General features: G+C 43.5%; 5 protein-coding genes across 10 annotated transcripts; 2 read left to right on the top strand and 3 right to left on the bottom strand.

Annotated features, from left to right (window-relative positions):
* Nucleotides 1–321: 321 nt before the first annotated feature.
* On the bottom strand, nt 322–5892 carry GCM2 (glial cells missing transcription factor 2). Its single transcript, XM_054817838.1, has 5 exons — nt 5851–5892; nt 4272–4524; nt 3759–3871; nt 1423–1548; nt 322–1203 (listed from the first exon to the last, which is right to left on the bottom strand). The coding sequence occupies exons 1-5, from the start codon at nt 5890–5892 to the stop codon at nt 322–324; spliced, it is 1416 nt and encodes a 471-aa protein (XP_054673813.1).
* A 3791-nt stretch (nt 5893–9683) lies between these two features.
* On the top strand, nt 9684–35680 carry SYCP2L (synaptonemal complex protein 2 like). Its single transcript, XM_054817733.1, has 32 exons — nt 9684–9719; nt 11018–11042; nt 12083–12168; nt 12302–12390; nt 12484–12518; nt 13271–13413; nt 13857–13909; nt 14273–14318; nt 15116–15208; nt 15301–15361; nt 15765–15913; nt 16734–16794; nt 19154–19266; nt 19735–19804; nt 19962–20007; nt 20651–20703; nt 21721–21802; nt 23402–23450; nt 24627–24682; nt 24988–25042; nt 25607–25763; nt 26840–26889; nt 27967–28063; nt 28460–28548; nt 28714–28777; nt 30480–30611; nt 31302–31426; nt 32041–32135; nt 33563–33662; nt 33743–33801; nt 34283–34352; nt 35556–35680. Exons 1-32 carry the CDS (start codon nt 9684–9686, stop codon nt 35613–35615), a joined length of 2499 nt encoding a protein of 832 aa, XP_054673708.1. The 3' UTR covers nt 35616–35680.
* Nucleotides 35681–44494: 8814 nt separating this feature from the next.
* ELOVL2 (ELOVL fatty acid elongase 2) lies at nt 44495–99391 on the bottom strand. 3 transcript variants are annotated; one of them, XM_054818069.1, is made up of 9 exons: nt 99268–99391; nt 73418–73481; nt 68048–68235; nt 54080–54157; nt 52792–52963; nt 50728–50852; nt 48371–48505; nt 47647–47775; nt 44495–44734 (listed from the first exon to the last, which is right to left on the bottom strand). In XM_054818069.1, exons 1-8 carry the CDS (start codon nt 99268–99270, stop codon nt 47647–47649), a joined length of 894 nt encoding a protein of 297 aa, XP_054674044.1. In that variant the 5' UTR covers nt 99271–99391; the 3' UTR covers nt 44495–44734. The 3 variants fall into 3 exon arrangements, with proteins under 3 accessions (XP_054674044.1, XP_054674045.1, XP_054674043.1); XM_054818070.1 differs by lacking the exon at nt 44495–44734 and adding an exon at nt 96983–97063 and having other exon boundaries at nt 45170–47775; nt 99268–99321; XM_054818068.1 differs by lacking the exon at nt 44495–44734 and having other exon boundaries at nt 45170–47775; nt 99268–99390.
* An 8485-nt stretch (nt 99392–107876) lies between these two features.
* On the top strand, nt 107877–136623 carry SMIM13 (small integral membrane protein 13). Of its 3 annotated transcripts, none has more exons than XR_008576038.1 (3): nt 107877–108362; nt 118268–118557; nt 119552–121911. XR_008576038.1 is itself a non-coding variant. In XM_054817950.1 (2 exons), exons 1-2 carry the CDS (start codon nt 108287–108289, stop codon nt 118459–118461), a joined length of 270 nt encoding a protein of 89 aa, XP_054673925.1. In that variant the 5' UTR covers nt 107878–108286; the 3' UTR covers nt 118462–121911. The 3 variants fall into 3 exon arrangements, 1 of the variants encoding a protein (XP_054673925.1); XR_008576039.1 differs by lacking the exon at nt 119552–121911 and adding an exon at nt 136490–136623 and having other exon boundaries at nt 107878–108362; XM_054817950.1 differs by having other exon boundaries at nt 107878–108362; nt 118268–121911.
* NEDD9 (neural precursor cell expressed, developmentally down-regulated 9) lies at nt 134379–239262 on the bottom strand. Of its 2 annotated transcripts, XM_054817946.1 has the most exons (8): nt 239142–239262; nt 209343–209558; nt 156181–156621; nt 141762–141863; nt 140461–140562; nt 138803–140029; nt 138398–138487; nt 134379–137019 (listed from the first exon to the last, which is right to left on the bottom strand). In XM_054817946.1, the coding sequence occupies exons 2-8, from the start codon at nt 209343–209345 to the stop codon at nt 136510–136512; spliced, it is 2475 nt and encodes an 824-aa protein (XP_054673921.1). In that variant the 5' UTR covers nt 209346–209558; nt 239142–239262; the 3' UTR covers nt 134379–136509. The 2 variants fall into 2 exon arrangements, with proteins under 2 accessions (XP_054673921.1, XP_054673920.1); XM_054817945.1 differs by lacking the exons at nt 209343–209558; nt 239142–239262 and adding an exon at nt 173301–173393.
* Nucleotides 239263–264078: the final 24816 nt, after the last annotated feature.

Below are 264078 nucleotides of genomic sequence, written 5' to 3' on the forward strand. Positions count from 1 at the left end.
GAGTTGTGACTATAAGCAGATAGCATCCCCCATCAAAGGAGGCCGTTGACTTCAAGTAGTTCCATCCCTCCACTTTGCCTTCTCCCAGGCGTGTTTGGGGCTCAGCTCCTTGTGCCGTTTTAGAGATTAAGTGGGCCTGGTTTGAAATTGTGTGAAATATGCTTCACTCAGCACAGCTCCAGAAAGGCACCTGCGGGGGATAAGCTGTCCTGGTGTACTGCTTCCTCACCTCAAATCCCAAACCATGGATTAGCATGCACATGGTCAGCAGGAGAATGTATTTTCCCATTTGCATATATTTGGAATTTAGGCAACATTTAGTCAATATTCAGCACTCTCAAACCTTAAGGTCTGTCCTTCATGCTCAGCATAGCTGTTCCCCAGCAGCGGCCCATACCGATAGGTCTCCACACTCTCGGCTGGTTCGGACTTTGTGGGGACCGGGTCATGCTGGTAGAGCAATGCCGACTTGATCATCCCAAAGTCTTCCTGAATCTTCATCCCTGAATAGATAGCACCCGAGACATTTTCTGCCATGTGGGTATAGCTCTGAAGATTTTTCATATCGCAGAGGTTGTCACTGTATTTCAGCGCAGACGGCTTGTAGGCCTGGTAGGACACCTTGGTGGTGGTTGTGATGACGGTTTGCAGTGGCGGGGCTATGGGAGAGGGACTGGGACCATACCTGCAGGGGTAGTCCCCACCGTAGTAAGGGTGGTTAGTGCTTGTTTGCATCTGTCCGTAGTCACTCCGGTCTCCACCACCAGTTTTCCCCCAAGCTGGTTTCAGTCCGTAATGTCTGCCAGGGTTATCGAAGCTCTTATCATGGGTGGTCACAGCACTGTAGTGAGATCCATTCAAACCCAGGGGGTCGGCATCGATGGCAGGACTTGTCAGATCTTTGTAAAACGTTGGGTAAGGACTCGAACTTATAAAGGTAGGAACTCCAAACTCATAGCTGCATGGCCTGGGCATGTAGATCCTTGGATTGGGGCACTTTGGGTATGGTGATAGCTGGTCCTCTTGGAAGCTGGCTGAGTCGTAAGATGCTTTGCAGAGCTCAGTGTTTTGCAGCGAAGGGTAAGACTGAGCTGGAATCGAGAAACTGGTGTCTGAGAGGATACCAACTCTTTCTGGGCCATCTATGCAGGGCAGATTCTGCAGGTTATTGACATAGCCACTGCCGTCATGGTGCCTTCCTGCCTGCAAGTAGATATTTGAGATTTGGAAATGGATGCTGCCCATACACATATATACATCTCAATACTTGTGCTATTGCTCATTTCAGCCCCAAATGAACAAATATAATGTGATGTAAAGCTTTGTTTTGCTCTGGGATCCCCAGTTCGTGCTTATGACACCTTTTTGACTAAAAATCTTCACTTACAACACCTTTTTAATTGACTAATGACTTTGACTTACCTCTGAGTTTAAAGGTCTCTTTTTCTGGGAGTGGTGAGAAGAGGACATTTGCTTCTTAATTGCACTTCGTCTTGCCTCTGCCTCCAATTTACTCTCTGGCCTGGGGTGGTCATGGACTCCTTTTGCCTAAATTATAATGAGCAAAGAATTAGATGTGAACTGGAAGGGGGTAAAAGAAGAGAAAATGCAGTAAGTAGAATGAGAGGTAGCCACAGCGTGGTCTGTGATTTGGCACAGGAGAACAGGGAGGAGAAACTAAACAAAAAGGGGGGATTACATTTTAAAAAATTAAAATAAATCATGATTTTCAGGTAGGTAGAAGTAATAAGTGAGGGAGAAGTCAGTGAGGAATAAATCAACATGAAATTTCAAGTTGTAGCTTTCTAAATTTCCTTTTTTCTGGCAGGTTTTTAAATCCTTTTAAAATTCAAAGGTTATTTTCACATAAAATGGAATTTTCACATTTGAACTTATCCAGTTTAAGTGAGACTCCTTTCCCCATTTATTCAATAGAAAATAAATATTGGGTGTTTGGTGAGATTCAGTTTTCAGACACGCCAGTGTGCAGGACAACCTTTTTATTCATATTTGTGTACTGTAATCATGAGAATTTTAGCCATCTATAATGATGCTAATTGGGGAGGTCGCAGGTGACTGGAAGTTAGCAAATGTGATACCCATCTACAAGAAGGGTCAGAAGCAGGACCCAGGGAACTACAGGCCTGTCAGTCTGACCTCGGTGCCAGGGACGATTATGGAGCAGATCACCTTGAGTGCCACCACACAGCATGTACAGGACAACCAAGTCATCAGGCTCAGTCAGCATGGGTTTGTGAAAAGCAAGTCCTGCTTGACTAACCCGATTTCCTTCTATGACAAGGTGACCTGCTTAGTGAGTGAGGGAAAGGCTATGGATATTGTCTACCTGGACTTTAGTAAAGCCTTTGACACCAGTTCCCATGCCATTCTTCTGGAGGAAAATGGCTGCTCATGGCTTGGATGGGTGTGCTTTTTGTTGAGTTAAAAACTGGCTGGATGGCCGAGCCCAAAGAGTTGTGGTGAATGGAGTTAAATCCAGTTGGCAGCCAGTCACAAGTGGTGTTCCCCAGGACTCAGTACTGAGGCCAGTTCTCTTTAATGTCTTTATCAATGATCTGGACGAGGGGATTGAGTGCACCCTCAGTCAGTTTGCAAATGACACCAAGTTGTGCAGAAGTGTTGATCTGCTTGAGGGCAGGAAGGCTCTACAGAGGGTCTGGACAGGCTGGATCAATGGGCGGAGGCCAACTGTATGAGGTTCAACAAGGCCAAGTATCAAATCCCGCACTTGGGTCACAACAGCCCCATGCAATGCTACAGGAAGAGTGGCTGGAGAGCTGCCTGGAGGAAAAGGACCTGGGGGTGTTGGTCAACAGCTGGCTGAACATGAGCCAGCAGCGTGCCCAGGTGGCCAAGAAGGCCAACAGCATCCTGGCTTGTATCAGAAATGGTGTGGCCAGCAGGACTAGGGGAGTGATCATGCCCCTGTACTCAGCACTGGTGAGGCCGCACTTTGAGTGCTGTGTTCAGTTTTGGGCCCCTTGTGCAAGAGGGACATTGAGGTGCTGGAGCATGTCCAGAGAAGGGCAACGAAGCTGGTGAAGGGTCTAGAGCACAAGTCTTGTGAGGAGCAGCTGAGGGAACTGGGCTTGTTTAGCCTGGAGAAAAGGAGGCTGAGGGGAGACCCTATTGCTCTCTACAGCTCCCTGAAAGGAGGTTGTAGCCAGGTGGGTGTTGGTCTCTTCTCCCAAGTAAGAAGTGATAGGACAAGAGGAGACTGCCTCAAGTTGTGCCAGGGGAGGTTTAGTTTGGATATTAGGAAAAATTTCTTCACTGAAAGGGTTGTGGACCAGGCTGCCCAGGGAAGTGGTTGAGTCCCCATCCCTGGAAGTTTTTAAAAGACGCGTAGATTTGGCACTTAGGGACATGGTTTAGTGGTTGGACTTGGCAGCGCTAGGCTAATGGTTGGACTTGATGATCTTAAAGATCTTTTCCAACCTAAAGGATTCTATGTTATAGTTAAAATTGAATACAGTTAACCCTCAAGTGCTGCTTTTTAAAAGGCAGCCAAATGTTATTGTTTTAATTGTTCTTGCCATGTTTGTACTACAGAGGAATTCAGTCATGAACCAGGAATCCACCTCGCTCACCATGCTCAGCGTTACACAAAAAAAGAGAAGACAAAAAAAGGTGGGGGAAAAAATATCTCTCACTCTAGAGAGATATAATTTTTATAAATACATATAATTTTTATATTTATGTGTGTGTGTGTGTGCATGTGTATCTGTGCTTTTTACCTGGAAAAATATTGCTTTGCCATCGAGCCTCCAGAAGTTAGTGACTGGGTAGCCACTGTGTCCTCGGCAAGGAATCAGCTCAAGGGTTGAGTTACAGTTCGGGCAGGCTTTCTCTGCAAATAGAGATAAAGAAACTACTGAAGACACTGGTTAAGGGTGAGGGTGTTGTCTGAGAATAAACAGAGCTCAAGAGCAATATGATCAGCCTTCACTGAAATTCAGATGAAAATATGATGTTCAAGGAAATACAACATAGACTAACCATAACCAAATGGTATGAACTAGAGCTGCACACTTGATATAAATGCTATTGAGTTAAAGGATTTTAGATCCATTTCCCCTTAAGTATTTACAGACAGACATTGACGAAATTTGGGAATAAACACGTTCATCACACTCTTTGCAATTACGCCTTAGTCTGCATGCAAGCAAGGGCGATCCCAGTTTAGAAATCAAGCCCAAGAGAAAAATGAGGTCCCTTGGGCATCCCGACTCTCCTCGGGCACCCCTCACTTTGCTGCTTCTGCCGAGCCTTGTCGCATATAGCGGGGCGAAGCTGCAGCCTGGCTCCGCCGGGCAGAGCGCAGCTCCTGGCGCACACCACCACCCCCAGGCAGGACTTCTTGAGGATCTGGCAGTTGTGGTTGTTGGTGTTGCGCATAGCCCAGCCGCTGAGGTGTCTCTGAGCATTCTTCTCCTCGCTGGAGTAGATGAACCGCACGTAGCCGTCGGGCCATTCCTGGAAGGCATCGAAGTGCTTGTGCTCCTGCGGCAGGGCAAGCGGGGTTGGGAGAGAAGGGCAGCAAGGAAAAGAGCAAGAGAATATTAGCAGGATTTTGCAACCTGATGGTTTTGTCCTGTTACAAAATGCATAATGGAAAAAAGGGCTTTTTCAATGGCCACCCAAACAACAGGAAGAAAAATACTGAAAGAATAGCTTATTCAGAAATGCTTTATAAAAGGGGAAAAACAGTCTGAGCTTCTATGTCTCAAAAGAATATCAGAATCCTTTCCCTCTTTTGCATCATGAGCCATAACAACATGGTCTGTTGTCACAGATGCCCCTCTGCAGTGAGGTTACCGAGCCGTAGGATATCAGCCTTGTTACCAGAACTGACTGACTGGTCTACCACTGACACACCCAAATGGAACAGAAGCCATCCTGCTCATGCATGCTCTTAAATTCTCCTCGTTGCTGGACCATGCACTTGCAGGCTGGAAACTAGAAGTTTTAGCTAAGGAATGGTTTCTTAAAATGCATCTAATATGAATTTAATAAGGCTTCTGACAAAAAATAGAAATTAAAAAAAATGCCATAGCAAGTATACTTCCAATATACATATAGTGGTCCAAAGAAAGAACATTTCAATTTGAGGTTTCACTAGCTTTCTGGAGTTCCTTACCAAAATATAATTACCAGGGCAATGAAAGAACAGCTAAGATTTTTAAACTTCAAATATTTACAGTGCAAATAAAGAGTTCATACAACACTCATTTAACATACATATATACCACATGCGAACAATCCCAGTGAACACAGCTAAACTACTAGCACTTACAGCATTAAGCCATTCTGTAATTGCATAGGCTCTGTAAAATTAAACGAACTCTACGATGAAAAAAGTTGTGAATTAAAAATGCATTTGGAGCTCACAACTAGGAAAAAGTGGCGTGGTCATTGAGAATAAAAAAATCACATCGACAAACAGATGAATTATTTAGATAGTTTGAATTATAGTAACAGAAAATAATCAATCCAGTAGTCAAGCTTCTTTTCAACATTTCTTTAAATGGGGAATGAGGGAGAAGGAAGATGACCAAGCAGTGGAGCTGAAGATTATTTTAGGAGTTCATACACAGCTTGCCATAGCTGTGTATCAAATCCATATTTTTATTACAAGTAATTTTGTAGGGACTACTGCAACCCATCAAGACCCATATAATTATATTTGAAAAGGTGCAGGAGAAGTAAACCAGCCATAAACCCAAGCTTTGCTTAGAGGGAAGGTTTTTCCCCTCGTACTCCAGCCACTCGGCCCCACGTTATAGCCGGCTGGGGATTTTCTACCGCGCCCCCCGCCCTGCCCGGTACCTGCGGCAGCTTGGGGTCGTTGATGTCCCAGGTGAGCTTCATGCTGGGGGGCAGTGGCGGGCGGCGATTCCCGCTTTTTTATGCGGTCGGGGGCGTTCCCGGGGTGGGGGCCCCCAGCCGGCCCCGCAGGCGGGGCAGTAACGCCGCCGCCCCCGCACCTGGGCGGGCGGGCTCTGCTCCCCCCCTCCCGAAGCGGGCTCCGCCGGCGTTACCTGGAGGTGTGTGTCTTGCTCGAATCCCACCCCCTCAGCACCGGGGGGGCCGTGACCTCTGCAAATTTGAGCAGGGTCTGGAAGTCTAATCCGGCAGTAGCAGGGCTCTGCCGCTGGCTCCCGCGGGTGCGGGACGGGTGCCCGTCTCCAGGCGCAGCTCTGCCCGGCCGGGGTACCCCCAAATGTCTCTTTGCGAGCGCGGCTCGGAGCTGCCCGCAGCTTGAAAAGCCCCGGGCGGGGGGAAGTCAGAGGGACCGTGCAAGTAACCTGCTCCTCCTTAAGTATGAGTACGCCCGCTCTTTGGGTTTAGATGCAAACGAATTGTGTTACTGAGCGCGTTCTCCCTTCGCACTCTGCTCTGTGACACAAGGTTTAAGACGCAAAAGCAGAGTTAGTGCTGTCTTACTGATCAGCATGTTTTCACTTATTAGGAAGTTACAGATAATATTTTTTTTACCTTCTTTTAGGAAAAGATAGCCGATGGAACTTTTGGGTGAAAAACGCTGGCTTCTAGCTCTTAGAAACAACAACAAAAATATAAGTATGTATGATATTATAGAAACTGAATCGTTAAATAGCTAGTGTTGCTATAAACCTTTAAATGATCCCACCTGTTCTGAGTTATTTTCACAGTCGCTTCCATCCCCTCTAGTCTCCTCTAAAAAAATTACTGAGCTTCACGTTTTGCAAAGTAAAAACTAGCCTGTAGCAGAAAACACCGACTGTATCAACAGGGCAGCTCTCGGTGGGGCGCTGGGCTCCCCTTTTGTACCCCTCTGCTCGGAGAGGTGTCAAACACCATCACCTGGGTGCAGAGGGGCCCTTCCCAGCCGCCGCCCGCCGCACAGGTGCGGCTTTTTAGTGCGAAACCCAGCTCCCCCCAGCCCCCCCCCCTTCCCCAGAGCCGGGGACAGAGCTAGGTCTGAGGAAAGGAGAGCGCTGGGAGCCGTGGGAAGCGCTAGCGAGCGTCTTCTCTTCAGCTCAAACGCGGTTTTATCCAGTAGTAGCCGGCCGCGGTCGTGCGAGGGTCGTGGGGAGGGGGTGCAGTAGCCCCAGCGCTTCCCCCGCCAGCTCCTGGGTCGCCGCGGACCCGCTGCCCGGAGCTCCCGCGCCATGGCCCAGGTAAGCGCTGCTCCCTGCGGCGGGGAACCGGCAGCGGGGGGGGGGGGGGGGGGGACGGAACACGCGCAACGTGATTTTTCTCCCCATGGGGACACCCGTGGGGGTGCCACGATGGCTTGTCGTGGTCGTAGCTTCCATAAACCTGTGGTTTTGAAGCGTGAAGTGATTTTGGAACTTTTCTTAGGAAATATGGAAGTAAAACCAGCCCTTTAGAAGAGATGGGGCAAGTAAATGGTCTTCATATTTTGGGCAGAAAAAGGGGTTTGTGGTTTTGTTTTTGGTTTGTGGGGTTTTTTTCCCCCCCTCCTCTCTGTTTTTCTCTCCCTTTTTCTTTTTAAAGGAAGAAAAAAGTGAAGAATGGAGTAAAGAGATGAATGGTAACATGGCAGCCAGACCAGAAAACTATGTAAATATTTTTTAAATGTATCCTTAGCTTTATCTTAGAAATAGTGTTATATACGTATTTAAAGGTGCTTTCTTAAATGGGTATGACATGACCTAGAATTTTTAGTAATTTAATGTAATGTGGGAAGTGCAGTAGACCCCTTAATTTTTTTCGTAATAAGTGAGAAGAAATGCTTGTAATAGTTGTGGGATATGGCAAGAATTACAAACTGAGTGTACTAAAGGAGTTGCTTATTTCCTTATTCAGTATCTTTTAAGATTACTCAGTTCCAAAAGTCCTGTCTTTTTTGGTGATTAACACTGATGTTTCACCTTCAGATGTAATAGTAAAATGAAAGTAGAGAAACAAGTAAAGTAAAAACAAATAAACAAAAAGCCCACAACTTTTAAAATAGCATTACAAGAATTTTCTCATAAGTGCTGCGCTAATTCAAATGCCTGCTTATTTTACTTGCTGGTTGTTTGCTGCTTCTCCCTCTGCAGCTCGAATTGCTTCTCATTGATGCTTTTAAGGGGAAGGGATTTCAGAAAATAAGCGAACTGCTTCAAGAGAGAGAAATAGAACCTCCCCAGAAATACAGCGAATCTCTCTTTAACCAGCTAGACAAAGCACTGAGAAAGGCGAGTACCATAAATAATCTTAACTATTCTAATGCTCCGCTCTATGGGTGTCAGACTAATGAAGCACAGTGCTCTGTGTTTCTGTAGGAGCTGGACAAGAATGAATTCCAGAACGTTTCGCTGCTGCTGAAATGTATTCAGCTCTATTTCAAAAGTGATCTTCAGGAAGGGAGGAGTTTGTTTATTGAGCAAGGACTGGTAGAAAAGATGAGTATAATACTGTGTACAAGTTACTAATGTGATTTAAGGTTGCTTGCATCAGGAAAAGAATTCCAAAGAAGTGAGAACCAGAGGATGGCTTGTTGGCCATGCAGAAATGAAATAATTTTTTAATATATTGCATGAGCTGAGTGGGGAAAAAAATGCTTACATTCATTGCATTACTTTCAGTACAGCAGCTAACATCATGGCTCCACTTATTACCTGACTTAATGGGTTTGCGTGGGTTTTTTTTAAGCTGAAAATGGAAGGAGAGGAGGAGTTTTGATGAGTCCCATTTGTGAAGTGATATAGAATTTCTAAATGCACTTTAAGTGCTCCAGCAAAATACAATTTTAGTAATAGAATTGGTGACCAGCTTGTGCTTTTATAATTTTAAAAATTGACATATCTGTTATGAAGATCTCTTTTTCTTTTTTTTTTTTTTTTGATACATAGTAAACCAGGTGCATTTTATCTCCTGGCACAATACTGATTTCAGCTGGTAATACTTGTAGTAGCAGAAGTGCACTTGTGCTGAAGATGAGTAATACCTGGATCTAGTGTGGCTAGGAGGCAACACTTAATACTGGCTCTCTGTTAGCAGAGTTATACCAAAGAGTCTCTAGTCCAAAATGTTGTAATCCTGCCTTGTAATTATGCATTTCAGGGATACAGTTGCTCAAAATTCCCATATGGAGAGATTATTAATAAAGCTTCACTGATCGGAGCTCTATGCCTCCAGTGAAGCATAGATTTCTAGTTAGCCGTAGGTGTGTGATGCTATGCAATACGTTTAAAAACGTGAAGTGTGAAAATAATGACTTTAAAAAAGCTTGATGAATTTTTAAAACACTAATCCACTGTAAATTGATGTCCTCTGGAAATTTCCACAGGAGTTACAACGCCACTTGCAGTGTGCGTTGTGTCAGGGAGGTCCTAAGCACCATGCTGGGTGCCTCAAGACAAGAAAGGAGGGCAAAAGTGCATGGAGGATAAGTCCTGCTGAGTGGGTGCGAGGGTGGCACTTTTCATGTCCTCCTAGCAAAATTTGAGTTCTTTAATGCCGTGTAGCTTTTGACACAGTACATGACTCTGAAATTCAAGGACTAAAAAACCCTACATGCATAAGGTTTCCTGCAGATATATCGAGTTTAAGGATTATTAACTTTTTCCCAGGTTTTAACTGATTCTTTTAACTTTTACCTGGTATCTTGGTTTGAAAGAGCAAGAACATTTGTGATCCTCATCGACCCAAATGACAACAAATCTTTGATGTTACTTCTCGAAGACTTCTTTGATTCTGCGTTGGTATGTATGTGCATTAAGGGGACAGAAGGGTTGCCTTTACTGGATAAGAAAGCCATTGTTCACAAACAGCTTTCTAGTAAAAAATAAATAGTTAAGCAGATCTTGTGCTCTAGGGCTGAGCCTGGGATGTGGCTCAAGTTGTGGGGACGGGCAGTGCCCAGCAGCTTCCTCTGGGCTGGCATTAGGCTGAGGTTTGCACCTGGGAGAAGCTGCTGTGGGGCCGCACAGGGCTGCAGTGTTTTCTCATTTTCTAACACGAAACCAAGTGTTTGTTTTTGCAGGAAAAAGCGCAAAGAGTTCTGATGCATTTTCTAAACAAAAGCTTTTCTGCTGAAGCCCTTGTTGAAAACCAGAAGTTACTGCCACCACTGAGCTGCACCTTATGTGCAAATATTTTTGCTAAGGTGGTCCTGGTGATTTGTTCCTACTGCGTATGAAACAGCTGATTTACTTTTAAAGAATAATCTGAGCTGCTTACAATTCTCATTTAGGTTTCTATTTTAATATTCAGAACTTTAAAGGTATTGGAGGCCTAGAGATGTAAATTTTCGGTAGGAAGAGTGCTTTTAGCTTCTTTCCCCAAGCCGTTCCCTCAATCTTGTCTGTAGCTTATTGGAACTCTGTCACTTTGTGTGTCAGAATTTGAATACTTAATGACTCTTTTTAGGAGACTCGATAAAAGACATTTGAGCAAAATCAAATTTTCTTCTTTCTCTACTAACTACATTGAAATTATATGAAATACTATATCAGTTATTTATTTGTAAAAATTTTGATTTCTTTGTTTTCCTGGTCCACTTCTTCCATATGCTTTCACTGTGGAGGATGAAGTGTTATTTGTCTTGTGGGTTTTTTAAATTTTTAATTTTCATCAAGGGTCTTTAAAACTCTTCAGATATAACACGTTATGATATTTAGTACTGTTATGCGTAAACATAAAATGTGTTTTTACGAAGGCCCATATGTGTAATAAAAGCAACGAAGCAATGCCATGATGTGGGTTTTCCAGGGAACCTGAGGGCACTGCACTCTCGGGTGCTGCTGAAACTCCCAGGGAAGTGGGTGCTTTGCTCCCTTTACCTTCCCTGCGTAATGCCAACCTGTATGATCGGGGTGACCATATGTGACATACCTGTATCAGGTGGCACTGCTTTTCCTGATGTGGGTACAGTAAAGTTTTATGTTATTTTAGCCCCTGAAAGGTGTGACGGTGGGGGCATAAACACCTCGGCACTTTGAGTACTGCTGTTCTTGGGTTGTGGTGTGTTAATGGAGGCTTCCCTTACTTGTTCCATCAGGTGATTTGCAGGTGTAGTAATGAAGGTCAGTATTGTTTTTCCTTCTATTCTTTGATATCCTGAATCTTGGTCTTGGGAGCACATTTCTTAATTCTGCTTGAACTCTATCCTTTTTTTCTTCTCTCCACTCCCTTCCTCCCTCCCTCTCTCTGCAATGTTTTCTTTAAATTCTCCTTTTAATTAATTAAAAAATTATTTTTCTTTAAATTTCCCTTCAGTTAACGTTCATTAACACTTTAAGCAGAGCACAAAACCTTTTACTGTTTCTCTTTGTTTACTTGTTTTGAATATGCTGGCGGGGGGGGAGTCTCGCTGTGGTACCTTGTTTAAATGGTTGGCACCAAGTTTTTCACTTGGCCAGAGTAAGTGGTGCTTCTGAAAGGACTTGAGGCTCGACAGTCTGCTCTTGCACTTCTATTCGTAGTGGCTTCAGATGTTATTCCCCTGCTGAAGGCAACCATCTCCGCAGAATAACATGGTAACTCCTTCAGCCATCCTAAGTAGGCAGAGGGATGTCTGTCTGTCTCTCACTCCTTTCAGCAGCAGGATTTTGTCTGTGGCCGCAGCTGACTTTCCATTAGGGTAGGGGAGCAGGTGCTTTTCTGAAAGAGCAAGTATCCGTGCGCCCAGACGTCCAGGCTCACAAGTCATGTAAAAACGAAGCATTAAATTGTGGACTGGGTAAATTGAGCTTATTTGTCCTTGTAACTTGTTCTACTGGGAGCAGAGTGGGCACGAGTGTGTTCTGGTTCATACTCTAGTGGTTTGCTGTATTGACTTTGTCAAAACCTGTATATTACGGATTTATCTGTTGTGGTTAGTAAGTAGCTTCTTTCTGTACCTATTTAAGTGTCACTTTAACTGCTGGCCTAGGTATCTGGAGTTTTCTTTTTACAGGGAGGTTACCAGTTCCCCTTTCTGTCTAGGATTAGATAGTTGTAAGCTTTGTTTAAAACTGAATCCCCAGCTGGGATATTTTTACTCCTTCAACTGTAGCTGCTTCAACTGTCTTTTATACAGACACCAGCTCATTGCTAGCTGTAACCTGTCAAATGATTTTTCTAGGGAAGAAAGAGCTGGTGAATTTATTTTTACCTGAACTAGGGCATCTGGTGACAGAAACAAATATTTGCTGTGCTCTGCGGCAGGAGGTAAGACTCCTCCTAGGAGAATAAAAGAGAGATGTGTGCACACACAAGTGTGTGTAATTAGATTCAAACTGTGAAAAATATGTTACTAAGTTCTTCCTCTTCTTGTTCTGCTCCTTCTTCTGTGGGGGGAAAGGCTTTGAGGACTCTCAACTCTATACTTGACAGTGTCCCGCGGGAGGAGAGGAAGAAATTCCCTCTGTCTGAAGAGATGTGCTCACTCACGTAAGTAGTTTTCCCTCCAACTCCAGTAGCTAAATGCCGTCTTCCCTGCAATTAAAGTTATTTCCACTTTAACTCGTTGCATTGTTGTTTCAGGAAAGACCTTGCAAAAACTATACTGGAGGTTGGTGGTAAGAAGTACTTAGTGGTTATTCTTATGAAGCTGGGGTTCTCTGGCTTTACTTCATCTGCTTATTTCTTATAGATGAATTATAGTTTTGATTTATTTCCTTGCAGATAGCTGATTTTGGGGGAGGAAAATCAGATGGTACTCTAAGAAAATATTAATCCAAATTTGTTAGATGCAACAATGCATTAGTTCTTTCTGGTTAGTACTAGTACTTCATATTAACTGAGAAGAAAAGCTAAACTAATATGTGTAGAATGGTAATTAGATAGCTCTGTGTACGTGTTTACAAAGTATGCTTCCTGTTAGTCTTTAAAAAATAAATTTTAACTACTTTGCCACAATGTGGACAAATTTCAGTTAATAAGGTTTTATAGCCTCTAGAGTGAAATCTTTTTTGTTTTCTCCTAGCAATAACACTTTCTAAGGCATTACCATGGTATGCAAAATGTAATTTAATTGTAGTGAGTTTAGCGATGAGTCTCTGCTCTCACCCTTTCCCCGATCCCCAAGAGCATCTCCCGACGCACGCGCGTGTGTCGTGGTCAGCCGTGCTCAGCACCTCGCGGAGCCGGGGGGGCTGAGGATGCCTGGAGCTGACGCTGGGCTGTTACCCTCCCCTGTTCTCCTGGGTGGAGCTGAAGCCAGCTGATGAATATGACCGTGTAGTGTATTAATGCAAGAGTAGCAATGCTATAAACCTCTGTTATGCTGTGGGGGGTGGATATTTATCATGTGCTTATGTTTACCATGTAGATTATGACCTTCAGGTTGCCCTTTCAGAAGCACTTTGTAGGTTAATGACAAAAAAATGGAGGGATGACCTTGTTCACCACTGGTTTGAAGATAACTATCTTGCTGAAGCTTTCAAAGAGATCAAGGATAGAGAATTTGAGACGGTGAGGGTCCTTATTTTGAAAACATACTTGTCTATTCTGTATAGGGGCTAGTTTTGTTTGAGTTCAGTCAGGATGTCCTTGTAAGAAGTTCCTACAAAATTTATTTTATAAATACACAAAGTTATTTAATTATTTGTGGATGGTGTCTTTTCTAATCTGGCAAATATAAAATGGCATGTTGTTAAAATAGCTCTTATTGCTAAGATATTTTACTGCTAAAGTGTTAGTTAATTTTTGTGGGTTTTATGTTTGGAGGCTTACTGGCCATAAGTTGGATCAAACCATTTGTAGCAACTTGAGTGTTTCTTCTTCAGCAGCCTTTGGCATCACACTGACTAATTAAAAGCTTGTAACTGGAGTAGAGGTTACACAGCCCAATAGAATGACTCTTTGCAAAGGAAATGTAGCCTGAGTTTTATAATAAGATGTCATTTGTCTTGAAGGACTGCAGAAAATTTCTTAACCAGCTCAATGAAAGGCTTGGGGATGAAAGAAGGTAAGCTGTGAACCAACAAATTAAACTGGTGCCGTTATTACTGCAGAGGGGAAAAACTAGGATTGTAAACTGATTTGGGTTATATTAAAAAAAAAAAAGTATTTACATCACATGTGAATAATTAAGTTCTTAAAGAGATTTTATTAATTTTCATGGAGGTTCTTTTAAAATTAAGATCAATGAAGACAATGCATCACTACTAAAATACTATATTCTCTAAGCTTCTCCAAGCTTAATTTACTTCGAGGAATTTATTAATTTTTTTTTGAACAATAAGATTAGTAACCAATCTTAATGATTTTATCTTTCATAAAGTTGGATTGTGATGTTGAATGTATCATGCGAAGTCTGCTTTTCTTCTAGAGTCTATTCATTTCCTTGCATATCTGCTTTTGCTGACATGAACGAGGTAATGGACCTTAACGTTGTGACACACCTTCCCTACAACGTTACTGCTGTTAAAATGTTATTTTCTGTAGCGTATGAGGTTGTTTTCTTCCTGCTTTTCATGGAAGAGCTTAATTTTCTGCAGTGCAAAGTGTAACCTTTGAGTCTAGCTGGAAAGTTTGCTTGTTTGTCACTTGGCTCCCAACTTACTGCTGCTGACTTAGCTTTTGTACCCAGCAAATGATAGAGGCAGCACTTCTCTTCATGGTGATGAGAGGAGAGAGATCTCTAAAAAGTAAGAGGACAGGCCAACTCTGATTCCTCAGGCAGAGCTGCTCCCAGACGGCCAAAACCCAAGATTAGCCTGATGCCTGTGTAGGAGAGGTCATAGTCGCGGTTACAGATCCTGCAGATTGTTCTACTGGTCTCTAAGTAAACATATGTGTGGCACTGTTCCTGACAGTTGTATCGTATCAAAACCAAGTAGATGGAAGCTGGTTCTGCTGCTTCTGCTTATTTCAAGTGCTCAGAAACAGAGAAAACTTTCCCAGACTCTTTCCTGCCCCAAACATGCAAGTATTTGGTATCGCCTTTCCCTTGGCTGGTGTAGAGGGATGTCTGACTTGGAGTATGGTTGGGTGAGCCGTAGGCTGCAAATTGCAGGTTGATACCCACCCTTTTTTCTGTAAAGTATGCATATGCGTACGCACGTGTGTGGGGAGACTTTTTCCAATGTTGCCTTGTTAAAGAAAACTGAGAATGATACAGCAGTTGTGGGGCTTTTCCGGGAATGGTAGTGCCACTGTTGCGCTTCCCCAGGTGAAGAAGCCATCGGACGAGAAGCTGGAGGAGTTCTGGATCGACTTCAACACTGGCAGCCAGAGTGTGACTTTCTACGTGGACAGTAATGAGGTAACAGCAAAGCCCAGGTAGCCCTGGGTTAGCTGTCTAACGTAGTGGGTGCTTGCTCAGCCCTTCTGATGTGGTGGCTTTGGTTTTCAAAGGGTGCTCTTTGGGACTCTGTGAGGTTGTCGAAAGAAGCGGTCAGCAGTTACAGCCTGAAGGGTAAGGTTTCCCAACTAGCGGTATGTTCTGTTTGGCTATGGGTTCACAAGACACATGGAGCCAACCTAAAATATCGCCATTACCGTGTCTTCCCCCTCTCCCCGTTGTGCGCTGCAGTGGTCACCTCACACCAGCTCTGCTTGTTGGACTGTCTTTGGGCCCATTTAGCGTAACAACCTACCCTCCCTACCCAAGCGGGGCATGTTGAGGGGTCAGTTTATAGATGTGCTAGGGAATACCATAATCATCTAGATCCAAGAAGAAAGAAATGAGTGAACAGAGTAATTGGAAATGCATGGGCAAGATGTAAAAGACTGTTTTAAACCCACTTATTTAAATGTTTCTGGAGTGATAGACTGAATATCTTGCTCTAAACTGGACTGTGTTTCCCCCCCGCCCCCAGAGGAAGATGGAGAAAAGATTGTTAAAATTTATATGAAGATTCCTGCTATTCTTAACAAAACAGAAGCAACAAAAATCAAAATATCTTTCAGTGCTGAGTTTGAAATCTCAAGTATACTTAGAAAAGTCCTGGGAGATGAAAAAATGATGGTAAGCTCTTAGTACAGTTTTTTTCCAAACTATATTTTACTCTATATACACTGGACAAAAACATTAAGTGGTTTTTTTGGTGTGTTTTTATGTTTGTTTATTATATATCTGTCTTCCCATTGAGGATTTGTGACTCTCCATAGGGAAGTCTTTGCTTTGGCCTGAAATAGGGATTAGAGACTTTAGGAAAGAAGTTTCAAGGGACTCAATTTGATGGTTTAGAAGCTGGAAGGTTAAATGGGTTTGTTATCAATTCAGTCAGTGTGCTATGATTACTTTTGCTGAGTTTTTGAAGTAGGAAATAAAGGCTATGGCATTTAATTGCATAACCTGAAGTAAAATGTGTTCTTAACATTAGCTCAAAGTGTTACATTGCACCTGATCAGCACATTTCGACACAAGAACCTGGAGGAGTGCTGCAAAACACAAATCTTAGATTGACTTTGTAGATAGTACTTCTAGATTAAAAGTAGAGTACTTTTAAAACCTCAAGTTTTTTTATAAGCTAATGTAAAAACACGGAGTATGTGTGTGGTTTTTTTTCAATATTAACATGTTAATTTTTTGTAGTTGTGATTCATCCACAGACCATGGGATTTGCAGATAACCTTACATGACAGTCAATAGTCATGGTATAGTGGCTGTCACTTATCCTTGTAGGAACCAAATGGTCAACGCAGCTAGCATCCCATGATGTACCAATTATTTGTTGTTGGTGATTAGCAACTGTTAGTTTTGTTATTAAGTAGCTGACTTTACTAGATAAAGATTCTACTTTTTTTTAAGGTCATTTTCACATGACATTCTTTCACACCAACAGATGAACGTGGCTGAAGAGGAGTTTGTCCATGCTGGGAAGCAAGCCAGGCAGAATGAAGCAGGTGTTTTTTAAATTATTATTTTATTTTAGGAAATTTAAATTGTTTTAAAATTATTATCTTTGCTTGCAGTTTAAAAGCTTGCATTTAAAAAACAAACAAAACCCCTCAAACCCCACAACAAACCAGTCCCCAAGCTCCATCTTCTACTGTTTGTATCTTGTAAGCTTGGGAACTGGTGTTTGTGGCAGGTGCTGAGTCCTTCTAGCTCAGGGAGCGAGGGTGAGGCACCATGGCCACGTGCCACTGGGGTTGCATGGGCAGGGGAACAGCTGGCGGAGGCTGGGTCGGTACGCTGGCAGGTAGCCTAGCAAGGTACATCTCGGCTGCTGGCAGGCCTCCGACATGCAAAGAGCGTGTGGTAGTGTTTCTCCACCTGCCGCTGCGTTGCAGTGGGATGCATGCGTCTATCCTACTTCGCTTGCCCCACACGTGGTTCCTGGCTTGGCTGTGCTGTGCAGGTGCTGTAGGAGGTTCCCTGCAGGAGGGGACAGTGGCATCCGTGTGCCCATGGAAGCACAGGTCCTCTGATGAATCAGTGCTTGCATCTTGGCACTTAATGTGCTCTTCTCTGCGCAGTGAGAGTGTGTGTGGTGGTGCAGCCTCTACCGAGGCTTTCTGCAGGGATGTGACTTCTGTTTCTTTCTGACAACATGATGTGATAGAATGGTGCGCTCTGGACCCATTACCCCACACAGAGCAGACGATGCCCTGGAGATGCCAGGGGCTGTTTTGGAAGTGCAGCTGGGAGAGCAGAAGTGCTCACCTGCAGTCCCTGTTTGCAGAGAGATGAGCAGCAGCACAGCTCCTCTCTGCAGGAGGTGACCTGCTGCCATATGTAGAGCATCGTGGGCGCTGCCATAAATACCTCGTGCCACAGGGCTGTCTCTATGTGCACCCCAACTACAAACATAGCTGCGTGCCTTACGGTAGGAAAGGCTCTTAGCTGGACCTGGAATAGCCATTATTTCCTTCTCACCAGCCTGTAGCTAATGCTTTGTATGTCTTTGAGTTGGGCACGTTGAATTTTCTGTGATCAGTGTCACTTCCCGTGCTGCCAGTGAATATCTCCTGCAAGATGTTTCCTTCCAGGATCACTGGGCTGAGTTTAATTTTGTTCCAAATATGATAGATGTTGAGGGAACACAGAGCCCGAAGTACAGGTGTGATGCTCGAGTGCCTGACCCAAAGGAAGGTCCAAGGCCAGCACTTGTCCAAGGGGAAGAGCAAGTAGCTACTTTCTTTCCCTCTATCCTGAAGTTCTTCTGTAAATCCCCACCAAGACTGTGACCCGTAGTTCAGGGAAAAGCTGCTTTTGGCACAAAAGCAAGACAATGCATGATAAAAATTGGTCTTAAACAGGAAATGTTTCCTCAGCTCAATTTCAGTATCAAATTATTTGGGAGGTGGCTTTTTTGTATAGTGATTTTTTTTCTCTTTGAAAGCTGGAATATGTCCTTGCTGCAAAATTGGCTGTACTTCAGTTTTTAAAGTGATTATTTTTTGTGTGTATTATTCCTTGGTGCAACTTGCTTAACAGATTTTCCAGGTCTTCTAAGACAATGAGCTCGCAGTTCTGTTTCTACTGCTACCACCCACCATCTCAGAAAATGAGTCACAAGTTTGAAGAGCCCTTAGGTTAGGTAGCATTCTTTCTGTGCCTACGTTAAAAGCAAATTTTTACTTTCCTCTTAGTTACTGCGTATTTCAGGTTCCTCCAGGTGAATACCAGAAAGAGCTACTTCCAGCTCTAGATGTCTGAGACAGTAACTTCTTCGGTAGTCCTTCCCATTTTCCTCCAGTTGCAACCCAAAATGAGCTAGAATGGAAGCCCTCCAGATTCTGGAGGTGCAGGTGAGGGAGAAGCTCCTTCATCAGTGTCCACTATGAAGCACGCACAGAGGCACAAAGTGGACGCTACTTGAAGCAATCGAGGAGTACAAGGGCAGAAGGTAGTTCATCTGTAGTGAAAGAGCTTTTGCAATGCCTGGTAGAGATTCGATGGAGGGAAACAGAGATGGTGGAAGATCCTGCTGATCTGTTGCTTTAGCCAGACACAAAGGGTTGTTCCGTGTCCTCCAGAGCTAAGAGCTGAGGTAGCAATAAAATGATAAACTTGTACATATTCATATAGTGCAAGAGGCTTAGAAGGAGTAAGCTCAAGATGCTGTTTATTTAGTACTGCAATTCTTCACTAGGTAATTTGGAGATGTTTGGTTTTGTTCTATTAAACAGGACCTTAAGATGTTTGTGCCTAATAAGTTGTACCGTTATGCTTTTTTGCACGTGTGTAAGAATGGAAAGGAAATACGTGTGTGTTCAGTTACTGCAACGACATTTTCACCCTGTTGGTCTTCTGCAGTGATACCCGAGTCCACTAATTCACAGGGCAGGAAGGATCCTTCAAACTCTGAAAACATGGACTCTCTACCAGACAACTTAACCTCTCAGCACAGCCAGCAGTTAACAGGCACCGTAGCAGTAAGTGTTTGGTGTATGGTGAAACAGTCTTTGCACCCCTTTTCCCCCTCCTCCAGTCTACGTTTTTATAGATGTGGTTAAAAGCTTCTTTCAAAGAAAAGTAGTTTGTACCCAGATCTGACAATATTTTCAAATCCCATCTTGTATTGGTGAGAAGTCAGCCCAAACACTTGCCTTCGGAGCTGCAATTTTGGCAAAACTGCTTTAAAAAGAAAGAAGAAATTTTACTCCCCCTTATAAGGAGATGGTGGGATGCTCTTTAGTGAGAATCTCATAGTATCAGTGCAACCTTAAATGTTTTTGTGTGGCTAATGATGAACCATATCCAGCTGTTGCCACAGGCTAGCACTGAAAATCTCTGTTCCTAAAAAAAAACAAAACAAAACACCAAACCAAAACCCAGACCCCACTACTTTATTGGTCATATGCATGCTCTGTTCATGGTTTCATGTCTCCGAGCAGAAAATGGTTAACTCTGGTGTCACCATGATTACAGTGAGCCAGCAGACTGATGCGGAAGGTGCTAACCAAGGCTCAGGTCAGGCATGGCTCCCTTCGGTTCCTTAAGTCTGACCAAGCTAAGTGTCACCCAGGTGACATGGTGAAGGCTCTGCTTTTGTGGGCCTTGCAGAAAAAGCATTTAATAGTAGCTCCAGAGGGTGAAGCTGTAGTTTCCTTGCCTCCTTCAGCAAAAAAGTCCAAAACTCCATCTCCAAGGATGAAAGCTAAGCCTAGGTAAGTGTCTTGCAGACAAAAAGTTGCAAGGTGCCTTTTTTTAATTCTGGTTTTGTTTTCCCTCCCCTGGGGTTTTAATGCATGTAATCTTGAAGTTCATTCCATCAATTATTAAATAGAAAAAGATTTTGGTTCTGCCACCCTGGCTAGCAAGGTTAGTTGCCCAGAGTTATGGCACTTTGGATTTGCAGAACAGTGATGTTTGGTTACTGGCTTGGCTGCTGCTTTGGTGTGACTTTTCTCTCTCATTGTTGATTTAATCCAAATACAAGATGAGCATACAGCTGTATTTACAGAGAGTTTAACTTCAGCTGTGTCACTGGAGCTCACCAGATATGTAGCTATTCATAATGAGGAACATGACTTTTGTGAAAGATCATGTGAATTTGAGTTCACCTTGGCATTAGTAATACCTTTCTTCAGAGATTTACAGGACAGCATTTCTTACAGTTAACAAGTTCAACTTCTGTAGAGCTATTGATTAGCTTTCTTCTCTACACACCTTTTAAACCATTATTTTGATGCTAATAGGTGCAAGTTTGGTGGTTTTTTTTCCCTTTAGAACTTCACAAAGTCACTCTTTGGGCTTTCAATGAACAGCCCCTTAGCACCGCATTGCTCTCATGTGTTCTCTTGTCCTCAGTGAGAAGCCCATAGAAGAAGAACCTATGGAGGAGTCAACATCGAAGGTATATTTACCTTGAGGCCCACCTGAGTGGAGAGACATGGAGCAGGGAAGAGAGATGCTCTGGTGGAGTTGCAGAAGAAATCTAGAATGGGTTGACCCACTCCTGCCCTTGAATAATGTCCTGAGCCCATGTAGTGTCATATCTGATGTAATGTGCCATTTAGCACCAGGAGTGAGCTGCAGAGGTAACAGCTGCCAACCTCATTCTAGTGTGTCCCAACCAAGTAATTCAAGCTAAACTGAGTTTACTCAATGTGTGTACCCCCTAGGCAGCGGCGTGCTGTGCTTGTGTCCAGGAGCACGGCATGTGGGCAACCAGCCCAATCCTGTGTGGGACAAACTTGTATGTCACCAGACTTATGCATGGTCTGCAAGAGCAAAGGTTTGCTTCCTGAAGGGAAGCGAGTCTTGGAAGTCTACAGACATATTTATTCAGTTTTGTATCTGAGCTCTAATGATCCTCCCACAATAAACTTGTCTCTGGCATAGGAGATTGCAACCTGGGTAAATTAACAAGTAACTGGGACCATCTGTAGTTGTGTTTCTTTGGACAACTTGAGCACTTGGAAATTTCTGTTGATGTGCCAGGAAAAAAAAATAAATCTACGCACTACACCAGAGAAATTAAATTCCCAAAGCAACATTTTTAATTTGGAGTAGGTACTTTGCTTATATAAGAAATCATATTTTAGGCTTGTTCTTGGGTTTACATTTCCAGGTTCCAGTTTTAGATTTTTTAAAATTATTTTTAACTGACAGTTCAAAGGTTTTGTAACACTTGCCCACTGCACAATGAATTCAAAGATTTTGAACTACTTCTTTCCGTATCCTCACCTCCTAAGCCCCCCACTTTCCACTCTGGGAAGTTTCCTACTTCCTGGTAGGAAAGAACTGCAGGAAACAGTTGCATCTGAACAGTTGTTGCGCTGGGAGGAACGAAATTTCCTGGCATGCCTTATCTCTGCTTTTAGCAGGCCCTAGGAGAAGAACGTGACTCTTGTGTATTGTGGGTTTAGATCTTGCAACTCTTTTTTCTTTTCAGAAGGATGTTGCCTGGGAAAAGAGAAACAGAAGAACAAGTTTGGCCAAGCAGAGGACTGAAGGCAGGTATGACACGCAAGCCCTGTGCCCATGCAGGGTCTGGTGTGCCAGGTCATTTTAGACCATTTCTAGCACTGGTGTGTGCATGTGCGTGCCCACGGGGTGGGCTGTCTGAACAGAACAGGCAGCAAAACAAGCAGGGGGTTGTGAAGGATCATAACTTGTCTCAGTGGGAACCTTTTGGGTCCCCAAAGCGACAAAGACTTCAGAAGCTGACTCTAGTCTGCTGAAAACTCCCTCGCCTCTGTGATACTATGTCACGTTGGCTTTTCCATTTTTTCCTCACCCAACCGTAATCCTCCCATCCTCCAGTGAGCTGAGTTATGAGTGGCAGCTTCTTTCATAAATACCTAAGCTTTTTTCAGATATTGTCCCAGTTCTTTGGCATTGCATGCCCTAGAGTTTCAGGATGGTCTCCTCCTCAGTCTGTCCCCTTCCCTTGCGCCGGTACGTTGGTCTGCTCACGTTCAAAGCCAGTGGCGCTGCAGGCAGAAGCACTCGAGGATTTGAGGGGCGTACGCAGTCTGCGGCACTGGAAGTCTGTCTTGTTGCACCCTCCTCCTGCGCGTTCTGCCAAGTGTTTGTGCGCAAATTAATATCTGCTGCTGGGCAGGAGAGCAAACGAACTGTGCGAGAGGATCTCTGCTGCAGTTCTGGGTGTTCCAGGGCTCCCTTGGGTGTCCTGCTTCAGTCTGCTGGCTCTTAGCTTTAAAAAAACACCCAAATACTTAGATGGGGTTTTTTTTGATTGCTTGTAGATAAGAACAGGAAAAAAATGATGCAGAATTTCATGGTTACTACAGGTTCTGGGGTTTAAGATCAAATAACTGGATGCAGCAAATACTGTCTGTGAAACCAGAGTAGCAGTGTAGAAGTCAGGGATGGAGAAGGTCTTAGTTCGGTCACTCTGCTCCCTCTAGCGTTTCGTCTGAAAATGAGCGATCCTTTCCTGAAGGAGACTAAAGAGAAGAGCTCAGTTCTTTAGTCTTCCTATTTCACTAGCAAGCAGGGGAGGTGTACTGTATATTGATCAATAATTGTAGGATTTTTTAAATAGTTACGATTTTGAGAAAGAAATAAAGGTACAGTTAATTTTAAATGTTGAAAGGCATGAAAACAAAATTTAGATGTATACAGAGAAGTGATTAGAGAACAAACATTAAATTTAATGAGTTTTCAAACGGGAATTAAATGGATTTTTTTCCAAAATTATCTTTTTATGATTTCTTCCTACCACCTACTGTTATTGGTGATGTGGGAACAAAATGTCCACTACATAAACAGGGAAAGGCTAACTTGTATCTCCTGAATATTTCTCTTAATTTTAAAAGTTTACAATTGAAAGAATGAGATTCAAGACAGACAATAATAGAGACTAAGTAGGAAAGGAACAAGTTTTTGGTTTTTTTGGGTGGTGGGTTTGTTTTTTAGAAGCTGAGAAAACAGCATTTTTAGGCATATGAAGTATGAGTGCTACTGTATAACAAAGTTTGGTGGGGTGAGGATGGAAACAAACCATGTTATCCCCCATGTTGTTATTAGTGAAGTTCTATAGGATGACTCTTCACGATTGTATGACGCTGCCACATAAATGTTGTCTTGCAGGAAGGAAATCTATGACTTTGAAAACTCAGACTCTGCCAGTCATGAAAAGGTAAAGTTGAGAAGAAGCCGTTAGGAGATGTGCTAAGGTCCCAGCTCAGCAGCTGACAGAGAGCAGTAACTTGAAGCAGGGGATATCTCTTGCTGCAGAAATGCAGTAAGGATGGACATGCTATTATAGCAAACTGGTTGACTAAGAATCTGAGGTTCCTGCATTTCTGTATGGTGCTATACATGTAAATATTTTTTTGGGGTGAGGAGAGTGCTCATTACTTTTTGACTCTTGTGGTGGGGGTGCATACTGTATGATAAAACCAACTGCAATAGGAATTTGAGCCATTGCTTGAGTGAGGCTGTAGGATACCTTTGTGATTGCGGGCCAACCTCTGTTTGCATTTTACTGAATATTGAAAGCAAATTGCTGAGCATCCTTCATTTTGTACTCCTAGGCTAAATCTTCCTAGGCTGAAATCTGTTTTGAGCCGCATTCGGCATGTTGGGAATTCCTGGTTAAAGCCAGTCATTGCAAAACTTTTGTTGGAAATTCAGCTTGACTTAATTTGTAGATTGATAGAAAAATGGAGTAAAAATGAGTTGCTGTGCCTACTTTGAAACTTTGACCAGTGTGGGTTTTCCCAGGAAGCCAAAAACTTGCTCCTGACGCCTTCTGTCAAGGTGACTCCACCAAACAAACCCTTCAGCTTTCAGCGTACTCCCCGGTGCTGGTGCTCTCACTGCTGCCCGTTAATTCAGGGGCGATGGGTGCTGAATGGGATGCCTCAAATTTCTGCTATAAACTGGACAGAGTCCAGTCCTGGCTGCTGCCACTGGGTGTCAGCATAAAACCCCGCTTCATGGTCCCTGCCCAGCGTCCCAGCAGCCCGCTCCGGAGGCTGTCCGGGCACTGTGCACTGCGTTTACAGCATGCTGCTGCTCGTGGTGTCAGTGCTTAAAATGTCTTTTCTTATGACATTATTGCTTAAAATGAGCATTATTTGTAAAGCAAGGAAAAGAGAAAGTAACTCCATTTGGGAAAATAAATGTTTGTCTATTATAATTCATGACACAGTTTCAATCAACAAATCCCACTCCATTAAAAAGTTGAATTTCCATGCTGGACTCATAATACATTCCTCCTCTAGCCCTTTTGGCTCCTGATACATTTTAATTTTTTAGGTTATTTTACAGGGTAATTGAACTTTAAGACAAGTACCTGCTTCTGTTTTAGGTCGCTGAAGCCAAAGGAAAGATTCTTGGCCAGAAAGTCTCCTCACAAAATCAGAGGTACAGGATCATACGTGCACCATTTATGAACCTTTTACTCTGTGAAAGAAGAGTTCATTAGTTAAACTGTTTTAAGTTGGGATCAAAAAGGCTGTATGATTTTTCTAATAAAACAGTTCCTTGCTTAGCTGCCACAGTATCTGTGGATGTTATGAATACTAATATTTAAACAGCACCTGAGAATATAAAAGTTAGAGAATAATGACTTGTGTCCACTTTGATAATAATAAGACTTTAACTCTTAAACATGTGTGCTATCACAGCATCTGCTAGTCTAACTTGGGTCTTTGTGGGTTACTTAGCAGGAATTATGAAACGGGAAACAAGAATGAGGAATCAAACAAGCTCGAGAGAAGGCAGGTAGGTTGTGCGTGCTTTGATTGCTGTGTGTATCCACCTGTATGAATTGGTTGCACCCTGAAATACCATGAAGTTTAAGGCTTGTCCAATACAGAGGTGGAGGAATGTGAGCCTGGGAACCTCAAAATGGCCTGCTTGTGGCTACTGAAAGTGGCTCTCAGGATGCACCAGGACTGCCAGACCAGCAAGTGAATGCCTATGTTCATTCTCCTGCCCACCCCCTGCCTTGTGCTCTTGGCTGCAAGTCAGGCACGCTGAGGCTTTCCTCCTCGCAAGAGCTCTTTTATTTGGATGCAGGAGGGGAGAGGGACATGAGGATGGAGGGTGCTGTGAACCTCGTGTTGACCAAGGGCAAGCATCTGCCTCGATGTCTTTTATACTGCTGGTTTGCCAGTTAACTGTTGCTGTTTTGGCAGACTTCACAGCTTGAAATACTTCAGGTTTTGCACTATGGGGAGGAAGAAATGGAATAATTTGTTAGTAAATGAAGGGGAATGGTTGGGGGACTTCTGGGTGGACAAAGGGAGCTGACTGAGCAGGACTCACTTTTAATAGTGTCTTTAGTCCAGTTACAGGAAACATCTCTTCTCTGAAAGCAACAATGAAAATACAAGCACTGGTCAGAGTGAAAAAAGTTGGATCCTTGACTCTCAGAAACGGTCGTTGCCAAAATCTCTTGACTATACCCGAAAAAGACCGAGAGTGAGAAGTAAATTAAAAGGTGAGCTTGATCCCCTGTTGACGCTTAGCTATGTGTGACAGGTTTACTGCAGATAAGGAAATGGCTGATGATGGGTTGAGGAGGAGGATTTGGCTGAGTTCCTGAACCAAGTAGGAGAGAGCAGGCTTGAGGCTGGCGGTGAGGGGTGCCCTGTGGAGGAGGTGCATCGTGCACTCTTGTGCTAAAAAAACTGGGCTCCTGTCCCCTTCTCTCCAGTGAATGTACTGGAATTTGAATGTTCAGGTGGAAATTTGGCACCTAAATGTCTGTGTGGGTGCAGCCCCCTGTAATGGGGCCGAAAAGCCGATGGGTGCTGAGCTGATGGCTGTGTTTGTGCTCTTGAATGCACAAGAAGGAAGATCTCTCTGGAGCTGCGATACCTCCTCCCTACAACTTTCCACTCCTCACCTCTCTGGAAATACAATCAATATTGTGATTTTTTTCAAGGTTTATTCACCCAGTTTGCAGCCCGTGGCACCCTGCTTCCCTGTTTATACATTGACAGGCCTCAGAGTGATTTACAGAATCAGATGTGACAATCTGATAGCATCCCCTGCTGAGGCCTGACCAACAGCAAAACTCCCCTGTGGCTGTGCTCCACAGCTGTGTTGGCTGCTGGGACCTCCAAATTCAAATTGCCCTGAAAGAGTTGGAATGTCTCTGTTCCTCTCATGAAGAATGATCAGGTAGCTGTTGGTTTCTGTAGGGATGAAAAAGCAAAAGAAAATTGAGGGAGAAATCGTGCTTTATACTGTGTTTCCATGGGAGTTGTTGTTCTCACTCCAGTGCCAGACCATGTACCCCAGCTGGGGCTTGGGGACCATCAGACAAGCTGCTGAGCCTGCCCCTTTTTTTGGCAGCCACTCTGGATGCAATGAGTTGTGTACGTTTTGATTCATTTAGAAGCTTTGTTAGAAAGGGGTTTTGAAGCTTAATGCAAGTTTTGTGAAGTTTTTCTCTTGTAAATGCCTAGAAAACAAAACTCAAAACTGGATTATTTAGCTGTCATGCAAACCTTAACTGGGTAGGGCATGCAGTTAGGTTGTCAGTGACCAGGTAAGCTTTTCTCCTTGCAGTGCTTCCAGTGTCTTCTGCAAGTAGTGGCAGTGACTACCAGACAGAGAAGGTAAGGACGTGTCATGCTCAGATTTAGAAACATTACGTATGCAAAACATGTACAAATGAGTGGGAATTAAACAGACTGGTGTTATCTATCTTCTCAAATGTTCTGATGGGCAAATCTTTCTACTAAGTGTTGCTGAGACTGTTGGTCTACTAGAGGCTGGGGAAACATGGAGGTCTTAGGAAGATGCATGAAACTTCATAGAAACAACTGTGTGTCAGTCCTAAGCAAGTTGTTCTAAAACTATAATATTTACCTGTGATAGATGGAAAACTGTGCAGGAATTGGCATGCTTGGTGTGATGCCTGCCTTGGCTGATGCAGGTGTCGCTCCAACAGGAATGAGTTCAGCTCTAGGGGCATGCCGGGAACGAGAGCTGCCTATCCAAATACCTACAGAAATCCCAGCTGGGTCCTACCAGGCTATGTCCCCATGCTCTCCTCTGTCCTGTCCTCCCAGCTGGTGACTTGGGAAAGCTCATGTTTTCCCCTGCATTTTGCTGGCAATTTTCAGGGCTTTTATTCCAAGTCCTACACTGATGCTGAGTCCTGGTCCATGCACCGTCCTCCGCTTTCAGCTATAGCTCTGGGAAAACTGACTATGGTTTATACTGATGGGGGAATTAGTGGATCAGACATACATCAAGCAAAAAATTTAGCACTGCCAGACCTTTCCAGTGCCTAGCTGTTAAGTGCCGCATATCAAATAGTTTTGGTAAGGTCCCCACGTATGGCGGGGGGGGGGAACTCTCCAGAACTGGTAGTTGTATTAAAAGCTTTTATTTACCCTTGGAAACCTTTTCTTTTCTATCTTGACTAAAATGCTTTGATTCTGCTTATGAAAAACTTCATCCACCATACAACTCAAATGACTATGGGGAGAATTTACACATGCATTGAACTTCAGGACACAGATCTCCTTCAGTGTTGGAGAGCACTATCAGTATGTTAGGCGTATTTCAAGTGTATCTCCGCTCTTAGTACATTTAAAAACCAAAGAAAGAAACCCCTTCACTTAAAAAAAAAATCAACATTCTGTAGTAGTGTTTAAATAAAACTCTTAGATTTGGTTTTGTTTTAGCAAGGAGCATCAAGGCGAAGAGCTCAAAAGGAGATGCTAAAGAAAAAAAGCCCATCCAGCTCCAAAGGAGATGATTTACCTACAGTGGATCTTGATGGTATTTCTTTTCTAATCTTCTTCAGTGCATTAGAAAAGTTGTTTTGATGTGGGTGTGTTTTGGTTTTAAATTTTGCCTTTTTTATTCGCATTTTCTTCATAGGCACTCTGCCTGGTGATATTTCTTGTAATGGCTGTGAGGGCTGGATATTGTTTGTAGATAAAGTCTCTTGAGTGGGGGGAACATTAGCTGGGGTAATGAGAGGTGAAGGAATGAATTTAACTGGCAGCCAGAAATAAAACAATCTTTTGACTGTTTGAGCCACTGTCTCTTCCACGTGAGAAGAGATGAAGGCGGCGGTTGTTTGGTTTCTATGTATGTCATTAAATTGAGGTTTCTAGTCATTACAGGATTCAACCTCTCTTGCCTGTGTCATTTGGCTGATCTCTCATGCAGATGAAATGCTCTCAGAGGAGTTTGAAGGGGGTCCCCTGCCACTCGATGCATCTGCCAAGGGCTATTCCATTGATGAGATGGCCACGCAGGTGCAGTATGCAACACTTAAAGTCCTTCTAATCTGCCGTCAGGCTGCTTCTCATCTAAAACCAATGCATCGTGTCGCTTTGCTTCCTGTAACTAGACAAGCCCCTGACAGCTTGTCTGCAGTGCAGGGTGGGTACCTTCTTACTGTGTTTTTCCTTTTTCCTTAGAAGTTTCCTGATGCATCTGACAAATTGTCAAGAGAAGAAGAAAGCTTTAAGCGGAAGGACTCAGGTTTGTCAGTCTCAATAACATAGAGTTTAAAAAGTAGAAAGGGGTGTTGACAAAGTTGTCACTTTTCTTGCAAAGACAAGTAAGCGCTGAGATTTTTGATATTTGAAGGATACTTTTTGTAAAGAAATATCTTTCATTTTTCCATTTCATATATTGTGACAGGCTATGGCAAGGTGTTTTATATGTATGTTTCAGAGTTCATCGCTAACTCTTAAATGCTGCCCTTGATCACAGGGGAACTACTAGTGTAGCTATTAAGAGCTAGGGATTTACAAGGGATTTACTACAAACCCAGTGACCCAAGAGAAAATATGTGAAATAAGTAAAAGCAGCCTGAAAACTAATTTTTAATTACTTGAAAGTGCAGTGCAACTTCATTTTAAAAAAAAAAGGCATTTCTGAAAGCTGTTGACTTTCTTTATATCTAAGAATATAGACGTACACCATCTTTAGAAGCATTTGGGAAATGATGATTTGTATTACTACTGTAGCTTTTTTTTAAGTGGCATTTAAGGACCTTCCTTTAATGAAACAGAACTTGCACAAACTAATTCAAAACTGTAGCACAGTCTTTGTGACTGGAAACAACTGAACCTCAAGAAAGTTGAGTGGCAATGGGCTGTCTTCATCCTAATATTCCTGATGCTGATGCAGTTGAGAGAGACTGTCTTAAAGTTACTGTTGTGACTATGAACCAAGGCACTGAAACTTTGATCTTGGACAAAAGCATTCCCTTTCTCATGAGCTGGCTATGTTCATGTTCCCAACATGTCTCTTACCTGTTCAGCATTTGCAGAACATAACCTTTGCTGCACCAACATATCTACTTAATTTTGGGGGAAGATGAATGCTGAGGACTTAATTTTTATCACTGTTTACAGTCTTACAGTGAGAGAGGAGTTGATACCATGCAAAGGCAAGAGTAGGGTTATGTTCAGAAGTTTCAGGTCTGTGACTGCATTTGAACACTTGCTCTGTGAACCCTAAATCTATGTCAGGGCGCTCCTCATGCCCCAACTGTCCTCCTTGTCCTGGGCTCCACCACCTTCCTGCTTTCTGCCCTATGTAGCCTCCAGAGGTGGTTGGTCAAACACAGGCACCTCACTGAGCTCAGAAAAGTGGACAGTAAGATAAAGGGATGATTTGTCCAGCAAGTTTTCCTTAAAATATGGGCTGCAGCCTCCCTCACTGTGTTCCTAAGGGTTTTCCTGGATTAAAAGTAGTTGTATGGCAGCTCTAGTGAAGCTGCAGAAAAGGAGGCTCTTATGGATGTGAATGGTTTTTCTCTCTCCTGTGTATTTATGCACTCTTTTAAGCAACAGCTGAAATTAAGTCAGGAACAAACGAGCATAAACAGGTTGTGAGCTTGGGCCCTTGTGAGAAGGGAAGAAGCTGGGCAAGAGTTTTCTTTCTGGTTAGAACGGTGGGGCAAGAAATGAAGTTGTCTTTAAGATAGAGATACGTAACTTTCCAGTTATCTGCGTAGCACTAGGCAGTCTGGTTGCCTGCTTTTGTGAGGGAAGAGACTTGCTGGTGAAGTCTTGTTCTGTCCCGTAAGTGTGATGCTAGACCCTAAAATGAAGTTGTCTGCTTTTCTGCAGGATTGGTAATTCCAGTGGTGGTTTTTGCTTGAGCAGCTGGTTTTGCTATGTACCTCGTGCAAAAGAATAGATCTGTTCTGAAACATCTATTCTCTTTCCAGATATATTAAGCGGCACTGTCATAAAAAAGCCTAAATTTTCCAGTTGGGAAACAACTCATTTGTCCTCTGACACTTCCTATAAACCAAGGAAACTTTTTGATTCAGTAGAGAAGGAAGAGGAGACCCAAACAGGTAAAGTCAGACTGGCAATTAAGGTGAAAATCATAGTCACGTGGAAGCTTGGAGAGGTATCTGTATGGAGGATGTCTTCTCCAAAAGTTAAAATATAGCAGAAGGCACGTATTGGGGCACTGCCATTGGATACCATCTAGGTAGAGGGTGTGAATAAGGAAATTTGGGTTCCCTAACCACAATCCACTTGGGAAGATGCTTAATGATGCCAGCACTTTCTAGTCTTTCTGAATAGTGATTGTCTAGAGCTGTTGGGGGGAAAAAAAAAAACAAAACCCAAAACCCCAAACTGAAAAAAGCATGTAGGTAGTGGACGAAGTAACTGTAGAACACTACTAACTCCCAACAGAAGGGAGTTAGGCTTTCCTTGCAATGAATGAGTAGAAGACAGGAAAACAGTGGTGCTTTTTTTCCCCCTAGTGCTGTGCTTTTGTGTTATCTGTAAATATGTTGGTCTCTGTGTTTGGTTAGTTTTGTGCCACCTCTTCCGTGCTGCTTTCTAACAAGTTTCTCAATGCTTTTTGGGGCAGTTTCCCTCCTGCTTGTGAGCTCTAGAAGAGCAAAACTCAAATTCCTGCTCTATAACAAATGTTGTTGCTCACATGAACGATGAAGCCTTCAGTAGGACCAGGATTTATGCTCCAATAAGCCCTCCAGCACGGTACTAACTGGGCATATACTTTCTCCTAGGTCAGGAAATGGATGATGGTGTGGATGATGCATTTTTTTCCAAGATGCTGCGTGAAGATTTCAGTGATTCAGGGGTGATTACTGCCTTTGAAAGCTTTATCGACCAACTAAAGAAATTGTTCTGGGTAATGCGCACTCTATGAACACGTGCGCCTCGTGTGGCATTTTCTCATAGTAAATTACCTTTTGTCACTGGGGGGCTGGTGTAAATATCCTGTCTACATTTTGTGCCCAAGAGCATATTTGTACTGGATCAGCACTTTGTATTGTGCAGCCATGATTTTTTTTAAGTTGGTAAGTGTTCACACTATGCTTTTAGCACCACTCCTTGAATCAAGGCTGGAAGTGGTTGCATTTATGAATCAGTTATCATTAAAACATACGTAGTTTGCATTAATGCTGGTGTGAAGCGGTGCTAACAAAGACCTGGTTTTGTGCAGTTAAGTGTGTTGGAGTATAGGTGAAATTTGCTTCTTTGCTGACTGGATAGCGTGACCTTAACCTGGAGTTGCATGGGTTACATAGAGGTTTGCTGGTGTAACTAGTGTGAACAAAATCAGTTCATATTTGCAGTACCCTGCCTATGTGTCTTCAGTTTAAATTTGCCTTAAGATGGTTTCCACTAAGCTGAAAGGCAGCCCATGGAGGAGTTTGCCTTTCAGGGAAAGGTTTTGCAAACTAGACTTGTAGGTTTTGGCTTGGGACGTTGCCCATCCCTAACGGTGCATCCTGTGGTTAGACTCGGTACAAAAGGATGGAGACCAGCGCGCAGAACATCCTGAGGACTTCGGAGAAGAACGTGTCCGCCCTGCTGAACCAGATACACAAGTGCCGGTAAGCTGTCTGCTGCTGGCTGAAAACAGCTTCAGCTTTGTGTAAATTTTGATATGAAAAGAAATGCCTCTTTGTAAGTGAACCTGATAGTAAGCTACTGCACTTATTATGGTTTGTAAAGCAAAATAGCTTGTGTGTGTCTCTTCCTTTTATGTAAGAAGCATTTCAGAAGCATAGCTCCTATGATTTATCCTGCTTTTCCTGTAAGGGAGGAGCAGGTGGATTAATGAATGTAAAGCAAGCTTGAGTTAGGAGCAGTTGATGAAGCAGTCCTTAGACCATCTTCTCATTGTCATCAGTGTTCACAAATCTGTTTAAAAACCCTTAGTAGCTTCTGTTTCTATGTCTTTTAAGAAAGAAACCAAACTCTGATTTACTTAATGAAGTAGGGGAGAAGAAAAGTGAGGGGTCTCTTATAGATCCATTCCTGTAGATTGTTTCCCTGTGTATGAAACAAATGCCAGGACTTTACAGGCACTCACCAGATAGGTCATTTTGCTTTATCGGTTGTCAAATTTCTCAGATAGGAGCTAAGTAGAAAAATAAACTATAATAGTTACAGATTTGTTATAAGCGAAATATAAGCACAACCTGAGATACGAGTAAGTGTATCAGGCCTCCATATTTACTAGACATTCAGTTTGCAGGACTTAGATCAAAAATAGTGTGAAAGAATAGCCTTTAAAGTGCAAAATCCTGGGTATCAATAGGATCTCTATGAGCAGAATTTGCTTGTTGTTAAGGTACATGGAGAAGTTTGTGTTCTAAAAACAAAACCAGGGAACATTTTGAGGTGGCAGATAAGAGTTGGTGGTGGTGAGCTGCTGCTTAGTTATTAACTAAGTAATGTGGAGCCAACCAGAGTTGCAGGATAGGGGAGACAGAGCTGTGTCAGATCTACCCCAGAAAGGTAGTTTCTAAAGTCACCACCAGATGACGGCTTGGCATCCCACTGCCAGGAGAAAGGTGGCAAACCCAAGTGAATAAGAGTGTTGCTGGCTAACGTTTAGAAATCACTGGCATCCTGTGGCAACACCATGTGTGTATATCAAGCCCATGGTAGGAAAATCCATCAGAGGTTATTTGTGCCAAGATGCTGTCTTCAGTTTGGGAAATCTCTACTGAAATCCCTGGAGGCTGGGAGAATATCCAGGGCAAGTATTGCACTGGGAACCCTCTTGTACCCTCTGTCCCGGGCCTCCATTACTGGCTGCTATTTGAGACAGGCTATTTAGCTAAACTCATCTTCAGTTTGACCCAGAACAGCTATTCATGTCTGAGACATACCCGAGAGCAAAACTGCCCCATGTAGTTCAGCAAGGATGTTTGTTTCTGCCTAAGAGCAGGTTTGGTGCTGAAGGGGTTGTCATCTGCCTTGTGCTATTGCACGTTAAAGTGTGAAACTTGTTTCTGTTCTCCACTGCTAGGCTGAGTAAGCTGGAGACCTTCCAGAAGATTGTTGTTGAAGAGCTTGCCAGTCTCGAGAAGGAAACTCAAGTCTTGGCAAACATGGAGAAGGATGCAATGGTGTGTACGACTTCTCGTGTGTCAGCCCACAGAGGTGCCCCTTCCCAAGTAATGGGGGCTTTCTTTGGGGATCTTTTTAGGACTTCTGGAATGCGCAGTTGCTCAAACTGAGTTCTTTCTGCAACCAGCAAAAGCAAAGGTATGTCTCTGCCACCTGTCCTGCATGTTCACAAGCCCCCTGATAGTCATAGGGCACTAGTTAGGCTGGAGATACCCTCACTGGTATACAGGGCAGTATTCTGAAGCCAGCGTGGCATCTCCACTCAGTGTCTGTTGATGGAGCCTTTGCGGCCTCATGAGGATTTTGAATTGGGTCTAGGGTGTAATGAGGGGCTCTCTGCACAGAAAGCTGCGCACGACAGGCACGTACCTCAAGAGACCTGTACCAGAATCTGGAACAAGGTGTACCCTCTGGTCATGTCTGTATCTACGGGTCAGAGGTGATGGAAGGACGTCATCCTTTCCTGTATAAAAGATACTGTTGGTACAAACACTGGGCAAAAAGCTGCATTTGGGGGAATCCTGAGGTTCATTTTATTGGTAAATATCTCTATTCAAGTTTCATCAGTAAGTACTAACACTGCACAGATAAACTAGCCAAGCTCACTTTTTTCTTCCAGAATTCAGTCTGTTGACTCAGCCCTGGGTGAAACAGCAAAGAGTTTTGCTGACACTCTCCAGAATACAACGGTACGTGCAGTACACGAGCAGCTCTGTATGGGTGGTGGACTCTGAGCTGTGGCCTGACTGATAAGCATTCTTCTCTGAAGTCCTGGGAGGGGAAACCTTTGGTTAGCTGATCTGCAGGGCTGGTTCCTCATGGGACCCCCAGTTCTGACGCATGGAAAGCATTGAGAAAGCAGTGTTTGTCCTGCCAGAGACTAGGGAAAGTGGTCAAAAAGCACTTGCCTAAGGGAGAAGGTAAGGACAAGGACCATCAGGTATTGATGCTTCTCCTGGGTTCGTATCTCAGGGATTCTTTCATCCAGAGGCTGGTTTCTGTACAGTTAGTGACCCTTAATGCAGTTCTCTTCTGTCACTTTGTCCTACTTGCCTTTTGGAGTTGTGGATCTGTGACGTCCTGTGGCTAGGAGCTCTGCTGCCTAACAACACCTTGCATGCTTTCTCACATCTGATTTTTTGGGTCTGACAACATCTAGCCTTGATGCCTCCAAGTTTGATTTCTAAAAAAAAAAAAAAAAAGAATATTCATTTGCCTTGGATCCCGGTTAAACATTCTGTTTAAGTTCTTAAACTCTTTAGAGTCTAATCACTAATTTATGACCTCATTTTAATTTGGAGGTTAAGCTGAGTACTCTATTTTTCCATCTTGTCCACCCCATCACATGCACGTATATTTGCTACTGCTGCTGTTCCAGCTTTTATGTGCAGACCTGATGACTTTAGAGATTTGGCATTCCTGTAATAAGGGGGATTACAATGATGTGTGCGATGCTGTGTGTCTGTACTACACAGAGCTGAAGAACGCTCCCTGTGTTGAAGGGACAGCCATGTCTGTGGTCACTACAGTAGACTGGGCTTGGGATTTTAGAAAAGCTTTTTTCCCTTAGCCATTAAAGCTGATATCCTGAGCCTTTCCGAAGGGAAAAGTTTCCATTAAGAGCAATGAGTTGCTCAGGGGCACAGGCCTTTCCCTTACCAGAGGTGCTCCTGATGAAGGAACCTTTAAAGAGAGGCAGAGCTGAGGAAGGAGCAATGGTACCATGGGAGCTGCTCATCCTGCAGCACCTTGTTCCAGGGTGGGTGCTTGAGAACTGAAAGCTGAATCTAAAACTGCTTCTTAGGATCGCTACAGTTTTTTTTTTCTTATGCAATATACACATTTGTATAAACTTCTGAAATGTTTTTATTATCTTTTTTCCTTCCCTGCAGTATGAACGCCCAATGAAGAAGGCAGTAGAAAACAATGTGTTCATTGTTACTTCTGACTAGCAAACCCCTGAATTCATCAGAGGTCTTAATGTTTGAGCATCTTATGCAACATAGAGAAGATGGTACTGTGAAGGATGTTAATTGATTTTTAAATGGAATGAAAAAAAGGGAAGGAAAATAACACTGGTATTGAACTTTTTTTTGCTTAAGAGTGCTGAGTGGTCCAGTTTTGATCCCTGTGTTGATAACATCAAGTTTTTCTGCAAAATTGCAAGAGAGGTCCATTAAATATCAAAGAAATAGAAAATGAACTAAATATGATTTAGCCACCAACTGTTGCATATACTGGCTTTCTTTGAGTATTCTGCTAATGCCTTTATCAAATGTGAAAGCATTTAATGATTGATTCTAAGTAAAAAATTGTTTGCATAGGATAACAATCTCTTCATTTATTTCAAGTTGATGCACTGTGCATGTCTGGAAAGGTACTCCAGAGTCCTGTATAACCTGTATGGGATGTGTTGGGGGTAGCCTTTCTTTTGTGCATGCAACAATGTGGGAGCTGCTGGCTTGAAACCAGAGTCACCCAATTCTGGATTGCAGAGGTGAAAGCAGAGGGATCTATGAGATATTGGCTAGATGCCTGATGGCAAACTGGAGACTGTGAAGGGCAAGAAACTTGGAGCATTGCAGAGAAAACGGCAAGTGGTGCTGGAGAAATTATTTTTAAAGCTAGTGACTATTGACTTCTAGGAGAGTTCTAAGTACAGCGAATAATGTCAGGATTAGGTAAACTAGCATCAAAGGTCTCTTGCAAGTGAGCAGCAGATAAACCATGCTATTTAATGTTGTCTTCTGCTTTGACAGAAATACCTAAATCACAGTTGCTTTGTGCAAACTGCCTTTAGTGCTGTGACAGATTTCACACATGCTAGTGCATCTTAATGAATTTGTGGGAACACCGCATGTTTCCAAGCTCTGTGTTTCTCTCTACTTATCTTACAAAACCAACTTCAGATTGCTGTGTGGGTTGGAGTGGAGGGACTCCTTGGCCAAGTCAAACAAAAAAAGGAAGCCTACAGAGGGTGGAAGCAAGGGCAGGTAGCCTGGGAGGAATACAGTGAAACTGTCCGAGCAGCCGGGGATCAGGTTAGGAAAGCCAAAGCACTGATAGAAATTAGTCTGGCCAGGGATGTCAAGGACAACAAGAAAAGCTTCTATAGGTATGTCAGTGATAAAAGGAGGATGAGGGAAAATGTGGGTCTGCTCCAGAATGAAACGGGTGACCTGGTTACCCAGGATATGGAGAAGGCTGAGGTACTCAATGACTTCTTTGCCTCAGTCTTCACTGGCAAATGCTTGAGCCACACTGCCCAGGTCACAGAAGGCAGGGACTGGGAGAATGCAGAACTGCCCACTCCAGCAGAGCAGGTTTGAGAATATCTAAGGAACCTGAAGGTGCACAAGTCCATGGGACCTGATGAGTCGCATCCGTGGGTCTTGAGGGAACTGGCAGGTGAAGTGGCCAGGCCGCTCTCCATCATATTTGAGAAGTCCTGGCAGTCTGGTGAAGTTCCCACCGACTGGAAGAGGGGAAACACAACCCCCGTTTTTAAGAAGAGTAAAAAGGAAGACCCAGGGAACGACAGGCCGGTCAGTCTCACCTCCGTGCCTGGCAAGATCATGGAGCAGACTCTCCTGGAGACTGTGCTCAGGCACATGGAAAATAAGGAGGTGATTGGTGACAGCCAAACACGGCTTCACTAAGGGCAAATCGTGCCTGACAAACTTGGTGGCCTTCTATGATGGGGTTACAGTGTCGGTGGATAAGGGAAGGGCAAGTGATGTCATCTACCTGGACTTGTGCAAGGCATTTGACACTGTCCCGCATGACATCCTTGTCTCTAAATTGGAGAGACATGGATTCAATGGATGGACCACTCAGTGGATAAGGAATTGGCTGGATGGTCGCAATCAAAGAGTTGTGATCAACAGCTCAATGTCCAAGTAGAGTACGGTGACGAGTGGTGCTCCTTGGGGGTTGGTACTGGAACTGGCACTGTTCAACATCTTTGTCAGTGACATGGACATGGCGATCGAGTGCACCCTCAGCAAGTTTGCCAATGACACCAAGCTGTGTGGTGTGGTTGACATGCTGGCGGGAAGGGATGCCATCCAGAGGGACCTTGACAGGCTGGAGAGGTGGGCCTGTGCAAACCGCATGAAGTTCAACAAGGCCAAGTGCAAGGTCCTGCATGTGGGTCGGCACAATCCCAAGTATAACTATAGGCTGGGTGAGGAATGGATTGAAAGCAGCCCTGAGGAGGAGAACTTGGGGGTATTGATTGATGAGAAGCTCAACATGAGCTGGCAGTGTGCGCTTGCAGCCCAGAAAGCCAACCGTGTCCTGGGCTGCATCAAAAGAGGTGTGACCAGCAGGTCGAGGGAGGTGATCCTGCCCCTCTACTCTGCTCCTGTGAGACCCCACCTGGAGTACTGCATCCAGCTCTGGGGGCCCCAGTACAGGAGAGACATGGAGCTGTTGGAGCAAGTCCAGAGGAGGGCCACGAAGGTGATCAGAGGGCTGGAGCACCCCTCCTATGAGGACAGGCTGAGAGAGTTGGGATTGTTCAGCCTGGAGAAGGGAAGGCTCTGGGGAGATCTAATTGCAGCTTACCAGTTTCTGAAGGGGGCCTACAGGAAAGATGGTGAGGGACTGTTTATGAGGGAGTGTAGTGACAGGACAAGGGGTAATGGGTTTAAGCTGAAGGAGGGTCGATTTAGATTAGATGTTAGAAGGAAATTCTTTACTGTTAAAGTGGTGAGGTGCTGCAACAGGTTGCCCAGAGAGGTTGTGGAGGCCCCCTCCCTGGAAGCGTTCAAGACCAGGTTGGATGAGGCTTTGGGCAATGTGGTCTAGTGGAGGGTGTCCCTGCCCGTGGCAGGGGAGTTGGAACTAGATGATCTTTAAGGTCCCTTCCAACCCAAACCATTCTATGAATCATTCCTGCACACAAAGTACCTTCATGACAAAAGCCTACTTCTGCATGGGTTTGTTTTACTGCTGAATGTCTTTTGGTATGGGGTGTGTGTGATTGAAAATCTTCCATCTTGAGAAGATCATGCAGGGTAGTGCCAGTGCAGAGAACAGTGAGAAGCTGCTGTTGCCATTACTTAATCATTTTCTAGAGATTATGCTTATTCTTTTAGCTTGGGTAGTCCTGATTGGAGTTGGCATGAGTCAGGACTCCACCTTCATCTCTGTCAATGGGTGGTTGGCTCCTTCCTTCTGGGCTGGTTTAAAAGAAAATATCTCTTCATCCCTGTGATTCCCAAAGCTCTAGATGCACTAGTCTGTTCTTTGCTATTCACAATGTGAAGGACTGAAGCTGTGATTTTTCACTACTTTGCGCTTACTTCTTTGAGGGCTGGCCCTGGTGACCTGACTAAGCTGCATCCTCCTGCTGCTCTTGAGTGAGTTTCCAGCTGCCATTTGAATCCAGTTTCTCAAAGCGCTCAAACTGGCTGTGTCTTTTGGGAGATGAACTGCGAACAAATCTGCTTGTGCCTGGTAAAGCTGTTTCGTTTTGCAGCCCAGTAACAGTTTTCAGTATGCTTTGTGTCCTACTGGTGTGGTGGTATGCTGTGGTTGCACCAGCATGGTTATTTACCAAAACAGGCTTTAAGATACCCGCCTGAGTAATCTGAGCATGCCTTTCTATTGCCTGGCTGTACCAGGTCCAAAATAAAAAAAAAAAACAAAACCAAACACATTTGGGGCTTTAACTGAGTAGTAAGGCAAGGTCCTGGGCCTAGGAGTGTGGTTAGGGCTTGAACTGCCCCGTTGCTGCTTGTTATAACTGAGAGTTTACCTAGTGAATGTGAAGGGATGCTTTGTGCAATATTTTTCCCAGTTCTAAGTACCAAGGTGAGCCTTCTAACACTTTCCAGGTGAATGCCTATGTCCCATGGCTTTACTCCCCACAACCCAGCCAAACATGATGGATGCAACCAGGCCTAACAAGGTGCTTGATGTGAAGCAGACCTCAGAATTGAGAGGAGCTTCCCACCCTGCGACTGCTCTTGTATACTGAATTCCACAAAGCTATGGAAACAGCGTTGATAACCTGCATCCTTGGGGCATGTGTCATCTCCCGTGGGGGGGATGTTGCCTTGGATGGCTTAGCCTTGCTCACCTGCATCTCCAAGGAGCTTACTCCCCAAAGGGAAGGTTGGAAATAGGAAAAGTGAGATGTGATGGCTCTCTGGTTTAAGGATTGTTTTTAATTTTTTTTTTTTCAAACTATGACAATAATGGTTATCTTTCATTTCTGAGATGTTGGTGGATGGCTTCATTGCTCTCAGGTTAGAGCTGCTAAGTATTTAAGCTTTGTCAGCACAATGGAATAGATGTGTAGCAAGTCTTGTTTTGCTACATTTCCCCATCCTTCATGTGTGCTGGCAGAATGCTCTATTGGTGTCTCCTGTGACTGAAAATCTAGAACATTTTTCATCCAGGTGTCTTTGGTAGGTAATTTACAGAAACAAGACTGATGCACACTGTATCTCTTACTGTTGAATCCCTGTGTAACACATCACTACAAAGCTTGGAAGGTGAGTGTTGAGCACTTCAGAGGATGCGGATAAAGGAGAAATTAGGATCTCTTATTAAAAATTATCATCATGTTTTAGGTACCTATACTTGCTTTTAACTGTTTTTATTGGAAAAGTCTTGAACCCTGAAAGGCCGCTTTTAGCGATAGGTATGGGAGAATAGAAAGGGATGCTGTACAGCTTAGATGTCTCTTACCCCTGCACTTTTTCTATCCCTTCATATAAAACACTTTACCTATTGAGATGCTTAGTGAGTTCTAGCTTGGTAACCTGTGAACTGCGCAAGGTGGGAGGACATGCTGGAAGGTTTGGTTTTTCCTAATGGCCCTTCCATGTGTAGTCAGTAGCAGTTGTACTTGCAGACAGCATATGGGGCAGGAATGGCTTTTTCTGATCTTGGACAGCCCATCTCATAGCACCTCCTGCACTGTTGGGTCAGTTCAGCATGTTTGAGCTGAAACCCCTTGAAGGTCTTAAGTCCATTTGGCTTCTGTAGGTGATATCTTGACAACACAGACTTGTAACTGGGTTACCCTCACATTTCCTATTGGAAGGTAGGTAGTTGACCTAGACAAGTTTCCTTTGCCTGCTCACTTACACTCTTTTAAGTGTTATTTAGCCAGCTATTTCTCTTGTTTTCTTCTTTTCAGTGTTCAGTTCTGAGTCAGAACAATAAGGTTTATGTGGGTGCTCAAACTATGCTTGTGTGTTTTCAAGTGCAAAAGCCATGCATCAGTACCCAGAAAAAGAAATGGGAATACAAAGTGCAGATTAAGGACAACCACTTCATGCATTTTAAGCTCTTAACCAGTTTAATATTAAACCCTGCTTTAACCCCTGCTATCTTTATGCCATATCTCTTTCAGAGGATGATGCTGTGCCCAGTGCTTGTTTACCTGCACGTTCTGTTTCAACGCAATGGTCTATCCAAGGTCTAGAGGGCCCCTGTTACCTAGCGGCAAGGCTACACGAAGGCCACACAACGTCAGCGAAAAGGGTGTCCTCTGTGTCTGGAAATGGGCAGAGTGACCAGAGGAACTGTGTGTTTGCGTTTGCCCTGGCCTGGGGTCAGCTCACCCTGCTCTCACTAAGGTGTGCTGATGTAAGCTGGAGTATGCTGGGACAGGTCCCACTTCTGCAAGTCGTGGGGCTGTGCCTAAAAGTGGTGCACTGGAAAACAGGCACATTCCCAGGAACAGCTGAGAGCTGTTGTATATTGGAAACAAACACGGTAACAGAGCCTCTCCTGGTCATGTACTACAGGGTGGTTTTTGTTTATGGTGAACGAGAGTTGAGAAAGTGTTGTAGCCAGACTGAGAGAGAAGCCCTGTAGAGCATCTTGGTATACATCAGCAGCCTGACTTCTTTAATTCCAGTGTTCCTGGAAGAGCAGTAGCAAAGCTCATTCCTTCCCCCTCATTCCTTGGGAGGCTACTAATATCCAAAATCGGTGAATCAAACTCAATAGCTTGCTTGCTTCTGCTTTGCCTCCCTGTCCTCCCACACACACTCTCTGGTGAGCCCAAACCAGCAGCGTCAAGGATTTGCACATCTCCCCCCGTCTGTATTTTCAGTATGAAAGAAATGATGTCTTTTGATTGTTTTCAACTGGGACCTGATAGAAAACTGAGAGGAGAGAGAATGGAGGAATCAATCTGACAATCGAAGGATGACCTGGTAGGTAAATATGAGCATTAAACAAGCAAGTTATTGCAACCTTCGCTTTGTTCAGAAAAACAAGTTTTCACAGATGGTGGGGCTGTGTATGGAAAACTAGTAGTTCCCAGCTACCGTACTGTGTGACAGGGAAAAGTGCTAATTGGCTTGGTGGTTCAGGCCAGTTTAAAATTAAGTCAGAAAAGATGCCATGTGTACGGCATTTGAAAGGGCACTATACCTAAGTGTAGAAACTGCAAGTTGGTCAGAAGTGGGACTGTTAGTTAAACATAACTCCCCAAAACTTTGGTATCTTGTTCTTGACAATCATGACTCCTTGTAGTGATAACTAGTTAGGTGTTAGACTGGAGCTATCCTTCTTGTGCCACGGCTTCTGTTGTTGCAGTCTTTACAAAGCTGCTAGCTATCACCCTGACTCACCTGAAGGAGTAATCCTACCTTGAAGCCAGCTGCGGAGGCAGAGATATTTTGTGATGAGTGTCTTATTTCACGGTAAATGAATTGGAAGTATTTTTGAATCTTGTCCTCGTGCATATTTGGCTGCTTCAGCCTTCATTTGCAAAGGTAAAAAGTGCTGCTGGACATGTGTTTCACGCTTGTTATTTGTGGTTGAAGAAAGCTTAAAGTGCCAATGGAACTTGATATCTTGTGGATGAACATAGCCACTCCCTTCTGCTTACTTTGATTTTCCTCCAGAAATTCAGCTGAAAGGTGGGCTTAGCTAAATTCAGGGAAACTCTTTTGCAAATTGCTTATGTACCTCATACAGGTATCTAAGCTTCTTTAAAGTATTTCTAGGAAAAATGCTGATTTGATTGACTGGTTTGTTTTGGACTACAGTAGGCTTCAGGACTGGTTGCTAACACAGTTCACAAACAACAGAAACTTAGGAAAACGGTTGTAGCAAATTGCTATGGAGATGATGAGTGACATTAGAAGTGCTGCAGGGCACCTCGGTGCAGTATCTGGTCCCTTCACCAATCCGTGATCTCTGCTTGGCCTATGCTGACACCTGACCAAGGGACTTATTTATTTGAGAGTCTTTAGGCTTGCTGTGGGTATGAGTGCCTTTCCTAGGCTGAGGCGCTCTGTAGAACAGAGGTGCTGCTGGCAGCAGGAAGCTCTTGTGTCCGCTCAGATGAAAGGCGATGCCCCTAAAGCACGCTAGAAAGGCATGGAAATGCAATTGGCACTGCCCTCGTGTTTGGAGTATTGCCAGAAAATGAGCTTGGTAAAACACAATGTTGGGGTTTTTTTCCCCCCATACAACAAATGTTCCTTAGTGAAGGCGGGCTTTGTTCAGTTGTGATTTTTGCCTGTTGGGCTGGATGAGGTGCTTCCTCCTCTTCCATTCCCCTGGAGGGGTATGAGCATGCTACCAAGTGAAAATATGCCTGAAAAACTTCATTTTCAGCTGACAATGTGGAATTTCCTTCTAAACAATTTAAGGACTGGCAGTCCTTGCAAAGAAGTCAAATACAGTGAGACTGCTGTTTGCCATGAATGTAGCTTGAAGTGCCCTGTGAACACATAGCTGCCAAAATCCCTTATGAGCCTGTATATTGGTAGGAGCATCTTTCTGACTGGATCCTCTTTGCTGCTATCAGCTGTTATGACTCTATCTCTTTCCAAGAGTAACAGCAGCTTTACCCACCCATGGTGCTAGACACTATCCCTGCGTGGTAACATCCAGTACAAGGCTTTACAGCAGCACTCAGAACTGCTCTAGCTAAGTCGGAGATTGTTGTGTGGTGTTATGTTTGGTTTGTTATGAAGGTTTGACTGAGAGAAGCAGCAGGCTCGCTACCCATTTGAGAGTGAGCATGGTAACTATGGAGCACCTCTGCTTTGATTTTGTCCGTTTCAGTATCTTAACACTTTCCAGCTTTCCCTTAGTGGCTGGAGCCAGGTGTCAAGGATTCCTTTGCACGCAGCTTCGGCATTTGATGGACTGGAAAGTATTGGCAAGCTGAACAGTTCGATCCAGAAATGCTTTTTCAGTGGGATTCTCTTTGTGAAGGGGAAGGTATGCTGCTTTTATTTTTCTTGCTGCCCAAGTGATTAGATCACTCACGTAATGTGGAGAAACTTGATTTCCACTCACCACTTTGTTTCACCAAACTAAACCCCCTATCTTCCATCTTTCGGGAGATGTGTGTCAGTCAAAAGCCTCTGATAGCTGCCAAGTCTGCACAGGATTCACTGCAAACTCACATGCTCGTCAGCAGGGTTGACTGATTTGTTTACTTATTTTTGTCAGGTAGAACACCTGAATGAAATATTTTAAAGCCTTTATATAGCAGAAAGAGCAGGCACAAGAAGTTGCATTGCCAGTAAGGAAGTCTGGACTGACTGACAGGATTCCACATCTTGGCAAAAAATGGGTAAACTGGGTCATTTACCCCAGCTAAGGTATGTTTGGGTGGAGAGCTGATGTTCCGTAAACTGTATCTCCACCATGTCTCAACTGTAATGCTCCAGTAATGCTTCACTGTGCCCTCACTCTGTTGTGCACAACGAAATCTAGGGACATTTTTGATGTTGTGTGTGGGGCACTAAAGAGTGCGTTAAATGTGAATAAAAACTGGGAGTAAAACTTAATTGAGCTAATGAGTGGGATATGATGGTTGTCTTCCCGTGCAGCATTTGGAAATTTTCCTCTCAAAGTCCAGACTGCCTTTTTTTTTTTACCCATTTATAATAGATGAATCAAAAGGATCTCACCAGCCTAAATCTGCAAGACAAGAGAGCCTGGGAACACGGAGGCAGCAAAATCACGCAGGATGATTTTAACAAGTCTGTTTAGACTGAAGTTTGGGCTGAAAGTGTTTTTTCTGTCCCCTGGAGAAAGCAAACTCAGTATGAGGTACTTGCATCATCTTCTTCATCTGAAATAAAACCCAGAGAAGCAAAGGTGAGAGTCTATGTTGCCTGTAGAGCTGCTGTTAAGAAGCAGGACTGCCTGGAAGGACAGGATGTTCAGCCTGTCAAAGGAAGGTATCTCAAATAGGAACTGTAAACATGCTGGTCTGCATGCTGTAGAGAACTCTTTCCTATCAACTTAATTAGTATGTCTGCCTGTGTGGATGTAATATTCACAAGTGCCACCTGCCCAGTCAATGAGGAGGGCAGAGCACAGCCAACAGTTGTACAAAAAATACGGGAGCGTCACATCGGTGTGCGTGGAGTTGGTGTGTAAAGTTGTTTCTCGGTCTGAGGTGAACGTCCTAAGAGCTTTCTGAAAAAGTTTCACAACAAAAGTGGTCTCGCATAACTACTTCCCAGCCATTCAATGCCTTAAATAAAGGGAAGTGGAGACAGCCTGATAGTAAAATTTGTTTATTTACAGTGTTATGTATTACAGGAAAATCAGTTTAAAAATCAACGCTTCTCTTTCTTCAAAGCTGCAGCGTTTTGAAGATGTTAAGACAGATCTGAAGGATTTAAAACATACCTGATTCCAGCCTTCCTGGCCAGTCTGGATCTGCAAGGTGAGACCATCTTGGTTTTTTACTTCCCCCCCCACCGCCCCCCCCAGCCCTTTGAGTTTCAAGTAAGGCATTTATTTCTTTTTCTTTTGAATGAGGTTTCAACAAAACAAAAGATGATGTCTGTGGGTTTGGTTGCTGTAGAAAACTTTAATTCTTAGCATGCTGACGTTGTCCACCTTGATAGTCAAATGCATGCTTTGCCATCAAAAGGTTATGGACTCTGCTCAGCCTAAAATCCACACTGGGCCACACAACCATTTTTTGTTGCCTGCCTTAGATGAATGGTTCAGCTAGGTGCCTTGTCGAAAATGTTTGAATATTGTGGTTATTTTTGTTAGCCAGTTGATGATGATGCAGTTTAGCAGCAGGTTGCTTGCATGTACAGCCTGTGCTGCAGCATTGTGGGGATCTCAGTTTTCTGCTGGAGCAGAAGGGTTTTGTCCACATCATAACGGAGCAGTAACTGGCTGGAGACAGATGGGATCCAACAAGACTTTCAAGCACAAATTTAAACTGAACTCCAACCTGAGATGCCCTTCTCTGTGCCACTTTCTCCTCTTGCATTTGCCAGACAAAACCATCTGTTCTTCCCCCATCCTGTACCACTTCCTTAGCCCCTTCCCTTCCTATCTGCGAGCTCTGCACCTTCACTGCTCCCTGGGAAAAACCTTCCTGCCTTTGCACCTGCAGTCTCCAAGACCCCCTGATGACCAATCATCCAGAGGGGATAACTGACCTGGGAGGTGGAGAAGAATTGGAGGAGCAGGACTTGAGACAGTCGTCTCTCCATGTGGGCCCTCTGTGCTGGCTGGGCACATGGTTTGTCCCCTTCCTGCCCTGGGACCCTGCGGGGTGATGGGAGGGAGAGGACGTGGTCCCTTTACAGAGCTGCTTCAGTCCGAGGGACTTGCTGGGCTGGGGTGACTCCAAAAGGTGCTTTTGTGGAGAGAATTTATGCATACAAGGTTGGGAGAGACCAGAACTACTTCACTGTGAAAAAGGGAGAGGGGAAAAAAAAAAAAGCCGTGTCCACTTTTAGTAGAAATTTTGAAGGGGGCTAAATGGGAAAAGGGTGAGGTGTGGATCCCCAAAGCTAACCTTGGGTTCTCTTCACTTAAGAGTGAAGTGAGAGGTAAACGCAACTAACTGAAGCAGAGATGATGGTGACTTGCTGTTGAGACACACGCCCTTACAGCTGCAGATGGCAAATATCTCCTTGCCTTTCCTACAGAGGATTGTGCCTCAGTCCCATCTGTTTCTCCAGTCAGAGACCACCTAGCATGGAAATTGCCGTATAATGTGCTTTGCTCATTGCTAAATTAACTTTTAAGATTTTCTGCATCTTCTAGTCTATTAATACTTGGCATGCCAGTTTGTTTCACATTAGCAGTGTTTGTATAGGATTAACTTTGTGCGTGTTTACACTCAAAGGATTTATCTTCATTAAGTTGCTGAGCTCCCATTTCTTTCAAAATCCATTTAGTCAGAACTGTATTAATTTAGCACACCAAAAGTGACTTGCTTTGCTCTGACTAGAGCTCAAAACCCCATATCGTTGTGTAATATCATGTTTTCTAAACGCCATCCTGGGCAGCCCCAGATCCTACCAGACCAGCCCTCTGAAATAGCAAGCTCCTGCCAGGCTTCGTGGTGTTTGAGTCAGTGAGCACGGTGCATGTCTGTCTGCAGACTCTGGGATGGTGCACCTGGGCTCTGCTCTCTTTTACGTCCCTTCTCAGGGCTCCCACTGGTCCAAAGGGACGGCTGTACTTTGCTGGTGTCCGTGGGAGGGGAGCGTGCTTTGGGAAACAGTCAGGAAGAAGCAGAGAAGGGGTATGGTGATGGAAAAGGTATGATTCTCACCTTTGTCTCCCCATTCCTCTTCCTGACCTTGGCTGCAGTTTAGCTGGATGTTGGGCGCACTGCGAAGCCTTGCCTCAAGACCTCTCGCGTGCACAGAAAGTGATCGCTGCATTAGTCCGAACAGAGTCCTAACCTTTTGAAGGCATTGATGGATTTATCCATCAAGTGTTTTATAAGGCGTTTTTGTGCCAGCGTTAGAGATGAGAAAGGTTTTCTTTTTCGTACGAGAAATATCTTGGCCGCCTTTGTTCTGATGGTGATCTCTGACAGGACAAGTAATTCTACTCGTTTTGTTAAAACCTAAATAGCAGTACATTAATAATAAGTGTATGGTACAAAGAACTGATAAATGTAATCAAATAGGTTTTAAACTAAAGCTTGTAATTCAGTCTTTTTTCATCTTTATTTTTTTTTTTAGAAAAAAAAAATCATAGGAAATATTATACTTATTGTGCTTTCTTATTGTTCAGGAATCCATTGGCAGCAGCAAAGTAGTCCTTATGGAAACCGTTCTTGATTTCTGTTGTGACGGGCGTTTCCTTTATAGCTGTTCTTGAAGGTGCTTTCCGGTATGTCTATAAAAGAAAAATACCAAGTAAATACTTGGGTTTATTTAGTGCCCCCCAAACACTACTTAAGTTTAACTGTAAAATGGAGCCGTCTGGTGTTTGTTGATGCAGATGTACATATTTGCTTCAGACTGTGTTAAGGGAACTGTATTACTTTCACTGCTGTGGGTGATACTACCTTACTAGAATTACTGTAATACTTCTTGATGTCAAAAGACATTTTAAGCCCTTTTCACTAGAAGCTCTATGTATGCAGTCCCTGCTAAAAAAAGATTGAAATTATGCAAAGACATAGCCCCTTGTTTCTTTTTTCAAGGAGGGAGGAAGACTCAAAGTTGCTCAACAGAGCAAATTCAGATCTCCTAAGTCCTGAATGTGGTACCTGACTTGCAGTGTAGAAGAGATGAACTGCAATGGGGAGGTCATTACTGAATAACTGTCTCTTGCAGATGTTACTGCATCTGTCCTTCTTAACTGGCATGTATATATTTGAATACGAACATAAGTGCTGATGCTCATCCTACATGTGAGTTCATCAAGACTACTGTCCAAAAAGTTCTTCCCCTGCCCCTTGTCAGAAAGCTCTTGGAAGACTGCTTACCTTAATGTAGAAGTTTATGAAGAGAATCACCAGTGTGGCCATGTAGGAGGACTGGAACATGAGGCAGCCAAATGGGAATCCGCATGGCTTCACAGCTGCGCTGAGTGTGTGCACGATAGTGAGCAGAAACTGGATCTGTGGAGGAAAGATCGTGCGTATTTGCTGAGCAAGGGTTCGTGCTAGCTAAATCGGATATGACAATGACACCTAGTCTTGGTTTTGAAAGTTTGAGTACTCTTGAAAACGATCCTTTCTGAACCTGTGAATGTATTGTGAGGGTTAAGTTAAAATGATGCTCTTATGAAATTATAAAAAACTTTTAAGGGGTCAGATTTCTAAAAATATGAGTTTATAGGCCTAGTTGGCAAAATGAAAGTTCTTTTATTTTAATAGGGGTTGTTCTATCTTTCAGACAGTCTCGTGCCAGGTACAACGTTATCTTTATTACTGGTATGAAACTTGAGAAAACTCTGAAGGCTCCAGTCAATAGCTTTAGAAGTCTGAACTGAATATGGAAATCCCGGGTCCGAGGAGAATTTTGTCGGCGTTTGCATTAAAGGAGTTAAGATGGGGACAAATTAAGCAAAAATGAGCTGGAGAAGGAATTGCAGAAGGCTGTCTGCATTTTGGACTGAGAACCACGGCTTGTGCTGGTGCATCTGATTCTCTGCAGCCAGTTGAGCGTGCCCTCGCTCCAGCATGCTGGGGCGCATTTCAAACAGGGCAGTGAACCTGAACCGCGGGGATGGTCTCAGCTCAGAGAAGAACCATTTGCTAAAGGCGTTTTTGAGCTCTCTGCAAACATCTGAACTCCCAAATAATACGAATAGGCTCTAAGATAAAAGTGAAATGAACTTTATTTCACATCAATCCTTGTCTTGTTGAAAGAAGCTTTTGATGTGGCTCAGCTCTTTGGGTACAGCAGCTGCTGGAGTAGGCTTCAAGAAGTCGGAAAACTTCTGTCCTGTCTAAGAGTCTGTGTATGTCACTTTGCATTTTGTAGTTGTACCACAGTGTGGTGGGTTAACCTCGGTTGGCTGCTGGGTGCCCACCCACCTGCTCTCTCACTCCTCCTCAGTGGAGTAGTGGGAGAAAATATGAAAAATATGTGGGTTGAGATAAGGGCAGGAAGGGTAATTGGTAAAACTTACCAATTACCGTCACAGGCAAAACAGACTTGACTTCAGGAAGATTGATTTAATTCATTGCCAATTAATAACAGAAGGATAGTGAGAAATACAACTAAAAACACCTTTGCCATAGCTCTTCTTTCTTCCCAGGTTCACTGCTGACTCTTCTACCTCCTTCCTTCAAGTGGTAGAACGGGATGGAGAATGGAGGTTGCAGTCAGTCCGTATTGCTTTGGCTCTGCCGGTCCTTCCTCCTCAGGCTCTTCCCCGGCTCCAGCATGGGGTCTGTCCCACGGAGACAGTCCTGCACAAACTGCTCCAATGTGGGCCCTTCTCTTGGGCTGCAGTTCTTCAAGAACTGTGCCAACATGAGTCCTTCCCGTGGGCGGCAGTTCTTGAAGAACTACTCCAGTGTTGGTCCATTCCATGGGGTACAGTCCTTCAGGAATAGATTGCTCCAGTGTGGGTCCCCTGTGGGGTCGCAGGTCCTGCCAGCAAACCTGCTCCAGCGTGGGCTCTTCTCCACAGGCTGCAGCTCCTGCCAGGAGCCCGTTTCTGTGTGGGGCTCTCCATGGGCTGTAGCTTCCTTCAGGGCATGTCCACTTGCTGCAGCGTGGGGTCCTCCACAGGCTGCACGGTGGATATCTGTTCTACTGTGGTCCTCCGTGGGCTGCAGGGGGACAGCCTGCCTCACCATGGTCTTCTCCAGGGGCTGCAGGGGAATCTCTGCCCCTCCTCCCCTCCTTCTGCTCTGACCTTGTCAGAGCTCTGTAGGGCTGTTTCTCTCGCACTTTCTCACTCCTTTCTCACAGCTGCTGTGCAGCATTTTTTGCACTTTATTAAGTATGATATCACAGAGACGCCCCCAGCTTTGCTGATGGGCTGAGCTTTGGCCAGCAGTGGGTCTGTCTTGGAGCTGACTCTGTCAGTTTTTATAACTTTTTAATCAGTCTACTTGGCATGATTAAGCAGAGTCCATTTTCCATGCAAGAGATCAAAAATAAGAGACTTATGGACTGCAGAGTTTCTGCTGCATTTCTGAGCATCATTACCTTTAAGTTGTACTAAGCCATACCAGTAACTTATTCTGCATGACAGCTTTGTTATATTTGAATTCTACTTGGCTTAATTCTGCAAATGACACTATTTATCTACCATTCACTTTGTCCTCTCCGGCATTTTGAAGGATTTCTGGTCATTAAAACTGAGATTAAAATAGATACATACCAATTGTGCTTGAGTGAGGTATTTCTTCCACCACAGATATTTGCGCATAGAAGGGATGACTGACAGTCCATAATAAGAATACATGAGCACATGGATAAAGCTATTCAAAGTGGGTCCAAAGAAACCTATTAAAATCCAACAAGGGAAACATTTTATATACCAACTGCTTAAGAAGTAAGAGCAGATATTATTGTTGGCAATGTCTCCTGCATATGGTAAGTCTTCCCTCTGTGCTTATCCTTTGCTAAAGACATTCCTGATGTGAAGAGATGCTGTCCTCGGGACAACTGACAAACTGAATGATACTTCTTACAGAGTTTTTCTCATGCTGAATATTGTATTTTCATCCCATGTTTTTAATTTTCTCCACCTTCCTTTTTGATTCTGTAGCTTACAGGCTATTGCTTTTTGTTCCTCTCCCAAATGTTATTCGCGTGAGTGTCTCCATTATCGCTGTAAGCTTTAGACGCTGCTGTGGGTGACTGCTGCTGGTAGCACAGCTTAGGGCTCTGGGAGGCACTCACTTTCCTGCTCCCTGATGCAGTAGTAAGGGCTTTACTCTGAATTAAACTAGCCTTGGGTGGCTGTGTTTGAGCTCTGCTCTCTTTTTTTTTTTTTTTTTCCAGTGGCTCTTCTGCTAGACGCAGGTTTCCCGAATTTCACCCTAGATAATATCTTGCCACTCTAATTAGCTGCACTTAATAAATACTAATTCTAGAGCAAATGAATTTCCCTCTGTACCTTACAGACTATTGAGAAGTAGCAGTACTACTATATCTGCTGTATGTTCATGGATTTGATGGCAGTGTTTGACAACTACAAGATGGTCTCACCGATTTTTTTTTTCTACTCATTAATTAATTACTGATTAATTACTTAGCTACTTATTTTTCCAGTCTGTTAATTATGATAGTGCAAAACTAGTGCAAAGTGTGGGCAATATGTTCAAACACAATTGAAAGCACAAACCTCCGCTAATTTGTTTACACCTCTGTAGAAATAGCTTGTAATTGCTATGAAATCCTTGATCTCTGCTTCTACCTATAACAGTGATTTACTTTGATTTTTGTGCTGTCTGTAAGTGCCAACAACCGTGAATTCTGGTTTTGTTCTGAAAAACACCTGCAACAAGTTGCTTTACAAAACATTACAGTGGACTGAGGTGACTCCCTTTAATAGCTCAAAGAAAGAAAACTGATTTTCTTTTCAAGTGATACAGCCAGAGGCTTCCTGTGGCATTATGAAGACATGGAAAAATGTGCATATTGAGAGAGACCCTGAAGTAGTTCTCTGCTGTTTGGACTTACTGGTACAGTGCCACAGGCTGGTCACTTGGCATTTGTATATCTTCCTCGTCTCAACAGGGGAGATGATGACAATTACAACATCCTCCTAAGATCCAAGTCATTTAGAGACTACTGTTGTGAAATATATTGACCCCAAAATATAATAATGCAAAGGATGCTGCTGTTTTTCCTATTTCAATATGAAATGTAAGACCCTATTGATCAGCTCGAGCTGACTAGTAGCTCTACTACTTGAATGAGATGTATTCTCATTTAAAACAAAACAAACTGGTGTTTTAATTAGCAATTATGTAAGTAAAGCATCTTGCTCTAAAGCAGAATGTCAGATAGATGCATATGGGAGTCAAACTTGTAAAAATGCCATTGAGTTCATTTGTCACGATTGACGCTGGCTTTACTAGGGTCATGATTTCATCCTACATCTGCTTTTGCAGTAGGTCTTGTATGTGGGGTCACTCTTGTGTACCACTCAGTAGTGTTATCCTGCCTAAAAGTGGTTTGAAGAGAAGTAAATATGACAGATTGTGGCAGCTAAGTGGAAAATCTAGGGCCTAACGCTCAGATGTTTTTGGCCTGAACTTTTAACCATGCTTTTAATTTTGCTGCGGTCTACAGTTGTTCAGCAGTTCTGGAAGGCTATGAGCCTTAAAGGTGCTATCGCACAGCCCAGTGACAGATTTGCTTTGCATGGTGATGCGATTCCCCTCCAGCAGCAGGCGACTTACACCCCGGGGTGATGAAGCAAACAGAGACTTACTTTGCCCACAAGGTATCCAGTTCAGAACACACCACCAAATGTTAAACATAGTGGCATGGTGATACACGTGAAGGAAGGTGATCTGGCTGCTTTTCTTTCTCAGTACAAAGAAGATAGTGTCCATGAATTCAATTACTTTGGAAAAATAATACCACCACAGCACCTTGGCTACCTGTACAAGCAAGAACAAAGGAGCAGGAGATGAATATCTGTCCATAAAAGGGTTTAAATATTGCTGTACTTCATCTGTCCCTAGGCATGCAAATTCCCAAAAGGCATTAATGTCCTATTGAAGGAGGAGCACAAGCTCTGGCTTCAATTTTATTTCCCTGTTGAATGAAGCAGTTTAGAAAAAATGCATAATTTTTAATGTGATTTTATATATATTTCTTAAATTACATTTAGATAATTATAAACTTTGAGGAAGGGTTTTCTAATTGTTCTATTTTTTCATCAAAGATACAGTTGTACGGGGGGGGGTTGTGTTTTTAAGGGTGCTACCATTTATACTTTCTTGGCACTGAACAGATTTTGCTGGCAGCTGCTTCTTTTTAAATAAATAATCCAAACTTGACACTGATCAGAATAGAATAGACCTTCCTCTAGAGTTCAGACACTTTATCAGAGCTGAGGATATGTCCCAGGACAGTTCAAGACAGTTAAAACAGAAAGGGGAAAACATCTTGTTGATGGGAAAAGGTATTTAACTGACTTTTTCCTTGCCAAAACACAGATAAATTTTGAGGATTGGTGAAAATTGTAAAAGTTAACTGATCTTTCTGCCCTTCAGCTCTAATGTTATCTGGAAAACAAACCTGACATGGGGAATAGCAGAGTTAATACATGGAATTACTGTGATGCAGAAGTAAGGGTTGAAATTAGAGATGAACCAAGCCAGTACAACATCTCTGCAGTTTTCCAATGTTTAGAGTTGGGCTTAAATAAATTTACAGCTGGAGCCCGGCAAGTGTTACATTTTAGATGACTGATTTTTCTCCCAATTTCTTTAATGATTCATATTCTGTTTGAATAGCCAGACAACACTGTTTTGATCACACATCTTGATATACGGCTTTTCAAAATGCTGCCTGTTGTGCTTCCTACAGCAAGGATGCATCTGTAGTTAATCAGAAAGATAACACTTCTTGTTTGCTACCAGCTGTTAGGCAGCTTGATGAAAACCCTCGTGTTAAGGATGTTATTGATGACACGTTTATAACCGCCGCGAGCGCAGAAGCGTAGCAGCGGGGAGGCGGCGGGAAGGACTGCCGCGGATGCTGTGTCTCACCCGGATGTCGGCCTCCCCTGCGCTGTGGAGGTTCTGGCACTGCAAGTTGTATCCTCCTTCCCACGTGGCAAGGATGAGCTGGAACAGAAAACGGAGTGGTTATGTTCGTGAACAGACGTAGCTGTTTTTACCCCTGCAGTTGTTCTGTGTTTATTGGGGAAAAAAGCAGCACAGAAGTACAGTAGGTTCCCACTCCTTCTGTGAACTGATGCTCTTAAACCAGACAACTTGCTAATTTCTGTTTTGAGATAGGAAAGGCATCAGGTTGCGCTGGAGAGATGCACTGAAATGGTACATCTCTTACATTTCTCTGGCTTTACAGCCTTCAAGGCATCCATTAAAATCTCTTTTAACTTAGTGCAGTGATCCTTATTGCAAAGCTCATGCTTGAATATTGTATTTCTGTCTTGAAGCACTATCAAGAGAGCTTAACGCAGCTGCTTGTACAAAACTGTCCTTGAGAAAAATTCCCCGATGCCAAGCAAGCAAACAGATGGCAAATACAAAGTAGTGCAATGGGAGAAATATTTCCAAACGCCATACGTGTCTCTCTTTACCCTATGCTGTTAAATGCAGGAGGAAGCAAAGGCGAGCGGGTGTAGTGCTGAATGCAGAAATGAATAGACGCACAATTAATTGCTTTGATTTAGCATGTGTCATGCTGGGAAGCAGACAAAGCAACAAAATGTCAGGTTACCACACTGTAACGGAGCAGAAGGATTCTGGCAAGCCATGTGGTGGCTTTTGATGTGGAATATTTTTGTAGTAATGACCACCTAAAGCATTCAGCAGCCCTTTTGGAATAGGGAGCATAATCTGCTCTCTGTAAATGCTACGTGTAGTCCACTGATTTTTTTTGAAAAAAGTTTTGCTTATTCTTGAACGTGTGAAAAGTGGTTTTTGGGGCCAAACTGAGCAATTCATGTTCTGGGGTCTGTCTCCCTCTCTACAGAGGATGCAGTGAGTAAGGGTAGAAGTACATCAAAGGGTTACATTGTAAGCAGAGTTGCAAGATGCTTTGAGAAGTGGGCTGCTTGCAACTCTGGCACTACGTTCCCAGGGAAGGTGTGTATTGGCGTCTATATGGACTTTCCCCTCTGCTTCAGACTGAAAAATAGCCTCCTGTGCTGAATGCGTGACAACATACATAAAAGTGAAGTAGAGAGATTCTCAGTAATCAAAATTAATTCATTCCTAGAATAAATGAATAATATTGGCAATAACAACTTTATCTAGAGAATTAGCAAATAGTCCAGAACGCTGCTTATAAATTCCCATTAAAAACCAATAAAACCTAGAGAGCCAAGGTTGTCTATTCTTCTTCTTCTGAATTGCAATTCTGTGATTGTCCCTGTAATTCCACCATATATGGTGTATGTGGCCAAAATAATCAATAGTGAATCTTCTGGATTGCAGAGAGAGAGATGGAGACAAACAATGAGTGTTTTGCAGATCACTACTATAGAACGACTGAAACAAACCCACTCCTTTTTCGGAACAGCCCGTGTTTCGGTGGATTTGCCTACAGTGTGTGCGAGAGATCACCAAACAGGGTAAGACCGGGCTCTAAAAGCAGGGGAAACAACAAAAACCCAGCTAGGGCTCCCCAAACAAATGCTTAGTGCAGCTGAGCTCAGAACTCGTCTTGCCAAGCTGGCCCCTGCCCGGGTGCTGTGCCTGCAGGCACGCAGGGCCGGGGCGCGTGGGCTCCTCTCCTCTCCCCGCTGGGGCGGGCAGGGGGGCACGGCTCGTGCCTCTCCAACCAACTTAACCTCCAGAGGGGCTGAAGAGAAAGGAGTGAAAACTCCTTGAGAAAAGCAAGTTATGCCGCTTCATTTCCCTATTATCTTTCAAAAAGCGGCTGAGTGGAAAAGGGGTAATTTCTGTTCTGAGCAGGGGGCAGAGGGGATGCAGGTCCCCAGCTGCCCCTCCTGGGCCGTGTCCTCGGTCCCCCAGACCTGTGCCTGCGCTGCAGCTGGCGGTAGGCAGCAGCTTCGTGACGGATGGGGAGATGTTACTGCACGGTTGCTTTTCTGGGCACTCTCCTTGCCTGCCTTGTGCACTCTCCCGCCTGGGATTTTCTCTCCAAGTGAGAGGTGACTGAGCGATTCACAAACTGAGACTTTTGGAATAGGCAGGTACGGCACTGTTGACAGGCTGTTGTTAAAGATTTGCTCTCAACTCTGTCTCATTACTTAAGAAACACTGAAGAAAATTTAACGGTCATCTTGTTCTTGGTTGGGAGCAGTATGGTCAAACAGTGCTGGAGCATCAGGAGCTCATCTGGAGGCAGCATCCTGGATGCCAGCAGGCTGCAGCGGTGACGCCTGGGAGCTTTGGTAAGGCTTGGCCTTAAACACGAGCATCAACGGCTCTGACAGAAGAAACCTCTGCAACTAGTTCTGCTAATAGAAGCAGGAAGTAAATGATATTACCTCTTGCTACTTTATTTTTTCTTGGTCGACTATAATGAAATCCTTATTTGCTTTATTGGTGGGAAGTGGTGGTGGTGGGACCATCCCTAGCCCTTGTGATTGTGGGGAGTTGAAATCATGACCCACAAAACATCAAAACCCTAAAAACAAATGAAAGAGAACAGGCAACTCCTTTTCCCTTCTCGTACAAGATAGTATCATAGACTAGGAAGGACCCTTTATCCAGATTTTACTGAGGAACTATGAATTGCCACTGTAAATCCACTCTATTGTTTTGTTAAGGCAAGAGGTAATGTTTACATGTTATTATAGTAATATTTTACACACTGTTTTGTAATTTAGCTCTATGATATGCCCATAATGATTTTTATCTGTAGCTCTTAAACAATTTTATCTTATGAGAGGTAGGCAATTTTAATCATTTTGTTCCAAGGTTAATTAAAACAACTTCATCTGATTGACTCTATTGCATTCTATATCTGTAAATTCATACCTTTCCTATGCTAGAGTTGGTCAAACTTTTTCATTTCTCTTTTAATGCATCTTTGGGAATTTGTTTTTTTTTCAGGTTTCAACTGCAGACACACTTTACTCTTTCAGTCTTTTTTCCTCTTCCCTTAACTAACTCATTTTTTGCTTTGCTGAAGATACCTAACCTCGTAAAATCTTCTGCTACAATAAGTGAAACGTTGGTTCACAGAAATTTGTTGTAAAAATTTGCTATTTTAAATCCTTTGGTTAGACTGTTTTACAAATGCTCCAACTTGCATAAGATTATGATAGACTGATTTTCAAAAAAATCTCTTTTTTTGTTTATATGTTGGATTTTTTTGGTGTGCTATAGGTTTGGGAACTTTCCTGCTGGTGGTGTATTGAACTGGCCTGCTTGGTTGTATCTCAAGATTTATTTTTCTTCAAGGATTCCATTCATAGCTCTTATGTTGAAAAATGAGATGAGAAAATCCTTAAAGGCTCAGAAATAAAATAAATAATTATTTCTTTTCAATATCACAAATTTTTAACTTGGCGTTTAAGATATCTGCAACTCATCACAATTGTTCAGCATGCAAACGGAGAGCAAGGTTTGGGGTAAGAACACCACTGTCTGACTACAGGGTTTTCTTTAACTTGCTCTTTTTGTTCATTCTTCCGTGATTCTGTATAATCCGGATTTGCAGATGATACTGTGTGCCTATTCCCCAGTCATTTGACTTGGCAGAAGATTTCCCTCTGATTTGTGTCTGTTTCAAGAGCCAGCAGCTTAGAGCGAAGGTCTGTGTTGACTGTCTTTAACCTTGTTCTTCCACGTCAGCTGTTCTGCAGCTCAACATTTCTATTTTCTGTTGTAGGTGCCTCATGCATTGCTGGGTCTCCTTTAGGGAAAAGGAGAGAATACGCTTTGAGTTTTGACGGCTCTACTTTGCAAGCTAACTTTCAAGATTTCTGGATAACTCACTGATAAAAAAATCAATGGGGAAAGTGGGAAGGCAGAAACTATTTTTTTGGGGGGGATCCTGGTGATCCTAGGCCATGACTTGCATGTGGGCTATCGATGGATGAGGAAGGTAAGCAGCTTACCCAACGGTGCCAAATGAGCCAGCTGTGTATCTGGAACAGAAACTGCTACCGTGACATGAGACGTTCAGTCACTAGGTGTCTTCTCTGACACAAAACTAATACACTACTTCTACTGTTTCAGTGACGTTCTCTTTTACACACTGAGCACTCTGCAGAGCTGATGGTGGTGTTAATCGTGCAGAGATGGTGCAAGTGCAGGATGTATTAAAGCGATGAGAAACCCCCTTTCTCTTTCAAAATACAAATTCTCTCTCTCTAGAAAACAATTCTTTGAATGCTTTGCATTCTTGGCAACCTATCCTGAAAATAATATTAACGCATGCATTGTCTGAAGCTATTTAGAAAAACAAATCACGTAAAGAGGAAAGTTCTGCCTTGTGAAAAATTTCTACTAAGTAGCAGCATCCTGTTATTAGTCAAATTTATTTTCATATTTTGCTGTTTCTCTAACGTTCTTAACAGATTCCAGTTGTTACACCAACAAATGACCATTACTCATCTGGTCAAATATAAACAGCACAAGGATTCACAACACTTGCTTCACTGCAGACATCTAACTTTTGGCGCTTTTTTTTTTTTTTTTTTAAAGGAGGCTGGGGGGGAGGGCAGGAGGTGCCAGGAGATGGTGCCAAAGCCTCTCACCTTGCTGAGTAGCAGACTAAGCACCAACAGCTGGGACCCAGGGGCCTGTGTCCTGCTCGTTTCAGCCTCAAAAATCCTACAGCTGTAGCTTGTTCCTGCATCTGTCTTCTACAGTAGGTAGGCTAGAAAGGAATGTAATTTTTCTGAATGGATAACTGCAGTTTCTCTGTGCTCTTTGAGTTGTGGAGAGAGCTCTGTGCATGTTGGGCTTTCTCAGAAAATGCCTGGAAGCAACAAGGTATTCTCCTTTGTGGCAGGGCAGGAGAAAGAGTGTGAGGCACCACCACCTGGGAGATGAGCAAGCCTTGTAAGGCATTTGGAATATTTTCTGTTTACCTGGAGAAGAGGGTTGGCATTTGCAGTCTCAAGGAAATGCACAGATCTTTCGCATCACACCCACCCTTATAATAGTTTGGTTCATTTATTGTAATATTTATACCTCCATTCACTGTTTATTTTCACCAAGATTTTAGCTCCTAGTTATAATTCCCAAATCAACGCTATAGTAAAGCTTTGCATGTGCTGCTTTACCCTCCAGAAGGATCCCCTTTGATTTCTGGTTCATGACTCTCATCTCCAGCTCGATCTGCCTTGATTTTTCCCGATCAGAGCCATCCTAAATAGGTTTCTGAAACACTTTAGTATCTTTGAAACAGTTCAGAAGGGGAAGACAAACCCAAATATTGGAAATAGTATTCAAATAATTGGAATTCCTCTCAAAAGTTCAGAGCGGGAGTTCTGGGTGATGCTCCTAGTCACGTGGTTTAGTTTTAGGTAGTCCTGCGAGGAGCAGGGAGTTGGACTCAATGATCCTTATGGGTCATATCTCCAACTTGAGATATTTATGATTCTATGATAAGTACTAGTGTTCTTGTGGCAAAAAAACAGAGCAAGAAGCCTCTTGTCATTATGATGTATATGATGTTTTTACTGGGTTTTCTGTGGGCCTTTAGCCCTCAAGCCAGTTATAACATCTTGATCTGACCACTGTCCTCAAGCAATGGAGGCCTTGCTGAACTAAGGAGACTGATCTATGTAGTGGAAAGAAGGGTCTAACTTGCAGTGCTTTGAATCACCTATTTGCTTTGGCTGTAGGAGGAGATTTTTGTTAGTCCTTGTGAATAGCAACTCCTCTCTCGATCTCTAGACTTGGACAAAATAGTCCTAAAGCAGTTACGTGCACATCAGATCCCAAGGAAAAGGAGTCCAAGCAAAGGCTCAGTTCAGTGTCTCAGGAAGGAGAGAGGAATGACTTGGTTTTCTTTGCATTTTTTAAGTGAATTTTAGAATGAAATGCGTTAAAAGATTATCAGTGTCTAAAAACAGAAGCCAGATATTAATTATCTCATCTAACTTTCTTTTTTCAATTCTTAAAGGGAGATATCAGCTCCTTGACTGTAACATGGCTCAGTTCCAAAAGCGTGCAACATCTGGATTGTCTTCCCCATCCCCAAGAGGCTGGTGTGAAGGCGTGCTGCAGTGCTACTGAGGCCATCGTGCTTTCATGTAATAGGTAGGTGAATACAGGAAGGTACCATTAATCATCCTTGATTTATCATGAAATCAATCTTAATACCTAAAAAACTTTCAGATGGGGGTTTCTGGCTAGGACATTCGATAGTAAAATTATCTGCGAATGGTATTTGTTGAAGAATATCCTATATAGGCTGCCTATTTTTAGACGAGCCTCCGATAATTGTGGTATAATCCCAGATTTTTCAATGGATAGCTGAGATGCAGAAGAGCCTGCGTTTTCAGATTGCTGCTTTTGTGTCCTGAAGATCTCAAACAAGCTGTAGTCTGGCAAGACCATAAACCCCGCAGGGAAGCAGCATGGGCTGGATTGTTCAGCCCAGGACTGGAGGATTCCAGGAGCTTAGTCCCAACCCTGCTGCATGGTCAGTGCCTCAGTTTCCCCAAATGTAATGTTACTTTGTAATGGTGGTGTGCCAAACAAGAAACAGATGCTGAATAGGAAATGCCCCACAAGACACTTTCACAACTAAAATATTTTGTTGTCCGTCTTTATAATTGTATTGGGTTTGCATGGCAAGGTTTTGGTAGTGGGGGGCTATGGAGGTGGCTTCTGTGAGAAGCTGCTAGAAGCTTCCCCTGTGTCTGACAGAGCCAATGCCAGCCGGCTCCAAGATGGACCTGCCACTGGACAAGGCCATCAGCCATGGTGGTAACGCCTCTGGGGTAATGAATTTAAGAAGTGTGTGTGTGGGGGGGGGGGGGAACCTGCGGAAACAGCAGTGGAGAGAGGAGTGAGATGCGAGAGGAACAACTCTGCAGACAGCAGGTCAGTGAAGGAGGAAGTGGAGGAGCTCCAGGCTCTGGAGCAGAGATTCCCCTGCAGCCCCTGGAGAAGACCATGGTGAGGCAGGCTGTCCCCCTGCAGCATATGGATGTTGATGGTGGAGCAGATATCCACTCACAGCCCATGGAGGACCCTGCACCGGAGCAGGTGGATGCACCTGAAGGAGGCTGTGACCCCGTGGGAAGCCCACGCAAGAGCAGGTTTGCTGGCAGGACTTGTGACCCCGTGGGGGACCCATGCTGGAGCAGTCTGCTCCTGAAGGTCTGCACCCCATGGAAGAGACCATGCTGGAGCAGTTCATGAAGAACTGCAGCCATGGGAAGGACTCACATTGGAGAAGTTCATGGAGGACTGTCTGCCATGGGAGGGACCCCACACTGGAGCAGGGGAAGAGTGTGAGGAGTCCTCCCCCGGAGGAGGAAGTAGCGGCAGAGACAACGTGTGATGAACTGACCACAACCCCCGTTCCCTGTGTCCCTGCACTGGTGCAGAGGAGGAGGTAGAGAAAATCAGGAGTAAAGTTAAGCCTAGGAAGAAGGGAGGGGTGGGGGGGAAGGTGTTTTTAAGATTTCATTTTATTTCTCATTTTATTTCTCGTTACCTTACTCTGATTTGATTGGCAAGAAATTAAATCAATTTTCCCCAAGTCAGGTCTGTTTTGCCTGTGACAGTAATTGCTCAGTGATCTCTCCCTGTCCTTATCTCGACCCACGAGCCTTTCGTTATATTTTTCTCTCCTCTGTCCAGCTGAGGAGGGGGAGTGATAGAGCAGCTTTGGTGGGCACCTGGCCTCCAGCCAGGGTCAACCCACCACAGTGACGCAGCCAAGATATTTTTTCATGGGGACAGAAAGGTAAAGAGCATGCTTTGGGCTACTCCATCTCTCCATGGGTCTAGTTAGAGGTCTAATAATTATATGCATGGTGACCCAAAACAATTGGCTAATTCTGTAATACACCGACTGAGGCTTGCTATCCTGACCCGCAATGTGTACAGCTGGGCTCCATGCTGGGTCTCTTGTCCTGCCTGGGCATCCTAACTGGAAAGATACTGGTTATTCCAGAGCGGAGGAAGTAAGTGGTCCCATGTTTTCTTATTTTGAGGTCAAAAAGTTCATAGTTTTGAAAAATGTCTAAATTTTTTTTTTCTGTCAACAAAAACTCTTTCAAATGTAAAGCCACGTTGTTGAGAAACTCCTAGCCAGTTCCATTTAATACCCCTTAAGTAAATGGGAGATTGCTAGAAGGATTAGTGAACTAATGACTTCAAAATGACTTGAATTTATGAGTGCTGATTCTTTTGTGTGTTGCTGTTGTCTGGGATAGTGAAATAGGCTAAAACAAATCCCTTCCAGGCTTATTTTCCATGAATCTTTGATTACATGTCCTGTTATGAATAGCTTCCATATATTACTTTGTAGTGCCAGTGACTATTGGAAGCTTTGCACATGTGAAAAAATCTCATAATATATAAAATTTTACTCTTGATTTCCAGTAAAGTTCTACTGAAATCTATTTGAATTGGGCAGGTGAGATCCAGAGCGCTGCCTCTTTCATAGGCAGAATAAACATTTTGCTTAAATGCAGAACTCGAAAGGTCAGTAGAAAAGACACGGAGAACTTGGAGGCTGAAAACTGAGAAGTGAGGACAATGTGTCCAGTTAGAATAACTGCAGGCGAGAACAGCAGAGTCAGCTCCTCGGTTCTCCAACAAACAATCTGATTAAGATCGAAGAAAAACTGGCAATTGAACTCTATCCAGACAAAGTTCTTACTCAAAAAAACTGTTTACTTTTGTCCTTATGTTTCACCGCTTTAGGCCACGCTCTTGGTGACATTTTGCTGTCTAGTTTGTCTTTCTCACTTCTCCCCTCTTGGAAATGATAGAAAACCACACCTGACTCCTCCTGGTTTCTCACTTTGTTCTTTTCGTCTTGCTCCCCTAAGGTTAAGATAGTCTTTCTGTCCTAATTGAAGAATTTCTTCAAAGGAAGCTTTCACCTCAAGCACCAATTCTTATGGATCTAGAATAACTCCTTTCTTCTCTGCTAAATTTACATTCAGTAACTTCTAGACAATTAAATAAAGGACTAAATAATTTATTACAATCTTCAACATTTTTTTTAAAGTTGGATTTCTATAGTAAAATTCTAGGATAGTCAAATCAGCTGGGATCTATGTCTTTTTTTTTTTTACCTTTCCTCATCACCTGCACTATTAAAATTTTACTTAGACCTTCTATATCTCTCTCTCTCTCTCTCTTTCTCTTTCTGACATTTGAACAGTTAGGAAGCAATTTTTTCTCATGTCAGCCATTGGAATGATGGAATAAAACAGAGTGGAAATGCTCTTTTTTTTTTTTTTTTGCTTGTTCCCTTCATTTTGCCCACAGTTTTCCCAAACCCAGGGATTATACTGGGCTTTCTAGTAATTTATGAAATCTAATCCCAGTTGCAATGCGTAGGGCTAAAACCAGTGGCTGGTGGCCCTGATCATGCCGGGATTGCGCTTCTGACCTTTCCCTGCTACCAGAGGATACAGAGAAGATAATTCTGGTATTCTTGGAAATCCTCACATCACCTTGGCACCTATGGATCTGCAAGCCATTACTGTAATTCAGAAATTTTACTTACTATGGGGTGAATTTTCGGCCCCTAGAAATGTGTAAAGTGAAAAGTAATTTACTCTCTTAATCCTTGTAAGGTAAAAGACTTTTCTTCTGACTTCACTAAAAAGGTTAATGCACTGGGCTTGCAATACTTATGCAGTTCTGCTCTTTCCCTTTTTCCCTGAATTGAGGGGTCCTCACATGGAAATCCTGCTTTCCCACATGAATGTGGTTGCTTACAAATCCTATGGATTTGTAATAAGTTTGTGAATCTACCTGGGGATACAGGCAGCGTGAGACATCATGCCGTGCCTGTGCTGATGGCACATAGCTCTAGATCTCCTTTATAATCTGACCCAGATGGTGCCAGTGTCCTGGTTTTCTCAGCGCCTGATCAACAAAAAGACTTGGGTGAGAGCTTGATGATTAGCTGAGATTTAATTTAAATAGGGCAGAGGTGATACTGCTGGGGAAAGCAGCCTAAGACCATGTTAAAGATTATGTCTTTTGCTATTAATGAGAGGGAGTATCCGGAGTAATTTCACAATTCAGAGATCAGCATTGGTCTCCTTTGTTGCCAGTTTTAATTTATCATTGAAGTTGTGACAGTCTTATCCTGCGGTGAACTCCAAAATGTTATCTCGGCTTCTGGTGCCTCAGACTGCATCCCTAGAGTGTAGTGTATGAGTTGACTTGCACATGAAATAATTTTAAAATATGCAAAGACCTGATTGCTTTCCACAGTAAGCTTGTTTCCTGCTCATAGTTGGCACTTTCAGGATCTTAAGCAGAGTTTTGTGTAGAGGAAAGCCATTTTTCTTCAGTGAAATTGCTAAAAGTTTTGATTTTTTTTTTTTTGTTTTTAAATAAAAGGTGGTGGTCGGTTTTCATTATGCAGATTTTTGTCAGTGTTACTGAAGACTGTTGAAGCAGTAGACTTGATCTGAGTCTATGAACACTTAATGGTACAGAAGAGCACACAACCAATAACAAACGTCTGATGTAGGTTTTTCTCGTAGTGGCAAGGGTGGAAGGAATTGTCTTTCGGCCTCTCAGCAGTGCACCTGCAGCCTGTCTAATTTACGCACAGGACCTGCATCTAAGCTTCAGGTACTTGAAAAAGCCACGCTCCAAATCCAAGTGACCCACTTCTCCATTATATTCAATCGGCAGAGGTAAGTGCCTTTGACTTTAAGAAAATCCATTTGCCTAACACAGAAGTCTAAGGTCTAATAAACTGCCCTTCTGGGAGGCCTTCAAAGGCATCTAACTCTTTCTTGACACAAAAAATTTTGAGACATCTCAGTAGGGTAAGGGCAAGCTGGGCAGAGCTGTTTTTCTCTAGACCTCGTCCTTTGGGGATGGTAGGGGTATCCAACCTTGTGCTAATGGCACATCTTAGGGTTGTCCTGGAGCTGTTCCTCCAAGTACTTTAAGGACTGGTTAACCTCAAAGCCTATGGAGCTAAAATTGGCTTCCAGATACTTCATGCCCATGGTGCAGTGCATGGAGCTCTGGCTCAAAAGAGGAATCTGCCCTTGGAGATTTAAAACCAGCCCTTTTGTTACGACTTCTTGCTGTAGCCTGTGTCTTCTTGCCTTGAGGTTGTACAAAACAACTGCAGTCAAGGGACAGCTAGATTAGGTCAGGAGATGAAGAACTGCAGCACAGGTACCCCCATCAGCTGGTTTATCATGTTTCTCATTAAAGCCATCATGTGGGACAGTCTGCATTTGGACATACACCCTTTCTTTTGAATGAGATATTTTTCTTTAGAATGAGATTTTTTTTTTTTTAAATGTATAAGAAGCACCCGCTCCATTCTAGAGCTGTCACAAGAAAACTTGTGTTGCGTCTTATAAACAAAACCAAGAAGAGAAAGCAGAACAATGACAATAGCTGTGCATGGGGGGGGGGTTGTTTGGGGGTTTTTTATGTTTTATCTCTATTATATAACTCATTACGTTGTGATTTATTTCTGTTACAGAGACCAGAGGTGTTCAGGTGCAGTGGGAGGATGGAGGAGTAAGACAACTGTTACGGATGTCTCTAACTAGGAATTAATGCTGAATCATACTCACTGGAGGGATCAGCTGTGTTTACATAAGAAACCACTGTGCAGAACGCTCTAAATACAGGTAACTCTTGCACTAAAGAGCTTCCTGTCCATAAAAGAGAATAAGGGCCAAAGAGAAGCTTTGGAAATGAGACATTTTGAAATGTTGAATCACCACAACTTTATCCAGTACTGATGATTTCTGCTCTCCCGTTTGCCTGTTTTCCTTCAGCAGGGATGTGCATGCTACCCCAGGCAGGTCTGCAAGTCTCAACTTCCATTCTGCTCCTTCACAGGAGAAGCTGGTATAGGAATCGGGCGAGTAGACTGTGAAAAAATGCAGAGACACTATTCTGGAAGAGTGTTTTGTACAGTGTAAAACCAGCCTGGCTGACAGTCCAGAGCTAAGAGTGAAATCTGCAGTAAAACAGGTGGTAGAGCAGGTCAGTCGTGATGTCGCCTGGGTTCCTGACAAAAGGAGAATGTGGAGCTACGAGCCACTGCCAGCCGTGCCCAGCTGCAGTCTAGGAGGCATAAATCAGCAGCCTCCAGCTTACAGAATCAAGCTCTGAAGGGACTAATCTGAGGACTAAGGCAACTCGGTGATCGTCTGCAGCAAGATCAGCCTTGGGAAAAGGACAGGGGAGTGAGGCAGCTGAACGGGAGCTGGCTCAACACAGTTCCAACAAGGATACGAAGGTGGCAAAAAGCAAATTCGCTTCATTCATGTAAGAAAGACCTGCTAGAATTCTCTTTGTTTATTCATTTGCTTGTGGCAGGCCAAATCAGCCTGCAAAAGGGGAAGGGAGCAGTATTTTTGTTTTCTATTCAGTTATTCCTTTTCGCTGGTTCTTACTACCGAGGACAGTTATCTGTATACCTTCAAGCAGAATGGGGATTTAAACATCAAAGTGCTGATTTAAATTCTGGAGGAAAATCAGTATGGAGTCCTCAAACCTTCCAGCAATTGTGCTGGTTTCTCCTTTGCTCTGGGCTTGATCCTGCCCTCTTGGTCACCCGCAGCAACTGCTGAAGCCAGCTGGAGCTTTGCCCAGGACGAAGCTCTGCGTAGCACAGTCGGTCCTTTGCACAAAGGCACAAACCTAAACCGCTGTTCAGCCTTTTGACCAGACCGGTCACCTGGTGTCTAGCTCAAATTAATTTAAAACTTGAAATCTTTGGGGTCCTGTTTGGCTTCTGCAAAGTTTCTCCTCTGGCTGACAGAACAGTTGGCCCTTGTTTTTTTCAGGAAAAACCACTGTTGTGGCCGGGAGCCCAGGGAGCAAGAAATGCTATGAGGCTGCGCAGGCAAGGCAGCGATGTCAGCTCACACCTCCACAGGTCACATCATGAAATCAAGCGCATCCTTCAGCCAGGGCTTCTCGTGCCTGGGGTCGCATTTTAACCCAAGTCAGAAAACGTTTCGTGGTTTTCGTCTTTTGGTCTTTGCTGCTTAGGGCTGCAAGTGGATCGATGTTAACGCTTTGATATTAAAAGCACCTGAATTATCACAAGGCTGAGAGTGGGGAGCTCCCAAGTAATATTGAAATAGTGACTGTTGGCTCCTGCTCCCCGCTGGGGAGGTGAAAACACTTGTGTCTTTGCTGAGGACCACAGAGTTGCAAAATCGCCAGATGCATTCAAACCTCTCTTCTGGCTGTGAATGGATACTGATTTCTGTGAGCATGTTCCTTCCTGATAAGTACTCGGGAAATAATCTGTGTGACCATATTCAGCCTCCAAGTCCCCAAAGCACTTGCTTTTGGCTGAAATGGTATGTTTTTATCATCTGTCTCTTAATGTTTCTACTGTCTGACTATATGATGGAAGCTTTTTAGTAAGGAGAGCACAACAATAACATTGAACTGCCAATACCATAAATAAATCAGTACTTACTCTCATCTATAAACCTGTTCACGTTTAAGCATGGTTATTTGTACATAGAAAAATCATTCCATAGACAGTCGTATGAACTGAACCCAATCTGTGGGTATATTCATGGGTGCTGAAGAATGAGCTGGAGGCATGGTTTTGAGCTGAGAGACTGCTGCAGATTTAAATTCATGCTTGTAGACGCTGTGCTGGTAGCAGCCAGCTGTCTGCAGGGGTGGACTGTTGCTCAGGAAGAACCATTAAAACATGCCGAGATCTAAGCTGAGAAGGTACAGTACAACTCACCGTCCGATTGCTAAGGGACTTTTCTTATCTGAAATGTACTTTGCTGTTGATGTTAAATTTCCTAGCAAAACTGTCTGTTGCTAAGAGATTTCTGGTAAAAACCTGTATATTGCTCACCTTTCTTACCCACGCTGCATGGAAAAAGCACTTACCTCTATGAGCATGTACAAGGAGAGCAGTGTAATCCCAAGGTTATAAACAATAAGGTGAGCCCTGAGAGAGAAAGGAGGTCTGTCCTTCATGAACTTGTTGCCCAGCCATATGCAGAGTAGGTATGCTCCGGTGAGGAAAAACGTGGGAAGGTAAGAGTCCAAAAGGAACCATCCTCTAACCCTGGCATCTGAAAAGAAACACGTGCAGCAGGCAATTAAGAAGGCTATGGTAAATTATTGCAAATAAGGCAGATCATATCATGAAAAAATCAGCTAAAAGTGTGAGAGGGAATCTGCCATGCTCTGCTCACATTAAGAGCTCTATCCATTGCTTTTACCACCCCAAAACTGCATACTAATTCAGAGAATGTGTGGTGAAAACTGTATGGAATTCCTTAATAATTTAAGATCACTTAAACCTCATTTTAACAGGAAAAGAAAATGAAAAGGAAGAAAACATTCCTATATGCTGATTTAATTTAATGCTATAACTTAATACGTAATTAAAGCATATTTTAATCTGCTCAGTGGACAGTTTGCAGATACAAAGTACGCATGTAAATTTGCCACTTCATGTATTTTAGTTCTGCCTTCACCATATGTATAAAAGTACATAACATTTGCTACAAAACATTTATACAAGGGGATGACCTTTCAAAACCATTAAATATGAAAAACAAATGGCAAATGTTTACTTTGATAGTTAAAGATATTTGGTAAGGCAAGGGCTTGCTTTCTTATTGTTTCTGTCCCATTTGCCTGGTCCTGAAATGAAATATTAAGGTCAAATCCTGCTTGCCTTATTCACACAAGTAATCCCATTGGCAGTAATCAGATAGTTCAGTGTATATGAGCAAAGCCTAATCCTATATGCCAATCTGGAGGCACCGCTTGGTTGTCCTATGAACGACTGGATGTCATGAGCAAAAGGAGCGTGGTTTGGTTGGGTTTTTTTCCTTTTTTTTTTTTTTTTAAGATGGAGCAAAATTTAATTTTCCACAGCAAAAATCTCCAGACATTTATCTATGAAAAGAACAAGGGGCATCATGGCTAGTTTTTCAAAAAGGTTACTCTAAATCTGTCATGAGTTTTAGAGTAAGTGAAGAAGTCAGCCAGTGAGAAGCTATTGTGCAGGTCACAGTAGCTCTTTCTGCTCTTAGAAACTGTTTTAAATTACTTAGTTTATTTTTTACAAAGACCAAGATTATGTTAAAAATTGTAACAGAATAAAAGACACTCACGGTGCAGGAAAAAAAATATTTTATTATTTTTCCACCCATGTTGAGTTTGGGAAAGACTGGGCAATGGATGATGCACAAACCAAATGTGCCCAAGCATTTAACAAACTGTTGCTGATCACAACTTTGCTCTACTGTACTCTTTCCAAGTATTCTTTCATCAGAAATATATATGTACAGATATCCATAAAGTGAGATTTTGAGTTGGAGTAATCTGCTTACGAACAGGGCTATGAACATCAGCTTTCTCTCTCATTACAGTCTCCCTCCGTTTCCCACCTTGCTTCCATCGCAGTGGCTATAGCGCCCATCTGTTGGAATTAGCCTCTGCGTGGGATGTTAGCTCTTTCGCAGGAAAGAATTTCAACCAGACTTAAGTTACCATGGAAGTCCATTGCTCTCCTGGTCTTTTACTCTCTCTTCTGGACTCCCAAAAACCTCTAGGAGAGGTGCAGGACTAAAGCAGTCACAACAGCACAAGCATCTATGACAAAGCACCATCCTTCCTTTAGGGTGGCCTCGCTTTGCTGTGCATTACCAAGCCAGAACGCCTGTTTTCTGCATTCAGATCTCAATGTCTGTTCAAAGTCACCTCAGTGTGACAGTAAAACACTTCCAACAGCCCTCTTAAAGTTCAGAAGCCGTGTGTGAAGCTCTGGAATGGATGTTTTTGAGGGGATTCTGTTCCTATGTGGGCTCCAAACAGGATCTCCTCCCTGGGCTCTAAACAGGACACAGGGGTCATAGGACTGGGTGCAGGCTGTGCGTGTAAGCAATCTAGTATATATTTTAGGAGCATAAGGATTTAATTTATTTAATTGGCATCCTAGGTGAAGATGTAGAGAGCAGTCATGTCAGCAAGGCTGCTGTCTAACGAACAGTCTCCCCATCCGAGGATTGCAACACTTGGTACATAAAGGTTACTTGCACCAAGGCCAGCTGATATCAGTAGGTAACGAAACAGCATGTTTGCTCAAAGAGGAAAAGTAATTGGAAGAGATGAGAATACAAATTTAACTAAACAGCATTAAATGCTGCCCCAGTACGCCCTCAGAAAGTTTTCACTCTGCTGTGAGTGGCCACAAGTATGTGGGCTGATCCATTCAAAAGCAGAACTCGTGTGCTTGTTCAGGTTGGCATGTCAAGTATTTTTAAGGTCTATACTATTTCAGTTTCAAGAGAAATTATTAAAACATGTACTTTTACTGATTATTTTCCACCCTGACCTTGGTACCTTGAGGGGTAAGGCAGTTATTGACAGAAAGACAGAAAGTGGTTTATAAACGGCAGCCAAGGAACGTGACCGTTTTTCCAGTTACGCTTATCCCTGAATGAGAATAAGAGGGAGGTTTTTATGTGGCAGGAAGGGAGAGGAAAGGGAGCATATTTCAAAAAAAGTTATCGGAAGGGGAGTTCAAAAGTTCGATCTCCATGTTCAAGTACTATAAAGGTGTGCTGTCAATAGGAGAAAGGATTATTTTACAATGTTGAACCCACGCAGCATCTGAATTTGAGACCAAGGCGGTGAATAAAGCCACAGTGTGAAAGCGCTGGACTACAGCAGGGGAAGGAGCAGGCGCCCACGAGCTCCGATCGCTCCGTGAATAAGCTCATTGACGGTCGCTGGCCACGATGTGCCAGACCCTTGGGGTGAAATCTTGGCTCCCTTAAAATGAATGGCAGGCCTCCCAGGCTCTTTAAAGGTATCAGGCTTTTATCAGTGAGGTTTAGAGACATTTTGATTCAGGTTTCTGTTTAGCTTTGGCCAATTGGTGTCTGAGTAGATTCAGAGCTTTTTCAGGTGCAGAGGGTAGATGGCTTTGTATCAATGACTTGCTACCCTTCATACTCGATTGAGGAGAGGAGGAGTGCTTATTACTTCATCATAACTTCATTAAAATGTATCTCTTCTTGACCACTTCTGTTTCTTTCACAGGTAAAACAAGCAACCCATTAACTGGATTTAGCTCAGGCGGTTCAATATTCCTTAATTTTGTGTAACGCCAAACAATAATCTGTAGATCAAGGCGGCCCTGGAAAAATGCTCTTTTACAGAACGATATAGTTATTTAACTCTTTCCCCTCTTGTCCTGAGCCTAGATAATCTTCTATCCAGAATAATACAGACCAACACCGAATTGTAAGACCACTTCTTATTAAGAGATGCAACTGATGGGCATGTATATGGCTTCTATTCCCTGATCCAAAAGACTTGGTCTGTTAGCTCAAAAGCAAACACTGAAGTAAATTTATGTACAAAGTCCAGCTGATACTAGTGAACGAAAGCACAAGATATGCCTATATATAAATCAAATTCAGATCTTTGATCGTACGCCTCTAATTCTAGTAGTGCAGTACTGCACATTTGTGGAAGCTCGCAAGAATTGATTAGATTTTAATTTGTGGGGTCACTCTATCCAATTTACAGCTGTTTGCAATTTATTGTGAATTATGCATATAAACACAAGTTATTAATGAAGTGCATGCTACTGTGTCATTACACCACCAGTTCAAATAAAAGGTCATACTGAACAGGCATAGAAAACAAATGCTATCTTCAGCACTGATGGCTAGAGAGGGATGGTGATGCACTTGGCAAGTAATACAAATAATACTTGTTTAACTAAAGTGCTTTCTAAAAGCCCAAAGGAATCTATGTGGTATTCTGCGTTGGATTAACTACAGTTTGTTCCTTCAAACAATTTGTTCTGGACCAAAGAGGAATGAAGGAGAACATCGTGTCCATTTGAAAAAAAAGAAATAGTATTTTTATGCTTGTGATCACATTTCTTTGTTAATATTAAAATACGCTATTGTAGAAGCCATTAATTAAACTTATTCTGTTTTAGTCACTTCTGCTGCAGTTCTGAAGCTGTTCAGTGTTTCTTCACCAGAAATCTTTCTTTCAAGCTTCACATCTACTGCAGAAGTGATGGAAAAAATTTTGTACCCATCCAGCCAACTAAGAAAAAAATTCTTGGGTTTAAGAATGCTACAGTTCTCTTTCCCTCGTCCTCCTAATTAAGCAAGAACCGTTTCTGGGACCTGGGGGACATTATTGCAACACAATGAGAATACATAAGCATAGGTCCATCCCCATGGGCAGCAGTTCTGGATTGAACCACGAGGAAAAGTTTGCAGGGCTGTTCCTGAAGCTGAGCGTTTGAGCCCAGCCCGATCAGCAGTGAGGTGGCCGTACAGGGACCTTCTCTGAACACCGTGTCTGCTGCCTAAGCTCCTGCCTTAACCCTCTTTTCTAGCTGCTTGGCTCTCAGTCCCTGACTTTGATGCTCCATCCTCACCTTGCTGTAGCCTTTCTCCTTCTTTCTGCACTCCTCCTTCAGCTGCAGGGGTTTTTTTTGTTGGGTTTTTCTTGTTTGGTTTTGCTTTTGTTGTTTCTTGTTGGTGGGTTTTGTTGGGGGTTTTTTTTGACTATTACTTGTTTCAGTCCTAACAATGCATGAGGCACCTCCAAGGTACGGTTATTCAAATTATTCTTGTCCAAACTCTTTTGGAAAGCAAGAATAGGAAGTAGAAAGATGCATCTGTTCTCCCACCCCGTCTGTTGGTTTACTGAAATTTTGGATGTGATCCTGTGCGTTCTAAAAGCTCTTTCTTGCTTTTGCACTAAGCATCCTTCTGAATTAGGCTATTTGATAGGTAGCTGGACCAAACAATAACTGGATTATGAATGAGAATCAATCCCAAAACAGATCTTCCACTTTCAGAAAAATCTACGGTTTTAATTTTTTTAATCTACATTATGATGTAAAACTTGAAATCCTGTGATATTCTCAGAAACAAAGGACTCTCAAATCTAGTGATTATTTTTAAGTTAAAAAAAATCCATTTCATGTCTTCTTTCACCTTCAGTATAATCTGTGATTGGTTTTAATTTGTATTACAGATAATACGTCAGTCATAATAAAAATCTATTGTTTTTCTCTAAATGAGTGCATTGATTTCCTATAATAATGGTGTGTTCCTGCAAATATTGTCATTTTGCCTAGTCCACATTTTTCAATGAGAAATTATTCAGAAAATTTTGACTGCTTCTATTTATTAGAATGTTTTTGAATGGTAATCTGGGTAGGTATTATTCCCTAAAAGGGCTATAGGTGGAACAACTTACCTCGAGGTCCAAACATATAGTCCACAAATGCATTTACTTCCCGGTCAAAAGCTTTCAGGTGCTCCTAAAAAATATAAAAAGGACATATGACAAAAACATTATCTCATGGGTCACAGAGAATACAATTTAAAAAAAAAAAGCAACAAACTCGGAAAGAGTATGTTGTGCTCAAGTATTTCCAGAGTATGCAACATCATATCTAATTAAAGAAAAAAAAAAAGAGAGACCTCTTTAAAAATGAATTTAGGGCAGATTGTGGTGTAGATAACAATGGAGGCCTCATTACTGGAAACTGTGCCAAAACCAGAACTGTGGAAAGGGAAATGAAGGTTTTACAAATGAACAAGTACCACAGCAAACCCATCTGTTACGGGTGTTATTTTCACTCTAGTAAAGACACATTTTTTGTTTGCTTTTGTCCTGCTTACTTAATTGAAATAACTTTTTGTAGAGATGAGCTGGTGATTCCTTTGGTAAGCTTCACAACGCTTCCTGGTGGCAGCCAGCCTAGTGGCAGCACATCAGCTGAATATACTGACATTTCTCTTGAAGAATGAAACCTCTAAGGTGGGCCAGCTGAGATTTCCCTGAATCAGGCACTGAATTCCTAAAAACAGTCTGCAGGAGAACCCAGACCTCCAGTGATGAAGTTCAGGCCATATAGGGAGGGAGGAGGAGGAGGGAGGGCTACCTTACATTGTGTTTTGAGGTCTAAGTCAACAAAGTTGCTAAGCTGGCAGGCTTAGTGAGTTTGTATCTGACTGTGACGGAGTTGGGAGCTAAGCCATGATCAACACAGTCCTTCCCTCAGTTGGACACGGTGGCCTCTCCAAAATACTTCTTCCCAGACTCCGTTTCCGGGCAGTGGCTTCCTGCGTGTCAGTGCCTGAACAACTCTTTGCCGCAAGCCTGAGGTCCGCCAGGTTCTTCCTCCGCTCTTTCCAACAACACCCTGCCGTGCTTGATGAGTTAATTTCAGCACTGAGCAAACACAGCCAAGCAGAGGAGAAAGACACAGAGTGACGCTGAGCATCTCCAAAGGGCTGTGTGCGCCTTTGAATGCCAGGTATCTCCACGCCAGCCTGGGCTGCAGGCACCGTTAGCAGATCTGCCTCGTGAAGAACCAGATTTGCACCCTGGCAGGTCCAGCCCTGGCCTCTGCATTCCCCTGCTGGGGCTGGGTTGTGGTCTGGGCAGGGAGAAGCTCCTGGCAACCTCAAGCCTCTTGTGTTTCTTCCCCTTGTATGTTTTGGTTGTCAGGATGTCCAAAGTGGACAGATTTTGCGTGAATAGCTGGCAGAAAGAGGTTTTGCAGCATCCCAGGCTGTAAAGGTCTGTCTCTGCAAGATGCTGCTTTGTTCATCTTATCTTAAAAAAAAAACAAAACAAAACAACAAAACCCCTGAAAGTAAAAGTATGTGGGGGGTTTTTTTAACAAAAAAATAAAGGACTTGCTCTGGAAAAGGAGGGAATGAAACTGGTGATTCATTATACAGAAAGATTTCTCATACTTCGCAGCACTGAGGAAACTAAACTAGCTTTTAGGAAAGGGTCCTGCCCTGCAAGAAAGGCATTTTCTCAATTTCAAACAATTTCTTCAGCAGCCTAAGGTTGGCTTCTGTTTCCAGGTGTGAGACCCGTGCAAAAGATCTGCTCCCATTTTTACATCCTTGAGCTCTGCAGTTTTCCTGCTATTATTTCAGGACAAAGAGACTGCCATTTGGGGAACACCACACTGCTGTTTGTCTGTGATATGCCCACCTGCCGCATTGATTTGAAACAGAGCTACCCCTGTGCTTGATGGCTTTGTGGTTAGACTGAACAGACTGCTCTGGAAAAAAATACTTCAATGGATTCAAGTGACTCGTAGGAATGAGCATGCAAAGCTACTTGCTTTCATGCTTACATTATATAAACAAATCTTACGTGTCAAGAACAAAATAGTAAACCATGTATACTCCTTTTATATTAAAATACTGCAGACAAATGTACTCTGGGCTGCATTGAAATGGAAATTAGGGACTGAATTCTTCTAACAGTTAGATGGAGGAATTAGAATTTTAGAATCACTATTACGGAGGAAAAGCAGAATGAAGACTTAAAAAAATAATAGAATCATAGAATCATTTAGATTGGAAAAGACCCTTAAGATCATCAAGTCCGACCATTGACCTAGCACTGCCAAGTCCACCAATAAACCGTGTCTCTAAGCGCCACATCTACATGTCTTTTAAATACCTCCAGCGATGGGGACTCATTCACTTCCCTGGGCAGCCTGGTCCAATGATGACTACCCTTTCAGTGAAGAAATTTTTCCTAATATCCAAACTAAACCTCCCCTGGCACAACTTGAGGCAGTCTCCTCTTGTCTTATCACTTCTTACTTGGGAGAAGAGACCAACCCCCACCTGGCTACAACCTCCTTTCAGGGAGCTGTAGAGAGCAATAAGGTCTCCCCTCAGCCCCCTTTTCTCCAGGCTAAACAAGCCCAGTTCCCTCAGCTGCTCCTCATAAGACTTGTGCTCTAGACCCTTCACCAGCTTCGTTGCCCTTCTCTGGACATGCTCCAGCACCTCAATGTCCCTCTTGCACAAGGGGCCCAAAACTGAACGCAGAAGTGCAGACTCACCAGTGCTGAGTACAGGGGATGATCACTCCCCTAATCCTGCTGGCCACACCATTTCTGATACAAGCCAGGATGCTGTTGGCCTTCTTGGCCACCTGGGCACGCTGCTGGCTCATGTTCAGCCAGCTGTTGACCAACACCCCCAGGTCCTTTTCCACTGGGCAGCTCTCCAGCCACTCTTCCTGTAGCATTGCATGGGGTTGTTGTGACCCAAGCGCAGGACCCGGCACTGAGCCATGTTGAACCTCATACAGTTGACCTTGGCCCATTGATCCAGCCTGTCCAGACCCTCTGTAGAGCCTTCCTGCCCTCAAGCAGATCAACACTCCTGCACAACTTGGTGTTGTCTGCAAAATATACCACGACTGCTTTTTGCATAGGTTACTGTTTTCATTGATCCAACCTGTGACAGTTGACCGCTTACACCTGGCCAGGAAGAGCAGACAGAATGCTGAGTAGATGAGCCAGTCTAAAGTTAAATCTACTTCCTTATGAATGTGTTTAAATGATATAGTGGAGACTTGTACCAGCTCCCAACCCTGCTCTGGTCTATCTTAATTAGCACTAGATCCATTCGCTGCCTGGTTTGTTTTCATTGATAATTTGCGAGTAGAAATTTTTTTAGGAGATGCAGCAGAAGAAACAAGTATACTTCTTAAGAATGTCCCAGCATTTGCCTCCCTTTTACAGCTTACCTTCATTTACAGGAACAGGAATAGAGATTTACAAGATACAGATTTACAGGGTTGTTAAAGACAATGCATTTGTTTATATACCTAATACTAGTACTAATAATTCAGGAAAAAAAATTTCTTACTTTAAAAAAGGTAGGTCATTTTGTGTGACTAGTCTTGTCACCTTCCTGTCAACACCGCTACAAGAGACAACACTGTATTTCTGGGGTTTAGAACATGTCCCTAATAGTGCTTCTGGGCAGATTAGATGCAAATGTCTTGCTCAACACAATCTGTTGTATTTCTAAAGAAAAGCAAATAAAAACAGCCTGAACAAACCCACATGCTCAGACAAGTCACTTCTCTCTGGCAAATCACTGTAATAGCCTTTATCAACAAAGATATTTGAGTTACAAGGCTAAAGATTAGCGTGTATTTCATGTTTTTCTTTCTGTTGTACAGGACATTGCTCTGGGCACTGGCAATGCTAGCGGTTTGGCAGGATTTCGGACGGATTTGTGGAAGATCTATTTACCTACACCCACAAAAAAGACATTAGGCATCTGAGCAAATCAAATCAACCAAATGGAAAGATGAGGAGGGAGCTGAAAGGCAATGATGTTAAAGCAACATAGAGCTCTCTAATGAGTTTGAATATTTTTGCAACAGAAATGGAAATAAGTGAATAAGTAGCATGGTGCGCAGATGCGAATCACAGTTTTTATGCTGATTGCACTTAAAACACTATTTCAAGGTCAAGAAGTATGGGAAAAAATGTCTTCTCTGTCTATGCTTATATATCTTTGCTAGTGTTGGTCTTCACTGAGAGACCAATATCTACTGGCTTCCTAATAGTTTTGGTAAAAGTAGTATAAGCTATGCAAAAATTATGTACATGCTATCTAAACAGTGCAGCTATCAAAATACTTTTGATTTGTCCAAAATACCTTTGATTTCTCAAAATACCACGGATCTGTCTTTAGGCATTATCTACTGCCTGCTGAAAACACTGTCTAAAGTGATTTAAATTTCCCTTTACATAGCTATAAAAACCAGGCTACCTGGATCCAATATGAACATGAAAAACCTCCTTTCTTTTACAGAAGCAAGCGGATGCTTGTCCTTGTTAGCTATTATTCACAGTGATGGTCTTCAAAAATCCCCCAACTATTACTTGAGTGAATTAATACCACAGTCTAGAAGCAAGGAGCTTATAGCTTATATAACTTCTTTGATCCTTTGGGAACAGGAATGACCACCAACGGGCTAGGGAGCCCACCAAAAGTCCTAGGTCATAGTGGCTGCAGTCACAAACCCTTCAGAAAGAGGATCTGCCCACAGGCATGGGGTCTCTGTAACCCATGTTAGTCTAAAGATGGATATTCTAAAATTAAAGACTCCTTGAAATTCAGAGACAGCGATAATGAGGCTTTTCTAAGCTGGGATGAGGAACTCATATTCAAAATGTTCTTCATGCGCATAAAGTACCATTACAGACAATAACTGTGATTAAAAGAGAAATGAAAGGCGCTTACTAAATATACGCATACACGCTGAGGTATGTTTGTGAGGCTTTTTGTTTGATTATGTGGATTTTTAAACAGCTTTCTGAAATAAACTTCCTACGGATGAGTAAACTGCATTCAACATTACTTAGGCTATCTGGAAACCTTGCGTACTAGTGGGGTTTTTTCATGCAAATGCCTTGAATGTCATGAATGCCTTGAATGTAAAAAATCTGAGATAATTTATTGTTTTTTCTTACACAGCCATACAGGAATTATAATACTGTGTGTACAAAGAGATCTCAGTTCAGGCTTCAAACAAAAAATAGAAATAGGTGCCAACCTCTACTCTCTGATACAGCTCCTGGATATTTGAAACAGCCATGATAGAAAATACATATATTAACTGTATGGTGATTATTATTTAGATGGCAACTTTTCCTTAATTCCCTGAAGATTTCTACTCCATAAATAGTCAGTGACTAAGCAGTACTGGAATTAATCTGAATGTATCAGCATATTTAAAGAAACTCATTTTAGATACCTGCACATATTTGAATATACTAATATTAAAGAAGTATTGAAAAACTGTGGTGATGGCTCCAGAATGGCTGAAACAGGGGATGAAATGAAGCAAAGGGAAGTCAAAGTAAATCTCAGAACTGTGGTGTAAGTGCTCATAAAATTAAAATATGGAGCATTTAAATTTAATCTGGAACAACGATGTAAAATGGGGAACAATTTTTCGTCAACAGATTGTTTCAGACCACCTTTTGGGTTTCTGTCACCTTTATATTCTATGATTTGTGTGTTATATCTGTAGGGGAAATATGTGTCTAATAAGCGCTAAAGAAAGCACATCACAAACAGCAGAGAAAGATGAAGCTGAAGGCAGAAAGGTGAGCCAGAGGTTGCTAGGTATTGTGGCACTATAACAAGGGGGATATTTGATGAAGTTGGGAGGCAGGACATCCAGAAGCTGATAAATAAACTGTTGCTGTATGTGATTTATAATTGACATACGGAACTCACTGCTAGATGATCTCACTGAGAGTAGGAACAAGGTGGAGCGAGCGCATGAGAGAAGCAGACAACTAGATGGGTGATGAGACCGCCACTGTGGCAATGGATGCACAGGGAGGGAGGGAAGGAGAGAAATTAGCTAGATGGGACATTATCTCAGATTTTCTTTTTTAGCATTTCAGATTAATCATTTCAACAAACAGAAACTGGACTCCTTATATGATATGGTAATTGCTGTGCCCCATGTTCTGGGACATTCTTTCAACTCTGATGGCTGGCCACAATTAGGGGCTACGTTACAGAGCGTTAATGAGCACAGCTATATTGCCAGAGCTCCCAGTAGAAGCACAGCCCCCTGACTATGGTAAACTGGGCTGGCTAACGGGCTCTTTTGCCAATATCAGATGCATCCGCTCGGGATACTTTTGCTGGTGTAGCAATCTCACTGCCTGATTCCTTCCTAAAAAGTGGTTGCAAAGCCGACAGACTTTTGTAACTGGATCTGTCCTAAGAAGGCACGTGATTTGGTGTGACGCAAGTGACCGAAGCTAAGCAGTATGGCAGCAAGGGAAGTTCTGCTAGTGGTTCAGGCCCAGGGAGGTGCCCATATAACAGGTGAACAATGTTTGCTAATGCTCCTATTTTGCAGGAGATAACCAAGAATAGCTAATAGAAAGCACACTGATGACTCCATCTAAAGATATAGTTATTACAAGTTCCAAGAGAAAAGAAATCTGTATCTTTGTTTTGGAAATGCAAGTGGTAGAAAACATTTTCATTTAATGCAAAAATCTCTATTTGAAAAATACAGGATGGGGGAGAAAAAACAAAAGAAGGCTGTTCCAGCTTTACCACAGAAAATAAAAAATGGTCTTCATATACTTCTCTCGCTATTTCCTTTCTTCTAAAAGCTTTCACAATAAACCGTAAGCACTCCGGGAGAGAAAGATGTTGTTGTTCTGGTCACTAAATTACTTAAACGACTTCAAGAACAGCTTTGAAGGTAACAATGAATAGCACTGCTTATATTTGAGAAACACATAATATTTTTAAAAGATTTCAGTAAAAGCCATGTCTGGTCTGAAAACAATTTATTTGATTTTCAATGTTTTTCAACTCAATTATATTTTATGCCTCTTATTCTCTCATGCTACGCAATATGTGCTCCATTCCACTGCTAAGGCTTGCATGCATACGTGCACCTGTCTGGTCATTTTCCAGTTGCCATTACCAAGTTCAGAAGTTTTTGTGACAAAAAAAAAGGGGGGGGGGCAACATCTTTGCAGCTGAGGGTTAATTTTGCACGTATTTGGAAATTACTGACTGCAGGTTGGCGTCCTACACAAGGCTGGTAGCCTGCAGACCTGCCTGTTACCTGACAGAGTAAGTCAGTGGGGGAGCCGATTCATCAAATAGGCTGGTTTTCTCTAGAGGGGATTGAGAACGGCTGTTTGAGCAGTAATTACAGCCAGAAGTGCTGAACACCTTCTCCTGTGCTGATGTAGTCTCTGCAGAGAAAGCTAAGTTGATGATGGTGTTACTGAGGGTGAAAAGATAAGGGGAAGGTAACTGCAGAAGAAGCTCATGGATTTTTTGCCTTGGTAACTGCTTAGGTTATGCTACCTGTAAGAAAATGCTGTGTTTTCAGTGGCTTCCTCAAGAAGAAGACCAGCTAGCAATTTCTGACATGAAAAATTAATGGAAGGATGTAAAGCTTGGTAAGTGTGGAAAGACACAGCTATATGTAGCCAGAGGTTTTATCTTCAGCAGTTACTGCATTTGGGCTGTCTAGGTGGCTTAGTTTTGAACCACAGATAAGATTTTTTTTTTTCCTGAAATACATACTTTCTTCTCTGCCCTATGTTATTTTAATTTTGAAGTGGGGGTACTTGTGTCTAAAGCTTCTCTTATTTTATTGCTATTCAGAGAAATTCACCATGTGGTTTAGCAATGCCTGCAGGAAAGGGGTAGGCTGCCAGCAATATCTGCACCAAGCCCGAAGCAGAACATTTGACTTGCCTAAGTTACTAGGAGCATGCTAGAAGATGCTAATTACACAGGCAAACTGAATTTCTTCAACTTTGTCTTGATTTGCAGTTCTGTATTCAAACATTATCTTGCAAGGAAGAGTTAAATCTTCAAAGAGGTGTGGAGTGTTGCGGTGTACGACGCTGAGGTGTCTTGACGAGCTCCGTGGCCCCGGGTGAGATGCCCAAGCTCCCTACGCGAGGGACAAGACCCGGGCGCCCCGCTCCGTGCGCCGCGCAGGCAGGCGGGCTCGCAGGGGGAAGGGGAGCTCCCTTTCTGGAGGGCGGTACCTGAGCCGCTGGCTGCCTCCCCCTGCTTGCGACATACAGCCCGTGACTGTTTCCGGAGCCGGGCGCTTACACGAGCGTTTCCCCTTGCAAACGCAGCCCCGGTCAGACGGTGGTACCCGCGTACCAGCAGCAGCCAGGGTGCCAGGTGCTCCCGTCGTACCGGTGTTCACACCCGCCCTCTCTCTCATCTCCCAGGGGGCTTTCAGCTTGTATTCTCCGTCTGCCCTGAGCCTTAGACTTGCAGCTACTTCTGGAATTTATTTTTCTTCATTTCTTCAACTGTAGCTTTTGCCTCCCTAAGAAATGCTTCAGTATATGTCTGAGCGGGGACTAGAATCCAGATGTTGAGATGAATGACTTCAATTCCCCTTTTTTCCCTTTCATTGATGCTAGCGATGGCAGGCTGTGCTCAGAAATTCAGGAGGACATGCAAGCTCAAGTGGTTAGGGAAGTCATAAAAAGATGTGAGTTCAAGTTATGTAGAAGAGCAGTTTGAAGCTTGGTCTACCAACGGGTGATGGCTCTAAGCATTGAATTAGTGGGAATGATAAGGTAGTTGGTTTGGCAGCATTGCAAGTACCTAGTTTTGGTCTGTATGCAGCAATCTCGAATCCAGGTTTAGCAAACCATGCCCCACAGGGGAGAGAGGGCAAGGAAAGCATGGCTCAAAGATGCTCCCAGGGTTTAGGTACTCAGACTGGTAAGTTATGTGCAGAAACACAGGTGCTGTTACTACTGGAAACACAAGCACCTAGAGAATTTAGGAGCCATCATGCAGCAGCTGGGTCCTAAATTTTGGCACAGGTACCCTGAAAAGGCAGGTCAACAATTGAAAGAATAAAGACAAAAACCAGCCCTGTGCAGCCTGTAGTTCTTCCTTCACATCTACCCCTGCTTTGCCAGCATTTTTGTAGGGCTCTGTAGTTTCCTAGCATACGTGCCTCAACCGAGCAAAAATCTAGCGTCACGGTGCTGAGATGTGTCAGATTTAAACTGGCGGCTTGAAAAGGAATCCAGAAAAATGGCACTTTAAAGCATAAATGCTAGCCTGTTAGGTTTTTTTTTCTTCTTGATTTGCGTCAACTTAATGTTAGCCATTTGCTGTATTTTTATTTTCAAAGTCATTCTGCTTTACCTCTGGAAACAAAAGCATCACTCAAACTGCTGGTTTCATCTCGGTTTAAAAAACAAACAAACCCAAACCAAACTGGTTAGTATTTTGTTCATTCATTACCCTTACTGCAAGCTGTCTTCATTAGGCCTGGACTTGTAGAAAAAATCTTAAAATTAACAGGAATCTCTCTGTGAGACCAATGAAGAGGATTCAGAAAAAAAATATTCCTTGCTCTAGCCTGGATTGAGGACTGCAACATTTGTGCCTGTTACTGTTTGAAAATAAGGACAATAGTATGTCATCCTGTACTGTAAAATCACATCCTTGGCATGCCTGTGCTCTGCAGCAGACTGCAAGGACCGATGTTAGGGATCTGCTGTATGGGGAACCCCTCCTTCCCCTTCTTTTCTTACACTAATTTTTTTTTTGGGGGGGGGGGGGGCACGAGGGTGGTATTACTGGGTTCCAGACAGACCCAGCATAGTGTCTTCAACGATACTATGTAGACTACTGACTCCCAGGCTAATTTTATTGGGAAAGGCAATTTGCTATCAAATCTCTCCTTTTCCTTACGCTGTCTGATAGCAAGAAGAGTGGACTTCTACGTGCTGTCTCCCATAGCTTGTCTGTGGGTCCCAGGATGCTGAGGTCTGTGGAAGGTATGTGTGCATCTCTCTGCAAGGAAAGGGTTGTTTTGCGGCCTGGAAGTTTACAGGTGTGGCCACTATACATTGAAGCAGTGGCAGTCTTGAAATCTACTTTTTTCTTGGAGCACAGGCAGGCAGGGGTTCCTAAACGTGCTCTGTTGTAAGGAAGGGTGAGGCTCTCAGATGAGTTTCTCCCACCAGCTGCTCCCTGAATATTCAGGAATAGTATTTCAGAGTGCCTCTTCTTCTGTACTAGTTTTCTTCATTATTTCAAATAATCCCAAGCTTATACTCAATATTAAAATAGTCTCTGCCTGCCAGAGTTGATTGCAACAGTTCAGCAGAAATCTTTCCTCTTGATAATATCCCTCTGTTCTTTGGGGAGTTAGAAACTGGTCTTTTGGCTAATGTGCACCTAAACCAAGTTTCCCTGTGGTCTCCATGTATCTCTGGTGCATAATGCCACCTTTATGCAGTTCCACTTATGCTGATGGTACTTTTTATGGGTGTCTTTCCCTGCAAACCAGGCTGGAATATTAAAGCAATAGGAACTGTGGACCCAGAAAACATCCCTGCTCATTGCTCAGGGTGGAGAAACAGCAGAGAGTCTCAAAGCAACTGCTCCCATGGGCAGATCTAGAAGCTTCCACAGAAAAGAGTAAGGCCAGAAGGGACTTACCACAGACCTGTCCTGAGTTAATTCCCATTTCTGCTAAAGCAGCTAGTAGCGGAAAACCAAACCCATCCTTTGGTATCTGTTCTTGCATTATCTTCAGTATTTTAAATAAAAGTGCTTTTCTTCTGGTGAAAGGGAAGCAGGTGACTTGGTGGCTTGAAGGTTGAGAAACTTCCATGTCCTTCTCTGTGGAGTGTGAGTTTGGGTGGCCTACGTAAGAGTCAGAGGATGTGGCTCTCTCAACGACCCCCTGCTTAGGCATCTTTTGGCTCTCGGGGTATTATTCACAGAGAGCATTAAGAGAAAGGGTGGCCTACTAAAGGCAGAGCCTTTGCCGTATCGCCCCGGTGGCACTCATACCCCCTCACGCTGAGGAAGCAGAGCCCTTTGAGCTTGCTCATTGTCCCCCAAAACAATGCGTGCTGCGCAGGGAGCTCCCTTTCTTCATGTGGGCTGACGTGGGTTTCTCCCGGAGGTTCACCACCTTTGATTTCTATGCAACAGAGACCTCTTGTTACTGATGGTTACGGGTGAACCTGACCTTTCTGGGATTCACCTCTGATAGAGCAGGAAGGAAAGCACCTCTTGGGCTTGGCTTCCCTGCCTGCAGCGGCTGCTCCTGGAGCAGAATGGGGCACGCATCTGCTTTGGGAGGTTTCTGTGCTCCAGGCAAGGCTTCAGCTGGTCACCTCAGGCTGGGAGACCCACCCAAGGAGACCAACTGTCCTTGGTCTTTCACACAACACATCATCCTGCTCATGGTTGTAACCACAGTGGAGATGCATACCCCATGTCAGCTGTAATCGATCTCATCCTCACCTATAGCTACAGTATACGCTGTCAGTGCTGACTGGTTTTCTTGGGTTTTTACAGGTGTGAATCTATAGGCAACTCTTCCTGCTGCTGCAATGCTTCTCTGAAACAAAAGCTTATGGAATGGTAAAATTTTCTTGTTCATGAGATGGTTTTGGAAATGCAATAGATGATAAGCCAATGCAATGAAAGGAAAAAAAAAATACATTTACTTTTGGGCTTTCCCAACATTCACCTTCCTAAAAATTGTCACATAACATGAAGAACAAACTGTAAAAGTTTTTTGTCTGTGTATTTTCATTCTCTCTTTCTAACTAGAAATATATAACCTGCTTTTTTTTTTCCTTCCCCCTCCAAAAGACTGGGGTTTAACTCTTGATACAAGAAGACTTTACAAACTATCATAGTTCTTATGTCTCTCTGAAAATGCTAGGCTCTAGCTGCAGAGAAGCAGAATAGCAAGTTCTGCCTTGCACTGCTAAATTTATAATACATGAAGAAAAACCCAAACTCAGCATGTATTGCTTTAGTGTGGTTATATTTGCAGAGTGAGTGGTGCAGCATTGTATTTGGTGTAAAACTCCCTGAAACCAGGTTCCCTGGCTTTGGGGGTTGCCACCAGAAGCGGGCACTTTATGAGCGCCTGGATCCTGCATGACAGGCCTGCACAGTCAGGAGGCTCCGGAGAAAAGCTCTGCCCTCCAGCTCTATCGGTTGGTTGGTGGTTGGAGGAAATGGGGAATTTGAGCTGTTTTCAGTTGAGGAGCCAACGTACTCCAGGCTTTGCACTTCTGGAGAAATGGTACTAATATTTAGGCTTCTCTTGCTTTGGGATTTTTAGTTTTGTTTAACAAGAGGTCTCTTTTCACCTGGTTTTGTAGTCCTGCTCGATGCTACGCACGCTCATCCCACACATGGGGAATAAGGACCCAGGAGGAGAAATATCTGCTTTATGGCTTCTGTCAGGACTTAAATCAGGCTGAAGCACCATCAGCATCAAAGGTGAGTAAGGCCTAAGAGGCATAACAATTTTCCATAAAAACATTGTAAGTAATTGAGCTATTTCAGACATCAGTCCTTTTTTTTCCCAGACAATCAACCTGCTAGGAGTCATAAAAATATTAATTTCTCACATAAAATAAGGTAAGCCTTTTTTCACCTGCCATGATACTATCAGATCATATATCATTGTGAGATAAATTGTTCTTACAAAATTAATCGGCTGTTTATTTTTTTTAAGTACGAGGAAAAGGAATTTGGAAGGTTTTTCACACTACAATTTCATGGGATAATATGAAAGTGATTTAAGAACCAATTAATATTTACTTGGCTTCCAAAAATCTATTTATAATTTAAGTACTTGAAAGCATTCAGCCTATTACACATTTATTCATTGTTTTATTTTGTAAAAGGCTGAGTGGTTGCATTGTCTCCAGGATGAAAAATTCCCTTTCTAGAAGCACTGCTTGCAGGATTTTCCTTCTACAATTTTCAAACTTTTTTGCTCTGTTATTTATAATCATATTCAGTAATTGCTAAAATAAAATATGGCAATGGTAGCACTCAAAATAGAACTTGTCTGGCCTCAAAAGAAGAGCAGAAAGGAAGGGTGGCTGCCGTGGCCCAGTTTGTAGTATGTGTCAGTCATGTACACTCCCAAGAACTGTACCTTTACCATCCATCCTCTTGCTTGTTATCAGCACTTCAAAATGAAACCGTCACCAAAGCAGATCAGTGCAATCCTTTTAAAAGTAATCCTGCTCAATTCTACCTGCTACAAAAGGGAACATCAGCTTAACTTGTAATTAAAGAAGATTTCTCTTGGGAGACCTCAGATGTGGCCTGTCAGTTCCCAAGAAAATGGTAGCATTTTTCCTTTGCTCTAACAATCAGATTTAAAATGACAGTATGACCTGAGACGGAGCGTAATTCCCATCAGTGACGATGTGACAGCACTGTATGACTGCGAGGGAATAAACAAGAAGGAACTCAGTCAAAAATGAAAGGGTGGATAAAAATTCTGCCTCCTTCTAATAGCCTGAGTGAATAAATCACTTTCTCAGGCAAAGCAACAATCCTTGGGAACCAGTCCTGGCTTGAATCAGTGAAAGTTTCTTTTGGAGCAGGAAAGTCCTTAAGTTACAAGCAAAGAACCCGAATGAGGTTTCTTTTTCAGAGAGGTGAATTCTGTTACAGTTGCTTCCTTAATGGTCTGTTCAGCTCCTACTGACTGTACAAGGCGTTGGGAAGACAGATCAGCATCAGAATTAATTCTACATCAGCAATACGAAAGCCTGAACAGCTTAACGTACCTACTTCCAAACAGCTAGAATTGGTAAGTGGTGCCTAACCAAACCAGGTAAAGAAGCAGCAGTGTTAGCACTTCTCATTATATACGAGCAAGACAGCCAGCTCCGCTTTGAGAAGCGTGGAAAAATAATTCTACGAGAGCAAGGGAGGGTAGTTACCCTTTTAAGGCTTTGGATTTACCAGATGATTTGGGTTTGGAACAGAATATTCCCCAAAGATGTGCCTGGGCATACAGAGTCAGCTCAACATGTGCCGTGTATGATGCAACAACACGGTTTTTGCAGCAAAAAGCTTGCAGCCTAAATTTAGACCCATACAGTGAGTAAACAAGATGGGGACAGGGAGCAAATGAAACGGTAGGGGAGAATTACAGCAACAAGTTTGCAAGGCAGCTCGGTTTGCTTAGTATGCCGTATCTAGATAATTTTGTTTTCCTCGCTATTTGCAGGCAGATTTTCTCGCTGCTGAGAAGCTGGTTTTGTAAGTTAGCTTAATGTGTGCAGAGCTTTATTTTGTTCTTGGTGCGCACACTTGGCTATTTTTCTGGAAAAAGCAATAGAGACAAACAGACAACATATCCTTTCTACTATTGTGAAAAATCTCTTAATTTTGTACTGTAACAAACTTCAAGATCTAAGATGAATAGAAGATCCTAAGCCTCTGCACAGGATCTCATGGGTTGTTGGACAATGAACCTTTAAAAAAAAAAAACCAAAACGCAGAAACAAAAACACCAACCCCAAAAGCAAGAGCTGTGGTTTTCCCACAATCCTGGCAGCGCAGCAAGACAAAGGGCGCTCTATGCCGCAGAATTAGGTTTCTTGGTTGCCGTCCCAGATGTCTGCAACGTAACGCTGTGTCCCCGCGGCGGGGATTAATGTGCGAGGGGCTGCCTGCCCCTCCTGTTACAGGCAGGGAGGATCAAAAAGGATTTTTCTAAAATGTGTTCCCTGACTGGGGCTCTCCCTGACTGAATGGTTTTGCCTGAATGGTTTAAACAGCTCGTACTAGTGCTGCGGGGCACTCGTCTACGATGGGGATGACACAAGACGGGAATATTTGAAAACCTGTGTGGATAGCATTTCTAGCTCCCCTGGGCTGACAGAAAAGTAGGGCTGTGGGGTTGTCTCTTTGAAATACAATAAATTAAATTAAAATATTAAAATATAAATATTAAAAAAAAATAGCCTTAGGGTTTTTTCTTTTTATCTTTTAGTCTTTGACAGACAATTGTCAGCAGCCTTTCAGAAAACTCTAACTCAAAACTTAACTTGCAAAATATTAACTAATTAATTCCTTAATTAAGACTTTTTTCCTGCAACGTTAATTCCCTTTATAGACACACGTTTGCTAAGGACAACAGTGGTAGAAGGTTGAACACAGCCTGCAAAGCATCTAACGAAAAAAGAGAGATTCTGACAGCTGTTGGCAAAACTGACAGCTATATACCTATACGTAATTAATACCTGTTTTCAAACCAAACCAATAACCGATTCACCTAGTCTGGATGCAGGGGGTAAAATAGGCTTCTAATATACATAATGCTAAACGTACTGTACACAAGAAAACGAATGAAATGCAGCACACTTTGTTTGCATCGCTTAACTGTGTACTGTATTTAGAATCAATGCATCTGAAGTTCACTACTATTAAATTCATGCTCCTAAAGTATTTTAAAATTGCCATAGCTACTGAATGTGTACAGAAAAATATTTTAAGTGTAAAAACTTCTAGGAGCAAATAGACACTTACAGCGTAGGATACCTTAGTTTTTCAGAAAAAATAATGGTCCTGAAAACCACTTTCATCCTCATGAGCAAAACTATCTCCAGTTGATGCAGTTATTAAACTGCACTGAGCCCCTTATAAACTTAAGTAAAAACCAGACCTGGGCTCATCCTGAGTAAAATAAATGATGCCAAGCTCATGCGAGGAGCCCCGCAGGACAGTGACCTGCAGCACAGGGATGGTGCTCTGACTGGGAGCGGTGATCTTGTCTGCTGGCGCAGCTGGAACAGGAGCAGACAGGTGATCACATTCCTGTCTGGCTTTTGTAGTAACTGCTTTAGTATACATCCCTCAAACCAAACTCCTCCTGTCCTGCGTTTTTACTGAGCTAAACCACTAAGTACCTGTTTTCATAAATTTGCATGCTTTAGAGGTTAAAGTCATGCTTTCACTGCCACAGTAAAACTAGAATTATATTTTCAAAGAATACCTGTAAGTTAATATTATTACTGACCTCTGTAAAGTCAGAAAACCCAGAAAGGAACAGAGTGGGATCAAAAGCACGAAAACATATCTAGAACAGTGCTTGCGTGTTTGCTTTGTTTCCCAAACCTTCTACTGGATGTCTTATTTAATCCTCATGTAAACCTACTGAGAGGAACTCTGCCCAGCTGTATTTCCTTTGTGAAAACTTGTACCTATAAATATTTAGCTGAACTGCGCTAACTAGTTTCCCAAAGGCACGACATGTCAAAATCTACCCTGATATATCTACACACCCTGTGTAACCTGCTCATGTTATTGAGTTCTAGGAGGTATAGAACTGGACATATCCCCTTTCCCTTGTCCCGTGGGAATGGACCTGGAAGAAGCAGGAGATTTACAAGAGGATGCATTCATTGTATAATTACAATACCGACACGTATAGGTAGATGCTGTGCTGGCTGCTGAAGACACTAGCAGAGCTCTACACGTGTGCCGTGGTCGACTTGGCCAGGCTCACCGGACCTGCTGCCAGGAGTGGATCCCTTGTATTTTAATTTCTCTTCAAAACTTGCAATGAAGGAATCGGGCCAAGTAACTTAGTGCTGCAGGTTAACGTGCGTGCGTGTTTTCTTTCCGTTGCTCTCCATCCAGAGACTGGTAAGATAGGTCATGCTGTAGCCTGCTTTAGCCACTGCCTTAAGAGTAGCAACACTCAATTTACAGTTTGTTCTTATAGTCTGGGTGAAGGAAATCCGGTTGTGTTTATCTGACCTTTGGAGAAATGGGTTGTTCCTGTTTTGCAGTCATTTGCTACGCTGTTTCTTGCCTAGCTGCTGCCCAAACGCATAGACCCTTTCCTGAACTATTTTATAGGGATGTAAATGGAAAAAGGGGAAAGAAAAAAATGGAAGAGGAGGAGGTGTTTGTAGCATGCTGCTGTGGATTAGAGAGTCCAGATCCAAGCCTCTAAGGTTTCAGCCTTAATCTTCCAACACATGCAAAGCCTTTCAATTTCACTTCGAGGTCATTACCCACGTACGAAGCAGTCCAACTGCTGTGTGAGGAATGCGGGTACAAAGCTCGGTACAGGAAGCTTTTCAATCGGTTATAATTCACTCTGGGAAAGAAACCTGAGGTTTTAGGTCAAATTGTCTGCTTATAAAATCTAAAATCTGTACATTAAACTTAAAATCAAACAGGTTTCAAACTTATGAGTTTTAATAAATGTTTATCTTCTATCCGTTTGATGCTAAATTTCACTTACAAGTAACTGCTGATTTAAAGAAGAAAAGTAAAACCAGAACAATTCTAAAGGATGCGCCTGTCATAATATCTAATATTATGGAAAGAAAGCACAACTAGGAGATGTTTAGTGCTGCAGGGGGCATGCTGGTCTTGCAATACCATGTTTTGCATTTTCTTGATTATGTCCTGCCTTAGAAGATTGGCTGTCTCAGTAGAGGCTTTTCACACAGCTTGATTCATCGTTCAGGGAGATCATCTGATAGGATCAGCTTAAGCTGACCTGTAAAATCAAGTGTCATCAAAGTTGGGAATTTCCATGTGACATCACATGTCCATGAGAACGCTGCACCGCGGTGACTGCCACACCCATCTGGACTGATTTAATTATTAATGGCGTCTTAGAGCAAACAGCCATTGGAAAGATAGAGATCACGTGGAAAAATACTGTTTCCCTCGATGGTTAAGTATCGATGAGGTTCAGTGCTGCTCCGTAGTGGACAAGAGGAAAACAGAGTTGCTGGCAAGGTCAGCTTGAACTGTCTGAGACCTGATATACATCACAGGCACCGATCAGGTACCTCTTTCCAGAAAATGAATATCCTCATGAGCTCAAGTTTCCAACAAGTGAAGCAGATGCTCCAAGTCTCTTTAGTTCTACTACTCTTTCAATGAAGGAGAAGCATCACCTCTCACTTTGCGTTAAGAATGTGTTGTTGGGAATCACTAGTTGAAGAGAAGGCAATTTCTTACAAGTAAATGTAATAAATGCATTTGTTTCACGGGACAAGTTAGAGGTAGCATTGATGGCACCTGCAGCTGATTTAAGTATCACTACAAATATCCCTGAAGACAGATAAATATCCAAAAAAAAAAAAAGGAAGAAAAACTCGCTAGCAGACACAGAATAATTATTTGCCGGCAAAATGTGTTGCCTGACAGAAGTGGCAAAGGTAATAATGGTAAATCTAACTACTAAATATCATAGAGAATGAAGGCGTCACAGGAAGAAAAGCAGCAACAAGAGACTTTCCCCTGGAAAACAGACTATAGCAACAAATATACATCTCTGTTTAAGTCTGCAATCTGTAAATGTGGCGAGGGAGAAAATTGTGTGATACCTGTGAGAGTTAAATAAGCAAGTAAAATAGAAGAATCGCAAGTATTACTGATTTTAAAGAAAATCCATCTATTTGAAATTATTTCTTTTAGCAACATGCTAAGAAAGAAACCAGGAGGTGATGTCTGAAGGTGTCCTTCGGTACTTTTCCCAGCTAGGTATAAGCACTGTGTTATTTGAGGGCTCTAACTGAATCGAATGCTTCCTTCATTCTGACTACGCACATTTCTCCTTTGTAATTGAGACTCAGTTACCTGAAGCACTATCCTGAAGATCTGATCAACTGAATGTCAATCAAAATATATCCCAAAATGGCTTATTGAGTTAAGTGCAAGATCATTTCAGGTAACAAATTCTGAAAGATGGATGAATGACGCGTCTTAGGTGTTTAATGATCTCACTTTGCTTTCTGCAACACAGATGCCCATGTTGCAGTGAGTACTTTGTTATTTAGCTCAGTATTGTTACTTTACATGGCATCATTATTTCAACAATAATGTATCGTCTTCACTTAAACAACCACCTTATTGCATCCAGTGAGAACTGCTAACAGTCACATTGGCATCAGTGTCTTATCAATGCCGTTCGTATTTGGAGGAGAACCGAGGGGTGGGGGGGGTCGCCTTTGTAAAAGAAACAAGAGCACGTGAACCCCCAAATTTGCTGAAGGCTAGGCGACTGGTATGGGTTTTTTGTTTTCAGCTGATCGGGATGTTCCTTATCTCACTCAGTACTCAGGAGTTGTTGAGTATTTTTGAAGAGCTTGCAGCACGCATACCAAGTGTCAGTAAGACCTAAGGTGTAATGAGCCAGAATTTTGAAATGCTTACACTCCTTTAAACTCAAGAAAACGCATCGGGTGGAAAAATGGGATAGTGCTGTGTTGTTTCCATTCTGTAGCTGTCCTTGTGACATTGTTCTCTGGCTTGGCTTTCGACTTTGAACCTTTCCATCAAAACATTTACTGATCTAAAGTCTGTCATCTCCCGAAGGTGTCTGGCAAACAGAAGGAAATGACTTCCTGCTTGATGAAAAAGAAATTATTTTGTCAAAAAACCTGCATGAAATGTAGCCCCGAGTGGACATTTCACTGAAATAAAATTATGCTGGTAATTTAGTAAATGTAAAAGGGGAAAAAAAAAGGTGTTTTTCCCTCCAGGGCAGGCTATGGGGGCTGGTTTTCAGATTTTTTTTAGTTATTATAAGCAAAGTAACTTTCACCTAGTCTTTTATCTTTCAAGGTTTTTTTGCAGACACTGTTAAAATGCAGGCTTACGAGGTCTCCAGCAGCAAGGAAGAAATAACTGCAGTAAAACCAAAAGGTTCTCAATATTGCTTTTCACTGAAATGGAGGCCTACTGGTATTTTGCAGAGGAATAAAGCTAAGTGCTACCTTTTCCATTTCCTTGCGCAAATTGCCTGGTTTTGAGCCAAGTTTTGAATGTGTTTCAGCACCAAGAAATCACAAGCTGTAGCTCAGCTTTCAAAAGGGAGCATGAACATCCTGTGGTGCTTTTGACGTATATCAGAAAAATAATTTAAAAAAAAAGTCTTGGGATATGTAACCAACCTTCTGCCAGAAAAGAGAGCTCTGGAAATTGAAGAGAATGCCATAAAACTAGAGATGTAATATACTTTGACTTGTCTGTTTTTGGGGATGGACTAATTCAGTGCTACCTTTTCGTGGCTCTTAATCATCAAGCTTCCAGATAAAGCCAGTAGCTCCAGTACTTGAAGAGGCAAAATTCCTGAGGGTGCTTTTGAGGGTGGATCCAGAGTCTTCTAATACCTTTTTCAATGGAAGGACCTGATTTTTGGGAGGATATTTGGGATTCTTAAGTAACTCATATGAAATAAGGTGTCTACTATCTGGAGAGTGATGATAACTACCGAAATTGAAGCCACCTGCATACTGGCAGGCTGGAAGACATCTCTCAGTTCTGCTTTCAGCAGCAGTAGAAGGTGGGAAGAAGAAAGGGACCTATAAACACTGTGCTAATTTGAACTGGGTTTTGATAGGCTTGTTTTCTGATGCCTTTGATTTTTCTTTTTCTTCCATAAATTTGAAAAGATGGAGTTTTTGTCTGGCTTCATGCACAGCCTTCTGTCAATATTAAAATTGACATCTCAGAAAGAAGTCTAGTTAAGGTAAGAAGCTACTCCTAGGTAAGAAGGGCTGATTTTAAGATTTTTAAGCCACAGTTCAGTCTCTGGTGTGACAGCAAAGTCATACTGAAATGCTACTCTAGGAAGGCACGTAACCCTGACAGCTGAGAGGACGGGTGCAGCTGTTCCTATAAGCATTGCATAGGATATTTTTCATACTAAACAAGCATCTGAATTTAGGGAGGAGGGTAATTTTGAGAAGCCAGTCAGTAGTGCAAATCAAGGAAACTACTTAGTACATAGAGAGATTTAAATACTAGATTGACAAGCATACAAGTATGAAAACAGACTTCATGGGTTTTCTCCCTGGAATAGCATGGACTATTGACAAACACTGGAAAAATTAAACCGTGCGCATAATAAAACACTGTTCTGCCACAAATACCAACTTCCAGCTGATGCAGAACTCGCATGACCTCACACCTGACCTTTTAAACTGCACTAGAAGTAACTTGGCTGACTGCAGCCAGCAATCGGAAAGAAAGCGGGTGTGGATGGTGTTTTTCAGAACTGCCTTACCAAAAGATGTGCCAATTCCCTGACATGGAAATCACCCTCGACAACTTTGCCAACCATTTATTCCATGCCAATTTGAAGGCACTTTGCTTTTCGGAATGGTTTTACCCATGCTCACAGCAAAATGCAAAAATCAAAGTAATTTTTTTACTTCAACCTGGCTGTGAAAATGCATGTGTAATATAGGGAAATAAAGAAATAGAATCTGATGCGTGTTTTCCAAAGAGCCACTTGAAAACACAAAACAACATTTGAAGAGGAAAATATTTTCTTGTTCTGTTAACTGGTCCTTATTTTTTTTTTTTCCTTCCATTTCGCCCTTAAATCCTTGAGGGTGCAAAAACGTGGATTTCAAATGCTAATTCATGTTTTGGACTTCAATCATGATTAAAGAAGACTGGGTGAGGAGAGGAAAGGAAATGACAGTTGATTTTCAAGCTTAAGCAAGACAAAAAGAGACTGTGGAAGTTCTCTTATGTCTCCTCCTCCAAAACAGTTCTAAATTTGCTACTTTTAAAACCCTAAATCAGGCTAACGAACTCCAAGGACACCTCTTCTTAAAAGTGTATGAAACCCCAACAATAGAGCACAGTCTGCTGGCACAGGATAAGAGGGTGCACAAGCTAATTAGCTCCCTTCCTCCGTTAACCCTGACAGTAGGTATCCTAGAGTTTAATCCACCTATAACTGGAATTTTAAAGCCTAAAACTCTTAAACCCATTACACCATGGAAACACTCAGACTGATGCTTTTTCCTCAAAACAAAATAAAAATGCTAATGGCTGTGCTGCATGGTAATGCCCTAATGACACACAATGTCTGTAAACTGCATCAGTTATTGTTGCATAGGGGAAATAAAAACCAATGATGGCTTTTCTTCGTGTGTGTAGGTTACTCCCCTCCCCGTGAGGTTGCCGTACCACATTGTCTTTGCTAGCTGCAAAGTGTTGTGAATGGTAACTACTGAGTAGAGTACTTTAAGGGGGCCTTTAAGAACTGGGGAAAGAATGGTTTTGTTGAGCTTCCTTATGCTTGGTTTTATGTTATTTATTTAAAACTTGGCCACCAATTTCCATTTCTTGCTGTGCTTGGCTTTCAGATAATGACACAGAATATGCAGTACTTCTTGTTTCATTTCCATATCTGTTCTCCTTAGGAGAAAAAAATCAAAATGTCTCCCAACAGTGATGAAAACAATCTTAATTTTTTATTCACTAATTACGCATCTTCATATAGCAATTTCTGCAACATGGGGCTTGATTTCCTTCAGTTTGGGACATCTGACCTTTCCTGTTTTGTCATAGTCAGTTTTGACTGAGGAGGAGGAAATGCAATGCAGTTTAAAGTCATTAGCTGGAAGAACTCAGTATTTTTTAAAAAATCACTCAGTTGTTGTTAGATTGACAACTAATCAGGGTACTTTCAGTATTAATACCAATAGAATGTTAATTATCATATTTTTGAAGATGTAGGATGAAGTGTTTCCTCTTACCCTCCCAGCTCTGAGCATAATTAGCCCTCAAAACCTAAAGTGTTCTTTGTTGTGTTGCTTGGGTAGATAAGAAACCCCACAGAAGACTTAATATTCACATTATTTCATATTGAACTCGTCAGCTGTGCAGCATTCCTGTGGGTAAAGATGCAGCCACTCAGATATTGTGGCCCGTGTATTTAGCATATGATAAGGCAAGCCATGGGGTGTACGCAAATAATGGATTTATAAGCTCAGCTGTTGCCAAGCGCTTATGAATTGGCTGATAAATCTGATATGCTTGCAGTCTGAAGTGTGGCATTTATAACGCGGCAGAGTTACAGTCTCACAAGGTGTTTCTTCCCTGTTGCAGCTGGGCAATCCTTCTGATGCCCCTCCACTATTGCCTCACAAGGCAGATTCATCCCAACGGCTTTCTGGCTCTGAACAACCAGTAGTACGCTTAGTTTCATCTTCCTAATTTCCCTCCCTTCTCCTTTACCTTTAATTACCAGTCAGGCTACACTTCTGAAATATTACTTTAGCATTGAATATGGACTTCAGACTCCATTTGTATGAAATTTGTTACCAAATGCCTATCTGTGCCTCTAACTTCTAAATCAGTTTTACAGGCAGTGATTAACAAAAACATTCATATAGTGTGGCATGAAAACATCAGGCGTAAATCCTACCCGATGGGATCTGTTGATTTACACTTGAAGCTGGCTTGAATCAGGGAATAAACCAGCCCTTTATATTTATATTAATCTGGAGTTTACTAATACCTAAAGAAAATACTACTGAAGGTTTTGGGTTGGTTTGGTTTTTTTCCCCCCCAACTTTTGAGTCAGAAGTTAAATTGTAAAGTGTTTGCATCTGATTAACTTTTTTTCTTTAATAAAATTAAGAGATGCTATTAAACTAAATGAATGTAAAATCAAGTGCCTGATTAACAACAGGAGTCTGTTTCTTTTCACGGCTTAGACTGCCTGTAATGAAGATACAATGATCAGTCTTAAAGAATCAGAGGATCTTCCTCGAGATGAAAGAATTCAACACCAAGGCCAGCCTGCAGGTTTTTATAAACACGTATCTATAAGTCACTATGCAATGAAACACTGGACTCTTACTTCAGGTCCTGGAGGTTTCTTCTAATCAATCCGTTGTCACTGCATCATGTGCAAATACCTTCAGCGCATCTCCTTGGGTTTCTGTGGAAGTATTTGTGTCACTTTGTTCTATATGCAGTTTCTGAGCATGTTTTCTCGTAGTTTATTAGTTCTGTATCAGCTGGCACAACCCTGGCTTGCTGCCTCGGTTCTGGATGGCAGGGCTGCTGAAGTCTGCTGTCTTTTCACTCTGATGGAGCTGGAGAGATCCTGTTGGCAGTGGGTGCTGTAGCACTGCCGCCTGAGCCAGTCATGGATTTGTGCTGGATTGATCTCTGTCTACAGAAAATGTTCTCTTCCAGTTTGTGTGTCAACGTTCAGGGGCTGGAACATTGTCTTTGCAATACTCTTTTTCAGGAGGTGCTCAGGGCAATTAACAAATACTAATGGACAACGAGGCAGGGTTTTATTTTGGCTGCTGCCAACAGGGAAGAGAGATTTGTTGCTGTCTAGGGACCTTTCTGTATGTCCTGCAATCAATATATGCCCACATCAAGCACCATACTCTGATACGGTGGCCATGAGGCTTATGAATGCTTAGAAGAGTTAGGTGTGTGTCTTCATCGATTTCAGATTACACCAACTATCAAAGTCTCTTAAGGGAATTTAAAAAATATTCTAGCTCCTGTCTATATAACCCCTCTGCAACTGGATTATTGTAGAGGTACAGATACTTGAACTTGTTAAATACAGCTTCGCACCATCCTCATAATTATGCTTACCTTAGTGTTACCTAGCCTCTTTGTAAGCATTAGTTGCCATGCATTGTGCAAGGTTATATGCTCTCTTACTCCGTAAAATTGGGATTTGACCCCAGGGAAAATACACTGACAAATCAAAATTTATAATCGGTTTAAAGTTCAAGGGTGCAGCCAAATCCTGACCCAGTGTAATTTGACCTAGATTCACTGAAGTAAGTAGAGCTGCAATGAGCTACAGAAACAGAAGAATTGTCCCACTGTGGTTGCCCTCATACGGTGAGGATGCCGAGGAAACACTTAAAGCCCGACGAAGGCCATGGTTTGCTGCTTCAGCAAAATGAAGTTTCCAAAAAAAAAAAAAAAAGTTTCTTTATACTACTTTCTACAAATAATAGTGATTGAACACCCAGGATGCTGAGGAAAGTCTCTCAGTTGAGTTGAAGGGATACCTGCTTATTTCTATGCCACTATTGCAAATTGATTTTTATGCAAGGAAGGCAGAATTTACTATAGATGATGCAAAGGCATTTGAAATAAAGTATTTTTGTTGTTAAATCATATGAAAGAAAAACTATGTTCTGTTGCTAATCATGTCCCAAGCTTCTGATATGACAATCTTGGACAAGTTATTCAGCCCCACTGTACCTCAGACTTTAAGGCTCCAAAATACCTGTGTGATACTGTCCTACTTTGTAAGGTCAGCATTACACTTAATGCATTACTGTTTATAAACAGGATGAGCTCCTTTGGGGAAGTTACTATGACTGCGAAAGACATGATGCGCTATGGGGAAATGGTGCTATTCGCTAAATAGGTGACCGCATTGTTCCACTTTAACTCCTTAAATGCTAAACTGGAATCTAAAACTCTATTGTTCATTCATTACATGGAAAAAGAGAAAGTGTTCCACTACTGATTGTATGATTAACACAAGAGCTTCTATTAACATAGTGCTGGGAATAATCTGGTTATGTAACATGCTCAAGCGCACCTCGAAATAGAGAAAAATGCACCTGCTTGGAGCGGGGAAGGGCAGAGGGGCTGTGTAGGCGCTGCATGCTCCCGCACGCTGCCTGGGGAACCGCATGCACGGGGGCTGCACATCATTCGCTCCCTCCAGCCGCCACCCCGTCCCTCCATTCGCCTGTCCCCGCTCGCCTCTCGGCTCCCCGCGTTGCACCGCTGCGCATCGGGCTCCCTCCGGTCCCGCCGCCGCCGCCACCGCCTGACCCCCGCGGGCGCTTCGGGTGCCTCGCCATGGGTGGGAGGGGGGGCCAGCTGAGGGCATGCCTCCCCCCCGCGAAAAAGCACGCCCCAAATCTGACCCGTAGGAGCCGGGGGGGACGGACAGTAGCGCCTGCGAGGGAGGAGGGAGAGCAGCGGGGCCCCGCTTGCAGCCGGCCCCAGAGAAGCGAGGGAGCAGGGAGGCAAGAAGAGCAGCGGCGGCTCGTTTGCAGGCAGCCCCGGGAGGGGGATGCAGGGTTGCGATCAGCCCGGGGGGAGGGAGGAGGGCAGGGTCCCCGGTGGCGGCCGGGGGTCACTCACCATGGCGGCGGGGCGGCGGCGAGGCGCTGTCCAGGGTATCGGCCGGCTCGGCTCTGCCGGCGCTGCCCGCCGCGCCCGCGCTATAAGGCGCCGCCTCCTCCCTGGCTCCGCCGCTCCCGCCCCCGTCGGCGGCCACAGGGCGGGAGGGACGGCTCCAGGCTCCCGGCGGCATCGCCCCGGTGCGCTGGGGTCCTCCGGGTCCTCCGCCGCGCCCCGGGAGGGGAGAGGAGAGCAAAGAGGATCGGGAGATGGTGGTGAGCGACCGCAGGGAGGTGGGGATGCAATAGCTGAGCGGGGGGAGAGGTTAAAGATGATGCTCTGACACCGCCCTGGGCATCACTGTGGATAGTGGCCATCGGCCCTTGACAAAACCGTTGGGAAGATTCAATTCAGAGGAGTCTCCATTGACAGGCCGGTTTGGGAGCAAACAGGGGCACTGGCTGGCTACCGTGATCCTGTCGCATTTAACAGAGGATTCGGTCTACAGCCCAGCACTCGTATTTCCAGTTAAAGTCTCTGACCTGAAGCCCCAAATCCTCCACATGCCATGCCAAAGTGAGATCAATGTCACCCTACCACCTAACTGTGGCATCTCCCTGGAGATCTGCCTATTAGGGAGGAATTGATAAGCAAATGTTTATTTAGATTGGCTAGGGAAGAGGCAAAAATCACACAGAGCAGGAGCTACTGACCCCATCACAACTTTGCCACTGATTTAAAACAGAAAAAGGCCAAGGAAGGGGAGAGGCTTTGTGCTTGGTGGAACAAGCACAAAATTTCATGCCTTCAAAACTGTTTTTTGTTCTAAATGCTGTCAAAGTCTTATATCTTCCTTAAACCATTTATTTAAACTGTCACAGTTTATTGAAAAGGTCCTGCTTCTTTTCCCCATTTTGTAATAATGCAGTCTTTGGCATGTGAAATCAAAATAATCTTCCTTAAAATACTAAAATTCTTCATTTTTATTTTATTTTCTAAGTGAAAACTTGCCAAAAATTACGTGTTCGTACATGTACTCTCGTTGCCGCCCTGTCAATTCTGGCTCTTCAGAGCTTTGTTGACCAGAGGTCAGAGAATAGCCTTTCCGGGTTTCGGTGGCACAAGCAGTGGAAATAAGCTATGGGGACCACGTGTGGTGCAGGACAGGTGACATCTTCACAAACTAAAGCATACTTGATGTATAGATGGGCTATATTTATTAAAAATGTAGCACTGGTGTTCTAAACCTCGAGACTTCCTTCCTGGTGAGCTCTTTCTCCATATACTACTTCACTCCTTGCCTTCTCTTGGACCTAAACAGGGATAGACCAAAGGCTGTGAGAATGGCTATCTTCCCAGGGCTGCCTGCCCGCCCAGAAATGATACTGCCAGAAGCTTCACGTGAAAGTGTGTCCTCATGTAACTTCTAGCCCACTTTTATAGATGCAGACTTGTTTGCTTGAACTTCCAAATTCCAGCATGTTAGTCTACGCTGAACTGCTGTAATTCCTGAGGCTGACCTGCCAGCCTTTCCTCTAATTCATCTTTTTGATAGATTAGTAATATAATTCTTTCTGTGTTACTACAGACCTTCTTGAAATATTGAAGAGAAATACTTTTTGATATCCCTTCTGTCCCCAGAGAAGTTGTTCCCTAAGCAGAAAATTGTCCTTTTTGCCCAAGAGATCATTCTTTAGGTGCTGTAGAGCTAGGAGCAGTTTGGAAGCTGACAGAGCATCATAGTAGTGACTCAGTGCATTGCAATGCTTCAGCCTCACAATTTTTAGTCCAAACGGGCTGGAGGTAGTGTGTCAAGCCAAATCCAGACCTAAGAACATGATAATACAAAACATTTTTTTCTTTGTTCTTGCTTTTCTTTGTCTAAAACAGAAAGGAAATATATGTTCAAGCTTGGTAAAGATGTAACATTTCTAATTTCTTGAGTTCCTTGTGCCTGACACATCATATTAGCACTAATTAATGTAGTTTCCTTCTGTAGTAGCAATTTTATTTTTTATCAAAACAATAATGTCTCCAACGAAGTCACACATAGGAAGCAAATAGGATTCTGGTGGCATCTAACAGAAGCTGTAATAGTATTACGGATATTTTTAACACCTATCTAATGACCTGAATTTGGAGATTTAAGGGCGGTGACAGGATCTCATGGTTTAACCTGGCAGGCAGCTAAAACAACCACACAGCTGTTCGCTCACTCCCCTGCTACCAGTGGGATGGAGGAGAGAATAGAAAAGAAAAAAAAAAAGGTAAAACACATGGGTTGAGATCAAGACAGTTTAATAGGACAGAAAAGGAAGATGATAATAACAATAACAATAATGATGGTGATAAAAGAATACACAAAACAAGTGATGAACAGCACAATTTCTCACCACCCAAAGCTGATGCTCAGCTAGTTCCTGAGCCATGCTGCCTCCTGGCCAATTGCCCAGTTACATATGGAGCATGACATCATCTGGTACGGAATACCCCTGTGGCCAGTTCGGTCAGCTGTCCTAGCTGTGTCCCCTCCCAGCTTCTTGGGTGCCAGCTGCCTTCTTGTTGGCAGAGCAGTATGAAAAGCTGAAAAATCCTTGACTGCTTGGCAACAACTGAAAACATCAGTGAGTTATCATCCTAAATCCAAAATACAGCACTACACCAGCTGCTAGGAAAAAAATTAACTATCCCAGCCAAAACCAGGACACAGGATTTGGATTCATCTGTTTCGTGTGGAGGGCCATGCCATGCATTTAGTTGGATCCAAGGCACTGAGCACAGCAGACCTCTGCTAGGCACGTTAGCTTTGAGTGGTTGCTGAACAGCATGTTGTGCTGAGAGGAAAAGGCAGATAAATAAGTCAACATGTGGACAAATGGAGTTGTTTAGTTCCAGCTGAAATTCCCTGGAAACAGAGAGAGTAAGTGGAGGCAATTAAACCAGGACTTCATTCTGGGGCAATGCTGTTATACAACAGCTCCTGCTTATGGTGAAATACACAGGGAGTTAGCTCGAGTCCTGCTGGTGTAGGGGCTGTTGTAGGTTAGATGTCATCACAAGCTACCTAACTTACAGAATCACAGAATGGTTGAGATTGGCAGGCACCTCTGGAGGTCATCTGGTCCAACCCACTTGCTCAAGCAGGGCCACCTACAGCCAGTTGCCCAGGGCTGTGTCCAGTCAGGTTTTTAATATCTCTTTATCTTAGGAAAAGTGCCTTTGAGTTGCAATGACTTCGGAGCCGCCAGGTCCCGCTGGGTTTGCAGCTCAGCAGGAAACAGAGTGGGCAAGGTACCACTGATCAGCCAGCTATTGGCAACTCTCAGCTCCTGCTAAGTTTCAATCAGTAGGATAAAGTTACGGTTAGTTCTTTCTATAATGTCATTTTTCCCGTGTTTTTTTGTTTTTGAAACTATAGCTGGTGTGATATGTCTGTACAGCTAAAGCTAAAACTTATATTAAATTGCCAGCTGTGAGCACGTAAAATAAAAACTAAGCCACAATAAACTTATGCTGGAGGAAGTATTGAGCAATTGTGCAGCTTTGCAGTTTTTGTAATAAATATTATGTTTTAGCACCCTCTTTTGGAACAAAGTAATACTGACGGTATTTACTCCTAAAGGCTTTGCTAAAGCTGGAAAGGAATTGCAACACGTCCAGAAGTCCAGGGTTGCAGTCACAGATACAGTTTAGTTATGTAGTTTGGTATTCTATAAATGTACATAAATTGAATTTTCTCATCCCTCTTATGCTTATCATCTTTGTATAAATAGTTTGTATTGTTCATTTAAGTCAGCCAAGAACTGGTAAAAGATCGATAGCTCTGAACCAAACACTGAAGCTGAGTTGTTAACAAAAGACTGTAGTTAGATGTGCTGTTCCTCACTGTTTGCACATCTCCTCTGAGGAGCCCGGTGGCATTAACTTGCTGTGAATTGTGGATGGACATGAATGATCTCTCTCACACATGCTAATATTTAGCGTCAGGGTAGCCTATGGAGGTCCCAGTCTGGGATCATGGTCTAGCTGTTGTCTAGTTGAGACCTACCCCAAAGAGGTCACAGTGTGACGCATAACAATGTAATGCAGAGGGAAAGGGGTGGAAGGAAGCTGTTCTCTGTACTCCTGCCCTGAGAAATAATACCGTATTAATGCCAAAAGCAAGGCAGTGGGAGGGAAGTCACCAACTGCGTTCTGAATAGAAGAAAGGGCGACGTTTTTGTACCTTTTGCATGAACCATCACTACCTGGCTAGCTTCTCGGGCACAAGCGATAGGCAGTCAAGCTCCTATACATTATTTCAGCTACAATAGTTGGTATGGTTACTAGTTACCTTCAAAGATATTGCATGTGCCAAGAGAAGGATTAAAAAATTAGGACACTGTAGAACAAAACCTGCCTGGATTACTCTAACTTGCTCTTCTTGTGCATATTCATTTTAATAAGCCTTATTTACAATAAGAGCCTTTGGCAAGACTCATGCTTCATCAATGCACGGTGCGGATGACAATAAACAAAAAGGAGGCCATGAATGATGCAAGGGTCTGGAAAAGGAGAAAAGATAATCTTGTTAAAGTGGCTGAAATTCCCTTTCCAGACTAGAATACACAGTTTATATATTTTCCATGTGGTTGTGGGAGATCATTTAAATATTTTTTCTACAGCTAGTCAATGATTTTTTCTTCCTTCTGCTGTCTGCCTCAGGGTAACTGAGTGTAGATTTGTTGAAGTGCTGAGCACTTACAGCTGCACCTGACATCAGCGAAAGCTATGCTACAAATAAATTAAATGCAAGGGAAACATGAGATTTTTCCCCATATACCAGCTGAAAAAGGAGGCCAAAAGGGGCCTTATACTTTGAATGTATATTTCAGCCTCAGTCCTCTCCCTGGTGAAGGAGTGATAATAACATCCCTCACCTTGTCTTGCTACGCAAACAAACACTAGTTAACTGACTGCTGTGAAACAACTGGTTAGTCTAGGTGCATTGGCTCTCACACCCTGAAAATAAGGCTTGTGCCCTCAGCATCTGCATCCCTCTTCCCCATCACTAGTCTTCAGCACTCTGATTCGCAACACTGTGTGGCCTTGCTGCTCTGCGGAAGCATTTGAGCCAACCTGTTGTCTGGTGTGCTGTTTGGCAGAGACCCTCTAAATGCCTGCTCTACCAGTCTTGTGCTGCAGTCTCTCTGTCGCTTGACGACTCACCATCCTCTTTCCTCCACCTCTAAAACATATCTCAATGCATACGTGGTCATACACACTGAGAGACAAGATGTGAAAAGTCTGATCAGTGTTGAACATCATAGAAAAAACTATTAAATGTAGAATATTGATAGTATGCGGTGAGTAAGTGTTGCAAGATCATAGAATCATAGAATGGTTTGGGTTGGAAGGGACCCTAAAGACCATCTACTTCCAACCCCCCTGCCATGGGCAGGGACACCCTCCACTAGACCGGGTTGCCCAAACCCCCATCCAACCTGGCCTTGAGCACTTCCAGGGAGGGGGCATCCATAATGACATTGTCAGTGGATGAGCTATATTCAATTCTGTAACTCCATATTGCACATATACACATAAGGAACTGGATAGAACAAGCTTAGATTTGTATAAACAACCTTATTTCTGAACTTCAGTGATTAGAAAACCTCATCTGTCCAACATTAATTTTTTTTTTTTTGGGTGATTTCATGGACTTTTGAAAAATAACAATACCGACATTATAGCTCACTTATCCCAAATGCATCATCATTGGTATTGGTACAGATTTCTGGCGCATTATCACATGAAACGATATCTAGCAGGATGGATGTCTGTTTGTTCATATAATTTAACTTCAGTCTGAAGAAAAGTCTTAGATAAAATACTTATGTTTGGGGTTTTTTTATTCAGATGGAAATCTGTATATATGTTTCAATTGACACAACATGTTCCGAGGGGCCCAAAAAAAAGGCTTTCTTTCATGTATTAGGAAAAATAGGATAACAAAGACTGTATTCACCAAATGGTTGGAGGAGGAAGTGTTTCTCCTTTTATCTCATGGCTTGGTTAGAGTGAACACCCACAGTTACCCCTTCCTTATGTCTGTGGGGTTTGAACTTCTACCTCCTATTCAAGTGTTTCAGCCATTATGGTAGAAAGTCTTTTTGACTTGCTTGTTGTCTGTCCTGAGGATGATTTCAGTAGTTCATCCATACTGGCCTTCAGCAGCCTCAGGCCAAGACCAGAGGGAGTCTGGAGCAAGGAAGACTTACTCTCAGTGGCGGAGTACCGAGTTAGGGAGCACTTAAACCAACTGGAAATATGTAAGTCCATGGGGCCTGAGAGGTTGTGTCCAAGGGTGATGAGGGAGCTCGCTGATGTCACTGCAAGGCCACTCTCAATTATCTTTGAAACACAGTAGTGACTGGGAGGGGTTCCTGAAGACCAGAGGAGACCAAGCATCACTCCTATCTTCAAGAAAAGCAAGAAGGAAGATCTGGAGAACTGCAGGCCAGTGAGCTTCACCTCAGTCCCTGGAAAGATCATGGAGAAAATCCTCCTGGAAATTGTCTCCAGACACACAAAGGTCAAGAAGGTGATTGTGAGTAGTCGACATAGATTTATGAATGGGAAATCATGCCTAACTGACCTGATGGTCTTCTACAACAAGGTGACTAGCTTGGTGGATAAGCTAGAGAAAGGGACACAAATAAATAAAATCAAGGTTTTTTTCCAAACTGAACATACCTTGATTAAAAGGTCCTCTACCTGTGCAGTGTAATATGAGAAATCTAATTGCTACCTGTTTTTATCTTTATTTCCTAGTATATTGCCTTGGATGGTATCATGTATATTTGATCATGTATATATGATCCATGTGTATATATATATCTCCATGTATATCCATGATCTATATACATGGATCATAGATATTTATCACTCCAAAATGACTTCATTCCAAGTTAATTCTTTCTTCAGTAATGAATGCTGGGTGTTTCTGCAATGCTTGGGCATGTGATGTGAATTAATCAACTACTATTAGTCAAACAGTTTGGAACCACAGAATATATATGAAATAATTTAATATCCCTAAAATGTGACAGCTATTTTACAGGAAAGGGAAAGTGGCGGTCCCATACCCAGAGAACTTATTCTAACTGTAGATGATAAGTAAAAAAGCAGAGAAAGAGAACAGTAGAGCTACGAAGGAGCTTAAATATTTTTCAAAAATTACTGTGATAGAAACTGTTACTGGTTTGCTGTGTGTCTGCAATACAGAAGAAATGTTCCTGAAGTATGTGTAACAACTGCTTAGGCTAGAATTGGAGTGACATTTAAAGACTGGGAGACATATCAAAGTACAAAGTTATTGAGAAATAACAGAAAAGATGTTTCAAGCTAAATGGTACTTGCAAATAACGTGCTGAATGGGTTAGGCAGAGTATTGAACAGGGCTGGAACTGCTGGGAGAGAAGGCTAGGAATGGGAAGAGAGAACTCTGGTTTGATTGGTGAAGTGTCAGCAAATTTAAGGATGTGAACGGGGAATTGCATGTGCAGGTAATTTCGGTTTACAGGTATCTTGAAAGGAGGAGGCAAGTGGCATGCTCAATGAGCAGGAACCCCAAGAATTTTTAGCTTCACTTAAAAGGAGAGTTTTTAAAATAGTCCATAAAAGAAACATAAAGGAGAACTGCATTAGCTTTCTCTGGCATTTGACTGCAACGGTAACATCTCTATGGGAAATTAGGCTTCTGCAGTAGTGGATTTAAACACACATTTTCAGTAATTTTAGAAACATTAACCAGTGACTCTTACACTACAAAGGAAAGTTATAACCTTATTCCAGCGCTAAAGGCAAAGTCCGTATCAGAATCAAGATTATCTCACGCTTATCTCACGATTCCTGGAAGATGTTATTTCCTCAGCTTTCTCTTAAGTGGGAAAGACCAGCTTTGATGTATCGCTGCAATGTCAACAGAGGGCAAGAGCCAAGGTCATGTGGAATTTGAACCACTCCGGGGTGGCACAGATGTAAAAACCACTGCCCTGGCTAAGGCCGGGTAGCCCTGCTGTCCCCTCGCTGATCGAACAGGGGGAAGCAAGGGCAGCGATGACAAGAGGGAGAAAGAGGAACTAGAGATCAGGTTGCCCCATCCTTACTAAACCTAAATCACCGATCTAAATCACTGCACGGGGAGCAATCTGTCCTACAGACTTTCTGTTCTGCTCAGGGCTTCAGCCACGGCCGTACCTGTATTTTACCACACAGGCTGCTCCCCTCTTCTCCCCTCTGCCTCGCACAGCCGTTACAGGCCGCGGCCTCTGGCCGGTCACCCGCCCAGCCCACCAACCCTGCCTGTCAGCGCTGCCTGTCACTGCGGAGGTGAGCCGTTCCCCGGGCGGCGGGGCCCGCTCCAGAGGAGCCGCGGCCGGCCGCCCCTCCGCCTGCCCCGGGGCGGAGGACAACGGCTACTCCGGACTCCGGGCTCCGTTTCGCGCCGCGAGGGGGCGGCGCGGGGCACGCCGGGACTTGTTGTCCCCGTTGGGTGGGCGCCCACCCGCTCGGGCCGCTGGGGCGGGACATGAACTACAACTTCCAGCATGCACCGCGCGCCGCCCTGCGTAACCACGGCGCGGTTGAAGGCCCGCCCCGTCCCTCTGTCGCGGCTCTGTACGCCGGGTTGTTCAGCGACGGGAGGAGACGGGGCTGGTGCTGTTGCCGGCTCAGCCCGGGTCCCCTCGGCTCCTCTCGGCCTCCCGGCCTCCCGGCTGGGCCGCACAGCGCAGCTGCCCCCCTCCCTTCCTCGGGGGTAGCGGGCAGAGATGCGAGGCGCGACCTCTCCCCCGTAGCCGCCGGCGGGCCTTTGCCCTCAGCCTTGAGGCGGCCCGTTGCGGGGTGACCCGCTGAGGGGCCGGCCGGGCCCCGACCGCCCCTGGCACCCCTCCCGCAGGGGTGAGCGGGTCCTGACGGCCGCCGGGGGGGCTCGGCCCAGCCCGGCCAAGCGGCTGCCGCAGCAGGGAGACGTCTTCGAGGAGGAGAGGCGGCCGGCGCCATGTGGCAGAGCATCGGGCTGACCTTGCTGGTGATCGTGGCCACCCTGGCCTGTGTGCTGCTCTTCATGCTGTGCGGTGAGTCCCGCCAGCTCCCCTCGGTGGGGGGCGAGGGGGTGCGGGAGGGCTGGCCCGGCTTCGGCGTGCAGTGCCCGTGTCCATACCGCCCCCCTCCCCCCCCCCCCCCCGGGCGCTTTCTCAATCTCTGGTGGTTCCTCTTTTGCTCAGATTGACTGAAGGAAACGAAAGGGCACGGCGCCACGGGGTGTGGGGGAGCGTGTGTGGTTCACAGCGCCCCCTTCTCTTTGTTTCCAAATAATTTTGAGCCTTGAAATGCTTCCAGAGCTTAATTCGGTGACTAATGTGAAGCTGACAGCCTTTTTAGTGAACGGACTACCGAGCAGTCACTCCGAGTAGCTTGTACACGGGTCTGAAATGCCAGTGAATGGAAGAAGTAAACTTCCTACTGGTATCTCTCAGCTTTGGACATCTGTTTGCTGTAATAGATTAAGAGCAGCTCCTAGGAGGTTTTTTTTCCTTGTGTGGATTCAATACTTGCATTTTTTTTAATGTGGAGATTATTTTAATGGGAGGCGCGACTTGCAGGTCTGTGAGTTCTTGGAAGGAATCAGCAGTGTAGTGCGTGTGGGTATTGTGATCAATATGTTGAACTTGGAGCTCTAAAAAAACCCTACCCCAAAGACCACCACCACCAAATTCAAAGCGTGCCATAGTCTGTGCTGAAAAGCTTGTGAGAAAAAAAGCAAATGCCAGGTGGATTTATACGTGATTTTTTTGAAAACCAAGGGAGCAAAGTGGAGAGGCAACTGACATGTAATACTAAAAAATTGTTGTCAATTGTGGTCAAAATGGCAAAGCATTGTGAAAAGATTTTGCAATATCAAGGGACTGGATAATGAAATAGGTGTTGACACATATGGAGTAATGTATGTAAAAAGAGTGAAATATATGCATGCATAATTTATGTGGGGAAATATAATGGCTTCAAACTGAGCTGCTAGGATCCCAAAGAAAGGATTAGCTGAAGTAGTTGCAAGCATTTCTCCAAAATATCTGTTTAATGCTTTGTAGCAAGCAAATAAGCAAATCAAACATTAGAAGCTTAAAATAAAATAGAAAATGTCATTATATTGCTACAGTAATATACCTTGTGTCTGTGTCTCAATGTATTTTCTTAGTAGTGTATTACCTTATTTAAAAAAAAAGATGCCCTCATATCTTTTTTAAAAGAAACTAGGATGAGAGCTATGTAATGATTTCTGCATGAAGAAATTCTAAATAGGTTGGATCTGTCTAGCCTGGAAAATAGATGACTGGAGGAAGGGTGATGGTTATAAAACTGAATAGAGTAAAAAAGGTGAAGTGGTAATGGTTGTGAAATTTCCTTGTTATAGAGGAACTGAGTAAATGATCGAGTAAATGATCAAACTACAGGCTTAAACCAAAAGTTTTCTTTTATGCAATGGGGAAACAAATTGCACGCTCATTAACAAAGAATATTTTGGATACTGAAACTTTTATTATTTAAAGTTCATGGAAGAAAGGTCAACATCTTTAAGCCATAGTACTAATACTCAGGTAAGGAAATTTCTGAAATACAGATAACTGGGACTGCAAGGGTGTGTGAGGGTGCACCTTGTATACTTTCCCTGGTCTTAGGCTCTTTTCCTCTGTGTCCTGTACTATCCATTGTTACAAACTAAACAGTGACTTAAGTGGATATTTATTCTGAGTGGTTTTTTTATTCAAGCGTCTGTATGTTCATTAGATGTTGTCTGGCTGCTTTTGATCTTTTAGAAGATGAAACATGGTACTTCCTAGGGTTTTTATGTTTTCAGAGTATGCATATGAGATCTTTACTTACTTTTTTGCTGAAAGATTAAAATGATTTTAGAATAGACTATTTCAGTTGGAAGGGACCTACAGCAATCACCCAGTCCAACTGCCTGATCACTTCAGGGCTTACCAAAAGTTAAAGCATGGTATTGAGGGCATTGTCCAAATGCCTCTTAAACACTGACAGGCTCGGGGCATTGACCACCTCTCTAGAAAGCCTCTTCCAGGGTTTGACTATCCTCTTGGTAAAGAAATGTTTCCTCATGTCCAGTCTGAACCTCCCCTGGTGCAGCTTTGAACCATTTCCATGCATCCTGCCACTGGATCCCAGGGAGAAGAGCTCAGCACCTCCCTCTGCACTTCCCCTCCTCGGGACGCTGGAGAGAGCAATGAGGCCACCCCTCAGTCTCCTTCTCTCCAAACTAGACAAGCCTCAGCTGCTCCTCCTTCCAGCCCTGTCACCAGCTTTGTTGCCCTCCTTTGGCACATTCAAGGACCTTCACATCCTTCTTAAATGGTGGGGCCCAGAACTGCACACAGTTCTCCAGGTGAGGCCACACCAAGCCTGAATACAGCAGGATAATTCTGATTTTGCAACATGCTGTTCAAAATCAGAACCCAGGGTAGCTTTCTCCATGCCTTTCTACTTTTGTCTGTATGTGACAAATGGAATTGAAATGCGAAGGATCTCCTTAACTTTGCCTGCTAAACTAAACATCTCTCTAGTGCTTTCTTGCTTAAAGAGAGCAACAGTAACTAATGACTTTATTTTCAAGTGGCTTATAAATACTTAGCAGTTTGGAGTTCTATATTGTACATTGAGCTTGGATTCAATCAATACTTTGCTTTGAATCCTTCACAATATTTTGCTTTCAACAGTATCAGAGCTTATAAAGTGATTGCTAAAAGTCACCTAGATTTCAAAAGTACTGAACACAGGAAACTGACATGCTCATTGTTTTTTGAGGGGGATTTGAACTCTTGAAGTGACTCAGTAGGATTTGATAATGATTTACAGTATCAGTAATGATTTTTTCCATCATACAGCATTTATTAATTAATATTGGTACACTTCTAGTTCTTGTGCCATGATTATTAATGGAAAATATTTGAAGAAAACAGTGTCAAGACCACTACTAGAAAAAACTGAGTACAAGCTACTTCCAATTTAATTGTCTGTGTCAGTGATAGGCAGTTTCTTACCCACCTTCTTGCCTACAGGTCTCTCTTTTTTTACAGCCTGTTAGACTTCGAGGGAGACCGAGTGCTGTGTGTGACAGGATATGAGTAAATGCCGGCCTGTGAGACATACAAATTAATGGATGTCCTGATTTTGGCTGGGATAGAGTTAATTTTCTTCCTAGTAGCTGGTATAGTGCTGTGGATTGAGAATAATGTTGGTAACACACTGATATTTTGGTTGTTGCCGGGCAATGTTTACACCAAGTCAAAGACTTTTCAGCTTCTCATACTGCCCTGCCAGTGAGGAGGCTGGGGATTCAGAAGAAGCTGGGAGGGGACATGGCCAGTACAATGACCCAGACTGGCCAAAGGGATATTCCATACCATATGATGTCATGCTATGTATGTAACTTGGGGGAAGCTGGCCAAGGGTGGCACTGCAGCTCAGGAACTAGTTGGGTGTCAGTTAGTGGGTGTTGAGCAATTGTGCTGTGCATCCCTTGTTTTGTATATTCTATTATTACTATTATTATTATTATCTTCTTTTTTCTGTCCTATTAAACTGTCTTTATCTCAACCCAAGAGTTTTACTTTTTTTTTTTTTCTGATTCTTTCCCCCATCCCACTGGGGGACGAGGAGTGAGCAAACAGCTGTGTGGTTGTTTTAGCTTCCTGCCAGGTTAAACCACAACAGTGGAGAAACCTGACACAAGAATGGCTGGATATAATCTTGAGTAAGCTTGATCTGATAAGAATATTTTACAGCCATCTGATGAGAGGTATTGAAACAGCCTGATGAAAAAGACTTACAGGGTCAAGAGCCTAAAGAGCTCTAACCTGGATTTTGAGTGGCTTATAAAAGGACTCATGGTGTGAATGCTTGCAGAGAACAATAGACTTAAATATCCAGGAGGCATCCTAGGCTCACGTGGATTTCTGCTGCTTATCACAAATATGATGTGATAAGTGCTATCAAAACTTAAATAACGAGGGAGGGGAAATTAATTTTATCTTTTTTCTAAAGTGAAAAGACAGAATTCAAAGCCAAAACTATCATAAATTATTTGGACCAGTTCTTCAGCCATGTGAAAAGCAAATGTTTATGCCTGAATTAGGCATTTATGTCTATAAAAGTACCTTGAATAAATGACCTGGTTTCGTTCTTTTAAACATTTCTGGATGCTTGCAACTGCTACTTTCAATGTTAATCTGAATTTGTTAGGAAGCATGGAAGGCTTGCAGCTAGCAACATTTCTATTTGTAAACTGATCACATCTGACATAAAAACCATTGAAGGACTGTAAACATAGCAATTTTTCAGTTGCTTTTTTAAAAGTGGGACTCAGATAACTTGCTTCCACTTTTTTATTCCCACCTTTTCTGATTTCTTTTCTCTGGTGGTCTCCTTGCTGCTTTTGTGCATTCCCTGTCCCTCTGTGGATGGGAGGAATTCATGCATAGTCAAGGGTATCAGATAATATAAAATACTAGCCAAGGTGAACTCTTGTACTGTTTACCTCTGTGTATTTGTTTTATTTTCCCCATGTAGTAATGCATGGAGCCATGTGAAATTGCGGAAGTGCCTTTAGTGAAAAAGATGGAAGCGTTCATCTCACTTGACAAAGAGGCTGATGAGATGTGGTTTCAGAGACATGACCTTAAAACAAAAATCACTTACTCAAAGTGCTGAAACAAGTGTGTGGTTTGCTTTGCAGTTCTGAATTCACTTGCGGATGGGAAAACACTTGAGCCCTAAATTCTACCTGAATAACTTTAATGCTTTGTTTAAACAGTTTTGTAACGATCTTAAAAAAGTGATTTCATAAAATACTTTAAAAATGAGGAAAGTCATGCTTGGTTAGACCAGCAATAAAAAGAAAATACCCTTTGATTTGAAGTTGAGTTTTGAAACTGTTATAAATGGGAGATCGTAAGAGAGTGAGTTTCCTTGCTATCGGTCAGCAAGCAGCATGTGGTAGTGTTGCATTAAATGGGACCAGGTTTAAGGAGCCTGCAGAACCAAGCACCATGTCACCTGATGTCTTCTGTTACTCCAATATCAGAGTAGTGTGTGCTTCCTTCAGTCTGGTCTTCTCCATAGCAAAGCTATCCACTAGGGCAGTATATTATCTACATCTTTAATGCCGCACCCTTTTTAAGTGACTTGTCTGTGGTCACAGAAGAAATCTGACACAGAGCTCAGTAGAACCCTGTTCTCCCAAATCTCAGGTTAGCCTCTAGAGCTCCATGCTCCTTTTTTTTTCTCCCCCCCCCCCCCCCCCCCCACTATAGCTGCTTAAGATTTTTTGTGATGGACACTAGAATTTGAATACAAGCAACGTGCACCTTAGTAATAACCCAGTTCTAAATTAGTCTTCATGTGTTAGAGTAGTAGCACCCTATTTTCAAATCAGTAGGGACACAGAGGCAAAATGATCTTGCAAGACCACAGTAGGGTCAGAAATAGAAGCCAGATCTTAAGACTCTGTCTTGGGCCGTTACCACATCACCTTCCTTCCTTTGTTGGTTTCATTTGTATTTCACATAAGGAAAATTAGGTCACTTTACCCCAGTGCTCTGTATTGGCCCTGGGTTGTTTGTTTTGTTTGCTTTTCCTGATTAAAATGGAAGAGGAAAATGTGCTCCAATAAAGAAAACCCTCCCTGTTAGCTTTTGCATACGAGCCAGTAAAAGGTGAATGAAATACATGGACCTGAGACTTGTACTCCTCACCTTTTGAGGGGGAGTAATGTAGTCAGATCACTTTGTTTCTTTCCCCTTTACAAAGAACTAAGACCTGGTGTGGGAAGTAGCAGAAAAGGTAGATTTAATGAAACAGTCAAATCATAAAATACGTTTAACATCCTGATATTACATAGATGTTGCATGCATCTACGTATGAGTCATTAAAAGAGGCTTTGACTCATGGTCCCATCTTCCCAAACACATTGCATCATGATTTATAAGGGGTTGACATACTGATAGCATGATGCCAAATGTGGCTTAAGTGTCTTTGGATGGCACTTGGCTGTGGCATTTTAAGTGAGACAGCAGCTTCCAGCTTTTAGTTGAGTACTAAACTCTGCAAGGCTGGGAGCTGCTGTTTTGCCTAAATGCGAAATACTGTCTGTGGTAGGCAGGATTTTCCAACTCTGGTTTCGGCTGTCTGCTACACCAAGAGCGGGAGCCCTCACTTTGCATTGCGATGATGTACTGTTGGATCTGGCTTGCTTCCTTTAGAGGCAACTTCTGTCACCAATTAATGTAGAAATGTTACATATATATATATATATATATATTACAGTCTGCATATCATCACTGCTTGTTTGCCAAAGAGGTATTGTGGCAACGCTGTTTGACTTCCATAGTTTCACTTGAGCTAAGAATGATTTGAAAATGTAAATCAAATGGCTAAAGAAAATAAACACTGGAAGACTGATTCAAATCAATCATTTTGTGTGTGATGAAATTACACCAGTAGGACTTCTCTGAGAGTGGCTTGCCTGAACAAACTGGAAGCATTTGAGATGCAAACTGGTGGTGTCAGTTACCTGTCCAGGAAGAGCTCTACAGCAAAAGAGCTGCAAAGCTAAACTGAGCTGCATAAAGATAAGAATGCAGAGAAATGCCCATTTTCCTTTTTTGTGTGTTTTAAATTATTTTACAATGACTTTATTTTTAAAAATACTCTGTGTAACTTGCAGCTCTTCAGTATGTCATGATGTGGGGTGTTACTGTTTTGCAATATTCTTAAGAGGCTGCAAAATTAATAGAAAATGCATTTGTCTCAGATTCAGAAGTAACTCAGTACTGTGAATCTGCCTCCAGGCTTTGTGTGTGTGGTTTTGCTTAATGGTGTATTTAGTTGATATTGTTGCTGGAGATAGTTTCTCTTACCCAGAATAACTTGTTCTTTAGTAGTCCGGTTATTTCCAAGGAAGTAGTTACTTAAGTGTTTAGTAACAGTGAGGCGACAGGGAGTCTCAGCTGAAGAGGCAGTCGTAACTTGATTCAGACAAGTGTGTGTGTTTGGGGGATTTTTTTTGTTCTTAACTTTCCATCCAAGCTGGCACTGTAACTAAAGCAAGTGAAAGAAAGAAATCTTTCTTCTTTGATTACCTTATACCTAAATGTCTCTGGTCCAGGCTGGCAGATCTTGTGAGGTTTTGAAAGTCTAGTTTTCAAGCCTGATTATCCTCCCGCTATTATCATTGTCGAAGTCTGTTGTCATTTTCTTTTCAATGCACCGCATCGTGGTTCATTTCACCTGTCTGTTATCATTGGTCTAGTTGTTTGTCGACTATAAGCAGTCTTGTTGGCTGGTTATTTGATTATTTACACTGTCTTGTTTGTCCTCTTGAGCTAGAGAACTCTAAAGTCTGTTTATGGCATTCCGTATTTTGGATACTCAGATCATTGTGCTCTAACTCAAACCAAACATAGGAAAAAAAGTAATGCTGCTTTTCTTGAGAGTGCCTGAGAATGAACCGTGGGTGTTCTTTAGTATTTCTTTCTCTGCACACCGCCCCTCCCCCCAAAGGGGGGGAAAAAAAGTAATAGTGTGTCTTAAGTGGCCTGTTTGCAGTGACAGAGGAAACATATGGTCTGCTTTATCTAGCCTAAGTTAAAATACCTCACTTCTTAATATGTTTGGTAAATATATTAAATAATCCATTCAAGTCATGATTCTGTAAAGTGCCCTATAACTTTTTTTGGAAGGCCTTCAATATTTTTGGGGACACACACACACAGTGTTCTCTGGAAGTAATGTTTCTGTTTCACAGTAATTCACTTTGCAGGTGTTTTAGGTAGGATTTTAAACAAAAATCAACCAAACAAAAAACAAACCCAACCAACCAAAAATCCTAACCAAACTATCTATGGCTGAGAGTTCCCCCTGAGATGCTTAAGTGGACTTAGCAGAATTTACAGTGTGCTTTTTATGCACTTCTAAGTCTAGTGTCCCAAATTTTCTGTCAACAAATTGAGGAGTAGAAGACATTTAAAAATGGCTTGTAATATTCTGCTTAGGTCTCACTTATTACAGGTGAATATAGGAAACTTGCAAGATTTCATGCATTTGCTTTCCCATGTGCGCTAGAAATGAGCATGGGTTTTAGAAATTTGATTACTCATTAAAGAGGTTTAGACCCATGAGAAGAATGGATTGATTTACGATCTTCAGAATGCACGAAGCATTGTTGGTCCCAGAGACCTGAAATACCCCTCAACAGAGACAACTTTCAAAAAGCAGCTATTTCAAGTTTTTACCTATAATTATGAAAGAGAAAGGCACCAAAAGCAGACATCTGCCATTGAGGTTTTTTCTAGATGCAGGGGGATTTAATGCATTTGTGGGATGTCAGATTCAATTTAATCATAAGTAATTTAAAGGTTTAGATATTAATGGAAAAGGAAATACTTGGTGAAGGCTTTTGGAATTAATTTAGATCATAAAAGGTTGTCATATAAAAGCTTTCCTCCAAATCTTCTCAGCAGTAGAGAAGTTATGACAATTAAAAGTCTGCAGGATGTGAAAAGTATTCCAGGAGGGAGGGGAAGGGTGGGATCCTGCTTCATCCTAAACAATGGCCTGCTAGTATTGGCATGATTCTGATTACAGAAGAGGAAGAAAAATAGTGGTGCTGCGGTTACACAATTGCCACTTCCCCTTCCCTAATAGCCCCTGTTGTCAGTGCCCTGAAGTCTGATTCTGCTGACAGCTGTGTAATTGGGAGGACGAGTTTCCCTAGCTCTGTAAAATAAGGCTCTTAAATATTTATGTAGGTCAGCAGTATAGGTTTGAATAGCTAGCAAGACCTGAACAGAGAACAGGAGTATTAATTTTTAGCTCTATGCAAGACAGATAGTTTCTGGTGTTGCAAATGATGCTTACATAGCATATGTTTTCAAGTAGCTGTTTAAATTTTATGCTACTTAACTGTGTATTTCATAAAGAAGTTACATTCCTGTTCTATGGACAGTGAAACTTGGCTGGTTTGTTACAGGGAAAGGGCTATTATTAGTTCTCAGCTGGGTAAAACTCCAGTCGCTCTTGACCCAAGTGCTTAGATAAGGGAGAGCTTTTAAAAGGAAGATTCTGGTTTAGGTTTAGATATATTTATATCTGCTTTTTAAAGGTCCTTGGCTACCTGTTATAGAAACACTTATACAAGAGAGAGGAGGAGCTGGATCTTAAATATTTTTCAAGAGAGATTCTAGAAGTGTGACCATCTTAACTCTTGCATAGTTTGGGGATCCAGAGCATTTTAGCAGTGGAGCAGAACATAAATTTATCAGAGAGTGTTAATTTTTCTTCAGTGGGATTTGGGCATGGTGAGGGAACACCTTGAATTTGGGGGATGTGGTCCTCTAGTGAACAGAGGAAGACCTTGTGCATTTTAAAATAGGATTTATTATAAAACATGGTATCAATTTCAAGATCTCTACAAGTGTGCTCAATAGTGATTATGTAGTGCAGCTTTTAAAATGTGATTTTCAGAATGATGTGTTTGCTGAGCGAGGGTAGAAACTCTAGAGCTACTTTTGTACAGTGGCTGTCTAATGAATCCTGAGTCCTTGTTTTGGGTATAACCACAGAAATCTCTTTTCTCCTGACAGTTAAGACCTTTATCTGTGCAATGGTGATCACCCACCTACTGCTTGCTGTGGCAGTACAATTAGGAATGTGTAGATCCTTGCCTGGAGCTTAAATGTTTGCTTCCAGATGAGGACAAACTTTATCAAGTCGAATTGGTATTTATAGGACTGTAGTAAGGAGCGGGTGTGTTGGGGTTGAGAGTTGGCAATTAGAGGATGGGACCTGATAAAATTTTTTTCTCACGTTTCTGGTATACTTTGCCTGAGAGCTGACTATCAATTTGTAAGAAGTAACTAAGCGCTCTTTTTTTTTTTTTTTTTTTCTTTCTTTCTTTCTCCTGCAGGCTGGTATGTGGTCTGGCAATTGTTTCTGTCTAAGTTCAAATTCCTGAGAGAATTGATAGGTGATACAGGGTCCCAACAGGGAGACAACGAGCCTTCAGAGACTGAAGCTGAGCAGGAGACTCCACCCTCGCCTCAGAGAGGTAGACAGAAATCTGCTCGACAGCGAAGGGCACCTACAGAAGACACAACTTAAAGTACTCCGTTGAACTTCTGACTAACTATGAATGGTTAAGCACCTCTGCACTGTGTCGTTCAGTGGTTTGATCTTACTGAAAAACTGACTTAAGAGGTAATATTAATACCTGTGGACCTTTACTTCTGAACTACCAACGTATGCTACTTCGGTAGAGGTTCAGGGAAGGCTTCAGCAGCAAGTAATAGAATACTGGAAGAAAGGAGGGGTGGAGAGTAATCTCCATGAGAAAAATGCTGAGCTGCTGTAGTTCACAGCACACAGATTAAGAGCAGGTCCTGGACCATAGGCTTAGCCTTTGCATTAGTCTGAACACAGTAAACATTTCAGACTTGAAATAATTTCTAAATTATTTTTTCTTTACAGCACTGTAACTACATATAGTGAGATTGAGTTTTATTTCCTTACTATATATGAATATATTTTTTCTTCAACCTTGAGAATGCATGTAAACTTGAAAAATGGTTGAAAGAATCTCCTGCTTTAGAAAGTATTCTAAAGTGAGATTTTAGTTATGTTCTTATGTATATAAAAAGTATAAATGACATATGAAAAATCAATATTAGATGCACATGATTTGGAGGTTTTTATTATCTCCTTTAAAACAAAAAAAAGGAATCGGGTGGTAAGACCTGTTTTCTTGGTTTTGTCATAAGAAGGGTTACAGGTAGAACAGTCCTACTAGGTTTCTGTATGTTTTTCCTGAACCTTTTACTCAAAGTCCAACTTGTATTGGAGAGGGGAAGGTGCCTAGGTTATGTACTCACTGGTTAGTATTCTGAAGTGTCATCTTTGGTTTTTTGGATACTAAGCACTTCTCTAGTTCACTTTGTACACCTTTATATCAGGTATATGGTACCTGACATAACTACTTTCCTGGAACCAGCTAAGACGTTCTGACCAATTTGGTAGATATCACTGTAACACTTTGATAGTGTTATAGCAATGAGTTTGGTACCTCATGTTTGCTGGAGGACTTTACTGATTTTTACCGGTAATAAGTGTTTGCTTCCATTTTCTGTGAGAATGAGTTATATAGCTGTTTTGACATTGCACTTCAGAATGAATTGCTCCACTTCTGTTTATCTAGCAGCTCTGAAGATTGATGCATGAGATCTTTGGAAAGAGGAGGAACATGCATGTACCACCTCTGATGTGTGTATGAGAGAGAACTACCAACAGGTCTTGTCATGAACAGCTGCAGTTTTCTCTCAAAGCTTGGATATGTGGTAATCATTGTTCCCTGTATAAAAACAGTTAAACAGGACTACAGGATTGGTCTTGTACTTTCGGCTGTTAAGAAACTTGTGGTTTGGTTCATTTATATGGCTAAAAGCAGCAACATTTAGCTTTTTTTTTGTCAAGTAGGCCTACATCTGGGAAAAGAGCATACTTCTAGTGCCTTTATGTTTTAATTTGTCATCTGTGAATACTGTTCAAAAGCTAATGAGAGCATTTATTTCATAAAATGATTTGGATGTTTCAGTATTAAACTATATAAGATCAGCCCTCACCTTCCTTTGGAGCCTAAAAGTCTTTGTTTTGTTTACTAGCATGTATGAATAAGCATGCTTTGTATTACAGGGTTACATTTTCAAGCATGATTAGGCAGTGCTGTGCTCATATCCTTTCAACACATGTAGAAATACAGATAGTCTCCTTTTTCTATCCTGTCTGCTGGCAAGGGAATGCCTAATGATGGGAGTGTTTTGGTTGTGGGTTTGGTTTTTCTAATTAGTAAAATTCCCATTTATTCAAACTGAGGAAAAGCAATCAGATTCTATTCCCTGCTGCTTTCAGTTGTTTGCCTTGCACAACTTAATGTCACAATATTCTTGTGTCTGTATTTCTTTTTGCATGATGAGACTTTCAGTTTAGCAGTGCTAACCAAGTACTGGTATGTTTTTTCTTAAGAAACATCTGTAGCATCTTTGTCTTGAGCTTTGCTAATATAGGCTTACAAATAAAGATTATTTTTTTTGTACTGACGTAGGATACTGACACTCCACTGCACTTTTACCTAGACTTTAGTGCGCAGAAGATGGCACAAGGCTGATGCTTGTAGTATCCTTGACTGAGATAAGTAACAGTTAACTCAGTCTCTGCTTCTAGTAGCTGTGAAGATTAACGTGAAGTTAAAGCAATATACATAGCTAGTCAGGGTAGCTCTAAAGGTGCAAGAGTCAGGACTCTGGAGCAAGATAATGAAGGAAAAATCCATGTGGGTTTGAATGCTGACACTGATCAAATATGCAATAAGATGGATGTGGAACCTCTGGGTAGCTCATCTGCTCTGGCCAAACAACTTCCTTCTCCCTTCCTTGCTGTATGAAGGTGTATATTTCACTCCCCAAAGTTATTTTCAGTCTTTTTTTTTTAAATGCTCACGCTATTTTTTTAATGTTGCTGTGATATAGCTGCCAATAATGCTGTCTGCCTAGTATATAACTTCAATGATCTTATTAGTAGCAGGCCAAAGGCTTATATTATGTGGTTTGGAAGAAATTTGGAATGCCAATGTCTTCTGTCAATGCATAATTTTTCCTGAAAAAGTCCGTAGCAAAACCTTTGTACGGGGCACTTCATGTGAACCTGTATAAGCGAAGCTGTATGCGTGAAAGCGTACTTGTGATAAGACCTGGGTTGTGATTGCTGGCAGTCCAATATACTCACGTCTTTGCATATTTTTTACCAATGTACTTCTGAAATGTTACTGGTGGGTAAGCACTTAACTTTGAATTGACCTGTTCAAGTCTGAAACCTTAGAGAGGTAACAGGTTCCACTGTTGGTCTGTTTTGTTTAGTAGGATCTATTTTTAAAAACGTTTATTGCCTTATTGTTGCAGCCATTCTCTTGAATGTATTTTGGGTTCTTATTTTAAATATAGTCATATCACTTTTGTTGTAGGGGCTGTGTAACTTTCAATAAGCAGCAATTACCTGTGTTGTATGTGACAGTTAATTGAAAACAGTTACTGCAATGAAGGCTGGAACACACACAGCATAGACTGGTGGAAAAAACCCCACAAAAGCTATTGCTAAAATTTGAGGGGCGTAAACAATTTTGTTCATGCTGAATTGCATCATTCAAACCTGTTAGGGAGCCACTAAGGTTATTATCGTGGTGATTTAACATTTGCTCTTGAGGCTAATTCTATGCAGTTTATCCACTAAGCACTGCTGCTGTAGCTATTTGCAGTAAATGCCATATACTGTGCTGCAATTTGTGAGCAACTTGCTGCTTAATATCAGGTTTTACACTGAACTAGACCTGTGTATGTACTTCTGTTTTGTTGGAAATGACCAGCGTAAAGAATGTGTTCAATGTGGTCATTTGCTTCTCCAGTGTTACGATACTGTACCTAAAGCTTCTGTGGTTGTCTGTTTTCATCGTTAACTGTTCTTTTAACTGACTGCACAGATGAAAAATAAAGTAACCAGACCTGATACGAATATTTGACCCGAGTGGTTTTCTGGGGGTTTTTTTGGAGTGGGTGTTTCGCCTGTAGAATAAGACTTCTTGTTTGAGTGTGCAGCACTGCAAAAGAAGACTTGTGAAAAGTCACATTCTAGCTGGCATAATACCTACAGGTGACTTCAGATGAAAGGACAGGGTAGCATATATCTTGTAGAGCAGTAGTTATTTAAGGTGGATTTTCTGCCTTACCCTTGAAAGTTGTCACTTCAGCAATTAAAAAAACCCCAAACAAAATAAACCGAACAAAAATCAAACCACCTCCTCCCTCCTTTGTTCTTGATACTTTTAAGATTGTAGACTTCGTAGTTTGCCAAAAAGTAAGTATGTTGGTAAAGTAGGAAGTTCTTCTAGTTTGGAGATGAAGGTGTACAGGAGAACGAAATGAGAATGTGCTTCATCCCTGATGGCTTCTGTTAAGTAAAATGCATAAACTGAATCCTGGGTTCTTTTAGTGACAGAGATTAAAAGAAGATTTTTGGTGGAAAAAGATAGATATAAAATCTCTTTAATCTTGAGAGAATGAGCTGTTCTTCTACTGTCCTACTCCTGTAAAAACAGGCTACTAATGGAGCAGAGTAAAATGCTCCGGCCTTGTGTAACTTGAGCACTTAGGTCTTTTGACTGCAGAAGTTTGAGTTGTATGTTGGGGAGTTCATATAAGTGGGAATGATCAGTGATGGGCTACCGGTGTCAGATGCTTGTAAAACAGATGCTTGCTTTTCTACTTTGGTACTGATCCCAAGGAAACGCTTTGTGGTCTGTTCCAGCAGAATGAACGAAGGTGCCGTGGTGCAATTCTGCTCTGCCCGAAGTGCCACCAAAGGCTGTTTTAACTGATACCGCTCCTTCCACATGGGCACCCTGTGCTGTTCTCAGGGTTCCCTTCTGGGCTTGATCTTACACAAAGAAAATACGCAGTCTTTGTAAAACATAAGTGGTGCTTCACTTTGCTTGAAGTGGTGCTTCACACTTACTTTTATGAGGATTTTTTTTTTTGTGGGATTAGACTGAAAGTTGGCAGTGTGAATGTGCTGGGTTTTAGTCTAAACCTTTAAGACACATATATTAGCTGTAATCTTCATCTAGATCAGAAGCTCTTATGTTTTGAGCATCTCTGTTATCCCTGTGGATGTTTGTAATCAATAAAACGTTATCTCTGAAAGCTGAATAGAAAGGAGGCTTTGTCACACTACTTCATAGACTGCCTGTGAGAAGGGTTTGCATCTGGTCTAGGGCTTATGTTGACATGTAGCAATGTTGGACTCAGTGTCAGGCGAAAGGAATGGCAAGATGCACCAGCAGGTGGACAGAGCAGTATCACGAGTGAACAGCAGAACTGACCAGTGCTCACGTCCGAGAGCTCTTGGGGTGTGCGTGCTCACCTTTGGAGGGGGTACCACTACGGAAATCTGGGGGAGAAGTCTCTTAAAGGCAGGAGACATGTTTCATCAGTAGAACTCAAACCAAGACTAACATCCTGGGTTTTAGAAATGGGGACACTGAGATGAAATACGTCTTGGGCTTTTATTTTCCTGCATTTCTAGTCACAGAGCTTCTCAGCTTCCACTGTGGGAAACGGCTAATATGAATGTTCCTTTAACTTCGGTAACAGAGGGGCCCTAATAACTAGGGGAGGATGGGGTGGGAACATAATGTTGTCACTTTGAGGTCATCATCAAAGTACTGCACACACACTGTTTGTGGTGTGCATGCTTTGTGTGTACTGCCACAGGGACTCACCCTGAATGCTGGCAGTGTACTTGACCTCAGAAGGGTAAGAAGGTGCCTAATCCTGTATCAGGGAGCCGTGGCCCGAGACGTACTTATCTGTGAATCCCTCGTGCCTGGGTCTGTGCGTGCCATACAATTCACGCAGCTGACTTCCAACCTGTTAAAACTTCCAGTCTTCCACGCAGATGACCGCAGAGTTTCAAAATGAGAAGGTATGTGTAATCTGTGTCCGCAGAACCACTGCAGCTGAGGATAGCTTGCTGCATGTCGTATCAATTTCCTCTCCTCCATGCTAGAGTACTTGAACATCTTGTGGGGGGAGTTGAATGCCTCCTTTCAGCAAATGTGTTTGTTCACAAATAATGCTAGCTCTGGCTTGAAGCTGTTACTGTGTGCTAGGTTGAACCACTGGGGCTACATTAACACTGAATTTTTATTACAGTCAGTCTTGAGCTTCCTAGCACAGTGTCCTGCTCCTTCCTATTTAAGGACCTAATCAGGAGCCTTCTGTCTTTCTGAGAACTTCTTGCTTATTTTGAGTTAATTGCAGTTCCTGTGTCTCAGTTCAGCCCTTCAATGCCAGCTGATCAGCTGTTAGCCTTTTTCATGTTTAAAAATGTGACTTCTGATCCCGGCACAACTCAACCTTTTGTCTTTCCAGGAACAGAACTGGTCTGATTGACTTCTGGTGCCAGTGGGGTGGGGGCACGTTTGCAAACAACGAGCAGAGGTACTACTGCCAGGTGGGAAAACGCTCATTCTTACTCCAGACCAGTGGAGGGGGTATGCCAAGGCAGAAGGCAGGGAGCTAGGAATTTCACTTTGTGGCTGGGATTTGCAGATCTTCTACTGACTTTCTGTGTTAGCATCTTTGTTCTCCAAAATCACAAGGTTTATTTAACAATTGCAAGGTTTAAGTACTACCAGTGAGGCTTCTTGCAGCCTTAGTTTTTACACTTTCCAAAGGATTCGGATACTGAGGGCAGACTCGATTTTGCTTTTCCTTGTCCTGATTTCCAGGATGTCCTTGCCTTTCTCCTGAATCCTGGAGTGACGGCGTGAATAGGGGAAAGTGCTTATCCCTGGACTGGCTGCTTAAACAGATGAATTGCTCACAGTGCAGATGTAGTCTGAAACCCTGGATGATTTCAGTATCCAAGATGGATAGAAAGGGAGCTTTGTGGCTGGCTTTTCACCACTAGATGGCACGGGCCTTCAAGCTTTGTGGGGAGATGTCCACCTCAGAGGAGAAATGTTGAGCATCCATCAGGACTGACGCTGTTGAGCAACTTTGCTGTCGTCGTTTTTTGTAATTCTGTTAGGGTTTAGCAGGACCGGGAAAGACAAAGGCCGCTCCTTGCAGGGGCTGAGTCTGCTTCTTGTTTGGCTGTATGCTTCGTGCCAAAAAAACCTGCGGGACACGTGGAGTCCTGTGTCTGGGGGGGGCTTGCATACTGCTCTGTGGCACAGGACACTGGATTTTGCTTTGTAAGGGAAAGCAACCTCAACAATTATCTGCCCCAAGAAGGGAGGTCTCAAAAGTGCCAAGAGGGATCTGCTTTTCTTACCTGTCACCTTATTTAAGAGAGAAAAAAAAAACCACAAACAACCCAAAAACCAAAAAAACCCACACCACAGCAGCATAAAGAAATGGTTTGGGTGTTTGGAGCTTTTCCCCAGTCTAATCGCAAGGGCAACCTGCCTGCTGTCCAGATCTCTTCAAAACCAGTTCACAGCTGTGTGTCCTCATGTGTTTCATGGTTTCGCTGCAGAGATGTGAGCTGAAATGCCACCGCACCAGAGCTGGTCTAATTCATGCTGGTTACTGAGCAGGTAAAACAAAGGCTTAAGATCAGCTTACTTTAAAATGTTTCCCCCATTATTAATAGTAGACTTGGGAACAGAGAGCCTGCGTCATGTTTTCTTTGCAGTACAAGACTGTAAATCCTTGAGAAGAGCAATGAGATAAAGATACGGTGGGAGCCTTGTTGAGTTACCCTGCTGATGAATCTGGGTATTCAGGCTAAGGGAGAAGGAGGGAGTGCTTAGTTGCACAAGGCTTTGGAGAAACCTGCTTTCCCTTTATGAACCCCTCATTTATTACCTAAGAGTAAGAGCGAGTCCCCATTAGCAGATCTAACGCATACACTTAGAGAGCTGCTAGCATTTTATTTTTAAATTCTTTTTTTCAGTCCATGTGGCTTGCCGGGAAAACGAAGCTTATCCCATCTGTGTGTGGGGTGCCTGAAGAGTCCTTTATCTGCTGCTTGGGTCTGGAGGGCTCCTGCTCTTGTGTTAATGATCCTCAGCACTTGGTGAGACTGTCTGACTCAAAACTGAGAGTAAACACGTTAGGATTAAAAAGTAGGCTGCCTGTAATCTGGTCCTAAACCCAACAGTGCTTCTGTTTTTCTCTTGTCCGGACTCCACCCCAGGGCTGACTAGCCAGGATCCATCCATCACATCAGGGAACACCACAATCACATCGGATTTTCTTCCCTCTCCACTACCCTTACTCTCAGTTCATGTTAGGTGAGATGTGCTCATCACCCACACTTCAACCAGGACTGGAGCATGCTTCAAAAGTAATTGCGAGGGACAGCAGGGTGAGCCTGTCCTAGGGAAAGCCCGTCCTCCTGAAAGGAGGAGAGTGTGGGGCTGGTGGGCTTTGGTCTGCCCTTCCTGCTCTGGGAAGGGGACACAACAGACCGAGGATGCTGTTTCAAGGTGCAGGTATGTGACAAAAGCCGTGGTTTTTCTGGGAACGCCAAGTACTTCAGTGGTGGCTACAGCAGCAGGTTTCTTGAGATGTCCCATGTGTAGATAAACAAATGCACTTCATACAGTAGGTAATGCAAGCCTGCAACCTGCTGCTACAGCGTATCATGAAGGTACGTTTGTGAACCTGCAGGTACAGGCTAATGGAGACTCCCACGGGCACATCCCAAGTTCACAGGATAACGAGAGGTATAGGCAGGGCTGTGTTTCCTAACACGTCCCTGGTCCAATGATTGTGAGCATTAGGGAGAGTCAGGTTTGTGAGTGTGCCCTGAACGTACCCATCTGCCCCTGTTAGAGCACAGGGCTACGTGCACCATGGCCTGATCCAACAGGGCACTTCTTACCTGCTTAAACAGTGGGAGGCTGGCAGCTAGAGGTGCTCAGAGAACGAAACCAACTGAACATTGCACACACATGTCCCCCCAACTAAAAAAGTCTCTGAAGTCCAGAATGAAAAAAAGAATCCTTTGTTTTACAAATAGCCATCGTGTTTACTGCTGCAAATGAACAGCAAGAGACCAGCATTCAGTGCGACGCATGGAACGAGATCGCAGCCTTTCCTGCCTGCCTGTTCCCACAGCCAGGGATGCTCTGCGTGCTGAGCAGAGCCCACGGAGCTCAAAGCCGGGCTCTGCTTTTGGGCTTTGTGCTGCTGTCAGAAGGTGTGAGACTGTCCCATCCTCCCTGTGGTTGATTTCACTTGTGTAAGGAAGCTGTGAAAAGCTAATTAGTTCCTACTTGTGCAAAAGATAGGGTTTAGAAAGCCTTCCTTAAAAAAAAAAAAAAAAAAAAGTTCTTTACCTAAAGTGCAAGGGCTAGAGACAAATCAGGCCTGGAGGACTTGCTGCTGTGTGCATGGAATGAGCTTTAAAAACAGATGCATCTCAGCTGGTGATGGAGCCCCAGCTGTGGCTTTTCTGTGCATAAGGCTTGTGCCTTCAGCTTTGCATCTGCAGAAAAGCAGCATTGCTGAGGAATGGAAAGGGGAAACTGCTGAAGAGCTCTCCTGGCTCTTTGTCATACAGCTTCCTCCTGGGAAGCCATGGGTGTATTCAGGTAGAAAACACTGTATTTCACTTTTCTACTCAATTGTTTTTTTTAAAGGACGGGAAACTGAGCAATGTTCACAGGGTGCAGAGATGTTATTCTCCGTTGCCTTGCCTGGAAGCGGAGGTTGGTATTTTCTGCTGAAGTTATTCCTTGTAAAGTGGGTTGGATGGGTTGCCCCAAAGATGTTGGTTTGCTGTCGAAGAGATGGCACAGGCTCCTGTGCTACTGCTCTGAGCAGAAACAGTTATCTGTATGCAGCCCCTCTGATAAGTAGCTGATGAGATGTAACGGCTCCCTATGAAATATGTGAATTGTGGGATTACCCTCTATGCTAGCACAGCCTGAGGCAGGTTCATCTGCTGGAGAGCTAGTCAGCTGCAGGAGTCTGGATTGCACGGTAACAGCCGTGGGATCTCGTGCTGGCCTCCAGGTCGGTGCTTGTGTTTCCCCCCATAGCAGTGGTGTTGGTTTGTGGGACGGGAGCAGCTTGTGGGTGTCTTGATGCTTCCCTGTCTTGTTAGCTGGGTGTTTATTCCTGTGCTGCCAGCTGCCCCAGCAGTTCCTTGCACAGGCGGTTTCTTGCTGATACAAGGCTTTGCTTGTGCCATTAGATAAAGCATTGAGAACAAGCTCTTTGAGAGTGGGTTCCTAAATACTGCGAAGAGAAAAACAAAAATGTGCAAACACTATAGAAGGGAAAACTCACTCAGCTGGATGTGTGTACTGACCGTTTAGGGTACATATTGTTTGCAGTTGTGTCATACTCATCCTCATATGAGGAAAAACCAGACCAAAATGAGATGAGGCTTATGTGTGCAGGTAGAGGAGAAGCAATCAGAGTAAATGAAAAAGAACTTTCACAAAACATTTCTGACTAGTAAAAGAAAGCAAACTCACTTTGTCAGAAAATTTTGAAACCCACACTTCAAAATTAACTGCTGTTCAATTCATGGAGCTCCTTCAGCCTTCCTTAGCGATCCAGCCCTTCCTGTGCCAAAGGACACCTGCTCCAGATGTGCGGCTACTTAGCTCCACGCCTGGCATACGCTCTCCCTGGAAATGAGTGTCTGAAACTGTGTGTTACCCTTTTCCAGCCAGTCAGGGATGCATGCAGGATTGCTTATCGAAGGGGAGCTAAACATCACCTAAACAACCATCTCTGTGACCCTGAGAACACCTGCCTGATTTTCCTGTCCTGACCCCTGTGTTTCTCTGCCCCAGTATGAGGAAGAGCAACCCAACCCAGGAATGCCTTCAGGCTGGGAGCTCCAAAGCAAGCCCTCCTTGCGCTCCTACGAGCCCAGAGCTGGCAAGAAAACTGCTGGGAGAGTGAAGGCGCAGAGGTGTGAGCTACCTACATGTCCAGCTTTTCCCTCACCTCACGCAGAGCACGTTTTGGTCGACAGGACTTTAGAGTCAGGGCTGATCCCAAAGCCTGGAGGCTGCCCGAGCACAGGGGGAGGTGGCAGGATTGGCGGGGGACAGCTCGGATGTGGGTTGTGACATTTGTAGGCTCAGGATCCAGGATTGCTCTGACCTGCTGAACCCTCAGGACCAACGCTTTGATCGTACCAATACCAGCCTCAGGCTTGATGGGCTGGGGGGACTCCATGACTTTCTAAGGTGTCTTAGCGTTCAGGTTGTGATTTGAGCTGTGTATGTGGCCACACCAAGTTTCAGGAGGCAGGTGTAGTGTCTGTGGGTAGGATTCATCACCCTCAAAATTTAGAAGCCTATGATATGGTCATTTGCAGCTGAGCCACTTGTCTCGGCTGCCCTTGAAAATCTAAGGAGACCTAATCATTGGAGCCTGGAGAGGGTTTATCTCATCCTAAAGTAGATTTAATGGTATGGCTTGGTCTCTGCTCAGTTTAAAGGGGACTCTGATGATAGCTCACATGCAAATGTATTCAGGTAGGCAAGATGAATCGCATCTGGGGTGTCTCTCACTGGGAGCAGAGATGGGCTAATCCAAATTGGGGCACTTCTGAGCATCACTGTCCTCATGGAGAAGAAAGGAGGGAGCGAGAAAGAGGCTTTCTCATTTGTGTATCTCGGTGTCTTCAGCAGCTTTACTCCTCGGATGGAGCTGGTGGTTCTATGTACTGCTGTATTCGTGGGACGCGCGGATTTCCTCCGTAACTCCTCAGTGTGCAGAGGCAGCTCCACCTGCTGCTGCTGCTGCAGGATGCAAATGGTGGATCCTTCCTCCACCTCCCGTGCGTGTGCACAGGGCAATGAGGTGTCCTGTGCTGTGCAGCCCTGCTCTAGGAACGTCCTTTTGGTCATCGTAGCAATTCCTGTGAAAGTGATGTAAGTTGTCAGCAGGGCTGTGTTCATTCCTTGAGTAAATATGCCAAGTGGACAACCAAAAGCCATGTCTTGAGCAGTGAGGCCTGAAAATAACTGCAGGTCAAGCACTGCAGAACGCACATGCTCCTTCTCATTTATCAAAAATTAATTTCTCTTTGAAATGCAGCATGAAGAAAAGCCAAGTAAGTTACTTCTCCCCTTCTGGAATGCAAGTTAATTACAGGTACCTGTTTCCAGCTCAAATCACCTCCCGAGATAAAAGGCTTTTGGGTGGGCTGCTCCTACCGTCCTTCATAAAAACAAAGCACGTGGTGACAAAACAGTGAAAGTCCATTTTTTCTTTTTCGTGTTTGCAGCCGCTCACCCTTGTGGCTTTTTCTCTTTGAGCATAACTGAAAATAAAGGCAGACTTGAATCACTGCATGGGGAAATGCCCTGCAGCCTTCTACATGCACAAAAAGTTTCAACATAGGCTTTGATTCTTTCCTGCAAGACAATCTAAAGCCAGAGCAGGCTTTTTTCTCCCCCCCCCCCTTCTTCTCTGCTCTCCTTTTTCAGATTTTTTTGCTTGTCCTTCACTGTAACCTTCATTTAACCATGCTTAAGTCTGCCTTCATATAAATAGCAGATGCTTCTGGGACGTTGTTATTGCGCCTTCCTGGTTGGCAATGGTTTGGGTAGCCCTGGCTGCAGTGTTGAGCAAGATAAAGCTAGCTAAGTCGGAAGCTATGAAGAGACTCTTGGATTTGGTTTCCTGCAGCTTTGCATCAAGGAAAGAGTTCTGATCATTTTTTCTTGTAATTAATGGAGATTACAGGGAAGGAGGAAAAAAAAAAAAAATCCCCCTGATCTCAAGGGACAACCTCTGTTCCCCCCAGCAGCAAGATTTTTACATCCCTCCCTTGGCTGACGGCAGCTGATACCCTGTGGGCGTGAGCGTGCACGGAACCAGGGAATCGTGATTTTTTTTTTTTTGGGGGGGGGGGCCTATGGTATCTGTAACCTTTCGGAAGCCCGCTGCGGGCGGAGGCAGCTGCTGCTGCTTGTGCTGCAAAGCCGAGGCAGCGTGCTGCAGATGAGATGAGCTTTATATATCTTCTGTAGACCCGATACTTTGTGCTCCCCCGTTCTGTTTTTGCTGTAGTCAGCCCGATCTATCAAGTTGCTGCTTGTACAGAAAAAGATACCGTGCCTCTTGGTGTTCAGCAGAGAAAAAGAACCCCCTGCCAGGGAGGGATGCACGCTGTGTCTGTTGCAGCTGCGGCAGTTCTCCTCGGGCGCAGGTTTTCCCAGGGGCTGGGCTTTGCCCTCGACAGGGACTCGGAGGACTCATGGAGATGGAGAGGTCAACAGCAACAAGGCAGGCTCCTGTGAGGAACATTGACTTGATGGACTTTGCTTGTGGGGGTGCAGGACCAAAAGTTAAATGCAGAGAGATGTAGAAGGAAGGAAAGCAAGCTGCAGATCCGTTCTGGGTTGAGCCTTGCCTGATACTGTCTGCTGCAAAGACAGAATTGAAGCACAGACTCCTGTGAGGAGGTTACTGTTGCAAATTAATCCCCAGGAGAGGTGGGAAAGTCAGGTTCCACTCAGCATTGCCTCTCCCTTGGAGCATTTCAGCTTCTCCTGCTCAGAAATCTGCAGCAACTGTGAGCCACGACCACGTCGCTGTAAATACGTGGGTTTATCAGGAGGCCCAAGGAGCTTTTGTCTCCTTGCTTCTTGCCACGGAACTGCCAACTCCTGATTTTCTGCTGCCCGGCGAGGCTGAAGAGGAGGGCTCTGCAACAGCCAGCGGCGTGCGTGCCCAGCCATGCCCCGACGGTTTGACCTGAAACTGTCCTCGTTGGCCCTTTGCTCCAGGAGGCCACCCCTATGTGGTCCTAGCTGCTGACCTGGAAGGTGATGGGATGAAGAGCACCCCGCTCTGAACCCAGCAGCTCCCCAGAGGCACAAAGCAATGCCCTGGGAAGGTGTCTCCTCTGAGGTCAGGCAGGCACCGGAGTAAATATTTGGGTTTTTTGAATGGAGAATGATGTACTTGCATTTCCTAAGTGATTCCAACGGCCAGCAGCACGTCCAGCATGATCAGGCCTTGCTAATGATGCAACCTGCACTCCAAATTTAGGTCTAATTTAATCACAGTAAAATTGCCTCTGGGCAGTTCATTGGAGGGAAACCGGGGTGGTACCCTGTGCTAGCCCCCATGCTAGGTCCCAGGGGGTTAAGTCTCATGTCACTCCTGCTCTCTCTGCAGTCAGCAGGTTTATGATAAGGCTGGATGAGATGTTTCGCCTGTTGCCGTTCACTTTATCCAGGATCTCTCAAGCCTGGATTCAGCATCCTCTGAGTCAGAAGAACTTCTGGGAGGACTTTGCAGCGCTAGATGTAACTGTAGATTAACTCTGATGCTGAAAAGCCGCACAGCTATATCCAGGGCTCCTCACACAAAGCTGCTGTCGTAAATGGAATTTGGGTGCAAATAGCAAAAAGAAATTATTTTATTAAAAAAAAATCCACATTATGTGGACAGTCCATCTCTGACAGGGAAAAATCTAGTAGAAAAAGGGCTCTGCTGATTTAGAGTGAAGTGTGTATGTTGCTTTTGAAACTGCCAGCATAACAGGTTAAGAAGAAGTTAATAGGCACATTTCTGAGTTGGGGGGAACGCTCTGTGGCGTCCTTGAGACTGGTAAGACCCTGTCTTTGCCCTGGAAATGTTCCTTTCTAAATGTGGACTAATGCCGTGAACGTTGTGAGAGGAGAAAGGGGCACGGGAGGGTTAAGAGCTACCTTTGGAGTAAATCCTACAAGCAGGCAGCCTGGAAGTGGGGTCCAGCAGGGAAAAGCTGGATTTGGAGCAGAACAGCTACAGACGCTTGGCTCGTGGGCAGAAGGAAGGTGTTACTGGTGTAGGAATACTGAGGAGCGCTGGCAGTAAGATGTGGGACGTTTCTGAAATGTAGCCCAGATGCGCATGTTGGACAGTGCCAAAACCTCTCGGGTGTAGGAGTTACGGGGGACGTGAAGATGCTGGGGTGTAACCTAGCCACTGGTGACGCTCTGGGAACGTCGGTTTCCTTCACCTGGGTCGCCTTTGCTGGAACAGCAATCGGTGGGTTCCCCAGGGTTGCAGCGACGCACAGCTCACGCAAACGTAGCAGCTGCGCAGCCCGGGCTTGCGAGGAACGGCGGAGGGTAGCGGCATGGGGCACAGTGACGGATGTCCCGTGGGCTCTGCTGAAATGTGCGTATAACTGTCTGACAGAACTGATAATTTCTCTCTGACTTGCCCATTTCAAGGGGGGATTTTGTCTCTCCTCTTTCTCCCTCACCTATCATCCTGGAAGAGAAGGGAAGCATTTTACTAATTAATATGAATTAATATTTACTTAATATCTGGATTAAGGAGCCAAGTGTGTTCTGCGTTTGCCACTAGTGTGAAGCTGACTTTTTTTTCCTTCGCTGGACATCAGTCAGTCATTTCACACCGGCCATCAACTTGGTTGCCAAACAGCAGCAGTTTTTTGGCAACTGCGTGGGGACACTGTGGCTCAGGGAGGGAGAGCAAAGAGGCTGTGGTTTCTATTCTGAACCATTTTGGTTGTCCAGTCCCTCCTTTGATGTTAGTTGACCTTTTTAAATTTAGCAGAGGAACAAAACGGAGCACTTTTGGGAAGCAACCCTGCATCACCGGCTGTCCCCTTGCAAGGACACGACGAGCCAGACGAGCGCTTTGCTCCCGAGGCTTTCGCTGCACTTAACGCTCCCCAGCAGGAACGTCTTTCGCTGGCAGCTGAGAACTGGCGGCAGCACAGAGCCAGTCCCAGGCTTTTTCTCTCCTCCTTGTGCTCCCAGGGCGTTTGACAGGAGGTAGGGCAGTGCTTCGGCAGCTGTGAAACTGGAAAGTAACTTTTGGGAGAGGCTCCGTGATCCTTAAAGCCAAGTGGTTGTTTCAGATGGAGCCCACGCCTGGATAATGCTCAACTTGGCGTGTAGTAGAAGAGGGGTGCTCTTACCGTCGGGTTGGGGTGGGGAGGAGGGATGGCTACACTGAGCGAAGCTGCTCTTCCAGTTCCTGCACGGATCGTGGCTTCACCAGTAAATGCTGGAGAGGGGGAGCAGGCCAGAATGGCTGGACAGTCCCATCCGTGCCCTGCCACCCCACCTTAACGCGGGATTGTGTGCAGAGGCACTCCCCCGCTCACCCCAAGGACCAGCGCCTCTGCTGTGATGGGCTGGTTCGGGATGCAGCTCACGCTGCAGGAACAGACACCGGGACTGGGGCGGGAGCGTGGCCCCGTGCGCTGTACACCCTGATGGTTATAGTTTGGATTTGATGCCTTGTGTAGCCAAGTTGTGTAAATGCTGCTGGACAGGCGGAGAAACTGTCTGTCCCTTCCTCGTACACCCTCACGTTCTCACTTCACGCTGACCAGTTAAAAGATGGAAAGTGACTGCCTCATTTTAGAATGGCTTTGATAGTATTAGCAAGCAGCAATGTTTCCTTTTATGCTTAGAGAACTCTGAAAACAAGAAAAAAAAAAAAAGACCAAGTGTTGCCTTTTTTATATAAAAAAGCTAGTAATTTAATAATTTTTAAATGACTCTACAAGATAACAGACTGTAATACAGGCTTGCAATAAAGGTTCTCCTTTTGAAAGCACAAACTATCAACGTAACCACTAAGCTTCAAAACACCTTTTCTCTTTCTAAGAATATACGGTGAAAAAAATGGAGAAGGAGGTCCAAAAGAATCCCGAACAATGCTAGTACAAAACAGGTTCACATGGATTGCTCTTTGGCAACTGGCTATTGGTTACAAAAGCATAACTGCCCTTTCTGGAAGTAACGCCAGAGCCAAGCCCTGGAGCCGATTCCGGGCCGGTGGAAGTTGTGCCGGCTCCCGCTGCCTTTCCAGGAACATTCCTGCAGGCTCTGGAAGCGGCGTTATGCTGACGGCGGTCTTCACTCTGAGATGATACATTAAGGCTGCAAGATTTCATGCGCTGCTGAAATGGTTTTGTTATTGAAGACAACAAATCCCATTTCAATAAGGCACATACTCGGATACAAACTGGGAAAGCAAAAAGTTAGGCAGAAGTGCCTGTTTTCTAGGTGCTACCGATCTCGCAACTGCGTATTTACCGGTGATCTGCTTGCTGATGTAAATGCTCAGAACGCGTCGATGTGGGACTACCTTGAATTATGCAAGGACAGTACTGCTTCTGCTTTAAAAACGCCAGAATTACCTGGAATTTAGCTGAGCTGTTGCTCATTTTGAAGCACGGCTTTCATCCTGAGGACCGCAGGCAAATGACGCTCCGTGACTTATTTTTAGGGGGTTCACAAAAGGCTACAAAGACAAATAAGCTTATATGTGTTTTGGAGCAGCCAGCATATGTGAAATTTCTAAAGGAGTCCACCACTCTGCTAACAATTTTTAAGGATCTAAATTGAAAATTACGGGGTGGGATTGTGTGTACTTACTGATGGAATGGCCCCATTAAAACAGGAGGTCATTTTTGGCAACAGTGTAGTGCAGAAGGACCAGCACCTATGCAACAGAATTTGGAAAAAAAGCCCAATAGTTGAATGGAAGTCAGAATTGCAAAAGATACAATTAATTCCCAAGAATATGTCCTAGAAAAATAAGTGCTATTTCTCCATTAAATTGTGTATATGCTATAGAAATGTTTAAGTATCCGTTATTTCAAATTAAGCTGCTTTCTTTCCTTACAAATTACAATTTGTATGTTAGTCCCTCTGGAAGGGACAGGTATTTAGAGACATCGCTCATCTGCAGCCTCAAAGATGCGTCCAATGGATCCTGGGATGCTCTCAGGATAACTCTGAGCCCACGAACAGTAAGGCTTTCAAGCCTGACTTAAATTTAATTGCCAATGCAAGGACATACAAGGTAAACATGTATGAATTTACATTGCTGGGAATCCATCCACATTTTGAGATCCCATGTTGCACGGTTATTAGAAATAGCGGAATTTGAATGCCGTTAAGATATTAAATCCATATGATTCTGCCTTCCTCCTTAGAAGGTTCTGTTTCTTATATGGCCTACAAATGCTTTTCTCCAAAAGTGCTGTACGCCTTGCTTGATGTGTTGCCTGTTGCAGTGGTGCATATATGCTAGTCAGAATGATGGAATGCTACACGTAACAAAGTAACATCAAGAGGAGAGTTAAATGTCATGGAATTAACCTATAGAAAGTAATTTCTAAGAAGGGAATGGAGTTCTATGAGAACCATTACACTTGCTTCATGGATTGCTACAAGTAGGTTTCACAACCAAGTCCATGTGCCAAAATCAAGATGGAATGAAACAAGAGTGCAGCAACCAGTTAACAAATATACTGAGGAAACAGGCAGTATATACAAAAGATACGCACTGCTTACCCAACACATCATTTTTAAGGTGCTTAATTGATGTTCTAGGGAATGTAGCAACATATACATATATGCAGTGTATACAAATCTAAATGTGTATTAGAAACATAATACAGAACCAGATATATTCCCAGATCCCTGATTTCATTAGATTCTCTAATGCATACAAATGTATTTAAAATACTTCATAAAAAATATCTAAAAAAAATAAATGGTAACATTTACATAAAAAAAGCTCCAGTTTCTTTGTTTATCTGTTTTGCCTCTCAGGAATTGGATTCCACTGGCTTTCATGAGGACACCATTTGGACCAGTGAGAGTTTGAACAACTGTGCGTGATGAGACAGCTCTGTTACTCGGTCCACCATCTTCTGTAGGGCGGCGATGCTGGGGTAATGCAAGGCAGCCATCTTGGTAGCCAGAACAATGCTCTTCAGCAGTTCGCACAACTGGTTGCTGGAGTTCATCACTCTGTTGCGTATGTCCTGAGTCGTCACTTGCCTCGTGAGCATGTCCCCGATGAACACAAGTTTGTGAGCGCTCAAAATGACAAATTTGCTGTGAGCCACGAAGATCCGGGGGGGTTGAGAAGCGTTGACGCAACTGAAGAAGGCATCGATGGCATTTAGGAGGGAGTTGAAGTGAGTCTCGCATTGGTCAGAATAGAATAAAAGCAGCTGGCTGTCATGGGACGTGGCAGTGCTGTTTGCCGTCTGGAGAGCTTGAGGCGGCTTCCATTTTGAGATGTCGTTCTCTACCGGCTTTGTGATCTCTTGCTCCAGGCGTTGAAACTGATTGATCTGAAAGGCAAATAAAAAGGCTCTCTTCAAAGAATATTCTCAGAAGATGTTGTTATGTATTACGCTTTATGCCTCAAGACATCCCTGGCTATCCTAGATTGGCCTTACGCCAAATAAAAACCACTATATGTGTTTTCCAAGATCTTTTATTTTGGAGAGTGAGGGCTAATCAAGTGCTTTGGTTGCCATATATCCAGATACACAGAGTTCAGAAGAGAAAAACATCTAAAATACTTTATTTGCATTTAAAGAAAAACCTCCTGAATTTACAGGCTGTTGCTCATTTGGAATATTCTGAAATCACAAGCAAGAGAGATGGATCCAAGTGGCAATGACTCCTACACAATCTTTAAAAAGCTGCCATCTCTGTGGAATTTTGAGATGACAAACCTTTAACTCTCACCTCCGCATTGCTTGTACAATTTTCTGCCATACGATATGGCAACAACATATTGAAGAATTAATACGAGGGCAAAGTGACAGCCCTCAATCTTATATGACCTGGGTTTTTTAGCATTTAAAGTGATGTTAAGCACAGCATTTAACTTAATGGTATTGATGTTCACTGAACAGATGTGCAGGCGGCACATGTATTCAGTGCGGTCCAATGATTCAGGCACTGGATCGCAGGTCAGGAAAGCCAAGTTCTCAAGCTGGTTTTGTGACTGACCCACTGTGAGACACTGCAGAAGTCTGTTTCTCCTCTATGGTAAACTTTTGGAGACGGAGACTGTTTTTTATTATATGTATGAACTGGGCCCACCGCAATGGTGCACTGTATAAAAAAATACTTGTTTCTTAAATTGAGATGGTTGGAAATTGTTTTCAAGGGAAAGGCTTATTCCTGCCACAAGAGATGTCATTCCAAACACTGAGAGCTGTGGCTGTGCTTCCACTCAGCTACCAAGTGGCAACGAGGAAATGAACAGGGCAGAGATGCTGATTGTCAGAATAACTACTCTGCAGTAAATAACTTCAGCTGTCTTTGACACAAGCAATCGCTGATGCAGATGCACAGGGCCAGAAAGGTGCTACAACCTTGATGCTCACCATTTCCCGTTTGGAGCAGGACAGTGCCTGTCCTCGTCCTTCGCATTGATACATCTGTTAATGGTGGAGCCTGACTGGCACACATCCCACTTGGAAAGAAACTAACCTGGAGCCGCGGTTTAGCCAAGACCTAATACCTGCCGTCATCACCACCTAGCATCTAGGACTCTCCAACTGTGTACGCTGCTTTTCGTGCACACCTCACAGCCACGATGCTAGCAGTTGCATGCTGCTAAGGGAAGGGCCCCTCCTGCTTTATTTGACCAGTACTCCTTATGTGCAAGAAACGCTGCGTTTCAGCGTGATTATTGCACCTGAGCGAACATACCTGATGGTGCTCTAGCTCCATTTTGCTCTGCTTGATGATATTTTCTTTTTCCAGCAGCTCCTTCTGTTGCCTTTCAAACTCTTCTTTCCCCTGTTTTGCAGAACATAGGACACTGTGTTAAATCAAAACTGCTCCTGAGCTAAATGACAGCTCATAGGTCAAATATTCTTGATATTGGCTTTTTAACTGGTAGCGCACCACTAAGAGTACGGAGAAGAAAAAGGACAGTGTGGCAGAGCAAAAGGCTATTGCTATTATGTATGCAACCGTCCTATTTGAGAACAAGCAATAATGTGTATTAGCATGACAATCTGATTGCTACCTTCCTGCAAACAGCTTTTGCAAACAGAAGCATCGACAACAACTACTTGGCCTTGTGCAGACAAAGGTGTTGGATTTACCTACCTGCAGGTGAACATAATCGTAGTCATCCATCCAGCTCTTTTCTGAGCTCTCGCTGGTGGTGGTGTGAGGGTGTTGACCTTTACTCAGGAGCGGAGGAAGGGGATTGCAGTGGTTCTGTGCTTTTTCTCCGTGACGCTGCATATGAGGATTGTCATATACATAGTCAGCAGCGTTCATGATATTCTCTGGTATGTTGTTTTTGAAACGTGAGCTGCTCAACACCTGCTGGAAGAGCACCTCTGCGTTGACACTGATGGTAGTGGTCAGTTGCTTGGCATCATCCGGGACTGTCCTTGCCACCATAACAAACCGATCCAGGTCATCACACTTGTTCTGCAGTCTGTTGACAGCTAGAACATTCAAAGACCAGTTGTAGCTGTTCAAGTCATGACTGGTTTGGGTAAGGATCTGGTGAGAGTCCTCCAGCCTTTGCACCTCCCTCCTCATTTTGTTAAGGAGGCTGAACTCGGACAGGCAGGAAGCGTTGGCTGCTGATCCTTTCGCAAAGTGGAGGTACTCCAGCAGCGACTGCTCCACCTTATCCACAGCAGTGTGAATTTCATTGATGTGTTTCTCCATATATCCATAAGACCGCCAGTCTGCTGTAATGAAGGCCATGAGGTTATTGACAGCTGTCTCCACCATCTGCTGGAGGTGATAAAGCCTCTCTATAGCAGTGTCTGGATCAAGGATTAGTCTTTTGTCCTGTGCCGTTGATGCTGAGAAAGAAGAGTCTTTTGATGTTGTTGAAGATGTGGACATGTTACTCCTTGTGCTTCCTGTGCTGGAGAAAGACAACCTATTTATCCCATCAGTCACATCCTGTAAGCCTTTAGTGTCTTGGAGGACTGGTGGTGGTACATCATATACCCCTTCTCTTCCTTCTGGGATGAGACTTTCACCGAATCCTGTCTGTTGTCCTGGGAATGCAATTCCCCTTGGGGTATCATAAACATCTTTCTGACGTGCAATTTGCTGTCCAAGGAAATGGTTTTGATGGTTAATAGGGATGTCATAAACATTCTGTTTCTGTGGCACTCCATCCAGCAATAAAAGGCTCTCGGGAGAAAATTTATTAAGTTCTTTCCCAGTTGCTTTGGTGATGGGAGGAGGAATATCATATACTCCTTCTGGTCTTATGCTGTGGCCCACTGGAGACGAAAAATCTTGCAAATTTTCCCTCAGGCCTGTATCATCTCTGCATGCAGATGGAGGCGTAGCATAGACCTGAATCACAGAAAGCAAACCATGAAACCTTTGGCTAGAATAGCAAAATCTTTTACATTTTCCATGTGGCCTATAAAATGCTGGGATGGAAGATCTGCCATTGACAGCCACTTATCTTGAGTTTGAGCATCAGTTTTAATATCTCACTTTTTAACTTTCATCTTGATGCAAACTCTCATAAGCAGCGAAATCCAAAAAGGCAGCATGCTGCCACAAAGATAACGTAGGTCTAATTATCAATTCACATTCTATAACATTAATAATTTTGATGCAGTGCTTCACTTTACCTGTTTTAACAGTTTAAAAACCTAAGGAAATCTTTAAAGTATTGAATGTCCTTTTCCTTCAGGATCATACATGAACTCTTGTTTAAACATGTCTTTGGTCTGATGTGAAAATACAGGATCTGGTGGAAACAGCGTAAAACTTACCCCTTTGGCAGGTGGTATGTCATAGACTCCTAAAGCTTTTGCTTCTCCCATAGGAACTGGAAGTACAGGCCCCTTAACCGATGTGGGGGGAATGTCATATATCTAAAGAAAGAATAAATTGGTTACAGAAACAAGTCACCTCAGGAAAGCTCTGATCTCAGATGAGTTTTCTTGGTTTCCATGTTTCCTCTCTAGCAGCCTGAAGATGATCAGAGCTCTTCAACTTTGTTTCATACGAGAGAGCTGCTTGGATTTGCCTGGTATTGTGGACAGTTAGGAGGAAATGCACTTTGCTAGGTCCCCTCTGGGCAACTGTGTGGACAGCAGGCTGGAGAGATGAAGTCATGTCTGACTTCCATCCCAAGAGTTAAATCAAGGCCAGTCTGCTACACATATCTGTTGGGGTAAACAGGGGAGCAGTATATTCATGTGACCAGAACTGATCACACCTTTACTGATAGACATTAGAAGGACTGAGGAATAAGCTTGTACTAGTACACGCTAAACTCTGTGAAACTAAGGCTGCCCCTGTCAACATCTCCTATCTGCTTTATTGGGTATGGTGTGAGCTGTCTTACTAGCAGAGAGTACAGCTGTCAGATGTTTCAAGTATCCCACTCGGTGGCATGTCCCAGTGGGTTCTGCATGTGGCCTAAGGCCACTATCTGAATGTCTCTTAACCCAGACGTCCCAACAGTTCCAGCCATTTGGTGTCAGACTGTGTTATGTACTATCGGGCTTCCATGTTGTTCCCCAGAGGAGCTGCTCTGTCAAAAAGCCATGGAGAGATGCAGGGTTCTTGAATTACAGGTCCTGCAAGCATCTACTCTAGATGTCTCTGGTCTTGGGGATTGATTGCTAAGATATATATGAACAAAGATATATTTCAAGTTCAGCGACATGGTGCGGTGGATATGTGGTGAAAACAATTCCCTGCATAGTAGCTGTTCATCTAGGCGATAATTTTACCCTTAGTGAGTGAATTACTGTCAACTGTGCAACAACAAAGTAAGGGGAAAAAAACGTTCCCACGCAGCAAGTTTATTCTGTTTAGATATACTCTTTGATCAAAACACAGAAAACAAATGGGACTTTTGCGTTTGGTGTGCTGCCAAATCTTAGTCAACATCAAATACAACTTTGAAATACTTCTGCACTCTGTGAATAAGCCGCAGCTTATAATTAAAACATATTTTCTCTCTGAAATGAGAGAATGAACTTGCTTTGCTCGTAAACCTCTGCTAGAAATTCATCACCCTTTGTACTCTGTCAGTGCTGTTGGCAGTTTTATTGGTACCTACCCCTTGGAGAGGGCGAACGGGGGGGATATCGTAGATGTCCTTCTGGTATTTGGAAGGGAATTCATAAACATAACCTTGTCCTGACCTGACGGGAGTTATTACCTGTGGGATAAAAGAAAAAGAGGAAACATAAGTCTTTGAGGATCTTGGCATGTTCTCTCTGTGACTGCACAGGGTATAAATGATTAACATTCACGCTTTATGTGGCAATGTTAGTAACACAAGTCTACATATACTTCTGATAACTGAACATTGCAAAATCACTATTAGTAGCAACAATGCACCATCCTTCCCTTCTAAACCAGTTCTGACACAGCTGTTTGCTAGTGCTACTGTGTCTTCTACATGTCAAGCACAGATTCTGCAGCAGGTCCCTTCTTCCCGTTGACTGTCCATTAGCACAGACCACACGATGCAATGGTTACACGACCCACTCACTGAGATCAGGGCTATGTCCACTCTGCCCCTCCCACTGAGGTGCTGAGTGTCCTCACTTCCTGACAGAGGCTTAAAATACTACGTTCAGGCTCTGGGAGTCTTCCTCCTTTGCTTGTGGAGGTATTTCCCACCTACTCTGGCAGGACGTCTTGTGTTACTGTGCTCCACAGCACAACATCCAGGATGACAGAGTGAGCCCTGGCTTTGGAAATTCTTTACATAGAAAAGCTACGCTTAAACTTTCCAAAGCAGCACATTAAATTATGCTGTCTCCATTTGGTTTGTCTATATTAGTGGCTAAGAGATAGGAAATGTTAAGCCATTCTTCAAGTATATAATGCAAGAACAGCCTCTGGGGAAAAAAAAAAAAAGCTTAGGATTTACATTTTTTGACATTTTCTAAACCATTAACTACCACAATGACTTCAAATAAAAATCGGTGAAAAATAAATGCCTTGCGTCTTGGACAGCATCTGCATGGCAGAACTTCAGTATAGTGTGGTATAAAAGAAATGTTACCTAACCGTCAGAAAGAGCTGGGTTTATAGTGGAAATGCTGACATCTTAACCTCTGCTGGTGCTATTTAGCTATAACAAAAGAAAATATAAATACTGTAACCCAAAGGCATAAAATGACAAATTACATAGGCCCATACAAGATGTGGCTCTGTGCTCAGCTGGGGAGAGTTCTGTACCAGAGCTACCTAACTGTCTTTAGAAAGGGAGGCAAGATGTACAACAGAGTTTCTGTCCAAGCGCTCAGTAAAGATCCCATAACAGTTTTTGCTGTGAGGAATCCTCGCATCCTGGCCAAATTTCACAGTGAGTTTTACTTGACTGAGGTCTGCAGGGGAAGTCCCTGATGCTAACCTGCTACCTCCTCTCTGCTACGTTAACCACACAGGCTTTTCGTTTTACTTGCTGCCCAAGTATTGCTGAGTAATCTCTGGCCCGTGTACCATCAAACAGTCACTGGATTTTCCCCCTGAGGTGACTGCCATACCAGTGCACAGGTCTGGTTCAGTGTGAGAAGCCCAAGGCAGTGCGCCTGGGAGCGCCAGCCACTGCAATGGCTGCGTGTGCCTTAGGTGAGGGAGGAACATCCAGGCCTGGCAGGGAAGGGAAGACAGCAGTTTTTGCAGCTGCTTTTCCTTGAATAAGTATCAGAGGACAGGAACTGGAAGCGATGAGGCCTCCAGAGCGCTGGGTCAGTTCGCTGCCCACAAGTAAACTCCTGTTGAATTGGATGTGGGGTTAATAGGGCTTACATATGTAAGAGTTTTTTTAAAAAGAATCTAAAATTGTATTGAATTTATGACAGACCATTCCTCTCCCCCGGAGTCATCTACTGCATTGTAAATGGTATCTACAGACAAAACTTTTAAGAAAGTTTTCCTTTAAGTTACTGGAAGCTTCCCATAATGGATCACTCCAGACATTATCCCTCCCAGGCCACTCTCATGTAATACTGGGATTATTTTGTTTGCCTGAGAAACTTCTAACTTGTATCAGCATCGCTTCCTCATGCTTTTTCTGCCAGTGAGGGCTAGTCATCAGACCAGTACAGTTTGCTGTGTGGTTTTTGCATCTCTTTTTTTTTTTTCAGTTGAGTGCTGCCAGTCAAATGCTTTCCACCCAAGTCAGGAACAGAAGGATTTGCTTTTAAGCAATGTTTACTCAGAGTTTCCTTCCAGAGGCTTCAAAATTACAACCACGGCGTTACTTCAATAATGAGTCACCGAGTGTTTAAAAATGATCCTCTGGGAGAACAGACAATACATAGTAAAAACAAAGGGCTGTTTCCTGGGTCACCCGTTTCCACAAACCCTTCTGCTACTGTGAACACTGTGGCACCCTTGGTTGCTTACCAACATGCTGGGAAACTGCTCAACCATCCTAAAGCAAAAACACCCCAGACTGCTCGTGGTGGGCAGCTGTAAGGCCCACGCCAGCCCTGGAAGCGGGGAGGACCAGTGCACTGCTGCAGTTCGGCTCTGCTTTACCTGCTGGCTGTTGCCTAGCAGGACGAGGCTGGGAGCCAGGCTGCGTCAGGCTCCAAAATGGCAGATATCCGTCCCTCAGTCTGAAATTTTTATAACCTCTTGCTCAGCTGCGGTCTACTCCAGAAGCTGAACTCTATCCTCGGTCCAGGTGAGGAGTCAAATTTGACCAGATCTTCTCCAGACCTCAGATGTGCGATGCTCCTTACAGTCCTGCCCATGGAGGAGATGTACAGCACCTCTGTAGAAGCTTTATGGCACCTCAGTTCTCCAAGGTTTGCACGACACTTCCGAGAAGCCCCTTTACGCAGGCTCATGTAACTGTCCTACCCATCTCACGCCTAAAGTCACTCAGGATACATTGACACCGCTACTCTCTCCTTGCTCAGAGAATGAATTTCCATGAGCAAACTCAAAGAGAAGTCACAGGCCTCTAATATAAAAAAGGGAGCTGATGCAAGCAGCACAGGTAATAAGGCATGTGCAAGTAAAACCACTCGCTCTTGTTGTCATAGGTAAACATGATACTTTGCTTTTGAAAAATAGAAGCCCCAGTGGCAAAGCAGATGATACCCTTACACCACCAAGCCTGGAACGTACGCGGAAGAGAAGCTGTGCTGGTGCCTAGTATTCACAGAGAGATCGTCCCTCGCTCTGCACACAGGAGGATCATGCAGCTGCAGTCATCCTTGTAGCTCATCCTTAGAGACTCTTCCTGTTTTTCAGAAAAGGCTGACATACCAGATGCTATACAAAAAGCTTACACTACTACAAAGCTGCTGTTTTTACTTACTGTGCTGTGATACAATCTTAAATAACTACATTAAAGCTAGACCGGTCAGATGAAGGAAGCTGGTTTCACTCAGGGCTGCAAGACTTTTTTTATCACGTATTTTGACACTTTCACTCTTTCCCAGGCTTGCCTGACCCAACATAGTGGTCAAGCAGGGTCACTCCTTTTTTGGGGGGTGAAACAAACACCTCCTCTGGGTGCTACCTGCTGTTGTCAAAGGAAGTGAGAGGTTAACCCACCAAGTGCCTGATTCTGGGTATTGATGAGGACAGCCTGCCTACACGGGTGACTGTGGGCAGAAGACCTGAGCTACCTGCAGGCCTGTGCTCAGCAGTGCACTCTAATTAAGGTGGCATTTATTTTCCAAATAAAAATGCATCAGAGGCTTTTCTGTCTGCTCCTTTTTAGGCTTCTGAAATAGCTATATGAAAGACAGAAAATATGACTTTAAGAAATCCAGCAACACCCAGCAACAGCCAAGGTTTGTTGATAACATGAAAGACAACTTTTTTTCCTCCCAGTGACTCAGGTATATTTTCCTGTGTGGAGGATTATTATCCAGTAACAACATGCTTTGAGCGATTTCATCATAAAATCCTCCTCAAGAGCTGATCTGGTCTGCACCGAGTACAAGAACGTTTCCTGTTGTACCTCCACTCCTCTTCCCTTCCAACGCTTTTCATTAGGTTTAATGTGCCTCTGGACTGCTTGTTCCTAGTCAATTCAGAACAGAAGCAGCTCGTCACCAAAACACATCTTGAGCAAACGCTTTGTAACAGTAATTAAGAGAATACCCACGCTACTTGACAAAGTGAAAATGTGGAGCATTTGTTCTGACTCTCGTGTCCTCAAGACATGACCTCAGGTGGGAAGCCAGGACATGTGGTCGCACTGCTGCTTCTATATGAGGGAGAGGGAGGTAGCTGGGTAGGTGAAGTAAGAAACCTACCAAACCCAGTATTTTTAGAAGTAACTTTTCATTTCAGGTATTCACCCATAAATTTATTAATTGAATTTGCTGCTTCTGAGTGGAATGCTCAGCTCTTTCAACACATGGTTGAACCATTTTTTGTGGGGTTGAATGTCTGATGGCAGTTTAGTTTTGAAGATGGACTTCAGAAGGAAGGAGGTGGCTGCAAAAGAAAAGTTCCCTTTCTGGAACAGGGAGAGCAGCCCCCTCTGGTACTTAAGAATTTATTTCACTGAACTTCTGCCCTCATAAGGATTCTTTTTCCTTTTACCTCTTCTTTTTTAAGAATGCCTGTGGTCATCTGAGTTTAAATAATCCTGCATTTCAAACCACCAATTTTCTTTGTTTACACGTTAAAGGAAACAGATGGTGTTCCCACAAACTATCTAGCCCAGCATTCTCAAAACATTGTTAACCACTTAATCCATGCAGAACAACTAACGGGGACCAGGTTTGGCTCTGGTGAAATATGTAATGAGCCTACTTCAAACTTTCAGCACTGCAAAACAAAGACAATTGAGCAGAAAGTTTGTTCTGTTCTTGCTGAAGACCATGCTCTTCCAAAAGCAATTACTTGGGTCTTTTCTATGCCACTGGCATGTTCCTAACCAGGAAAAGGAGCTGAATGTGCATGTACTTTGCAAAATATTCAGTCCTGTGGTTCATTAAATCCCTCTTCCTTAAATATAAGGGGAAAAAATCCATTCTATTTCTTCTAGGATTAAAATGGATGTTACGCTGCAACAGAGAACATTCCTAACTAAGGCAGCAACAAGACAGTTTTTGTGCTTATGGCAGATGCACAACACTGTGTTTTACATTGTTTAACAAGGACAAAGGGTGAATCAACCTACCGATTTAATTACTTTAAATTCACAGCAGTAGTGTGGAAGGCAGAATTCAGCCTGTTCCCATGAACAGCAATGCCTGATAAGCAGCATGATGTGAAACAAGCTTCACCAAGTTTTACAGGTGAGAGAACTGCAGCAGAGGTACGTTCCACTTCTGCAACACCTTGCCTCAGGACATAGGCAGGAGAGCTGAAAAGGGCAGTCTGCTATTTCCCAGTAGGGCCTCTTAACCCCACTGACTGCTTCTAAAATAGATCAGTGCTTTTCAGAGGTAGAAAAGAAGAGGCATGTGAAGTAAATTTTATATATTTATTTTAAATATGGATGAAGAATGGTATTAAAATATGTTCCCTCCCATGATGCTCTCCACCCCATGGGTAAGTCTCAGCAGTTGATGAGCTACTGCCATCAACTGCTGCTAATCTCAGCTGTCAGTTCTCTGTCTATTAAAATCAGCTGCAGAGCCTAGGCAGAGTCTTGCTTTGGAAGAGGCTAAGTGGTGGTGCATAAAATGGGGCTGTTATAAAGCTTGGATAGAGGAAAAATGAATCATAAATGTAAGTAAAAAAGCATGTTTGTTTTCTGTCATAAAGTATTTCTGTAAATTTAATACAAAACTCTAGTTGTTAAAATTCCTCTTAGGTGTATATGTAACAGCTACCTGGGCTCCCTTAGGCTTGTAAGGAGAATAAAATAGCCAAAAAGAACATGGGGAAATTGTAAGAGAGAGAATTAGGGGAAAATCCCTAATCCCTCCTCTCTTGAACTCCTAGTCCTTTGGAAGTCAGTGGCAGGAGCCATTGAACCATGCTGGATCAGGCAATGAGCTGTCTCTTAGCCCTTCTTTCTGTTCTGCTGCATGTACTTAAGGAAGCCAGGTGTGTCTCCTTAAATGTTGTTTGTTTGGTTGTTTTCCCTTGGGAAGGGTTCTGTGGCTAAGTTGAACTGCAAGAAGGTTGTATTAAAGAAAAGAGTCTCTAAAGTAATCTGGGTATTTGAAAAAACCTGGCTAAAACTCTGCCCTTTTTATGGAAAGTACATAGTGTTTCCTCGCCTGTCTCTTGTAAACTGCATCAGGATTTCCAGTGACTGATAATTAATTTCCTGACAGTAATACCCATTGTATCACTCAATACTGTCTGCTGCAAAAAGAGCAAAAGTGGTTTTTATGAAGCAATAGCCCTGACTTACTTATTTGCTATATACAATGATATACAAGGTGTTTCCTAGCTGTCAGTGAGTAAAGGTTGGGGTTTCATTCTCACATGTGCTAAGGATACTTGCTCTTAATAAATGTTTGGTTTTGTAAGTTGCTATAGGCCTTAGGATTATAAAATCATAATATTTTGTTTTAAAATAAATAATGTATGAACACTGGGTCACTATAAAATGTTCTAGTAGAGTATTTTCTGCCAAGACTGAACCATTGGGGAGCTTTTGATCAAAGCTCACAAGCTGAAAGAGGGGAGGAAGACTATAGAAGCATTTCTTCTAATACACCAGGCTTGTGCTGCAACTATGAGTTGGTTTCTCAGTGCTATAAGCCCCAAGGTTTCTGGAAGGTAAAAGAAAATCAACAGAAATGACTGTATTTTTTTCCTGGGCTGAGCGAGTTATCAGTTCTAGCTACTGTGTAGCGGAAAGAAATGTGGTATTAACACACATAGTGATACTGCTGCTTGTCTTGATGAGGTGTTCCCCCGTGAATTTTCTGAGAAGTAAGATTCAGATCTGTGAAGATAAGAATACATGACAAATACTACCCTAATACAGACTGATTTATTTCTTGATGTTGCTTCCATCTTCAAAATACCTGTTTATTTTCTCATACGCTTTACGTCCATTTGCTGTTCAAGACCAATACCTATGAAGATCTGCTTTTTTGCTCTAACTGTATATGTAGTCAGGGCTAAAGCATGCCAGATGTCACTCACTTACAGTGTGTTAAATTAAAAATGCTTAACTTTGCAGGCTAAGGGATTTAAGCAGAAACTTTTAAGTGTGGCTATGAAGTGCCTCACCAGTAGATGCTCAGTCTTAAAAAATGCCCCAATGGTATTGTAATGCAAATAACGACTAGTAATGAAAATGGGTGTTACTCTTCTCCTTCTGAGGTCATATTATTTCAGTCAAATTTATGCAAGTTTTAGGTTGTGAGTTTTGAAGATGTAGAGCAGAAGTTGTGAAACCAATTTAAAATAAAAAGTGTGAAATGATGTGCTGGCCTTGATTCAAACCGTCAACTGTTGGTGATACAGGTGTAGCCAACTGCTTTCAAACTAGCCTAATCCTGACTTTTTAACTTCTGGTGTGACTTTTTGCTATTAACCAGCACACAAAAGCAAGTTCATTACACTATTTTTCAGTTTTTTGTTTTTCCTAAACCTGAAGTGCAGGCTTATTTTCTTTCCAAACAACTTTTTTTTTTTTTAATCTATGGAGTTACATAAATGACCTAAGCTCGGATTAGCATACAATTACAGGGCTGTATCAGGTGTAGTGGAATGGTGTTGACTTGCAACAGCTGTAGCTTTGGATTATGGTGTTGAATTTTTGCTTGCTGCTGGTGTTCATGATCACAAACTAAATGCAGATACAAAGGTCTGTCTCTCTCCAGACCTTACTGAATGAGCGCTACAAGGCACAAAAAAAAGCTCCGGCTGTCTCTTGTGTCAACTCTAGAGTTTTCTGCCAGTTATGTTATGAGCAACTTTTCTGCTTGCCTCAGTGGAACAGGCTTAGTGCTGGCTGGCCTTGAGTTGCAAAGCTAACTGGGAAGGGGTATTTCCTAGCTTCCGATGGAGTCATTCTTGCTTACAAAAATGTGATTAAAAAGAGTCAAGCCATCACTTTTGAGGATGTCCCATTTTTGGGAGGAAGAGAATGAGACAGATGAGCAAAACATACCTGTTGTTATTAAATTCTCAGCATTTTTAAGAGAAGCATGAAAGAGGATACTTGTCATGGGATGGCACTGGTAAAACTCATAGTGAGAGTATTGGACAATTACTCATTTTTAGACAGATAGTGACATCACTGTTTTGGCATGTGTTGGCCAAGAGGGCTAAAGACTTACTGCGTTACAGTACTGGTGATAGAACAGGCGTGCATTCTGAAATAAATGTCTGTGGATGGATCTTATGGAGAAACAAAATCCCCAAATTATCGTGTGATAAATACTTCTAGTGGAGAAATACACGTATCTGATAAAGCTTTCTGTGGAACCCTGTGATTAAATTTGAGCTAGAGTTTTGATTAATGAGAAGAGTGTGGTGAAACTCAGCACCTTAGCATTTTGGTATCTTGCTCATGATAAATACTTAAATCAGTATTACCACTGCTAATTAAAAAAGAAAAATGGAAATGTTTCATGCCAGACTTCTGGAATGATGATATTCTGATGCAAGTCAGTTTTCCTCCAAAACAAAACATCTACAAAATCATCAAATGCCTGTAAAGCCTTTAGATATCAATAGAACTATGTTTTCTGACTGTCAGCAACCCGTCTTCATCTATCTATTTCCTATCTCCAGAAACCACACTTCCTCCTTATCATGAGATTCACCTTTTGAATAATCAGTTTTTCACTTGCCATTTTGTAAAATGCTCTGCTGCTGTGCTTAGATTTTAGTACTTACAGGGAAATTTAGATTACCCAAAATTAGTGTTTGATTACATCTGAAAACACACTAATCAAAGGTCCAGTTGGGGCTCCTTCTTGGTGTTTAGAAACCTTAAGCTTTCATTTTTCTTTTTATTATTATTTTAGCTAAGATTTGATTCTGCACTTCTGCCTGTCTAGGCAAATTTGTGTCCCTGGGGACCTCAGTTGTTGGATGAGATTGCAGGACTGGCCTTTCTTTCTGATACTATAGGGAAAAAATGCATGCCTCTAGTCTACAAATAGAACTGATTAAAGAGAGCCCTGTGCTTAGGGAGAAACAAGGAGTAATGTTGAGGTCATATGTTTGCTCAGCCTAATAAAATGCAGTCTTTTTCTTAAAATACTTCTCTACAAATCACATCGGTGACTAACTACTGCTTACTCTGACTTGCGGATGAGGGTTTCTTCACTACGTGGTTTTCATGGAGACCGCTGAGGATAGATTAACTGCACAGGCTTTATATTGGTAAAATGGCTTTTCTCCTATTAATGTCACATGGAAAGTTACAAGCGAAACTCCTGAGTCTGAGGAAAAGGCTGCATGCTGTTTTTAACTGCTGAGTTTTCATTTAATTTGAGGGAATGTCATCCTTTAAAGTGTGCCTCATGAAACAGAGCACTGAGTGTTGAGGTATGTGTTACCATTGCTGCTGCACTCAGCGCGTTTGCTGTGCGTTCAGCACTCTTAATACTGAAGCAATGTTTTGTTACAAAGGATACAAATTCCCAAAGTAGAATTTTTCATGTGAAAGCAGAAGGAAAGAGAGACTATAAGATGACTGCTTAGGCTACTTAAGTAAATGATATCATAGGAAGCTGTGGCATTTCAGACTTGAGGGTAAATGGGGACATTGTTCTACCTTGGAATGTAAATACATTTTGCCAACAACCTATGAAATACTAGATATGCTCCCATTCTTTTTTGATGACAAAATGTATCTGCCACGCAACTCTTTACTATGTTTAATGTATGTCTCTCCTTATTTCATAAATGTGAAAATAGGCAAGAAAAAAGATAATAATGCAAAGGCAGGCTTATTTCATAGAATGGTTTGTGTTGGAAGGGACCTTAAAGATCATCTAGTTCCAAACCCCCGCCATAGGCAGGGATGCCCTCCACTAGACCGGGTCGCTCAAAGCAACAAACACTGTATGCAGCCGCTTGTTTCTTCCCAGCTAAGACAGTACTTGTTATGACGTTTCTCCTTCCAATTAAACATGGTTAACTGGCTTCTGCTACTGAAGTCTGTGCCAGAACTGTCAGGGTGGTGCTGCTTGTGGGGTGGTGTTTCTACTTTCTCATGGATTCAACCAACATGACTCTAACGTAAGTAAAGATCAGGGAACAACGTCCATTCCCGTAGCAGGAGGTTTGGGTAAGCCACAGCTAAAGGCAGTGAACTCTTGAAAAAGGTGGAGATTGCAGGACGACGGGGCATGAAACCCTTGATCTGTCAAGGGCATGTTTATACTTGGAAATAGGCCAGGGATGTTCTTGTGTGAATATGAGTTCCTTCCCTATTCTGCTTTATCCATTTTTAAAAGATAGATAAATCCGAGTGTTTCCTGAACTGTAAAGTTCTAGTTCAAACAGATCAACAAACAAAAAAGCTGACATGTTCCAAGTTGGCATCAATCTCTATTTGCCTGAGTTAGTCCGCGCCTTGTGGGAGCTGTAGTTCAGGGCTGGCAACCCCTGCAGTGCAGCCTCTTCCCTTGTTGAACAGCTGTGGTGCATCAGCCTCATATTCTGTTTTGTGCTGATTTCCCTTGATCAAAAATTCTCCTGAAAGCTACTGGTTCCTACAGAAAGCTTTCAGAATTTGTCAAAACTGTTTTCCAACAAGGAAACGTTTCCCTTAAATTTTTTAGCCAATGCTATTTTCAGGATGGCAGGAATGGCACAACAGATCCATTAGGGGAAACACTGAACCAGAAAAAGAGTATTTAAATTATGGTGGTGAGTTGTTTTTACATGCTGCTTTCCCTAGTTTAAAACTCATGTGTGAACTAATGATTAATCACAGAGGGAAAAGAGACTTTGTGCTTTGATAGCACCTTTCCCAAAGGATGTTTTCTCAAAGCAGCCTGCACAGGATGAGTTCCCTCATAACTACCCCCACATATTTTGCAGATGAGATTGCTGAAGGGCAAAAACACCACTCAAGACTATGCAGAAGTCTGTGGCAAGGATAAACCTCAGGCTTCCTGAATGTCAGATTTGTCTGAAGATTCCTTCTCTTTGCTGGTTGCAGCGAAAGAGAGTAAATTTGAAGGCAGAGCACAGAAAGAAGGAATAAATTCTAAGATACAGCTTTTGTATCTTTATGTTCCTCAGATACTTTTCACACTTAAGGGTGTAACCATTTTGTGACTAAACTTGCAGCACAGTTATAAAAGCTTGGGGCTAACCAAGGCTAATTTTAAACCATCCCTCATTATCTCTGTTACTTGTAGGGTGAGTTTTAGAAGGTGGTATTTTTATTTGATAGAAGGAGCCGATACAGCTCAGTTGTCAACAACTAGCTTGGCCAGGATCATTAAATTTATCATTAAAATTACCTGCCTCAGGACTCCTTTTTAACTTGCTTTGCTTTTCTGGCTAACGAGATGCGTTACCTCAGCACAGCTTTATAACATGCCTGCTGTTGATTTACTGTTGCTTGAGGCTAGACAATTCCTGCCTGACAGCGGTTCCTAAGCTTTGCCTGTAAAACTTGTACAGCAGCCAAACCACACATTTGCACAAAGAAAATGGGCAAATGTGCACAGAAATGGATAGGATAGAAGCTGCTGCTGGTCCTGCTTAGAATGGTGTCTAGAGGACATGGTCTTCTCTTGCTACCCACCAGTTTCTGCTGATGGAAGAAGGCAGTGGCTCACTTATGACGTCTGCCCCAATGGCTTAAGTCAGAGAAAAGAGATTCATCATTTTGGAAGTTGGAGCAAAGATTGTTTCAAAATCAAATGCTCAAGATTTCCAGCTTTCCTTAATACTAAGGATTGTTGTTATTGATCCCTAGAGGAGGAGGAGGATTTGGAGGACAACCCATTTCCTTAGACAAAGGAGAAGTGCTGAAGTGCTTCCACTTAATTACGCTTTTCTTTCACAAAGGCATTGGGAGATAGTTGCAGCTGTAGCAGTAAAAAAGCAGTTTTGCAAGGTTAGGGTGCTAAAGAATAGAGTAGGTTTCACCTCGGGCTCATCCCTTACTAAATACCCTACAGTTCTCTCTCGTCTGCCACGGTTCCAATCCCAATGGGCTCTTTTTAGTGTAGAACTGAGCAATTCCAAGGGACTAGAGACGTGTCTGCCTCTGATCAAAGCATGAGGTTTGCAATCCCATAAGCCTGCCACTAACACACAGTAAATACTGAGTCTCGGGGGTCTTAGGCTAAATAAATTTAAAGTCAGGATTAAAGTGATCCTTTCCTAAGTAAGAAGAATTGGTTAGCGCTAAGGAGGTTGGTAGCTACTTTGCTGAGGGTAAAATGCTTTATAAATGCGTGTTTAGTTTATTCTACAGTCGGCAGCATAGCCACTTGTTCTTATGCAGTGTAACTGACCTTTGATAGGTTGCAAGAAATTAAGTGAGACAAATTAGAAGTCAGCCAAATAAATGGTCTTAATTTGCTAAAGAAGGTGACTCGAATTCAGAAAAATGCATGTTCAAACTTGCTGAAAAATTTCTAGGCAGAAACTTGGAGAAAACGGGTGCTTTAGCACCTCTGATTTTTGCATTTCAACAAGAAGTTTGCATTTAACTGAAATCTTTGTTTTAATTTTCTCAGTGTATCTAGGATTTTAACACAGTCCCTGCAGAACGTCCTATTAGTTTCAGTGGAGCTGGAGAGGGCAGGAGGAGGGAGAAGAGACTTTGCATGCAGTTGGAGAATTTTTCTTCCTTTCAGGCAGAACACACGCGTTTGCATTACGCTAAGTAAACTATACTAATAGTCCTTTAGGCAGGTCAGGTCCTAAAATTAAAGTACACAGCACTAATTCTAAGCTAATACCTTGGGCTTCCCAACAGACTTCAGTGCAGCTCTGGAGTATGGTGCATCTCCTGTGGCCCAAGCTGGCCAGCTGAGGCGTCTCTGCATAATGCTGCAATGTTTCATGCAGACACACACTAAAATGTGATCTCTCCTGTGCTGTCCCATCAATAGGCTATTTACCAGGTGATCACCAACTACTTTGGAGGGTATCTAAATGCTACTGTGTATAGGTAAACTATACTGCCCCAAAAAAGATTTCACTATATCTAGTTTATAGGGAAAGAAGGAAAGGAAAGAAAAGATGTGAGATTTCTCAAGAAAACTCACATAATTGCTCCAGCAAAGATCCTATCACTACCTGTGCAGCAAGTACAATTTTCTCATTTTATCTTCCTGCATACCCTACAAAGCATAATTGTGGAAAAGCTGAGCAAACAAACCTCTTTATAACTTGACTTGGAAGGATTTCACAGATATTTTTCTCTTGCTCAGAAGGAAAAAATCCATTTATTCTTATCAAGGAAAATTAAATTATAACAAGGAAATAAAAGCATTAGACTATGTCTTCCAAAGGCCTGATATGAAGGCTGAGTTGGGGGTGATGCAGGGGGGAAAAACCCAGAACTTGTGAATTTAAATTAGGAGATGAAAGTTTAAACCAGTCAGAAACTTCCTGACAGACATCATCTGCTCACATAACTCCGATATAAATGCCATGCTTTAAGCTCTAAAGGGAGGGAGGATGCTAATAGCTGGATCTGTTGAGCTGGGAATGGAGGGACTGTAGGAACGTCTCTGGCTTGGCAGTAATGGGTCTGAAGGCCAGGAGACTCTCCTTCCTCCCTCAGGTACTGTCCCTAACCCTTTTCAGCCACCAAGGTGCTGTGTGCCACCAGGGTGCCTGGCAAGTACCCTGTGAAGGTAAAATGAGGGAGTGTCAGGAGCTGGGGAGAGCTTGAGGGTGACAGCAGGAATAAGGGGGGAACCCACATAATGCAACACCTCTCACTGGAGCTTTGAGAGATCTCAGCTGCTGCAGTAATGACTGTGTCACGGAGCTGTTGCAGCTCCCACTTTCAATCAAGAAATTTAGCTGTAGATAAACATCAAGTGCACCCTTATAAACTCTAGGTTGGGCATTAAAATATCCCTCATTATCATCATCCTCCTGCCCCTCGCTCTTCCAAGTATGGGCCTTGTCTCATTAATCATTGCTTTCTCTTTGTAGTTTAGACCCATTGGGACTTCTGCAGCAAGGCAGTACATCATTTTTAATTAAACAAAAATTACTTGGGTAGATGATGTAACTGTTCATTAATTTGTGGGAGAGTTAATCTTACCGCAGCAGCTCTCTTTTGAGCGTGTAATGCAAGAGTGCCATAGGCCAGATGTGCTGCAGCCTCCCTGGGGAGACTGTGAGGACACAAGATCACATACTTCCCCCCACTTCTAGCAGCTGTGGTAGCGCAGCTCCAAAGTGCTCTACTGTGTATCTCAGTAGCGAATTAAGCAAGCTGTTAAGAACTGGCCCTTTCCTTTCCTCCTGCAGCAGTAAAGTTACTGCTGTAACTTTACATAGTTAAGATATAGGAAAGGTAAATATATATATAAGTCCACAGGCTATCACTAGACATTAACCGCTTCATTGGTGGTCAGCACAAGTGACCTGCTTTGGAGCTATGACATGAAAGCAAACACACACACCTTGTTAATCAAAGCTGGACCGTCAATACTTCTCTGCATGGAGGGTGGCACCTGGTAAATATCTTGTCCCACCAGACCGTGACCAGTGGGTATTTGGTAAATTCCCTGATTCAGATGGGAAGGTGGCACTTGGTAGACAGGGTCCCGTGCTGAGGCATGAGAGCTTGGCACTTGGTAGATCTTTTGCTGGTTGAAGGATTGATGCATCAATCCTGAATTGGACATATCCTGGCCAGAGGGATTGTCATGTACCACTGGACCTATCAGGAGTTTCACACGGTTGCCTGGAACGATGCCTTGCCGGCCATGTAAGGAGCAGAGCCACCATCCTTCAAGACCTTTGGTGTTCTGTTCTATCACCGTCAAGATGTCTCCTTTGCGGAAGGCCAACTCTTCTGCGCATTCAGGGACGTTATCATACAGGGCTCTTGCCATAAGATTCTGTAGAGAAAGAAGGGCAAGAAAAACAAATGAACAAACAAGCCAGAATTTTTCTAAAACTTCAAGCACGTTCTGGGTGGAGAGAAATAAGAACTGAATTTGAAAAAGTGTGCAGGAAATCAAAATAACAGAAAATAATGTAGCACAGGATTCCTCTGTCCCACTTTGGAGAAATGAGAGCGTTGTGCATTAGCAACACTGCCAGTGAGAACTTTTCCAGTAATAGTAGGTCAGATAGAAGCTCCTTATGTGGTCTAGTCACCTGGACAGAAGTCAGGAGAGTTCTGCTCTTGGCATTGAGATGCTCTTCATGTGACTGGGGGCTTGTACCTTCATCTCTTGATGTTGATTTCCCTATTAATGTGTTCTGTGTACTGCTACAGCTAGCTAGTTGACGTTTAAAATAAAATTTGAACAAGACTTAGGGACATAATCCAGAGCAGTTCTAAAAGCGTTTGAAAATATTTGCAGAGTCCCAAAAGACTTTCCAGTAGAGGTGCAGATCCCATTAGTGTAAAGATAGAGGGCTGGCTTTTCTTAGCTGCCAACTGCAGGCTCTTTAGTCAGGTATTTGTAGACCACTTGGTGAGGAAAAACTGGCCTCAAATACAAATTGACAAAATGTCACTGTTTCTAGACTATGATGCTTGTGTTTGTACATAGCTCTGTGTCTCTGTGGTGGTACAGCACAGCATAGCACTAGCTTAATAGGTACAAAGCTTCTTTCCCTCCCTGCTGCTCCAAAGCCCAAAACCAACAATAACAAAACAAAACACACACCAAAAAAAACCCACCCCACCAATCACAAAGAAACCAAAGGACAAGGTTAGTCAGAGTCCTATTCTCTGTAGAAAGCTCTTGAAGATATTATTATTATTTTAAAATAATGTGCCCAGTGACCCCAGCTAGAGTCATGCCTTTGCCATTGGGAAAGCTATACCAATCTACATGTCCTTAGGTCAAAGAGCGTAAGAATTTAGGTACCAAATATTACCATAGAGTGTGTCCATATGTAACTTGGGAGGAGTCTAAGGGCAGTCAAGGAGTGTCTTTGACCTGTGTCAACATAATTTAAGCATTCTCGTATGCATTTTGTTTGATTATGTCAAGTGGAGCAGTAATGCTAACATAAGGAACTTTACACAGGACTACTCACAAGCATTTGCGTAGTGTTCCAGGCAGCTTGCCCTGACCTCCATTTTTGTTGTGGCTGTGCTATCAGCAGTACCTCTGCTAAGAAGTTTTAAGTCAACGCCGAGTCAATGTAAGATTGTGGTCTGTGAGGTACAGATGCATTACTAACAAGTGCTGTCTCCTCTCATGGATTGAACCAGCTCCCTTCCCTCTTTCTTTGCAGGCCTGTACAGCACATCCAGTTCTGAATAATCGGCCAAGCTTAAGTATTCAGTGGAAAGTAGGCAGGCTGTCTGCAGACATTCTTGGACCCCCTCACAAAGGCCGTGAACATTTAATTTCTTGGCTCTGGTGATGTTTCCAAATGCGTTGGCAACAATTGTTCATGCCTGCCTGCTTTTTGGTGAAGGCAGTCAGCAGAGACGGTTATAAACTAATTGTAAGCACTTGAAAAAATATAGGGAGCCCTGGACCTGGAGTGTTCTAGCTAAAGTATTTGGATGGAGTACACAAACTGAAATGGTGCTAATCCTCTATAAGATAGGATATGCAGCTGCTGCGAAGATCTACCTTCCCTCTGTTAAAGGGACAGTGTCAAGTACAATTTAGTGGTTTTATCTGTCTCATTTATCCTCCTCCTTGGACATATCAAAACTTTTCTTAATCTCCCACTTGTTATATCTTTTCCCATTGACACACATCGACACTTTCCCATCATCTCTGTGCTTCATCAAGACAGTAGACTTCCATTTAACCTTGCTCAGTTCAACTCTTCTTAAGTGTAGCATGCGGCCAGGAGGTTGATGAAGGGCTGACTGGTGGATGGAGATACAGAGAAGCTCAGATGTCACGTAAGAGGTAGATGAATATGCTTTTCCCAAGACATGGTGTTGAAATGGGATGCATGACATCAGTTTTCTCTTCTCTGAATGGGGGATCAGTTCTCAAATGTATGAGAAACACTGGCTTTGCCTTTCATCAGCATCATTAGTGAGGTCAGTATAAACTAAGCTTTGGCTTGGAAAAGCAGGACTGCCATTTTGAACTCCCATGTAAACAGCAGCACTGGGGCCCACCATTCTCTGATGTACGTCTACTCAGCTCATCAGTCAATAACATGAAGAAATGTGAAGAGAGATAAAGCAGGGAGCAATTTCATCCGTGCCTTGGCAGAACTGTAAAACTGTTCTTTAGCATGGTGAAAACCAGGGGTGTCTTCTTGCACACTACATCTATGCTCTTGCCATGTTGACCTGGCTGCTCAGCTGAGCCCAAGCAGCTCAGAAAAGAAAAACTCCCGTCTAGTCTGAATATTCCTGTTAATCTCTTTCTGTATTTCTTCCTAATGTGTCTTTCACAGGCAAAATCTACTAACATGACTAGCTCAGCCCGTGCAACTGACTCTTTAAAGGAGGCTTTAGCAGAGAATGTTGTTTAAAGAAGGAAGATTACAGGGAGGGGGCAAAAACAAGCAGGCTAAATCAATGATAAATGCTTATTCTCTTATATTTTGGTGATTAGAAGTTTTTTAAAAGCCTGATTAGCTTCTACAGCACAGCAATTTTCAGAACAAAGCTGGGATGGTGGTAGAATTAGAACAGATAAAAGTTCTCATGTGAGTTTTTTCCAGTTGCTCATTATCTCTGTCCCAGTGACCTTCTCACCACCTGGTGTGCAGCACGTTAATACTTTCTGGATGTGCTTCAAGAACTTTGCTGCAAACAGCTTCAGATTCTCGTTGTCAGTGTTAACTCAGGCACCAGCATGTGAACTATACTAATGGGTTGCCACTTGTTTCACAGCAACTTCCCCAAGGCCTTTTAAATAGCCCAGAGCCATGCCACCAGCATCAGTCACTGATGGAGAAGCGAAGCAAGCAAAATATTCCTCCAAACAAGCACTGGGACCAGAAACACTAAACCTGTTGCTTGTTACCAGCGCCATAGGCACTGTTCCTGCTAAGCAAACCTGTTGTTTTGAGCATTTCCCTGACTCCAGTCTTCCTTCACAGGATTTCTTAATATGAGCTTTGTTCCCTCAGCCGCTCCTCATAAGACTTGCTCTCTAGACCCTTCACCAGCTTCGTTGCCCTTCTCTGGACATGCTCCAGCACCTCAATGTCCTTCTCGTAGTGAGGGGCTCAAAACTGAACACAGTATTTGAGGTGTGGCCTCACCAGTGCCGAGTACAGGGGGATGATCACTCCCCTAATCCTGCTGGCCACACCATTCCTGATACAAGCCAGGATGCTGTCGGCCATCTTGGCCACCCGGGCACACTGCTGACTTGTGTTCACCCAGCTGTTGACCAACACCCCCAGGTCCTTTTCCTCCAGGCAGCTTTCCAGCCACTCTTCCCCAAGCCTGTAGCACTGCATGGGGCTGTTGTGACCCAAGCGCAGGACCCAGCACTGAGCCTTGTTGAACCTCATACAGTTGACCTCGGCCCATCGCTCCAGCCTGTCCACATCCCTCTGTAGATCAAAGATACTCATCAACGCTTGTGGGCCTTATCTCAATTGATATGACAAACTCAAATAAACTTTGGATCCTGTGGGCATCATGCCTCACATCTCACAACACTCCCTCTCATTGGTGTCATGAGCTCGGAGACTGGGGAGGGTTATCTGGAATTAATTGGACTTACTTTTAGAGGCATGGATCTGTCCCTCATCTGTCTGTGAAACAGGCACCAAAGCAGCACTAACATCTGATATCAGAAGGCAAAGGCACAGCAGTGACCTTTTTTTTGTGACTAAGTACTAAAAAGACCTTGGCCATTTCCTAAATAAATTGGCAATAGAGAAAGGGCTGATGAGAAACTTATCCTGGAACTTGTTTTGGCAACTGACAAGTTGCACAGAAATCCCTTTATATTTCTAATACAAAGAGAAAAAAGGAGGGCAACGGATTCAGAACTACAAATTCAGGTTCTGTAATGGCAGGGGAGAAATGAGCTGGTCCTAGACAGGGGGAAAAAAATTTGGTTTGCCATAGAAATCAACTGTGCTTTGTAAAATGAATATACTGGCAGCTACTATGTTCTCTTAATAAGATTAAGGACAGAAGTCTCTGTTGCTCTCCTTTAGTCCAATTAAATTAACTGCATGATAGGTGCAGTGGTGCTCTCCTCAAAATCTGTAAGTACCTATCGTCTATATATAGCTCCATTCTCCTGAGCCCTCTGTGTTACAGCAGCTGTACTTTGAGTGCTTCTCTACAAGTAATCATTGAATGGAAAGATTCAGTTCAGCATTTGTATCCTCAAGCCTTGCTAGTAATATTGGGATATTTGGAGGTCGAAGCCAGGGTCAGGCCTCCACTTTGTTAATACTCTGCACAGGCAAAACAAACAAACAAAAAAAAAGCATTTGTTCTCAAGATGCTTAAATTCCTCTTAACCTTGGACTCTTGCATGCAGTGGAAAGCATCTGTAAAATCATTGGGGGGAAAAAAAAAGATAAGTTTTTCCGTCTCCTGTTAAATAAAGTGCTACCCCAGTCATCAGCAGGTCAAAGTGAAAGGGAGCCTGACCCTAATGACCGCTGCCTGGGGATTTCAGCTGGAACGTGCTGCAGGAAAAGACTCAGCAGACTTTGATGCCTTGTGTCAGAAACTCTAAAAGAACTAAAATGGAAATGGATACTCTCAGATTAAATGCAGATTACAGTGCCTGTGGTCCTAACTTTCTACATTGGTTGAGACAGAAGTAAAGCTTTCAAGCTCTCTCTAGGTAAAGTGAACCTGGGATTTGAACCTTGTATCTGAATTTTCCTTTAATGCCAGCTTCAAGTCCATTAGATATAACCCAGAAAGGTGTAATTCATATTTTCTGCACACCTTGGTTTTTTGTCTTTCTTGCATCCAGGATGCATGCCCTAGTAAAACCTGACTAAGAGCAAAAGATGCTGCCCTGAAAGCTGTCAGCTGTTCTATCTGGAGACCCTGAAGCAAAAACAAAAAAAAAAAAAAAAAGACTATGTAAACTATTTTTCTTCTCAGATGATGAAGGGAGTACAGGACAGATAGACCTCATTTATGGATTTCAATAACGGAACAGTCGAAGGTGTCTCCTCTCTCCTTAACCAACTGTAATTGATGGTTAACATGCCTGTAGCTGAATAAAGATGCATGGAAATACTTTGAAAAATATGATGTTTTGGCTGGCCTTCCCTGCTGTGAAGGGAACTGATAGAAAACTGTAATTTGTGGCTTGGAGGATGAAAAGGCTGTTTGTTGATGAGGCTGAGTGGTAGAAGAGGGAAGATGCAAGACTTAGAGTGGTGGAAACCTCTAGTCTTTCTGCTAGAGTAAACACATCCAGTGACGTGGTTAACAAGAGCATGCGAGGTGCCCACAGCCATGGAAGCAAACACAGGAATAATAAATGACATGCTATGAGATTAAATACAATGGACTCTTTAAGGGCTGAGTGTCGTGGCGCCAAACTCCTAGTGCAGGGCTGCCGACTTGACTCCTCAGCCAGCTCTGTGATGAATGAACACTCAAGGAAAAGGTTCAACCAACCATAAATTCAAAGAATTTCAGTCGCCACCCTCAGAGGTGCAATACGAGGATGCTGCAGAGCACACAGGCTTGTGGATACCGATCCCAGCTCTGTGCTTGGCTGGTGGGGCATGTTGTTTTGTTCTGCTTTTGTCTTGTTTTTAAATATTGCTTCCTATGTGTAGAGTTTATGTGAAAACAGAACCAGAGAAATCACCTCTGCCCTTAAACTGAAAAAGGGTGGGACCCTTTTTTCTATTATTGGACGAACTGTTTCTTAAAATGCAAAATGGCTTCTCTTCTATGTTTAGCTTAGGAGAAGGAAGGAAGAGAGGAACAAAGGAAGGAAAGGTGGTGGGAGACACCCCAAAGGAGCATATATGCACAAACCAGTAGCTTCACTCTGGTTGGATTTAATTATCCATCGCATATTTTTAATAGAGATTTCCCTCTTTCCTTTTGGTTTTCATTACCCCTTGTTTCTGCTTTAGGTTTCTTTGCAATAGCAGTGATTCATTTTGAAGTAAACTTAAGCATTTACATACCCTTGTGGTTGTAATAGTAATGATTTGCCTGTGAGATTCAAGAACTGATCTGAAAATCCAGTAAAGAGTTGAGTTTTATTTTAACAGAAATAGTTTTGACTACAAGCAGGTACTGGTAGAAGAAAGGGAAGTTCAGGCTTTGTTGTGCCTTCTGACACAAGGGCTTCAGTGCAAGAGTCATTGGACAGTTTAACACCGGTGCTTTATAGCTTCCATCTTCTTCTCTGTTTCTCACTGTCACTGCCCCTGAAATAGCAAATTTATTGTGCATGTGTTTGCAAGGAAAGAAACTATCGAGGCAGAGTAGGTAACAGGACTATCTATAATAAGCAACTTTTTATGAAGGCTACTTAATACAAGTTGACAGAGGTCACTGAATAAGACATTCAGCCTTGAAGAAAAATGTCTGTTGCTGATCTCCTCAAACCTGGAAGAAGGCAGTGCGAACAGCAAACGCAGTGTTTAGCACACACAAAGCTGCATTGCCATGTTCTCAGACATCGCTGTGGGCACTGATGTGGGGAACGGACTGTGAAATGCTGCCTTGCTGCTTGGCCTTAACAGCCCGCACGCGTGTGCAGACCTGTAACAGCTAATCACTAGCAACAAGCTGTGTGCAGGTGCTTACTTTTTATCTTAAGTCGATAGCTACACAGAGGAGGCAGGAAGTGCTACAGCAACATGTATGAAAGAGCTCACTGTGCTACCAGGGTGTTGCAGTTACCACAACTTCAGCAAGATGACTCTGAAAGGCCCTCAGCATCTAGTTCAGATCTCAGGTCTGCCTGCTGGCTCTGGCAGCTGTGAACTTCCTTAGGTCACAGCTCATGACAAAAGAGGGAGCCTGGTTGCAAATGCTCAGCATAGTAATGTTTCAGTTGACTCTTACAAGCAGAGTCCACAACTCTACTTTTTTAGGCACTCTTGCTTGCTTCCACCAAAAAAATAAATTTTCTGTTAGTGCAGGTGCTTTTCTGGTCAAGTGCTGCTAGTGCAAATAATTACAAGTCCTGCTGGATGGAAATTAAGGCAGTTTTCCCTGTACAGATTTGGAAGGCTGATTTACAGCTAATGAGAGAGTAAGCTGTGAGGTAACAGTCTAAGCAAAGCCCTAAGGAGGACAGGTCTTCATCCACCCTAAGTATCCTTGTGGTCTAGCCCCAAGCATCTCTGGAACAGGGGCTGTCAGTTATGCTCAAGTATGCCAAGCCATCTGGAGGTTGTGATGTGGAAATCCTTGGGTCTGCAGGGGAGAAAGGCAAGTGTCTTATTTCAGTGTTCCACCAAGCTGTCCCAGCCCCTCTGTCTGGCCTGAGAGGCCTAAGCTGCAGAGTTTGTTCTGCATGTTTGGGTGGGTTTTTTTGTAGTGTGACCAGTTATGCAGAAATTAAGGATGAAAAATGGGAATGTCCCCTCCTTACTCGTTCACGCTTGGGTAAGCCAAAGTAGGCATTATGGCCGTCATGCTCTGGATGTATTCACCCTCGGTTTTTGCAGGCACAATACCCTACCCATCAGGGGTGGCAGGCAGACAGCGAGCAGACCAACTAGGGCCCAGGCACTTCATGCTCCTGTTCAAGATGCTGATGTGGTCCATCAGTTCACCCAAGACTGGGATTCAAATGTAATGTAAACGCATGAGAGACTGAAGGCTCTGTGGTCTGAGAACATTTTTCGTTTCAGCATAGCTGTTCCAGTTTAAGCAAATAGGAAATATCTGTTTATCCATTTTTTTTTTGTAGGCAGCCTGGAAAGTACTTTGTGAAACTGAGGCACGGTGGTGAACATGCAACTTGGGAAGGAATCCAAATGTATGAATCCAAAAGAAGGAATTAGGAGGGTAGAAAGGTGTGGGGGAAGTAAAAAAGGGACAATGTGAAAATGAAGGTTAGAGCAAGAGATTCTAACTGAAGCTTTGGCCTGTGTTAATAAAATACTTCATTGTTCCGCACTGAGTGCATCAGCTTATTGCTGTGCCTGACACTTCAAACAAGTGAATTGAAAAGAAAGTTTTCTGGCTCTGTATCTATTAAGAGCAATGAAATAATAACTTTACACTGGCTAGAAGGACAATAAGCTAGGCTTTGTTTGGTTGTTTGGATGATATTCTTTTGTGTCTCACTTGAGTTCTGGTTTTTGGCTTGGCCGGTTTTATTGTATTTTAGTTAGAGGGGATGTGAGGTGTGGGGGTGCTGCTCTGCTTTCCTGGGCATTACAAATGTAATCACAGAAATATAATTTGAGGTCAGATGTTAAATAAGGAGTTGATTTACCCTTTCTGTTTCTGATACAGTGAAGGATGGATGTATTGTGTCACAAACACCATTTAAATAGCACAAAACCTTTGATGTGCTCGGTGAGCTTGTAGGGGGAGGTTAACAGAAGTGGCACCTCCCTTTTACTACATAGCAACCTTCTGTTTGGAGTCTGTGCAGTGAGATGCAACAGGTCATAGCTATGCTAAAAAAAGGGTGTATCTGAGGTAATGCTCTTTCGTTCAGCCCTGGGGAACACCCCTGAGATTAACTCATGCTGCTTCTGTGTTGTCAGACCACCCACCCCACTTTGGAGCTATCACAGAAGGCTCACAGGGTTTGTGACAGTAATATTTACAGTGAAGTAGAATAGTGATCCACTGATGATATATTCTGATCTTATTCCCCTGCCCTCTGTGTTTCTGGAGTTTTACAGGAGTGCTGAAATACCATTTTCTTTGCTCTTTCTGGGAATGCAAACCACATCCCCTGACCTACCTTCAAGACCTAGTAATATTTAGGGAAATTCCACCACACCTAACTCACAAAAGTTTCTGTATATGTTTTACCCTCGTAACTAGTTTCCTTTCCCCCCACCCAAGGAAGGGTGTGATCTAGTTCCATGACTTTAAAAGGTCTTTTCAAATCTGTCTGACGGCTGTTTGCCTTCTGTGACATCAACAGGGGGAAAAAAAAAAGGGAAAAAATAAAGCATGCAAACAATAGCCTTAAAGTAAATATGATCTCACTGTGATTAAACCGCAGTACATCAAAATCAAAAAAGCAGATGGAAAACCCAACCTCTTTCCCTCAGGCAAGCAATTAGAAACTTAATGAAAGAAGATCGGATGTTGAATGCTTAAGAATTGAAGAAGCAGAGCAGAAGGAGAAAAAAAAAAAAAGGATGGAAAGAAAGAAAGAATCCTGAAACGTGTGTTTTGAGTGCTCAGTTTTCCGTTTTCTGGCATTTGCGAGCAGTCTTCTCTCAGAGTTATCCTTAAAAGAACCCCCTCCTCACAAATTTAATGCTTTTCTGTACAGCTCTGGGGAAACAATCACAACTCAACTGTCAAGAAAACATAGCTGTGTAGACATAGGACCTCAATATTGTCACCAACTTATTTCTGTCTGATGTCTTCAGCTTTGGAAAGTATGATTTTTTTTTTTTATTTTTTAAATCTAGAACTTAGCTGAATTGGGACATGTTCTTATTCCCCCTAAAAATTCTCCATAGAAGGGAAAGCCACCCTCCTCTGTCACTTCAGTGTCACCCATCTGGGATACTACACAGCAGCCGCAATGTGGGATGCCCTGAGAATCCAGCTTGCTGAGGAACTCCTGTTTCCAGGTTCCTGCCAGCCCTCAGGAGGCTAGCAAGGGGACAGGCAGCAAGCTGCCTGCAAATTCAATGTGCTTCCAGGACAGCAGGCCCTTGGCTATCAGATGAGGCTTGCCAGGTCTGGTCAGGGTCTTCCCTATAACACAGGGCACTGGGCAAAGGTCAACAAGCCTCCCAAAACAGCTTGATTTTTGGCAAGCTGACATTTTCTAGGGAAGCCTTCCCCTGGAGAAGGGAGAGGGTGACTGTGTTGGGTGCATTTTAACCAGTTATAGTCGCTATGCATATTCTCAGATTGAAACATAACTTTAACTGTGTTCTTGATCGTGTGAGAGATTTGGTTTGTGTAGTTCCGGGCTGCAAACCAGATAAAGCCATATAGGCAGAGAGAGAGGAAAAAAAAAAAGATATCTGCTTGTAAACTAGGCCCTTCTATAACAGTAAAGATTGGTTTATTACTCTAAGCATTTTAACTGGATGTAAAGCCATAGGACAAGGGCATTCATGACCCTACCTATGGCAGGCTGTATGTTAAACAGAGCACACACTTCCAGTTGTCTTGTACTTAACCCTCTGCATCAAAAAATTCCTTTGAAAGGAATAATTGAGTTTTCATGGTCTGTATTTTCCTCCCCTTGCCCTCCAAATAAGCAGGATGTTCATTGGAGGAATTGAGATTTACTCCCAGGATTCTTCAGTGTTTCCTAAGATTTGTTGTCACTAAATGATTCGCAGTATTGCTCCTGCTAAAAATTTCAACCTTGCTGTGAATGAGGCCTGCTTAAGAAAGGGCTTCTGATGTACTGACTGCATTCCTGTAGAGTAAATCCATTATTACTCTTCCTTTTCCGGGCAGGCTAATTCACTCTGACTGTGAATGAAGTGTTTTTAAAACAAACACAAAAACAGAAAGGTGAGAATGGGCCTCATCCCTATAGAGGAAAAAAAATACACAATTTTTGTCATGCTATGCACTTGTGTTTCTAGGACTGCAAACTATAGCTTTAGCAGTCCTGTTTCTTGTCAAACGCAAGCTACATCCAAATCTGCTGTGGAAAAATGAGCTCCTTAAAATTAAGACAGTTTCCACTACTGTAATGTCTAGACCAAGAGGCAAAAGAAGAAGGTCACTTGCCAAGAGCAGCCTGTGATAGACAGGCAGCAATATTCAAGGGCTGTACTCTTAGCTGCTATAAAGTGACCCAGCTTCACTGATACGAAGAGCTGCAGCCATTTACAGGCAGCAAGAAGTACCTCTAAACGCAGCTTTACTTGGCTGTAGCCTAGCTTAACAAATATTGTTGAATGCATGCCATAAATATTCTTTGGTAGTACAGTCCCAGAGGAGACTCTGATCAATCCTACTGAAGACCTAGCATAAAGCATCTTTCAGGGGTCACAGTACTGTTGTAACAGATAAATGTCCATTGCTTTCATGGATGCTCAGAGAGCACCTACTACATTAAAAAAAAAAAAAAGGTATCTTCAGAAGTGACTTGAACATTTACAATTCCAAATGTCACTGAACGTTGGGCTCCTACACAGGTCTGTGGACTTAAGTGTCTCAAGAAGTTCAGCTACTTGTCTCCATCAAGGGCAGCCAGAAATGGGAACAATAGAAGATAAGGGTTCTCCACAATTGCTGCAGCTAAGGCAGACACCTGTGCACGCTCCTCTTAAGTGCTTATGTAGCTTTAAAAATGAAATTAAACTCTAGATCTTGGAGACAGGCAGGTTGCTAACTCCTGTTGGTATGAATGGGGTTTAGGTACTTAAATGTCTGTGATTAAGCTGGTCCAAGGAAAATAAGCAAAAGAAATGTGACTTTAGCTAGGTGCCTCTAAGTGTCCTAAACCCATCTACAGTATGCAGAAGTCATTTCCGTGCCTCTAACATCTTTGATAAGGAGGAAGCCCTATGCTCCAGTCATGGTTTTCTGCTCTTTGTATGCACAGACACAAGGCTGTTTGCTATTTCCAAATATTAAGGGATCATCCTTTTCTCCTGCACTTCTGTGCAAGAGCAGGACCTCATGGTTGGCTGAGGACTACGATGAGTGCAAGCCCTTTGCAAGGAGACAAATAGGCTTCTTCTCTCCTATCATGTCTAAAGCTGGCCAAAGTAGCTAGTAGGTACACCCATTCCAGTAGTGGTGCATGGAGGTATGTGTGATTCAGGAGGATTGCCTCATTCGAACTTTTAGTCGGGTCACTAGACGTACCTGGCCTTGCTTACAATGACTCTGATATTTGTAATAGAGCACAGGCAGTTCAATAATATAAACTTCTCATGAGCCACCACATGTAAGAGTTCAATGTTCATTGATAAGATATCAGTGAAAGTATAGTCTTTTCTAACCCTGTCTGTTGCTGTGCTTGTGATCATAAGATTCCAAAGGTGAATCTGTACATAGTCTTACAAATTGTGGTCCAACACTTAACAAGTTCATAATAATGCTTCATGAGACTTCTCCAAAGTCTGGCCTGTATTCTGCACAATGGTGGTTATCGGCTTAGAAGGGTACAGAACTCTCCTGAAATGTACTTGAACTTTTTCTTTGCGGAAGATGTTTCCATGAAGTCTTACTATTAAGCAATTTTACCTGCTCTCTGATCTGGTAGGGCCCCCTCTGATGTGGTCTTTTCATAGTATGGCACTGTTTGGATTGACTAATGTTGGGTCGAGGTACCTCAAGGTAAAGTAATAGTTTAATGTGACTGCAACCTCTGGCCAGATCTTAAAAGCACAAGCAAAATCCCCAGATCAGTATCCAATGGCTCTTGTACTATCTAGGGTCAAACTGAATCGGAACTACCAAAAATATAAGGAAGAGTGTTCATGTGGCAGTTCTGCTTCCCCATGATATACTAGGAACTACTGGACAGAGATTAGAGTACTACTTTCTTGATGAAATAGACTTACAGCTACATTACTCATGAGCAGTCGTTAGGATAAAGCCAGTCCTACTACTACATCTCACTGGTGCTGCTGCTGATTTAGGCCTGACCCTGCTAGACTTCTGCCACTCTCTTCCATACGTACACTGAGGAGAGAAAACTCATGAAACTTCCATTGCAAATACACAACGGTAACAGAGATGGCACAAACTTGGACAATTTTCCCCTTTGTTGGTTTGCTCCTCTAGCGTTACCTTTTACAAGGTTTCACGGTTCCTATTTACTTCTAAGTTTGATTGTTACCCTGTGATTGCTGAGATACCAAAAAAAAAAAAAAAGAAAACAAAGACGACTGTGAAGAATAAATGAAACAGAGAGCATTTGGTTAGTGAAGTACAGGCAGTTCTTTTCCCTTTACATGGCCCGACACCCAAAGCCTTTCATTGCCAGGGTTACAAGCAGCTTTTCACAAGCATTTCTGGTTGGGGATATAGTATTTCTTCCTGGTGACACTATTTTGTTTGTCTTGGCGTGCAGGCATTATAATCAAGTCTATATATTACAGGACTGTGCCTCAGCACAAATGGCAGGCATTTCAAACCCTATTTACTTAGGTTTCTTCCTTGCCCAACAAATTATCTAAAAATAGATAATCAAGACCTCATATTTTACATCTACGTCATTCCTTTTGGCTTAAATGAGGTAAGGAATGTAGCTGTTCTTTTCCTCTCCTCTTTCACTAACTGGATGTTTTAGTAAACAGATAAGTCCCTCTTTCTCCTTCCCCTTCTTTTTGTCCTGCTTGTGAACAGCCAACAAGCTACAAAAGCCTTGTTATGATAATGTCTTCTCCCTTTTGCTTCTGTCACACTTCTATTGACTGAGATAAGGATATTGGAATTGCTGGCCAGATATATCCTCTCCCATCCCTGTTCTTCTCTCATCATGGTAACCCACTGGTATTTTCACTCCTACATAGTACGCTTTAGCTGTAAGGGCTTCATCCTTGGTATCACAATCTTGGTTTGTTTTCAGAAAGGGTGGATCCTGCCTTCTGGATTAGAGAATACTGGAATGGCATCTTGTGAGAACTTGATGGGGTGCAGTTTTGTGGTACATAGAGACTTAGCACAAAAGGATGCTGTTGTCATCAAATGAAGAACTGCGGTGGTGCCATAATACAACTGCACCCTACAGGAATTAGTTTCTGAAAGCATCTTTTAGATAAGCAGAATTAAGAAATGCTCACAAACAACATATAAGTATTTGTTGTGCTTAACATTTCCTATCTTTCCATGCCTCAGTTAGAATAACCTTGTGTTCTCCAAGATTTAACTAGTGTGTGAATGGTACAACAGGATCTAACTTGGCATCAAGTTTGTCTTTGCTTCAAACAATCACATCTTCACTGAATTGCACATGGTGTGCAAAAGATAGACAGAAGTGTAGAGACATATATAAGGTAAAATTCTGAACTTGCTGAAATCTACAGGGATTTTCCCAGTGGCTTTCAGAGAATTCAGACTTGAGAGTTATGTTGGAAGAATGTTTAAAGAGTGGGATGGACAATAAAAGAAGCTTAGGTGAAAGAAGAAAGGGAACAAGTTTTCAAAACGCTTATGAGTGAAAAAAGGGTAGACTGAATAGCAGAGAGGATTTCTAGACCAGAAATGACCTTGGGTTTAGTCACATTGAAAGCGAAGCCATGAGTAATGGAGAGATGTACTCAGGGTCTCACATGAGTGAGTTCCTGTTCTATCCAACTGTTACTATTCTACCTAAACTACAATAAGTATCTCATTCATTTCATTAAATGAGGCCTTATCTTATGGACTACCAGAATGAAAGTAAAGAATGACAGGCCCCACTATAATACCAGGAACAGTTAAATAGACCCAACTCTGCATCTGGAAGTTAAGCCACCTCCGAAGTGATGGTATGTCCCCAAGCAGGCCACGAGCATGCTCTGTTCCTCTATTTTCTGTATACAATAAAAACTACAGGACTTTCTATAGAAAAATAAAAGAAGGAAAGAAAATACATAAAACAAGAGACTGCATGACCAGGTATTTTCTTTGTACGTTACTCCAGGGATAAGAAACAGATCTAAGGATGTTTGTCCTAGTTAAACAATGTAAGTAACTACTTCACATTTCCCAGGGAAAGTAAACACCCTAGTCTGACAAGAAGGTTTTTGAGGCCAAAACTCTCAGTAATTTTTTTTTTAAATGGCTTGTTCTTTGTCTAGCTTTCTCTGTCTAGAATTACGTAATTACAAACCAAAATGCTCATTCCAACCAGACAGGGCAAAGGAAACATTACAGAGCCAGGGAAGCCTTCCCCCTGTCGAGCCACCTTACTGGTCCCTATTCTTACAGTGCCCCTGAGCTACACATGAAGCATGATCTCCTTGCAGCAGAGGAAGGACAGATGGTGACAGGAGAAGTCAGGAAGCTGTATAACTATACAGGATCATTATTTTGCCACTGGGATACAAATGTGGCTTAGCCATGGGCAGTTGGAAAGCAGTTCATGAGCTCTGGGACACTGCTCTTTTACCCCCAAGTGCCTGATGTTTTGTGGTAAGAGTCACAGCTTTTCTAAGCAGGTATACAGTCTACCTGAACTGATTTGAGGTGGGGTAGAAAGGGATAGCAGATTAATTTGATCTCAGACTCTAAATCAGTCAGTTGCTTGAGACAGAGTTTAAAAAAAAAAAATCCATATAAAAATTTTCAGTCATGGAGTATCTTTGTCTGTCTATATCTCACACAATTTCTTTTTCCTAGTTATTCTTAACCACCATGAGATGTAGAAACTAGCAGCAGCTTTCAAAACTTAACTCCGAACTTTCCCAAAGTTTGGTTATCAGAGATCCTAAAAACTTGGGCTGAGCTCAGAGATATATGGAAAAGTATGAAAATCTGTGTATATTTACCTAGGTATCAGTCCCACATCTCATTCTGCCCATTTTTATAAGCCTTATACAATGTTACAGCATCAGGGCTCTTTTACGCTACACTGCCTAAATTCAGTAAGAAGATGGACTTCACTTCCAAAGCAAGTTAGTCTCCAAGTAAGTATATAATGTGTGACATTTCCAAATCACCTTTTTATTGATGTTGAAGTTATTTTTGGCAGAGGAAGGAAAGTTTTTCCTTCCCTCCCCCTTTTTTCCAATCACATAAGATTACGGTATGTCTGTACAGTAATCTAATGCCCTGTGGGCAATTCAGTACCTTGCCCAGACGTTTTTAAGTAGAGTAATATTACGATGAAAGCCTCCATATTTGTGTCTTCTGAAAAAAAAAAACCCCAAACCCCTCTGGTAAAAGGTTAAACTAAATCACTTATTTTATTTAACATGGAAAAGGGGTATAGGCTATATATTATTTTAAATATACGGTGGTGGTTGTTTTTTTTCTTGTCGTGACCCACCAAACAGACCACCTTGCAAAACTGCACAGTGATAACGAGCCATTCACGAAGCGCTGGAAAAAGGGTGAATTACATCGCGGGGAGAAGCAGCAGCGATACCTGTCCCAAACCGATGCCGGGCATCACCCTTCCCGAGGTACCGGACTCGCACCGTTAGCCAGCGCCGCCGTACGCGGGAGAGGGGCCGAGCCCCCGGCTGGGCACCCGCAGCGCTCGGGTGGGAGAAGAGCCCCTTCGCCCCCCACCGCCAGCACCCCGGGGGTCTCCTCCAGCTTGCCCCCCTTCGCTGCCCCATTTTTCCCCCGGCTACCTTCCTTGAGGCTCCGTGCCTGGAGCCAGCGCAGAGCAGCAGGCGAGGGGAGGCTTGGCCACCCCCTCGGGCTGTACCCGCTTGCCCTGGGGGGGTGCCGAGGGGAGCCCCCAACCAGCCGCCGCCCGCCTTCTGTCAAGGCTGCGGCCCCTCAGCGAGGGCCGCCCGGCTGCCGCGAGGGAAGCCGCTGACAAGCCCGTGAGACTTTGAACGCCCACCCCGGCCGTCGCCGCCGCTGCCGCTGCCGCCGCCTCACCTTGTACTTCATGGCTGCGGAGCGCTGTGGGGGCTCGCCGCGCCGCTACTCCGCCTCCCGCCGCATCGCCGCCGCCTCTCTGCGCTCCGCCGCCCGCCCCGCCGCCAGGCTACCCCGCTCATTTGCATAGCGCTCCCCCATTGGCCACGCTCAGGGACAAGGTGGACCCTCCTCGGCCCCGCCTCCTGCCCTCTCCTCCGTCGCCGGTCGCCGGTGGCGGGCGCGGGGGCCGTTGGCGCGGGGGCGGTGAGGGGAGCGGTTGGGGTGCGCTGCTCCCCGCCATGCAGCGGGAGAGAGAGCCCCGCACAGAGCCAGGGTGGCAGCCCTGCTTCCTGCGACCCAGCGACCCCGCCCGTGCTGTTTCAAAGCCGCTGGCCTCGAGTTCTCCGAGTGAAACGGACACTGGGAACAAAAGGCCTTCTGTCTGCCGCCTTCTGTCCTGGGGGATTTCTGGGCCTGTCAGGGTTCAGGGCTCCCAGGCTGTCGGTGAAGGCAGCCCTGGGAAGAGTGGCTCTCCAGTGACAAAGTGGCGAAGCACTAAAAATGCTGCTCGCAGCCTGGCCGGGTCTGGGGCCGGGGCCTGCGCTGCTAGCCAGCCCGCGGGGAGCTGTGGTGCTGCGAAACTCCGTCTGTCCATCCATCCCTTCCGTAATCGCCTTTTTCTTGTACAGCTTTTGGAGGTGTTGAGTGCTTCGTGCTGCTCCGTTCCTGTCTGTGCAATCGATTTTTGTTCTTGTATGTCCCCAAAAGATGATCTACTACCTCTCAAATCAAAACTCTCAAGTGTTTGCTTTGCCTGGGAAGGCCTGCTATTTAAACGCTGATTAGATACCAGAGGCCAAGATGGCTTTAATGATCTGGAGATGCCCATTATAAAGAGTGACCGTGGCAAATAAGGATTATATGGAAGAGAGTAATAATTAACTCTGGTATCTTGGGGGCAGGAAAGAAAGGGGAAAAGAAATACGTAGTGATCCTCCATGCTTTTTAAGTCAGACCCCTTAATCAGGCGTGATTAATACAGCACACATAATAGGAATCTTTGTGTATGGGACATAGTCCAGCTTGTTCAGATGAACAGGAAATAAATGTTCTCGTATTTGCCCAAGTTGGATCTCACCCAACGTTTCTAGGTCACAGATGGACTCAAGACTATTTCTAGTGGCCTAAGGAAAACCAGCAAAGAATAATCTTGTACTACCAGATTACAAACATAACTTCATTCCATAGTACAGTGATATCCTTAAATTCTCATGTGACATCCTCTAGAGAGAGATCCTATTGCTAAAATGGCTTCATGGCTTCTAAACAATGTCACACTTTTATCTGCGATCTCCGTTCTCTAGTTCCAGCATAAAATATGCAGTTGTACTATACAAATTTATGCAAAAATACTGTTTTTTCTAAATTGTCTCCTTGACTGTGCATGCCCTAATTGTTTATCGGTATGAGGCCCTGTCGGTATGAAAGATGTCTCAGTTATTAGTTAGAAAAGTGAGCTTCTGCTTTCTGCAGTGCAGCCCACGCTGTTGTGACTGGGCTGCCTATGCAGTGCTATAGCTTCACTGGCTATAACTCCTCGCGGGGGGTTTTTTCTGGGTTTTTCTTTCTGTTTTTGTTGTTGCTGTTTATTCCTCTAATTTTCCAACAAGATACTTGATAATATTTTATATGTGCTGAATTTGGGACAGCGTTGTTTTAAGTGTAAGATCAAAATAAATTTGGATAGTTTCAAGAGAATAAAGCTTGTTTGTATGCTGTGTCCTTGGACACTTTATTTAAGAAAAGAATTCTTCCAGTGATTATGCATAACCAGCTTACTATTAGGGGAGTGCAAATCTCTTTGGAGTGTTTTTTTACTGTAGAGTTTGACCTTTGATTTTCTTTTGCGTGTTTTTGCCCTTTATACTGCAAGGATAAAACTTTTCTCCTGGGAGGAGGAAGAAATTTCTCCTAAGTACAGAGGATGCAGTGGCTAAGGTGTTAGCATGCTATCAGACTAGCATCCAAATTCTGTTCCCTCAATAAATTCTGTATAATCTCTTTATTTGGCACCATTGCCATGAAGATAAATGCATAAAATATTGTAAAACCACATTAATAAGAACTGGATAAGTATCAGAGACAAAAATAAAAGCAGAATCATATTTCTGACTTCACCTATATTTAAATGCAGAGTGCATCTGGTTTCCAGTCATCCCACCAATAGTGATACTTTTCATGTAATTGGTGGGTTTCCTTTTTCGGAATGCTTTACAATCACATTACGAAACCTAAGCAGATTTGAAAAGCTGCGCCTTCTGCTTTTGTTTTAGCTTGCATTGCTTTCAATGTATGTAAAACGTCCCTGACTGATCTTGATATGAGGTAATAGATGTGTTCATGTAAAATTCTAGTTGGGTTATTCCCTTGTATATATTGTTTTCCCTTCTTTGCTCTCCATAACTCATATTAAGAACTTTTAATTAGATGCCACTGGAATGACACTTTGGGCATGAAAAAACAGTCTACCGATGTTGATAGCTATACTTTACAATTCTGAAGAAGCAGATACAAGAATTGGTATTTTACAGGGAGGAAAAAAAAGAGATTGCCACACTACCTCCTCAGTGAAGTCCCACTGCTCATTTTATTCATGCACCCTCCCTCCCCCTCTCTCACCTACTTCATTTACCGTCTTAGGTTTTCTTTGCACTTTGAGGGGGTTTTTAATTTCCCCAAGGGTGAAACACTCCTGCTTAGTGCAACACTTCTAGCAGAGCTAGCAGCATGGCGGAGCTCCCCAATCTATCATGAACATCAGGAATTAGATATACCTTGAAAGAGAGATTTGTAAATACGATCCTCTAACCTTGACACGTTACTAAAAGAAGTCGGGATTGTGGCAAGCACGCATTTGTGGTCAGTGCAAGCACTTTGCTTTTCTTGATGACCTTGTCGACTGCCGTGCCTTTACTATGTAATGTTATATTTCAGGCGTAGTCTAGGAAGGTTTTGAGTTGGTTGCCTTGGATAATCAGCTCAATTATACAATGGAACATGCTGATGAGGAAGCCAAGACTTGGCATTACCAATGTCTGTGTTGTAGAGGCAACTTGAGCTGTATTGCCAGGATTTATAACTGCAGGGTCCTATTGAAGTTCTCAGGAGGGTAATTAATGTAATGTGTCTTTTTGCTTTGCAGCACAGCAATGGCTTGATTCATCGCCTCATATTTTATGCCGCCGCAATTCTAGCAGAGTAGCAAATGGGTTCTGTGACTTCGTCTCGTGCCCGCATCAATGGCTTTTGCTTGTTTCTTTGCTTTTGCCGAGGGCAATTAATACTACTCTCTGCTCATTTGGGCAACCTACTGCTTGTCTCCTACTGTCATACACCATCCTGGTGAGCTTATCGCTTGCTTTATTTCTCACTGCCACCACTGGTCTGTGTCTTCCCGGTGCCCTCCTGACTGCCACTTGGGGTTCTGGGGTATTTGGGGGGTGGCAGCAGGTGCAATGGTAGGGCAGCCAAAGGGACTGCTTGTCAGCCAGGCTCTGTGGCTCACCCGCCACCACCCGCAGCACACAACGTGAAACGGAGCTGTCAGCCGGGCTGGGAAGGGAATACCCGTTGAAGCAAATCAGCCAGCTATCACGCTGTCACAATTGATAGGAGAAGAACACGAGACAGATATCCTGCTCTGAAAGGTTACTCAAACAAAAATCCCTTGTTCCTGTTTCCCCATGGCACAACCTGAGCGAAGAGAGACACAGCAGAGCGTCTCCCTCACAGTTGAGAGAGTCTTTTCAGGAAGGGTCTGTGAGCTCTGTGTTTGGGAAACACTGAGCTGTCTTTTTTCCTTTCCTTTTTTTTTTTTTCTTTTCTTCTTTTTTCCTGCACAAAGCCCTAACTATCCTTTGGATAATGTTGTGCGGCATCTGCATCACTTCTTGCTGTGATGCTTGGCCGGGGGATTGGGATTAAAATTGATTTAGTTATAGTGCCACTGCTCTTTATGAGCAAAGTAGTCGTGGTTATTAGCCTTGGTCCTGCTGCCTCTATAACGCTACCTGGGCTGGTTCAGTGGCTATGCAGTGGATGGAATTTCTTCAGTATAGAATGGTTTTATGCACTCTCAGAGTGGTGGAATGTGCTTGCTTGGACAAATCTGTTAAAAAAGATGAAACGCTGTTGTTTCCTGAAGAGAACCTTAACAAAAATTCGCCACTGATATGGGCAGGCTTCTGTGTCTGTCTGCACAGAAGGGCCCCTTCTCCCACCTCACTAGGAGATAATGAGAAAAAGATTTCATTCTCACCCAAAGAAGGGAATATTTTGCATTTCAGCAAACCAAAACAAAGTCTGTTCTGTTTTTCTTTGACCAGTGATGGAAATCTTTTCAAGCAAGTAGTCTATTCCATTTAACAGTAACAGAAGCCTGTCCTGGCAGACAGAGCGGGGGGGTAGCAATCGCTGTAGTGGTCAGGTTTAAATGCAAGGGTCAAATTGTGAGAATAAAAATTGTTAATAGAAGTATCTTTTTAAATTTGACTGTCCTTTGCCGTTTTACCTAAGATGCCTTTTAATCACAGAGCTAGTTCACTTGCCTTGCTCTAAAATTCTACATTTCCTTTAATATACACGAACTAATCTTACAGGCATCCCACCTCCTTTCACAATAAAGCATAAAAGCTGTTCACATTCTGAAGAAGGGCATTTTATGCAGTGTTTCTTCAGGAATCGCTCAGTTAACTTTGTAAGTCAACCATCAAGGCCCTGTTTAGTGACCTTCCTTCAGATAAAGGGAATAAATGCAGCTCCCTCTGTCCTCTCTGTTTTGCTTCAAATGCCAGCCAGAATGAAACACACTGGTGTCCTCCCACCCAAAAGGTTTTGAAAGTGAATCCAGCCTTTGTTAGCTAGGAGGCAGTTGGAGTTTAGATATTCTAGCACTGGCTATCACTGAGCCGTTGGCCTGATCCAGTGAATAGTACCACTACAATTTTCACTTGTTCTGAGAAGCAGGCGGTCACCTTCTCAAGGGGAAATGGACATGGGAAAGGGAAACAGTGGTATCACTATTAAAAGAGCATGAAGGACCCATCTCACCCTGGAGAAAGGAAAAGAGAGAACATAAAGTCAAAATGAAGTAAATTTATCTCTGGTCTGATACCGAGTACTAACTGCAGATGAGGATGGAAAAGAATAGCTTTTCCAGGTCTGTGCAGCACAGCAGCTCCCCAGCCACCTGGCTGGTGTAGAGCACGTGGGTCAGGGGGACTTGATGTTCTCAGCAATGTTGGAAGGAGTTTGTAGAAGACGGCAGCAATCGTAGCTGAGCTGCCACGCACGCTTTGCAAAGCCAAGGCAAGTAAGAGCTCTGCGAACCTTGATGCGTGCACTAGTGCAGATAACATTGGTGCATTGGGTAGGAGAGATGGCAGAAGCTGGTGACTTCAAGATGGGTGCAGGGCTGTGGCAGACTGAGTCCCCAGTACTTGCCTGCCCATGAACCGGTGGTGTTGGGAGGACAAGAAGAATGTAAGGTATGTGGGGAAGACTGGAGAGGGAAAAGAATGTCAGGATGGAGCACGCACTGGCCTATTCCTTCCAGAGATATGTCAAAGGCTTATTCATTTCCCAAACAAACAAACCAGTCTAACAGTCGTGCTCACAGAATACACTCCTTTATTTTCCTCTCTGGCACTGAATATTTTTAATACATGGGTTAAAAAACACAGGCTTGCTTCCAGACGTGTGGCGTGCATGCCATTCAACATACTGATGCCAAAAGAGGGGGGGTTTTTTGTTGCTTTTCTTAAGAAAAGCTGAGAAATAGCACAACTATGGAGACTGCAAAAGGCTTCTGTTCTCTCTGGTTCAGAATTGTGCAGATGAAATATGATAAATGTAATACAGGGAGGTTGCTCAAGAGGAAATGTATGTTTAGACATCACAGCTCATTTAAGATGAAAGGAATCCAGAATTGGAACCGGAACGAGAAACTTAGGCACAAAGCTTAGGCACATTAGCTTTTCATGCAGTCATAAGAAGTCATAGTCCTGGCACCCACAAGCTCAGATCTTTACCTGAACTTTCTACTTGAACTTTCCCCAGTTTGGGTGAAACTCTGGAGCTGAGATTTTATCCACATGGATCATGTTATATTATTCCACCAGGTATCAAAATTGTTAAAATAGGAGTGAATTGAGTAAGGGTTTTTTTTTCTTTTTGTTTTTGGGTTAAGTTTTGGGGGTTTTTTTGGTGGAGGCCAGCCAGCCCACAACAGCATTATGATCCCAGTTTGGAAAGACCCAAGGCTCTTCTAAATGCATGCATCAGGCTTACTAGGTTTGTGGGAATGAAGTCCTGACTCAAATAGCACATAACCTGCCCACAAAGGAGTCCTTCACGAAAGCAGGAGTGTGGACAATTAAGTAGGAAACGGTGGTCTGGAGTAAAAACGTTCACTTTCCTGTGATACCCTGTTTGATACCTGGGAAGGTGAGGTTTTGTAGAGTAGCATCACTAAGTCTTTTTCTCAGCAGGTGCAGTCTCTTTTGCCTCCACACGTGCACACACAGAGCAATATGCAGCACTTCCTATCCCTGGAAGCTTTGTCTTGAATGTGGTAGCGCATGGCTCTGCTCTTTCCAGTCTCTGGTGCCCTGCCCCTGCCTGCTCTTCCTACCCGCCTCTCCTTCCCCACCTCCTGCCTTCCCAGTCCTGCCGTCGACAGTGTGGAGAGCCCCACTTCCAAACACACGTGCCAGCACTTTCCTCTGAATTTGTATGGAAGGAGATTGTACGGAAATGTGTGGCTACAAAATGGCACATGAAGAGGGGTGTGCGCTGAAGTCCTTACACATCTATTAGATTTAAAATACAAAATCCTTGAAATCCCATAAATCCTCTGTGCAGAGCATTTCTGCATCTTAGCCCCATCTCAGGCAGCCAGGACCAAGGAAACCCTTGTCTAAATACTCTCTCTTTCCCCCCTGATTTGCAAAATGCACACTAACTTGGCAAAAACTCAAAACTGACCCCAAAATACAATCTCTCCTGACTGTAAATTGTCCGTCAGTTTTACACATCATCCAAGGAATCATCCTGTGACTTGACTAGCCAACTGTGTCCATTTTGCTTGCAAAGCCTGTTATTTTTGTTTTCTCTGGTTTTAGGAACCTTTTGTGGCATATCTCCCACGCTTCTTTTAGCAAAGGTAATCTGCTGTTGTTATATCCTCATGTTTTCCCTCTCCCCATCTCTCACCAGCAACTCTTTCATAGCACTGAAAGCATTTCTCTCTGCTAGGGCCAGCAGCTCAGTGGTTGTCCACTAGCCAGCAACCAGTTCTTTCCAGTGGGAGGAGGGGAGGAAAAAAATGAAAATTTAATAAAATGGAAATTAGGGATTTTAAAAAAAATCAAAGGGGAAACTCCTGTTTTGCCTTTACCACCAAACTTCCCATGAAGTCTCAGCCTGGAGGTGTTTTGAGACTTGAGGAATTTCAGGGAAATTTGCTTCTTTTGGAGGTGTTTGGAGGGAGGATATCCGATAGGAGAGTGGTCATCTTTTCTCTCTTTCACCTCAAGCAGATCTGTGGAGGTCAGTCGATATCCATAACGACAGAGAACAGCACGTGAAATGTCTCACACTGTCTGACTTTCTTTTCTTTGGGTGTTGATGTTTAAGCTCTCATCTTGTACTCAGTGTAAATTTGCATCTCCACAAAACTGCCAAAAATGGTTATCTTTGCTGCCATCTAAATCTGTTTATGGTCTACTCTCCCAAAATAATTCTTTAAAGGAAAATGACTGATTTCCAAACCCCTCCTCCTCTTCTGTTATTTTTAACAAGCAATTCAGTCCGATGTTGTTTGAAGAGATCATTGCATTACTGCATGTTGCAGGACTCTCAGGAAACAATACTAGAAGAGAAGGAACGTGGGAACTCTGTTCCCTCTCTTTTCCATCGCTATCATTTGCAAACTCTGAATGCTTCCAGCATTGGGGTAGCCAAAGATGAGGTGAAAAGGACAGAGCATGTTCCCATTGGCAAAGCTTCCCTCGACTTCACTGGGACCAGGATTTGGCCCACACCACGTAGCATCCCGAGCCTTGGCTTTGACATAATTGGCTCCTCATAGTAGACTGTCTCTGCTGAGGGAGGCAGTGCCTGCAGATAACTCAGGTCTCATGAGTATCCACCACAGTTATTCTTCTACTTGCTTGAATCTGGATACGTACAGTTGCACAGCTGATAGAAGCACCGATCTTGGGATCACATGAAAGGAAGGCTGCACACAACTCTTTGCTAGTCTCTCCTTCAACAGCTACATTCTCTTCTCTGTCTGCCCTTTCCCTCACATCCCAATTGACTCACAGTGTTTGCTCATGAAGTCTGATGAGGGCTTGAGTCATAAGGGTTGACACAAGGATTTGATTCCTCACCTCCTCAGAGTTCAGCCCTGTCTGGGAGCTGTAAATATCTGTCTCCACGTGTACTCATGGCTTTTGAGGAGGAGCTTAGCTCATTTATTGTGCCATAAGGTCCTGGAGAATGTACAACTGGAAGCTGTTGCTAAAAATCCCTGGGAGTGTCAGGGTACTGGAGAGGCTCTCCTTTAAAGTTTTGAGATAGAGTGTGTTGGCTCTGGCTCACTAGAGAGTAAGTAGGCACTGTAAGAGGACCTCAGTCATGCTTTCCAAAGTAAGGCACTATAGCATGCTGCAGTGACTGCAGCTGTGGTGGGATAGGTCCGCAGTAGCTAATCAGGAAGTTGTTGCTTCCAGTGAAAGACCATGGTATGGATGAGCATTTGCCCCAAAAGACAACCATGAAGGCCATACGTATGCAATCCCCTCTCCCCAGAACCTAAGCAGTGGTCTGACATGACTGTCTAGTGGTGTAAACACTGGCTCAGAAACACGAAAGTCAAAGATGTGCTGGGAGAGCAGGTTTCAGGTATACCTGAGTAGCTAGGGTCCAAAGGTTTGGACTTAAGCTGGTGGAATAGGCTCCTTAGACTGGTCTTACAGTTTGATCTTCCTTATTTCTCAGAGATAGATCTTCTGGAGCAGAGATCAAAAGTGAGAAAGCATAAGAAATGAAAGGTCCCAAATGTTGACTCCTGACCTAAGTACACGGGTGAAAGAAAAGTCTGTCGGACCAAGTTGCGTTTGTAGGAGTTGTAACCACCATGGGGAGGAGAGGGAGACATTTCTTTGAATTTGTGGGAAAAGGGAAAGAGGGCAAGAAAAGGAAGATGGATAGAGAAATAGACTATTATTAATCAAAATAACAAGAGAGAAACAGTCAGGGGCATTAGGGATACAAAGCACCCCACACCTTATGTGGATCAGTACAGATTATAGCCTCTTCTGTCTTTTGAGAAATCTGTTCCCCTCCTTCCTTTGATATTTAAAACATTCTGCACTTGATAAATAAAAAAAAATATGGTTCTTAAAGACTGAACCACATTCTGGTAGCAGCCAAGATAACTTTATGAAGACAAACAAACTTGTGTTAAATTAAAATACATATATATCACGCTAGAAAGTTATGTAAGATTCTATTTTAAAATCATCTGGTCCTAATTTACTAAATTTACTGCCTCAGAGCTAATGCCAAACTGCTACATTTGATTTATAGAAATACTTTAGCACATTTTTCCATCAGGCTATTGTAGAGTATATTTACTGCCCTTTTATTATTGTTAAAAATGCAGACTTCTTTAAAGGGAAGGAACATTTTTGAAGACCTTATTGATAGTTTCTCACAGGATGCCAGGAGACATGCAAATAGTAAACAATGCTGCAAGCTTAGGAACATTCCACTCGATTTTCAACTCCTTCACCATCATTTTTTTTTTTCTTTGTTCAATTACAAAGTGATCCATCTGGTAAATGGATGTTTGAAAATGTCCAGTTTGTGCCAAACCACTTTTCTTAAGCACAGACTACATATTTTTCAGGCAAATATTTAAACAGCAGCCGCACTGTGATGCATTGCTAACCATTAAAAAAACACACACAAAACCCAGACAGCGGGCAGAGGGGAGTTGGGGTGGAAGAAAGCTTAACAAATATTCCATTAAAAATCTATCTACAAATATCATGCTAAACAACCCTCCTTCTTCCCCCTTCTCTCCCTGACAAGGGTTTCCAAATGGGAAATGACTGCTAGGGAGTAGAACCTATGCCCTGTGTTCAGCAGGGTGATTAAACCTGTGCTTAACTTTATGCACGTGCTCAAGTCCTTCCTTACTGATGTGTGTGCTTCACTGAAAGGGGTCCTTGATAAATCTTCGTCCACTTGTGCAACAAAACTGTGTTCCAGAAGAGTTACGTTTTTCAAGATCTTGAGAAGTTGTCGTAGCTTTTTTCTCCTGCGTCCATCTCCCGTGGAACTTATCCACAAAGTTTGTGCCATATGCAATGAGTTCTCAAATTTATGGCTATTGGATGGAGCTCTGTTTCAGGCCTTTCCCTAATTTTGATTCATCTCTGTGTACTGACCTTCTGAACCAAAAAGTGCCAAAATACCACAGTCAGAGGGATTTTTTTCTGGTATTTCCAGCTTGAGCAGAAGTAGGTGGTATTAGACATCCCCTCTTCTTCTGTAGTAAACTCATACTGATTCAGATCTAATCTAGCAGTCATACCAATACCTCTTCTCCAAAAGTCCCTATGCAGTTACCTGAAACTTGTATTGCCTACTTTCATTTTGGTACCTCTCTTTCCTCATCCATCTCTACAACTGCTGTCTGCTGAGTCTTAGATTCAATTCAGTCTCCTGAAGTCACACAACCAACTAATCAACTTCAAGTACTTTAACTTCAGCCCTGTTTTGACTCCATGAAATTCCTCCCATTTTAAAGCCCAAATGTCTGAGTAGTTTTGAAGCTCAGGGGATTGATTTTTTTGCCTTGATGCAGCAAGACATCAGACTCTTAATGCCAGCTTCAGAAAAAGCCATCAATGCTTTTAAAGTGTCTGGTCTCAGCAGCAGTACTTCCAGTTGAGTTGGGTTTGCACCACTGAAGAAGCTGTTACTTCAGTAAAAGACTGAGAGGGTGCAGTACCAGTCCTAGCAAAGCTGACTCAAGTGTGGCTGTGACTCCATGGTATCATCTGTTTAGTCTCAAGATAGAGAAGACTTAGTTATCCTAGCCTTACAGTGCCAAGGCAAAATTGATGTCTATTTTGTATCTGTGAACGCCTTGCCACTGTGTCTGCTTGTACCTTCCCAAGATTTTAGGGCATTTCAGTTTTGTGAAACAGGTTACTAGGCTCCTGTGGCTTTTGTAGTTGTTGGAGCAGGACTGTCAGAGAAGGGAAATTGTGTTTGTTGCCCACCATAAAAGGCTCCCAGCTGAAAAAATGTCCCTGCAGCTCATCAAGTACAAATCCACTGCATCTTCTCAAATGCTTCTGTGATACAGATGCATGAGAGCCACTCATGAAGAAATGGACTGACATGAAAGGCAAGGAGCATAAAAAGGTCGCAGCTGGGAAAAGAAATGATTCTGCACTAGTTTTTGCAGGCTGGCATTTGTGTTTGCAGGTCAAAGTCAGTGTAAAGTTGTAAATGCTCTTCTGTGTGCTGCTCTGGAAAGGAGATAACGGCACAAGCAAGCAAAGCGCTAAAGTCTAAATTTAATTTGACACACCATGAAAATGAGACAATTGTGTGCTAGCTGGTTGAGGTCCAGAGATGTCACCTCCCATTACTATCATTTGTTGAGTGGTTGCCAACATTTGTCCGTTTTCACAGCCCCATCGATGTTGTAGAAGACTATTTCTGGGACTCCTCGGCAGCCTGAGGAAGAGTGGAGCTTTGTTTTTCAGGCACTAATCCCCTTAAACCACTTCCTCTTCCCATTGGAGTGAGGTTTTCTTAATGCCTTTCTGTGTGTTTTGTTTTGTTTTGTGTTAATGACCAGTGCTCTTGGGGCTGTTTCCAGGTCTCCCTGAAAGGTCAGGTCTGCTTTTCTCTTTGCTTGCCATTCATATGGTGAGTAGCAAGTGCTCCTCCTGCCCCCTTCCCTCAGGCTTTGAGGCTGCTGGGTTTGCTAACCTCAATTCCCTTCTTTGAGGTTGACAGTGGTTATTTTGTTATTTCACTCTTTAGAAAAATAAAAGCGTTCCTTAAAAACTTGTGAATTTATATCCCTTTTTGCTATTTATCACTACTTCACCCTAATATCTGGGTAAATAAAAAAGTGCATCTGCATCTTTCAGCCTTTTCTTTGCACAGAGATACAATGACAGACACCTGATGCAGAGAGGAATTTTCCCACCTGCAGCTCTGGACAGCTTTCAGCTCTGCTTTAATGTTGGTCTTTGTTCTTTTCTCTCACAGGGATTGTTCTGCATTTCAGAAAACAAAAACAAGCACGCATGTGACATGTTGATATAGTCACGGTTCTAGACTTCAGATGTATTGTGTGTAAGCAGGTGTCCCCAGATAATCTAAAATATATCAGGCATGCCATTTTTATTGATATAGATAACCACTTAATTAAACTAGCCATACATCCTAAAGACTGCCTCTGTCTTTGATTCGTTGAAGGTTTTGGTGGTGTTGAGAACCTGCAAGCTATACTGAAGCTGCTCAGTTTTATGTGTGATTACTGCCTCTTGGGAACAGTCCAACTGATAAAGCTTGTGTTGATGTAGATGACGGTTGCATTTGTATGCACAGAGTAGTAATTCTTACTCACTACATAATTTGTATGAAGTCACCTATAATTCTGAATGCTCACCATGAATAATGTAGTCACATACAGAAAAATCTGTCGGGGTATGAGAAGATTTAACTTAAGTGAGTCCAGCCTTCAAAGCAGCAACTACCTCCTCTCTAATCAAGGACCTGTCTTTTTATAACAGTATTAATTTCCAAAGTTCAGAGCGAGATAGCTAATATGAGCTGGATGAATTTTGCTCCTTCTCCCTCCTTTACTTTTTTATTAACAATTTGTGCTATTTCTCAGGTTGGCTCATCCAAAACACAGCACTATAGCAGCTTCTAGGAAGAAAATTACCTTTATCCCAGCCAAACCCAGGACACTTTTCAAAATAATTTGGGACTTTTTTGCTCACATCATGGCTCCATTTCATTAGAAAAATAATCTCTTGATTTTTTTTCCTGCTATTTATGACTCTATGATCCATTCCCCTTCAGGGTTTCAAAAGTGAATTGACTGCAGAGAATGCCACTTTTGGACGAGATGAGATTAGAAAACAAGTGCTGAGATGTTAATATGAACCCATCTCTGGACCACAACCGCAACTGACATGAGAAAAGGAGCACTGGAGAAGAAGCTGGTTTGTTTAGCTGTGTTCTTTAGCAGAGGAAAATAAGGGAAGGATTACGTACACTATTATCTCTCAATGGTTTATTGACCACACTGTGGTTGAATTTTGGTTAAAAGAACATCTTCCAGTGTTTAAATGTATATTGACCTAGAACTGTATATCGCAGAGTTGTAATACGCCTGTTTGATCACGTAATCCCTCGCATTTGAGAACATTTATAGCATCCTCTGCTACAGGTTTTTCCCTAGTGTATGTAGTAGGTCAACAATCTCTGAACTGCTGGCTGTTCTTTGAGATAGAGTAGTAGTATCATAAGTATTTCGCAGGAGGGAAGACTGAGGCACTTGGTGATTTGCTGACGACCGCACAAGAAGTACAAAACGGCTGAGGTACAGGCAGCCATGAGCTGAATGGCGGGGAGAATTGGCTACTCGGCTGTGACAACATTGCTTAATAGGGGCGCACAGACATTGCTCGATGGGGCTGCTATATCTTCACTGAATCTCCCCCACTATATCCTTGTCTGTGTTGTAATGCTACAAATAGCACCTAGCTGGATTTCCCTTGCTCTTGGGCCTGTGTCATCCTTCTCCTCAAAAATCAAAGTGGTTTGGAGATTTGGTTCACTTAGGCATGTGAATGTTTGAGGGCTAGACTTTGAAAAGTAAACGTGGGTCCGTCAGGGATGGGACTGAGTTGCCTGAGCATGGAGTCTATGGACAGGTCTAGACATATAGCTGCAACTCCAGGAAGGCAGCGATATCCAATAGGTCCCATTGCATTATACCCACCCTCGCATGGATGGTTGGGTGCCTGAGCCTTTTGATTCCAACCCCTGAATGTTTGTTGGGATCATGGCCAAGATATCCAAACATCCTGGCTCAGCAAAGCTGAACTGGATTTTGAGACCTGCATCTCTCCTGTCCACAAATGCCTTTCTTCTGGCAGAAACCAGACATGCAGAGGAGAAAACACATAAAATAATACTAATCACATCTTCAAAATATGTTTGAGCTGTTTCCAGGTAAAAATTTGGTCCAGGAATCCTGGGAGCAGGAGAGATTTGTTAGAGTAATAGTAGTAGAAAAATCTGGGCCGGTTTCCGGTCCCTAAGGGTCAGCCAAGTGAAAATTCATCCATTATGAAATCGTCACAGCCTGCTTGCTTAGGTGGCCATGACCTCTGCCACTTTTATCCTGTAAATACAAAGTGGCCTCTTCCCTGGTCCAGCAAGCAACGGAAAATGATTCATTGCAGTCAAGCATCTCAGTGCTCAAAGTAGCCAGTAAGTTTTTCCCAGGACTTCTGAAAAGCCTGTTCATTTGATGGCACGCACACAGAAGGCAAAGATACGGTAGAGAGAAACTGCTGTTTTCAGTCACATTCTGTTTCTACAAATTTGTGCCGTACTTAAAAACAAAAGACCCCCTAAATCCATCATTGATTCAGCAACCTCTGCATCAGCATCCTCCTCTCTGCACCAGCAATCTAACTACCTTGCTAGCTGCAGAAACAAAATGTGTCGCGCTCTTAGAGTGAAATAACACCTCAACACTGGGCATTTCTGGATCATATGCTTATAGTTGTAAAGGATGTGGGTTTTCTGTTATGTAGGTTGCAACAGAGCTGCACCAAACTGGACGCTCAGCTTGCTGTGTAGTACCAGCTGTGTCAAATGCTTCACCATTGTTATTCACAAAAGGATGAAACCCACTGCTTTAGTCTCCTGAACTGCAGCTAGCTCGCTGGGAAGGCTAGACTCAGGTTTAACTTGCACGCTGGGCACAGTAGGACGGTAGGACAATAACTAGAAGGACAGAGGGACAAACAGAGACATGCAGTGCAATGATTGTCACCCCAGTGCTTAGTAAAACCAGCCCTTTCTCACTCTTTGCTTTGGCTTCTGCTCATGTTGAAGGTGCCACCACAATAAATCTTGACTCTCTCATCCTCCATGGCAGGTACCTAAGTGGAATTTGCCTCCTGGCTTGACTCCATACCCACAAAGTCGCAGTATACAAGAAATCCTTATATACTGCCTTTTTGCTTGCTAACATCTGCAAAGTCCTGGTCAGTGCTTAGGAGGTCTAGTCTGAGCCCTCTGGCTTTGGAGTCTGCCAAGGGCCTCACGGTGCTCGCAGGAGCTGCTTTCTGCAACCAATTCTCATTTGGTTACCAGAGGCCTAGCAGACTTTCCAGGACTATGGAAGAAACGTAGGTGGGGACATCTGCCCCTTAAACCGAATGATGGGGAAAAGCAGATGCAATGGTTCTTCTGAAGGTCCTTCCAAGAGGGCTACACATTTCTAGGAACACAGGGCTTGCTGGGCAGAGACTAGCTATGTCGCTGAAGAAGCTTTATTCAGTCACTGAATCCAATCCTGCTAAATGTCTTGACACAGAAGATTATCCTTCCTTTTGGCCAGCAGCAGTCATGGTTTGTCATCAGTGCATTTATATCTTCAGGGAGGGATACGCTCTTTTCTGCTGGGAACTCATCAGCCTGTGGGTCTTTATGCATAAGGACCAAGGGTTTTTGTCCTCCTTCCTGACAGATTTGCTAATAAGTTGAGAAGAAAAAGGGCTTACCACATTAATGACATTCCTCCACTCACTGGCAAGCAGTGGACACCTCTTGTGCTAGGCGTTGAGGATAGCCCTGATGTGTCTGGATGTGTACAGCTGTGCAGTTAAAACATCCACCCACATCCTAGGAGCATTTGCCATACTCACTGCTGTTGGCCAGAGGGTCAATGCCTGCTAATACTCCTTGGTCAATCTGCAGCTGCACCACATTTGACAGAACGGGAACTGCTGGACATACTCAACATGGAGTTCTTTACTGCTAGCACTGAAATCATGTCTCCATCTTTCTTCTTCTTTAAAGAAAAAAAAAAAAGCTTTATAATCTAAAATCCCTCAAAATCATAGTTCTAAACTGCTACCAAAAAGAAGTTTTAAGGAAATATTTGGACAACCAATTAGTAAACTGATCTTTAAGGACAACCTCTTGAAATTATTGCATAATTCCGGGTCTCCAACCCCATAATGAAAAAAGTGACCCTTCCCTAAAACCACAACCTGGCTACAAATCATTATTTCATTTCAAGGAAAAGTTGATATTAAAATAACTATACCAATTATATGCATTACATTTTAATAATCTTCCAGACCATCACATTTATGCTGAAGTGGCTTCTCATTTTCTCAAAGAAAATGTTTGGAACATCATCATAGATAGGTTGGGTTCTTTTCCCCATAAATCTGGTTTGAGTGTGAAACATGGGCTTCACAACGATTTGCTTTCGGTCTTGTTTTCATCTGGGTTTTTAATGGGATAAACAACTATGTCAAAGTGGCTTCTGACCTAAACAGCTCATCGTTCTCCTGGTAGGGCTGGAGACCACATGCGATGACTTAAGAGACAGTAATTGCTGGTGGATCTTGGGTATCTTTTTACCCTTCTAACAGAAGGTAATATTTTTCATCGAGATGTTACTGCCAAATTTCAGCCCATACTGAAAAAAATAAAGTGGAGTCAAGATTGACGTCGTAGTGTGGGGACTGCAAAAGCAAAGGGCTAGCGCAGGGCATGTTTGCATTAACCCGGAGGAGCTAGATATGTTCTCCAGCTCTTTTTATTTATTCAAACATAGCCTCAGGTCTGCCAAACTGTTCGTAACATTCAGCAATGGAAAGTTTCTAAAATCTTGCATAAGTTGAATTTTCACAGTGCATCTTCCAAAACTACCCATGGCAGTATGCGATATTTATATCTAAGCTAATATGTACAGCCCCGTTCTGCAACTGTGCAGCTTCTTCCTGGAACAGTGAAAGAGCTTCAGGGGGGCTCCCACTCATGGGTAGATCTTGTGGTTAATGTGCCAGGCCCCCAGTTCAACAGCGAGGCACTTTGATGTGCTAGCACGCAAGCATCTCTTCTCTCTCAAATATATTTCTCTAAGTTCTAAGAATACCAAGCACAGACAAAAACGTCCCTGACCTTTCCACCAAGCCAGCGGGTTTGTTCCATTTTTGCACTCTAGTAAGCGCTTCTAACGGTTTGAAGCCCACCCGATTCTACATACATTTAGCAATGTTCTGTTCTGCTAATTGCGTAATTTATTTCATGTGGAGCAAAGGCTGCCTGGGGAACTGGCTGCTCTTCCCCTTGAGCGGCACTCTCAGGAGCTGCTCCCAGGTCACTCTTGTCTCTGGATATTTTCTGAACGCTTACATTTCAAATTGTTCCTACCAGTCGTGCATGCAAATATCTAAGTGGTGATGCACACAGCAGCTCTTATAGAAGTCTTACATAGGCCAGATTATTAAAACTCTCTCTAGGGGGTATTCTACTTTATTTGTGAAGTATCATAACTCATTTCAGTGATGCTACTCATCAATTGAGGTGTTTTCAGTCAGAATAACAAAATACTGGATTCTGTACCTTCTAAAAAAGGATTCCTGCTTTCGGTAACCTACTTTCTATTTGATAACTAATGTTAAAATGGCTGCATGTGGGCAAATTTTGTAAAGATAGTAATTTTACAGTTTACCCTGTTTACAACTAATACGGTAAAACATCGCCCTGCTTTTTACATCCAATAAATGTACCTTAACACAGTCAGTAAGTAATGACCGCATGCTTCATTCAAAAGACTGGTATTTCCTTTCTTTACTCATGTTGGGTAATAACAATGCATCTTACATTGTCTGTCTTTTGCAAGTCCAGCTGAGAAGTAAATACTCTGGTTGAGACAGAGTATCCAAGCACCTGTGTTGATTAACATGGTATGTAATTTTGCAGCAAGCACCTCAAAGAAAAAGGATGTGAAATCAATTTGACACATTTATTTCCCATTTTATGCCATATTACATTAATTATTGAAAGGTTGAGTTGGAGATGCCAACTTAAAAGGTATCCTGCTGAGTAAGGAAAAGAAATGGCTAAAAATTCTTGGTTTTTTTTTTTTTTTTTAACAATAACCCTTAAAACTTGATTTATCTGAAATGTAAATAAAACCCCACTTGGTGTCAAGTGCAGACTGAAGGGTGAGCATAAAAATTTGAGGCTTGTCATTTGCCTTAGTGCAAATCATCCTTCTTCCACTGATTTGAATAAATCGACACACATCTTCACTAACCAAGGATCTGGCCTTTAGAAATGTCTGTGCGAAATGGGCTCTACGTTCACAGTATCGATGCCTGACTATTCTGTTCATTTGACCTGCATTAAGGTCCAGTGTCTTTCTACTAGATTGCAATAGATACCAGACCTCTAGTGTACCCTGCTTTCACCTTTCGATTGCCTCTACTTAGAGATTCAAGAAAAAACCCCTTCTCTTTCTTTTCCCTTCTATGTCCATTTAGATCTTTGGCTTCTGCAGTTGTTGGTCCTCTGCAAAAGGACAAAAATCAGATGGAGTTTACACAGCTGTTTCTGGTCAGAAGCCGTCCCTAGTCCCTGATGGGATGGGCTTCTGGGTGGCTACTGAGAAAAAAAAATAACCCCCCCTTGCCCCCTTTCTGAAAGTTGCACCCATGAATCGTTCCATCTTTCTAGTTCAGCATTTAAAAAACAGTAAATGGATGTGGAGAGATTTAATTGATCCTCTTCTGGGTGACAGAAGAAAGGAAGATCTGGAAAAGTCAAGATGGTCACCATTTTCCCTCTGTAGGTTTTCTTTAAAGCTAAGGATTTATTTGCTGCAAGTCATTGTTCCCTACCTTCTCATGCTTCTTCAAAAAGTGTTTTAGAATTGCAATTCACCAAGCAAAAAAATGAGTATTAAGGAACTTGGGAATTTCCCCTGGCCTCTGCAGGTGTTTTTAGAATGGTAAGCCTTCATTTCGCCTGGAATAGGAACCACTCATATCCAACCACTACCTAGTTTTGGGAATATATCTATATTGTGTTGTTCCTCTCTGCAGATTTATAAATGGATGCTACTTTAGGACACAAAACTGGTTTATCTTGTATATCTTAAGATACATATCTGTGAGCTAAATTAATCTTATACAAATTACCTATTTCCTACTGCACTATTGAAGGAAGCCTTTAAGACAATGGAGAAAAATATTTCCTCTCTTCCTTCTGCTCCATGCCATATCTATGAATATTGTATTTCCTACTAATGTTGTCCCTTTATATTGAAAAAGCAGGCAGAAAGGATGGGAAATAGCATTCGCATAGCTCCTTACGAGAGCCTAGCTAGCGACTGCAACGTCTCAGATTTTTGATATACGAAATCAACTGAACATAGTGTCCTGAGGCTAGTGATACAATGGCAAATAAGTTCTGTGTATTCAAAATGATCTGGGTACTGCAGGTAACAATACTGAGGCAGACTGAAAAAAACAAACCATGCTTTTCTATGTGAAATTGTTCAAGATTTGCTGGCAGAGATTTTAAAACAAAGCCAGATGAACTCTATTTCAATGTAATTATTTAGTTTCTGGGAAGAGAAACAACATGCTTTTATCTTGGAGTATTTCTACCTGATTTCTCTTTTTTCTCTCACACGCAGAAGGAGGGTGAAACTCTGGGGTTTCTATGTCTGAGGAAGTACCCCATTCCCAGTTGTGAAAAGAATACAGATGTGTGGAAGTGTTTTATTCACTTTGTCATCTAAGATTTTAAATATATTTTCCTGCATTTTTAAATGATACAGAATAAAACCTTTATAATAGCTGGGGGTTTTCTTTTCTTTCCTTTCCTTTTCCTTTTCCTTTTCCTTTTCCTTTTCCTTTTCCTTTTCCTTTTCCTTTTCCTTTTCCTTTTCTTTTTCTTTTTCTTTTTCTTTTTCTTTTTCTAAACCTGTAAAGAAATTTAAGTTCTTGATCTATTTCTCTCTCTTCCAGGGAGTGCTTGGACTCCTGGCACCTCTCATTCCTCTGGGCCAATCTTTTTATGAGTGTCCATCGCTGTAAACACTAGAAGACTAAAGTCTTCATATTTATTACTCATAGCTTTGCTAACAGCTGAAGCAGTGTATTAATTCACATTAGCAAAATAAGATTAAGGCTCTGTCCCACTTCGTAGCAGAACAATTCTTGCTCTCTCAAGTAGTGCTGTAAAGGACCTATGCCTGTTGTGAATAAGACCTTGTCTAAAATCCAGGCTGCCATAAAGGAGGTAGCTAGAAGCATTTGCAGGACACCATAATATCTGGAACTCATCCACAGAAATGCAATAAAATATTTTTAAATACATATGAATCTTCCAAATCTTTGGAAATCTGAGCAGTTTGCTTTGAGAATGCCCATAAATTAAATATCTCCCAGACCTGCAAACCACATCTGTTGCCAGAGTTTAATCCCAAATACCAAAAGCGCAGAAGGAAGCTGGCTCATAAAGTGTGCGGGGGTACTCCTATGTGCGGATAGATCATCTCCTTTTGCAAAGTCCCCAACATCTTCTATATGCAAAATCAACTTGCAGCTGCATAACTGCTACAAAGGGGATTTCTGCATTGCGAAGAGATGTTTTTCGTGGTGGTATTGCTTCATGTACAGCAAGGACTTCACAGGCAATTTGGAATTTCATCTCACTGGGCTAAACTCTGGATGAGCTACCAGGCTTGGCTCCCTGGAAGTCAAGAATCGTGAGTTTCCTAAGTTCAGATAAATGGTCATCCACGCACATGGTGAAGTTTCCTAAGAAATACATACATGTACATGCACAGAGCGTTATCCCATAAGCGTTCATTGCCTTAGGGAGCCAGGCACACTCACACACACCCCCCCCCAGATGCACACACGTACAGATAGACATTTTGTAGATCGATCTCAGAATCAGTTTGGCAAGTTTACCAAACCGTACTGGTTCTTGAAATGCTATTTTGTCCTGTTGCACATTTACATAGGCCGCACTGGTGGCTGACTTTCGGAACTAAATGCAAGGGAATATGTGTGCTTGCTGTAATGCTGTCAACATACATGTCATTGCAAACCTCTACTTCTCTACACGTTAACCAGACTTGTGGCTTTGGTAGCGCTTTTGCATCACTTCTATTTGTGCAGCTGAAAATCTCTCCTCTTCCTGCCTTATTTCTGACCATTAGAATCAGAACCCAGCAAAAAGGGTCAGCATTTAACAATCATCCATTCCATAAAATATCCACGTGTTGTTTCCTGTTGCCTCCCTAGATAACTGGGATGGATTTTTAGGTACTTTTCGGCTGACAGTTAACACATGTTCATCGTATAGTTTGTGTCTGTATTGAAGTATTGTGAATCTCAGCTTGATTGCTTTTATGTGATTTCTTCTGTGTAAGGAAATGAGGGTCAGACTTTTCCATCAGCTTCTCAAGCAGCAGCTCGTTCTTCTGTTGCTGATGGTGTACGTGACTATTTATGCTGCGCTGAGGTAGGACCGAGTTAGACTGTTCAACTAATGTTTAGTTCCTTGGATCCTTGCAGCAAGCGAGATGTGCAATTCTGCAACTATTCAGTAGGATAACATTATGAAATCTTTTTTTTTTTTTTTTTTTTTACCAGCCAGCGGATAAAATGACAGCTCCCCCTGTGCTCTGGAATGTCATTGTGGTGGCCTCTTTTACAAGTTTTGTCAGCTTAAGTAAAACAAATACCCTACTCATTTGCTTCAGGTTACAAAGTAACGACTAGGCATTTACTGTTGTTACAGGGAACCATAATTATTATCAATTACTAAGTATGAAAACATATTTTGTATGCTCGATGGATTTAGACCTATTTTCATTCCAGTCTAATTAGAAAGCTACATGGTAATCTCCAGCCTCAGGCTTTTCCTACCCATCCTTGAGTGACTGCTTAACTTATCCCTTCAAAATAAACAAAGAGCTGCCACATCCACAGCAAAGCTCCAAAAGGAGGCCCCGTACACAGTGAGGGACACAGCATTAAGAGATAAATTTTTTTTAGCCATTCCCTTTTATTTTCCTTTGCAAAATTGTCTACTAACTGCTAGCTTCAATAGAAGGATTTAACTTTGAAATTAAGTTTCAGTATTTCTAGACCAAGTTAACATTTCCTTTCATACATGCTGAGAGAGGAAGAAAACAAATTTGAAGCAAAGATTAGTTAGTTGACTATAAGATAAAAAACAAATTCTGGGGGTATAAAGTACTGAAGCAAGTATCTGAATGAGGTTATGGGCTCTCCTTTCTTGCATGCTTTCCAGAGCATGTTAGGTAAAAGTGTTGGAGTTAGCCTAGGGATAACAGACCCTGCCTCTGAGCAAAAAATTATATTAGATGATCTCATGAGGTCTCTTTCAGCCCTAGTTTTCTAAGATTAAATTCAAATTAGACAAGAGGCTGAGCTGTGCAAGTCACTGAACTTAATCCACTACTGTTAAAAAACGGGATGCCCACCATACGCCCTGGCAGGTAAGAGCAGACCCTCCATTTGAGAACTGTGCCGCTGCAGGAGGAGGTAGAGATGGAGATGAGGGGAGCCTGGCAGTACGTCCCCAGGATGGAGGCTGTGAGCAACGCCCGTCACAGTGGGTCACTCCCCTGGCCTCTGAGGGTGGCAAGGTATTCGAGGAAGCGTTCAAAGGAAGTCTGCCCACTCTTCCCTAGGGAAGACAAAGAACTGGCTGAAAGAAGAAGGGTCATAAGGGTTGGGCCTCTTACTCCCTGCTGGAATTTGGTGGGCATCTATGATGTAATTGAATGTTTGCTAGAAGGCAGCTTGATGCCCAGCTTCCACGTCCCAGGTGAGCATCCAGTTTGCTGGGTTACTGATCCACCCGCTCACCTCCTGCGGCATGTCCGCCCCAGTAAACTGGGGTGAGGGAGCAGAGTGGAATAAGTCCATTTGGTGAGACAGTGGGAGGACCACTCCAAGATAACGTGCAACATAGTGGCTAAGGTGGCCTCCTAGGAGTTTGATAAACCATTGTCAAGCGTCTGTTTCACATCAGGCAAAGAAAGGTTTCAGCTTTCACTTCTGGTGTCCCAGAATTAAGATTTAGCCATTGGGCTTCTTGATAAAAGGCATAGTCCTCGTAGCCTCCTGGAGAGGGACTGTTTATCAGGGATTGTAGTGACAGGACAAGGGGTAATGGGTTTAAGCTGAAGGAGGGTCAATTTAGAGTAGATGTTAGGAAGAAATTCTTCTCTATGAGGGTGGTGAGGCACTGGAACAGGTTGCCCAGAGGAGCTGTGGATGCCCCCTCCCTGGAAGTGTTCAAGACCAGGTTGGATGGGGCTTTGGGCAACGTGGTCTAGTGGAGGGTGTCCCTGCCCGTGGCAGGGGCTTGGAACTAGATGATCTTTAAGGTCCCTTCCAACCCAAACCATTCTATGATTCTACGATTCCTCTTGGGCATGGGTTTTGGTGGTTGTCATGAACAAGCCTGCTGCAGGACCAGTATTTAACATGTATTAGGCACAAAGCAGTTTGGAGCTGAATGAAAGAGAAAATGAGGTTCGGTGTCTGGAGGCCGAGGTCTGGGTTCTCAGGGTGAAAACCACAGGCTTTGTGCAGAACATGGCAATTAGGCACCTAAACCACCCACGCAAATCTCATCCCATCAATCTGTGGTGTTTGTTTATGTTTATAATTATGGTTATATTTATATTTGTATTTTAGAGGGAAACACAAACAAACGTCTTTACCAAAAGAAGATAGCTCATTGCATAAACAACAATTCTGTCAGGAAAAAGGGACCTCGTATGATAGAGATGGTCACACCACCTGATGTGCATCCAGGAGGTGTTTGATACCACAGCAATGATGCTTCCATGAGAATTTGGGTAGTTTAGAACGGAAGTTTCAAGCTTCAGCAAAGGGCAGGTGGGCACATATATCCTCATGTTCATTGTTGTGTGTGTGACAGCACGCGGATTTTAGCTGCAGGATGGATATGTTCTTTGATCATAGGAGCAGCCAGAGCTGCTCCTGTCAATTTACAAGGTTAGGCAGCCTGACTCTGGCAAACAATCGGACTCTATTTCTCTGTATCATGTTAATATTTCCACTCTGGGATATATAGTGGCTTTAGGACCTCAGGAAGAGCTGTTTGTGCAAATTACCAAGCAAATCAATGGTATGTGCATTCCAAGGACTCATAACTCAGGCAGAAAGAAAAAAAAAATCATCAAATTGCTCAAAGGAACTTGTTTAGGGTGGCAGTTTCCTTGCCATATTTCAGCGCTCTGTCTCCAGCTATTCAGGCTGTGTAAAATAAATCACGGTCTTTTTTTTTGTCTTTTTTTCCTGAACAATGGGGGAAGTGTGATCAGTTTGTTTGTGCTAAGTCTTTTTTTTTTTTTTTTAATTCTCCTTTTCCATAAAAGCAGACAAAACCTGTGACTGTTTCAGCTGACAGCTCTACCCTAAGACCTAAACATGCAAAAACTTTCAACAGGCTTAAAGTAGTATTTTAACCAGGAGAAGTCTAAATAGCTTAGCTGTTTTACCCACCACTGGAATGTAATGCAAGCTATGTACACAAACCAGACCTCATATATTAAAAACATCAATAAGAAGTAAGATCCATTCCCTCCTTTAGGAGCTACGGATTTCATGCTACGTGGGAAGGATGCTGAGTCCAGAGTCCTGTTAGGTGGCCTCATCCCAGACAGTGGCGAGTCCATATAAAATCACAACCAGTTGTGGTTTGGTTTTTTTTTTTTGCCAAAGCCGAATATATTTCCCTTTGAAGTACTGTTGGTGAGGAGCATGTTTTATTACACATGGTGTTAACACCAGTTCAAAATTGTAACTCCTTTTTCGTATTAAAATAAGAAATCGCGTCCATGAGAGCTTGAGACTGGCTTTTTAACTACAAGCTGCAACTCTTTTTTTCCTCAAATGAAATAGAGGCACTGCTTGGGAGCGGGAGACCAAAAGGATGTTTCTGAGCTAAAAGGCAGGCAGAATAAGCTTGGCTTGTCACCAAGTTGCACTGGATTTGACAAATGAAATTTCATTAGAAGTGCAGGAGCGGTTGTGAAACTGCCAGTAAATAACTGTCTCCCCAGAGTCTCACACTTTTTCCAGCGTCTATTTTCTCTTTGGACTCCATTCTGCCAGGGACAGTATTTTAAAAGCAAAAACCAGAGCTAAGCGTCAGAGTTAGAAGTTAGTAGATAATAAAGGTCAAATGTATTTTTTCCAGGAGCTACTGGAATTGATGCCATTATTTTATCTTTTCTTCCTCCCTTGCGCTTTCTCTCACAGTTGTTACCGCTAAAGGGTCGAAGCCAAGGCCATCAATCTAGACAAATTTGGGGATGGTTCCAGAGCCAAGTTGTGTAGTTGACCATTTTCTCTGCAATAACGCGAAGCAAAACCCAAGCCCCATCCCCCTGACCCCATGCTCTGAAAAAGCTTGGAATTGTTTCAGACCTGGATCTGAACTTCATGGCTCATGACCCTCATCATCCATCAGTAATTCAAAATATAAATTAAATGCACATCATCATTCATCCCACCAAACCACATCTATGCATGAAGCTACTTTTGCTCTCTCAGGGCATTACAAACCCATGAAGTATGTCTCTTCCTGCCTGTTAATGAACAAAGAAAAATGGATCTTTGTCTTGTTTCTTGCTGCTTCTGTAAGGAAGGTTTTCTACTCTTTCTGGCTTGGGGATGTAAGAACGCTTCCATTTCCAGACAGGAGGTTCTATCAGTGTGCTTTGTGTTTTCTGTAAGGATTAGCTGTTGAATTGACTCTTCTGACCACTCCTTGCTGCTCTTCAGCTGGAATGTGGGCTGGAGTGGCCCTGACAATGCAGCTGCTTCTGCTCTGAAGCCAAGGCGGGAGGTCCAGTGATGGTCCGAAGTGTGGGAATGGAGCTTTCCTGCACGGACACCATCACTTGTGTTTGACGGAGACTGGCTCGAGGGAGCACCCGAGCTCTTTTCACAGGAGGCTTCCCCCTCAGTGACAAAGTCTGTATCTCTTCTTACAAGTGGCACTCTGAAGGACACCTGCTTCTGAAAAGACGTGTATCTGCATCCCTGTTGTTAGACGCAATTTTGATCATGCGTAGAGAAGTTTCCTTCCCTGGCACGCAGGGAAAGAGCTAGCTTTTCTTGGTACCAGGCGTATGGAACACGGGTTTCTGAAGTGCACAGCAGTTTCTCCAAATAGGAAAGAGATGGAAAAGGAGGTGCCCTCAGACGCATTCTCTAGTTTTCTTTTTAAAAACTTGAGACCATGTATTTTGGGCAAAATTCATGCCTGCTGCCATCAGAAGAGCAGAGTTGCAATTTCAGCTCCCTAATTTGGTTGATAGTTTAATTTGCTGCAAAACAAGTCCCACGTATCACGTGCTTCAGCTGATAAAACCAGCAGGACTTTACTACCTTCCCTCATCAGGCCATGTTCCTGATGTAAATGGAAGTCATTACACCGATAGTTTATGGGAAGAAGATTTAGGTTAGAGAGAAAATAGAGCCCCAGTCTTTGCTCCTCCTAGTTTCCTAAAGCCATAAATGCTCACGGAACTAATATGAAGAGCATATTTCCGGTGTAGATGAAGTGGGAGGACTCAGTTTCTTGGTACAATTTCTGTTTTCTAGAACCATAATCACTGATAACCCAGGTATCTTGCCATTGCTCTCAGTAGAAAGTAATCCTAGATGACGTTCCACAAATCCCTTTTAATTAGCCCCTCTCCCAGAGTGGGCCATGCCAGCAGATGATTAATACATTAATCTTACTGTATTTGCACCTGATTCTTTATTCTTTCTCTACAGAGGGAATTTTATTTTGAGGCCCCATGAAGTTTTAGGTTGCAGTCATCTACTGTAAAATCTATTCTCACCCTTAGAGAATCTAGTCACATTTTTGGTGGGGAATGATCTAAAATAAAGTCTTGCAGATGATATTGCACAAAACACTGCACACAATTGCACACAACAACATACACAATGCTGTCAGCAGTCCTGCTGCTTAAGAACAAAAACTCTCTCTCATGAAATCTGAATTTGCAAGTTGATTGTAATGCTGTTGAACAAGCTAACAAATGCCATACCATTGCACAAGCTCACACTGGAAGCAGTACTAACACATTTTTTAATGGTACCAAATTGTGTAGACTGTGACATCAGATAAACTTTTTAGTCTTGAGAAAGAAGAATTTATTTATGCTGTTTATTATTGAGAAATCATACAGAATCATTGATATGAGAAAAAATTCCTGTTATGGCATCATTGTACTGGATAGAAAATAGCCACATAAAAGAAAAATCTGGGGGATTTAGTTGGGCTAACTAGATTTGCTGGAAAACATGTCCTGCCTATCACCTGCTGCAGATTTGATCTGAATTTGGGTCATCAGTCAGATGTTAGACTGAAATGTCACATAACATTGGGGAGGGTCAGCAGAACACTGAGCTTTGTGTTCAAAATATTACAATCTGCACCAGGCATTAACTACATCAGCTGCTACATATGGCACTATGGAAAGCCTTTTGCAACTGGACTCAGTAACTCTCTGAAAACATTTTCCCTGAAACTTTCTGTTTGAGGAAAAAAGGTGAAGAAATAGGTAAGTGCACTTTTGCCATCTCGGGCTTTATGAAGGTATGACTTCATGGATGGTCATGGGGAGCAAAGATGGCAAGGTTCAGGGTAGCGGTTGGTCACATGGACCATGGGAAGTCTGGAAGGAGGATCTATCAATCTGCTTCTGTTCGGTTCATCTGTCCCAGTGGTAATCTGGCTACCAGCAGGTATTTGATGGCTTTATGGTAGGTGTGGGTTAGAAGCCAGTGGAAGGGCTCTAAATTTTCAGACTTGAGGCATGAACTGAGCTGTAAGCGATGGAGGTTAGGGACAAGCTTCCACTTTGGGGAAACTGCTGGGTTATTTGTACCTTAGCAAGGCAGCTGGTTTTACATTCAAACCAGCACATGGATTAGATGGACAGTTAATCGTGTCAAATACGGTGGTTCCTGTGTACTGCAGCTGTTGGGCTGGGTAGGGAGGCTCTGTCAGATGGTGAAAGCGCACTGTAAAAGAGATCTGCCAGTAACTTCTTGCAATAGTTGTATATGTACCGTATAGTTAAATGCTGAGAATCGGGTCCTACAGGACCCCACCAGCGCTGTCATTTGCTGAAGTCCTTGTAAATGGAGGGTATGCCATACCTTGCAGAATGGACACCTGGGGCACTTGTCATTTGAGTAGCAAAGGGGAGAAGCCAGAGAATAGGGAAATCTGATGGTGAAAAAGTCTGAGAGACATGCTCCAGAGCAGGCTTTCAGCAGTGGTTATTTTGCACTGTTTCCCACTATGTTCTGGGAGCCAGTAAAGATTTCTGAAGATATTTGCTTGATAGAACACCCACTGCTTGTTTTAATTAAAATTAGCTTGGTCTTATTTTTAATAGGCACCAGATGAAAATTTTGAGTGGGATCTTGCATGCATTTCAGTATTAATGCAGAAAGTTGGGCCTGACAGAGTTTGAGCTTGCATCCCAGTTATTGCCGGTGTAGTTCCATAGGTCGAGTCTGGCACAGCACAGGGGGAGCAGCAAGACCCAGCTGAATTAAACTTTGCAGGTTGGGGCTATCTTTTGCATTTCACTTGAAAGTGTTAAAACATATAAAGGCCATTTGGGTTCCTTTTTGCTCATCCCTGTTCAAGCCTGCTGAGGTCTTCTGTTGAAAGCAACTAACGATTGCTTGTGGTGGATAGCTTTTCTATTAAGAGATAGTTAAGCATGCCGGCAATCTTTGGCTCATAGCAAACAACCCAAGCTGCTCTCCCGTTCCCTCACACGGAGCCTTTAAGCCTTGCTGACATGCCCGGAGTTGAAAAAGCCAACGATGAGCTGTGATAACAGCTTGTGAACACAGAGCACAGCCACACCTTGCAGCGTTTACAGCCTAAGGGAACAGATCTGCCAACCTGTATCTGCCCTTAAATGCCAGGAAACAAATCATTGGTAAGAAAACACAATGGCTGTTCTCCATCTGCAATCAATTTCTGTTTAACTAATGATGTTAAGTAGAAAATAGCCACAGACATCTCTCATTAGGTTCTTGAATAAACAATGGCTGTAGCTCAAATGTTTCATTAATGGGGAGGGAAGCAGGCACCGGTTCTTTTTCCAGGTGTCCGTAGCTGCTAGCGTTTTGGTAGCTGTGGGCAGGCAGGAACAGCCAACGTTACTGCCATCGTCCTTTGCTTGTGCGACAGAGAAGCGTGTCTCTGTTTGCCGCACGGCCTGGATAAGTACGGTGTGCTCGTAACAGCCACGCAAGCTCTGCAACCCAGTGAAAAAGAGTAAGTCTTTCTCCTGGTTGCAAATGGCTTTGGGCTCAATCATGAAAAAAAGTCAAGCAGGGTCTGGGAGAAGTTCTGGGTGTCTGGGGGGAAATTACAGAGCTGGGTCTGTCTCTAGTCTCTCAAATAGAGAGCCTGAGACAAGCCACCTTACGTGTTTCCTATCTCCCCTTGAGCAGGCTTGGGGTGCGACTGCTGGTGGCATTGCAGTCCCCTCGAGCTGCGTATAGTAAAGATGGTTTTTTCAGGGTCAACAGCAGAGAGAGGTTCAAGATGTAATGTTGGGATGGGGGTCAAGTGCAAAAGTTGTCAAAAGCTGGAGGTGATGATGACGTGACTTTCATTTCACTCGTCAAAAGCCATGCACAATAACACCTCTCAACTTTTCTAGGCTTAAGGTTATTTACTCTAGTTAGTTTTTGTGCCATCTATAAATTACAAAGCCCATCTCTTAAAGTGGAAATTCTGTGCTATGTATGTACATAGGGCTTGGCTGTTCTCTTGCAACAAAATGCCATGCCAAATAAATAATCACGAGCATAAGGAAATGTCATGAATGAGAGAAGGGAGAAAAAGAATAAAATGAAATGAGGCTCCTTAAAAATATTCTGGGAAATGAGCAGACATTATGAGCAAGCAAAGACATTATTGTTTGTTGGCAAACTAGTGAATCTGTATTCTTCATTCTAATGCTGCTGATAAGAAATGCATGTATTCGTGGGACGTAAGTAGATGCTAGATCCTCTTGCTTTAGGATTAAAGGAAATAAAGCTTTTTGGAGAGCCCCTTCACTTCTAGCCTGCTCTTTGTTAGTTTAAAAAAAAAACAAACCAAAACCAAAAAAAACCCCAAGCCCCCCCAAAAAACCCAAACCAGAAGAATTCCTAGAGGAAAATATTTATGTTCATTTGGGGCAACCCAAAGCCTTTCATTTGTTTTTGTTTTGAAAGGCACATGTTTACCCTGAGCCTAGCCTGCAGGTGTTGTGGCTGGCCCTATTAACCTGCACGAGCCTGCCCTGCACGCAGGGTGGCCTGCCTTGCTGCGCTCAGCTTCTTTCTCTGCTGGGCCTGTTATAGACCAGGCTTTCTTGTGAAAAATCTGAGTATTTCTGGAATGGATTAGGTTGGAGAAACTCTGAAAGGAAGGGGGTTTGTTCTGTTCTGGTTTTCCCTTCATGCTATTCAACACTAATGGCTTTAGCCAGATCAAAATCAGGAAAAGCAAAAGGGATTTCTCCCTGACTTCCCTGCAGTGTCTGCCTGCTTCTGGCCCTGAAAAAGTTGGTTCTGAGCATTAAATATTAGCACTTATCTATTCCAACCCTTTTGTATATATCTGCATTTAGCTTGCTCTTCTGGGTCTACCCTTCTCCAACAGAACAGTAACAGTGATAATGCATTTCAGTAGTGGTTTATGTAAAATGGCCATCCAAAGAATGCTACATATTACTACAAAGAGCATTTAACTTTGGCCGCTTCTGCCGTAAGTGCTGCTTACATGAATCATAGTGATCCACATGCATGCTGTGGTAACCCTACGCAACAGTGAAACATAACAACTAGAGGCTGTCTTTAACTGGACAAGGTAACGTTAAACACTTGTGCGAGGAGTCAGAACAGCCTAGCCCTTACACACCTGGTTACTCATCGACTGATGAACTTGGCATCTGGATCCTTGGGCTCACCCTTCTGCAGTCATCCTCATGACCCAGTGATACCTGTCTGGTCGGGGATGCATTAATCTGTAATTCAAACTTCAGCTAAATATCACCTTGAGCCGTATCCTTGGTTCTTGTTACTCTCCAGTAGGGTAGAGCTTGAGATATGCCTCACTTGCACCTTCTCATACTTGGAAAGGAGAGAGGACTAAGCTGGCTTTAAACTTGTATCTGGATGCGGTCTAGGAGTTACTCAGTTGGATGCAGGCATAAAACAGAGCGGGCTTAGGCTTTTTTCCGTGCTTTGTTTTGTCTGCCAGCATCCCCTCAGGACTACTGTATTGCCTGAGGATTGTCAGGGGATGGACTTCCCACTTAGGAGTTTTCCCTGAGGCCTTACTCCTGCATTGAAGAACAGCAAATGCAGGAGCCGCTCCCAAGACCAGGCTTCCTTGGAGGATTCCTTTAGATAAACAGTGGCCAATGTGTGTTGATGAACTACTTGCACAGCAGATGGGGGGAAGAAACATGGAAAGCAGACACAACCACCTTCTATTCACAGTAGAAGGTTGCACGTTTTCTGCCTCCACTTCTAATCCAGTCTAAAGCGGGTTTTTTATTCTCTTAAAAAAATTTAAAAATCCAAACACTTGGTATTTTTCTTCGTGATCCATTATGAGGTACTCTGTTTTTCTTGCTGCTTCACTGGACACTAACCCCAAATTTCTCCACGGTAACTTTTAATGACTTAAAGCTCTGTATGCAACATTTCTGTAATTGGGTATGTTTCAGGCAGTTGCTACTTCAGGCCTTCATCTTGCTGTATTTCAGTGGAGAGGAAAATAAACAATGTCAACTGGAGGTAGAGGTTATAGATGGAAAACTATGGCTCCATGAATGAAAGTATTATTCATAGAGTGAGATGTAATCCCCAAAATCCAGGCTGGGAGAACTGCTGCTCAGCTGAGGCCACTTTTAAAACCTATAAGGTAACTTGCTTTCCTTGTAAACTAAGGAATTGGGTATAAATGCATTTTACTGCACCTTTAAAGTACCAAACAGATGGTTGAAAGGTACTGTGCTCTCTTGTCAGCTCTCACCCTCTTTGCGTGGACTTCTTCCAGCCCTCCCAGACTTTCTTTGTGGGTTTTAATACAGTTATTAATCCCAGTTTCCCTTTCCCCCTTGACAAGGGGCCTTTCCCCTTGCCAGTCTTTGGTCAGACAATACTACTGAAGCCTGATTCAGAACCTGCCGATGATGACGCTAAACTTGCGATTAGCTGTTGTTTGGAAACCCTAACAATTAGGCAGGGCGTATATGTTCAGCTGGAAGCTAACAATCGTGTGCAGGAGGTCAGGGAACAGGGGTGATTTGCTGGAGAAGTGTCACAGAGCTGCTCAGCTTACTGTAGTGTAAAGCATCAGGGGATGTGCAGTGAAAATCCACGATGACGCATTGGGAGAGGACATCCTCAGGAAGGGCATGTTGTGCTGCAGCTGCCTGCACAGACCAGGTGGGTCGGCTTTGTTGCCTGAACTGCAGAAGCAGATAAAGCAGAGGGCTGAGGGGGGGGGGGGGCGGGGGGAAGCTTTCTCTAAACAAAAAATAATTGAATGCTGGGATTCTTGCGAAATCTGGAAGCTGGCAGGGCACTGTAGAAACTAGCATGTATTCTTAGTCTTGTGCTCCAGAAAATGTATCATGAGCTGGCAGTGCAGGACAATGGAAGGCTCATAAGGATAAAATACTAATGCTGTGTGCTTTAAGGTGCTTCACATCAAGAGGGAGGTACTTGATTCAAATATAACTTGCTTGGGGGCCATCTGAGCCTGCAGACTTGTTTCAGCTTGTTACTAACAGCTGTGCCTCTCTTCTGCTATCTACCTCCAAATGAGCAACTAAGGGGACAATTTAATTTAGTTACGCAGCTCCCCTGAATCCAGACATGGGCATGGCTGTGCCAAATGGGTTACGCTGTGCACAGAGGGTAAAATGTTGCCCTTGCCCCATTACCGTGCAAGCGCTAAGATGTGTGGGCAGAGCTGGGAAGGTGCTAGTGGTAGGTACAAATTATATTTATCAGGGCAGGAAGGCTGAAATTTACCCTGCCTAGCTGAGATGCTGAGAGCTAGGTATCTCCAGGGCTTATTTAGTCTAATACTAGTTTCTATGGACTGTGGAGAGGACAACCTAGGCTAGTTGGTGAGCCAGATGCTAATGGCCCAGAGCCTTGGGTGCAGGGCTGGCTGGAGAAATAAAACACTGTGGTACTAGCAAGATAGCCAAGGACCAACACTTCCTTCTGTAAATCTCAGCTATGGGGTTGGGGGATATAGTGGGAGGGGATGTCTGCGTGGGCAGAGACAAATGTGATTGCTCCCTTTCCATTGACTAATTGAGGATGGAGTGATCCTGTTCCTCAATTTGGTGGGCTATGAGACATGTACTTCACCTCTGCCGGGCAGCGCTGCATGATTTCCCTTCTGTCTTCTAGCTGGGCACTCTGGCCCAAGGGCATGGTGGTGGTTTTGGTCAGTTCCTGAGAGTACCTGAATCCTGCTGTCTCTTCCCAGGCACGCTCCAGATGCAAGCAAGCCTAGGTTTCTTATTTGACCTCAATTTATACTTTCCTAGAGAGAAATGAGGAGGGTCTGCAACTGAGGGTCCTGGACTGGAAGAAAGCAAAGTCTGCCATGAGCATCTGTCTACCTGTCTTAGTAGCAGGAGAGAAGGGAAAGTTTCTGCTTCGTGGAAGAAAGAGAGTGCAGCTAAAAACTTACTAAACATAGGGAGTCACTTGCTACCTTTCAGCTCCTGCTTACTCCCTGTGATTTGGCAAGGCTCCATTCTGCCCACACAATTTCTTCAGTGTGACTGGGCTTTGCAAAAACCTCCTAATCCAACAACAGAAAGGTTTTATGTGATTCCAGCCCAGTCCTATTTCACTTGATTTAAATGAGAAAGTTAAATCTCAGTCTAGACGGAGCGCGCTCTAGCTCCTGTGAATCTTGCACCCGGGGAGATGTATCATCTATGAGTATGTTTCTCATTTTCCAGACGAGCCCAGGGGATCTGCACCCCCTCAATAAAATTCCTGTCTGTGCTAAATTGCTTTTTAGTCCTGATTTATACCTCAATAAAACACATCATGAGAAGGAGAAAATGTTTAATTGTATAACTGACATGACTTACCCCAAGCACATTTCTAGTGGTTATTCATGTACTTATCTTCTTTTAAAGGGGTATGAAGACCCATGACTTTCATTTACAGTGGGAACCGTAAAAGGTGAGGAAAATAAATGCAGTGAAGGGCAAGAAGTAAATCTTAAACGCGTATGGCTTCTGGAAAAGGACCTCTGTTAAAAGAATCACCAAAAAATATGAAGAAGTACAAGTGGGATTTGTGATCTTAAGGGGTTCCAAGAAAAAGTTTGAGATTCCTCCTGTCTCCTATCAAACCAAGCCAGAAAACAACCGTACATTGGGGCTGTTGATGTTGAAAGTTGGAAAATGATTCTGTTCTCAAAGCAGTAACAAGTGAAGAAATCTTCTTTTATGTTGCTTACGAAATCACTGATTCTGAATTCTTTCAAAACTGCGCTGTGGTTTTCTTTTAAAATAATTTTCTCAAGGGTGAATGTGGTGCTAGAGACCAAGAGACAGATAGGCAAGCCTGTCTTCAAGTTTCTGCTGCGAAGTTTCTACTGGCAACCTTGTCCTACCAATGACAGGCATCCTGGCAGCACCTTAAACAAGGATTCAAGCGGTGCATGCAAGATAAGAAGACTCCAGGATAATTAGAAATGGGTTCATTACTGGGAGGCCGGCATGATTTACTTAATTACATCGTAAATGTGCTTCCTTATCTTTTTTTATCACCTGTGTAAGGATGTAGCTTCTAAGACTGCTCTTTGGGGGTGAAAGCTAAGAGGCAAAGTTAAGCTGCTTGTTCAGCTCCAATTTGGTCTCATTACTGATAAAATGTTTATTATGGCATGGAGTTAGTGTTGACATGCGCTTTGTTCTGCATGACGTGACTCTTGCCTCGAGGGCCATCTAGACTTCAAACACTGGAGGGTAGGTGCGTGGTAGTGCACGGGCATGCCTATATATTTGCATATCAGTCAGGCTGATAGAGAGAAGAAATACTTCATAAATATGTAGGTCAGCAGCATTCTTATCTCCTTGTCTTTCACTGTCTCAGCCCTGAGCCTACTTGCCTTACCTGTGGTGCTGTTCTCTGCATGGGAACTCGGCTGCTATGGTGCTGCAGACCAGCAATGGGGAGCGTGAAGACAGGAATTTGTGAAGGTTTTGGAGTGGTGGGGTGCAAGGCCTCCTAAAATGTCTTAGTCTGTCTATAAGAGATGCTGAATTCTCCCTGTTGACATGTAGAAATGTCCCTTAAATATGAGAAGCGATCAGCGCAATCTTCAGAAGTTCCCCTCTGATGGAGAGATGGATGAAGTCGCTCACATCTTCATACTTAGGTGCTGTACCCCAATGGGCTGAACCAATCCCCTCAGACATCATTTACTAGAGACAAGCCTCTCCCTTCTTCACAGGAGAAAATCCTCCTGGCAATATGTTCAGTAAAGATGCATTTACTACCAAGACTTGCAGCGTTATCCCTACCCAGGATAGCAGCTCTTGCTAGCTTTGGCACTAAGACTGGGTGCGACCAAGCCTAACAAGGAGTGCTCTGCCTGACTTCTGAACAATGTGGGTGTTCGGTCAGCCTCTGAGAAAGAGAGTATTTTCTTGCTGAACTTCATAAGAAGAAAGGCAGTTATGCTTCTATTAAAATGGCTTTTGACTTTGTAGAAAGTGAAACTTACCATTATCCAGTGTTCTGGGCTTCCACCTACAGTATGTTAATCGAAGGAACACAGGAGCTTTGTGCATCGACAATGGTTATCTCCGTAGGAAATCCAGCATTGTGGTTACGCCGGCTGTTTTTTTGCCTTTCCCAATTGAAGGACTTCTTTTCACTTGCAGGATTTCCTCGTGCCAAATATTTCTTCGTAGACCCAAGCACGCTTTTTTTTTTTTAACTCCTCTGAAAGAAAAAGTCAATGAAACAGAGATGAACAAAGGAGGAAAATGTCTTTCCATTTACTTACCGTCCTGCCAGTTCAAACAGTTCTGCGCTGTGCAAGGTTTCCCTGCACCCCTCTCCTGATGATGCACAAGTCTGACCTCAGGGAAAAACTCTGATTCTTTCTGAAATAAGATTAAATAACTTTGCCACTGTCAGCAAGGTAATTTTTTAATCAGCAGCATGACCTTTTTTTTTCTTTATATCCCTGTTAAGGGCTAAGGAATTTTGGCAGGTCTCATAAACTGATGCCTGCTGCATGGTCTTACTTTACTGCTCTCATTGCATTTATTGGGCAGGCTGATATCCAGAGTTGTTCAATAGCTCTGGAATGCTTGTTCCAGCAGTTCCTTCACTTGCAAATCTGCAACCTAATGTTACAGCTTTGTGCTGGAGAACCAAAAGGTCAAACAGACCCCATCCCAGGGTAAAATCAGCTACTTGGTGGCCTTCACTGAAGGAGCTTTGAGAGAAATGCAGCTGGTAAACCAAAGCACAACCAATCCATAATTCTGCATTGAAAATATAATATTTTATTAGTTTGAATAGGCTAGCCTTTTTAAAAATATTTTTGTTGCTCTTCATATTGGGACAGTGCCTAGAGCCAAGACCTCCATATGGATTATGCAAACATCAACCAAAGGTTTGATCTCTATACTGGCGATCATTAATCTAGCTTTAAAATGACTTGCCATGCTTTCAGAGGTCATTTTTGTCGTTTCTTTTTTTAAAACCTGCTTGTTGTCTTGAGTAACCCAAACAAAACGTTGCTGAGGCCCTGCCCTTTTTCTGATAAGGGACACAAAAACTGCTGTCGTGCATGGAATTTGCCTCCTGAGCATTCAGGTGTGTAAATGACTGCCCACTGATAACCACTTCCTCCGCACGAATTTTCTGAGCAAGCTTGTGAGAAAATTGTGAGTTAAAGGAGTATGTGGAAGGTTTATGCCATGCGTGGAGGGTGAGAGGTTTTAGACGGGCTCAGGGTACGGCTGCAGTAAGCCATAACGTAATCCTTCTAGCATGCGATACACATGATGAGCTGGAGGTTGAGTAGAGTTACTTGGCTTTGGGATCTTTTCTGTTTGCCAGGAGAGTCAGTCTGAAGGAAACCTTGGAAACAGAGCACACTTAGTTTTTTTGAAGAGCTCAGTAACTTTCACTATTTGTACTTCCAAACCCAGAAAAGTGGATGTCACAAATGACTCTGTTTCTCTTGACTTGTCAGGGGAGTCTCTGAGGTGTCACCGTGGCTCCTGAACTTCAAAATGCTTGCGCTGTCCTGTTTGCGGCATGCGGAGAACCCAGGAGGCATGACTTCTGCCCACCCCCACCCTCCCGGCATTTTTCTAGACAACATTAACATCTTTTCCAATAATTATGGAGGTCACAACTGCACAAAATGCGGCAGAAGTGACTGCCTTCTTAAAATATGCTTGCATCATGGCACTAACATGTTCTCCTCCTTGCCCCCAAACAAAATAGGTTTACAATAAAGTCACTGAGTAAGCTGTAGGTTCCTTCAGCTGACAGCGAGACTGCTGGTAGAGGTTGCACAGCAGTCTCCTTTCTCTGCTCCCAATAAATGAGGAAAACTGATGTCCTGGCAAGGATTTTTCCTGTCTGTCTGGGTCTTAAGCACAGAAGCAGAACTTCCCAGGGAAGAAAAAGAAATTATATTTTTGTGTGCAAATAGCAGCCAGCTGCTGGTCGTGGGTTTTGTTGTTTATTCCCCTGCCCCCCCGACTTCTAAAACGTGTTCAGCATGTAGTACCCAATTTCTCACCCCTCATCCAACCTGCAGTAGATTTAAAGAACAGGATCAACAGGATTCTCCTATGTCAAATCCATCAAGTGTCCTGAGGGATGAAAGGGCCAGAGGCAACTTGTTGCACCCAGCTGAGTGTGTTAACTCAATATGCATCCAGAACTGTGATCAGACATTGGGCCAAAGACTTTCTCCAGGTGGGAGACAACTTCAGGGGGACCCTTCATGAAAGCAGCGTGTGCTGCCTTGCTGCAGGACCGCTGGTGTTGGCGTTACTTAGTCCGTGTCTCTGGACTCCGTTCCGTAGAAGCTTTAGCAATCGCTTTGGCTCTCCTCATCCTCCTCCCCAGCCCCTGTGGTGTGAGCCATGCGCTGCTTGTGGTCCCTCCTCTCAGAGCGGAGGGCAGAAATGTTATTTCCCTCTCTGTCTTCCCACCAGGCCAACTTTTCTTCTGCAAGGTGCAACTTTGAGGAACGACAGTACGCGCCTTTGTCGTCTCCCGTCAGGGAAGTGACGGGGTCAGACAGCTCATGCGGGCTTTCATGTTCCTGCTGAACGTGCGTCTCTCCTGTGACCTGGGAGATGTGCTGACGCTGCTGGTGTTTGTTGAGGTGTGGGGAATCTGACAGGTATAGCTGTAGGGTGCTGTGATGCCGTTGCAGTAATGTTTGAGCTATTTCTAAAGCGATAACTTTTGAGTACGGCGGGACAGGCAAGGCATTTGATCCAAGCAAGGCCCTGCTTTCCCGAGATGCGTCACCGACCTGCTGTTGCGTGCTCAGCCCAGGAAGGACCGTATAGCTGGGGGATCCCTAGAACAGAGTAAAGCAGGGTGACCTTTTGATAAGGGCATCATGTAAGAGTCTGAAGTCCATTGGCATGTTATGTCATCTGTTGGTGTGGCAGTTTTTTCCACTGCGCAAGAGTGAGGTGTGAAACCTGCCTATGACTTGCCTGCAGCGTTCATCCCTCTTGCTTACTTAAGAGAATCTCAAAGGGAGTTGCATTACTTGCTTTCATGTTAGGCAGCGGTAACCTCGTGCTAAATCCCATGAACCAAAGGCTGCAGGATATTTGAACTTTCAGCCAGCACTTGACTTCATAGCTTAGGCAACCAAAGAGCACTCCAGAAATAAAACAGGGTTTCTCAGATGAGTGTTTTGGGATTATTACCCTTACGTTTCAATTAATACCTTCATTCCTGCAGCGCAGTCTGAGGCATACAGAAAACATTTGTTTTGCCAAATGGTACCAAGAGCAAAATTACCCTTCTATGATCCATGTGGTTTACCAGGGTAAATCATAGCACTAAAACATGATGGAAAGACAGATCCAATTAAAATCCTTTTTTTAAATAAAAACACTAAAGAGATCCTTGTCAGCTGTGTTTAAGGAAGAAAGGCAAACATAAAATCTTAAGCCCCTCTCCTCTAAAGAAGGACAGTATTGTACTGTAAAGGGCTAACTGCTGCTCTGTGTACTGCACGATTTTACTTTGTACCCTTTCATAGCACTGAGGAAAGAAAACAAGGTACAACCCACATGCCTTCCAGATCTGCCATAAGGCATTTTTTTCCCCTTCTTGCTCCATAATGAACAGACGCTCTGTGCCTTTGCTTCACAAACAGATTATTTATTGCTTGACACTGAATTCCCCTTTTATTTGCTGTGTTATTTTCACCAATGTATTTTGAAAGTTGCTTTTTCAGGTATCTGCTCTTCTAGCACTGACAAATGCTCCTCTATGCTGAATGAAGTGCTACAGGAAGTTATTAGTTTCTAATTAGGAGAACAGCCTGAGGGACAGGCAGTCCTTGCAAGCTGAGCAGGTAACAGTGAGAGAGCGAGCACTGGTATGAGGACCTGAAGTGACTTGTACAAGATCTGGGCAGAAGATGGGTGGTGGTGTTGGGACCAGAGTCCGTGTTTTCTCCATCACAGGAGGGTCTCATCTTTGACAATTCTGGATGGCAAGATTTTTGAGACCCCAGAAAACAATCACTGTTGTAAGCTGGAAATAACCGTCTAACCTGCTCACGGGAGCACTGGTCAGAAGAGTTCTGGCCAGATGCAGAAGTGGAGAGGAAAGCGGTAGTAGGTAGGGGTGAAGAAAGCCGTGAGAAGTTGGCAAAGAGCAGAGATAGATGGCTGGGGCATAAACCTTGATTAATGGGTGTTTGCTTTCACTGTTCAGAAAGCATGCAGAAGCTGAGAGGTGCATTCAAATTGAACTACAGGAACGTGCCTGAATTTCCAAGGCAGCCATAGTGTAACCTGCAGTGAGAATCATTTGGTGCTTCTCACTGGGAACATCTTGCTTGAAGGTGTTCACTGTCAAACTTTGACCAGGTGGGTCAGTGTTTTTGGGGTCAAACCACAGGCACAGATCCTGTAGTTGGCCCCAGTTCTGGAACCAAGAGCCGCTCCTGCCGTGGCTGCGTGGGATGCACCTCACCTGATGGCTGCTACTCAACTGCAACTTTAACCACTGCACTTAAACCATAAATACCTCTCAATCTATTAAGCAAGCTGGAGGATAAATGGTTGAAGAGCATTACCCCAGAGGGTATTCACCTTCAGGGCTTGGAGCGGGGGACTGGGCTGCGTTTCCTTTCCCTGCAATAGGCTGCAAACGTGCTGGAAGCTGTCTATCTCGCCTTCTGGGAAGAGGACCATAAAGGGAATAATGACAGGTTATTGCACTAGCTCTAGTAAAGGGGTGTAAATGTTGCTCACAAAAGCCCGTTTCACGAGTGAAAGTCTCTTGTTCCAGCATATATCTTGTAAAACATTAGGAAAGTGATGTTAGAAACATCTCATTAAGGCTGAGTGGGTTTTTTGGATTATACTATTGGTACTTTGAAAAAATGAATCAATACCAAAGTCAAGGTCACCTGTATGACCTTTACTTGAGGTTAAATTGCTTAAATCATAAATCTCATCACTCGGTGTAGCAACTCCCTTTCTGTTTTCTTTACACGCTGTATGGCCCCATGCGTTATCTGGTATATACTGTATGTCCTCCTCAGCCCTGAACTACATAGTTCGGCTGTTGGGTAGTGCTATTGTTGTAGATGTCCATACAGTCTTTATCTGCCTAGTGCTGAAAGGTGATATTCTGGAAGGAACAGAGAAGCACAGAAAGTTAATTCAGCATCATCCAGGGCAGGATGTGCTGCACCTGCCATCAGGCACCTCATCTGAGCCACTTCTCAATGGATGGGGAAAGACATTTCTAAAACACTTTTCAGCTGAAGTCTACTTCTTTCATAATTATTTGGGGGGGAGGGGGGAGGACGGTATTGCTTTTCATTTCTGTTTCAAACATACTTTTTATATTAAACTTTAGATACCTGTGTTCTTAAACAGTTTTGGTTTGGAAAATAGTACAGCCAAATGTTTGAATGTCTGATAATACCTGCTGACAACTATTTTCTGACTCTGACCCAACTTTGCTCATGGGCTTAGTTAACTGAAAACTAGATTTGTTTTCAGGTCAAAATGAACTGTGAAATTGAGAGGAAAAAATCCCAAACCCTTCTTAATTGTACATAACATTTTTCTTACGCAACTTGATTAATTTAACTATAGCCCTCTGCTTTTGGTTGCTGTTGTGCATGCTTACCGTTCCAGCAAAGCAAGCCAAAAATGTTTCAGTGTAATTAATTGGAAGTAGATGAATATGAAGTATCTATTTTCAAACCCTGGGGTTAAATAAGGTAATAGGCATTTTGTAGGAACTGTGCAACTGTTATGGATGCAATCTGAGCCTATGGAGACTTTTTTTTTGTACAAGAGACCATGATTTTTCTTTCAACAACTTCAGCAATATGTTATGACTTTACAACAAATAAAGCAGGGGCCTTCTAGGATACTTACTAGGGCACAGCCCCTGATTACCAAGGTATTGGCAACAAATGAGGCTGAGGATTTATGGAAAAATAGTATGTGATAAAATGCATATGGCTGAAGACTAAAGCTAAGAAATGCAAGTATAAAGGCTGTTTGTGCAGTCTTGATCCAGAGTATTTAGCTTTGTAGCTATAGTATTCTTTTAATCTGTAATCATTTTTGATGCTAGGAGGGCTGGACTGAGATGTGGCAGGGAGGTTCGGAGTATGTGTGTGCATATACATATATATACACACACACACACACACACACATATTTAAAACATATTGGTCTAAAACCCACGCTCAATTGTTCTTCCAACCTGTGTTCTGTCTGCGTGGGGAGAATTGAGGGAGTGGGGATCTGGACCTTCTCGGTCTTCCTCAGAGGTACAAGCGAGCAGGCTGATGCAGATCCCTGCAGCACCAGCTGCGTGTGGCACACATGATGGCAGACCAGTTACTCGGCTCAGTAGGACTTCCCTTGCAGTGGAGCCTTGCTTACTCAGACAAGGGAGAAGAGCGGTTTTGGTGTCTCCCTGTTTATTTAGCCTCATTAATTCACAAAAGAAACCCAGCGGGCAGCAGGTATGCAAGGCATTCATTTCTGGTGACAGGTTGCACCATGATGGTAACTGCCTTGCCTGAGGTGAGCAAGAGGAAGGAAATGGAAACCAAAGATTAATTTTTCTAGCCTTTTGCTCCTGGAGGTGGATGAAATTTGTTTGTGTTTCCACGTCAGACAAGCGTGGATGTTGCAGCCTCACTCCACATGTCTTGCGGCACAGCAATCGCTGCCAGCGCTCTGTAAACAGCATGCTCTGTGGCGCCCAGGCTGAGCTCTGTCCGCTCCCTGGGCGAACCATGCCGGGCCTGTTGTTAAATCGCGCTAGTTCAGTGCTCAGAAAAAGCAATCTAGGCTAAGTCTTGGGAGCACTTGGCAGCTTATTTCCTGCCTGTCACAGAGCAGCAGGTGTTTTTTACAACCGATGGGTGCAAGCTCTGAAATACACTTGGTTACTTTGCTTTTTCCTGAAGTTTTAGATATAAGCTCTTGCTTTGGGCCCCTCTCAAAATATTTGGAAATAGTGAGCAATGTTAAAGAGATGGAGAGGGGATCAAATACTGCACCAGTAAGTGCTCGGTATGCACTGGGCCATGCCACTGTCTCTGTTCAGGCACATCACTTTGGGAGGTACAACCTGGTAGTGGAAAAGCTGGAGGCGAGCCTCATCGCTAGGGTTCCAACCTGTACCCTTGCTCAATGAGTTGCCTAGGGAAGATTATTACACCTGTACACGTACTTGCTCCTGGGCAAATCTACAGGCTCACGTTATCCCATCTGTAATGCTGTAAGCATGATGTTTGCCACCCACCGAGTCTTTAACTGTGCATGGGGGGTAGGAGGAGGTAAGTCATACGAAACAGGAGGTAATAAAGAGCCTAATGAACAGCAGGCAAAGCAGACATGAGATAATGTAAAAGCACAGTAAGTAGTGTAGTTAAAAGCCAAAGGAAAATAAAGCTTTGGCTGTCCCGTTGGAAGTGCATGTATCAGCAGGAGTCCCAGTGTTCTAATTTAAGTGAAGAATTAATCACAGGCGGCACAGCGGACCCAAGGAAAGGAGAAACAACGCCCGTAGCTGCCTCCCAGAGCCCCGCTCTCGCCATGAGCATGCCAGGAGCCCCCATGGTGTCTGCCAGCAGGCACACAGGCATCAGCCTGTATCCCTCTGCAGTCTCTGGCTTGCAAGCTCAATTTATCAGGGACCAGCTTGGTCCCAGGAAATAAATGAGCAATTAAAGGTTGATGATGTGGCAGCAGAGAGGAGCTGCAGGCACTCGGGTTCTGCCCAGGCAGCTGTTAGGAGGATGGTGTTCCACCCGGTGCGAGCCCACGTGTTTGTGAGGGGGGTGGGAACGCTGACTGGCACCTGTGGCGTAGGGACGGGACCCTTGAGGAATTCATCGTCACAAACTGCTCTTGCCTATGTGAACGTAACCCAGAACTGCAGCTGTCATCCTCCGCCTCACCGTACGCTGGCGCAAGCTTGCTCTGTGCCACGCCAAGGGCGAGAGAGAAGGTTACAGGTCAGTAGCTCTGTTTGGCTTCAAAGCTGATGCTAGGAAGAAGTGACTTTTCCCACCCACCCCCCTCTTTGAGTTAACCATTCTGAATAAGCCATTCTGAGGTAAGGCAAGACAAACATCAAACACTTAAATTTACACGCACGCCCCTCCCAAGTTTAAGACATGGCTTGCAGTTCCTCTCAGGTCTAGTTGCTGCAGCAGCAGCTGATGATGTTACTACCTGTGCTGGTGTGCACGACGCCTCTGCCACCGTGGCAGAGGTGACGAGAGAAGCGGTGTGCTCCCCTCTTGCCGAGGCCATTGCAGCCTCAGACGCCAGCTGAGGTCAGTGCCGGCGTGAGGGGGGATGCTGGGCTGAGAGCCATGCTTCAGATGTTTCTGTTGTAGCAGTAGGAGCTGAAGTTGCCCCTGACAAGTCAGGAAGAAGTTTTTAGTCCATAGGGATTGCAAATGGCTTCTGACCTTGCCTGATTTACCTCACCAGTTTTGTATTGTGGGAGGTAAAATAATTGCTACGCAGACCTTTTCTGCAGCTCTGAGGCACCCACTTTGTTGTCCCCGCTCAGCAGTCATGTGTTAGGGGGTATCACTGAGCTCCAGTCCCTCATCCTGCCTTAAAACCTTTATGTTCTTAAACTCCTGTGGACCTCCTGGTCCATTTATTTCCTATGTTACGACTTCACCTCTTCCCAGTTCCTGGTTTTGTTTGTCTTCTCCCACTTCCTTGGGATTTCTTGGCTGCCTAAGTCCATACTCTAAACAAAGCATATAAGAAAAAGAGAGCAAAACCACAGCAGAGCATCCAAGCTTAAAAGTTATAGTGGCTTCAGATGAGTAATTAATTAGCAATTGCATTGCTTCAAGAACTATTTTTACAATTGACATTGAGAGGTCATTTCAATTTCTTTTTTGGCAATGATGCGTCAGCTTATTGAATTAGTAGTTGTAAATGTCACTTGGACTTGACAGGAGGAGGACAAATAATCTAGTTAGTTTGATTGCAAGATGCTGGGGTGGGTAGTGGTCTGGTCTAATGTGAACTTTCTAAGGGAAGGAGCATGAAATTAGAACTATAAGGAGATGTAGAAACTGCCATAGCTGGCAGGATAATGATTAATCTCATCACTTGGCTAATTGATGGGTTTTAAATTTGGTGCCTACATTCCCTCCACTACGTGAGGTGAACTGGGAACCTCAGCATGGCTCTCCTGGTTCTGCACTGTGTCAGCGATGACTTGCTCTGTGACTCTGGGCTGAGCACTGGGGCACTGTTGGATCAAGAGGCTAGACTTACAGCCAGTTAATATTGACGAGCTGAAAGCAGACCAGATGAGTACTCCTTCCTCCTTTTCCCACAAGACTTTACAACTAGGTGGTTTAAATATGTTCACAAGAGTTGAGGCATGGGTGATCAAGTGAGACAGAGGAACAGAATTAAACATAAGTTTCCTTGTGTCATAGCTGAGCTGTAGGGTACAAGGAGAACTACAACCTCCTCCAGTTTTGTTTTATGCAAACCTGTGAGTAATCGCTCTACTTCTCGACTAAACTGGGCCTCTTGGACAAAGTAGGCAAATGAAGTCTTAGTCTGTGGATCCCCTCTAAATCTGAGCTTGAGCAAGCCAGCTGGTTGTTCAGCTCTAACGTTGGCCGCGACATTTGCCACCCCTGCTTTGCACAGAAACCCCTGCCATGGTGACAGAGCGTGTTGTACAAGGTGGACAAGGGTCTTGGCCAGCAAAGTCCATCTTCTAAACATCGTGTGTTACGGCGGGGTAGCTGCCTTGGACAAAATGCTGCTATACCCACAGGCTGGCAAAGGTATTCTGGTTCCCTCTGCTGCTGTGAATGATTTTCCATACGAGCTTAAGAGACTTTCTGGACTATCTGAAGAACCATAACATTAGTGGAAGAGGCTTGCATCCAAGGTGATATTAGTTTTAGTGATGAGATGAGTGACCGCTAATGAAGTAAATCATGGTTTGAGCTGTCAGGATAGTAACTGCAAAAAAAAGGACTAGTTTGGATTATCATGTGTTTAAAAAAAAAAAAAAATCCTAACCATACCTTTTTATTGAAACCAAATGTGTTTATGTGAAAGGTGGGAGTTACCTAAGAAAGATACATATTTAAATGTGCATAGTCAAGTGTCAGTTGTCAGCAACTCATTTGAAGCCCTATAAATAGTACCTCATCTGTTTTGGTGTGATGAGATGTGCATATGATATTCAGAGGTTATCTTGGATATGCTTCCCTATCAGCACCAATCCGGTTCTGTTTCAGGGATATCAGTTCATTCTCTTTCATGCTTATTTTTCCCTGGCTTGCTTGCAGCACTATCAAATAATCAGAATTGAAAGTTTTCCGAAGGGATTCTTTTCAGCATTGGGATAAATCTGAAAACACTACTTGTGACATTTTAAGCCATTCATTTTTGTTGTGTGTTTTTGTTTTTGTAGGTTTTTTCTTCCCCCAATCACAGCGAGCTACATTCCTGGATAAACGTCTCACTAGCATACCAGTTAGACGGTCATCCAAGCCCAAATGTGTCTGTTGGGTTTGCTGACAAAAAGAAGGGCATACCACTTGGCAGCAAATGCTTCTCAGAGTTCAGCAAGCCTCTGACATGAATTTTTATATATATAAGGGGATTTTGGTGGGGTTTTTTCCCAAAGTTCTGGAAACCATTTTCCTTTAACAATAATGAAAAACACTTGTTTGCAGCGAGGGCCTGTGCTGTTGCATGGGAGGCTCGCCTGGAATTCGCTGGCTCGGGGGTCGGATGAGCTCACGGCAAGGACAGGGAGGCGAGCGGGAGGCGGCGTGGCACCCAGACCCAAAGCCCACCAGCAAGCCAGTGGGGCTGCCCGCGCCATGAGGAAACGTGGCGTGTCGGGCGGCTCAACAGCGTGGGCAAGTAACCCTGGTACTCACAGCTTTCTCACGTACAAAAGCAACTCTCGAGACTTTCACGGTCCAGCAGCTCCGCTGCAGAGTGTACCACCTCTGGGAGGTGGTATGAGGAACTAACACCCGACCTTGACTTGGGCTTGCTCCAGGGGAATTCAGCTCATGAGAGCCCTGGCCGCGGTGCAGCGTGGGGCCGGGACTGCTCTCCCCCACAGCGGTCCAAGTCTGTAATCACTCAGAAAGTCTGATAATCAAATGAAGAGTATTTTCTTTGCCAGGTCAATAAGCCTACGTCGTGTTTACGCTGGTGCCTGGCAGAATCTGGTCTTAAAGGCTCAGTCCAGTGGTATGCCACACAGCTCTGGCCGGGAGCTGGATGTCTTCTGCTCCTCTTGTGGGGAAGGACCGGCCCTTTCGCCTGGTGTGTTCAGGACCACACACAGCCATGTTATTTCAGGAGCGGGAATAAGAGCTGTTGTACCTGTTGCTCTGATCTCTGGGCCAGCCAGACTCAATTTGAACAGTAATTTGTGCGTGGAAGGGTTATTTCACGCACTGTGGTTGATGGCTACAGATAAATCTGATAATTGGTCACTTCAGTTCGTTGCAATATAGTTGTGGAGAACTAATCTGGGCAGAACCTCAAACAAGGTGTCAAGTCTTCATTGCAAATAGTTCAGTGGAGGAGAAAGTGACCGAGAGAACGCTGCGGAGAGTTGTGGTTTCCTTCCTCCAGAGACTGCCTCTGGAAACCATGGGTTCAGCCGCAGCTGAGGCTGGTTGCAAAGAAAAAACTCAGTAGCAAAAGAAAAGGAAAGGTGGCGATCTGTTTACTTTTCTCAGCTGCCCTGGCTGCACGTGTATAAATGTGTGATTGCTCTTATAGGCAACAAATGGGAAGTGGGTTTAAAACACCACTTCACAATTTTTCCCTGAACCAACCCCCCGGTTCTGTAGGGACCATCAGCCTCAAGAGGAGTGAATCCCATGCCTTTTGCCAGCTCTGTCAAATCTCGCAGTGGATTCACACCTTGGGAGACAGGACACGAATTTGCCATTCATCAGATGAATCACACAGTGATTAACACCGGGCAAGATTGGGATCCGTAACCTTCTGGTGGCCCTGGTAGTGCTCTGAGATGCGTGCAGGGACAACCAGAAAGCAGTTTCAGTATTTCTGTTCCAGTTTGCCAGAGGTCACCAACTCTGTTTCATACAATTTTTTTTTTTTTTTTTTTTTTTGTTGGATGGATGATGGAGGAGGAGATTGTGCATTCAGAGGAGTATTACAACAGGTCATTTTTTTTGGTGGCACTGGAACGTGCTTTTCTAAGCATGGAAGTTGTGGAGGTCAGAGGAGTCTCTTCCTGCTTTTGCAATAGCACTAAGTTTCAGTTTACAAAACAGTTTCCCTGGGACATGAACACAAGGCATTTGACAGCCTTGTTAGAGATAAGTTGCTTGTGAATGTTTTTCTCCAGATCATTTTTGTAACAAACCAAAATCCTACTTTGTCTAAAGCTAACCCTTTTGATGAGAATTAATAATTATAAGAGACTTAGCTGTAGAAATCTCAGATTATTTTTTTAAATGCTCTGTTTTGATATTTTTGGGTAGAAAAACTAAGTCAAAACTAAAACTCTAGCTCAAAATTACCTTCATTTTAACACTTAATTATAAGAACCCTGAAACAAGAAAAAAAAATATTTCTAAGTGCTCGAAGTTTAAAAAATAACCACAATGGGGGAAAGAAGAAATAAGTGGATTTTAGATTTTCAGTTTTTGTAAATCTGGATTTTTCTTTAGAATAATTCCTTCAAAGCCTCAAATATTTGTCCCCACATAGGAGGATGCTTTATAGTCCAGTTTATTATGGATTCAGTAATATAGCTGTGTCTTCCACAATAGATAACCTTACAAATACTGTGTTTGAGGAGGGAAGGAAATCTGACCCAGTCAGTCTCTTAGTGGAATTACTCAAACCAGAGGCCCTTCCTGCATGATGTTATGGGTACCTGCTTTCTCTCTGATGCTTTCCAGACAGCAGCCCTAAACAAAAAAAGGGACAACGTCTCTGAAGAGAGGGCTATGGGGAAGTGAGGGCTGTGTGGAGGAGTGCTGTTGAACTCTCATAAAGTCCTACACAAGCATGTACCCGGAGGCTGGGCAAAATGAAAACTGAGTTTTATTGAGCTCCACCCCAATCCTACCTCCACTGCTCTCTTCTAGTGGCTCTTTCCCCCTCCGTCCTTTTCAGAAATCCTCACTCTACAGGAAGGGAGAAGAGACCTCCCTGGAGGAACCAGGGGTCCAGCCATGATAGCTATGCCCACACCCTCTTGTGCCACGCTGAGGAGCAGGGTGAAACAACTGGAGGAGTTTCCCATATGCACTACAAAATATGCATATCTTGGAGATCTGTGATGGCCGTAAGGCTTTTCAAATACACTGTAGTGCCAGCGGTGTTCCACATTTAAGGGTTTTCCATCAATCCAGGATCGCCAAGTGGGACTGAAATCATTCACCTTCCCTGCCCGCTGCCTGTCCCACAGCCACCAGTAACGCTGCATGGTCTGCAGGGCTGCTGGCACCACTGGGGCTTGTGAATCATCCTGACAAGGTCCTGGCTTCATGGTGCTGTGACCATTTGTTTGCTGATGGGGAGGGAAGTGGTGGAGGCTGACCTACTCCTCTGCTGTGCCACCTCCCGCAGGAGTTTATTTCAAGAATTCTTCTCTCTGTTCATTTGCTTTGGTGCTTTATTCCCCTCTGTTTTCCTCCTTCAGAGCTTTATTGTTACCATTTTTATACCCCCTGCTTTCTGCTGCTTTTGTGTTTTGAGACCCAATGGTGAGAACAGAGCCTGAGCAAATCCATCCATTGCTGTAATCATGGGGGGGTTATTATTTGTTTGTTCTGTATTGAAATTTTTAAATTTCCAACGTAAAGTTTTGGAGGAGTATGTCAGATGTGGAAGGCTGGCACTAGAGCTGCTGGGGAAGTCGCAGAGTGCTTACTCTGAGAAGACAGCATGGACTGAGTTGAAAGACGCTTTATGTAATGATGCTCCTCCAGCCTTCCCTGACATTTCAGATGAGCGGTCCTTGCCCTTTCCTGAATTAAAAAAAGGCTGACCGAAGACGTCTCTTCCAGCAGGTCAGCGTGCCTGCTGTTTCTTGATAATCATGCTTTATGTCAAACAACTTAGCTCAGTGCAAGTTTTCCCTGCCCCCGAGCTGCTCTCCTGTTGCGATAGTGGTTGCTGCCCTTCCTGCTGGGAGTGAGCGTGTTCGTCAAGGGGAAAATGCTGGGGCAGGTTGTGGGAGAGGAAGCATATCCCTGACAAAAAGGAAGAAGAAGGTGGAGACCAAGACTTTACCCAAGGCCCCCTCCCAAAAGCCCCTTAATCATCTTATGTCACACGCCTGTTGCCTCCTGTATAATTCCAGGAAGTCCTTAACTCTTACCTAGTTTCCCAAGTATTGCCATTAGCAAGAAAATGCTGCTTAAACCAAGCGCTCCCGGGGACTCTGGAAGCCTTGAGTTGACCTTTGCTGGCTTGACTCCGGAGCCAGCCAAGGCATAGTGGATCACGTCTTGAAGGTTGGCCATCCCCAGAGTAGACCCGTAAACTAAACCCAATGAGCAAATCGGCGTGGAATGGCTCCATGCTGTAAAGGCTGTTTTGTGTTGTTTTAAACTCAAAAGCTGAAAAATTCAGAGCCAGCACTAAATATTTGTTCTGCTTTCAAAGCTGAGCATCAGGGAGCCATTCCTTAAATAGCGGATGTCTGTTCTCTGAGCCCAGATGTGTTTATAGCGTGGGTCTTGCCTGCGTTTTCCCTTCTTCGTGCTTCCTACACGAATGCGCATGTAGCTTTCTAGCCATCCGTCTTTACCCTTTAAAGTTGGTGTGAGGGGTAGCAGCTGTTCCTTCTTCAATACAGGTGGCAATAACATTGCACAAATTCTTTTCAGCCTTAATCAGTAAAGCTTGCAACACAAGTGATCCTGTTTCTTGCCAGAAGTGATAAATCGGACACAATTTTGGAGCAGATGAAATGTTAGACAAAATACATTAGTCAAAGACACTTCAGAGTATCAGTTACTTTCCCGTGGTATGTAAGTAATAATTCAGTTCTTAAAACCTTCCACCTGGATTTGGAAGGCCACCTGAGCTCCTGTTGCAGGCATTTAGCAGCGAGTTAGTGTGAGGTAGCAGTGCTAACCGGTATGTGAATTGATAGATAGCATTGTGTTACCATTTCTGTAACTAGAAACAGCAGCAGACTTCAGCCTGGAATTTGGGATACTGGTCTTTACTAATCCATCTTACTGGGCCCAGGCTGGGACATTCCTGTCACTCGCTATCATTTTACACAGGCAGCTGACCTCGAAAGCTTATCACAGCTTTATACCCTCTTTAAATAGAGCGAGCTGGGTGGACCCAGGGTAGTGACAATGCACAGAGATGCACCAAGCACAAACGGACACCTCCTAAAGGTCAGTCGTCCCTTCCTCCCACCTTCAGCGGCTGCCTTTGCCTGGTGCGTGGAACAGAGAGGTTATCCTGAGTGAACCAGAGGAATCAAGAGCCGAGATGCTCAGAGGGGGGAGCTTTTTCTTTCCATAATGCTTCTGCCACCATTCCTTGCCCTGAGTAAACCTGTTGCTGCTCTCAGGGAAAGAAGGTGCTGAAGGAGGGCAGTGGGGTTACCCTCTTGTTACGGGCTGGTGAACAGGGATCCGCCAGACTGGGCTTTGTCCTAGGCGCAGCACAAAGCTTAACAAACGATGTGGTTTGCTGTGATGGAGTTGTGTCACTTCAAGTAAACTCAGTAACGGGTCAATGTGAGAAGGGATAGATTCCACCTGCACCTCTTACAGCAGGTTCCTTCCCCTGACCAAAAGAAGGGAAAAGGTGAAAGTTTTGAGAGTTTTACCAGATTTTCTACTTCTTTTTTTTTTTAAAGCAACCATGCCTGTGTGTAGAAATTTTATTTCTAACCCAGCAGAGGGAACAACGTGTAGAGGAAGTCAGAGTGGTCAAGACAAAATCACAATTTTTCTCTACTGTTGATTGAGGATAAAGTGTGTTCTCATTTACTGCACTGATACTCCATCATATTTCAGCACCAAGGATTGGAAAATAATGAAGTCGTTTGTCAAGACATTGAAACCAAAACCAGCCAGCTGAGTCAAGTAAGGAAAAGATGGGAGCAATGACTCAAATAGTTGAGGAGCAGGTGGTAACCTGATAAGTTCTGGGGCAAATCACAGGAAGGATGATATGCAGTTGAAGTTAGGGATTAGAAGAAGGTAACAAAATTCATGGTAATCAGTGTAGTTTTATGAGAACTGTCTTGTCAAATAACTGCAATGTAATTTTTGTAAGATGCCACCTGTTTGGTTGGTAGAGGTAATGGTTTCGATATCTACTTAAACATACATCTATTGAAATTTCTATAAGGCATATGATTGTGTTCCACATGATGTTCTGAGTAAAAACCAAAACTATAAATATATGACTAATCAAAGACATTAAATGAATTGCAATCTGGCTAATAGTCACACTTTCTAAAGTAATTACACATGAGAAAGCATTCAGAACAGACGTTCCTGACAGATATACCAAAGGACTCATTCTTAGGCTCAGAGCTATTCAGTCACATGACTTGAGAGCACATGTCATATTTCATTAGGCAATGAGAATGATGATGATGCAACCGTTGATGAAGTAATAAAGTACAATGTCAAAGACAGAACTGTTCTTCAGGGTCTACTGTATTGTCTTGTAAACTAACCTCATCCAAAAAAATGTGTATTTAAATCTTCAGTCAAATTCAAGGTGCTTACAGACCAAAAATGTACTTTTAGAGCCATGCCATTTGACTGGGAGATTGTGTTTTGGAAACCAGTGACTCAGGCTCATTGTTATAATGGATTACCAGCAAAGCATGCGCTCCCTGTGTGATACGGTATACCTGAAAGCAAATGCTACTGTCTTGGATTAGAGCAGATTGCTGAGTAAAGGTCAAGGAGGTGATATTTCCATGTGTACAGCATTAATGAGACCATTACTGAAATACTGAGTCCGCTCCTGGTGTTTACACTTTTAAAAGGATGTTGACAGATGGGCAGAGAACAGAGAATGGCCAAACAGCACGAGCATGGGTTGAATCGTGCCGTCTAAAGAGAGGCAAGAGAAGCTGAGTCATTTATTTTGATGAAGATGAGATTTTATATTCTTCCACTAACACCTGAAAGCAAAGAGATAATGAATAATCAAAAACTATCTCTGGATATAGCAAGATCTAATGGTTCGGTGCCGAAGGTGGACAAATTCAGCTTAGAAAACAGGCAACTAAAAATGACTTTTGCTTTCGGTGTCAGCAGCTAACCACTTAACTCAGGATGTGGGGCTCGCCTGTTACATGAAGTCTAAGCAAGCACTGAATCTTTTTCAAAGAGATAGGATGCTGGTAAACAAGGGTTTGTGTGAGGCACAAGTGTTGTGATAGAAATACTGTGGCCATTATAGTTCAAGCAGGTCAGGCTACATGAATTTACTAGTTTCAGTGGCTGTAGAGAGAAAGAACTGATTTCTCCCACATAATTTTAGCAATTTGGAGTAAAAACACTGAATGCTAGGAGACGATCAACTGTTTCATTGTTGTGGGCAGTGGTGTAGGGAAACTTGGTTTGATCTGAGCATCCTGGGTAGCAGTGCGAAGCTGCTCGAGGATGCTGCTACTAACCACCACCAAGCCACTCAGTACTCCGTGTTTAGCTTAGCTCTCTTGCTAACTCAGTGCTGCTCCTGGTGCGCATTAAAGCAGGCAGGGTACCCCCTTGTCTCCTTAACTTAGGGCTGCTTTCCCTCGGTCCCTTGAGGAAGGGCGTCCCGTGCTTGGGAGCTGTAATGCGTGAGAAGGCCCAGCAGAAGGGTCGCTGGAGTGGTGCTGCGGTAGCAGCGTGGGAGCCTTAAGGGAGGAAAGTCTGGCCCTGCGGGTGCTTTATGCTGTTCTAGTGAGTGAATTCCCTGGAGAAGAGGGTAAGCCAGGCTTTGGGTCAGTACCTCAAATCTGTTCAGAACACAAATAAGGATGAACTCAGGATCTAATAATCCCTTTCACCTCATGGCTGCCAATTATTTATATGGTTCCACACCTGGGATGTTACTGTGGTTTGTTGTACTTCTGCAAATACTGAGAAAAGGTGAAGCTTTTTCACTGTAGTTTTTGAGCTGAAGACAGCCTTTCAAGAGGGCAGTGAAAGGACAAAGTTCTTAATACGAAGTATCAGGATAGCTCTTTTGTGGGTCCATGAGGCACTGAATATTTATGTCAACTTACAGCTGGTTTTTGAATTTGGTATATCATCAGAATATAAATCATGTAGAACACAGTATTAGGCAAACTGTGCATAAATACATTAACGACTGAGAAGTAACAGATGTACTGAACGTATACACATAGGAAGATCTAGATCAGGATTAAATTCTTGGTCGACTGTGGAATCTGAATCCTTTTTGGGACAGCAGGAACCTGTCAGTGACTGAAAGTACTGGCTTATATGCATGCGAAGTAAGACTCACCATCACCAACCTTCCCCCATAGGTGCAGTAGGACCAGAAACGTTAGACGTTTGGCTATGCATGCATACAATAGGAAGCATTTTATGTTAGGTAGCATATGCAGCCTCAAAATTCATTCCTTGCTAACTTAGGGGACTGAAAAGAGTAGGCTAGCAGGCACACCTATCTTCGTGATATGGTTTATATGAAGTAAATGCACTCTGGAAGTGTGATGTGTGGTGGGGGTAAAGTAGGAGTGAGGGGCAGGGGTTCGCTAACCTCTCAGATAGGGAGACAGGACATGAATGAGAGAGGCATAGAAGGTCATTATTCAATGTAGAGATAACTGGCTTTCTCATAAATGATCTGCCTTCACCACGACAGAGGTCAGCATTGGCAATTTGTGAACCTTGTCTGGCATGTGTGAGCTGCAATGGTGCAGTAAAATGTGTGTGTGAGTATCCATCCTGTACGCGCCTGCTTTGTATCTGGACAACCCTGCTTAAGGTGCCATGGGCCAGGGATAAGTGCCTGCAGCACAAATATGCTCAAAAAGCCTCTTGCTTCCTTCTGTAAGGCCGCCTTCTTACTTCCAGCACAAACACTGCAGAGCAGTGAGTAACACATCTCATGTTTGTTTGATGTACTTTGACTTCTTGGGAGGCTAGAAGAACCTTGACTTTACATCCATTTGTAGCTCAGATTAATTTCCCAAATAGAATAAACTTTACCAGCAGAAGAAGGTGTTAGTATGATTGTGTCTATGCTGGGGCTTTTGCTATGATCAAAATTTTTGATGGGGTCATGTCCTGGTTTTGGCTCAGATAGAGTTCATTCTCTTTCTAGTAGCTGGTATAGCACTGTGTTTTTGCTGTAGGATGAGAATAATGTTGATAACACTCTGATGGTTTTAGTTGTTGCTGGGTAGTTGTAGTGTCTACACTAAGTGAAGGACTTTTCAGCTTCTCACGCCCTGCCAGGTGCACCAGAAGCTGGGAGAGCACAGCCAGGACATCTGACCCAGACTGGCCAAAGGGATATTGCCTGCCATATAGCATCATGCTCCATATAGAACTGGGGAAGTGAGCCAGGAGGTGGAATCACTGCTCAGAAACAGACTGGGCATCGGGGTTGGGGTTTTTTCCTTCTGTTGTGGTGAGCAATTGCATTTGTGCATCAGTTGGGTTTTTTATTATTGTTGTTGTTGTTGCTATTACTATTTTTATTATTATTCTCTTCCTTTGTTATCCTATTAAACTGTCTTTATCTCAGCCCACAAGTTTTTCCCATTCTCTTCCCCATCCCCTTGGCGGGGAGGGGTGAGCGAGCAGCTGCGTGGTGCTCAGTTACCAACTGGGGCTAAACCATGACAGGTGATTTTTTTTTTTAATGTATTCATTTTCACAGCTATGCTAGAGCCAAAGTATAGAGTAGGTTTAAGGACTGGGGTCCTACATGTCTTTCTTTCATAGCAGTGGTGTTGCCCACGTGTTTGTTTTGCTTCATGGGACAGATTTAGAAAAGCTTGTTGTGATAAACTGCTTGCTTGCTTGGCTTGGCATTCCCAAACACTGTGTCAGCTTTCCACAGAGCCGTCTCGTTTGGGTCGGTCAGGGAATTCAGCCTGCTGCTGGGCAGCACTCAGCCAACAAGTGGCATGACTCAAGGAGAAGATAATTTGGTGGTTGGTTTGGGTTTTTTTCTGAGTAATTACACAAGAATTGCAAAGCTACTTTCCAAAAGTGGGAAGAGAGGGTCTGAAATGAATCTGAATTTTCTGCTGGGTGTTTGGGAGTTGAGAGCCACATTAGGCAGTGGCTAATGATGGTAATTGTAATACTTCCCTTTGGGTGCGGGCTGTTTCTAGATGTGCTACGTCTGCAGCACAAGCCACAGTTTCTTGTGTGGCTGCTGCCAGTTACTTTGAGAGCAAGTGTCGGGGAGTCTGCTCTCATACCAGCGGGAGGAGAGGGGGAAAACATGCAGGGAGAAGGCTAGAGGTGAGACCTGAACACTGAGGGACCAATCCATATTGAAGGATTTTTGAAGTGTCTTGGCTGCATGGAGGACCGTTATGGCTCATGCCATCCGTCCTGATCATCTCTCTCCCATTTTAACACTTTATCTCATGAGCTCCGTTACGTAGATACAGAGGTGGTGGGTGCCTGGAGGTGGCTTAGTAAACATAGGAAGAATGGAGTGATCAGCCACTATAGAACTAAGTAAAATAAAATTAAAACATGAATGGTGCGAGCTGGAAACTAAAGAACACTGAAAAGAGAGGGAAGACTGATGGGGTAGTCCACAATTTCTAGTAGGCTGGCATATTTGCTAAGAGAAAACAAGTAAGATTTGGACAGGCAGCATTTCTTCAGACCAGTGTACTTGAAAGTCTGTCTGTTGTTTAATTTCAGTTTGCCTAATACAAGCTATTGCTTCTCTGAGACCTGTTTGTCATTTGCATCCTTATACTACTGTGGCTCTGCCTCTCACTAGAATGCCAACAGAGAAGAGGTTTTGCAGAGAATGCTGACAGTGAGTGGATGCTGAAGGGATTCTGGTCTGGGCGTTGTTTTATTTGGATCGAGAGCAGCCCTGAGGAGAAGGACTTGAGGGTGTTGATTGATGAGAAGCTCAACATGAGCCGGCAGTGTGCGCTTGCAGCCCAGAAAGCCAACCGTGTCCTGGGCTGCATCAAAAGAGGTGTGACCAGCAGGTCGAGGGAGGTGATCCTGCCCCTCTACTCTGCTCTTGTGAGACCCCACCTGGAGTACTGCATCCAGCTCTGGGGGCCCCAGTACAGGAGAGACATGGAGCTGTTGGAGCGAGTCCAGAGGAGGGCCACAGAGATGATCAGAGGGCTGGAGCACCTCTGCTATGAGGACAGGCTGAGAGAGTTGGGGTTGTTCAGCCTGGAGAAGGGAAGGCTCCAGGGAGACCTTACAGCAGCCTTCCGGTACCTAAAGGGGGCCTGCACGAAAAATGGAGAGGGACTGTTTACAAGGGCATGTTGCAATAGGACAAGGTCTTTAACTGAACTTTAAACTGAAAGAGATTTAGATTAGATGTTAGGAAGAAATTCTTTACTGTGAGGGTGGTGAGGCACTAGAACAGATTTCCCAGAGAAGCTGTGGATGCCCCCTCCCTGGAAGTGTTCAAGGCCAGGTTGGATGAGGCTTTGGGCAATGTGGTCTAGTGGAGGGTGTCCCTGCCCGTGGCAGGGGGGTTGGAACTAGACAATCTTTAAGGTCCCTTCCAACCCAAACCATTCTATGATTTGTGGAGGCAAACATGCTGAAGACTGAAGAAAATAAGTGAAATGAAGAGGAAATGAAATTTCCAACCTAAATGTATTACTGACCAGGATAAACACGTTTTCAGGGTGTGGGAACTACACTGTCTTTCACCTTTGGTCACTCACTCTTTTCTGCCATGTTTCCCAACTGGGTGTGTTTTCAGGCAACAGTCAAACCCTGCTCCACCTTCCCTCGCCCAGGCTCAGCTCCTCAGCTTGCTGGGTTTCCACCACAGCAGGTCCCAGCCAGTGTGAGTTGGTGGCTTCCGAGAGCAGTGGTCCCACCCTTCATCCTGCTCCCATTGGGGCCACTGCCACCACCTGGGCATTCACCCAGCTGAGAGCAGAGCTGGCCACTGCCCTCCTCTCCTCATCCTTCAACCACCCTCCCCTCCCACGCTGTTATTTTTAACCCGGATCGGCGTCTTGAGTCACTTCACCCTGTGGCCTCCTGTTTCTGCCAACAGAAACAGGCTGTGAAACTGCAGAGTTAACCCCAACTTCTTCAAGCTCCCCGCAGCCCTTCTCACCCTGGGGAGCTCATCCCCATCTGCTGGAAGCATCTCCCCTGGTAACGTGGAAGCTAGCACCAGCCTTTTCCACTGCTGAGGACAGGCTCGTATGGCCTTTGTTGCGGACTCGAGAAGGAGCCTGGCACAACGTACGTAGGCTTCAGTGAAGAGTTATTGGATCCTGCGGTACATTCATAGCTTGTAAGATGTGCTACTACAGTCGGGTATTTTTCTCCTCTGCTTTCCTCATGTTTTTCACTATGAAATTTCACCCAGTCTCTTCTTACAGTCCTCAAGACTGTTCTGCCTATGATAGTCAAGAAGGAAAATATCTCCCCAAGAAGTAACCGTTACAATTACAATGTTGTGGGAATAAAACTCTAAATTGGACAATGCACCAGAAATGTATTTCCATGTGGCGTTTGTATATTTTACTTCTGAGCCTGACTGTGCTGACCTTGATAGGCTCCAAGCATAATCTACCCCCTCCCTGCTGGAATCAATACGGGTAGGATCCACCTTTACAGGTGTGCACTATACGTAGCTATATCTGGAGTAGTCAGACACCCATTGTAGTCAGGGGAGAGTAAATATGTTCTGGCACTAATCAGTCTGACCTATTTTAGCTTTCTGCCTAAGCATGTGGACTTAGGTCTTTTCGCAGAGAGTAATTCAGTTGCAAATAATGAGTTCAAGTTTGGATATCTATATCTCAAGTCAGCTGATGTGTACCCTCAAACTTTCCAGTTACTTCACTTGGCTCCAGACCAGGTCTTGGCAGATCAGTGTTTAGTCATGACCACTCACATAGTTATAATGATGACAACCTTTGTGTTCTTGCCTCAAATCTTTAAATGGATGTGATGCTATTGGAGAGAAGGTCCATGGGTTATTATAGTTTAACTGCCCTGTGTGCTCTCAAGAGCTATCCAGTGATGACTGACAATGTTTTTATACCTTAAATGACAAATGACGGTTTACAGTATGAGAATCTCAGAATAATTCAGGTAGGAAAGGGACCTCTTGAGCTCACCTAGCCCAACCTCCTGCTCAAAGCAGGACCAGCTATGGGATCAGCCCAGCTCACTCAGGGCTTTGTCCAGTTGGTCTTGAAAACCTCCAAGGATGGAGACTTCATGGTCTGTCTGGGCAACCTGCTCTGCTGCTTGGCTGTCCTCATGGGGAAAATTACTACCCCTGCACCAAGTCAGAAGCTCTTCTGTTTCGATGTACAACTTTTGCGTCTCATCCTTCTGCCACGCAGCTCTGAAGAGCCTGGCTCAGTCTTGATCATAACCTTCTCGTAGGTATGGTAGGGATGCTGATAGATCACCCCAAAGCCATCGCTTCTCCAGGCTGAACGAGCCCTGCTCCCTCAGCCTCTCTTCACAGGTTAGGTGCTCCAGCCGTGACCGTCATGGTGGCCTTACGCTGAACTCACCCTCGGTTATCAGTGTCTTTCCTGTATTGGGGGGTGGGTGAAACTGGATGCAGTGTCTAGATATGTACTAATGAGCACAGAGTGAAGGGGAATAACCATTTCCCCGTATGTGCTGGCCGTCCTTGTGCCGGTGCAGCCCAGTGCTCTGCTAGCTTTCATTGCTGCCTGTGTGTGCTGCTGGCACGTGTGTAACCGACTGTCTGCCAGGGATCCCGCGTCCCTTGCAGCAGTCACTTGCTCCCCAACCTGTACTATTTGATTAGTAGGATTTTGGCAGAAGTTTCGTAGCAATTGAGAACTGTGCTAAGAAATAGCAGTCGCTCTTATTAATTATTGTTAAGCCATGCATTTAGAATAGCTTCAAAAAATCAAAAGTCCATTGGTATTTATTGGGAATACTTCCCAAAGCAAAATCCTTACTGGGATTCATTAGTTAGCTGAATCGTGATACAAAATAGAAGTAAGAATCTGATGTGGGAACTCTCAACAGCTCAAATAAAAAGAACAGTTAATTATATTTCTGGGAGATGTTGGTGCTGTCTGGAGTGAAAGCCGTGAAGTGCTGAGGTGCGCAGGCTGGCTGTATGCAGGCTTTTTATTTTCTTTTCAGCTCTTGGTAGTGCACGATGTGCACCCAACTGTTGCGTTCAACCTTGTGACTCCCTTGCGAAGGAGGAATGAGTTACACTCGCTATTTAAAAGGGAGAAGCCACAGTGCAGAAACCCAGACACTTCTGACCTAATTTTAATTGTTGGAAAGTTGGACGTGCAGTCCCAAGCTAGCAATCCACAATCCTTCTAGAAAGGGAGAAACGGGTCCCTCCGGAGGTTCCTGGGTTTCATCTCTTCCCTGCTTGTTTCAGGGTGAGAAATGGCCTGTCTGTCTTCACTGACGCTGGCAGAACCTGGACAGTCAGTCTAAATTATTAGTCTTTAACTGAGACTCAGAGCTAAATTCCTAGTTAAAGCTAAGCCTTGGCATTACCATTTAAGTGCCTCTCCCCCAGACTAGTCACGGAGAACTGTGAGTGCTTCTAGGTTTTCCTCCAAATTAAACAAGGCCTCCAGACCATCCCTCATGTTTCCTGAGGGATGCCATGGAGATGTGGGGGGCCAAGGGAGATGGTGAGCAAGCTCTTTTCCTCCTCTTCCTCCCTCGCTCCCACCTTTGGCAGGACGTTTGCCCTCCATCGGTGTTGGCATGGGTTCGTTGCCTCTGGGGAGGTGAACAGGGGGTTGTACTCGATGTTTCCGTTCCTTTCTCCTTGATTCTGTGAATGACGCTGGCAATGGGGATAGAAACCGCCCTCTCCTCCTGTTGAAAAGGGACCTAACCTATTTCTCTGGGGAAAATATTGCCATTTAGCTGCCAGGGAGCTTGGAGGTATCCCAAGTTATTTCAGTAGAAATGGCACTAAAATATCCCTAATTTTCTCCCCCATGTCAGGATCTTTACTACTAATTTCAGTGACATAGTCATCACAGCTGAAACGCTTGTTTTCTTCAACATCTCTGCAGACACCTAGATGAAATGCAACTGCTGGTGAGTTTTGCTGGAGGATGGAAGATTTTTGGTTTTGTTTTGTAGAGCTCTCTCTCGAGAAGCTGAACTCTCACCTTGCGGGGGGCGGGGGGGGAGAAGTGACCCACGTGTGTGCAGTGCAAAGCAAAATGACAGCACCCTGGGACACAAACCACCAGTTTTACTTCCAGTCTGTGGGAATCCTGGCTGGGTTACATTGTTCACAGGTTGGATTAGGAGAGCACTTCAAACAAAGAAACTTTAATACTGAAAAGAAACTTTGATTGCTTTTTCCTAAGCGTTGAAGAGCTCTCTTGCACGACCAGCTCACAGCAATGTGAACTGCTAAGGGTCCCTGTCCCAGTCCTTCCTCAAAGCTGCCCTGATGCTTTGGTTAGAAGAGTCGTGCGGTAACCTAAATGACAGCAAGTCTCAATTAAGATTTAGTTTGGAGGCTAAAAGCTATCCAATGATTTAGTCTCAGGGATTAAGGAAAACAAAACCTTACCGACGGCTGGATAAAATTCACATTCCTTTCAATTGTGATCATCCTACATCAAGGAAATGTTTGAAATGTTGGCAGTCTCCTACGATATGCCTGCGAAAGTTATTATATTGCTTTAAGTAATTTAAGAAAAAGGAACCAAGAGCTATAGCACAAATATGTTATATAAATCTTCATGGCAATCACTGTTGTTTTTACAAAAATAGTTTGATTGATGTCGGGTCCCAGTGGGTGACCTTTAAAAGAGACCACATCAAATGGAGGGGCAGAGCTGCAGCTCTCCACCCCCACACTGGCTCTTGTCCTCCTCGCTTCTCCTCACCACGGTGTCTCTAGACAGCTATGTCATCTGTAGCCATAAAATAAATTGAAGAATGTCTGTCTCGTTAAACACAAAAAAGGAGCCCTTTTCTCATCTCTGTCGAAGTGGGCCACGTCCCTAGCTGGGCTGCAAAGTGAGCTGTGTACCTGCATGGGGGCTTAAATGACAGTAAAATCTCCTCCTCCTTCTCCGTCACCTCAGATCCTGGGTTAAGGGGGATGTTTTTAAGGGGCCTGGGCAGGCAGTGATAGGACTCCTAGCTCTGTGCCACCTTTAATTTGCTGTTTAATTAGTGTGGGAACAGCATAATTTGCTACTCATGTCTATCAACATCAAACTGTTAATGCTAGAGGAAGGACAAAGTTTGATTTTCCAGAGGGGCTTTCTGAAGCGCAGCTCCTCCTAGGAAATACATATGTGAAAGTTCATTGTCAGTGATGCTTCTTACCCTGAGTACTTTTGCTCAAAAGAAGAGTTCAGCACAGCATTGAGGGTGTGCAGCTCACAAGATCACTTGTCCGATATGTGAACCAGGCTGCAAAGGTCAAAACTCACCAATTACTGTGGTAGAAAATCTGCTTAGGCATTGTCTTTCCCTTTTTTTTTTTTTTTTTAGATAGTCTGTTTGGTCGCAGCTTAGAGAAAGAAAATCTTTTTTGTACCCCTTTGAATCAGAAAGGTGAGTAGAAACAATCAGTGCTATCGTTACACAAGGGTGTCTTTTTTTGAGAAAGCCATACAAGAGTAATATAAGGCAAAATAAAGTCCTGCTGAGGTGCCCTGTGAGAGACATTTAGAAATGCTGTATTGGCAAACAAGAGTTCATCTACTCAGATAAAAATGGCACGGGTGAACAAACCATTACTCAGAGGGAGGTGAAGTGTTAGTGAAAGCAGATTTGTTTCCTTGTGGCCTGGGGGTAAAGGAAGGGATAGGGATGTGGGCTCTTCATGGCCACCTACTCCCCGATGGCCACGTTCCTGCACCAGGCCATCATGTGCTTGCGTGTCTCAACACATCATGTGAAACTCGTGACGAAATGCCACACTGGTGCCCAGCTAACCAAGGCAGCCTCTCTCAAACTATGAATCATGGTAATGGAGGTCCTTTCTTGCAGTTCAGATGATTTTATAAAATAAGATTCCTTTCCCCTTCTTTAATTCTTTCCATGACCACATGAACAAATATCCTTTCCTCAGATGTTTCAGTCCCTAATAATCCTTGTCACCCTCTAGAAGAACCCTTTGGTCCCTCTCTAGTAGCAGACAACCAGCAGGAGGAAGCCAACAGGTTTAGAAGCTACCTTAGAGAAGGGGAAAATGTTGCAGAGCTTTGACCAGCTTTGGTTTAAGCATCCCTAAAGGCCACAAAATCCTTTGGAACTTTCCCTGCTTATGCTGAGTGAATGGATGTTGGACTTTGGAAGGAGGCTAGATAAACAGTTTAGTGCTTTAAGGGGTGGTAGTGCAGCAATCAGTTACATTTTTATGTAATAGCCCCTTCAGGTTTGTGCTCTATGTGGGAAACCATGCAGATCAAAGTGCATGGTGTAGTAGTAAGGAGAAAATTTGCTTTTTGGGAAAGAGTAGGCAGGATGACTGGCAGAAGGAGCTCATGGGGACTGTTATGAGGGTGATGGAGAATGCCATCCCTTCCCCAAACTACTTCACTCTTCCTCATCCCTCTTCCCCCTTGAAACACCAGACTCCTCCTTCCCTATTTGCACTGCCCTCCTCTGTCACAGGCCTGAATTTCGAATGCTCCTGCTGTGAGACGTTGTGTCTCACCAACCTTCAAAGCCTGGTCCCAACACGTTCATTTACCTCTGCTATCAGGTGCAGGCTAGCCCTCTCAACCACAGTGGGCCCCTGGCTCTGAAGGAGAGTCAAAACTCTTTCCAAGGGACAGCGTGGCTTGTCTGATGAAACACAAGTTGCTATTATCAGCCTTGTTTTGTTTTCCTGAGAAGCAGACAAAAAATTTCATGTTCCAGACACTTGGCCTCAGCGCAACACTCCCATGCCCATCCTTGGTTAAGCTTTGCCTACTGTTTATACGATGCTTTTACCAGCATAGATAACTTTTTTAACTGACCCTGTGAAGCAACGTTGCTTCAGAGGAAGCCTTGGTATGGAGGTGGATTTTGTCTCTGTTATTTCCTGGCTCAGAGAGGGCTGTCTTATCTGCAGCTGGTAAATATAGAATTCAGCGACTTACAGAGGGGTTGCTGAAGGTTGCTTTTAGTGAGGTTTGGCTGCTACACAGGTGTCTTCAGCCTTTCCTTATCCTCCTGGCTGAATACGGACAGGTCTCAAAAGGAGGAGTACAGGGGAACTGTTCAGTGGGGTAGAAGCAATAGTCCCCCTTTAAAAATTCACAGGGTGTTGCAAATTACGTAGCTGAATTTAGTCTACAAGCATTTTATCCAAGTGTATTTTTTAGCCCAGGAAATTATTCCTTCAAATAGGCCAAAACAGGACAGAACAATTAATTTTCTGCTTACAATACACAATATGACCCAAATCATATCCTTTTGTCATATCCTATCGCACCCTGAATGGTGTATCCTGAAAAGGCTGGACTGCCTGGTGCAGGTCACCATGTAATATTTCCTGATTATTCATGCTTGGTCTCTGTGCAATCACAGATCAGTTGTGAACAGCTGCAGAAAGTGAAAGAGAGGGGCATGTACTGCTGACACAGCTTTGTGGTCGTTATTCAAATAATGTTCGCAGATGCTTTCTTGCTGAGAAATCAAATGCCACCAGCATTAGAAAACAGCTTGCCCACCACCACAAACTAGCAAAATAGCAATCATTATGTTCCACCATCACTATGAATTGCCTACATAAAGCAAAAATATTGTGATGTAAACTCAACCATGTGAAAATCTATAGGCTAGAAAGCCTAGGAATGAATAGGAATGACTGAGGCAGACCTATGGTGAAATCTGCACTTGCAAACATTGATATCTTTTTGTCTTTAAAACTCTATTTTAAAATTATCTTTGGGCTTTCTCACATCCTAAACTCTCTGTTTAGAGAACTACCAGTATGTCCTGATGCATCCAGGACTGACCGAAGCAGATTTTACTGTATATTCAACACTAAAAAGGAAAATAGAAACTTCCTGTCTGATAAATATAATTGATGATATAATTAAGAGCTGACAATCTGTTTGCTAATGCATAGCTTAGGGTAAGGATGGGCTTTCACCAGAAGAGTTTATAATGTGCTTCCTCTCAGCAAACGGCGGGTACATGGGTTTTGGCCCCTTCTCAAGCAGGAATGGCAACTCTACAAATAAACTCACTGCTGCCAGCCAACTTCCTGATTTGCCTTTGGAAATGAGGTAGGACTTCTCATGAAACACATCTTCATTAAAGAACTTGTCAGCATCCAAATAGTCAGAGGATGTAAATTGCAATGGTCAGTAGTCACACAGAAAATATTATTTAAAAAAAAAACCAAAACATAAACCAAAAAGCATCCTTTGAGAGTAAACCAGCAGTTAATTTAGCCTTTAACAAGCACAGAGTTCAAATTAATTGGTAGGGTTGTTCCAAAAAAATCAAGACAGTCGCTGCATATCTAAGTGAAGAGGGACCAGAGTGTTTATAGACTTGCAGGTTAAGGCTCAGCTATTAGACAGCACCGCCTCTCCGAAACACCAGCAATCGCAACGGAGGGGTTTTGCCGGGCGGCACTTACCTTGCCAGGGACGCTGCTCCTAATGCCCTCCGCCAACCCTTCTCATCCAGTTTCTCGCATCCTCGGTAAGGTTAACGTAGCCCAAGGAAACCATGTCTGCCCGTTGGCTCGTTAGGGAAAGCTTAGTTGTAGGAATACATTTTTATTCCATCTTCCCTCTTTCTTGTAAAAGAGAGAAACCACAAGTGTTTTTCTTCCGGTTTTAGTCATTTCCCCTCCGCTTGGCAAACCTTGTTTTTTGACAGGATCTCTCAGATACTCAGGCTGAGCGCTCCTTGAATAAGAGAGCCCACGGGGAGAGTTCAGTGGTCATCTGTGGCGGTCTTGTAGGCACCAAATTCAGTGGAGCTATGCCGAGTAATAATTTCATTTTATTATGATGATTTACTTGGCAGTTCCAATTCCTGAGGATATTTCTAACCTTGCTTCGGTGCTAAAAAAGAGTTTTGTAGCTCCAGAAAGTCAGATCGCAGGCTTCAAGCTTTCCATGCTGCAGCCCAGCAGTGCCGTGCATGGTGAGATGGCTGATGGCTCCCACAGCTCAGCACCTCCGTGGATTATGGTCACGGGCAATAAGAAATGCCTTCGTGCTTCAGGACCCTCGCTCTTACTATCACGAGTGATTAAGAAGCCAAGAGCCTGAGCTGCTTTTAAAAAAAGGAGTTAAGGAATAGTGGGGTTGCTGCAGACAGGGGTTTCCTTCCCATGCAGAGAGGGATCGGGAGCGATGGAGGTTTGGCATGCACCCCTTCATCGGTATGGAGCTGGGACAAGGCCAGGCTGTTCATCTAAAACTACAAAGTAGGAAAGTACGATTGGGTGTATTACCCCTTTCTCCAATGGCAAAATTCCCATCGGTCATAAAGCAAAGAACATCTAATGGAGGAGGGAGTGTGAGGGAAGCTCCCGTGTCCTATAAGGCATGGCTGCAGGTGTTTTGGTTGTCCTGACCATGGGTGCCAGTAATTTCTAGAGAAGCAACAGATGTAATGCGATGCTGATAGCAGGCTTTTCAGTGGCTGTTTGCAGCGCCTGAAGGGAGCAAGCTGTCAAGCAGGGGCCACACAACAACCGTGCTGCCCTTCTACCAGCCTGGCCAAACAGGCAGGGGAAAATCTAATTAACTCAGGAGAAAGGCACTAATGCCTGTCATGCAAACAATACTGAGAAACTGATCTCTCCGTATTGAAATATCGGTCAGTACTGAGGAGTCTCTAAACTCCCCTCATTGCGTGATGAAGTATGGCTGAAGAGGGAGAGAGGGTGGTATGGAAAGAGATAAAGTGATGGTGTGAAACAGTAAAAAAGAAGTTATACAAAGACAAGAGCTTGTCAAGACAAGATCTAAAGAGCTCTGCCAGTGAGTGGGAAAATTGAGCCGGACCTCTGAGGTCAAAAGTGGTGGGCAGGGGGGAAGTGGGAAGCACCAGGGTCTGAGGGGCTGTTGGCAAAAACGCTGGAGTTGGCAAGAGGAGAGATGAGAAAGAGAGAATGGCTAATTCATTGCACTGCAGCTGCTTCGTCTCAGTGCACAGGACTTCAGAGTGGGGTACTTGCTGAAGCCCTTCCTGAGGGAAGGTAGTACAAAAAGGTAAACTTACTAATTTCTCTGTGCGTCACAACTACAAAGAAGCCTCTCAGTCTGTCCTCAGGTCTATTCTGCTCCAAAAGGCATAAGCAACCAAAGCTGATTGATCAATCACCTTATGAAGCAAGCACTGTTTACATTTTTATCCTTATCTAAACTGCCTGTTAGTCCTAGCTTTTTCCACCCATAACACATTTTTAACATTGTCAAATGTTTCTGATCTCCAGACTAATCAGCTGCTCGCCTACGTAAACACGGTTGTGGAACATTTTGCCAAAGACTGGTCTTTGTATCTGAGATAGGAGGACACAGACCAAGCTCTGTGCTTGCTATTAGCCAGCAGCCAGTTATGCCGGTCTCCTTCCTGAAGTTGCGTTTCCCTTGTACTTCGCGAGCCAAGCTGGCTGCAGCTCCTAGCTCCATGGGTGCTAGCTTCTGCTGATTTATTTTGAGGTGGCACGATCAGGATTTCAGGTTCAGGTCCACAAAAATGGATTGCCTGCCTTGCCCTGGTCCAGAGGTTATCACCTCTGCAGATGCAGCAGCCTGGCTAACCTATCTACTCCTACGTTTCCAGGTATGACCACATGTACCAAAGTGACTTGTGTCAGCTTCACCCTCGCTGCAGAGCACGTTAGCTGAGCTTTCTGGGTTGCGATCCCTGCTGCGCTGGGCTGCTGCAGCTGAAGCAGGGGCAGACGCCAAGCTCTAGCAACAAGGACTCCTCCAGCTTTTGCACCTTTTCCTCCTCGGACAGTGAACCAGAGCCTGCAGGCACCTCAGTGCCTCTGTGGGCCGCGTTTGGAAAGGCTGCTTCCTGCAGAAACAAACCTTCCTTAAAAAGGAGTTGCAGCTGGGTATTAGTGCTGTGGGTGCACGTTACCTCCAAAAGGACAGGGCAGGTAGAAGGCAAAGAGGGTCCTCAGCATTTGGAAACCCTAGAAAATCCAATTAGTTAGACTACATCAGACCTGAACAGGCTGGAGTTGTTATTCTGATGAGGTATGAATATTATTTTCTTAACCTGCACAGTCCTCAGGGCAAACTGTAACATATTCACAAAAGATGCCTCTTATTGGTGAAAACCAGTCATCTTTTTGTATGCATGTGTGAGCCTTTTCATATTAATTTCTGTTGCACTGGGAAGGTTGCTGTTTTCTGTGTCAGTGGAGAGGTGAAGCATTTACCTGATCCCCAGAAGTCTCATCATAGGCTTCTAAACTGTTTGCAGTAATTTCAAATAGGAAATCCCAACTGGGATGTGGATAAATGCTCCTGGTGAAGTCAAATAATAGACACCTTACAGTAAACCCAAGGAAACATATCTGAGGACCCTCCTTCATCCAGAAATGAAAGGTTAAATTTAGATGAAAGGAGAGAACCAAATGCTTTTGCTGCAGTGTGTTAAGCACATCAAAATAATTAGTTGGGTTTTCCCATCTCTTTCAAGTCAAGGTCTTTGTTCCCACCTTCTCATTTTCCTCAGCTGGACAGACAGATGCTGTGTGTCCAGGTTGGTGCTCCTCCCCTTTTTGAGTATGACAGCTGTGTGTCTTGTTATTTGGAATGGACATGTAAATCAATTTGTCCTTCAATATGTGAAACCCATTATTTTCTGCAATTTTTGGTTGAATAATAGTTCCAGGCTTACTTATCCCAAAAAGAAATTTAGCAGTCCTTCCTGATGGTCACCGAATTGGTGAAAAATGGCAACAAAGTGTTGCTCAAACACCAAAAGAAAACAAACTCCTCCTTTCAGGCAGCTTCAGTGCGTCTCGGAATGCATCCACATTACAAACATCAGCCACTGTCGCATTTTGGCTGGCAGAACCTTCTCCTCCCAGAGGGATTCCTGGTATAAATGCCAGTGGGTTCACTATTGAACAATTTGCTGTCTGTTAATTCTTTTAGTCTCTTACAGCCTACAGTGCAGCTTGGCAAAAGTTGTTTCCAGAGGTATTCCACCTTTAGAAGAAATCCTTTCCCTATTCAACACTGGTCCAATGGGTCTATTTATGCTCCCAGATAGTAGCTTGTAGCCCTGCTGTAGTCATCTGTAATCATTTTCCCTAAGTCCAGTGGCCATCTCTTTCTCTTTTGCTAAGGATACTTCTCTCACCAAATCATTTTCCAACAGCCCCATGAATCTGTATGTTTATAGCCCCCTTTGAGGTAATTACTGCCTTGCAATGTTTAGACTCACCAAGTTTTGTCTGAGCTTCAGCCCCCAGAGCTATCTACATATCTGCACCCCAGTTCCTCAGGAAAAGGATGTTTTGCATAAATTGCTTTTACATAGTACAGTTGTTGCATGAAACGTGACATGAAACAAACGTTGCACAAAATGATGCAGCGGGCTTGAGGACTTTTGCATCTTGCTCCTTTCCCATTTTCGCTGTCTCTGGCATGTGGCCATCATGGCAGGTGGTCCTATTTGGCCCCGCGCTCCTCTGAGCTGAGGTCTGCAGATCCTGAGCTGCTCCTGGAGCACCTAGCTAATTAAGCTTAACAGAGCAAGCCTCTGGTTGTGGCTCGTTTGTGTTTGTATTCTTCCTCCAGGAGTTGCTTTGGCATAAATTCACCTGCGATGAATCTTGCAAGCAGGACGAATACTCAGGGAGAGGTGGATGTGCCACCCCAGTGTAAGCAAGGTGGTATAGCTGGGTAAGGCAGTGGACTGAAAGCCAAAAGGCTTGAGGCTCTTTTCCCAGCTCTGCCATGGAATGTGGTAAGATCTTCTGGCACCCTGTTAATACCTTCTTTCTCCTCTTCTCCTTGGCAATATCAACTGCAGAGTCCCTTTGTGTCAGGATTGACTTTTGGCTTATATTTTTTTTCAGTGCCATTAAAAATCTGCTTCCTCTCCCTCTGGTGTGTACATTAGATGGAGACATTTAAAGTGATCCTCAGTACAAACCTTGAATAATGACAGCAATAAAGAAGAAGGAACTAGAGAGAATTGGTCCGAAGAGACATGAATTGCACTTCATGAGTGTCTGCATTTGCGTCAGTGTGTATCAGTGAGCTCTTGGGGACAGCTTCCTTTGCTTTTCCTGAAAAACATTTGTTTCAGACAGATCTGTTTCAGGTTTTTGGGTCTGACCCCCACCAAACACTCCAAAAAGCCCTTTCCTCTTTCATTGGAACAAAAATCTACCTTGAAAGAATACCAAATGTGGAGATATTGAAACCAGGTCAAACTGTCTGCCTTGGGTCTCTCTCTCATTTCAACTCACGGAGTTCATTTCTCCGCTGACAGAATGAAACTGTCTTGAAGCATCAGCAGATACTAAAAAGTAAAACCATCCACTGAGTTTCAGCTGGGTTTATGTCAAAATTTTGTGAAATGATAAGTTTCACTGGGTTTATGAGTGAGGCTATAATAAGTGTTCAAAATTATGCTCAAGGCTCAAGAAGGAGCCTTTTACTGTAAATCTGGTCCCACATCTGGTTTGACATTGCAGCCGGAAAATGGGTATGATTTAAAGAGGTTTGTGTCTTGCCAGGAAGGCTGTAGCACAAAGCACTTGGTATATTTTTCACCCAGTGGAAACAGAATAGCCCAGGCTTTGGTTGGTTTGGATGCTGACTAAAGTGATGGCTCTGAGAGAAAAGGCAACAGTGGCTTCTGGGTGTTTTTTACAAAAACTGAAGCTATGCGTCCAAGAGGCAGGTTCTGGGCATGGTCTAAGCAGCCGTGTTGAATGACACACTGCTGGGTTATGAAAGCGTAAGCAGAGTCCTTTCTGACGCACCTCAGTGCCAGGGTGAATTAAACACAGGAGCAGTTTGCCTGAAGCATTGCGAACGGTGCAGAGCAGTCTGAGCTCCACGGGGCTGCTGCTGTGCTTGGCAAATGAGATGGGGCTGGGACCAGTGGGGAGAGAAGGTGTAGCACAAGCCAAGCTGTTGCAACTGGCCTGAGAGATCCATTCCAGTTACGCTCAGGGTCCTGATTCACCTCCCACCCTCAGGATGCTTGCACTCAAAAGAAATAATAGAAATAAGTTACTATAAAATGGGAGACTGGGATCAGCTTCATAATTTATAGTCAGCTGCACTTTAAATTCCTTTTTTACTGCTTTTCTAACTGAAAGCTTCTGAAGCACAACTTTCTCTGAGGGCAAATAGATTATTGCACTAAAATTTCTCTGGTATAATTTGTTTATCTGTGCTAAGGTTAGATTGCTCAACACACACTGAAGTAAATAACATAAAACCCAAGGACTATCTTTAGCTACTGCAAAATGTTTTCCCTAAAATAACAAAGCATGTAACTGGCATTGCTTAAGCAAGAGTTTATTATATTATTTCAGTATTTTTTAGTGTAGTAGGAAGAGGGCAGAGCAGTAGCAAATATCTGGGGGTAAAGCATTTGTCCTTTTCCTCGGTACTAGGCAAAGCAGCCAAGGCTGGCCTGAGGCAGTAGCAAACCTGACTTGGCGATGACTGAGCGCAGAAGATGATGTGTGTACATTGTTCTGACAAGACAGGGGTGAGCAGGGTGGGTGGGAAGCCTGTTTTGGGGAAAGTGTCAGGTAATAGTGTGCATGGAAGAGAAAACGGGGAAAAACGTAGATGTGGCCCACATTAAGGTCTGTGGGTTGTTGCCAACTGGGAGGTGCTCACGGGCAAAGATTTGTTTGGGGTGGAATATCCTACATCCCTTCAGAGCTGTATTTCTGGGCCAAGGCTGGCATAAGGGGTCGGGGGAGCTTTAGAGGTAGGAATTGGTGGGGCAGCCTGAACGTGACTTGTGCAATCTCCATGCTTGGTTTTCGTACACAGGGAAAGGAAAGACGCGAGTACGCTAGTTGTGTACTAGTTGATTGCAAGATCACCCTGAGTCACTAGCATGACTTGCCCTTAAAGAAAGGGAAATGTGATCTCAACATGAATCGCCAGGAGGGGCACAGAAATATCAACGCTATGTTGTAAACCACCAACGAGACGTCATCTGGAAGTCTAGTCACCTACTTCCAAGAAAAATCAATTCATAAGTTCATACTGGGACAGATGCAGAGACAGATCATTACGTTCATTAAGGAAATGATTAGGGTTCGGTTTTTTGTTAGGGAAAGGTATTGAAAACCTGCTGGTTGGTTTAGCTTAGCAAAACAAAATCTACAAGGGGATACAATTGCTGTCTATAGATACTTCAGCAAATACATACCAGAAAAAGGAGCGAGCTGTTTAAGCTAAAGGAGAGCTCTGACAGAAGACCAAATGAACCTCAAGTGCTCTTGCCAGCCCTGAAAGGCGAGACCTCTACCCTTGGGAGAAGCAAGAAGGGAGTATTAGCGTGATAAAACCAAACCTCATCTGAAGGTGCAGATGTATAACCTGGGACAGGGAAGTCCTTTCCAATCTTTGTCCCCGTTTGCTGCAGGGTTTACAATATCTGGTGGTGAGAACAGAATCTGTTTAGTTGGCAGGCAGTTTAACATGGGAAGTACTTAAGATCTTCCCTCGTGTTTCCAGTGCCTTGTGCTTGCACAGTTTTGTGCTCCTGTGCGAAGAGCTGTAGAGTGCCATTGTTCTGACTTACCTTTGCTTTGGGTTTATTTGGACAAGGCTAAAAGTCTGCATCAAGACTGAGCTATCAGTTCATATGGAGACCAGCTGTGAAGAAATGGAGAACTTCTGTGAAAGGCTGAAGTATGTGCGAGGGCACTTGCAGCAGTTCTGTGGGTTGCGTGTCTTGTTAGTCTTTGCTGTTTATTACCCTGTTGTTTAAAATTAATGGGAGTTGTATGTGTCTTGTAAATGAACGTATAGGAACATTTCCAAAGTCTCTATGCCTTTATTTCTCTCCTAAGTAGAAACTAATGAGATCTGCAGAAATTGTTCATTGTAAATAAACTCCTTGACAAATATTCAAATGTTTTTGTTTTATAAGTTAGTTGTAAATATTTTTGTAATCATTCAATTGTTACCAGAAATAACTCAGTCCTGGAATTCGCTCCCTGATAATATGTTACATCTTCCTGGAATAACTACATTCCAGAGGTCGCATTCTGCGAATAGCTTTCCTAACTTAAATTACTAGCCAAATAGTCTGAAGGGCCCTATATGACTGCTATTGCGAAACCCGGCTTTCCTGGTAGCCATCTGCATTTAATCACTTTCAGGGAAATAAGTTATGCGCAGTGCTTTTAGACCCACGCTTTTCTTTCGAGAGTGCATACCTGCAAGTATCTTCATTACTCACATTTAATGTTCGTGTGTAGGGTGTTCATACCTCCCGTTCCCAAAAAACACAGTGGGGCTCTGCTAATAATGACCATTCTTCAGTGTCAAGTTATACTTTGGCAATAGCTTCAATATTATCGCTATGGTGCTATAAAGAAATGAGGAATATGCGTTTGGGCTTTGTTTAGAACAGAGCGCTGCAGTTTTCATATATGTTCTCATTTCTGTAACTTAAGAACTTCCAGGCTCAGTAAAAGTCTGGATATGGCACAGGTAACAAAAGGAACAGTTATTCCCTAGTTCAAACTAAAGTTATTACTATCCCTAGGGCAGGACTCAACTGGCAGGGAGAAGGATGAGGGGTAAAAAGAGATGGATGGGGAGCACAGATGGAGTGATGTTCTTCAGGGGACATCACCTGGAGTTAAGAGAACCATTTCACCTCATCTCTTCAGCATGAAAGATATTCAGCTTGCTAAAAGAAAACTTTACAGGACTAAGGACCAACCCCCCTTTCTCAGTTATGCCACCTAATTCCCGCAGCTCTGTGAAGTTAGCAAGGAAACTGGAAAGCAGAAAGTAAGGGCTTTGGCACAGGGGCAGATGTGGCCCCTGAGAACGGAGCACCATGGAAAGGCATCGAGCGGAGTAGGGCATTGCTAGTGGAAAAATACAGGAAATTCTTCCTGCAGTCTCCAGGGCAAAAGGTTTATTTTGAGATCAAAAGAAAGCAATTATCTCTATTTTTTTTTCCAGGTTAAAAAAAAAAAAAGCGCCCAAACAATTACACAATCGTATATCTTCCTTTTTCTTCAAAGTATGATTTATCAAGAATGTACAAGCAGAAAAAAGGCTGATTTTGAACAGCCTACATAACTTTTTTGTTTCCCTGCTAACAGTAAAACGATGGTATGATCCTGACCATTTCATGAGAAAACGGGAAGGTGGAGGGTCCCTCTAGAACAGACGCTACTTCTTTTTTTAACTTTTTGCCTGGAAAACACTGAGTTGGGCAGCATATCAAAACCTGCAGTATTTTGGCTGAACTTTTTTGAGTTCAGGAGCAATTGGGGTTTTTTTTTTTGCCCAAATGGTAATATTTTACTCTCTATTAGATGTATGTGATGGATAATTTCATTTAACCAAAACCCTGATTTTTCCATAGGAAACCGTTCGCAGTGGAAAAAGGTTTTGTTTCAGCTCAAAGAGCAGGGGATGGGCTGCACAGCAAGAGGACCAGGTACCTAACGCGGCTTCAGCCACAGCGGCACGGCTTATGGGGGTGATATGTTTTCCTCGTAAGCTTTTTTATAACCTCAGCAGCATTTCTAACAGCAAGTAAGTAGCTACCAGGACTCAAACAGCTCTCTGGTGACCGTCATGTTCCTGAGGCTCCGCTTGACAGCGGCACGACTTTATATAGCGATTTATTCCTTAATAGCTACAGGGATCGACCACATGGAACAGCATCCTCGGAGCCGGTGCTGTGCTGGCTCTGAGCCTGTGAGGCCCTCTAATTTCTGCTGTTACATCCTGAGGCTGCTCTTTTTGGAAAGCCCAGACCTGCCCTGCCGAGCTCGGTGGGATCGGTTATAGGGCAGCCGCTGCCAAACAGCTTCGTGGGGCTGCTCAGGAAATAGTCTCTGAGCCGGTGAGGTTTGGCTTTTCTAGCAGAGGAGTGGTGAGGGACCGGTGCTGGACTGCGCCCCCGGGAACGCACAATGGACCGTGACATAAGGAGAGGTTTCTTGGTGGTAAGCTGAGGTTTATATTGAGCACCAGTATTGCAGGGTGATATACATCAGGCTTTTGGTACACCCTGGGGGGTCAGGAGTTAAACCTTCAAGTGGTGTCCTCAGGATCCCATTTACAGGGGTCTCAGGCATCTGTCTCCACCTGATGGGGGGCAGTTGGCTGAAACACCAAGCCATGGCCTGGCGTAAGAAAGAGTTTTTTGTTTGGTGGGCATGCAAGCATCTGATGACCGGTCATCACGCTTTCCCCTCCTGTAATCACTGTGCAGAGGTGCGGCGTGCAGTGACGGGCAGCACTGCTAAACCTGCTGAGACCCTGGACCGCCCAACGCCATGGCTTGTTGTTGCAAGACTTATGCGGAGCGGTCACTCATCAGTACGTACTTGATCCCCGCCAGGGATGGACACACAGTAATATTTGGATGTGATGGGTGGGCCAGGTCCTGCTAAGTTAGCCTGAACTTGCAGTACAGGGTTTATCCTTATTTCATGGTCTTATGGTGGCTTTGTACTGATGGCAAGGTCTGTTCCAGCACGAATCGTGCCAATGCAAGATTAACCATCAACGCTTTTTAACCAGCTTGAGCGAGCAGAATGAATTTATATCGGATCAGCTGTTGCATCACATGGTCATGCAGTTTCATATACAGGACTGACAGTATCTGAATGCACTGTTTCTCCTAAACGATGCCCTGCCTGAAAAAAGCAGCTCTGCTATCACCTGGACTTGCAGAAAGGATGGAGAGGAGGAGGGAGAGAACGAGAGGATGGGTTTGCCTGCTGGGGACTGAGGCACCCAGTGGTCCTAGGAGAGAGTTAACCCTGGAGCTCAGCCCTGGCTCTCCCTGTGGGGCTCTCCTTTGCTTTCAGAGGAGCTAGTCACCCCTGGATGGAAGCGTGTCTGTAAAGGATGGGGGAGCGCAGGGGGAAGCTTTTATTTAAGGAACGTTTCCAGAAAAAGCTGCCTGTGAGATTATTCTTTCACTGTTCAATAACCCACAGTGCAAAAGAGAGGGACTACAATATTCTCCAGATTAGGGAAGAGGACTTTCTGTGTTTTGAACTGTTTCAGAGAGGCCCCTCACAAAGACTTCAGAACAAAACTATAAATAGCTTACTGCATTAATACCAAGGAAACACTTTTTTTGCCAAGAAACCGCAATCCTATTTTTTATGCCTACTGATTTTAGAAGGCAGACTTATAAGTCCCTTTGTGCTGGGCCTCTTTCTGAGTAAAGAGCATTAGGAAGATCAAGGTTGCTTTGTACTTTGTTTGAAGAGCTATCAAGTAGCAGTATCAGATAATGTGGATTATAATCTTTTAGCTCTCTCTAGTTTTATGCATTTTAATTACTTGTACAGAAAGAGTTCTGTGGGACATCTGAGGCTTAGAAACAGACACTAATTAAACAAGCAAGGAGTGCTGAGATCTTTGTTTCCCTGAACTGTATCAATAACAAAATTCTCTAACAGGTCAACACAAACTTCCTCCTCCCCCTCTCATCTGAGCTGCGGGTACTGAACAGTGTAATGTTTTCATAATCATCTGATTTATGTAACAGCAGATAAACTCAAAGCACAGAAAGAAATTGGGCCAGGAAATCCACAGTGGCCATTCCAGTAGCTTTCCAGAATCCCTGACAAACCTCACGTCAAATCCCCAGCTGCAGCTTCACACAAAGAAAGCCCATTTTTCCCTGTGGATCAATGTTGTTACGAAAAAAGTTATTAAATCATAGATAGAAAGGGTGATCTGTTCAGGACAGTGTAGAAACCTATCCAAGCTCAGCCTGGTCCCACTTGGTCTTCCCTCCAGTAGGTAGGTGCTGGGAGGAGCATTAGTGCAAGCTGAGCTTGAAAGACAGACTTGAAGATCATTGACCACTTGCCTAAAGAAATGAGGAAACCCAACAGCTGGCCCTGGAGGGGTGGAAAAGGGACACTAAATCATGAGCAAGAATATGCCAAGATTATAAGAATATGGGTAAAGGGTTGGCGATTTCTTCCGACGACCTTGCTCTTCTGTCAAAACGATGATATTTTAGCTCCTGCCTGGACTGCTGGCTCTGGGCTGGTGAACAGGGTTGTTTTTATTGGCCATTTTCAGTTGAAAATGCACACCGATTGTAGAAACTCAAGCGCTAAATACAGTTGCTGAACCCTCAGCATCCCTTGTCTTGTTCATTCCCTTCCTTAACAGAGCCGAGTCCTTGGGGTCAGTTGCACGCTATTGCAGTGGGTATTTAACAATAATTGATGTGACACAGAATACTGCAGTATTTCCAGGAGGAGAGCTCTCCGAGGCAGGCGGTTTCCAGTGTGAACGTATATGCCTGCATTTGTGTGCGTGCTGGCTATACTGTTCTCCGAAGCAGGGAGATAAGAATGGGATTATCCTGTATCTGCCAGCTACAGGCTTCTCAGACCTTTCTCTGAAGCATCTGGTGCTGGCTAGCATCAGAAACAGGATATTGACCCTTGTGTCTAAGCAAGTCTGGTAATTCCCATATTTCCAGGCACTGGATAGAAACAGACTGTTTTCTAGTAGAGGGTGGCTCATATTTCTTGCCAATGCTGACAGTCAAATGCCGCTTTCACATTCTCTCTTACTCCTAATACACAACCTCAGGCTGGAGGTCAAAGGGTAGATCCTGGATGTGCCCATGCAAGGAAAATCAATTTAGATTCACAAAAGACAGAGCAGTCAGTGCAGAAGGTCACTGCACGGTCTTAGTTGCTCTTCGGGTTTAGAAATTTGAACGGAGAGGAAGGAGGGGGATGAACAAGGATGAATTGACGGAGCAGGATTGCTTGCAGACTGGCAGAACAAGAGTTTGAGACGAGGCATAGACAGAAGGGCCATCTGCAGTAGAGATTGACCCATGCCACTGTGCCAGGACCTGGACTATTCCAAAATCTCATCAGTAGTTGTACTTTGGCCTCAGTTCATCCCATTGTGAAGCAAGATGTCCACCGAGTTTGGATTTCAGATCCAACCTGAGACTTTTTACTTTATTTTATGGAGTAATTTGATACCGGATAGTTTGTTTTGAATCAAGCAGGGGACTCAGACAAACAGAGAGTGACCTGATTCCTCGCACAAGGATAAAGATGTTTTTGAGCTTAAAACACCAGGGTAAAACTACAAGTCTGCTTTCCTGGTGTAGCAGGAAAATCTGCTCAGCCTATAACAAACATTTTGACCCCATAGGAAATTAGAGCTGAGAAACAATCTCCAAGGGGTTTTGGGGGGGGATTCTTTGCCTTATAAAGATGCTCATTTTCCCTGAAAGGACATTAGCAAGAGTCAAATAGTTTTTGGAGGGGCCAGGGCAGAAGACTTTGAATGAAAGGCAGCGGGGAAAGCAACGCTCAGGGCAATAACGCAGTGCATGTCTCCCCTGGCGCACAGCATGTGGAGGAGGTGTTGGTCCTCTCCACCTCTGCCCCCCACCTGCCTTTCTTCTTTCAGGCTGGTGAGTACATCGAATGGAGCCGCACTCCATATGTCTCACCAGGAAGTGCTTATAGTTCATATTTACTCATCATTGCATCATATTTAAGCTAAGTTTCACAAAGGGAAACAGACTATTGCTTCTCTGAGAGGCTAACGTCGTCATTTGGTAAAAAATCACCTGACGAGTGAATTCCGCCTTCCGCCTCATTATGCTTTTGAGCACTGCTCAGTAATAACACCACGCATAGCTTCAAATTTAAGCACCAAGATCCTTACAGACATGGGCTGTTTTGCGGCTTTCATGTATATGGCAGAGCACAACACCTCCCCAGGGGCCAGACCAGGGCTGCCGTTTTCATCTGGAGACAGATTCCTGCTGCAGAGCCTAATGCCCCATTGAATTCAGTGGGGTTACATCAGAAGTAGAATATGAATCAGGATCTTAGTTTGTCATTTGGCTTTTAGTTCATATTTGGTGTTGCTATAAATAGGTCATTTGGCTGCGATTCTTATTTCCAGATTTATTTATTTTTTTTAACCCCAGCTACACTTTTTTAGACCAAGAGCGTGTGATGAGTCTCAAAATGTCAGTCTTGGATTTGGAAAGGGCAGATGTCTGAGGCATGGCTCGCTCCTGTCCCAGGCTGCTCGCTGCCTTCCCACTGTGGGCAGAAAAGGGCCAAATGATCGGTCTTGGCGCAGTCACCAAGGGTGGTTTTGAGTTCCTAGGAATTTGACCCTATGACTTTGACCTTTGGCAAGAACACTTAATTATTTCCAGCTCTCCAGCCAGGTCATAAACTGTCCCTTTAAAAAAGTTTCCTGCTTTCCATGAAAGAGAGCTCTCGGCTCCTGTCATAGCAGAGTTTACATTCTTTGAATGGAGGGGTTTCTTGAATCAGCGGGATGCTGGGGCTGGGTTAAAGAGTTCAGCATTTGGTTTTGTTTTTAACACTACTTGAAACTGTGTTCTAAAATGTCATCCTGTGTCCAGATTTTGTATCATCTCCCAAAATTTTCCTTTTGTTTTTTGTTTCCTCACATTCTGGAATTTGAGATTGTTCCATTATAAAACCAGAATTTGTCTGCAAAATCAGAATAAAAACTATTCTGCCCTTTTCTTATCTGCAGAGTCGCACTTTAATAATAATCAATACATTTATTTATCCAAATACCCAGCAGTGACTGCCTTGTGCTCCTGAATCTTTACGTTTTCATAACACCTTACGAGTGTATCTCTTCCCTTGGCTGACATATCAAGCTGCATATGGTACATTTTCCATGTGAGGGAAGAGAAATTTTTCTTTTCACTTTTTTCTGTAATGCTCTTCGTGCATTCTGGTTTGTCAGGGGGACATTTCTCCCTCAGTCAAACAATAATAAGTGCAAAACGTTGGTTATGCCAGACTATACAGTAAATTGGAAGGCAAGAGCCCAGCTGCAGCACGTCGTGCCTTCACGAAGAACTATTTCATCCCACGCTTTCTCTGATTTAGGTAAACACGCAGACCTAAACAACCACAGCACGCCAGGGAGTAAAGAGACTGCCTGGCAGCCTCGCAAGGCTCCTGCCTTTTAGCAGCCCAAAGATGGGCACGTGGGGTGCGCGCTGACCTTGCCCCACTCCACACGCATTTTTGAAACCATCAAAGCCTCGCTTAAATGACAGTAAGGTTTAACGGAGAGTGTAATTCTGCCTTCCCACTTAACAGCTTTACCAGTAAGTTGCTGCTTTTTCCTTACATGGGGATGTGGTTGATGGGGACATTCTTTTAAAATGAAAAGGCAGTTCTTGCTACCAAAAAACCACTTGCCCACATTTCTAGCGTGCTGCACTGTAAGGCAGCAAAACAGAGCTGAAAAACAAACTTTTACTGAAACACCTATTTTTACACTGATTTCCCAGCTTTTGCAGCCCCAGGCTCTGCCTCCCGGATCTGAGGCAGCGCCCAGTGCCCCCCCCCGAGGGCACAGCAGCTGGAGCTGGCCTGAAGCAGGCAGCCCTGCTCCAAATCCGCCTTTGCTTCAGCCCGCGTGTGCAGCCTTGGGTCGGACCGGGGTGAGGAATCGCTGCTAATGCCTGTACCCCGTGAGGCTTTGGCCAAGCTTGAGCTGCAACCGGAAACTCCCCTGGTGCCCCCAAAAGCCTTCACCTCCAGGTTTGGGGTCACCGAGATGCCACAAGCGACATGCTGGCGAAGCCTCAGAGAAGTCAGCGAGGGGAGAAATGAACAGCACCCTTTCCTTGCCTCATTGCGGGGAGAGGGGAATGGAAATACACGCATTCAAGATCACCAGCGGTAGCAGTGATTGTGTTTCTTGCTCTGCAGAGCATGAATCAGTTTAGACAGCGACGTTATTAAACTCGTCTTGGAGAACAGAAAGCGGATGTAAGCATCTTTCCTGCTCGGAGGTAGTGCCTCATGCCTCGCAGAATACTGGATTCCTGAGTGTGACCTGGGAAATTCCAGCCCTTCCCTTGCCTCTGGGGGGCTGCCAGCTTCCACCTTAGTTATACATGGGAACGCAGCCATTGCCAGGCAAAGGGAAAAATAAAAAAATTAAAAAACAGGCAGAAAGCTTTACAGGCCACAAGCCCTCAGGAAAAGTGCTGCATTTCAAGATAAATCCATTTAGCTCTAAACACAAATGGCATGTTTGTAAAATGGTGCAGAATCTCAGTTACTGAAAACAAAACAGGGATTAGCAGTGATGCTGAGGTATGTGTCTTGAAGGGTTGGTCTTTTTTTATACTTTTGTCCCTTTATAATCTCCTGCCTGTACGCAATGTCCTGGAAATGCCTTCTGCCACCTTACCCTCACCAACAGCGTTTTGCCGCAGATGAATTGCATTTTCGTGTGTCCTTTCCTGTAAGTTTTTTCTTCAGTTCCAGCCTGCAAATGATTGTCTTTTTGAATTGCAATTCCATGCTGCCTACATCAAATTCTCACCCAGAGGCTTCTTTATACCACTCCAGCAATGCTAAACTGCCAGCGTGGTATAAAAGACCTGGACATTAAAAACATCCTCTTGTGTCTCTGGAATATTTTCCATACTCTACAGAAGTATCAAGTACTTCTGTTTTCTCAAAAGAAAAAAAAAAAAGCAGCAAACTCACCCATTTAATATTCCTACTCCCCATATATACCATATGGTATTTAAAATACCATCTTTCAGGGCCCTTCTTTTTTAAAAGTAAAGAAGTTTTATGGCATAAATATTTTCCCTGTGAGGTTAGGAAACCAATGTGTCAGACACTATGTTTTTTAATAGTTATGGTATATTAGATCATGGTCTTTTGTGGTTAGGTATGACATCAGGTTGCCGCAAAGCCATACCAGGAGAATCACATGGAGGAAAACATGTCAACTTAATAGCTTTCAGCGTTCAGGGGAATTTGGAAAAGCCAAAACCTGGGTATGTGGAATGATCGGTTGTTATTCCAACAAAGCTAACCTGAGGTGACTTGCAGCATGCATACTTAGAAGAAGTTTAGAGGAAGAGATAAGGTGAAAAGAATTACTATTTGGATACTGCAATTTCAGTGGAAAAAGTCAGTGAGGCAGACAGACCGGTCAGTGCCCCCACTTGCCCTCCAGTAAATCCCTGGTAATTCACCCGTGGTCTGAAGCTTTTGGTACCAGCTTTCCTAAATGAGAGAGGCAGCCCAAACTGCGCACAGGCCCGGCTCATGAGCTGGTGCACCTGGCCTGCCACTTTGGCAATGCTTTTATTTATCCATTCCACCTATCTGTTTTTTTGTTTTTTCTTAATACAGCAATGGCAATTCTTAGACCTTCCGGCCATCATCGTGAGAAAACACACAAGAAGAGCAGCTTTTCTCAGAAGACAGACCCGCAAGAGAGCAAGTGCCAAAATGCTGGTGGGCAGCTGGAGCAGAGCGATGCCTCAGGCAGGCTGCGGGTGATTTAGGTGGGGAGGGAGCTGGGGACCCGGCCCCGGGTGGATATAACCTGCCTTGTAGGATTTCCCACTTTTGGGCTGGGTTGTAGAGCTGCCCTGACTTGTCACCGGTGCGGAGGGATTAGTTCCTGCCTTGTGCTGCGCCCATCCTCCTGCGGCTCACACCACGACTGCTCTCCCACCCAGAGCAGCTGGGGAGCCTGGTTTTGCTCTCACTGCCTCTGCGGCCGCAGTCAGCGATTGCTGCGGAGCAAGGGCTTCCCCAAGACACGTAGCTCACAGCTCTGGAGGGAAGCAGATCTCGGCGAGGTCTGCCCCTACGGCAGGCGAGCGACTATCTACAGAGATTTGCATCAGCTGCTGAGGAGAAGTCGTTGCCTCCGTGGAGCTCACATCCCAGGGTTGGAGATTTTTATTTTTGTTTGGCTGGTTTTTTTGCAGAGCAAATGCCCACAACTTGCTTTGGAATTTGCTCTTTCTGGTTTTGACCCATGAAAGGACTTGTCTGCCTGGAGGTTTTCTCCTTTTTCTAATTATACTAATTGGGCTAATAAAAATATTTCTTCCACCTGTAAGCTTTATCTGGGCTAGGACTTGCTTCATCCCTTTCCCAGCAGATAGCAAAGTGTGGTTCCCACTGCTGGCCTTCTGTGTTGAAGGATAGAGGCAACACACAAGATCTCCTGTATCTCCGATAAGCCTCGGAGAACTTGAGTTACAAGCAGTCTCGTGTTGATGTGTGTATGTGCCTGCATACATTAGAGGAGCTATCTCAAATTGCAAAGGCAATTTCCCTATTGGCATTTCTTAACTTTTAAGTCCTCGGCTTTGTAAGCTAAATAATGCCCTATTAGCCTAGATTTGCATTTAGGCATGCAATGAAATGCCTTCAAATGCTGACACCACCAGTTATTTTATATGATTCAGATTTATTGATACGACGGGTGCATTTTTTTCTCCCTGAAATGGAAAGGGTAAGAGGGACTTCAGATTCAGGTGTATTTTATATTCTGATGTTATGAACCTCTGCTACTCCTGCCCTATGGTCTGCTGTCACTGCTGTTCCTGTCCCTGCCACAGCAGAGAAGCAACGTCAGACGCAGCGGTAGGAGCTGTTTCAGCCCCAGCAGCAGGGGATGCAGTTGGTACCAAGTTTCTCTAATTTCCCTTTTTGAGGAGGGACACGTCTTCTACAGCAGTGTGTCCTGGGCACTGGAAAGGACATTAGTTGCTGGGACTGCTGATGCATGCAAGATCCTCCTGGGTGGTAATCCATTGATACTGATTTCCATTATAGCATATAATGATTTGATGTCTATAATCAACCAAGTTAGCAGTAGTTTTTTTTAACTGAAAAAGTGTCCTATGACTATTTTATTAATTTTTCACCCTTGCAATTTTTTAATAGCTATTAAGACCTCCTATTGTTAATGGGGCTTTCCTTTGCAATGTGCAGCTGAGATGTATAAACAAAAATTATTCAGAAACAATGTCATGTGATCCATCAGGCCATTCAGACTTAACCAGTCTGCCCTGTACTTTGAATACTGGCTATTCATGGCAATGTGATTACAAAGGATATACAGCTCAAGGATTCCTGTTAGAAATTGTTAGGGAAATAATTCTGAATAAAGAACTCACTCAGATTTATTATTTTTTCAGCTGTTTACAGACAGTCTACAGACTCAGTGAGAGAATAAGTTTGTGGACTGCATTCCATGAAATTGTAGCAATTGTTAAGCCGAATCTAAGCAAAGTGGACTGGATTCTGACTTCTCCTCCTGACATTGTCCTTACTAAATGACTTGTAGAAAAGCACCAATAGCAAATTTCACACACAGTGTTTCTTATCAGCCCTTTCACAGAGAGATGAAAAGAGGAGATTTCTAATAACATTTGAAGTTATTCTTTTTTTTAGATTCTAACTTGTTCACAACAGCACAGAAAAGGAAATCAGTTCTTCTGACTCTGCACGTGGGACAAACCCCCAAGAGCCAATTCATTTGCTTTGCTCACAGCGAGTTGCTGCTCTCCACTTTTGACTTCATAACAGCTTGACGCTAGCATAAATATTATCCTTTTTAACTCGCTTTAATGTGCTCAGGGATATTTTTTTGTTGGCTGGTTTTGTTTTGGACAGGGGTTTGGAGGACTTTTGCAGTCAAAAGCTCTGACGCAGGGCTAAACCCATGCATCGCTCCCTTTCCTCACAGCCTGGGGGGAGATTGGCTGAACCCAGCCTGCCCTGCTGCTCTCCTGAGTGAACACTCACAGAGGGGAACTGGGGCCCAAGGAGATGTGAGGCTTGATAAAACAGAGAGATCCCATTTTCTTTGCAAAATGACAGAAATACGGCAGGCCAAGCTCCTTGGTATGTCCTTGGGTGCTGTGTGAAATGCTGGCCTCCTGTAGCTTGCCTCTAGATTTTTAAGGCAGTTTCCTGAGTGGGGCTGTGGACTTCATAAACACCTCAAAGCTACATCACGCTGCACCCTTGTCTTGCATTAACCTCATCTGTAACAGCCCATAGCTTGTGGAGAGGCAAACGGAGCCTCGTCAGAAATGCGTGTATCATTAGACCCTCCAACAAGGGCAAGACTTAGCATTTGCTCTGTATTGCATTGGGTTGGGCATGCCTATCCTTCTGAGCCCTTAAGGACAGGGAAATGTTTCTTCCTTGCCCTGGGTTGTTGCAAACCACAATTTTTAATGGTCGACAGGTATTTATCGGAGAGTAATGAGGAACTTCCTTATTCTTTTCAGGGAAACATTTATTATACCTTTTCTAAACAACTACCTAATGATTATGCCCATGGTTTTCAAAGAAACCCCTCTGCTGGGCACTGAAAAGAGACATGGTTCGCACAGGCTGGCAGCACCACACAGCTGCCCTTGCAGCTGTGGGGAATTAGCACAGGGAGCAGCAAAGCAAAGCAGCCAGCAGGGAGGCAGCTTTGTATGTTATCTGCTGGGATCTTGGGAATAACACTGCCCTGGCATAGCCTAAAGGAAGAATTTGTCCCAATCACAGCAGAACCTTTGGAAATTAGTGGAGTGATAAGGTTCCTTGTCAATCTGGCAGCAAAATCCTCTCCCTCCTGGGTCCTGTGACAAAAACAGAGAATAAATATTCCGGGCTGGGAGTTGTACAAAAGGAGCCCTTAGAAGTTCTGCAGTCCCTGGTTTCAGGCCCTTAGCGAGGGATTGCGTCAAGCTGTGTAAAAAAGGAGTTTAAATATTCCCTAGTTAACCTTTTTTCTTTGTTCAGAGTCTTCCGATGTCTCCAGCTACCGTATTCGTGTGCCTCCCCAGCTGAAAGGGAGCCAGGCACAGGGCAACCGAGTCTGTAAGCTCAGACTCGCTCTCTTACGGTGTTTGGAGAGCAGAGTGAAAGCATTAAAAAAAAGCAGTGGTGGCTCTTCCCTGTGCTGTTTTCCATCCTTTAGGTATGCTCTTACCCTAAAAGCTGATAATTACTAGCATAAGAATTGCCATGTCGGTGGTTTTCCATTCCTAGTGGAAGGCTAAAGTTTCTGTTTCTGACCGGTGTAGTTCATCACAACTATCAATAAAAGCAACAGATGAAGGTGAAGTCCTTGAACTCTACGTTGGCTGGAGTCTGAGACTTGCATCTACTTATACTGGTGTGCTACAATATATTATAAACCTCTGATTGTAAGCAGATAGAGGTTAGATAAATACTGCTGAGAAAACTAATAATGGCCATGGGGGGAAAAAACCATCACAGTTATTTGTTGCTAGGCTGGCACTTGTATTTTAGAGGAGGAAGTGTTCTCTTTTTTCTGATGCTGACAACTTTCCCTGGCAGAACAGCCAGCCTTTCTAAGAGGAGAAATGTGACTGTCGCTGTATAAAACCTGTGCCTCTCCTACTTTTATATATTAAACTGTGTATAAAAGACCACTCATTCATATACTGGATAAATATGCTCACCCCTTTGAAGCTGGGTTGGAAGTTGGATTGGAAGGATTTTACTTATTTTTCAGGCAGATCTTGGCTAGTTCTGGATGCACAAAACATACAGAGTCCACAAGACCCTTCCTCCTCTTTCTTGCTTGTGAGGAAGATGGACTTGATCTTGCAGAAGAGCATATTTTCATGCTGTAAGCAATCTGCGGTGCTGTTCACACCAATATGGTTTAGAAAAGCAAGTTTCATTCACTCTTTTTGATGGCTTTTATTCAGAGGGAGTCATGGACTTCAATTTTCCATTTAAAACCCACCCTGTTTCTCTTACTTTTTGTAATGGAAGGAATCGCATAACGAACTTAATGCTGGACTAGACGTTGTTGATACTCCTTCTCAGGAAACTCAAAGTAAAACCATTCATAAGGCTGATGGCCCAAGTCAGAAGCTGAACTGGAGGCAGGACAGTGGGCTTCTTCCATTTGTATAATCGATGCTTGATGGACAATTTGTCTAATGTGGTAAGAATCTGGACTGGAAGAGATGGAAACAGTAAACTAAAAATAGGCAACTTCGGGCATCACCGAAGTAGCACTTGTTGCAGTACCAACGGTGCTCCAGGGATAGACTTATTTAAAAGGAGTATGGAGAAATGGAGTATCTTGATCATATAGTGCCATCCACCATCACCACCGTGAGCTTCTGTAATATGTACTTAGTGAAACAAAGCAGTCACTGTTACAAATTTTGCCAGCAGATGTCATGGAGTTACTTTAATTATTCTGTTCCTGCTCTCAGCAGCCGAGGAGGACAAATATGGTAGACCCATCCTTCACCTCTGTCCTTCACCTCTCAAGCATTTTGCCTGATTGCACTTCTCTCCATTTTCCTTAGTGACAGTCATCTTGGAGGAGTGTGCCTCAAAGAAGAGGTCTGGGTGGGAGAAGAGGAGTCACCGTTATGATGCACTGCGTAGGGTATTCTTTGCAGCCGAAGATGTGATAATTTGCCCTGTCCCTGCTCCTGCCTTCTCCCCCATAGCTCTGCTGTAGGTTGTTGTACTTCCATCGCCACGTAAGGTCGCAAACCAGCCTCTCGCTGGGGAATGGCAACAGGCGGACTCTTCCAGTGTCTCCTCCGGCCTCTGCAAGGTCTCTGCGTCCTATGACAATTCTGTTGTGGTGTACAGCAGTAGGATCATACGAAGTTGTTTATGGTCTGTTTTCATAATACTGATAAGAGGGAGGACGGGGTCACTTAAACATTAACTGTTGGCTACCTGCCTAATGGACCTAAGGACTAATTACAGCAGGTGTGATTGGTTTTGGTTTAAACAAACAGATTCCCTCATGAAGTTTTTTTTTAAATACATATTTGATAAGGGAAAAAACTTTTAAATTTGAATAATTGAATCAATTAAGTTCAAACCATATTAAATTCAAAGCACAAATCTGAAGTTGAAACAACCTCCTTCCCTCCCCACCCCAACGAAGGACAGTATCTGGATTTTTAGACTGGAAGGCTACTGGCGGGCGACAAAGACCACCTTTGTTCTGCTCTTGGCCACACTTCTGGCTTGCAGGCTGACCTTCTTCAGGCCAGCCTCTCTCACCTCGCTTAAAAAGGGAGTGTAATGATATCAACCTATTTGGCAAAGTGCTTTGAAATCTAGCTGTGATCACCCCCTCAGATGGGGGTGAGTTGCCTTTGCAAACTTTGAATGTTTCACGCTACTTCAGCTCGGAAACTATTACTTCCTAAATTTGGACAGGTTTTAGTGTTTGTGATTCATTCAAAGGGAATTGCTGACTTCTTTAAGCTCTCCCCTCACTTGTAGGTATTCGCTGCCTAGTTTACTAAATGGGCTGCTCTGAGGCTGTTTGCTACACTTGACATCACTTATCCTCTGTGCAACTGAGTCACGCACCATCAGGTCTTACACTAGTGCGTGGCAATTAAGATAAGGTAGACGGAAGCAAAAAACCCAGCCTTGAGCGCAACCTGCAGCCAGGCACGGTGGGGTTGGTGGGTGGGACGGGTGAGTTGGCAGCTCCGCTTTTCCCTGCCTGGAATCTGTTGGTGTGTGACTCACGGCTGGCTGAGCAGGCAGCAGTGGGACTTCTGGCAGGTCAGAGGCTTGATAACAGCGGAGGACAAAGAAGACTTGTTATCTAGTGTGCATGCAGAAGTACTCTCAGTGCAGACAGGGTTTTTGGCACGTAAAATCATGAGCTAAGCACTAGAAGCAAAAGGTAACTGTAATAGAAGTATGCTGAGCACATTTTGTTCATGGTTACTTCCTTGACAAAATAACCTGCAAACTGCGACAGCTTTTTCCTTTAGTAACTTTTCTTTCTCCCATAGCTCCTATTTTAAGAATATTCCTATTCCGTATTCTGGAAAAAGTGCCTCATTATTTTGAAACCCCCTGCAGGGGACAAAGCCGCAGTTACAACCTGCTCATGCTTTCTCATAAATTGATTAAAAACCTTGTACGTGGACACACTGATCTGAACTGATACTCAGACTGATGTCTTCAGCTGTCCCTTAATAGGAGATTAGTGATTCAATAAGATGTCTTTTTATTATTGTTGTTGTTTTCTCACTAATGAAACAGGCTTGTGCTGTGTGTTATCAATTTTATTACGAATCACGTAATGTAACAAATTGGTACTTTTTTCTTTTTTTTTTCTTTTCTTTTTTTTCAGAAAGTGTAGCTCAAAGTTTTATTCAGTTTGGTTATTTCATGACTTCAGAATTTTTTGTCCGAGTCTCTAGTTACTACAACTGTAGATAAAGTCTTGAAAATCTGAATCTCTTAAAGCTCAGGAACATGCCAGAAAATACCCCCCCATAAGGTCACTCACACAGTTTCTGTGGGAGAAGAGGAGGTAAGGAGGAGATAAAAGAGCTGGCATGGGATATTTGCAGCAAACACTGCTGTCAGTGGGGCTGCTGGTACCGTGTGGCCCTTGGGGCTCTTTGGAAAGTTTTCGCTGTTTAGCCTCTGAGTCTGAATTCTTCCAGCCTTGTTTAGTCTTTCTGGGCTCCCTTAAAGGTCAGCTGAGAGAAAACATGAATTGGCTCTTCCAGAGGGAGCTGCTGCTTCTCTCTCTCTGTTTGGCAACACAGGGAGAGCGTCTGAAGCATGGTGGTGTGAGAGAAATGACCTCCTTTTGCTTTCTCCCTTCCCCTGTAGTAAATTTTGTTCCCTGAATGGCTGAGCCAGACTTAGTACCAATTTCATTCCCAACAGTCCTTGATACGCAACTTAAAAAAAACCCTCAAAACCCACACATATCTCTTGTAGCCCACAGCTTTTTCTAGAGCTGATGAAAAACAGAGCTGATGTCATGGGCTATTTTTATACAGTGATGTCTAAAATACTAGGTTTTTATAATAGTGAATGACTGCACTATACTTGTAAGTAAATTATTTCAATTTTATTGTCTCCATTTATGTAAATTGACAAATACCACAGATGAACTCAGATGGAGGGAGTGTTTGTTTGTGGTGTCTTGTTTTTTGGGGTTTTTTTTTGCAAATTACTTTCAAGTTCTTAAGCCCCACTTCCACCCCGTCCTCTTCTCCCAAGTCTCCTTCAACAGCAAACACCAAGGTAACACCTGCCAGGGATGGGCCGAGCTCTCGAGACAGTGGTCTTTGGTCTCAAAATAAGAGCAGATGAGTAACTGCACGCTTACGCCCCCAGACAGGAGCGGCGAGTGCTGCAGTGGAGGTGGCACATTCATTCGCAGTCCCTGGAGGCAGATGCCATGGTCCTCTCGTCCCCGCTTCCTCGTGCTGTCCTAGTGATCCCTTATCCATTGTGATAAGCCACCAAAGCCTCACAGAGAAGTGGCAGTGACCTGGTCCCTGAGTTGGTGGCAAAGAGAGTGAGTACCCAAATGTCCAACTTTGATGTATGATGAACAGTTGTCATTGGCCAGGTCAGATATAGGCTGGGGAGTTTTCCAGTTTCTGGTTTTCTTCTTCGATACCACTGAAGTGTTTGGGCAGCCAGTCTGTTCCCTGTCAACTCCAACTATTACTTTTTTCCCTCAAAGTAGTATTAGAAGTGCTTAGGTGG

The sequence above is a fragment of the Grus americana genome, chromosome 2 (genome assembly GCF_028858705.1).
Source record: "Grus americana isolate bGruAme1 chromosome 2, bGruAme1.mat, whole genome shotgun sequence".
Lineage (NCBI taxonomy): Eukaryota > Metazoa > Chordata > Aves > Gruiformes > Gruidae > Grus > Grus americana.

Excerpts from the sequence above, each read along its gene's own strand:
- SYCP2L (XM_054817733.1), top strand. The coding sequence starts at position 9,684 with ATGTTACTTCTCGAAGACTTCTTTGATTCTGCGTTG. Across the intron at positions 12,169-12,301 it reads GCTGTGCTCTGCGGCAGGAG|GCTTTGAGGACTCTCAACTC; the intron begins GTAAGACTCCTC and ends GTGGGGGGAAAG. Across the intron at positions 28,778-30,479 it reads CTTTAAGCGGAAGGACTCAG|ATATATTAAGCGGCACTGTC; the intron begins GTTTGTCAGTCT and ends TTCTCTTTCCAG.
- ELOVL2 (XM_054818069.1), bottom strand. Across the intron at positions 54,158-68,047 it reads CCTTGTACATGCTCATAGAG|CTCATCCTTGCCACGTGGGA; the intron begins GTAAGTGCTTTT and ends TTTCTGTTCCAG. Across the intron at positions 52,964-54,079 it reads CAGGGGAGGCCGACATCCGG|GTAGCCAAGGTGCTGTGGTG; the intron begins GTGAGACACAGC and ends TTGCTTGTACAG.
- GCM2 (XM_054817838.1), bottom strand. The coding sequence starts at position 5,892 with ATGAAGCTCACCTGGGACATCAACGACCCCAAGCTGCCGCAG. Across the intron at positions 3,872-4,271 it reads GGCTCGGCAGAAGCAGCAAA|AGAAAGCCTGCCCGAACTGT; the intron begins GTGAGGGGTGCC and ends CTCTATTTGCAG. Across the intron at positions 1,549-3,758 it reads GCAAAGCAATATTTTTCCAG|GCAAAAGGAGTCCATGACCA; the intron begins GTAAAAAGCACA and ends ATTATAATTTAG.
- SMIM13 (XM_054817950.1), top strand. The coding sequence starts at position 108,287 with ATGTGGCAGAGCATCGGGCTGACCTTGCTGGTGATCGTGGCCACCCTG. Across the intron at positions 108,363-118,267 it reads GCTGCTCTTCATGCTGTGCG|GCTGGTATGTGGTCTGGCAA; the intron begins GTGAGTCCCGCC and ends TTTCTCCTGCAG.
- NEDD9 (XM_054817945.1), bottom strand. Across the intron at positions 140,030-140,460 it reads ACATACCACCTGCCAAAGGG|GTCTATGCTACGCCTCCATC; the intron begins GTAAGTTTTACG and ends TCTGTGATTCAG. Across the intron at positions 138,488-138,802 it reads ACGATTATGTTCACCTGCAG|GGGAAAGAAGAGTTTGAAAG; the intron begins GTAGGTAAATCC and ends TCTGCAAAACAG.